Source organism: Nilaparvata lugens, chromosome 3 (assembly GCF_014356525.2).
Source record: "Nilaparvata lugens isolate BPH chromosome 3, ASM1435652v1, whole genome shotgun sequence".
Taxonomy (NCBI): domain Eukaryota; kingdom Metazoa; phylum Arthropoda; class Insecta; order Hemiptera; family Delphacidae; genus Nilaparvata; species Nilaparvata lugens.
In genome coordinates, this window is record NC_052506.1 from 48,270,693 (window position 1) to 48,518,140 (window position 247,448).

A 247,448-nucleotide genomic window follows, 5' to 3' on the forward strand; every position below is an offset into this window, starting at 1 on the left:
TCCAGTTCATATGGAAACTGAGGTAAGCCTAAGCAAGTGTGTGGCTACCAGTTTAAACACAACAGTCAAGTAAAGGCAAGGCATTACTAAACATTAGTAAGTTACAGTTCGAAATCAAGTTTAAAAGAAGATTCAATATGATATTGAAACAGATTCTTTAACAGCAACAAGGCATGTCAATCCAAGTTGAAAGTAGATGATAGTGTTGAAGTAGATTCATAAAATATTAACAAGGCACGCCAAGTTACAGTCAAAAGTAGATGGTTGGGTTCACCCAAAGGAAAATAAAATTGATATTTGAATCAATTTGTTACACGCACGCGCCACCACTCACAAAAAATGAAGAAATAGGAATAGAATTATCCCATTATACTGAACAAAGTTTTCACTAGAAAAACTTGAAAAGATTAAACGAAACACGACTTCGACATGATGAGAAGCCAGCAGCCAAAAAATGGAAGTCATAGCTGCCTAGGGAATGGCCAGCTTTGAAAAGCAGTCACCAGAGCGCAGCAGCTGCCGGAGAGAACACAAAATGTGAGCAGAAGAAAATGAGTGCTCCAGGCGGTGAAGAAGAGAAATAATGGTTCCAAATATTGAATTGAGCACTCCAGGCGGTAAAGAAAGGAAATAATGATTCCAATCATTGAATTGGATGTGAAATTCAACAGCATGTTCTAAATTGAACCATTTATTTTTTAAATAATTTCCGAATTTGAAGACTGTATAATAAGTACAAACATTTCAATATTACAATACAAAGATGATCAAGATGGATAATGGGTAAATAAGTTCCCTAAAAAATACAAATAAGAGAAAAAGAAAAATTGGGTAAATAAATTTCCTAAATAATACAAAAAAAAAAAAACGATTCCTTTGTATGAAATGATTCCTTTTTAGGAAGTGATACAATGAATCTACCATCCTCCTGACGATGAGTGTGCTCTTCATAATGCTTTTCTGAGAAAACAATATCATCAGGTGGTGGAATCTCCGCAATTACACTTTCAAGAGCCCAGAATTTTTCAAGTTTGGCAAGGAGTGTTTGATGAAACTGTTGACAAAAAATTGAATACATGAGAATTTGGAACAGATGAGCTGGGTACCTTACAAGAGCCAAAAATAATCCAACCCAACCTTGTGCTCTGGAGAATGGGTGCATCTTTGGAAATGACAATCTGTCCTGCTGACAAGACTGAAGCAAAAACGCCAGCGCCGAGAAGAAAATCAATGTTTTTAGCCTTGAAAAAATTAGGATCAGCCAGTGAAATATGTGATGGAATTTCAAGTTTTTCTATTTCAATTCTGGAATTTGAGAAAGAAGATGGAACTTTGTCAATGACAATACAAGATTCTTCAGTGGACCATTGTTGGTCTGTAGATTTGACAAGAATTGAAAGAACATAAGTTGACTTTGATTGGTTGCCACCAATAGAATGAATAGTTGTTTCAGTACTGACCGCTGGTAATGCAAGCTTATCAGCCAAATGTTGTGAGATAAGGTTGCAATCCGAGCCACTGTCTAGTAATGCAACACATTTAATCAAATTTCCTTGTGAGTCCTCAACAAAAACTTGAGCTGTAGGAAGAAGAGAAACACTAGCTTGCTGAAATAGACAAACTGAGGATGCAACATTTGAATGTACATTATTATCTGATGAAACCATGCTCCTCTCATTTAATTGAGGAAGGACTGCAACAGATGGAGATGAAGCCTTTGAATGATTGTCAATAATGGAATTTTAGACTGATGATTTTTTCACTAACGAATGAATATTGTTAGAAGTAACTTCTTTACCTTTTTGTTGATTCTGTCCCGAACCTAGTGAATGCAGAATAGAGTGGTGTGCCTTACCACAATGAAAACAAGATTTTGTAGAACAACCATGATTAGGAACATGTGGTTTGAGACAATTGAAGCAAAGGTTTTTGCTTTTGACAGCATTCCAACGGTCAGAAGGCTGTAATTTGAGCAATTCATTACATTTATAGGCCATGTGATTTGAGCCTTTACAGAAAGTGCAATTGGTTGTCAAATTATGAAACATTTTTACATTATTTTGATTACTTGATTGAAAGTGATTAACTTTTGATTGCTTGGAAGCAAAATTAGTTGCATTATTAGAGTGAATAGTTGTTGAATTGTTAGCACTGGATGCAACTGCATCCATAACTTTACATTGTGATTCCAAGAAATTCCAAAACTTCTCAATTGTTGGAATACTGTCAATAGGAACTGATTTCTCCCATTCCTTAACAGTGTTAGAATCCAATTGCGACAACATTTTATGCATATGCAATAAGTCAGTGAGATTCTTAAGTTCAAGTGCCTGAAGGGCAGCAATATGTGATTTACAAAAGTCAATGAATGCACGCAATGATTGTGCACAGTTATGCTTAACTGCAGGTGGAGACTCAATGGCAGTGATGTGGTTTGTTGCAATGAGTCGTTTATTGTCATATCACTCTTCGAGCAATTTCCAGGCTACTTCAAACCCTTTTTCATTGGCATCAATATGTTCCACTCTTGCTAGAGCTTCACCACTCAATGTTTGTCGTAAATAGAAAAATTTCAATGTGCTACTAATTTGCTCCTGACTACCTATTATGTGCATAAATGCACTGGAGAATGCCTGCCATTTTGAGAAGTTTCCATCAAAATGAGGGAGAGGAATTTGGGGCAAATTAAAATTTGCATGCTGTGATGCAGTAGTAGCAGGTTGTACTGATTGTTGTGAAACAAGATCATTTTGAGTGTTAGTTATTTTAGCCTCAAAAGCTTTCAATGCAGCATTTGCTTTAGAAATGAATAATATGAACCTTTTAATTGTTTCAAAGTGTGATTCCTTGTCAAATGATACATTTTTGTGTTGTATTTGTTCATGAATTTTCTTGTATTCATCTCTGAGGAGATCAACTTCATTTTTAATGGTAAGTAAGTGATAATATGTTGCTTCATCATTTACAATAAAATTTGGATACTCTGTGAAGAACCAGTTGGCTCCTTCTAGTAAATTGTTCCTAGAATTGATAAGAGCAGAATGCTCAGACCCTAAATCTGGGGACACTGAACGTGAGTCACTGGGAGGAGGGGATGTAGCCATTGTTACAAAAAAGGTATAGATAACAAAAGAAAATTTTCATACGACCTTCACTGAGATTATCACTGCACTTTCACTGACACCTGTGCTGTGGTTGTGATGTAATTGTGATTAATGCTGGCTTGTGTAAGGTCGCGCAACTTATCCAACTGTTACATGGCATGGACAGCTTGGCCACTGAATGGTATGTCTCATTGGCAACCCCTCATCCACAGCAACCCTCAGTCCAGGTTACAAGGTACATGGGCGATTGAGTACCGATGAAAAGAAACAAGATTAATAGGAGATCCGGCCTGGAGGACCAATTTATATTGTTTCTGAGTCCGAATTCTGGTAGCTAGTGGATCAGTATAGAGCAGCTGGTCAATGTGATGTAGATATTTTGCTTATTGTTCATTGACCAAGATACAACATAATTTTTTAATAAGGAGGACCACCGTCTTTGTTTCATAAAAGACGGAAAAATTATTACTAACATGAATAGGTTCTTGGAGAAAAGATACCAAGTGAGCAATATATAAATGTATTGAAATAGAAATGGCAGAACAATAATGTTTGATAGTGAATAAAAGTAGCTCAAGAATCATACAGAATTAAAGTTGATAACAAATTGTCAAGTTCAGTAAACATAAAAGTTTGAATGGAGAAACAGACAATCAAGATAACTGATAAACATCAAGAATCATTAGAGGCAGTTCAAAATCAATAACCATTGAGGTTTAATATGGAAAATTTATAATTGATAAACATCGAAGTTTAGTAGAGACAATTCAGTTAAGATGCACTGCATCTATGGTAATTCACACTTACAAATAACCTGAATACTAATCATAAGATTACAATACAATAATGAGCTTGAAAAATACTGAATTTGAATTTAAAATGTGATGAATTTGATATTTATAAAATTTGTAGATTGAAAAATATTGTAATTGAACAAAATATATTTGATGCAATAAAAATTGCTTGTTTGTTTTAAAAACCTAAGTCAATAATAAATTGTGATGATCAAATAACTAGCCTAAGCAAGTGATGTACAATATTTTACCAAGTAACCAATATTTTAATATGTTAAGTGATTCTGCAATAGTAAGTTGCATCATGAACAAGAAAAGATTATGTTCTGACAACATTCATGATTGAAAATTCAAATACTGAACTGAATGATTGAAAAAATTACAATAGGTTATCATAGTTATTCTTGTTTCATACAAAAATCTGACCTATGATGAAGCAACAAAAAATCAAAAATAGCCTAAGTAATTAGATCCAAATAATAAATAAACTCAACCCTAACCTTATTTAAGGGATAGGAAGATAAAGGTAATTAGCAAATACAAAGATGGTAAAAATATGCAGTTACCTAGGGTTTCAACATGATAGTGGTGTTCAAGTTGGCTCCAGGAAATAGTCAAGGTAGGCTTGCTTGAAGTATGGGTATACTGTCCGTGGTGAATTGATGCAGATTTCCAACACTTGTATGGATAGGACGATTGGTTACAGCACATGGATAACTCCCAGTTCAATTGGAAACATTGAAAGATCTTCCAAGAAAATATTAATCACTGTTCAATATTTAAAGAGCTAACTTTAGTTGAATTGTCCAGTTCATATGGAAACTGAGGTAATCCTAAGCAAGTGTGTGGCTACCAGTTTAAACACAACAGTCAAGTAAGGCAATGCATTACTAAACATTAGTAAGTTACAGTTCGAAATCAAGTTTAAAAGAAGATTCAATATGATATTGAAACAGCTAACTTTAGTTGAATTTTCCAGTTCATATGGAAACTGAGGTAAGCCTAAGCAAGTGTGTGGCTACCAGTTTAAACACAACAGTCAAGTAAAGGCAAGGCATTACTAAACATTAGTAAGTTACAGTTCGAAATCAAGTTTAAAAGAAGATTCAATATGATATTGAAACAGATTCATTAACAGCAACAAGGCATGTCAATCCAAGTTGAAAGTAGATGATAGTGTTGAAGTAGATTCATAAAATATTAACAAGGCACGCCAAGTTACAGTCAAAAGTAGATGGTTGGGTTCACCCAAAGGAAAATAAAATTGATATTTGAATCAATTTGTTACACGCACGCGCCACCAACTCACAAAAAATGAAGAAATAGGAATAGAATTATCCCATTATACTGAACAAAGTTTTCACTAGAAAAACTTGAAAAGATTAAACGAAACACGACTTCGACATGATGAGAAGCCAGCAGCCAAAAAATGCAAGTCATAGCTGCCTAGGGAATGGCCAGCTTTGAAAAGCAGTCACCAGAGCGCAGCAGCTGCCGGAGAGAACACAAAATGTGAGCAGAAGAAAATGAGTGCTCCAGGCGGTGAAGAAGAGAAATAATGGTTCCAAATATTGAATTGAGCACTCCAGGCGGTAAAGAAAGGAAATAATGATTCCAATCATTGAATTGGATGTGAAATTCAACAGCATGTTCTAAATTGAACCATTTATTTTTTAAATAATTTCCGAATTTGAAGACTGTATAATAAGTACAAACATTTCAATATTACAATACAAAGATGATCAAGATGGATAATGGGTAAATAAGTTCCCTAAAAAATACAAATAAGAGAAAAAGAAAAATTGGGTAAATAAATTTCCTAAATAATACAAGGAAGAGAAAGATTAATTAGAGCCTATCCTACATGTCAGCAAAGTTAGTAGACAGAAGGTTGGTCACTCATCTATAGTATTTTAGTTAAAATGTAATTGGAGTGGGGGAACTGTAGTCGTGACATAGGCTGTAGTACAGAGTAGACAAAATATCGCATTCTTGAAATATCATATGGTGACGTATAGTCAAATTATATAACAAACATTTTCTGACATGCAAGCTTTCTTTACAATAATTATCAAAACATTTAAATAATACAAGCATTTTGCCATATAAAAGCAAAAGCCCTACCTCCTAACCTTCCCTTTCAAACCCCTAAGGTTTTTCCATCTTTTCGGTTGTGTTTATTTTTTGTAGTTTGGCTATACATCAGCTTGTGAATTTTGGGGATGAGATATTTTGATTCTCGTAGAACATGTGCTCGATACCAGCATGTATTCAATGCATTTATATGAATGAAATTTATCAGATTTTTCGAGATCGGTTTAAATTTTTATGTAGGATTTTTTATGGCTTAATCTGAAATTATAATACTATAACGTTGTCCACTAACGCTTTTCCAGCTTATCAACTTTTTCGTGTTACGTTTTTTAGATTCTTGAAAGACTTTTAACTTCATTTTATTCATACAAGTTGAATGAACTTGAAATATTGAACAACATTAGAATCGGTGATTCATTCACTATAAATATGGAGAATTTCACAGTTTTAGATCAATCTTGAGGGGATTAAATGACGATGTTTTTGAAGATACAGTGAATAAACTGTATGCTTAGTGTAGTTACTCTATCATATTTTTACTACACGTGACGTCACGCCGGCGTTCCCCCCACCACTTCGAATCTTACACCTGTGAGCAAAACAGTTTGCTGAGGCTGCTCTTGCAGATTGTTTCTGTTTGCCGACTGTCTAAACAAGAGCTGATCTTTGATAAGTCATTCACAACCGCCAAACTTGTTGGCGCCAGTATTAACCAAATGTACAGTAGGCATGCTTACCGTTTCTTACTACATTTTCTAGTTTCTGGAAAATCCATTACTTTCTTCTCATTTCTTGAAAAAAATTGATGGACCATTCTCCTTCTTTCCATCTTTGAAAAGGCAGCTGCAAACCATAGAATATATTGACATGGTCAATATATAGCATAATCGGTTGTGTGACCATTACACCACAGTATACATATTATACATATTATATTACACCACAGTATACCTATTCTGTGATTACACGGTCAATCGGTTGTCTCCCAATTGACACAATGATGACTTGACACTGACTGTAGAGCGACCCAGCAAACAGCATCGACGCATGCGCTTTGTATTCAGCAACGGCTGCGCTTTGTATTTAGTCGTAGTACCATGAAAAGCCACTGACAGTGACACTGCTTGCCCAAACTTTTACCGCTAATCGCTAATATTTGACAATGTGATGAATTTGACAATACAGTACGATTTTGACAATACCATAAATATCATGCTGTACGGTAACTAAATAAAAATATGAGTAAATTTGGCATATGATTGATTATTTAGCAATACAATACTCCTAACTGCCTATTGATAGATCACTTTCAGGATAAAATTTATTTTAACATCATTCACTATCGAAAAATCTGTAAATTTTTTTCAAATTTCAAGTTGTCACCTGGTCATATGGGACATATAATGAATCATATATTTATCTCATATTGATCAGGATTTTAGAGTTTTAATTTAGAAAAGTTTAATGAACAGTGTTTTTGTCTTTGAACAATTTTTGTCATCGACAGAAAGATTGTTTATTTCATTTGTTGTCAAAATTAATGTACCTTCTCTTTTGTTTTTAATAACAAACGTGCCGCTTGTGCGACAGATAAAAATATGTACTGAAATGGCTTCCATGTTTGGCATTGACTGAGTTATATTTAATACCCAAAATTTTTCTTCTGGTCGGTGTGTGAGCTCGTTCGAGAGGACTGTGAGTAAAGTCCGGCTGTTCTGGTGAAGGGGATAGATTTTGCTCTTGTTTTATAATACAGTTTTCCTGTCGCAGTTCGGGCAGTTTAAAGAGAATTGTATTATTGAATAGGACGGGATCTGAACCCATTTCATTAGATCAGTTATTTTGATTTTTAATTAATAATTAACGCCGCGAAATACAAGTGGATGCCAAAGTGGGAAGCTATTTCAAAAAGGTAGGTGACTACTGAGTCATTGTTCTTAAATTTTTCATAACCACAAACATTGAATCCTCATTAGCAGCAAAGCGAGTAGCCCCTGAAATATTCATCTGATTATTATTATTTCGTAATTTCTAATTATAATTCTAATTTTGTAATAAATAATTTATTGTTTTGTTTTAAATATCAAAAACCTGTACGATCTTTTCTTGTATTCATAGTTCTTTTCCCCTTACATATTGGGTGTAGCTCCACAACCTGCTTACAAAGTGTAATCCATCACTTATTAAAACATAAACTATAACTTAAGTATCTGATTCGGATAGTCTTATATTGATGAACTATAAGTATCTGATCTATCTTTTATTATTTCTTAGTTATTTTTTAATCCATGAGCTATGCAACTCATAATTATTGAAAAATGAAGTTCTATAATGTTATAGCTTTTGTTTATTATTTTTCAATAATTGTGAGTTAAATAACTAAAAAATTATGGAAGTGTAAAGAATCATATTAACTTGTGGACTTACCGTATGCAAAGAATACCATACTTCACTAATAATATGCTATAAATACTTCACTAACACTACAAATTGATGTTCAATAATATACGAAACATAAAATACAAATACGAAATTGAAGTTTGCAAGATGAAATAAAATTCAGATTCAAATTCTGTTGCTTTCAAAGTGTTGGTGCCGGTTGCACAACAGCCGGTTGAATTTTAATCGTAAAAGAAATATCTAGCTTAATTTTCAGGAATTCTGTATAATTCAAATTGGCGGGTTTCAAAGATTACAATACATCAAAATGAAAATGCATAAAAATGAATCAACTAATAGATCAACAACTATCTTAGTTGTAGACTAAAGACTGTTTCTTTTATTCTGAATTATCAGTTATTTTTTGACTGAATTTTCAGTTTATCAGGTACAATAATAATTATTAGCAAAAATTCAAATTGTAGAAGACTCATTTATTTAAGAGAGAAAGCAATAGGAATGCCATATACACATATTAGAGCATCAGTTTATGAATGCAGAATGAACGAATGATTGCAAAATTCTGAGGTGTAGTAGTGGTCTCGCTCGAATTCGCGCTGTATCTATGAGACCATGAGACAGCTCATGAAAGAGCTGATGAGGTAGCGCATTGAACTACGATTGAATACAAAGCGCATGCGCCGTTGCTGTTTGCTGGGTCGCTCTACAGTGCCAAGTTATATTGATGGCTCTCTTCAAGGAAATAACATGATGGGCCCGTTCTGTGTACATGGAATGTGGTAGATTGTCCGATTCACAATTTACCAGGAAAAAAGTTCCGCGCTCCATGGGATGGGAGGAGTTTTGACAGATTCTGTACCAGAAACCAGTTCCAGTTCCAAAATCGCAGTGGCTACAGTTACGGTAACTGTAGCTCCAGTTCACGTTCCGGTAAAGTCATGACTTCGTTTGCGCATGCGCCAAAAAGTGGTTTGTCACAGCACTCATTACCGGAGCTTAACTTATTGTCTAAATACAGCATTGGAATGCTCATATATTATTGACCGAGGGAAGTGAGGTCTAAGATTCAAGTCGACGGTTTGGCATTTCTCTTAATGTTTTGTCACAAAGTGCATTTTTGTGATGGATGGAGAGCCGTCGTCTAGTGTAAAATTTAGCAAATTTATTCTATTTTAGAATAAGAATAGGGTCGGCTTCCAGATATATTTTGTTGGACTTGTAGTTGTGTATGTACATCATCACCATCGCCGTCAACCCCTATAAATCATCAGCAACAGATTCATCATAACCAGAAATTTCCAGATCTTGTTTACCACTCTGAGCATTCTTGTATCTAGTATTGCATTAGCAGCAGCCATATCATCAAAGCGATAGGCAACTACCGAGTTGAGTCGGTATTGTTCTTCTTTAATTTCTGGTGAGAAATATTGTTTACCGGCCTAATCTACTATAGTAATTAGTAGCATTGTCATCATAGTTGCAACCTGAGCATCAGGAGCAGCTGATTCATACCCTGTCACATGATCAGTGAAGTGATCATCTCCTGAGACTCCCATTGGTCGGCAATCCCTTTTCCCCCAGCCTCCTAATTTTCAGCGACCCTGTACTGCTTCAAGGAGACCTGGGAGAGAAGTAGTAGTTTGGTGAACGGGTTTGTGTACGGCTGTGTTCTGAGCGGCGCTCCCAATAGTGGTGTACTGGAGGGTTAATATATTCTGTATTTTAGTGAATGGAATATTGCATATCGAATTGCCGACTGTTTGAAGGTGGATTTTTCTGGGGGATTTTCTGTCCTTGTAGGTTTCATTTAGAGCAGTTGTTCGGTGGTTGAGCGTGTGAATGGGTCGCAAATCTCCTCTCCTTATGACATTCCCGGTACTAAGTATTTCTAGGGGAATTATTCTATTTTTGTGTTAATATAGAATAGTGTAGGACGAGTTCCAGGCAACTCGAAGATTGATCTTCCTTGGGGATTTTCTTTATTGTCGGCTATTTTTCCTAAATTCGTATTACTGGGGGTGAACGAGTTATCCTTGATTTTGAAACCTGTAAGGGATTTCAAGTTTGTGCTACAAATAGTTGAGTGGGAAATTTAACTAGGCTCTTGTAGCAGGTTATTTTTGAGTACTTAATTCAAAAGTCTCGACTCTGTTGCTTCATGACGTTTTTAAGTTGAATACGGGAAGTGGGAATCGGTTCGTTATTCTCCATATCAGTATCCACATCGATTCAGGTAATTGTATGTCAGGACTGGTAGTCCGTATATTTTTCCTTCTCTGTAGTAAGGTGGCCTTCAATTTAAAGAGTAATTTTCCTCAATTGAATTTTTATTCTTGTAGGGGAATCCCTGTCTTTTTTAAGAGTAATTTTTCTCAATTAAATTTTATTCTTGTGGGGAAATCCCTGTCCTTTTTGAGAATAGTTTTCTCGATTCATTTTTATCCTTGTAGTGAAATAATTATAGTTTTGAGTAAATTTGTCTTGCTTAGTTTTTATACTGTAGAGTGGCCCTGTATTTTAACTTTTCTTAGCAGTTTCTGACTTGCTGTAATTCCTAGTAGGAAGATTCTAAAATCCTTCTAGCTCTCAGGTACAGCTTGAGGACTTCCTTGCCGAAGTTTCTAGACTGCGGCATACTTTCTCTTTATTTCTCTTAATTTTTCCTATTCTAAAATCCTTCTAGCTCTCAGGTACAGCTTGAGGACTTCCTCACCGAAGTTTCTAGACTGCGGCATCCTTTCTCTTGATTTTTCCCATTCTAAAATCCTTCTAGCTCTCAGGTACAGCTTGAGGACTTCCTCACCGAAGTTTCTAGACTGCGGCATCTTTTCTCTTTCTTTATCTTAATTTTTCCTATTCTAAAATCCTTCTAGCTCTCAGGTACTGCTTGAGGACTTCCTCACCGAAGTTTCTAGACTGCGGCATCCTTTCTCTTGATTTTTCCCATTCTAAAATCCTTCTAGCTCTCAGGTACAGCTTAAGAACTTCCTTGTCGAAGTCCTAGATTGTAACATCCTTTCTCTTTATGTTTCTTAATTCATCCTGTGTTAAAATCCTTCCTGATCTCAGTTCCAGATTCAAGATCGTCCTAGTCGCGGGTTTTCAGACCCGCGAATCCTTTCTAAAATTCTTAGAAACCTGTCTTCTTTAATAGCAAATATTATTTGCTGGTTTTCCCTGGGAAAAATTCACGAATTTTCCCGTGATCTCAGTTGCAAATTAGAGATCAATTTTGAAATATTTTCCTGAATTAGGAGTCACTGACTCGATATTTTCCTTGTGGAAAACCCTGGAAAAATCCTTTCCCATCCAGACAACGACAGACTGTTGTCTTCCCGATATTATTCTACAGACTGTGTCTGTGAAAACCTTTTTTATCCTCTCATAATAGTTGACATACTGACTATTAATTTTAAAGTGTTTCAGACGATTGAGAGTGATTTCCATTCCCTTAAGGGCTGTTACAGATTAGCCCTTAATAACTGTCACACAGTCGCTAGACTGGCGCGGGAATCCTGTTTAGCAATTTCAGAATTGCTGAAAATCCTTTCGCAGCTGCAGGCTCGCGATTAGAAATCCTACACCTAAAACCTTATACTCTGAAATTTAATTACCATATAATTGAATAGATATACCGTGTTTAGCTAGCAGGTTCAGCTTGCTGAGAGCTAGAGCGCAATTCTCAGATTGTGGATTATTGAGCAGATATTCATTTGCTGTAGAGAATAATAATCTTATTATTGATTCTCTGTACCATATACCCTATACCCTATACCTCAGACCTGTACCCTATTCTCTATAGCTTACACCCTATACCGTGCCCTATTAAACGATATCTTAAATACTACTAACAACTTCATAGTTCCGCCATACTGTTACTCCATAGCTCTCACCTTAAACCCCATAGAAAAACCTCTTTCAGGTACAGCTTGCTCGCCGTCAATTTGCAGTTGGTTCAGATTGCGTACTACCTTTATAAATAGAATTATTTGTAGGGATCTGATAGTCAGATCCGTCTCCTTGTATAGGGTTATCTTAATCTCCCTTAACACCCACCCTGTATTCCAAAGGCTAAGGGCCGAATCGGCCAGCAACGGCACAGACAAATAATCTTCCCCTGAAATTAAAAATCTCGCGAAAGAAGCAGAGGGTGAAGAATCAGGATAGAGGGAGAAGTGTAGGTCCGGTAACTCCACCTGTCAGTATGCTACTGACCCTGACCCATATCCGACTGTAGCTAGTCTGCGTTGTAGCAATACTTCGCAATTATTAAGTAACCTAGAGGGTGGAATAGGGTATCCTAATAGTTTAAATGTTTGAATGTTTAAATTTTTATATGTTGCACTTTCACGGCGAAACACAGTAATAGATTTTCATGAAATTTGACAGGTACATTCCTTCCTAAATTGTGCATCGACTTATAAACAAGGTTTTTGGAAATTCCACATTTCAAGGATAATATGAAAGGAAAAAGGAGCTTCCTTCATATGCCAATATTAGAGTAAATATCAGACTATAGAATTATTCATCTTAAATCAGCTGACAAGTGATTACACAGATGTGTGGAGTCGTGGAGAAGCCTGTAAAATCTGACAAAGCATCTATTGGAATGGTTTCACTTGTTATTCATTCCGCTACTACGTAGACATCATGTCGTCATCATGTCTGTCTGTCTGCGCGCTGTGTCTCCTTTGCGTGGCGCTGACCAGTGACGTCTCAGTCGCGGTTCTTTGCCACTGCTCTAATCAGCTGGTTTTCTATACTTCTATTCGTACCTTTTTCGTCGGATTTTTTGCCGTTGCAATTTTAATATTTGTGCTATTCAATTTTTTGGAATTTAATCTTGTCTTTAGGCATCTTACCTTTTAGATATTTGTTACTTTTTCACCATTTGTTTGCGAGCGCTTTGCCTACGTTTCTAACACATCCGGCAGCTTGCCTTTTTCATTTGTAGCTTGTTGCTTGCAGCGTCTCCGTGTCTTTTTCAATGGTGGATAGTCGAGTGTGCTTCCTGCGCTCGGTCTAAACCTTTCATCTGAATTCATCGGACTTACAAAACGTTTTTAAAGTGTGAATTATTCTTCAGATTAATTCGTTTGTTCTATTCTTCAGTGTGATTCAATTATTCCTCGAGTTCTTCACTCAGTTACTCTGTTAAAATGGATAAACTTTGTCTAAAATTGCAACCTCGTGTGAGCGTTTCATCGCTATTCATTTGATTACAGAACCTTTTTAAGGTGTGAATTATTCTTCAGATTAATTCGTTTGTTCTATTCTTCAGTGTGATTCAATTATTCATTGAGTTCTTCACTCAGTTACTCTGTTAAAATTGGATAAACTTTGTCTAAAATTGCAACCTCGTATGAGCGTTTCATCGCTATTCATTTGATTTACAGAACTTTTAAGGTGTGAATTATTCTTCAGATTAATTCATTTGTTCTATTCTTCAGTGTGATTCAATATTCATCGAGTTTTCACTCAGTTACTCTGTTAAAATTGGATAAACTTTGTCTAAATTTACAACCTCGTGTAAGCTTCAGTTGCCATTTTTCTACAATTGGCTTCACCTCGTGAACCTCAAACTTTCAAGTGCATCATCTCTACTGTTTGGAAATCAATCCAAAAATTCCACAATTTGAAGATCGGATTATTCGTTTGGAATTCTACTCGCTCCAGCCTACTTTCCATTGGGGGATTCGCCTGCTGTAGTGGACGTTCCATGCTTGTCATCGCATGGCCTGATCACTTCATCGCTTGCTGATGTCCTGTTCCTGTTGGTATTGCGGAGTCGTTGCCTGTCTGCCTGGCCGCATCTCCTCTTCAAAATTTTATTCAGGTTATGTAAATCGTTCTTTTCAATTTTCATTTACGTATGCATCATTATTGTTTTATTAATGTCTATCTTGACATTCAATTCACTAAGGCTACCGACGCCTATTAATTCATTGGATTTGACAGCTACCCTTGGCTTTACAAGTGATTCACTGAGGCCACTGACGCCTACTTATTATTTTATTAATGTCTATCTTGACATTCAACTCATTGAGGCCACTGACGCCTACTTATTATTTGATTAATGTCTATCTTGACATGCAATTCACTAAGGCCACCGACGCCTATTAATTCATTGTATTTAACAGTTACCCTTGACTTCACAAGTGATTTTCTGAGGCCATTGACGCCCATATAATTGTATTCAATTGTAGCAATTATTCTTTGTATTTAACAGCTACCCTTGGCTTCACAAGTGATTTTCTGAGGCCACTGATGCCTATATAATTGTATTCAATAGTAGCAACTATTAATTCTCTGGATTTGACAGCTACCCTTGGCTTTACAAGTGATTTCCTGAGGCCACTGTCGCCTATTACTCGTTCTAATTGATGTCTGTCTTGACATTCAATTCATTGAAGGCCCATGTCGCCTATATTCAACCCGGACTGTCCTCATTGTATTTATTAGCTACCCTTAGCTCTTAAGTGATATTTTAAGGCCAGTAATGCCTATTAATTGTTTGGTCGAAGTCTATCTTGACATTCAAATCACTGAAGGCCTATGCCACATATATTTTTTATGTATGTTATTTGCTGAGCATTTTTTACAGCTTATTGTCATTTTTTAATCATTATTATTGTACCTTAGTAATAACTTTCATTATTGCCCTCAATTTATATTCATTTCAGGTATCATTATTACTACCTTTGTATTTATTGTCATACTTCAATGGTCATTAATGTCATTGACCTAATTTCTTTTAAATTTTGTAGTTCTCTACATTATTTCACATGTTGTAATTTTCCCAAGATTTGACAATTGTTTTTGTATGTGGCCATCTGCCTATTATTATTTAAGGATTCAAAGACTTAACCTACTTACAATTGCCTTTGTATGTGGCCATCTGCCTATTATTATTTTATTGATCCCAAGATACTTGACACAATTGTTTTTGTATGTGGCCATCTGCCTACTATTATCATCTTATTATTATTAAATCTTATATTGTTGATTCATTTAGTCTTTTATTGGCATACTTACCACACTTCAAGCTATCAGTATTTTTATGTACAGAATTCAAAGATTTATTTGTAGGTATTTATACCAACTATAATCCACAGTCCACTGCCCTGCCCTTGGATTCTGTCAAGCCAGTCTATTGCTGTATTTCCATAAGGTCTATAGTTTCAATCAGGTACTTGTGGATGAGAATACTGTGTGAGGTCTACTGTTCACATAGCTACTAGTATATCCATAAATGCATTACAATGCTGTATTTAGAAAAGGTGAGCTTAGTGCGTATATATGGAGATGTATGGTGTAGCATATCTGAATAGAGCATAATTATATTAGAGCAGCTGAAAATTGAACACCAACTGAAACTGAAAGTATCACTTCTGAAGATGTTCCCTAATCTATCTTTTGGGGTTTTGGGTACAGAACCCCCCTACGCCCCCTTCTGACACAACAAAAAAAAAAATCAGGAGTTTGGGTGATAAATAGCTTAGGTCTAAGATGATTCGTTTAAAGGCTTTTCACATATCTTTTTCCTTGAACTTACTTTTTTTGATCAATGTCACTTGGACTTACTTTCCATTACACCACCATATACTTCAATTCATAATATACAAGCTCATCCTTTTATTTTTTTTTATTTTCAACTACTATATTTTTTCAAATCCTGGAATGATGTAAACTTCATGATTGAAACATTGAAACGATAGGTTATCATAACCATGTGACCAAAAACCATCAAAACCATCAATGCGCATGCGCGAATGTTTACCGGAACGTGAATGGAGCTACGGTTACCGTAACTGTAGCCACAGCGTTCCAAAATACTGCCCCACAGTCGAAGCATGGTAAATTGTCCGACCTGGTACAGCTCCAACTATCCGAGCTCTCATTGATTGATTGATTAAACGGTGTACACACGTACGTTTGCCTCGGGTGAGCATACGTGTATGGGCTTGCATTCGCACGTGTGGACACTGTTCGCTGAGGCATGTGGGCGAACCGGAAACCTGTCGGTATTTTGGCGTGCTCAAAGGCGCCTCAGGCGAGCATTGAATGTACGTGTGGACGCGATTTTGCCATACGGGTGAGGCAAAACATAAACATTGAAGGCGTCATAACCTAATCCCAATGAATTAGGTTAATGAATGACAAATCAAATTGTGATCCAATAACTAATTGTAAATTGTAGGATTTTTGTAATTTTGTAGGATATGTGGATTGTCAAATATTTAAATAGAAACATGCATATGATTTGTATCATGATTAACAAATTCAGAACTGTATAATTCAAGTGAAAATAGCTTCTCAACAGGGTTCCTACAAAAAAAGATAGCTCACATATTTTACTGTGGCTATCAAATCATCTTGTGTTTGTTTTATTATATCAATCAGAGTTGGTAATAAAAATTGTAATCTTCAATATGATATTATACGTTTTAAATAGCTAGGCTATCTATAGTGAGATTTATTCAAACTTTGAACAAGTATTCCTTGGTAAATCTTGAAGCTAATCTTTTGGAGAATCTTGTTTTGTCATGTGTATGAGCAGAGTTAGTTTAAAATGGACAGCAATTTATTATTTGATTCAATTTATGGCTAATTTCGTTAAAGAAGACTGTCAATTTTGTGGGACAGTGTTAAGTGCTTTGATTAGGTCATCAAAACTTCTGGAATTATTGTAGAAATTCTCTTTTTTGACATTCAGAATAGATATTGGAAACCAACAAATGAATCGCCTAATGCCAAGAATCTCAAAGTTAGGGCCAATCATTCTTGTAAAGTTATTGCTTTCCTCATAATGGTATTATTTGATTGAATAACTAGTTGAATTAGATTCAGTATATTAACAAAATAATGTTTTGACATCCCAATAAAGTTTGAATTGTCAATCTTATATCTTATGTCATGTAGCAATTTATCTCCTTACTTCAACCTACTATCGTTCAACCCACCAACATTGTTTGTTAAGTTTTATTATACAAGTCATTAAAATAAATTACACAGATGCATTTTGTAATAATATTATCTTCAATGATGGAATGACGCCATTGTTGTCATGATGTGGAAATTTATATCTACCATGTCTTCCTGTCGTCTGCAAACCAGATAGCTTTTTGAATGCCGAGGCATACGTGGAACGCGTCCACAAGGACGTACAGTGAATGCCGAGGCATGTGTACATACGATTGTTCGCGCGAATCTGTACGGACGTGTGTACAAGGCTACTTATTGTAGTCTGCTTGCTTCTTTGCGCATGTGCTGCAGTGAACTCTATACTAACTGAAACGGGCTGTCCAATGCTAAGCTACAGCCAAAAGTGTGTAAGGCGGAGTGAGTGAGACAGGCCTACCGTGTGGGATTCCCTTCTCTCTCGTACTCATACATTTAAGCGAGTTGTTGCAGCTCTTGAGTACAATTTTTCATTTTTAAAGTTGTAAAACGGATTTGAATGAGTATTAGGGCTATCAGTATTAGATCACAACCTTTTCTCTTAAATATTGTGATGTATTTGTCATAAAATATGTAGAATTGAATAAAAATACGACCGAGAAATTGTGATGTATTGTGTTGCATTTGGATGCAAGAATGAGCATGTTAAAGGAAATGAAATACCATTTCACAGTTAACTCAAACATTTTTAGTCTATTAATTAATTTGAAGAAACCTTTTTGTTTTACATACATTTCCAATACTTTTTTCTATATTGATCAGTTTATTTGACCAAAAATAAAACAACAAATTTGGTTATATATTCCTAGTATACGGTGATAGTTTCTATGCTAATTGAAAATTTAGGCCTACTTTATAGCATCTAAAATAAAAAAACATAGTTGAAGAACAAATTAATCCTTATTCAAAAAAGAATAAATACAAATGATTAATAATTCTGTGTTATCATCATGAGATGACATAATTTATTTTATGTACCTTACTTTTATTTTGAAAAATATGATATTGCTATCAGCTGAATTGTGATTAATTTTTGAAACCTTTCCGTTTCAAATGCATAATCGTTCAATTTATGATATTATAATAATTATTTAGCATATTTTACTGTTTGCTTATCATATGGTCATAATTATAATACAATTAATATGAATGTTTCTTCATAGATTTCTTTGCATCATTTCTGAAACTCCCACACTTACATGATTTGAAATGTTATCAGAGTACCTAGTATATTGCTATCATTATATTCAATAATCCTGTGTTATTGAATCATCATGAGTCCACATAATTCATTTTATTTACCTACTTCTATTGTAAAAAATATGAGATTGTTATCAGCTGAATTGTAATTGATTTTTGAAACCTTTTAATTTCAAATTGTTCATTTTACTCTGGTAATTATGTAGCATATTTTACTGTTTGCTTATCATAGTCATATAATATAATAAAATGTTTCTTCGTTATTTGCTTCATTTCTCAAACTCCCACTCTTATATGATTTGAAATTACACCAATGCACACCTACATAATATTCTACATTCATAGCCTGCTGTAAGTAGGCTAAGTATCAAATTTATTTCATTAAACAATAGATCATAAATCTTTCCTTTAACAATAACAATGAATCATATAATCCAAAAAACAATAGTACATCCTATCAAAATAAACATAAGAATGTTCCAATTAAACACAGCCCTCCTTTGGACTGTGTACGAACAAAATTCGGGATTGGAATAATAAGGACTATGAGCCAGTTTTTTCATTCCCAATCATTCCATGACAGTTTATATTTGTCCTTGTTAAATGAATAAAAATTAATAAATGATACGCTTCTCTGAAATCTGGCCCAAAGTTATTCCCTTGCTTGTGAAAAGTTAACATTACTAAAACTACTGCAGTCACAAATGAAAAAAATCTTTTCTTTATTCATATTTAATCGATTTCATTATTCTTGCTCTCAAAAAGTTAACAATGAAATGCTTAATAAAGGAAAAATAACGCTTCCATGGAATAAGACATACAATACAGAAATAAAATAGAAATCGAAACTGTGCAATGCATTTTCCCATAAGAGCCAATGTGTTACAAAATGACGAATCCCACAGCAATGCGGGTTGCCTATCTTTACTAGCTGCCTCATTTTCTTTGTGTTGCTAGTCCATTCCAGTTAGTATAGAGTTCAGTGATGTGCTGATAGTCTGTTTACCATAGAATACATAGCCAACAGTATGATGTTTGATAACCATTCATTGAATGAATATTTCTCTATAGAAAATTTGAGAGTAATGGAATAAAAGAAAATTCTGGTTGCCTGTAAAGTCGGTATACGGGCGAAAGTTTAACGTGACAACGACTTAGAGTGGTAAAATAATTTTAATGTTAATATTCATTCGTATAGTAGGAAGAAGGATGAAGTAATAGTAACAATTTAAAACATTTATTTATACAAAGAATTATATTTAAAACATCTATTTATACAAAGAATCTCGCACTGAATTTCATATTCGTGGCGCCAGTAGTGGCACAGTCGCAGGAGATTGCTTGCGGCGCCTGCGCAGGTTGACAGCTCTGTTTCACTCTCTCTCCAGGTGAATGCTTCGGGTCGCTGCTGGTTGCTCGCCACTGCTCCTATTCGTGCTCTTTCCAGACGACCGTGAACCGAAACGAACGCTCTCACTCGCTCTCATTGTGAGCGCATAACGTGGGAATGTAACACAGTTTCTTGAAGTGTCACCCGGCAAACCAATTTATAAGAAGTTGTCACGTCAAAATGTACACTCTTTTTGACATAAAGTTTGAAAACAGCCTTTCTTCATTCACGCAGCTAGTAAATGACACATTTTAGTGTAGATCAACTTTATATGTGCGCGCCAAAAGCTTGAACCAATGATTTTGAAATGGCGTTCCATGGGAACATTTTGCGCATTACTAGTAGCTCTGTGAACAGTAGACCTCGTGCAGTATTCTCATCCACAAGTACCTGATTGAAACTATAGACCTCATGGAAATACAGGGATAGACTGGCTTCTCCACACATTTATGTAATCACTTGTCAGCTGATTTATGATGAATAATTCTATAGTCTGATTTTTACTCTAATATTGACGTATGAAGGAGGCTCCTTTTTCCTTTTATATAATCCTTGAAATGCAAAATTTCCAAAAACCTTGTATATACATCAACACACAATTGAAGAAGGAACATACCTGTCAAATTTCATGAAAATCCATAACCGCGTTTCGCCGTAAATGCGCAACATATAAACATTTAGACATTAAGACAAATGACAAACCGTCAACTTGAATCTTAGACCTCACTTCGCTTGGTCAATAATGGCAGTGAAGAAAGATAGGAGAAAAACGTTGCCAAGTCTCTGCATTTTGCCACTGAGTGTACACAGCTGTTACTCAATTCATCCCATTAAATTTGATCTAATGATAATTATCATTTCCTTGATAATATAATCAATTAAATGTCAAAATAATCAACGATATATATTTTTTCATAATTTGATTCGAAAATTTGCTCTCATAACTGAGATCAGATTTTTATTTTTATACAAACCTGAAATGGTGGCTAATTTAAAAAGCTGTGATACAACAATCTGAATTTCAAAACAACAGAAATTAAGTTATTTGGTAGATGTTTTATTCCATTTTTTTTTTTTAAATAAAAGAAGAATAGAAATCCTTTTTAAAATAAGTAATTTCAATGGAAATAATTCTTAAATATTCTTTCAATATTATTTATACCAGTACAAGTAGGTCTTACCTATACGTATATGCTAACTGAAGCATGGATGAAGTCTAGGATGGTTAGTATCAACTTTTAGAATGTCATTTCAGGTATTTTAATTTGTATTTCTCATACAGTTATGTCTAAAAATTATGTCATTGTTTCAAAAATACATTTTAAATCAATTATATGTGTACTCAAATATTTTGATAGAATGAAGAAAAAGAATGGCGGCTGAGAATTGTTTGTCCACTTCTGTACAGTCACTGTCAAAAGTAAAAATAAAATATTCTGGAAAACAGACAACATTGCAAAGCAAGAGAGAGATAACACTATCTGTTTTGTTGTATAAAGAAAAGGACAGCAACAGTATCGGCAATTGTACCTTCCATTACAACGTGGACCTCACCATAGTCACATGATAGGACAATCTACGATTGGAACTGGAACAATTTACTGTACACAGAACGTACACACAGTTTTTTCACATGCGCAGTATTATCTCTGGACTGGAAACTGGAGTGTATTATCACAATCTGTAACCATAACAGCACAAGGAGGATCGATCCCCCTTGTAACAGCACTGTAACACAGAGAAGAAGTCTACTTTGTGACTGTAATGGGCACATGCGTGTATCAGTTCCGGTTTCTGTGAAGTAACAGTAACTGACCGTAGAGCAGATACGGATGTGACCTTCAATTCTAGTTTTGATGTGACAACGTCTTATAAATTGGTTTGCCGGGTGACACTTCAAGAAACTGTGTTACGTTCCCACGTTATGCGCTCACAATGAGAGAGAGTGAGAGCGTTTGTTTTGGTTCACGGTCGTCTGGAAAGAGCACGAATAGGAGCAGTGGCGAGCAACGCAGCAGCAACCCGAAGGCATTCACCTGGAGAGAGAGTGAATGGAGCAATCTCCTGCGACTGCGCCACTACTTAGTGAATAGGTTATGTGAATAAGTATAAGTGAATAGGTATAAGTGTAATAGGTATGAGTGAATAGGTTATGTTGTAGTAATCACAATGTTGCGGTAGTTTTCAATCACAAAAGTGGTATAAATCGTTTCTCAGCCAATATAATTTGTTTAACTTGAAAAAATGAGTGCGACTTGCTATGTTAAAAAATTGAATCAAGCCACAGTTAGCCCGCCTAAGAGTGAGAGAGACAGAGTGATTTTGTTGAGGATGTGTGAAGGTAAAAATAAATTTTGTTAATATGAATTCAGTGCAAGATTCTTTGTATAAATTAATGTTTTAAATATAATTCTTTGTATAAATAAATGTTTTAAATCTACTATTATTTCATCCTTCTTCCTACTATAGGAATGAATATTCACATTGAATTATTTTACCACTCAAAGTCATTGTCACGTAAAACTTTCGCCCGTATACCAACTTTACAGGCAACTATGCAATTTTTTCACGTTTACAATATCAATATAGTTATTTGTGCAACTATGTGCGCAAAGTGACAGTTTGCTGCACCGAAAGAAACATTCGTGACGCCCGAGCGTAGGCGAGGGCGGAATGGCTCTTGAGTCAGCAGAGAGGAACTTTGCGCAACATATTTCACATTTAATTTTTCCTACAGTTACCATGAATATGAGAAGTGATTAATTGAATGATTATGGCTGAAATCCATCAAATGTTTGTGTGTGTGTGTGATGCTGTTATTAATAGCAACTTTTATTCATTAAAAAATTAATAATCCAATTAAAGTTGAAAATTCTTAGCCAGAGTTCTCATTTTTATTCATTTAACAAGGACAAATATAAACTGTCATGAAATGATTGGGAATAAAAAAACAGGCTCATAGTCCAATCTCATATTTTTCACAATAAAAGTAGGTAAATAATATAAATTATGATGATTCAATAACACAGGATTATTAAATTATGTAATGATAGCAATATACTAGGTATTCTGATAACATTATTTTCAAATCAGTGTGGGAGTTTCAGAAATGATGCAAAGAAATCTATGAAGAACATTATATCAATTGTATTATAATTATGACCATATGATAAGAAACAGTAAAATATGCTAAATAATAATTATTTTTTATAATCATAAATTATATAAACAATAATACACTTATAATTATACACATAAAATATTCTATAATTGTAATTGAACGATTATTTAATTTATTGAAATGGGAAGATTTCAAAAATTAATTACAATTCAGCTGATAGCAATATCATTTTTTCAAAAAAAGTAGGTACCTAAAATAAATTATGTATGTCATCTCGTGATGAACACAGAATTATTAATCATTATTGTAAAGCTGTGTTTACACAAAATTCATTAAATGTTTATTTTTTCGTACTTATAGATTCTATTAGATTATAGTATTATACTATCAATTCTATTAGTATATATGCTGCTACTTACACTAAATTTATATTAATACCATAAAAAATTTATAATATACTGTATACAAATATTATGATAAATATACTATATTCATTATATGCTGATGCTTAACACCAATTTATATCCATACATTACATCATACATAGAATGTGTGATAGAATGAATGATAGTCTTTGTAGGGAAACATTCACAATTTCTGCATCAGATATTATTTATTCTTTTTTGAATAAGGATTAATTTGTTCTTCAACTATGTTTTTTATTTTAGATGCTATAAAGTAGGCCGAATTTTCAATAAACATAGAAACTATCACAGTACGGTATAACTTACTAGGAATATAACCAAATTTGTTGTTTTTTTTTGGCATAAAATGTATTGAGATACAGCTCTTGAAATTTTATAAACTTTTCATCAATGAGCATTTAAAACCAGTTACACAAACAAACTTTATTGAGCTTATCAGGCTTAAAATTCAAGGATTATAAGAGTGGAGAAAGTGATAACTCATTGGAGAACGTGATAACGTGTCAGTCATCACCCTCTCATTACCCTCGCACAAGCCTAAGAGATCATGTGGGCATAACCCTCAGAAAGAAAATCAATCAAATTAAAAAATCTATAACTTATTAGCACCTACCTTGTAAGTTGACTGCCTTGTTGATATAAGCTTTTTTGGTGCATTTGGAACATTAAATAAAGTTGGAATAGCATTTGGCTTCAACTTTCTCCACTCATCTGCTCGATGGAGCTCCCACTGATTTTCTTCAAAGTGGTCCTGGATAGAATAAAATTGGAATTAAACAGCTGAGGATAGAAAGGTAATCAACCTGTATTATTATAAAGCAAAAGTGTAATCTACCATCTGCCTATGCTTCCAAATTCCCAGATATTATTTATTTGTTATGTAGAATAGAATAGAATACGTTAATCCACCAATAAATACAATTTAATGTACATTAGGTGTCGTCAAGAATAAAATCCCATAAAACTACTGAGCCATTTCATAAATATATATTATCATCACACAAAATAAGTATTCACTACATCGACAGGAAAATTGAAAAATTCCTCTACATTATATAACAGGTTCTCTGTTAGCAAATTTTTAACTTTAGTTTTAAAACGGGCTTGAGTCATATTTCTCACACTAACAGTCAGCTTATTGAATGTCTTGATTGATAATATTCTATACTGTCCTTGAAGTTGATATGGCGGAAGGTGTGGCTCATTCATCAATTGGGCTAGTCAGTTTGGGTCGAGCGAGGGGTTTGTTACCACTGTCTGAAAAACTGGCTTTTGGTGGCCCTGAAAAGGGTCAAGTTTGTTGCTGGTGGCCCTGAAAAGGGACCAAGATTGTTGCTGGTGGCCCTAAAAGGGACCAAGGCAGGCTAGATGTTTAGTAGTCATTGACTGGCGCGATACCACACCGCCCGAGGGTCCCGGGCAGGTCTGTCTGGTGCGAGAGCAGGCCGGCAGGGGCTCAAGTCAATGGTTCGCAGTCTCCACTCTGGTTTACCCGGGCTACGGAGAGGGCTGACCGGGTGATCTACTAGCCAGAGGTTGTGCCGAATCTCCGCCGGGAGGACCTCCTCGACCACTTCCTCGTTTAGAAGGGGCCTTTGGTCAAACCCCGGGCAGGCAGGGTCGCTTCCACAGCTTCCACTGCACACACTCCGATGTTGGTTCGGCACCCAACCCGCGCATCCAGAACCGCGCGCCAGTTGTTAGGCTGGGGCGCTAAGTCTTGGGGCGCAGCTGGCGCGGCGGTGTACAGCCTCAGCCTCTCCTCCACCTGGCGAAGCCGATGTAGGGCCCTCCTCTTCTGGATTCGGCGGCCGGCTCGGTTCCTCCTAGGCATCGGCTGGGTAGTAGACAAGGAAGACACCTCAGGTTGTGGTTAGTCTCGCCGTGGTTCCCTCATTGGCCTGCTCGCTGCTCTGCTTCTGGTCTCGGTAGTGGTCTCTGGTAGTGGTCTCGGCTGGTGGTCTCTTCTGGCTCTTCAGTGGAAGGCTGCTAGTGAGCAAGTGCTATTGAGGGTAGCTGAGTAGCCCCCTTTTATTCACAGTCCCCGAGTTCACCTGCGCTGCTATTGGCTGGCGGTTGCTCGGCCAATAGAAACGCAGGAACGGGTGGCAGCGACTGAGGCGCACCCTGGTGGCGGGTGGGTCAACCACTCATTTGGTTGATGCGTGGCGTGGGGAGCAGAGCAGAGTGGCAGGCTGAAAGGTAGAGAATGCGAGGGAGGTATCAATTCCCCCCCCCCTGTTTGAGGTAGCCACGGCGAGAATTTATTGATTGCAAAAAAACAAGATACAATGTTTACAAAATATACAAAAGTGCCATTGGGCGATAATTTTACAGAAATGAGACCAGAAGGGTCTCCCCCAACATGTGGGTTGTGGTCAATAATACAGAAATAAGACCAGAAGTGTCTCCCCCAACAGGTGGGTTGTGGTCAATAATTACAGAAATAAGACCAGAAGGGTCTCCCCCAACAGGTGGGTTGTTATTCCAAGAGATGTTGCTGGTCGGTGGTTGGAGCCGGGCGTAGTTGAGTCTCGTACACCTTGATGGTCTCGTTGTCACAGGTGATCCAGTAGACAGCTCCTTGGTTGTGGGCGACCGTATATGGTCCCTTCCATCTGGGTGCTAGGCCCGCATGGAATTTCTGAGCCTTGTTTGAGAGTTGATGATTCCGTGTGAGCACCTGGTCGCCAATCTGGTAACCCGCGGAAGGTGGTCGCAGGAAGGTGGCGGCCACCTATGGTAGAACCGTGATGTGCCGTCCTTCTTGGGGACAACGACGATTGGAGAGTTGTAAGGCGAATCACTGGCTTCTACCAGGTTGCATTCCTTGAGGGCGGCAACTTCGGACTCGATAATTTGCAGTTTCTCCCGTGAGTATCGGTAAGGCCGCTGGCTGCGTATTTCTGAGCTGTTGAGTTGAATTGTCATGGTGGCGGCCGTGGTGATGGAGGGCGGCATCTGCTCCATGAACAATTTTGTGTGTTGTTGCAGTAATACTGTTAACCGTCAGTGCTGGTCGCTGGGCGTGTCTTCTAGTAACTTGTCAACCAGGTGAGTGTCCATCTCTACTGAGACTGGTGGTTGCGCTATCCAAAAGATCGTATCTCGCTGCGTCTTGCCGTAGATTAGCCTGTCTTGCTCAAAGTCAAGCACTGCCTTATTCTCCCGAAACCATGGTCGTCCCAAGATGATGTCTTCGCGTAGGTCAGGTAGACCTAGGAAGGGAATATTTTGAATGTGCTGTTGGATCTGGAGTTCCAGATGTCCTTGTATGGCCGTTTCGCAGCTAGTGGGACGGTTGGCCAGCAGTACAGGTAGCTTCAGCGGTTGGATCCGTGTACCGTGGTCGAGGTGGGCAGCTCTCACGAAGTTGTGCGTTGCGGCTGAATCGAGTAGAGCGTGTAGTTGTTTACCCGCGAGGATGACAGGGATCCGGGGTAGAGTCTGTCCGTCTATCTGGATCACGGCTAGGTTCGGTGCTTGGCTGGGCGGAGGGCTGGTGATGTGGTTGTTGACTACTGGGGCGGCAGTGTTGGTGACCTTGTCGGTGACTGCGGCCAGGGCAGTGTTGGTGACCTGGTGGCTGACTGCGGCTGGGGCAGTGTTGGTGACCTGGTGGCTGACTGCGGCTGGGGCAGTGTTGGTGACCTTGTCGGTGACTGCGGCCAGGGCAGTGTTGGTGACTCCGTCCATGACAGCGATCCCGGTAGGTGGCGGGTGCGTGTGGGTCACAGTTGCATGTTCCTCCCCAGGCTGGTGGTCGATGACGCGCTCATCATCGGCTGGTGATGCTGTCCTCTCGCGGGCCAGTAGAGGCGCGGCTGCTGGGTGCTGTGGAGAGTCTCTGTCAGCCGGGAAGAGCAAGGGGTCTTCGGTGACATTGGAAGGAGACTTAGCGACGCTAGCAGGGTCTACGGTGGCGTGACGGGTAGGCGATTGATCCGTTGTGAGTGAGACGGTCATGAGTAACGGCTGGGTGGTTGACGCGCAAGGTTGTGCCGGACGCGGTTGCTGTTGTGAGACGGTGACCCGGGTGACGACTGGTACTGGGTCATTCTTGATAGCCCGTGGAGGTGCGGCTGCTAGGTACCGTGGAGAGTCTCCGTCAGCCGAGAAGAGCGAGGGGTCTTCGGTGACGTTGGAAGGAGGCTTGGTGACGCTGGCAGGATCCACGGTGGCGTGACCAAGGAATGACTGGCTGGCCGGTTCGGTGACGGTTATCGCTTGTAGTTGGGGTGGTGACCTGCGAGGCTGGCGCTGCGGGTCTTGCACCTCATCGTTAGTGTAGTGGACTCCTACTTTCCCTGCTGGAGGGGGTGGAGTCCGAGTCTCTCCAGTATCGCCGTTTCCCTGCCGTTTCTTCGCGAGTTCTGGGCAGTCGCGATGAAAATGCTTGGCCGGGCAGTAATGACACTGAGGAAGCTGGTTGTAGTTGAACCTCGGCGGCGGCTCTCGATGGGGTGGCCCTGCGGGTGCCGTAGGTTGAGGCGGCTTATATTTTGGTCGACTGTTGAGGTCGGTTTCCAGGTCGTTGGCGATCATGATCAGCTCTTCATAGTTCGTGGGACGAGCAGCTCGAACTAGGGTGCGAAGCTTGGAACTCAGCTGACCGATGAGCAGGGCGATCACCTCGTCTTCAGCCAGGTTGGTTCCTAAGTGCTGCTGTAGTTGGAGCTTCTGACGGATGAATCGCTCCCCTGGCTGGTTCAGTTTGTGGGTGGTGCCATAAAATTCCGTGTGAGCGGCTGCGATTTTATGGGCTCCCGAGAAATGGGCTTGAAGTCGGTCACGGAACTGTTCCCAGGTGGTGACGAATTCTCCGTAGTCTCTCCACCAGGCGGCGGCGTCGTCTTGTAGTTGCACTTTTAGAAGCATGACCCAGGTATAGCTGGGAATGTGGTGACCCTGTAGCAGCTCGGTGCACTGTCGCATGAAGGTGATGGGGTCTTCATGGAGCTTGCCGCGGAAGAACGGTAGCAGGGTCGCTATGCTGGTCAGCTGGCTGAGGTTGCCGGTGTAGCTGACGGCTGGAGCCGGTAAGTTGGCCATGTTGCTGGTTGCGGTAGTGGTGTGACTAGAGGTTGACGGTGGAGCAGGCAGGTTGACGGTCAGCGCGCTGGGTTGCAGGGTGGTTGGTCGAGCGGGCTCGCTGGTGAAGGCGGGTGGCTGCGTTGCCCCGGTTTCGCTGGTGGAAGCGGGCGGCTGCGTCGTGCTGCTGTCGGTTTGACCGGTGGTCTGTGCAGGCCAGCCGGCGAATGTAGACTCGGTGTGCTGGCTGGTTGACTGCATCGAATCTTCGGTGGTCGTATCTCCACTGTCTCCGGCTCCGGTTCTAGTCGCTACCATGTTCAGGTGTTATGGGCACCACTGGGAAATTGCCTGTTCCCAGACAGGTATTCTGAATTGAAAGATTCAGAGACACATTTTGTTGAAAGAAAATAAGTTTGAATTTTTTGTGTGAAAAATTCAAGACCTACATTTAGATGAAAAATTTAAGACATACATTTAGTTGAAAATTCAGGTTGACATTTTGTTTGAAAAAAAAGTTTTGACAGTGGTGCTGGGTTACTGTATCTCCATACAGTGAGTGGCCCCATGTTGGCAGGCGCCAATAATTGATATGGCGGAAGGTGTGGCTCATTCATCAATTGGGCTAGTCAGTCGGGTAGAGCGAGGGGTTTGTTACCACTGTCTGAAAAACTGGCTTTTGGTGGCCCTGAAAAGGGTCAAGTTTGTTGCTGGTGGCCCTGAAAAGGGACCAAGATTGTTGCTGGTGGCCCTAAAAGGGACCAAGGCAGGCTAGATGTTTAGTAGTCGTCGACTGGCGCGATACCACGCCGCGCGAGGGTCCCGGGCAGGTCCATCTGGTGCGAGAGCAGGCCGGCAGGGGCTCAAGTCAATGGTTCGCAGTCTCCACTCTGGTTTACCCGGGCTACGGAGAGGGCTGACCGGGTGATCTACTAGCCAGAGGTCGTGCCGAATCTCTGCCGGGAGGACCTCCTCGACCACTTCCTCGTTTAGAAGGGGCCTTCGGTCAATCCCCGGGCAGGCAGGGTTGTAGGCTTCCGCTGCACACACTCCGATGTTGTTTGGCGGGTTGGCACCCAACCCGCGCATCCAGAACCGCGCGCCAGATGTTAGGCTGGGGCGCTAAGTCTTGGGGCGCAGCTGGCGCGGCGGTGTACAGCCTCAGCCTCTCCTCCACCTGGCGAAGCCGACGTAGGGCCCTCCTCTTCTGGATTCGGCGGCCGGCTCGGTTCCTCCTAGGCATCGGCTGGGTAGTAGACAAGGAAGACACCTCAGGTTGCAGTTAGTCTCGCCGTGGTTCCCTCATTGGCCTGCTCGCTGCTCTGCTCCTGGTCTCGGTAGTGGTCTCGGCTGTTAGTGGTCTCTGGTAGTGGTCTCGGCTGGTGGTCTCTTCTTGCTCTTCAGTGGAAGGCTGCTAGTGAGCAAGTGCTGTCGAGGGTAGCTGAGTAGCCCCCTTTTATTCACAGTCCCTGAGTTCACCTGCGCTGCTATTGTCCGGCGGTTGCTCGGCCAATAGAAACGCAGGAACGGGTGGCGGCGACTGAGGCGCACCCTGGTGGCGGGTGGGTCAACCACTCATTTGGCTGATGCATGGCGTGGGGAGCAGAGCAGAGCGGCAGGCTGAAAGGTAGCGAACGCGAGGGAGGTATCAAAGTTTTTTTAGTCTGACAAAAGGAACATTCAGATTACATGCTTGTCTGGTAAAATGCCCGTTTATCTCAGACCTACATTCAAGAACATCCAACTCGTCCCTGACCCTGACCAGGAGTTGCATGACGTACAGGCTGAACACAGTCATAACCTCCAATGAGACAAATATTGGACGACAATGAGCGAGGTAGTCAGCATTGGCCATAAGCCTTACTGCTCCACCCCATAGGATAAGCCCATAATTATTGAAATAAACTCTGGAAAACCCCGAAGTAGGAAGTTCTCAAATATTGCTGAGGAACAAGAGTTCTCAGTCATCTTATAAGAAAAACCACTCTACTGAGCCGACCACATAACCAGTCAATGTGGAATGTCCATGTTAATTTTGTATCTAGAATAATACCAAGTAGCTTAGCTGAAGTGATTTCATCATTTATATTTTTCAAATTAAAAATAAGTGACTTGGTTTTTTCTCGATTTAATAAGAAGTAGTTTGCCTGAAACCAAGAAGAAATGTCGTTTTGAGCATCAGCCATCCTTACACTTAACATATCCAGATTTGCATCACAAGAAAGTAATGATGTGTCATCAGCATAGCTCACTATCCACACTCACTCTAATATCATTTGTCATTATTATAAAAAGCAATGGCCCCAGATTCGATCCCTGTGGGACGCATTATAATTATTCATTATGCAATTAAACAAATGATGGGATGTTTTTAAGATATCTTGAAAAGTTAATTGTAGATGTTTTCTCACAGATTTCAATATCAAGTATAATTATAATAAGTATTATTTTCATCCTGTGATAATATTCCATTTACCGTATTGGAATAAACAAATAACTTTTGAACTAGGTTAATTTAATAATTCATAACCTTAAAATTGGGAACCGAAAGCATCATTACTTTTAATGTTGAATAATGAAGTTATTAAAATTTAATTAGGACATTACAATGCTTTTTGAAATAATTTTATTCTAATTCTTTAAAATCTGAAGAATAAATTAAGTTACACTCACCTCACAAAGTCTGGAATTTGATGTTGGCTTCCATTTATCTCGTCTGCAATTTTGAAGCCAAATTGCCTTTCTTTTTCCATTTGTAGGAAATCTAAACAAGCGAACCCCTTTTTCAGTTTTATTGGCACAATTTTGGTGCCGAGCACCCCACCATGATGAATTGGAATTATTAAAAATATCAAAATATTATCACCACTGTCAAAGCAAAGCAATACAAACAGTTGAAACGAATGCTATGCTAGGACTCAAAATGGCGACTGCGCGTACCCAGTCTTTATAGTTCCTTAACATTGTTGTTATTCAATGCATTGTTGTTAGCTTGGTTGTGACGTCAAGTAGGCGGATTTGGCAGTTAGATGTTGGCTTCAGAGGCTAGGCTTCTCAACGTGTCTATTCTATAAAAATAAATGGTCTAAGTGATTAGACAATAACACATAACCTCAAAAAATCAATATGAAGCTCAAAATAAGTATTAACTAATTTGTTTACTACTATCTTTAAAAACTTCGTTACAAATAATAAAAATATTCATAGCTTGGAGTTATCTAGAAAAATCTTAGCAAATAAGTGAGTTTGTAGAATTTGAGGTAATCAATCAAGTAAACTGTGTCATGGCTTCAGGTAGTTTCAAAAAGGTTAGTTGATTTATAATATTAAAATATTTTCTAATTATAATATATAAGCTGTATATAATTTGAATATATTTTTTAAATGTTATTTTAGAGCAAGCTATTTTATTTATCGGATAAAAAGTGATGAAATTGCTTGTAAACTGTTAAGCTGCGTTTTACACTAAAGTTATTAACAAATTTTTAATAAATTAATCCTTATAGATTCTATTAGATTGAACATAACTTAACTTATCATACACATGATGAACATATGTGTTTGTCAAGTTCCGTTCAATCTAATACAATCTATAAGGATTAAGCTATTAAAATTTTCCAGCTTAAAGCTGCGTTTACACCAAAGTTATTAACAGAATGTTAGTAACTTAATCCTTACCGTATAGATTCCAATTCTATTAGATTGAATTGAACGGAACTTGACAAACACATATGTTCATCATGTGTATGATAAGTTATATTTACTCTAATAGAATCTATACGGATTAAGTTATTAACATTTTGTTAATAACTTTGGAGTTAATGCTGCTTTACAATATTTTTCTAACATTTACATTTCTCAAATGGCTATAGGTTATTATAGGGGAACAGTTCCGAACAGTGTCTCTGTCCTTATTATTAATAGTATAGCACCTGAAGCTTTAGACCTTGCATAAAATTTTCTCAGGTTTATTTAAAACTTTTTGTAGTTAAAATGTTTTGTTAGTATGTTTTAAGTATTCGCTATATATTTTAAGGGTGGGGACTCTCCCCCCCGTGGGGCGGTAACCCCCCCCCCCGTAAGCCATAACCGGAAAATAAAAAAAAAATAACGGAATCGTATTTTACATATTATTTGAAGAAAAAAACTTCCTTACGACTTTTCCTGAAAATGCTTTCCCTTGGAGTTACAGCGGTTTGAAAATTTGAATTTTCACCCCTCAAATCCACGGTTTTCCCTTAATAAATCGAAAAGTACACGTCAGAAAATGAAGTTTAACGGCTTAAAAGAAAGCTAATTGAAACTGGAAAAAATCAGCTTTTTTTTGCGGCTATTGGGAAAATAGTTACAGTTCATCAAAGATGGCGCTGTCACTGACAACTCTCATTTTTCACTCTTTACCCCCAATTTTCTCAGAAATGGCAATTTGTACACAAAAAATTGTAAGGACCTTTTTTTTAAATATTTAAATTTGCTTCAATTTGAGACCAGTTAGAGGTCTCTAACATTCTTCAAAGGAAAGTTATGAACAAAAAAAAAAAATTTTTTTTTTGGCCGGAAGAAAATGGCCTGTGGAAAGCGAGGGAAATTTCCGAACTGAAAATCCAAATAGCAGGTGCTTAAACATATAATTTCACATACTCACACAAATTTTGATGTACTTGCTAAGTACACTTCTTGATCCAGACAATTTTATGTAATTCGAAATGTGCATTTTTTCAACGAATGTTACAGTTTTCCAGAGAAAATAAGAGTGGGAAATGTATTCAGTATACAATAAAATTACACATATGTTTGCCGCCATTTCCACGAGTTTTCCGAAACTTTTTTTCCCCGTGTAGGACCCGCGTATCTTATAACATGGCCATTTTTAGCCCTAAATTAAATTTTAATTGCTCCAATTTTGTCCATAAATTTTAAGCTGAGAAGTCTTGTATTGAAAAACAAAAATACTAATGATAAGTAATTTTTCTATAAATAAATTTTCAACATAAAAATTTTGTTTTTACTTCTCTTTCGTTATAAAAAAACAAGTATTTTATCTTCGGCGCCCTGCTATGATGCCGATCATAGAACGTGTTCGCTAGAGAGGAGTCTGGATTTCTATTGTTGCTGGATACTTGCGCAGTAGCGTACAAAAAAATTTCAAACGCGGTAATTTACTCAAGGTTTTGTACCGTGGTTCGTTAATACCGTGTTTTGGTAATGTATAATAAAGAATAGTTGTGTTTCAAGTCAGAGAATTTGGTTGTACAAACAATCCACAACCAATCCTCAACAACAACGCTGACATTCTAGAACAACAATTAGCAACTACTATGGGAGACGATAATACCGTTTGAATATTTTAAATAATGTAACTTTTTAAACAATTTAAAAAAAATTGTAAAAATATTTTATTTATTAATAAAGTGTACTTTGGTTTCATTAATTATTGTTTCAAATTATTTTTTATATCGGTACCCTTTAAAATAAAAAAAAAATTTCATGAAAATCGAATGCAATTTAGCACTTTTGCCCTTAAGGGTTGCCCTTTGACCCATAAAATTGCAGGGAAAATTAAATTTATAAAATTTTTGTTCTAATTCTTCAAGTTGCTTCCCATTAAAACAACATTCAAATAAATTTTTATGATAATTTAACGCTACATACACATTTTGCCCTTAAGGGCTGCCCTTTGGGTTTTGGATGATGGAATATATAAGTTTCAAACATTTCAATTCATTTTTTAAATCGCTGCCCTTTTAAACACACGCAGTAAAAATTTTATTGAAATATAACGAAAGTTACCAAATGTTGCCCATAAATGTGCCCTTTTTAACCCTTACGTTGGGCTCATTTTGTATGTCACATTGGTATTTAACTAATTTTTAATATTTCAAAAAAATTTGGGCCTTTAATTAATATTTTCGCATTTTTTTCGAAATGTTATAACTTTTTTCTATTTTACCCATTTTTACCCCTTTTTTAACCCTTAAAGGGTTAAATTCAATTTTCCCCGCCCTGAAAACTTATAGCGTTTTTTCTACACATCCTAACGAACAATTTGAGCTATTAAAGATTAAAATCGAGGCTGTGGTTTTTTTTTTGTTTCACTTTTCGATATTTACGGTTTCAGGTGCTATACTATAATATTGATATCATCGAACAGGTGAGACTGAAGCTGTATAACGGAGTGCCTGGATTATAACTGTACCGTAGGCGTTTTGTTAGGCCGGGCATTTTAACTGTTTTCAGCTACTTTTTTTCTCTGCCTTATTTATTCACATTAGGATACCTTAAACCTTCTTCATAACTTATGGTATCGATGGCGTCATGTCATAAATAAAAATATTTATAATAACCAAAAACAACAGATGAAAATGATCAAAATTTACAAATTACAATTCAAATCAAAAATTAATTATCATTTAACTAAAGCATTGATCTTCAAGTTAATGGCAATTTGAACAGATAGCATTTGAGAGAGATCATTCAGAAATTGCTGGACATCCTAATAAGCCCTGGCTTTTAGTAAACCGATCACAACTTGCTCGAACAGGCTGAGGTTCAACTGCTTCACCTAGTGATGTGGATCGGGAATATTCCCAGTGGGAAGGAACTTATGATTTGGCAATATTTCCGAGGCCAAGAAATTTTGGGAATTTATGGTACCGTAACTTAAGGGAATTTATAAAATTGTTCTAAAAATGATTGAAATTTATCAATCCCACTCATATTTTACCTCAATATAATCAACAAATCATCATTTTATTTGATATTGATCAAGCTCAGCCACATTTTACATTGATATAATCAATAAATCATCATTCTTTGAGCAACAGTCTGTGAGCACTCACTCACTGTCTGTTAAATACTTATAGTCCAATCAATGGAAGATTATAGAGGGAAAATTTTGGAACACAATTTTTGACCCCGTAGCTCTTTCAATGGTAGTAAGGGGATAAACATAAATCAAAAGTCCTCACTCCTACGCCCTGTGCTAAGGTGGACTAGTGGTTTGAAAGTGCCATATTTTGTTTTCTTGCATATATCTCGAACAATATGCGCCTTTCGGAAATTTTTGTCGAATACAATCATAATACGAGGGCAGTTTTTTTTTCAACCTCCGATCGCTCCGTACAGGCGCTACGCGGGTAGAAGAAAGCGGGCATGCGCTGTAGGCGACAGCGCAGCTCTCGCACTACACACTCCGCCATTGTTGACATTCAGGCGTCAGTCAGCATTGTGCTATAGCCACGTAAACATGTCCACCATTATCGATGCTCCCGCCAAGTGTGAATTGCGAAGTATGATTCGTTTTCTACAGGCTGAAGGCCATAGTCCTGCAGAAATCCATCGGAGAATGAGTCGTGTGTATGGGGAAAACTTCATGAGTGATGGTGTTGTGCGGGAATGGTGTCGAAAGTTTAAAAATGGCTGTAATGATGTGCATGATGAAGGGGGCCAAGGACGCAAATCTGTCGTTTCAGATGACACACTGCTGGAGTAACTCAACGGCTTCTCGAACAATTTGGATGGGACATTTTTGATCATCCACCATACAGTCCTGACTTAGCACCCAGTGACTTTCATCTTTTTCCTGAACTGAAGACGTGGCTTGGTGGCAAGCGCTTTCAAACCAATGAGGACCTTCAAACCAACGTCAAGGACTTCTTAAATTCATTGGCGGCAACTTTCTTTGAAGAGGGTATTAAGAAGCTTGTCCACAGATATGACAAATGACTCAATCTCTTCGGTGACTATGTCGAAAGGTAACCATAAGTGTACCAATCTTTTGGTAATAAAATTATTGTTTTATATGAACTTGTCTTTTATTTATAGCCTATCGGAGGTTGAAAAAAACGGCCCTCGTATTAAAGCTCACAAATTATCCTACAAGCTACATTCCCAACATTTTTCCATATCTCATAGGTATGAGCTCTCTAAGGTATCACATTTTGAAGAAAAAACCTTCCGGCTCCGATTTTTTCTTTTTTTTTGGCCTTATAACTCTTTAACGATTCATTGAAAAAATCCGTGCCAATCATGGGCTCATAGAGCATTATATTCTAAACTTGAATTTAAAGAAACACTTTTGGAGTGAAAAATGCACTTACTTTTGTAGTGACGATCGTTTCGACTTCATCTCTTACCACACATAACCTTGGCATCTGAGTGAATTCCTACAGTCTGATGATGACCAACAACAGGTCGAAACGATCGTCACTACAAAAGTGCATTCCAATCCAAAAGTGTTTTTTTAAAATTCAAGTTTAATTTTAACAGTGAAAAAGTATGGATATGCAACAGCATTATATTCTCTTCAATTTCATCTATGGTCTCATTATTTGATGCATCTCCCAACAATTGTTGCAGCCGTTATAGTGTTGTGTGTGAAATCTTCAGTTTAAATAGATCAATTGTCATGGAAATTGGGAGGGAATGTTTGGAACACAATATTTGACTTCGCAGCTTTGAACTAGTTAGAAGGTGAACATATCAAAAGTCCTCATCCCTACTCCTTGAGCTTAAGGGATGAGGGTAGTTTAAAAGTTGCATTTTTTCATTTCTGGCTGACACGCATGTAACTGGGAAACAATGCATTTCAGCGACATGGCTAACTAAGTAAAAATGAAGCTAGATAAATTTCCTACAAGTTTTGTACAGTAGAGTTTTGTGATATTTTCTTTAGTTTTTTAGATAGTCACTTTAAGAGTGTAAATTATTCTTCCAACTTTTTACACTTTCAGGGCTTATTACTCAACAAAAAGACATCGAAAAATGTATTTTCTTACACAGGGGTGTGCCTTTACCTTTTTAAAGGTGATAAAGAAGATAATTTTGAATAAAATTTAGAATTTAGAAATAGGCCGACACATCTAGAAAATACCTGAGTCTATACTTAATTCATGCAGGTGAACGGGCTAGAGTCAAGAAAACTTCAATTAATCTTGCCATGCCTGATTTAATAGGTTTATACTATAGAATAACACTACAATTCGAAATGATTGAAAAATACAAACAGCTTCAATAAACATTGGCAACTAAAATCGAACAACAGAACAACAATTTCATGTTACTTTGGTGACATTCTTCATCTGATTCGGGGGCGCATTACTATCCCCGATTAGATAGCATTACGTCACAAAACCAAACAATATCAGTCATCAAATAACAAGTTAATTTCAACATGGAATTACTCAAGAAAGAAAAGCCCGTTGAACCCAAGTTTCGTCGATAGTAACCCATATAACCCATTTCATAATAATTTTGAATCCCCACTTTTGATTGACATTCTCGAATGAACCTTTGTTTCACTACACTGCACTTTCGTTGGTCTGTACGTTGCTTTATCGTCGGGGTTACAGTACCTTGTTTTTGGCGGTGAGCTTTTACCGGTTGAATTTGGCTTGACGGCGACGTCCTCTTACGTCCCTAGACCTGTCGTCTGAACGGGTGTCTTGAAGCGGTGTTACATAAAGTTGCGGAACCAAAGGGGTGGTAGTACAAGAAGTTGGTTTGGGGACACACATGAACCGCTGTAAAAAAATGTATTACAGCATTAATTTCTAACTCTTCCTACAATTCATCAAAAGCTAAAACAGGAGTTTATTCTGTTATTTAATTTAGATTTTATCTTGACGTTCTGATTTCATTCTCAAAATTTAACAGATTTAAAACAAATTTACTTGCCAGAGTGTCATTAATATACAATGCAACATTTATGAAAACACCCGTAATAAATTAATATAATACTTTTAGAAAAATGAATACTTCATTAATTATGATGTTAACTTTTATATACTCTTAGGAAAGGAATAATTCAGATTGAAATGATGCTAACTTATATTTTAACCTTATTTTACGTACCTTAGCGGTTATTTGAAGAAACAATTATTCGTACATGATGAAGAAACACAATTAAACCTTTCAGGACATGGCACTACTAGAAAATTTAAACAATAATAAAAATAAAACTAGCTCCTACATTAACTACTTATATAAACTTATAAACTTGCCCAAAAAGGGGGAAACATAATGGCTACATCTTTACTCTCGTAGTGCTCCTAGCAAAGTGTCGTCCGAAACGTAATCTGGTCTCTCGACTGGGGAATCCCCCCACTATTGTATTTAGAAACAGGTCTCCTATTGGGCGAAGGGAAGCAATTTGACCAATCGTCGCGTGGCTTCTAGAGCCTTTGGACCAAATAGTAACTGCAAAATCGGTAGTTTGTTATAATTTCAATGCTTGCTGTTTTCCAACTTATCGCACTCTAATGTCGCGACAGGAAGGCTAAGTTTTAGAGATAATTCCATAATCTACATTCCTCGACGACTCGGAGCCACAATTTTTAAATATCTATCATGGGAAACTCGAAGTCATGGCCGTTCATAATAGAGAGAGAAAATAATTTATTTCGCTAACTCACTTACAATAATGGCTCTAGTCTATTGCGTATTAAATTTACTATTATAACTTGGGAAAAGGCCTGAATTAAAACCAGTGCTCGGCACAGGGGGTAGGAGTGAGGACTTTCGATATTATTAGGTACTCCCTTACCATCCTTAAAAGAAGAGCTACGGGGTAAAAATTGTGTTCCAAGAATTTTCCTCTATAATCTTTCATTGACTGGACTATAGGAGTACAGTATTTAAAAGACAGTGAGTTGTAGAGCATTCAATTCTCTTCAATTTAATTTATTATTTCATCATTTTATGTTTTCCATCAATTTTTATAGCAGTTTTAGTGTTGAGTATGGTAGGAGTAAGGATTTTTTATATGCTTACCTCCTCACTATCCTTAAAAGGACTGCGAGGTCAAAAATTGAATTCCAAACTTTTCCCTCTATATATTTTTGAGCATTCGTTGCCTGGACTAGTATCTTATTACAAGTAAAGTGAGCCTCAATGACTCTTGAAAGATTGTGAGCTGTGGAATTATTTTCTTTTTAATATTGAATTAAACTCGAGTATGTTCCTTGTCTTAGTTTAGCTTATTTTGCTGTATTTTATGATTTATAATTTTTTATTTATATTCCACTCTAATATTTATTTAGGGGGTCAATTATTTTTGTGCGGAGAAATTGAATAAAATCATGCAATGAAAGTTAAATTACACTTGATACTTTGTTGACTTTGTTTACTTGATTTACAGGCATTTATTAGTAACTAAAAAAATCTTATTCAACTTGTGAGACTTGAAAGTAGCATGATAATAGTGGTGCAATTTATTAGTGCTCATTTCTCCTCTCAGTCTATGAACTTCACATTACTGTTTTTTTTTAACTTACAACAATTAATAAGTTATTCATCCTTATATTTCTTACATAAATCTGTTGTATAACAGGTGATTGTGACCATGTGTAACAGAAAACGTCTTTTTCGGTCATTTTTTATGAAAGAAATCATAAATTTCCTTAAGTTCCCATAAATTCCCAGGAATTTATGATTTTTGGGAATATTTCTCTTAAATTCCCGGGAATTTTACATCACTAGCTTCACCCTTGCATGCAGCAGGCAGCCTGTTGAAGTAGCTTATCTTGGTGTTGAACTCCTATTAGTCCAGTCAACGAAAGATTATAGAGGGAAAAGTTTGGAACACAATTTTCAACTCCACAGCTCTTTTAAGGATAGTATTTTAGTAGTATTTATGAGAATAGTATTTATTAAGGAGAGGATTAACATATCAAAAGTCCTCACGCCCACCCCCTGTGCTAAAGGGGTGGGGGTGGTTTGAAAGTATCACTTTTTCATTTTTCTCATATATCTCGGAAACTATGCATCATATGAACATTTATATTCTGTGCAAAATTGAAGCTTACAAAATTACCAACAAGTTTTGTCCTTCACATTTTTTCCATATATCTCATAGTTTCAGAGATATCCCCTGTCGAAGGTGAGACGTTTTTTGAAAAAACACTCCTGCCTCCAATTCTTTCATCTTCTCGGCCTTATAATTTTTGAACGATTGATGGAAAAAATCCTTGCTGATTATGAGCTGATAGAGCATCAAATTATCTTCAATTTGATGTATATTTCAACTATTTTACGCATTTCCCCACGACTGTTGCAGCAGTTTTAGTGTTGAGAGTGAAATTTTCTGTTCAACAACAATATATCAGTTGACAATGAAATTTGGAGGGAATGTTTGGAACATAATTTTTGACTTACCAGAGGCAGAGGTAGTGCCTGACTAGTGCTAGAACACCAAGTCTACCAAACCCAAAATACTGACCCAGCCTTTTAAAATGGGCTTGCAATGAGTAATATGTTTGCTAGCAGGAATGATCCTGGCAGCAATTCTGGCTTCTCTGACGTGTATCTTGATGCCTGATTCCTCTCCGGCATAAGATGACCGGTCGAGTTCAGTATTGTTTGTGCAAAAAAAAATTGTAAGTAATATCAATCTTTTGTCAACCCCTTCGACCGCTTCCCCAACTTTACCTACTCACTTACTTGTTCAGTCTTCTCTGCAGTCAGAGACCGGGGAATCGTAATTTTTCCCTCATTTTTGAAGGGGTCATATGGTATCAACTGCTCGTCCAGGCAGGTTTTGAAATGTATGGTTCTCAATGAATTCCCTTAGCATACAGTATGGTCGTACTGTCAAATATCTCTTCAGTGCAGCAGCGAAGATTTATTGTTCTCTATGGCCTACAGGTCTGCCGGCTGCAAATTGAAGAAGAAGGAGCCTGCATAGGCTGGGGAGCCTATGAATTTTTTTCTTTGAATTTTTTTAGGCGGTGATATGGTAGATCTATGTCCTCATTGATTGTTTCTTGTATTATGTTGATGCTTGGCTCTCCTGAGTGCAGGGCATGCTCTCTTTGTCGTAGTGGTTGTTTCCAGGATGTAAAGCGAGGTCACTATAAGCAGCTTTTATCTCTGGAAGAGTGGCTTGCAATGCTCCACTATGCTCGTGATTTTTCTTAGTTTCTTCTGGATCACCAGTATCCTGTTGAGGTACACTTGCGAGGCTGATCCCCAGGCCACGATGCCATATCTCAAGTGTGAGGCGAACATAGCTTGGTATGCAGTGAGAGCTGCCTTTTCTCCCGATATGTGAGTCAGTCTCCTAATCACAAAAACTGTCCATGATAATTTCTTGCTGAGTTGTTCAATGTGAGGCTGCCATGTCAGGTTTCTATCTGGTCCAATATTATATTGTAAAAATGAACCAGCTAAATATATGTTTTCATGTTTCTTTGCTAAATTTTTAAAGATTTCCAATTATAATATTCCTGAGAGAACATGTAGTCAGTAATAATAGAGGTAGGCAGAATAGGAAAGAGAGTTGGTACAGTTCTCAGTTGGCAGCTTTAAAGGAGCAAGTGTTATCACTAATGAGTTCGAATAAACCTATGGAAACAAAATTTGCTTATTTTGAATTTAGGAACAAGTATAAGAAATCTATTAGAGAGGCAAAAAAGAATTATAACACCGATTCTATTGAAACTTCTAATAACAAATGCAAGGCTGCATGGAAAATTATTAACACAGTTGCTATCAATGACAATAATATTTCTAGACAAAGTGTATCTCTGCATCCAGATATACTGAACAACTTTTTATCCAGTCTGTAAAATATATTAGAAGCTAATTGACGGGATTATGTGGAACATCATTATATTTAAATTCTAATTAAGGGACCCAGCTTGCCTGAATGTTTTAGTTTTTGTGAGGTGCTCCCTGAATATGTGTCAGACATAGTCAAATGTTTTAAGACCTCTGATAGCTGTGACTTTTATGGTATATCTGTCAATCTATTGAAGGAAGTAATTGATATTATGGTGATGCCGCTGACACACTGTTTTAATAAGTGCTTGTTGGAAGGAGTATTTCCAGATGAGCTCAAGAAGTCAAGGGTGGTGCCTATTTATAAAAAAAGGGATAGGAAATGTCCAAGTATCTATAGACCTTTTATTATGATTAACGATTTTCAAGCTTACGTCCATTCTGATACATTTTTGTATGCAGATGACACCACACTCTTGAATCTCAACAATGATCTCAATAGCCTTATCCAGGAAAGCAAGCTTACTATGGAGCAAGCATTTCGGTGGTTCAAAGCAAACAGCCTTGCTGTTAATAATAGTAAAACCGAGAAAATGAATTTTAATTTAAGGAGATTTCCCAGTTGAAAATCCTGCAAGTGAGAAATTTTTAGGCATCCATATGGATTCGAAGCTTACATGGGAGCCACACTTGAAGTATGTCAGCTTAAAACTCAGCTGAGTAATATATTTGCTTAAAAGTCTCACTGGTCTTGTGCCAAAAAAGTATTTGAGAACGGCTTACTTTTTGTTTTTCCACAGTATTATGTCTTATGGTCTGATCTTATGGGTTAATGCCTTTCATATAAATAACTTCTTCTGTTCTACTTCTTCAAAAGAAAGCTCTGAGAATTATTACAGGTACATCTTATCTTCGAGCATTGCAGACCATTGTTCATTACTGAAAAAATTCCAACTGTGATAAATTTATATATATATATATATATATATATATATATATATATATATATATAGTGTTCTCATTCATATCCGGAAAAATCTGAGTAGTCTGCAGTTTAGAAGTGACGTGCATTCTTTTAACACTAGGCATAGTAGTCGCATCGATATACAGCACCAAAGATTGTCAAAGTCTCTTAACAGTTTTGAAATCACAGGGCAGAAACTGTTTAATAAACTGCCTCCTCATATTTGTTGTATCTCAAAAAATATTTAAACAAAATATGTGCGGATGGCTGATTTCAAATCCTTTTTATAAATTGACCGTAATTTATCAGTGTCATATGAACATATTGTGATAACAAATCCTAGTTTGTGACCTAACTGTAATTAGTTATAAAACTGTAATTTACTTGTATGACTTTGTCCATGCTATATAATATGGCTTTCTGACAATAACATGTTATTATTATTATTCCAATTCTAATGAGATACATTGAAGCAGCAAGGTCTAAGGATTGAATATAGGCCTACTGTGTAATAAAAGAGTAAAGCAAATCTTTTTCAAAATCTTCCTTTATTTTCTATACCATAATAATTTACTAATTAAAAGATTCCAAGAACGAACCTAATAAATAACTTAAAACTAAATTCAATCGCACTAAAAACTTTGAAGTTTTTCATTGCGTCAAAAGCATAACCCACAAACAAACAATCGAACCAGTCTTTTGACCGTGTTCAAATAATTTGATTGCCCGTTCGGCGGCAGTCAAAGTTAACCATTGGTTTGATCGTGGTTGAACGTAACTGGTGTTGGTGGAACGAATTATTGCTGATTTGATCATCGGATAGATTTTAACCATGCCTTGACCAAGGTTGGTGAGACCGGGCATAAGAGTTTTTGGTAAATTTGCCTGATAAATGGAGGCATTGGCAATATCTAGTAGTGGAGCTTTCAATTCATGTTCAAAAAATTTCAGCATGTTCCCAGTCTTATAATTAAAGCCTGAGGAGTTATTTGATTTGTCCCCGATGAGTTTACTCAGTTCTACACTTGTAATGGTCTTGAACTCACTAAGTGTTGGTGCTCCATTAGACTCATCTAAGCGATATAGTGTAAGAGTGTTCGTTGACCTTATGGGGGGGGGGGTTAATAAAGGCAGCATTCAGCAGATCACAGACTAGATGTGGGTCAGTTATAATGCGGTTGTTATGGATGAGGCTTAGGTTCTCTCTGTTGAACGTGGTATTTATGCCTCTCTCCTTGTTGATGATTTTCCACAACTCACAACTTCTCAACTCATCTTGTTCTCGGTCTCATTTAGTTTTTTGAGTAGAGTGAAAGTATTTTTATCTTCTTGGGAGCCAGTTAGAGTTAGTTTGTCATGTGCCTCGTTTAAATTGGATTTCAGAAGTAAGGCGTAGTTTTTTGTCGACATAATTATTTTTTGTTCTCTAAACATAGCATCAACCATATTCTGGCGCATTATCCTGGCGAAAGTGCTCTATTTAGTTTTAATCGATTCATTTTCAATTACCTGTCTCCAACCCTCCCTGCTCGGTCTCTGTTTCAGTCTCTTTATGTTTGAATATGAGTCATTTCTACTGAATTTATACTCTGTTAGCGGAATAATTTCCTCAGCTCTGAAGGTACATAGTATTGAATGGTTATCTGAAATATGATTTTGGCATACTGTGGCTTTTATTTTATCAGATTGTAGGTTGTGGAAGCAGCCATCTATACTTGTAACGGAGGTTGGGGTAATTCTGGTCGCCGGTGATTCATATGTTGCACCCATGCTGAGTTAGAGTGTTCATTAGTTCTGTTAGGCTTGTATTATCAGTCTTTATAAGCCTATATTTATATCGCCAAGTATCAGGATTCTGTGATGCTTTGTAAAGTATTCATTAAGCAAAGATCCCAGTCTAGTGAGGTATTCATTACTGTTCTGGGGTCTAGAGATCTGTAAGTTCCTATTACAACTAATTTGAATTTCTTCAGCTGTATTTTCACCAGAGCTATTTCAAAAAAATTTCTGTTAGTTGGTGTGTTTGTTTGGGACGATCTGCCCCACCGAGTAGCAGCTGTTCTCCTATATATTGCCACTCCATCCCAGAGCAGTTGTAGCCGACAGAAGTATGAGACGAGCATGAAGCCTGGGAAATTGGTTAGTAATAGCTCCTATTGGCTTAATCCATGCTCTGTAAGTATAACAATATCAGGGGAACACTAATCCAATTTGATTTCCAGTTTGTCAATTTTCCCCTTTAATCCCTTTTGGATGTTCAGGTGAAATATTTTAAGCAAGTTTCTATCCCTTGATTTTATTGCTGGGTTGTTCCGGGTGCTATTTACTATCTGAATAGAATTCCGTGGCAAGTCTCCATGTTTGATCTCTTTGTCAGATTGTTGTTGTTCTGGGTGCTGTCAATGGAAGCGCGCCAACTAGTCTCCCCGACAGTAAAGCTCCTTTCAAAACCACATTCGAGGGGATTTACTGACGGCGTCAACTGAGCTCCTGAGAGAGGAGCTTTACTGACGGGGAGACTAGTTGTCGTCAGCGACCAAGGAGCTTAGTTGTCGTCTACGGTCCCGATAACTAGTCCCCTCTGAACCAACAGGGTATTTACTGTCGGGGAGAATAGTTGACGCTAGCGAGCGAGGAGCTTGGTTGTTGTCACCGAACCCGACAACCAAGCTCCTCGCTCGCTCTGAGTGCCGGAGTTTTCGCGAGTAAACTGACATACATATTTCATGCACTAACTCTATGGATTTCCTGAAATCACACCTGGTTTTCTCAGTCATTCATCGCTTTTTCAAGAGTTATATCACATTTTTCAAGAATCAATAGTTCAAACATCATAATGAGGTTCAGCTTATGTACTGGTTCATATTTTTATGTCCTTATCCAAGAGCCACATTTCAAAACAAAAAGCGAGTGAAGCAACTTCAAAATACCCTTTTGACTGATATGATATACAAGAGAAATCCGTTTCAATGGATTTGCAGGCGAGCGAAGCGAGTCCCACTGACACTGCCGGGATCCAGGGGGTCATGGAATTACATGCAGTGGCGGATCAAGGAGGATCCAGCAGCAATTATATAAAAAATTGAAGTTAATTGAAAAATTTCAAAGTACAATACTATAGGTTTTATCGATGAAAACTATTTGAGACTAGTCGGCAGGCTCGCTTCGCTCGACTGCATTTTTCATTGGGCATGCTTCTCCCCATCAAAAAGTCAAAAGAGACTTTTAGGAACCGTTTGATTCGAATTATGTAGTGCAGGATGGAAAAAATCGTGTTTCTATTGGAATGAATAAATATTTCTCTGTAGAGACTTTGTTAGGATATTATGAAAATTATTGTATTCAGTTCAGGCCTTCAAAATTTGAGATAGGAATGACGTGGTTAACTTACAAAACATCCATATCAAACTCTCTCAAGTATGAATTTTCCGAGAAATGAAGAAATATGCATAGAAAACTAAATGAAAAACTGTAGAAAAGAATCCCTCTGATTTATCACCGCCATTACCTCAAGTTTACACCTTCAAATTCAGTTGTTCCTGAAACCCCTGGAAAACAACTTACTCTGAACCTAAAAAAATATTACACGGACCTGTGGAACAGATGTGAACAATTTCTGTCCATAAAATAATAAAAAATCGAGAAATATAGAAAACTTGGAAAGGGCCAGCTTTGAGCGTATCTTCGGTGAAATATTGGGCACCTCTCAACATAATAGTTTTAGACCCTAGCTGAACATTTGTACCTAATTTGAAAAAAGCTAAGAAAAAGAAGAAAAACACTTATTTTGGGCTTATGTTGTACGTTATTCCACAGCTCTTCTAATAGAACATTTTTTACACCTAAGGCCCATGTTATATGAGCGCCAATGCCGCGGCGTTAACGTGGCGCTGGCAGCGCTAAACCAAGTTACACACAGCGTTGTTAACGCGCACTATAGAAGTAACGTTGCTAAGCCAAGTTATCAGCGCTCGTATAACATGGACTCTGAGTCTGCGTACAGATTTACGCGCCGCGAACACGTGCAATTGATTTTTTAACAGCTGATGCCAATCTTTTTATATCTGTATCTTACCGTTTCTGTACGAATACAGATATAATTAGCTGATGGAAAGTGGATTGGTCGTGTTCGCGGTGCGTGAATCTGTACGCACCTGTTTACCAAATTTGAAAATTTTCTGTCTATTACTTCTTTTTAAAACTGAGAAAACGCAGAAATATTCTTAAACGCTGAAAAACTCGCTTATTTTAGGTGTATCTTTTGCGTTATTCCAAAGTCCTATTATAACATTCTTACACCCTAGCAGAGCTTCTCCACTAAATTTAGATATTTTCGTTTATATATATATATATATATATACATATAAATATATTGCATCCAGCTGAAGTTTGTCTTGAAATGCATTAACTATTTGGCGGTACGAAGTTTGCCGGGCCAGCTAGTTATTAATATATTGATAAATTCCTAAAACTTCTTATTGTTTCAATGAACATGAGAGTTCTTTTTGTAAATACGATCTATACAATTTTCAAACATTTAAGTCAATCTTAGGGCAGGTGTGAAAAAGATTATATATATATATATATATATATATATATATATATATATATAAATAATTGCGGGGAAGGATACCCTACCCTGAACGCCATCCACCTGAGGGCTATTGCCGACCTTCACACCTCTCAGCTCGGTGAAGCTGCATGCGGTACTCCTGTTTTTAGAAATTCAGCTCTGTTGAATATAAAGTATTCAAAATCAACGAGGAATTGAGGTTCATGGTGGAAATTGTGTGACATTCGCCACCTAAGTGTTAAAACAAAGTAGTACTGTATAGTACGTCTGTAAAGTTGGCCGAAATGATAACAGCCGATCAATAAAAAATCAAATAAAATTGCTAATAATCGTTGGTTCAGGTTTGTTTTGGCAAATTTAGGATTGTTTTGACGATTGTTGAGGCATCTAGATACTAGATTTTGTAGTTACAATTACTGCCAGCCAACTTCACACCTGCCCTAAGATTGACTTAAATGTTTGAAAATTGTATAGATCGTATTTACAAAAAGAACTCTCATGTTCATTGAAACAATAAGAAGTTTTAGGAATTTATCAATATATTAATAACTAGCTGGCCCGGCAAACTTCGTACCGCCAAATAGTTAATGCATTTCAAGACAAACTTCAGCTGGATGCAACTTCACCTGAGGAGGCGCGATGCGGCATTTTTCATTAAGGGGCTTCTTGCTTACTGGTTTGAATGGAAGCACTCACACACACTGAATCGGGCATGGCGTGGAACGGTGTGATGAGGCAATCTCCATAAGATCAACACTTCATTTTGTTTTTAGTCGGGGCGTTTAGAATAAAATACATGGGTGGTTCTGGAGCAGCACACGTTCTTGTCTACTACAGTAACTAATATTACCAACAGTATGGCCATCGACTGTCATGTGGTACAAATCCGCTATTAAGATTCCAAACAAACTTTATAGTCCTATCATTTCATTTACCGATTGGAAACATATTTTAAACTTCCGATGAGTTTTGTATAACATTTTCGAAGGTAAATTGATTATACTTCAATATAGACCGAAAAAGTTTATTCAAATAACACTAATAACTCTTAAAACATCTATCTTTCGTCCCTCGGACTCGTCGCGGACCACTTCCAGAGCTTTTGAGGACCACTTTTTGGAAACCACTGACCTAGATATGCAGAAAGATTGATTTCAATTTTCTTGTATTTCCTTATCCAATTTATTGGTTTGACCTTCTAATAATCTAATTTAAAAAAATTTTGTGGTTCGATTGGATATAACATTTTTTAAAATATTTAACCGTGATTGATTCTCTTCAGTCCTGAGAAGCCTACCCATAACATGTTCAATCTTCAATAGCTGTTGATTATGAGTTTCGATATATTACGATACATAGGCCTATTTCAAAAGTTTATTAGATTTTTTGGGGGGATTCAGCTTTCAGGTTACCTACGATACCTAGGTACATTTCATTTTTACTCTCGCCTATTATCTACCCTAGATTTTTTGGGGGGGATTCAGCTTTCAGGTTACCTACGATACCTAGGTACATTTCATTTTTACTCTCGCCTATTATCTACCCTAGATTTTTTGGGGGGGATTCAGCTTTCAGGTTACCTACGATACCTAGGTACATTTCATTTTTACTCTCGCCTATTATCTACCCTAGATTTTTTGGGGGGATTCAGCTTTCAGGTTACCTACGATACCTAGGTACATTTCATTTTTACTCTCGCCTATTATCTACCCTAGATTTTTTGGGGGGGATTCAGCTTTCAGGTTACCTACGATACCTAGGTACTTTTCATTTTTACTCTCGCCTATTATCTACCCTAGATTTTTTGGGGGGATTCAGCTTTCAGGTTACCTACGATACCTAGGTACATTTCATTTTTACTCTCGCCTATTATCTACCCTAGATTTTTTGGGGGGGATTCAGCTTTCAGGTTACCTACGATACCTAGGTACATTTCATTTTTACTCTCGCCTATTATCTACCCTAGATTTTTTGGGGGGATTCAGCTTTCAGGTTACCGTTTCTGTACGAATACAGATATAATTAGCTGATGGAAAGTGGATTGGTCGTGTTCGCGGTGCGTGAATCTGTACGCGCCTGTTTACCAAATTTGAACATTTTCTGTCTATTACTTCTTTTTAAAACTGAGAAAACGCAAAAATATTCTTAAACGCTGAAAAACTCGCTTATTTTAGGTGTATCTTTTGCGTTATTCCAAAGTCCTATTATAACATTCTTACACCCTTGCAGAGCTTCTCCACTAAATTTAGATATTTTCGCTTTTATATAATATATATATGTATAAATAATTACGGGGAAGGATACCCTACCCTGAACGCCATCCACCTGAGGGCTATTGCCAACCTTCACACCTCTCAGCTCGGTGAAGCTGCATGCGGTACTCCTGTTTTTAGAAATTTAGCTCTGTTGAATATAAAGTATTCAAAATCAACGAGGAATTGAGGTTCATGGTGGAAATTGTGTAACATTCGTAGCTGTAGTTATATTTTAGGTATAGATGAAATAAATTCATCCTCCTTAGCAGAAGATGGTAATAGAACCATAGTGCATCAGAATATACGCAGTATAAATAGAAATTTCGACGATTTTATCACTTATATTAATTCTTGGAAGAAGTTACCATCAATCATTGTTTTGTCTGAGACTTGGCTTCAATCTTGTCATGATCAATGATTATTTAATATTGAAGGTTATGAGAGTTTCCATGCTGGTAGTGATTTTACTGCAGCATCAGGTATAATGGTTTATGTTTCAGTGGAGAGTGGCCTTCGATGCTCTAAAATTGATAGTATAATTATTGATGGATCTGACTCCATTTTCTTAGAGTGTGAACTTTTGAATTATAAATTTAGTATTCTTTGCTTATATAGATGGCATGGAGTTGAGATCAGTCAATTCTTGAGTTGCTTTCTTGGAGCAACATCGTGACTCGGATTCTTTGATAATAAGCGACCTCAATATCAATATAAATGATATGAATAATAGTAATACGCTCGAATATCTGGAAATTATAAGTAGTAATGGATATAAATCGCTTATTGATATAGACACCAGAGTGACTTCGTCAAGCTCAACATGGATAGATCATATCTTCTTCAGGTCAATAAAACATAATCATAAGTTAAATAGTTATGTTATTGATACTCTGCTAACCGATCACCAAACTGTGTCGATTGCAATCTCAGAGTCAAATGTTCATAAAAATAGCCAAGCTGATTTTAAAAAAGATAGAATTGATTATGATAAATTAATATCATTGTTGATGCACCATGATTGGGATCCCCTTTATTTGAGTGACAATATAAATACTAAAATGTCTTTATTTTTAGATGAATTAAAGAACTATTTGAACCAGTCCAAATGCACAGTGGTATTAAGTCAGAGTCATACCCGACTTAAAAAGCTCAAACCTTGGATGACAGATGGTTTATGTATAGCAATAAAAAATCGTGATAAGATTTTTAAGGCACTAGCTAGGAATCCTAATAATAATAGGCTCAAAAATTCGTATATTGCTTTGAAAAATAATATAAAAACATGGATTAAACTAGAGAAAACAAAGTACTATTCGAATTTGAAAGACCTATCTGTAAAAAACCAATGGAGGGAAATAAATAACTTATGTGGACAGACCTCAAAGAAGAATCAGACTATTGAATTGAAAATAGATGATGCGGTAATATCTGATGAGCAAATGGTAGCTGACTCTTTCAATAATTACTTCATTGGAGTTCCTACCAGACTAATCTCTTCAATGAGTCCAATGACTCAAAATACTATAGATAATTACAAAGCTTGTTTCAAATCAGAGAATGTCTATATACTATTTTCATAAGACCAATAGATTTTTTTATTGGATGAAATACTATCTACATTTCAGATTAAAGACACCTGTATTTTATCAAATATAAATTTTATTGAGATAAAAACACTTTATTCCACAAATGCAATAATTTATCCATACTTTCAGCTTGATAGACATAGGCCTACTCGATTCAGTGATAGAGCTATTGATAAATTCATCTCAACCAAAAATACTTAATAATAGCCTGTATCAGAATCGAATGAGAGGTAAATCAAAGATAAAACCAAATTTGATGTAACTCTTTTTCACTTTCCTTGCCCTATTACCATAGGTAAGGAAAGTATTGCTTTCCGAAAAAAATTAAGGTACCCCAATTTCTAAATTTCTATACGTTTCAAGGTCCCCTGAGTCCAAAAATTTGGTTTTTGTGGGTATTGGTGTGTGTGTGTGGTGTGTGTGTGTGTGTGTTGTGTGTGTGTGTGTGTGTGTGTGTGTGTGTGTGTGTGTGTGTGTGTGTGTGTGTGTGTGTGTGTGTGTGTGTGTGTGTGTGTGGTGTGTGTGTGTTGTGTGTGTGTGTGTGGTGTGTGTGTGTTGTGTGTGTGTGTGTGTGTGTGTGTGTTGTGTGTGTGTGTGTGTGTGTGTGTGTGTGTGTGTGTGTGTGTGTGTGTGTGTATGTGCGTCTGTGTACACGATATCTCATCTTCCAATTAACGGAATGACTTGAAATTTGGAACTTAAGGTCCTTCTCCTATAAGGATCCGACACAAACAATTTCGAACAAATCCAGTTCAAGATGGCGGCTAAAATGGCAAAAATGTTGTCAAAAACCGGGGTTTTTCGCGATTTTCTCGAAAACGGCTCCAACGATTTTGATCCAATTTATACCTAAAATAGTCATTGATAAGTTCTATCAACTGCCACAAGTGCCATATCTGTAAAAATTCCAGGAGCTCCGCCCCATCAATGCAAAGTGTGATTTTAGATTCCTAATTATCAGGCTTCAGATACAATTTAAACAAAAAAATTCAAGTGGAAAAGATTGAGCATAAAAATCTCTGCAATCAATGTTCAATTCCATTTTTACCTAAAATTGGAAATAAGCTCGAAATTCGAGAAAATGTGTTTATTCAATAATGCAAACTGTTGGCAACTGTTGATTCTATTAAATCATTCACTATGAAGAGATAGCAGACTTCGTGTGTCTCCAGCGTTATTGTCCTGTCACCAGCTGGCTTAAATCTTTAAAAAAATAGTAGACTTGAGTTGCGCGGGAACACTAGCGTCAGTTGATCAATTTTTATAACGGCAAGGAAAGTTGTGTGAGTGCGCCACACCAGATTTTTTCAATATATTATTTGGGGGTACATAAGAGAAGTCCAGAACCAATTTCTTCAGGCAAAATTTCCTTGTGCTAGATACAGGTGGCCCAAAAACCTCGTATTTTCGGCTCATTTTCCAGTTTTCAGGTATTTCTGCCAAATCTCGTAATTGGACAGAATAATTTGCTCTCGCCTTTTTTCTAGATTATGAAATTCTGAATAAAATGAGATCATTCGGAACTCTCTATCTCCAAATGAGTACTGAGTTATGATTTTTCAAAAATGATTGAAATTTGAAGAGAAAATCAATTTTTGATGAATTTTAGATTTTGATCAACAATATCTTCCGATTGTTACCATTTAGATGTATAATTCAAAATCCCTCTGGGCGTATTTTTGTGCTCTACAATCTGAGATCAGGTAGAGCGCTCTTTCTCATATAGATTTCCAGGTACACCTGACAACAATGCTCCTTGTATTGTGAAAAACACCTAATTTTCAGCTTCAACCATCATCACCAACTACATAGTCTTCACATTGATATTTCGCACAATGACATAAGTTCATAAGATTATGTTCTATGAGAATCACCCGTTAGATGCACTTCATTTCAGTATTTCCTAGTGGTAATGAGAGAGAGATTCAGATTCAGATTCAGATTCCTTTATTCATGTGTTTAACAAAACATAATTCAACTTACGTTCTAGCGTTAAAAATAAATACCAGTAGCGGTAAAATGACATGGTGAATCATATTAAACTGATGAGTTCTACAATAATATTGAGCAAGAATAATGATGAAAATGCAAAAGTTAAGATACTACTGTAATGTTTTCACATGAAACGGTGAAGTTTGGACCTTAAGAAGTCCATTCTCAGAGAGGGTATCAAGGATACCCTCCCCTTCAGCACTTAACCGTAAAAAAAGAAAGTTGAAAATTCAAACGAAATATTATGTCTAAGCGAAAAAAATTAAGAAAAAAATATCAATAAGTAAAAACCAAATCATAGAAACGATAAATCATTTAGTTAAATCAATTAACAGAAAAGAGTAAATAATAAGGAAAAAAAATAAAGAAAAAGTTAATTCCCAATAATAAGAAAATCAATATGATATAATAATTGGAATAATGAGGGAGTGAAATTTATTATTAGAAAAAAGATTTGTAGATTTAAATCCAAAAATAATGTTTATGACAAAGGGAAATTATTGTACAAAAGAGATTAGTTCATGTAAGTATCAAGATAATATGATTATGAAAGTTCATGGAGGAATAATAATTCTAATTGGGGAATTATGAAGGGGAAATTATAATAGGCTACAAAAAAGAGGGGAAGGGATATAGAATAAGGTTGCTAAAATCCACTCGAGGAAGAGTTAGAATAAGAAACAATCTTAAATGTAGCCTATACACATTTTCATGCTGAATTTACATGAAAGAAATAAAAAAGAGAAAACCCATAATTTTTACTTTGGAGTGGAGGGAAGTGATTATAAAGGATAAGAATAGGTATTAAGGAAGGTTGAATTGAATGTCATGCTGTTGTAGGGTTGGACAGTTTCATCCATTTTTTCTAAAAGATAATGTCTCAATGTACGGGTGAAGCCCGCTCGACTCTCTATGGACCTAATTTGATTTGGGAGTGCATTCCATGCATGACAACCGCTAACAAGGAAGGATTTTGTATAAATAGTTGTTCGATGATTTGGAATTCTTAGAGTATTTTCACCTGTTCTAGTGTGGGAAGCATCAATTCTCCTACCTTCAGATACAAATTTAAAATCGTTTTTAAAATAGATTGGTTCACCATATTTTAAAATGTCCCTAACAAGCTTCATTATACAAAGCATTCTCTGATCAGGTAACTTTAAAGTTGAACTATCAATATGGGCTTGAGTGATTCGTTCATGGCGTTGGAGAGAGTAAACAAACCTGAGGCAATAGTTTTGACATCGCTGAAGTTTATCGTTTAAGGTTACTTGCATATCATTGAGCACAGAATTACAATACATAAGATGTGGGAATATGAGCGATTTGACTAGTAACAATCTAATTTTTCTGGGAAGAATATCTTGCACCTTCTTCAATGCATGGCAGAGAATACAAATTTACAAGTCTTATTAATTTGATCAGACCAGTCAAGATTTTTGTTCTTAATAATTCCAAGGTTTTTAACTGAATCACAATAAGCTACTTCGACACCATCAACATTAATTTTGTTAAGTGAGTTTAAATTGATGTTGTTTACTAGTCTTGAATATCCAATTATTATGGGCTGAGTTTTTATAGGGTTGAGTTTTAGTCCGTTTTTCTTTGTCCATTCTACTATTGAAATTATATTGTGATTCATTTTATTTACTGTTTCATTAATTTTAGTGATTGGGCAGCTTGCATAAATTTGAAGGTCATCAGCATAAGTATGGAAACTAGAAAATTTGATGACAGAGGGTAGGTCATTCGCATAAAGAGTGAAGAGTAGGGGGCCTAAGATAGAACCTTGAGGGACACCATGGTTAACATTTAACCAATTAGACTTATTGTTTTTAACAGAGACACATTGCTTTCTACCTGAGAGATAGGATTTGAACCATGCGAGGGTTTGATAACTAAACCCAAGAATAGGTAGTTTGTTTAAGAGAATTTCATGATTTACAGTGTCGAATGCTTTTGAGAAGTCAAACAGACAGAGGACAGTACACTTTCTTTGATCCATAGCTAACCTAGTATCATTGGTGACACGCAAGAGAGCGGTTTCAGTAGAAAAAGATTTTCTGAATCCAGATTGGAAATTATGTAGTTTCCTATTGGCTTCGAGAAACTCTACAACTTGTGAATGAACAATTCTCTCAAGTATTTTGGACAGTATTATTTCTCAAGTATTTTATTCCGCGCCATAGTGATCTAGAGTCTTGTCTATTGTCTGTCATGAATGAGTTCAAGTACCTAGTCTTCGAATTCCGTAGCTGTTGTTTTACTTTATTTCTCAAACTGCGATACTCAATTAAACTGTCCAAGTCAAATGTCTTTTTAAATTTTCTGTGAGCTTTGTCTCTTTGTCCCATCATTTTTAGTATTTCAGGAGTCATCCATGGTACACGTCGTTTTCTGTTTATCCTCCTTGTCACATAGGGTGCATGTTTATCATACAGATTGAGTGTCCAATTTTCAAAAGTTTCAACCATTGCATTAACAGTGGGTAAGGTTTCAATCTGATGTCAGGGGGTTTGAGCTACGTCAGTCAAAAAAGCGTCTTCGTCAATGTGTTTGAAGTCTCTGTAAGTAATAAATTTCTGAGTAGGTTTAGGTGTCCTATGAGAGAGTACACAGTAAATCAAGTCATATCCTGATATAGCTGGCACAGAGATTTGACCAGTTTCAACAACCTCATTCGGATCACTAACTATTAGTAAGTCAATGAATGTGTCAGAGTCATTAGTATGATGAGTTGGGTCGAGTGGTAAGATAGTCATTAAGGCATTGGAATATTGTGGTCAGTTGAAAGTAGTCAAAGTTACGATTTGTCATATTTAGGTCAGTGTTCTTATCTCCCATAACTAGTATTCGATTATAATGAGGCATGAAAGAAAGTAAAGCATTTTCGAAGTCACTGAAGTGGCCAATTTTTGGTGGGCGATAGCAGATACCAACAAGTAGTTTATTAGAGCTAGATAAAGATAATTCAAGTAACATGAACTCAGGTCTGGCAGAATACTCCTGCTCTGATGAGATTGATATTTTTGTTTTTATATAATCTTTCACAAAGACTGCAACCCCTCCACAAGCCTTATTAAGCCTATCATTTCGAAAAAGATTATATCCGGGCAATGCAACTTGGCTAGAATGAATACTAGGCTTGAGAAATGATTCTGAAATACCTATTACATTGAAGTCTTGAGATCTGAAAATTGCTCTCAGTTCATCAATGTGGCAGCTGAGGGATTGAACATTGAGATGAGCGGCTTTAAAAAGATTCTTAAGAGGGTGAAGTTTGTTAGCTAATATTAAGCCGGTGTCCTGAATATTGTTACCATTATTATTATTCAAGTTGAAATGAAGAGAGGGCGAGCGAGCTGGGTTGTCACTGAAAGGCATCATTCAAGACACCGAAAGACATAGATCCAACTAAATAGCAGAGCATGACAGACGAATTAAATGGTAAGGTAAAACTAAAACTAGGAAGGCTTAAAACTAAGAAAATCTCAAATACAAGAATAGTAATGAATGCATCAGATAGTTCGGCGTCCGTTGGAAAAATAGAAATTCAAGTCCAAATTAATCTACAGTGCACTATTATAAAACTTATCAGAGTCCAGCAGATAATCCAATGTGGTGGGCAGTTTGCAGTGGTAGATGCTGATGGGACCGAGCAGGTGGGGGAGCGAGAGAGAGCCAGGGCGGCGGCAAGAGAGAGCGCGTGCGAGAAGTCACAGGAACCAGGTCTGAAAACAGGAAGAAAAATCCAGCAGAAACACAGCAGAAAAAGTACAGAAAGTATATGAAAGTCATTAAGAGGATAGACAATTAAAATAGAGTGTACAGAGAGATGGGCAATAAGAACGAGGAATATGAATCAGCAGATTTATTTCAAATTGCAGTTGACGGTTATTAGAGAGAAGAATGTGCAGAGAGGACTAAGCTGTGTGAGAATACACATAGATTATGTAAGATTATTGTCAAAAAGGTGGATGAAGAGAGAGATATTAGAAGAAAGTAGTAAGTATCCGGTGCATAAAATGAGGTAGATAATAAGAAAATGAATAAAACAAAACAAATCCCATAGCACCCCTCAATCCTAAAAAAACTTAAAATAGTTGAACTTTTTAAAAGCCTTTCAAAAACAAAGGGCACCACAAGACCTACCCTGTTCTATTAATTTAAAAGTAACCCATTTCAATGAGTGTTTTTCAAGAAAATGAAATTGGAGGGATGAGAAAAACCGAAGGAGAGAGAGGGAGTGAGTTAGAGAGAGCGAAGGGATTGATACAGATAGCATAGAGTACAGTGTTAATGATCTGGTATAGAAATGAAGTAAGCATGCCTATATTATAAAAATATACAGTATAACTAGTTTTGAGCATGAATTGAGCTAATTTGGAGGGAGGTCAGAATGAGAAGAGGAAGGAAGAGAAGAAATAATAGAAGTTACATACAGGTAATACTTCATATGAGAAAACAGAATAACGAATATATAAATAGAATACGCGAATAGAAGGTTGGAATGTGACCATGGTGAAAATCACAATAGAAGTGCCCATCATAAGTTCACCGGCATTATTATGATGACTGTTATTTCTGTTATTGTCAATTCCACGAAAAGTCAACTTGAATTCTGCTGCAAGTTTACTATACACACTAGTAATATACATGTGGAAAAGGGATTCAGGCTTTGTTGATAAACAGAGATAAATTGATAGCTCACGGATTTGACAATGAACTGAGATTAGGAAGAAGCGGTAGACACACAGTAATTCAAAAAAGGTTACCTACGCATGTATTATTAAAATAAACTTTGGTTTTGGATAATTTTAACAACAGTGGGAAGGCTTCTATTTTTGGACTAAGCTATCATAGATGAAAACACATTGGATTAGCTGGAAACATAATTCAGTTGTGTCTATAGTGGAATACCAGTTTCCTGATTGAGTATTGGATGATTCAATTTGTATAAAAGTTTCAGGATACTGGATGAATTGCTATAACTAAACTGATATAGCTTCAAACTATTATATAAATATTTCCAAAAAAGCAGAAATTAATTTAAAGATTTGTAAAAATAGAAGTTGGTAAAAACAGGTATGTATACTAGCTGAGGGCTAGTATGAATAAAAAAAAAAGAATATACAGAAAACAGAAAGATAGCAGAACGATATTTACATGAAGTGGCACAACTGAAACATTGACAGCTCACCTTTAGTAGAGAGGTGACGAGCTAACCCATGAGGTGCTTAGTGGAGGTCGGCAAGATGCTCAGTGGTGTAGATGCGGCGTCCAGGTCCCTCTCCGACGGCGTACTTGATGCGGCCATCGACAGTCCATGTGTTTTTGAGCCCAAATTTGTTCGCTGCCGCTTTCAAGAGTTCAAGCTGGTGCTTTGTCAGATCCTCTCTTACGGTGATCCCTGAGTTCTTGAGCATTCACTTGGCTGCAAACACCCTCTGCCTCGTCTGGTAGACGTCGAACATCACAATGATGGGACGATGACGCTCCTTGCCGGCTGCTCTGCCCGTGTCCTGACCTGGCTGCTGGATTGGTCCCACTCGATGTGAACGATGAATGTCGTCGATCTTCAACTCCACGTTCAGCTTTTCCTTGCAGACTCGCTGAACAATTTGGTCGGTGAACTCCCCCTTGGTTTCAGGAATTCCAAAGAATCGCAGGCAGGTACGGCGACCATATTGTTCAAGGTTGTCAATTTTCGATTCCAGATGGGATTGAATAGAGAATGCATTTATTCAAATGCTAATTAATATATAATTATCATTTAACGAAAATCCTAAATAAATGCTGTAAATCACCCCGAAGACTTCTGCAGATGTCTTCTGCAGAATAGCAGAAGTCTTCGGGGTGATTTACAGCATTTGTTCTGGCCAGAGAACTCGAATTGTAGCACCAGAATGCCAGACTATAGTTCTGCCAATAGCAGGCTTGTGTTTGAGCCGGCACAGACCATCCTGCTTGCTTGGCATTGTGGATGTTTTTTGTGAGTTGTCCTTGTCTTGTCTGTCTTGTCTCGTCAGCCCATTGTCTTGCAAGACAAAATTGTGTTTGTCTGTCATGTAATTTTCGATCAGAAATTTCTTGTAAATTTGTTTGAGTGTAGTGTGTGTGAATTATGAATATAACAGCGTAAATAGTATTGAATTGAATTAATTTGAATCAGATTTGAATTTATAAAGAATCCAGTTTCAGCTTTGTTCAAAACACAGTGCATGGCCTGCAAGTTGAACGCTAAAAGGCAGCCCAGAAGCACACAACTCCAAACGAGGTATTGAAACAACTTTAGATGGTGCTACCTTGGACTTTGAACACAATAATACAACTCTTGGCTCCTCGCTCTCCTTATGCGACTTCACATAGATAACTGCACCATAACCAGACAATGATGCGTCACAAAAACCAATCAAACTGATGTGAGAATCCTGAAACAAACCAACGTGTTGTGGAACAGCAAATTTCAATAATAGAGGCAACTCTTTTTGACAATTCTCCCAAAGAGTGCAGATAGACTCAGGCGGCTTCTCGTCCCAATCCACTCCTAATTTCCACAGTTTCTGGACAAGACATTTGAGAAATAATGTAAACGGTGACAAGAGACCAAGTGGATCATAGATACGAGCCATCACTGACAGAATAGAACGCTTAGTAGCGACGACCTCACCACTCTTGACTGAAAACTGAAACAGATCAGTACTAGGTTGCCAATTCAATCCCAAGATAGCCAAGGAGTTGTCTGCTTCGAAATCCTTGTACGAAAACGATTTCTCTTCCTCCGAGAATTTCTCCAACATTCATGGTGAATTTGAAGTCCACTTTGTGAGCGAGAAACCTCCTCCCTCAAACAGCTGCTTGGACTGATGATACAGCTCCGCGGCCTCTGACTCTGTGGCGACAGATGTGACTAAGTTGTTCATGAACATGTCTCTTGGTATTCTCGCCTTGGCTGCTGGAAAACTATTTCCATCCTCCTCTACAAGCTGGTGGACGGTGCGAAGTGCCAAATATGGAGAGCTTGAAACACCAAAAACAACACAATTGAGCTGATAAATTTCAATTGGATCCTCCGGCGAAAATCTCCACAATACACACTGATAACGACGGCAGGAATCCTCCACTAATATCTGTCGATACATTTGTTTAATGTCTGCAGTTAGTGCAATTGGGAACAAACGAAAATTAACTAACAAAACAAAAATGTCAGTTTGCAATTTGGGACCAGCATGAAGAACCTGGTTCAATGACAAACCCAATGATGTTCTGGAACCAGCATCAAATACAATTCGGATGGGCGTGGTAGTGCTGCTTGCTTTCACGATGGCGTGATGTGGTATGTAGTAACCACCTCGGTCTGCCTGATCTGCTACAAACGACATGTGACCCTGACGTAGGTAATCGATCAATATTTCATGATATGAAATATGAGTATTGCTGTCAAGCTCTAGTCGTCTCTCCAAAGTCAGCAGTCTGCATTTGGCGACAGCATACGAATCTCCCAAGCTGCTGGGCGGCTCCGCAAATGACAAGGCAACAACAAAACGACCAGAATTTACACGATGTACAGACTTCCAAAAATTTACCTCACACTCCAACTCTTCCGGTTTCAGCTGACAGCTTGGTGCAGGGCACGATTCCAACTCCCATAAACGTTCCACAAATCTATGCAACGATGGACTACTAACGAATGCACTACAGATGGCTTTAAAACAATTCGACACATTCGTTGTTGAAGTGAGAATCGGCGCTCTCCCCATCAGAATGTGACCAAAGACACTATTAACAGTCATCAATTCGTGCGATTCACCTATACTAGGACTCCCACGTAGCAAGTGAGGAACTAACTCCGCACCAATGATGCCATCTATTCTACTAGGAAGGTAGAATTTGTCGTCAGCCAGTGTGAGATTTTCAAGATGATGAAGTTTGGATCTGTCGATTTCACAAGAAGGCAACTTGTCGATGATTCTATCTACCACTGTGGCATCCATCGAAAACTTGATGGTAGGATCCAACTTCGACTGAATCGACACACAAGTACGACCTCAAACTTCACTAGTACCACCACCGAATCCACGAACAACGGTTTTCATGGGCTGGAATGGTAGTCTCAAACGCCAACACAATTTGGCTGTAACAAAATAACACTGACTCCCGGTGTCAATCAAGAAACGAACATCACAAAGCTGATCATTACAATCTCGAATATGTGCAGTGACGGTCGACAACACAATGGTCGAATTTTCTACATCGTTGGATGTAGAACAACAACTAATAGGTGATGTGCCTCCTGCCTTGGATTTCGACAAGGACGCAACACCTTCATTGGAACTTGATCTGGAAAAGTGCAATAAAGAATGATGAGATTCTCGACTTTGAGCACACTGAGTTTTACTACGACAATTTTTACTCAAATGATCCACATCAAGACAATGAAAACAACAAAACTTTCCTTTAATCAAACAATAACGATCCCAAGGAGTCTTTTTCAAGAAACTAGCACAATCTACTAACTGATGTCCCGGTTTTGAGCACTTCAGACAATTGGGATTTTCACTAGATGCATCATTAGATTGAACCACAAACACCTTTGATTTATTATCCTTTTTGTGCCTCATATTAAACGATTCAGTCTGTTTCTCATCAGAAGGAAGAGTCTTAATTTGCTTTTCAATGAATTTGACATAATCGGCATAAGTTGGCATAGCCTTGTCACGTACGGCCGATTCAAAATTTCGACGAGAACTTGGATCCAGCAATCTCAAGCCATGATAAAGGAATATCGAGTCTGACAAATCAGTGAGTCGCAATCTCTTCACTGCATTGATTGAACGGCAAAACCCATCCAAAATCGCAATACAACCTGCCTTTGATTCTGATTTTATTGGACGAAATTCAAAAATTTGTTTGAAATAGGCATCGACTTGCGCCTGTGGATCGTTATAGCGGGTCAATAATGCCTGCCAAATTATTTGATAATTATTAGCCAATGGTGGCAAATGACGACAAATATTTGCTGCTTGTCCAGTAAGTCTACTTACAAGATATTGGACCTTCTGCTGATCGTTCAAACTCTTGTTGTCATGTACCAATGCCTTAAATAGTTCATAAAACACCAACCATTGAGTCTGGTTCCCATCAAATTTCGGAAGGTCGATTTTAGGCAGTACTGACTTGGACACGACCGGCTGTGCACTAGCTGCTGAAGCTGCCGAAGATTGAGCAATAGCATCAGCCGCCTCTTTCTGTTTGAGAGTGTTAGCCGCTACTTCAATATACTGAAACAGATCTAGATGTGAGTCGTTGAATGCTACAACATGGTCTTTATTCAACTCAAGTTCCAACTCATTAACCACTAATTCTGTCTTTTCATAATCCGAAATGGTCTGAGACACCCGAGGATACAACACTAAAAGTTGCTCAGCAACTTTTGGATCAGAGACATTTTTAGACAGTTCATAAATTCTTTGCAATTGGGCATATAATTGTTCCAGTTTAGCGCGATGCACCCTGATTTGTTTCTGTAATTTTTCCTCCATCTTGAACTCATACACAAAACAATTCAGCCCTGACAATACAAAACAACAGACAATAAAACAAGAATGAGTTCAAAACTAAATGAAAGGAACAATCACGACTAGTAAGTTATCAAAGTTAAACTTTGATTATCAATTCACAAGATAAGTTACTGCTGAAGACAAAACTATATGATTAGATAATGTTCTTCCAGCAACTCACAAACAAACGATAACTTGTTGAATTGAACAAACAAAATCATGCTGTGATTAACCTTCACTAACATGTATAACAAAATGGACAATACAAAATCCAACAAACAAACAAATTCCCGAAAAAGAGCACAATGAGCCTTGTTTCAGGAAAATTACAATTTTAACTGAAATAAATTTAATTTCAGACAAATAAAAATTGACAAGAAACCTTGCTCTTAGAACAAGGCTACAACAAACTAAGTTGAGCATGGATCAGACCAATCTCAACATGCCAACACTGGACAAATACTAAACTGCCTAAATCCAATGTGTGTGAATTAATCAACAAATTACAAATTTAAATTCATCACGGTTCGGAGGCCCAGAAATGTTCTAAACAAAGCTCAGGCTAGAGCTACTAGTGGACTGTAATTTACTATTCAAATTATTAAATACAAACAAGGAGCAAATTTTAATCTTCAATTTGAGCCAGGTTGTTGGTACAGTTAAACTCTGCATTAATGAACAATAAAAAGAGCAAAAACTCACCAGATTTAATCCAATTTTGCCTACTTGCCCTTCGAAGCCTTTATTAGGTGTTTTGGTCAGATTCGAGGTGGGAAGAAATCTGGGAAAAAGATAGGTTTTTGCTTCCAGGCTGTTTTTCCGTGTTCAACTTGCAGGCTCTGTATTGTATTTGAACAAAGCTCAAACTGGATTCTTTATAAATTCAAATCCAATTCAAATTAATTCAATTTAACACTATTTACACTGTTATATTCAATTCACACACACACAACACTCAAACAATTATTTACAAGAAATTTCCAATCGAAATTACATGACAAAATACAAATTCGATCTTGCACAAGATGACGGGGATGAGACAAGACAAACTGAACGACTGAACAAGAATGACTGGGGCTTTTTTTCTCAAGCCAAAACAGCTGGACAGTCGGCAGTGGTGCCAACAAACCTGCTTTTGGCAGAACTGTAGTCTGGGATTTGGCGCTACAATTCGAATGCTCTGGCCGGACCTAATTTATTTCAGTTAAAATTATAATTTCCTAAAACTAGGCTCATTGTGCTCTTTTTCAGGAATTTGTTTGTTTGTTGGAATTTGTATTGTCTATTTTTTATACATGTTAGTGAAGGTTAATCACCAGCATGATTTTGTTTGTTCAATTCAACAAGTTATCGTTTGTTTGTGAGTTGTTGGAAGAACATTATCTAATCATATAGTTTTGTTCTCAGCAATAACTTATCTTGTGAATTGATAATCAAAGATTAACTTTGATAACTTACTAACTCGTGATTCTTCCTTTCATCTAGTTTTGAACTCATTCTTGTTTTATTGTCTGTTGTTTGTATTGTCGGGGCTGAATTGTTTTGTGTATGAGTTCAAGATGGAGGAAAAATTACAAAAACAAATCTGGGTGCATCACGCTAAACTGGAACAATTGTATGCCAGATTGCAAAGAATTTATGACCTGTCTAAAAATGTCTCTGATCCAAAAGTTGCTGAGCAATTTTCAATCTTGTATCCTCGGGTGTCTCGGACCATTTCGGATTATGAAAAGACAGAATTAGTGGTTAATGAGTTGGAACTTGAGTTGAATAAAGATCATGTTGTAGCATTCAACGACTCACACCTAGATCTGTTTCAGTATATTGAAGTAGCGGCTAACACTCTCAAACAGAAAGAGGCGACTGTCGCTATTGCTCAATCTTCGGCAGCTACAGCAGCTAGTTCACAGCCGGTCGTGTCCGAGTCGGTACTGCCTAAAATCGACCTTCCGAAATTTGATGGGAACCAGACTCAATGGTCGGTGTTTTATGAACTATTTAAGGCATTGGTACATGACAACAAGAATTTGAACGATCAGCAGAAGGTCCAATATCTTGTAAGTAGACTTACTGGACAAGCAGCAAATATTTGTCGTCATTTGCCACCATTGGCTAACAATTATCAAATAATTGGCAGGCATTATTGACCCGCTATAATGATCCACGGGCGCAAGTCGATGCCTATTTCAAACAAATTTTTGAATTTCGTCCAATAAAATCAGAATCAAAGGCAGGTTGTATTACGATTTTGGATGGGTTTTGCAGTTCAATCAATGCATTGAAGAGATTGCAACTCACTGATTTGTCAGACTCGATATTCCTCTATCATGGCTTGAGATTGCTGGATCCAAGTTCTCATAGAAATTTTGAATCAGCCGTCCATGACAAGGCTATGCCAACTTATACCGATTATGTCAAATTCATTGAAAAGCAAATTAAGACTCTTCCTTCTGATAAGAAATGGACTGGATCATTTAATATGAAGCACAAAAAGGATAATAAATCAAAGGTGTTTGTGGTTCAATCTAATGATTCATCTAACGATGCATCTAGTAAAAATCCCAATTGTCTGAAGTGCTCAAAACCGGGTCATCGGTTGGTAGAGTGTGCAAATTTCTTGAAAATGACTCCTTGGGATTGTTATTGTTTGATTAAAGGAAAGTTGTGTTGTTTTTGTTGTCTTGATGTGGATCATTTGACTAGAAATTGTCGTAGTAAAACTCAGTGTGCTCAATGTCGAGAATCTCATCATTCTTTATTACACTTTTCCAGATCAAGTTCCAATGAAGGTGTTGCGTCCTCATTGAACTCCAAGACAGGTGGCACATCACCCATTAGTTGTTGTTCTACATCCACCGATGTAGAAAATTCGACCGTTGTGTTGTTGACCATCACTGCACATGTTCGAGATTGTAATGATCAGCTTTGTGATGTTCGTTTCTTGGTTGACACCGGGAGTCAGTGTAATTTTGTTACAGCCAAACTGTGTCAGCGTTTGAGACTACCATTCCAGCCCATGAAAACCGTTGTTTGTGGATTCGGTGGTGGTACTAGTGAAGTTTGAGGTCGTACTTGTGTATCGATTCAGTTGAAGTTGGATCCTACCATCAAGTTTTCGATGGATGCCACAGTGGTAGATAAAATCATCGACAAGTTGCCTTCTTGTGAAATTGACAGATCCAAACTTCATCATCTTGAAAATCTCACACTGGCTGATGACAAATTCTACCTTCCTAGTAGAATAGATGGCATCATTGGTGTGGAGTTAGTTCCTCACTTGCTACGTGGGAGTCCTAGTACAGGTGAATCACACAAATTGATGACTGTTAATAGTGTCTTTGGTCACATTCTGATGGGGAGAGCACCGATTCTCACTTCAACAATGAATGTGTCGAATTGTTTTACAGCCATCTGTAGTCCATTCGTTAGTAGTCCATCGTTGGATAGTTTTGTGGAATGTTCTTGGGAGTTGGAATCGTGCCCTGCACCAAGCTGTCAACTGAAACCAGAAGAGTTGGAGTGTGAGGTAAATTTTCGGAAGTCTGTACATCATGTGAAGTCTGGTCGTTTTGTTGTTGCCTTGTCATTTGTGGAGCCGCCCAGCAGCTTGGGAGATTCGTATGCTGTCGCCGAACACAGACTGCTGACTTTGGAGAGACGACTAGAGCTTGACAGCAATATTCGTATTTCATATCATGAAATATTGATCGATTACCTACATCAGGGTCACATGTCGTTTGTAGCAGATCAGACAGACCGAGGTGGTTACTACATACTGCATCACACCATCATGAAAGCAAGCAGCACTACCACGCCCATCCGAATTGTATTTGATGCTGGTTCCAGAACATCATCGGGTTTGTCATTGCACCAGATTCTTCAAGCTGGTCCCAAATTGCAAACTGACATTTTTGTTTTGTTAGTTAATTTTCGATTGTTCCCAATCACACTAACTGCCGACATTAAACAAATGTATCGACAGATATTAGTGGAGGATTCCTGCCATCATTATCAGCGTGTATTGTGAAGATTTTCGCTGGAGGATCCAATCGAAATTTATCAGCTCAATTGTGTTGTTTTTGGTGTTTCAAGCTCTCCATATTTGGCGCTTCACACCATCCACCAGCTTGTAGAGGTGGATGGAGATCGTTTTCGTACAAGGATTTCGAAGCAGACAACTCCTTGGCTATCTTGGGATTGAATTGGCAACCTAGTATGATCTGTTTCAGTTTTCAGTCAAGAGTGGTGAGGTCGTCGCTACTAAGCGTTCTATTCTGTCAGTGATGGCTTGTATCTATGATCCACTTGGTCTCTTGTCACCGTTTACATTATTTCTAAAGTGTCTTGTCCAGAAGCTGTGGAAATCAGGAGTGGATTGGGACGAGAAGCCGCCTGAGTCTATATGCACTCTTTGGGAGAATTGTCAAAAAGAGTTGCCTCTATTGTTGAAATTCACCACGTCACGTTGGTTTGTTTCAGGATTCTAACATCAGTTTGATTGGTTTTTGTGACGCATCATTGTCTGGTTATGGTGCAGTTATCTATGTGAAGTCACAGAAGGAGAGCGAGGAGCCAAGAGTTGTATTATTGTGTTCAAAGTCCAAGGTAGCACCATCTAAAGTTGTTTTAATACCTCGTTTGGAGTTGTGTGCGGCACTCTTGTTGGGAGAACTCATGAATTCAGTTGTCACTATTATTAGTGAACGTTGTCATGTGTCTCGTATTGTCGCACTCTCTGATTCTACAGTCACCTTGTGTTGGATTAATGCTCCATCCGAGAAATGGCAAACTTTTGTTGGTAATCGCGTCACAAAAATACAGGATTCTTGTATACTGGAGTGGATGCATATTGCCGGAATTGAAAATCCCGCTGACTGTTTGTCTAGAGGTTTATCACCAGTTGAGCTTGTGAACTTTCCATTGTGGCTCTCAGGTCCATCATGGATAGCAGAGGACAAATGTGATTGGCCCGTTCGAACTCAAATGGAAGAGATAGTGGATCCACCGGAGGTGAAAAAACCGTCAGTGTTGACAGTCACAAAATCTCCTGATTGTAACAGCAATGCAATATGTTCATTGATTGGTCGTTGTTCAGATTATGGTCGTCTTTTGAGAATTGTAATTCTTGTTCTCAAATTCTTACGAATCTTGCCCCAATCAGAAGAATCAGATTTCGATGTTGCTGAGAGGTATCTATGTAAAGTGGTACAGAAGATACATTTTTCATCTGTATTTGTGCAATTAGAGAAGGGAGAAGATTGTTCTATGCGCCTACGTCGCCTGTCTCCATTCATTGATAGAGGTGTGATTCGCGTCGGCGGTTGTTTGTCTCATGCTGGACTTGAATTTGAGACTTGTCATCAGATGATCTTACCAAAATCCGACGCTTTCGTATCGATGTTAATTGATTATCATCACAAGAAGAATTGTCATACTGGACCTTCGTTATTGTTGTCCTTAATCAGACAGAAATTCTGGATACTGTCTGCTCGCTCTATTATTTGTATCTGTGTCTTTAAGTGTAATCGTTGTTTCCGTGTTCGACCTAGTAATAATGCAATTATTCCGAAAATGGGTGACCTGCCTGCTTGTCAAGTGTCAAAATGCAAACCATTTGAAAATTGTGGTGTGGATTATGCTGGTCCTCTGTGTGTTACTATGACGAGATGTCATAATCCTTGTGTTTTGAAAGCCTACATTTGTCTGTTTGTGTGTATGGCAACAAAGGCGGTACATATTGAGTTGGTATCGGATCTATCAACGCCCATGTTTTTAGCTGTGTTTCGTCGTTTTTTGTCACGTCATGGACCCTGTCATGTGATGTATTCCGATTGTGGTACTAATTTTGTAGGTGCCAAGGAACAGTTGTGAAAAATATCTCAACTTTTGAACTCGTCCGAGTTTTAAACCACATTGACTAGTCAACTCGCCAAACACAGAATTGATTGGAAATTTATTCCCCCTGGTTCGCCGCATTTTGGAGGTCTGTGGGAGGCAAATTTCAAATCTGTAAAGTTGCATCTGTTCCGAGTAATTGGCAATCAACTTCTCACCTATGAGGAACTGAACACTGTATTGGTGCAGATTGAAGGTGTCCTGAATTTCCGCCCGCTGTGTGTACTGAGTGAGGATCCGCGTGAACCGCTGGCTTTAACACCAGCACACTTTTTGACTCTAACACCGTTGAAATTGTTTCCCATGTGGGACGTGGACAGTGTCCCTGTGAATCGTCTCACCAGGTATGAATTGGTCAGTCAACTTATTCAATCATTCTGGAACCGATGGAGAAGAGAGTACCTGCACGAACTTCAAAGTCATAAAAAATGGTTGAAATCACCCACTTCTATCAGTGTGGGAACGGTTGTGGTAGTTGACCAACCAAACACACCTCCATTGCAGTGGCCACTGGGTGTCATTGAACAAGTGTTTCCGGGAAGTGACGGCAAGGTTCGAGTGGCGAGTGTTCGCCTAAAAACTGGTATTTATAAAAGACCAGTAACAAAATTATATCCACTCCCAACTCAATAGTTGTTGTGATTGTTGCTTCTTCTTCTTCTTCTTTTTCTTGACCCCCTCTGCCGTTACAGCGTAGGGGTACCAGCCTCGGTCCATCTCCTCCATGCAGTTCTATCCTCAGCCATTCTCTCATATCTCTCATTGTCTTGCCTCTCTCCCTCCCAATTCCTCAGATAGCCTTCCCAGTTCATCCTAGGTCTACTCTCCGTCTCTTCCTTCCCTCTAGCCACCACACTTCCTTTACTGGGCGACATTTTGCATTCTAGTGAGGTGTCCAAACCATTTGAGTTGCCTTTCTTTTATGTCTTCCATCAGTGCTCTTCTTCCCACTTCTCCTCTCACTCTCTCATTTCGCCATCTATCGTGTCTTGTCTTTCCTATTGCTCTTCTGTGGTACCTCATTTCTGGTGCGTGTTCTGTTGTGTGTGATTGTTGCATTTTTTCTTTTGTGTTGTTTTTTGGTGTTGGTGTTTTGTTCTTTTTGGCATGTCTGGATTTTTCCTTTCCTTGGTTTTTTTTCAGTTTTGTAACTTGGCTGAAAAATAGTTTTTCAGAGGCGGGGGTATGTTCTGGCCAGAGAACTCGAATTGTAGCGCCAGAATGCCAGACTATAGTTCTGCCAATAGCAGGCTTGTGTTTGCGCCGGCACAGACCATCCTGCTTGCTTGGCATTGTGGATGTTTTTTGTGAGTCGTCCTTGTCTTGTCTGTCTTGTCTCGTCAGCCCGTTGTCTTGCAAGACAAAATTGTGTTTGTCTGTCATGTAATTTTCAATCGGAAATTTCTTGTAAATTGTTTGAGTGTAGTGTGTGTGAATTATGAATATAACAGTGTAAATAGTATTGAATTGAATTAATTTGAATCGGATTTGAATTTATAAAGAATCCAGTTTCAGCTTTGTTCAAAACATAGTGCATGGCCTGCAAGTTGAACGCGAAAAGGCAGCCCGGAAGCAAGAACCTGTCTTTTCCCAGATTTCGTCCCACCCTGAACCTGACCAAAACACCTAATAAAGGCTTCAAAGGGCAAGTAGTCAGGATTGGAATAAATTTGGTGAGCTTTTGCTCTTTTTTATTGTTCATTAATGCAGAGTTTAACTGTACAAATAACCTGGCTCAAATTGAAGATTAAATTTTGCCCCTTGTTTGTATTTGATTATTTAAATAGTAAATTACAGTCCTCTGGTAGCTCTAGCCTGAGCTTTGTTCAGAACAGCATTTATTTAGGATTTTCGTTAAATAATAATTATATATTAGCATTTGAATAAATGCATTCTCTATTTAATCCCATCTGTAACTGGTTGGCCGCTATGGCTTCGTATAAAATGAGCGCTACTATCCAGAGATTGTCAGTTTGGTGTGAGGGTAAGCATTCCTGACTGGCAATTGGGAGGTACCGGGTTCGATTCCCGGGCTGGCAACTAATTTTTGGATAGTAGTTCTCATCGAATTTCCATCTAGCTGTTAACTCTGTTGTCAATGTCTGCAGTAGCAGAAGTCTTCGGGTTGATTTACAGCATTTATTTAGGATTTTCATTAAATAATAATTGAATTTTCAATTCCGTCTCCTTCTCAATTGCTGCCATCCTCTGTCGAAGTTCATCAAGAGAGAGAGAGAGAGGAGAGAGAGAGAGAGATTGATAAATTGATTGATTGAATTGAAATTCAGCTGATGACGAAGCCATACTCTGGCTGAATAACCTTACCATTAAAGTTTAATCTCTTCTTTTCTTTCTTCTTTCCACATTACTGCTTTGCCATACAAAGTAATTATCCTTCCTTCCTTTTTCCTTTTTTCCTTCGTCCTGGCACCCCCAGAAGAAGGGAGTTTATTGCACAAAAATATAAACAAGAATAATGGATAAGAATAGTCATACAAAATTATAAGGTCTTATTATAAACCGAATCAGTTTGAAATAGATAGCAACTTATTAATCCTCTATTTCTGCGATAAAAATAAACACCAGAAAAATTATCTTCTCCGAAACCTTCTATAGAAGGTTTGACTGGAAATAATAAGAGAGATATAGTCTGATTGAATGTTTTTATTAAGGGCGGATTAAGGACTCCAGATCCTGGAGTTGACTTGAATTCGGAAAGAGAAATAGTTTTTTTTTATTTCATGTTTGCAGTGATAGAAGTGACAACTCCAACAAGCTTTTATTCTAATAATCGAATTCATAGAATGTGTACAACAGTATCTGTGAATTTTACTACTTCCCCGTCCGCTTTAAGCTGGTTTCAATGTTCAATAGGGTATTAGCTGTCGGGTATGATCACGACAACCAGACCCCTCATAGGCCTATCCAGCAGGGGATTTACTGTCGGGGAGACTAGTTGTCGTGAGCGTGTGAGGAGATAAGTTGTCGCCGACAACTAGGCTCCTTCGTTCTAGTAGGGGATTTACTGTCGGGGAGACTAGTTGACGGTAATGGTATATTTTGCCAGGGAATTTACTGACGCCTGTGATCAAAATAGCGAGAAGACTAGTTATTTGTTATTTATTTATTTCACAGTTACAGTAAATTTATGAACAAAACAAAATACATAATAATTCCATGCATGGGCCGAAGCCTGTGTGCGGGAGTCAGTTGCAACATAACTTGACTGTAGCCAACAAAAATAAATCATAATTATAGTACATGATATTTGATACTTAAGTAGCTATTTAAAGGTGCATGATTCTTAAAATAAAACTCAAAATGAAAATAATCCTTGTGATTCAATATGTAATTACAAGCGAATCAAGAATGATAATGAGGAAGATAAATTGAATGAAAAAGTAGAAAGATGATTGAAGGAAGTGTAAGGTGTTTATTATGGTGAGGATGAAGAATATGGAAGAGAGGTTGAAAAAGAGGGGATGGGACATGGGAGGAATTGAGAAAAGCTGTCAAGCAAAGAAAGAAGAAGCATTTACCGGTAATGTTTACAACCCAAGGTGAGGTAAAGCACAAAAAAATAATTTAAACAAAAGAATGTTGAACACGATTAAAAAAAAAGAAAATGCAAGCATAAGAGCAATATAGTAGGCTACTTTATACAAGTTAACACTAAAAATTATTTGCTGTTTTCAGAAAAATGTTGCAAAATATACATTAAATAATGTACGATAATAATAAATCCCACATGACATTCCATATAATGGAATCTATTTATTTTATATGGAACTTAATTTACTTTTAGAAAATGTAGTTCGATTTCAATTGATCATTAATACCTACCCTCCCCACATCGATTAACCATTTATTAACATGACGTTTGAATACATCATAAGAATTTGATCCCGAATTTTTTAAATAAAAAGGCAATCTGGAGTATAATATGTGTTTGCTTTATACAAGGAACCTGTTAGATTAATCGATTTTAATATTCTAGGAATGACTAAACCAACATGGGCAGAGTTTCTAGTGGAGTAATTATGATTAATTCTAATAAAAAAATTCTGATTGTTTCTGTAGATATACATGATCAACGATCTAGCATTTAGCTGAGAGATATTGAATACCTCAAAGTCATCGAAAAGCGTTTCAGTAGGGTATCTACGGTTTTTCTGTAATGCTGTTTTTTTATGATGGATTTTTGCATGATTTCCAAAGGTTTAATAATAGTTTTAAAAGCTCCACCCCACGCTAATATGCCATATTGTAAAATGGACTGGGCGTATGCGTAATATACGCTCTTCAACATATCTTTACTCATAAATTTATTCAAGAAATTGAATACATATAGAAGTTTCCTTAATTTGCCTCTAGTATATGTGATATGAACACTCCATTTCAAACGCTTGTCAAATATAACTCCCATATATCTATATTCAGAAACACACTCCACTCGATCACATACCAAACAATTATCGATTGATCCACATGCATGCAACCTTAAATCGATGCCCCCAGGATCAGTATCCGCTCTAAGGGAGATTGACATTTACTTTGTTTTAAGAACGTTCACGGTTAGGTGGTTCTGGTCAAACCATTTCTTAACTTTGTACAAACCATGTTCCGCCGTCCTGTAAACTTCATTCCAGCCAGAGCCACTGAAAAGGAGCGCCGTATCATCCGCATACAGAAAACATTTACCATTTCGAAGATTCAACCTCCCCAAATTATTTATGAAAATTAAAAATAGAATAGGGCCAAGAGTGCTGCCAAGAGTTATATTCAATAGGGCTAAGAGTTGTCGGGGAGACAGGTAGACGGCGACCTCTGTCAATTGTTTGAGTGAAGTTCTGTGTTAATCTGTGGTGTGTCAAATTCGGTGAGGCATTGAGGCTGGACAGGATGTGTTGTCGTCAATCAGCTTTGGATTCTCCACGAGCTTGGAATTTTCAATATAAATCTGTTTTCTCTCATTTCTGAGCTTTTTTAATTGTCCAATTTCAGAAAACATCATAATTGACAGAAGTGATACTGTATGGAGCTCCAAACAAAGATCTAAAGCTGAATTTCGCCACCTTATAGAACGTGGGGAACTTTGAAGCACTGATACTTGTATAGTCTCTACGTTTTCTGGATTAATCGCTGTTTGTGCATCCATTATTCGATAGTGTTTACTGAACAACAGGGTGAGTAAAAATTAGTAAATTACTGGGTGTCCACATGCGGTGATCAATTCAGAAAATATAGAGACTACCAGCATTAGTGCTTCAATGTCCCCGACGCTCACTCAGGTTTTGATATTCAGGCCTTTAGCTCTTTGTTTGCAGCTCGTTACAACACCATATAATTATGACATTATATTTTAATGGGACAATTTTACAAATCAAAAAAGTGGAAAAATTTGAGTTCTATTGAAAATTGTTGAAGCTATTATAGTCATTTAAAAACCTTATCATAATATAAAGTTAATGCTTCTCAGTAATACCTATTCTTGATGAGATATCAGTTGATACAGAGTGCTCTTTTCAAAAGTTTTGATAGCAAAATAAAAAGTTAGAGTTTTTCAGTACTATTTAGAATCTATTTTCAATAAGTTGAGCTAAGTCAACTCTCCTTTCTTACAAAAACACACTAAATGTTGTAGCTCTCGTGAACTAATAAGCCACTAAATTAGTACATGTATCATTGTATTCATTTTACTTCAGCGACATTTGACATTAGAATGAGAGTTAATTGTAAATTAATTGTGGATTCATTCCAGGGTTCTGAGGCAACAGAGACAAATGAACCTTTCAAACGGCAAGGCTCATTGCGAAAAGTTCTTCCTCCTAAACAATATGGAGAATCAATGCTTAGCATGTCTGCCAAAATGATCGAACGTCCACAACAATCTTCTTCGCAAACAAGTCTTTACAAGCAAGCTTACAGTCCATTCTTCCAAGAGTATAGTATAATGAGTGAATAGTAAGTATACTTTCACATTCTTTTCAACTGTGATTGGTTTTTGTGGTCTCATAGAAGCTAATGTTCATTCAAATTGTACTAGTAAAAACCAAATAACAGCTTAATTTTATCATATGCAGCAGTACAGTAGTAGTATTTTACTGGAATATTTCCCCCTTTAAATCTCATTTTGTTTATCTAAGCCTATAACAACATTTTAAATTCAACTGCATTAGAAATTTAGTGAATTCTAACGGTAGTGGAAGAACATAAAATTTCGATTAAACAACCTCCACGAAATATTTCTTGGTTGAGAATATTGCAGTGCATTTATAAACGGTAATTTGAATATATCCTTTGGTATCCAAATCCAATTAAAATTATAATGAATATACATTTTAGCTTTCCAGCGTTTTCATCATATTTTATTGTTTTATCATATTTTATATTTTAAGTGTTTGAATGCTCAATATTATCGATACACACGAATTTAAAAAAATACATTTTATACATTGTGTCGTATGGTAGATTATCATATGGAAAATTAATACATAGATATTGACAATATATAAATAGTCAAATTGATACAAACTATAACCATATCTTCATATTTCTCCCAACCGGAATTCATTTGTATGGACTTTACATGTAAATGAAATATATGAGGAGAAGAAATTCTTGTAGCCTTATGAAATATTTTAGGAAAGTAACATCCACCTCTCGCCCTCAGGACAGCTTTTATTATTATGAAAGTTGATGGTGTGGCAATCCCGGGGATACACGAGCAAGTGGTGATTGTACAGTAGTTAGTTGGCTTCAACAACAAGTGCCAAGGTGATGGAAAGGGTGGCAGACGTCTGTCTCATCATCATCATCATATGCATCCACTGCGGGAGGAGATATACCTCTCTCAAAAAAACTAGAAACCATCTGGCTTCGGATGGTAGCACCCTTCAAGGACTCCTGTCTAGGGTTACCAGGGAAAACCGGCCAACGGTCTCAAAGGCGGATGAGGAGAAATCCCAACGGCAGCGAGGGTGGAAGAGCCTAGGGATTAAACCCAAATCAAATCGAGGGTAGGGTGACCCAAACCACCCAAAGAAGACATCGTTGGGCTAATCCCCCACACGTTGGATGAAACTGGGATTCAGAGAAACACATCATGTAGCCTTGGATTAGGACTGGAAAAACGGAATAAAAGGAAACGCAATTCTATCAGATTTGGAACATGGAACATTCCAACTCTTACAGGAAAAGAAGTTGAGTTAGTGGAGGAAATGAAAAAATATAAAATTAAGGTTTTGGGTCTGAGTGAAACAAGAAGAAAGGGAGTAGGAGAGAGAGTATTGGATGGAGGATATGTCATGCGCTACTCAGGAATTCCAGAAGGAAGAAGAGCTAGTGGGGGGGGGGGTTTGCTGTAGTTATGGATGAAGACACCAACACAAGAGTTAGAAGCTGGGAAGCTGTAAGTCCTAGAATAATCAGAATAGATAGGAGAGAAAATAAGCATAATTCAAGTGTATGGACCAACAGAAGTTACAAGTGTGGCAGAAAACTATGACTTTTAATTGCAAGGCTGAAGAATGAAGGAAGCTGGTGATGATGGGAGATTTCATTGGAAGAGTTGGATTAATTAAGAGGATGGTCATGGAAGTATGCGAATGTATGGTTGTGAAAGAGTGAAGAATAATAACAGAGAGTGATTGAATACTCATCACAACACAATCTTCACATCAGCAACACTTGGCCCATTCACAAAAGAATTCATAAGATCACATTCGTGGGAGAAGGTAGGGAGGCTGAGAGTATGATCGATTACATACTGTATCAGGGCAACCTCAGGTATGCTGTCAAGGATGTTAAAGTCATCAGAGGAAATGAACGTGTATTGAAAGAGGAACTGAATTATATTAAAACTAAAAGACAGGATGAATACAGAATATATGTGAAGGAAAGAAATGATGCAAAAAGAATAGTAAAGTTAGCGAAAATAAAATCGTGACAAGATTTTGGTCAAAAAAGATTTTGTCAAAATTTTGACAAGCATGGACAGAATAATGGACGATCATTTTGAAAAGTTGTGAGATGTTTGAGAGGAATATATGGGAAGCAAGTCAGAACAATAGTGGACGAAGAAGAAAGGTTGTTGTCACAAAAAGAAGAAGTACTAGATAGATGGAGAAGATACTATGAGAGTAAGTTTCAAATGTACAATGCCCAGGATGAGGACAATCGACATGAGTTTGAGCAAATAGGGAACGAAATAGATGGAATAACAATTGTCATCAGCAGGGAGGAGGTAGTAGAATCCATTAAAGGACTGAAGGTTGGGGAGGCAGCTGGAGAGGATGGTATTGCACCTGAATTAATCAAATGGGGAGGATATATCTTGGTAGATAAATTATTGGATTTGATCAACCACACATGGCTGCAAAAAAGAGTCCCTATGCAGTGGAGAAAGAATATTATCATCCCAATTCATAAGAAGGGTCCCACCACGCAATGTGATAACTATAGAGCTGTATGCTTAACCCAGGTGGTCATGAAAATGTATACAAGCATACTCGAGAAAAGGCTGCGCAAAGTGGTGGAAGAAGATTTGGAAGATGAACAGCCGGCGGCATTTAGACCAGGCAGACAAACTGAGGAGCATATCTCGTCCCTTATCTTCGTCTCTTCTCCTTTCTGGAGCATATCTCGTCCCTTATCTTCGTCTCTTCTCCCTTCTGGAGCATATCTCGTCCCTTATCTTGGTCTCTTCTCCCTTCTGGAGCATATCTCGTCCCTTATATTCGTCTCTTCTCCCTTCTGGAGCATATCTCGTCCCTTATATTCGTCTCTTCTCCCTTCTGGAGCATATCTCGTCCCTTATCTTCGACTCTTCTCCCTTCTGGAGCATTTCTCGTCCCTTATCTTCGTCTCTTCTCCCTTCTGGAGAAGAGAAGGAACGTGTATTTGGCCTTTCTGGATTTGAAGGCTGCCTTTGACACAGTTCCAAGGAAGCTAATATGGACTGTGCTCAATAAAAAGAGAGTACCTACGAAGCTAATTAAAGCTATTATTAGTGTGAATGAGGGAATGGTGGCAAGGGTCCGCACGGGTGGAGGAATGTCAGAGGAGTTTGCCATGGAAAAAGGGACGAAACAGGGTGACAGCCTCAGCCCACTGTTGTTCATACTGGTAATGGATGAAATACACAAAATATGTAAGAGAAGGACACAAAATATGCTGGTGGGATACTGGAATATGAGGCCAATTGGCTCAAGAGCTCTCCAGTATGCTGATGATATTGTCCTTATTTGCGACACAAGAGAAAAATTACAGTAGTCTGTAACTGAATGGGCAGAGGAGTTGAAATTGAGGCAAATGATGCTGAATGTGAAGAAAAGTAAGGTCATGGTTGTGTCGAAAGGAATGAGAGAAAATGTGCAAGTTATGATGGATGGGGTGGAGATGGAACAGGTAGAGAAATATGAATACCTTGGTACAGTGTTTTCAGAGGATGGGAAAATAGATAGGGAGATGCTCAACAGAGTGAGAAAGGGAGCTGCCGCCTATTATGCAAGAAAAGATAGTATATTTGGAAAAAGAGAACTTGATAAAAAGATTAAGAATCAAATATATCAGACAGTTATTGAACCTATCTTGCTGTTGGAAGTGAAAGCTTGCCAATAAAATCATCTCATGAAAACAAGATAAGGACAGTGGAAATGAAGTGTCATAGAAAAACTGCTGGAAAGACAAGAAGGGATAGAGTAAGGAATACTAGAATAAGGGAAGAAGTGGGCATGAGAGATGTCAGTGAAAGGATAGAAATGAGGCAGTTGGGCTGGTATGGACATGTACAGCGAATGGGGGATAGTTGCAAAACAAAACAGTATGTTAATGTGAGATAATAATCTATATAATAAGAGAGAGTAGGGTTGTGTTTGTTCGTGTGTTCGTTTGTTCGCATCAAAACATGTCAACTTGTGGATTGCATACCGGAAAAACGGGAATGATTTAGATCTCCAAATTTTGCACATATATTCTAAAAATATCAATCTTGTGCACCTGGAAGCCCAAATTTTAATTTCCTTTCTAGATTTTTCAGAATTAATGTTTAAATTTCTTAATGGTAAATTAGATTTCATTGAAAAATCACCAAATCATGTGGTCGAAATTAAAAAAGGAGCATCTGTTTCTATATTGCTTTCTACCTGGAAAACATAGTTTTGAAACTTCGTTTTCCTGATGCAATGTTTGGGCCTACACGTGGCATGGATTATTAATTTTTCAGCTAGAACAATTTTTGAGACAAATGTTAAATAAACGTCTACAGTTTCATCAATGCTGTATCGGCAATATGAAAACGCATGCAGCTAATATGTCTTTCAATGAAGGTGTTGTTATTACATAAAAAAGTATATTCTTCCATTGTTATTTAATTAAAATTTTAATATTATTCCAGCCCTGATAGAATGACTGACTCACTGTACATAGGCCTATTTTGAATTCTTCTAGATTTCATTACGTCAAGTTTTAAGAAAGACCCTGCGAAGCACGGGTTACCTGCTAGTAATAATAATAATAATAATAATATCGAGTGACCTGGCTGGCTCAGGTCTGGTGTCAGAGCTTTCAGGTCGCAACTGATCAATTTCAGGGCCTCTGACATGACCTAATGACTGCTTTTTAGGCAGCCGGGACCGACGGCTTAACGTGTCCATCCGAAACACGAGAGTGGCCCGAGATAAATATCTTGCCCGGGCCGGGATTTGAACCCGGGCCTCTGAATCATAAAGCCAGCATCTGATCCACTCGACTACAGCCACTCTAATGTGAGATTGCAAGGAAGGAGAGCAGTGGGACGTCCAAGGTATTGGACAACTCATACATTCATATGAGGATTGGATTGAGGAGATAGGATGGAGAAGAGGAAAGTCTGTTTCAGAGATGAAGAGAATGGCGATGGATAGGGAATCATGGAGGAAATGGACTGAGGCTACCCCAACGCTCTAAAGGCACACTGGGGAGAGGCAAAGAAGAAGAGGGAAAAGAATATCCACCTCAATATCATTCATCACATTAGATTGTAAACATTACATTAGACAATTTTTAAACGAATACTGTGTGCAATATCTCAACAAATAATAAACTTTTCTAATCTTTAATTTCCTTAAAAATACAGCAATTTTCGATAAGTTGTCTTGAAGTTCATCCGCTTCGCAAATTATTGACTCTTGTTGCAATTTTGAAAATGAAATGTGAACGTTTGCATGTTTCTCAGTCAGTTGCACATACATACTGATACTCCGAATCCGACTACAACTCACATTCAAAATCATACATAATTGCAACATAACTTGAGTGTTACAAGTTATCTTTAAATAGGCATAGTTAAATCAGTTTAATACACATTCATTATCTGTGCAGATAAAATAATAGAATTATCGATTCGTCTATAAATTACTAAAATTCTCTTTTACAGCAACCTACTGACTAAGAAATGTCTTCCAGGGCTCTATGTTATGCCCTCCGCTTCTTCTCCTTTATGTGAGTATCATTTGAAATGTTTTATTGATGAGTAAGCCGATTGATAAATTTTTAGTAGATGTAAGACTCTCCAAGAATCCTCTTAAGGATATTTGAGTGATTTTCAAAGATAATGCAGTTGTTCTTAGAAACTACTAATTAAATGACTGATGCCCGATTCCATAAAGTTCGGTCAAGACATTATCATGGTCAAATCAAGTACGGTTTACAACGAATGTACAAGAAAATATGATTTCTATTGTAATAGTTACTATCGATAATTCCAGTGCACATTTGTAAAGCTTGACCATGTTAAAATGTCTTGACCGAACTTGGTGAAACCGGCTGTCAATCAATAATAATGCTTTGATGCTTCCATAATATTATATTATTCAAACTTATAATAAATAATTTTATATTTTGGATAAGTTTAATAGAAACGTTTATTTTAAATTTCAACCCTAAAAATAATAAGTAGTGGATCAAAATGAGTCCTAATAGTAAATTTGAAAAACAAGTATGTGGCCTGAGTCCGTACCAGTAAATGAAAAGTATATTCCATTGTAACAATTTTTATTATCATGCTTTTTTTATTGTTGATTGTAGACTGGCGACTGTAGCATTTATTAGAGTTGTATTGAGATTAGTTCTTTCCCTCCTGAAACCTGATACCTTTTGAATCACAAAATAATAGGTAGGTACTGCATCTCATTTATCGTTGCATCTTGATGCTTGATGTTTTATTCTGTAAGCTTTAAATTGTCGCCAAATAATAATAATGGTTGTTTTTTGTCAAACTGTCCACCATAAATTAATAAGAGTATATTTTTATTTCAGTATGGTTTGGTGTATTGTTCATCAAAAAAGGGCTCTATCATGGAGGTATCTTTCGTTTCAATTTGGAAATTCCCGAGACCTTTCCTGATTGCACATGTCCGGTAAGTACAGAGTCTTTCTGTATCCAATCTTTGAAGAGTATGAAAAGCTGAGAAAAAATTTTCACAGCATTATCTTCATCGGTCATTATTCGTTTGGAAAGAATTTCTGTGTCCCGATTTTAAAATCTTCAAAAACTATTTCAATGCCAGTGGGAAATATTATAGGTTCATTTATCATATTCCTAAAGTAAAATATCCCGTTATTTCTAATTTATCTAAATGTTTTCATGATTTTCGGGAATGATGAATTTCCTTAACCAAATTTTTGCTCTACTAAGAAAACTCTATTCTTTATTCACATGCATAAAATTCGAGAATATTCAAGAAAGCTAATCTTTTTTCAAATGAATATAAGAACTTTAATGAATTCATAGTGTGTCTTAATAATTTCAAAGTGTCATTCGATATAATAATTCTAACTGAAACTTGGTATTCTGGTGATAAGCCTATTAATTTTTATATAGATGGCTACAATTTGCTAAACCAGCCCAGTAAACTTAATAAATGCGATAGTCTTTGCATGTATATTAACAAAAAATATAATTTCACAGTTCTAGATTGTGAGTTGATAGAAGCTAACGCGCTGAGTGTTATTGTTCAACTAGGTAATGATTTGATAATACAAGTTATCGCAGTCTATAGGTCTCCGAACAGCAACACAGATAATTTTATCCGAGTGTTGAATAACTATCTTGAATCTCTTCCGAATAATCGTAATGTAGTTTTTGCAGGTGATATTAATAGCGATATTTTGAGCACTGATCGCTGTGCATTCCAGTATCTGAATGTTTTGAATGGAAATGGTTTTAATTCTTTAATTAATATTCCGACTAGAAAAGTGGATAATAGTCAATCTTTAATTGATCATATATTCTTCAAGAATTCTACACATTCTATCGAACCAAAAATAGCTAATGTCTTTAAATTAAATATCACTGATCACTTTGCTACCACTCTTCATATAAATCTAAACAGTAAATTGCCTCACACTCCCGTCACACAGACAAATATAATTACTATGATTGATTTTAATAAACTTAAATCATACCTACTGCACGAAAAATGAGAATTTCTGAACAATGATGATTCTGTTGATTCTATGGTTGAGAGGTTTGTTAATACTCTTACAAATTATATACATATTTCTAAATATGAAAAAAATTAATCATAAGAAAAAACCACTGAAACCATGGATCACGCTGGGCTTGATAGAGTCTATTAATGAAAGAGATAAAATTGCCAAGCAACTAAAAAAGGAACCTTTCAATACTAACTTGAAAAATAAATTCAGGACATATAGGAACCTACTGAATAATCTTATAAATCGTACAAAGGATGATTATTATAAAACTAAAATTAACGTATGTGGGAATAATGCAAAAAAATTATGGTCTTACATAAATGAACTACTAGATAGGAAAAGAAAATAAAATTAAATGCACATGAATTAAATAAATACTTTGTAAATGTTGGTAAAACTTATGCTGATAGGATACCTAAATATACCAGCCAGTCCGCTTATGAATTCAAATATAAGAAAAATAACTCGAGATTGACTGACTCTTTTGTCTTGCAAACGGTAAATGAAATTCAAATAAAAAATGCCATACTCAGTCTGAAAAATAATACATATCCAGGTATTGATGGTATAAATAGTAAAACTTCAAAAATAGTAGCCGATTTCATTGCCTATCCTTTCACATCAATTATAAATAAATGTTTTCGCGAAGGAGTTTTTCCACAATTGTTCAAGGTCGCCAAAATCAAACCTCTATTCAAATCAGGTGATAAAAAACTCACTGAGAACTATAGACCAATCAGTTTGCTTAGTTCATTAACGAAAATAATGGAGAAAGTGATAAAAATTCAAATTATTGAATTCTTTGACTTACATGGGATAATAGAAGACCACCAATTTGGATTTCATAAAAATAAATGTACTGATGATGGTCTAATCCATTTCTCAAATTCTGTGGCAGATTTGTTAAATAAGGGAAAGAAAACTCTTGCGGTTTTCCTTGATCTAGCCAAGGCTTTCGATACTGTGGCTCACAACCAACTACTAAATAAACTGGATCGAGCAGGAATCAGAGGTACAACTCTGAGATTGTTCCATAGCTACCTTGCACATAGATCACAAATTCTTACACTTGATGACTGTGTGAGTGATCTGCCTCTCTCCGGTTATGGTCTCCCTCAGGGAACAGTCTTATCACCAATCTTATTCCTCCTTTATGTAAATGAGATACTCAGATTAGACCTGAATGGAGGTGTGGTATTCTCATTTGCTGACGATACTGTGCTGATGTTTGGAGAGAGCACCTGGCAGAGAGTCTATGGAGCCGCCTCCAGAGGCATCTCCACTCTGAAGAAATGGTTAGATGTTAACTCCCTAAGCTTAAATATTGAAAAAAAAACAATATATATCGCCTTTTCAAGAAATATCTCTGGACATGAAGAGACAAATTGTACACTTAAATTGCATTTAAATTGTAATTTATTAGACGATGCTACCTGTAGATGTCCTGAGATTGAAAGGATTAGTCAAATAAAATATTTGGGTTTGATAATCGAGGAGGGATTCAAGTGGAGAAGGCATATTGAATACCTATGCCATAAACTAAGGTTTGTCTCCTATAATTTTTATAAGTTGAGGTCGATACTTGATTTATCAAAGTTGAGAATGCTTTATTTTGCAATTGTACAATCTCTATTAAATTATGGCTAGGCGGTTTGGGGTGGTACTTATGACACTCTTTTGTTACCACTATTCATTATACAGAAAATGATCATAAAAACCATATTAAATAAACCCATATTGTTCCCCTCAAAAATTGCATTCAGTGAATTGAGAGTCATGTCAATCCGTCAACTCTATGTGCTTAGCATATTTAAATATTTCAATAAACATAGAAGCTCATTTTCAAGAATCAATGTAACTCATAGAACAAGATACAATCTACATAGATATGTTACTTATGATTCGAATTTAACGGTTATTCGTAAGCAGCTGGTATACATCGCTCCTAAGATTGTAAACTGCATCCCGAACGAGCTCATCGGTGTGCCTATTAAGTTTGTACCAATAAATATTAAAAACTGGATACTTCACAACTATTTTTTCCATCTTAATATTTTATAAATTCAAAATTTTTTTCAGCTTTTAAAACTATTCATTATTGTCTAGATTAATTCACAATTAATAGCATTTATTTTAAATATACTTACCATTGTTTGAATAAAAATATTCCATTTTAAATTATTAGCTGAAGATTTAGAAACAGTTACGGTAAGTCTCTACTCCTACTGGCGAACAAGTGTTTCACTTATGCCAGTAGTTCTTCACCTCCAGCCGTATTTTACAGATAGATGATATAGATATTCAGAATAATAATTATTGTTTTTTTTCTGATTGTCACATCTTTGTAAAGTTTTTGTGTTTTGGTGAAATAAATTGAATTGAATTGAATAAGTTACTGATTGATTTGTTTTAAATGTTTTTATGTTTTGTTAAATGTTAAATGTTTTAAATGATTTTCGGGAATGATGAATTTCGTTAACCAAATTTTTGCTCTACTAAGAAAACTCTATTCTTTACTCACATGTATAAAATTCCAGAATATTCAAGAAAGCTAATCTTTTTTCAAATGAATAAGTTACTGATTGATTTTTTCAATGTTTGCAAATTATTGAAGACTTTTATAATACACATTTTTCGTTTTTTACTAAGATACATAATGTGACAAAATAATAGATTAGACTGCATCTATATTTCAATTCAGATCTAAGATTCTATGCTCTATTTTTGTTGCAGAGTAGTGTTCAACTCTTATGTTCCAATGTTTCAACTTCAATGTACCGTTCATTTCTCAAGAAATACCTATTTATTACTATGTATTCTTGAAACGATCTTCAACATACACTTTATTATCAATTGCCGAATATAACGTGATTCTCGTTGATAATGATGTATTCATAAACACAATTATAACTCAAAATCTTATTCAATCCCTCTCATGCTATTTAAAGATCTGCATTTCTCATCTCTGTGAATATTCAACAGAAGACCTCTAAATATTTATAAGACCGAAATATTTAATATTTCACTTTTTTCCAGAAAGTTGTATTCGAGTCTAAAGTCTTCCATCCTAGTATAGACATTGCAACTGGCGAAGTTTTCTTGAATCAAACATTTCCGGAGTGGAAGAAAGATGTGAACCATTTATGGCAAATACTTGAACACGTATTGCAGTTGTTTCTCAGCATTGACGTCAAGGATGCAGTCAACCAAGAAGCATCTAATCTGTAAGTACCATCAGCATATTGACCACAAATTACATAGTGCTCAAATCACATTCCTAAACGAATTTTTAACTATCTTCCCTATTGTACACATTATTCTAATCGAGCTTAAAGAGAGTGCATGATATAAGACAACTCAATCATAATGTCTGTAAAGTACACAAATACAACATTTTTAAATATTAATCTTGCTTTATCGAGCTATTTGTACAGGGTAGAGTAGAGTATGTTTTCCACTAGTGAATGGCTGAGAACGGATTGATAAAAATAAGAAAACTCACATCAAATGATAACTTTCCATTGCATTTTAGAAAAATACATAATTTAATTATTTACAAAAAACAGTTACTTGGAAATGATGTACTGATACAAATTTTAATTCTCTCCTGTAATTGATTCTCACGGCTTTTATGTCATTCACGCTGAGAGCACATGTAAGTTAAATGCTTATTGTTCAAAGTATTTATTTGAATACGGTAATCATAAAGTTTAAAACATAAAATATTTCTCAATTACGATATTGCTATTGCAAGCAAGTTTACTATCTCCTCTAATATATTTTGAAGTGTAATTAACATTTTTCTGTTACTTGAAATTTGATAATTATCAATGATTATAATCATTGAAGGAGAATTTACGTAAAAAATGAATGATACATAAACTTGAACAGCCTCCACGAGAACTAACTGGCTGGCAACTTGTTAATTTTTGTTAATACAGTACTATATAGCTATCCAGTCTAAAGACTAATAGCTAGTTTTTTCAATCCTAACATTCTATTTGAGAAATGAAACATGGAGTCGTATGAAAATGAAACGAATATTTTTCTGCTATTATTAAATAGTTATGACTTTACTCTTATTGACTCCATCAGAAGCTAGATTTCTTTCAGTCAATGCTCTACTGACTACTTTGACGCCTCTGTACAAGTGTCGCTATTTATATTTTTGCAGCTATGTGAACGATATGGATGCCTTCGTCAACCGAGTGAAAGAGAGTGTAGACTCTTCTCAGAATAATTTGTTCGACGAACCGACGTCAAGTGATCCTTACTATCTCCGATTCAATCAATATGATGAAACCCTCCATAAGACAGCAAGAGAAGCTTTAAAGTCGGAAATTGTGAGTAACAATTCTCCAATTATCAAATACAGTTCCAAGATACGTTTCTTTCATAAACATTCAGCTATTTTTCAAATTCAGAAATTTCAGATTAATGAATAGTGATACAAAATGCCAATTTCTTTGCTCTTCTTCTGGTCAGGAAACTCCTTTTTTTCTGAAATGTATCAGGGAAAATGTCCCTGAATCTGTTTTGTATCAGGGAGAATGTCCCTGAATCTGTATTGTATCAGGGAGAATGTCCCTGAATCTGTATTGTATCAGGGAGAATGTCCCTGAATCTGTATTGTATCAGGGAGAATGTCCCTGAATCTGTATTGTATCGGGGAGAATGTCCTTGAATGTCTCAATCCATCCACATTGTTAGGGACATGTAATGGACAGATTTCATGAAATTCATCAGCCTTTTATTCATTTATCAGCCCACATACAAGAATCAAACCTGAAAAAAGAGTGTTTCTCATGAAATATCATCACTTCATTAAGAGATGGATGAAAAATTAATGGAAAAATGACTTAAATGTAGCATTATAATCACCCTCCTCAAGTATGATAATTTGAGGTCATTTCATCTGAAAAAATAATATGAATATTCTCAAAACATTTTTCTCTTTCTACTGGCTTCAACCTCGCAAAATGTAAATTTTATCGCCCAGTACTATGATAGAGAAACCATACACAATAAATTTCTCATGAGATAATAGGAAACTCTCCGACAGTTACTTCAAGCCACCTGTCCAATATTAGTTGTATTACTTCAAGCTATGAGATGCAAGATTCTCGTCGTTTAAACACATACATTTTTCAAGCGCTAATTCAAGTATTACCACAGAGTTCTAACAAACAGTTCTACCTGTTCAAAATTCCTTCTCACTCTTCAACATAAGATAAACTTCCTTTTCTGTATGTTTATTCTATGCTACTGTCTACTTCGCAGCGAATCTTACTGAGAATCGGAAAGTCATAAGTTTGATGACAAGTGATTTGATTCTATATTTTTCAAATTCATTGTTAACATGAATACTTTCATTAAAAATTAGACACTACTCCTTATATAGGGTGAGTCATATTGAACTTTCCTGTTTTGGAAGGGCGTTGCACGAAGAAGGGAAGGAGCAGAAGGGTGGGGATGGTGTCATTAGACGTGCCATGACATGCAGTTTCAGTGTGACAGTGTGAGTACTGTAATGGCTTGGTCGGGACAACATCATGCGTTCGTAGTTGAAGAGTTTCTTAAAAATGGCGACTACGTGATTACAACACAGCGTGCGTTCCATTTAAATTTTGCTATTGGTCGACGTGATCCCATTCCCACTGGACCAACAATCAGAAATTGGGTATCAAATTTTAGAGCAACATCATCTGTATTAAACACAAAACCACAAGGCCGAATTAGGACGTCAACGTCAGCGGAAAACGTGGATAGATTGCGGGCTTCAATTCAACAATCCTGTTGCGTTCAGTTCGGAAACATGTCGCTTCACTAGGATTATCTTTCAGTAGTGTCCGCAAAATACTGCATAGAGACCTTAAATTTCACCCATACAAGATTCAAGTAGTGCAAGAATTAACAGTTAGAGACACACGAACAAATTTATGCCGCGACATTCAGCACTGCTTTTTTGATCTTCAGTGATGAGGCACATTTTCACCTCGCCGGAACTGTTAAAAAAAAAGAATTTTCGATACTGGGCTGAGAATAACCCACGAAACCTACACGAACGACCACTCCATAGCCCTTGAGTGACAGTGTGGATCACGTCGACCAATAGCAAAATTTAAACGGAACGCATGCTGTGTTGTGATCACGGAGTCGCCATTTTTAAAAAAATTCTTCAACTACGAACGCACGATGTTGTCCCGACCAAGCCATTACTCACACTGTCACACTGAAACTGCATGTCATGGCGCGTCTAATGACACCATCCCCACCCTTCTGCTCCTTCCCTTCTTCGTGCAACGCCCTTCCAAAACAGGAAAGTTCAATATGACTCACCCTACCAATGATATTGATTAAAAAACAATTAATTTCAGAAAACAAAACGATCTGACCATGTGTCTGGACTATCTTGGGTGCGCCCCGGCTCTTTGCAACCATTTTCTCAATCATCTTCCTGAGGAACAATTTTCTATTTCAATCGTAGCTGAGGAACACTTTTATAAGTAAGTAAAAATCTCAAAGTACTCATCTCAAACTGGATTTCTTACCTCACCTCTTATAAGGAAACAGAAAAAGGGTTACGTGTGACTGTGAAATGGATGATTTTGTGGATAAATATACGTTTGACAGTATTCATACAATCTCTTGTCTTATCTTTATCAATTATGTTCAATCTTGTTCGTGGTGAGAGAGGAGTTATGTCTGAACCAGACTTGAGGGTCTTATCAGTTCCATTGACTACTGCAGTATTTTCATTGCTATTATAGTACTATCATACTTTGAAAACATAATACATCACTCATAATCTCAGATTGGGTGTTTCACTATGAAATATCAATTATTAAGAAATGTTATTAGTTTATATAACATATATGTAATAATTTTCCTCGTCTCAGAATTCTGTTCTTTCCATAGAAACAAGCAATTGACGTTTCTACTCTAATATCGCGATTGATGAGGTTATTCAAGATACTGAATCATTTTTCATTTTTCCAGGCATCATCATTTTGCCGTGGGATTACCTTTGACTCATCAAAGACATCGATCGCGATGTCTGAATATTTTGAATAAAACCTGATTAGTCATACTGAAACTCTAGATAAGTAGCTCAAGAGATGCATGAACTGATGACGAATTACTGTTCTAGAGACTTATAATGCAGTGAATTTCATATTTTTTTAAACATAAATATAATATGTCTATTCACTAACACTAGTAAGTAGTTTCGCGGTGTAGGTCTACTAAAGGTCTTTCAGTATTATAAAGTTATAATAGTGGGACGCTGAATCTTTGAATTGTTCGACAAAATAATGGATTCGGTTATCTTGGAGGCTGGAAAACCTTTCGATCTTCGTAAACTTCTGAAGCAGTGTGTTTTAATGAATATTATCATTATAAATATCCTATTAATAAATAAATTTAAAAATGATACTATATTATCATGATCCCCAAATTTTTAATTGGAAACTATTAAAGGTGTCAACCATAAACGTGAATTAAAATTTAGTGTATTTACCATGTAAAAATATCTTTTGACGTTGTAAATATTGACGATATAAACAACTAAGATTTTTTTCAGTATTATAATAGTGAAAAATGTTTTAATGTTTTGTTATAAACACATTTAATTGTTGATTATACGTGTTTTATTGTTTTTCATACAAAATGACATTCCGTTTGTTTCTGTTGTTGTGATACTTAGAGTAAATAATTCATAATATAGCCATATATCATTATATAGTTATGTATTAAATTATTAAAAAATCAGTCAATAAGTTGGTGCATTATATACTGGTGTCATAACTAATTGGCATCCATCATTTGACCGAAGGATCATAACGAAAAATGGCCATGGTTTCTCACTCTCTTGACATGTTAGAGGGGTATTGCCATTACAGAGAAAGTTCCATTTTCAAGAACTATCATTTTTTGATTCGCAGTAATCGCACACAGTCTATATCGTACTGTATGTGCATAAATTGACGTACAGATATCATTCGTTCCGAATCTAAACAAATAGAAGTGAATATAGAAATGGTATATTAATACGGATGTTTCACAGAGACAAGTAGTGCTTTTAACGATAGTTATAGACTCATACTGACAAAGTTTTGTAGAAACAAGTAGTTCTATGAATGGCCGTCTCACAGGAACAAGTTCTCACAGAGACAAGTATTTTCATAGCGACAATGTTTCGTAGAAAGTAGTAGTTCTATAAATGGCATCGTTAATAAATTCTATAAATTAATAATATATTATTGTCATAAATAGAAAAAAAAATCAAAATGAAAATCAAGCAACAGTTCAATAGAAACTGTAGAGTCAATTATTTTCCCCTGATACCAACAAAGATAAGTAACAACATACAAAACTTTGTCTAAACCACTGAAGAGAGAGATAAATTATTGTGTAAGAAAAATATCAGGTTCCTTCTCCACTCACGACAGGTAATAGATAGCAAGATTGTATTTCTATACCTTCCACCAAAAATAGAACATACAGTAGGGCTTCTTACGGCACAAAAACAGTGTTTTGAGGGCAGTTCGTGAAGATGGAAACTGACCCAAATATTCTGATTCTAGTGTACCTCAAGATATCCGAACAACTTTATTCGCATTTGGGGGTTGCGACTGGGCCGCGTAATGTCTCATTTTTTCAGCTTAAACACTTTTTTGAGTCATGTAAATACTATATTTTCTATGTTTTAATATCTTTGATCAGAATATTCGCGTTTCAGTTTTTAGAATTAAATAATTTCTTGGCGTTAGCCATATAAGTCGATATTTTGTTTTTTAACTTTGAAATAAAACCACAGTGTAGTATGGAATCAATTATTGAGATGGAATATGAAAACACATTATTTTCAACTGGAAGAGTGCAGTGCAATTAGAAGCATTTTCTTTCTGCTGGATGAGTTTACTGTCTCCCCGGTTTGACTAAAAAATCAAAACGTAAAGCAGGATAGGTCTTGGGATCCACCCTGTATGAAATACAGCTGATAAATATTAATAAAATAGTTATACAACTGCTCTTATACTAGATTTATGGTTATGACTTTGAAACAAATTCTGTAAATATTGTAAGTAAATTTTTATTTTACTCTACTCAAATCATAATATTCGTATTCTATTAGTAGGCTATTTATAATAATACCAACACTCGTACCCGCTTTAATATTATTTCTTTTTTATATGTTTTTCCAAGTTATTAATTTTTGTAATACGGCACCTTACAAAACTACTGTACTTCATTAGGCTGGTATTTATTTTGAGCCTCCCAAAATATGAGACAAAATAATTTATTATAAAAATAAAAAAATCTAATGCATCTTAGGCAATTAAACTATTCTTAAAGTTTACTTGTTATTAAATTGCTTATTTAAATCTTTTTCTTAACTTTACTCTCTTCTAGCCAGATTTGTTTTATTTATTCAGCTGCTTTTTTATGCTTAAGCCTTGTAAACACCACTGCAATTTGCATGTTGGCAACGGTACATTTTAACCATTTAATCACGGCTTGTAAACTTTTAACTTGAATCAATTCTACCTACTCCATACATTACAACTTGGCAAACATTGATACTTCTTCGACAAACATTTTTAGTAACTTGAGCCTGATAACAAAATATGGTTTATAAAATGTTTGTTATAGTTTGTAGAAGCTTATTTCTTGCTAATGTATAACACATGATGTTATAGAGCTAGAATTTTAACCTTGAGGTCTAATGTCAATGTATGATAAAAGTGTTTTGTCTATTCAATGAATTTTTATTTAATAAACTTTTCATTCCAGTTGTATATCAATGAATATTTTCAAATAGCCAATGCTAAAATTGTTATGAAATTAGACCCAAGAAGAAAGAATTCAAGATGGTATTTTGGAGGTCTAGCTGCTACAGGATCAGCAGCTGTCATGCATCCCTTGGATTTGATCAAAGTATGCTCTGGTATCATAATACACCCAAACTTTATAAATTCACATTGTTTCATTTTTAGTCCAGCTCATTTTTTCTAATGCATCATAAAGCTTACAGTTTACTATTATGCCAAAACCAGAAAATCTGGTGTGGCACACTCACTCAACTTTCCTTGCCGTTATGAAAATTTATCACCTGACGCTAGTGTTCACGGGCATTTCAAATCTACTATTCAAATATTTGAGCCAGCTGGTGACAGGACAATAACGCTGGAGACACACGAGGTCTGCTATCTCTTCATAGTGAATGATTTAATAGAATCAACAATTTGCAATTGAATAATCACATTTTCTCGAATTTCGAGCTTATTTTCAATTTTAGGTGAAAATGTTACTGAACATTAATTTTAAAGATTTTCATGCTCAATCTTTTCCACTAATTTTTTGTTTAAATTGTATCTAAAGCCTCGTAATTGGGAATCTTGTGGCAGTTGATAGAGCTTATCAATGACAATTTTAGGTATAAATTTAATCAAAATCGTTGGAGCCGTTTTCGAGAAAATCGCGAAAAACCCTGTTTTTGACAACATTTTTGTCATTTTAGCCGCCATCTTGAATTGCATTTGATCGAAATTGTTCGTGTCGGATCCTTGTAGTGTAAAGACCTTAAGTTCCAAATTTCAAGTAATTACGTTAATTGGGAGATGAGATATCGTGTACACACACACACACACACACAAACACACACACTCAGGGGTCCTTGAAACGTATAGAAATTGGGGTACCTTAATTTTTTTCGGAAAGCGGTACTTTTCTTATCTATGGTAATAGGGCAAGGAAAGTAAAAATCAAAGTGCCTATAGGCCCACTTCAAAAATATTTCAGTAGATATGAAAAATCTTTTAAGAAATATCAATTTCTATCTTTGAGAAGAGTCATTATAGTTTTTTGTTATGCATAGAAACTATTTTTATCCAACCTTTTTAAAGATAGAATAACTAGACGAAACTTATGCTGACTTGTCAGATTATAATACATTTTCGTGTGTCACAATGATTGTTATCCTTGTATAGACTATCAGTGCCAATGAAGTAGAAAGTTGAAATTATTAAAACATTACAAAACATATTTTTTCCTACAGTTACCTTGAAAAGTGGCCATTCCTGCACTGATTACAGAACGCAAAGAATCACTTTTCCGCTCTAGTGCGGGAAAAAAATTTTCTGCACTCCAGATTTGCAACATGGCAACACAAAATAGTTGGTGGGTTATATGGAGGATTAGTGCACGAAAACAAAAATTAAGTTGGTAACAATGACTGTGGTTAGATTTAGATGAGAATCATTTCAATGGCTACCCTACATTTATGATAAAATCCCAATCTAGAAATCCAAAATAAGAATAATGTTTATCTAAATCATAATTAAATAATAACTTCTCATCATTTAATAATGAATAATGTTTATTTTCTATTGACAGTAATAATTATTTCAACTCCAAGCAATGAAAAATCTTGCAAACACACATTTTAAAATTCGAATTTTCAGGATAAATAATTACTGTTCGAAATCCATGTCAATAAAATTAATAAAATAACATTAGAATATCCTACAATAAAATATTTTCTGTTGTCTATGTTATTTTATAAATATTTTTTAGTTTACTTATAGTATTTTTCGGTAATTCTAGTTAATCATAATTCTGAATATCTGAATACTGTTTTTAGCTGGATGAAAGAATGAAGTTAGGTGCGATTCTTCCCGCTAGGTCGCGCGCTTGTCGGTTCAGCCATTTTGCAGTCATCCAAACCAGCTTTTGGCGTGTATTTTGAATGCGAATTTTTGTTTTATCTGTATTTTTTCTGATTCTTGAATGGATAAAAATGAGAACTTTGGCTGAGAATTTTCAACTTCAATTGGATTATTAATTTTTAAATGAATTAAGGTTGTTATTAATAACAGCATCACACACACAAACATTTGATGGATTTCAGCCATCATTTTATCCATAATTACCCACTTTCCATATTCAATGGTAACTGTAGGAAAAATTTAATGTGAAATATGTGCGCAAAGTTCCTCTGCTGCACTCAAGAAGCCATTCCGCCCTCGCCTACGGCTCGGGCGTAAACGTTTCTTTCGGTGCAGCAAACTGTCACTTTGCGCACTAGTTGCACAAATAACTATTTTGTCATACTTACTCAATTGCAGCTGTTTTCCATGCATTGAATCAAGCCGGTAAACAGCTATTTGCAGAACAAGAAAACATGTGGTTTTCATTACAGCATACTATACTGTAAAGAAATCATATGTTCTCTTTACAGTCGAGTATGTTAGGACTATACTAAGTCCTAATAGCATCTGAGTAATTAATACTAACTCAAATAATTAAAGAACTCATTTAAGGAGTTTCAAGTTATAAGAACTCATCTGAAATCCCATAATTTAGGCCTTTATTATTTTAGTTGAGCTCGAAGGGTCTGTCTGTTAGGTCATGTTTATAGAATGCAGTAGCTCGAGCAGCAGCAGGTAATGGTTTCTGTTTCTCAGCAATATTATTCTTTCTCAGATAAGTATGACAAAAAATATTGTACGTAACTTGTGCGGTAACGTATTTAGCGCATTCGTATGATAATTCTGCCCTCAACTACGTTTTGGGCGGAAACAATCATACTTATGCGGTAAATTATCGTTACCGGACTTGTTACGTAAAGTACTATTAATCAATAAAATTGCTGTATATAACTCAATTATTTCTCTGATAAGGTACATTTACAAACCCAAAAATCTGGAAAATTGAGAATTCTTCCATCTATGGTGCATATTTGCAAAACCCAAGGCTTTTTTGCACTGTATAGAGGACTGACAGCTTCAATATTTCGTCAAATGAGCTACTCCACTGCGCGATTTGCTGTTTATGAGGTACGAAGCACTCTAATATTTTATTATTTCAAACTGAGAAGGAATAGGGTAAGATATACAATAATGTATTACCTGATTATGTTACATACATTATCTGATTGTAGATTATATCTTATTCTGCCTTGATTATCTATATTTATTATTTAACGTATGGCAGATAAACAACACATATAAAGCTTATAAGTCTCACAAGCTTTAAATCAATAGAATTAGTCTTACTATATTCTAGTTTTTTTATTTACGAAAGGCGTTGAAAGCAGAGCTCAGTAAAACAAACCGAACTTCACTTGAGTGGAAAGTGGCTTCGGCGGCAATATCTGGATTCAGTGGCGGATTTATTGGTACACCTGGTGATGTGGTCAATGTTAGGATGCAGAACGATACCAAGCTGCCTAAAGATCAAAGAAGAGGGTAAGTCAGAACCTCTCTTTGCTAAGCAACACTTATTCATTGCTTGATCATTAAATGTCGTGTTTATACTAAATTATTATCATTGACGATTTTATTTCTATGCGTTTTTTATGATGCTATCAAGATATCAATCAATCAATTTTATAGATATTCTCTAGGAGAGAAAATTGTGTCATTTTTTTAGTCATATTTTTCATTCTTTGCATTATATGAGCTGGAAAACAGTACATTTTCTGTCATAAAGTTGACCTGATTCATTTAGCTTTATAATAATTTTGCAAAATTAACTCGAGATATAAAGGTTTTTTAATTTCATCAAAATAAAGTGGAAATCAGTGTTGGAATAGAATAGTCTGAATTAAATTAACAAGATCAAGAATAATATTTTTCTCGCAAATGAAGACTAAATAAATTATATTTCTTGATAAGAGCAGTCCATTTCTCTCAATCCTACTATTATTGTTCATTCCTTATGTTGATTTATTCTAAGAAATTGATGCATCCTAAAACAAACAATATAATTCCTCATTTTTTGTGTTGATACGAAACGATCCGACATTCTAGACTTATTTGTGTTGTTGTGAAAGTGATGTAGTGGTAAATATCCATATTGAATGATAATGGTACTCGATATTGTCAAAACGACTGATTTATTGAAATCAGGTGTTGCTGGTAGAGGCACGGCGTGGTGGCATAACATAAGGCAGTTAGGCATAGGATGCGCCTTGGTCACAATAGCGGCATAATCTCGGTCGCCGCTTGGCTGCCGTTCGCCCGGATGGCAGCCATCGGCTTGGAGTCCACTTGTTTGTTTGTTTGTTTTTAATATCTTCCCAGAGACTCTCAACAGAGTATGAGAATTTCTCTATGTAATTTCTTACGCAGCACAGGTGTGGGGAGGAAGAATCTATGATGTGGTTGAAAGTATCCAGCGTTTCTTCCTTAAGAAGGTATTTTGTCTCCCATCATACACCCCGAATCAGGCTTTGCTTCTGGAGACCGGAGTCTGTTCAATCTTCCTGCATACAATAAGGCTACACCTTCAGTTTGTAAAGCGATGTTTGAATCTGCATGAAGGAAGATATCCATGTATGCGATTGAAATTGATGATTCGAAGAAGGCTATTTCTGTATGATGACTGGAGGATGCTGGATGACTTATTTAGCATTCCATGGGAGGGGATAGCAGCAGGTAGTTTGAACATCGACCAGACGATTGACAGGATTGGAAGTAAGCTGCGAGATCAACAGATGCAGCGGGTCGCCATGAGCCAGCGGTACACCATAGGTGCATACTGTGTTGGTGCATGGAAATACAGACACTACTTGATTTCAGAGTTCAATGGATAGTGCGTTGTGAACTGTTGAATGAACACTAAGGGAAAAGTATTTTAAAAACAAGAATGTGTAATTCTGTATGGAGTCTACTCATGACAAACCTCACCCTGACGGTCGTTGACCAAGGGTTTAATGCTTTTTATAACTAAAATTATGTTCTTGTATAATATTATCTAGGAAGCAATGTTAAAATAAAAGCAATTATTCATTCATTCATTCATTCATTCAATAGCGGCATAATCTCGGTCGCCGCTTGGCTGCCGTTCGCCCGGATGGCGGCCATCGGCTTTGAGTCCACTTGTTTGTTTGTTTTTAATATCTTCCCAGAGACTCAACAGAGTATGAGAATTGTCAAAAAAAAAAATGCTTGAAAACATTACTTTCAATAAGAAAAAAATCTGGTTGGTACACTCCCACAACTTTCCTTGCTCATTGATCTATAAGCCTCATTCTTAAAAGAGGATAATTTCGGAGAATAGCATTATGCCGATTGGCGGCTAAATAATTAAAACTATGATTATACTATTGTTATTGTTTTCAGAGTACATTTTCCTTTGTTTGAATTATGAAATTTGAGGATTTTTTAAAAGTTGTCAAAACAGCTGTTCTACAAATAAAATATCGACATGTGTTCTTTTGAATAAACTGCTCTACCTACCTACCTCACGCACGAGAAGGAGGTTTTTTTACTAAAGCTCTACAGCCCATTGTGGGCTTTGGCCTCCTCCACAACATTCCTCCAAACGTTTCTATCCATTATAAATCCTCTCCATCCTCTATAACCCATCCTTATCAAATCATCCCTTATCTCATCTTCCCATCTTATTCTTGGTCTGCCTTGTTTTCTTCTCGAGTGAAGCTTCTCTTTAAGCACTATTTTTGGCATTCTGGTTTCATCCATCCTATAAATATGTCCGAACCATCTTAATCTCTGTGCCTTTATGAAGCGTACTATACTACGACCTTTTATTAATAGTTCAAGTTCAGCATTGGTTCTCCTTCTCCACTCTTCTCCTTCTTTAACAGGACCGTACACTTTTCTAAGCACCTTTCGTTCAAATACACTTAAATTATGTTGGTCTTCCTTAGTCAAAGTCCATGATTCAGAGCCATAGGTAACTACAGGTCTTATAAGGGTTTCATAAATCTTAAGCTTGCTGCTTCTACTGATGAGCCTGTTCTTTAGAAGCTTCATGTTGCTGTAGTATGCTCTATTTCCCGACAATATTCTTTGTTTGATACTGGTGCTCATCATATTCTGATTATTCAATTCCACACCCAGATAACTGAAGTTTTTCACTCCCTCAAACAACCTATTATCGATACGAGAAGAAGGTTACAAAGTAAATTTCTCAGGGATGGGGTGGACCCACTGTTAGTTTCCCAGGGAGGAGACTCATGCCAATTAATAGAGCTGATAAATAACTATACAGGGTATGAATTTGAAAAAAATCGGTCAAGTCATTTTTGAGAAAATCGTGATAGAAATTTAACAAAATTCATTCTTCTCAGGAATATTACGGAGCTCCTGCAATTTTCCCAGAAATGAGACTCATGTCAGTTGATAGGGCTTATAAATAGCTATCTAGGGTATAAATTTGAAGAAAATCGTTAGAGCCGTTTTCGAGAAAACCGTGAAAAATATGGTTTTTTAGCCATCATCCGCCATTTTGAATTGAATTTCTTATTGTCGGATCCTCATGGTATAAGGACCTTAAGTTTAAAATTTCAAGTCAATCGGTTAATTAGGAATGGAGTTATCGTGTTCACAGACACACACACACACACACACACACACACACACACACACACACACACACACACACCACACACACACACACACACACACACACACACACAGACCAACACCCAAAAATCATGTTTTTGGACTCAGGGGACCTTGAAACGTATAGAAAACATGAAATCAGGGTACCTTAATTTTTTTGGAAAGCAATACTTTCCTTACCCATGGTAATAGGGCAAGGAAAGTAATATACACATGACACATACTCATATACATATATACACATACATATACATATAAACATATCAGCACACAAAGGGCCTCTCCCTTCACATATACTCCTGTGTGGTATAAAATACACGTTCCATCAATGACTCTTTCATCTTCCTTCCGAATAGATTGAGATCTTCAACGTTTTTCATATCAAACAGGGCCCACCCCAAACAACAATGGCATAGCGAATATGTGGCATAATTAGAGAATGGAAGACTGCCATTGTCAGTTTGGAATCATTTAACCTTCTAATCTGTCTGAGTGCAAAAACACCTGAGGAGATTCTATTACAAAGCTGATCAATATAGTAATCCCATGATAAATACTGGTCTAAAGCTACCTCTAGGATTTTAACAAAAAGAGGCTTGTCAACATTTGTATTATTTACCTGGACATTAATATTATGTGTTGGCCTAGAGTTATTCTTATGTCTAAATTGTAAGTATTGTGATTTTGATTCATTTATTCCAAGCTTAAGTTGTTGAAGGTATTGGGCTATGGCATTTATGTTTAAAAAAGTGTCCATTTCTAAAACATTCACATCTTGTGATCCACAATTGTAGGAAGTGTCGTCAGCATATAGTAGAACTCTACTCTGTGATATAACCTGTGGTATGTCATTCATATACAAAAGGTCCAAGGATACTTCCTTGTGGGACACCTGCATTTACTGATAGACTATTCGATAAATGTTTCATCAACTGCCCATCTTCCACCCTTGAAATCTCAACAACTTGAGACCTATTCAGGAGATAGGACCTGAACCACTCTAGCTCAATACCTCTCACACCCACTATCTCCAACTTCTTTATCAAGATTTCATGGTCCACACAGTCAAAAGCTTTGCTTAAATCCAGGAAAACTCCGACAGTCTTTTTCCCCATGTCAATTATGTCCTCAAACATAGATGCAATTGCCGTCTTCGTGGATTTATCCTTCTGAAAACCATGCTGCTCCTGCGCCAATATTTCATTCTGCATAAGATGCTCAACAAGACGAATTAACATGCATTTTTCAAACACCTTGCCAACAGAATTTCCTAAAGTGATCGGTCTAAAATTGTTTGCCACATTTTCGTCACCACCCTTGTGGATAGGTACTATTTTTGCCTCCTTCAATTTATTGGGGAACACACCATTCTTTGGTGATTCATTTACTAAATAAGTGAGTGGAGTTAATAAGTTATCTTAATACTTAATTACCATTGTCGACATTCCATCCAGACCGGTAGACTTAAACGATTTAAATTTTTGGACTCTCGTAATGAATCTGCAATAGATTTACTCTTAGCTATTCTAACCTCATTTAAATAGAACCTCTTCAAATTCATACAGTGTTGCTCCTTTGCATAGTCTCTACTTTCCATCATGCGTTTGTATGGAGCTTTTAAATCATCCCGCAACTTTAAGAGATCATCGGCGTTTTTTAATATTAGAGATCCATTCATTCTTAATATTCCCTCCACTAACTGAAACTTATTTAATAGGACAGCAAACGTTGTAATGATAATTCAAAGTTTGTGTGAATGCTGAAAATTTTTCATTTAGATTATTACCACTATAAACATCATCCCATTCTTCTCTAGAAAGATGCACATTTAGAAAATTAAGGTTTCCATCACTTACATCTCTCGAGCTTTTTGAGACCACTCGACTTTTCTCTTCAGATCCATACTCATCACTCTGCACCCTTAAAGATTGAAATGTATGGTCTGATATTCAGAGTTCTTTACTAAAACAGTGCTATCTACTATATTTGTTATGATGTTGTCGATAATTGTCCGAGTGTCTCTAGTGATCCTAGTAAATTTCACAAACTTTTATTGTGAGGTCATTTTCGGCAAAGAGGTCTCTAAAAGCATCGCTCATTGGGTTCTTTACATGAAGATCGACATTAAAATCACCTGCTATTACAATTCTATGATACTTCTGTGTTCGGTATTAGAGAACCGTATCCATCTTGTCATAAAGATCATTCCAATCTCTGTTTGGCGATCTATATACTCCAACAATAGCAGTCTTCCCTTCACCCTTTCCTATAACTACAGATGTAATTTCAAAATCCATTTCAGTTGAAAAACGGCTCAAAAATGACAATTTCTGAGCTCTAATGTTATTCTTTAGCAGTATACAAACGCCTCCACTCCTATGCAGACTTCTACAATAACTAGCACTTATTTTATAGCCTTCAAAACTCAATTGAGAAAGTTCCGCTTCCTTGAGGCCGTGTTCTGAGAATATTACAACATCTGGATTTTCCACTCTTAGAAATACATTAATTCTATCTACTTTATTGCTCATGTATTGAATTTTCTGGTGTAGAATGATGTAACCCTTTGATATAGTAAAGTCTCGAATTATATGGGCGTCTGAAAAAATAATTTCCTAAAAAATTATTCAAAATCGGGATAGGCCTACTAGAGCCAAACATACTAGCATCTCCATTTCCATGATTTGTACTATTTGCTGTTAATCTGCCTGTTACGTGCTCATGAATCAATTTCCGAAGTTTAGGCTTTCCTCCAGTTTTATTCAAATGCAGACCATGGCGTGTGAAATCAGCTCTTTCAAAGCTTGCAAGTTCCAGCAATTGACAGTCATGCATTTAATTTTCCAACATTCACATTCATGAACGGTCTGTCGTATCGGTAAGGAACGGTCGAAATTGATGCTTTAGTTTTTTTAGCTGCTTTCATGATTGGTTGCAGGTCAAGTTCAGTAGGCTGTTTTGTGTGACTCACTACGTCATTTGTTCCGGCAATTACTCTAACTTCATCGTCAAAATTGAAATCTCTGGTCAATCTATTTATGTCATGTGTAACTGTCTTGAAATTTCCTCCTGGTCTCGCAACTACAGTTACTTAAAAACCGTCATTCTCAAATTCGCGATTTAGATCCCAACCTAGGTCTCGTCCATGACTATCTGCCACTACTAACACTCTTTTTTATGTTTCACTTTTTGTGCTCTTTCTTTTAGGCGTTTATAAGTACTACTTGTAATGACTGTCATTTTTTCATAATCATTTAGTATGTCGCATGAGTTTTTCGCTAAGGGAATGGAGGAATTTAATGTATTATTTGATATCGTAACACCTGGCATATAATAATTCTTTAGATCCTGGAGCTCAATTTCTATACATTTCTTCTCACTTTTCAGGGCAGTATTTTCAACTTCCAAAACCTCTATACTAACTTTCATTTGATCTAATATAATACTATTCTCCATCAACTTCTTATCTGTTTCAATAGCATGTTCTATTGCATCGTTCCATTGCTGTTTCAAAGTTGTTATTTTATCCATCAAGTCACCGATTTCCCTTCGCAGTGATACCACTGTCAAGTCTTCATCATTAAGCATAGCGCTAGAAACCGAATATGTTGGAAAACTCGTATTTATAGGGGTGCTGCACGAGTTGGTTTTATTTAAGACTTCAGGATCAGCTGATTCTATCACTTCAAAATAATTGTCAACAGGTGAATTAATAGATTCGTCAACATTATTATCATGAACGGTAGTTTCATTAAGCGATAACGAGCTATTATCAGCAGTCAATAAATCAGTGGCTTTCGGTAAATTGTCATGTTTCAATTTATCACAAGTCAAGAGAAGAAAATGCGGATTTGTTTTCAGAGAGATACCACAAGATTTATTCAGACATCGCCAAACTATAGTATTTCCATCGGGTGATGATGTTCTGTGCATTCTGAATTTATAGTTCTGATATAAAACTGCGGGATTACCCCAACTAGTAGTGGTTTGTTTCAATTTCATAGTTGAACGTATTAAAAATCAATACTGTAGAGATGAGGCTATCGATCTATCTTCCAGTTTATATTCTATAGAAAAATAAGTAAAGTTTTCTTTTACATTAGAAGGAGGGGGAAACCAATTAGATACACAAAATTAAAAACCAATATGAATGTTAGGCTATTTACCAAACAGTTTTGTTATTATGGGACTATTACTTATGTGGAGGTCATTTGAAATTGTATTCATTCACTCATTTACTGCCAGATGGCAGGAGAGTTTCCATAATTTTATAATATCTATTACTCATCAATTTATCGTTCCGAGCACTGGATAGTTTGCCAGTCAGTGTGAATTCAGCTCTCGTATTGCTAGCACTCCCTGTCGAGGCTTCAAGATTCAGGAAATTCGTCCTGAATCTGCCTAAATATTCGTGTCGTTTAATATTATAGGAAATTCGGCCTATACATTTATTCGTGTACATAAATATTGTATTTTCGTTCTACGTGAAAAGTTATTCACGTTTCGTATTAGTGAAAAGTGAATGCCAGAACTCAATTTTTAGTTTTGTTTTTATCAATAGTCAAGTCATAGTGTTATATATATCCAGACAGTAAACTTTATCTCAGAACGGGAAAACAGCAAGGAACCAACTTTAACAATCGCATTTCGGATAGATCGGTTTGCATAATTTCACCTATCTCTTCCTCTCATCTATCCTATCCAACTGTCCACCTTTTACCTCAAATATAAGTAGGCAAGCAATTCGATTCGCGACATGTTGGATTTGGGATTTGGTGAGTACTTTTTCCGATTTTCCATGTGTTCTAGGTATGTGTTTTTTTCTGAATGGATTTATTATTCGGAACAAAGATTTGATTCGTTTTATACAGTCCACTTCAGAGCATTTGAAACTTGTAGTTTGAAATATTTAAATTTAAAGAACCAGTATTTACGTACCAACTTAAATTTCAAAAAAAATTACTTTATAATTAATTAATCAAATATTCAACTAATTTTTAAACTTTGTGTTTGTAATTAAGACAAGAAAGAAATTTTTAAATATAAGATTTGACAGGATATTGTTATTTCCAAGAAATAAAAGGCCTATTATAATATTAAGTCTTTACTTAAGTCTAAGTATTTATGAATTATATTTTAAATTTTAATTAGACACAGTCAGATCAATATCAATCGAAGTTGATTTAAAACTTGAACAGTTTACTTATTAAAAAAACCTATATCCAAAAACAGGCATAAAAACGAAATAGACCACCCCTATCAGTCCAGCTCCGGGCCAAGAGCGACTTCGCAACATGCAATGCAATTACAATAACTTTTTTACGAAGCAGCCCACCAAGAGCGGATCTATTTCGGCCTGTTTAAAGAGAGAGAAAAAATAAGAGGTCTAAGGAAAACCAATTTAAGAAGATGAGAGGAAATTTATTCACCATTGATGATGACTGTGATCGGTTGATTTGGAATTATTAAATAAGCTTTAAGAAAAGAAGCGAAGTAACTATGAAACCAAGTAATAAATTGTTGATTACGCCGATAACGTAAATCAATTGAAATTAGAATTGAATAAAAACTATAAGAATCTTTACGATTAAGGACAATATAGTATTATAATTGAATTAAAAATTAGAGTTAGAATTGATTCAAGGGTTTGTTAAAAAGTAGTAATAATCACAGAAAAAACTATTTCGTTATGATTATTTTTTTAGTTTGATAGTTTTAGAAATGAAGTGAGAAAGTCATTAATTAGAAATTACTAATTAATTTAATTAGATCAATAATTTCAAATGGAATATGATTACAACTAGAAGTTAATAGGTTAGAATCTATTTGATTTTCTACAGTAAATTTCCACAAACAACGGGGAAAGATCGAAACAGTTATATCTTATCTGAGCTGCAACTTGGAGCACAACCGACCGCTATCACGGCTCACCAGTCACCACCGACTCGAAAAGTACCCTAACACATTGCTCTGCTCGGCTCCAATAAGCGCGAATTTTTCTTCGACGAAAAATGCAGAGTAATTCTTCGACCGCTATCCCGATATATTCTGTTACATGCTCAACTAGGTACCGGTATACCGTTTGGGCAACCATTATCATGGTCTAGCAACCGAAACTAGTGTTTCTAATAGATCAGTAGTTTGACAAAATCAAGTCATTTTCATTCAACATCCTAGATGTTAACTAGAACATTTCAGAAACGGTGTTAGCGAGGTGGAATAAAAAAATGTATTTCTATTTTTGCAGCTACACTAATGTTTTCAATGGAATATGGCGGATAATCAATGAAGAAGGAATAAGCAAATTGTTTTCCGGAGCAAGTGCCGCTAGTTGCCGGGCTATGGTCTTGACAATTGGACAGCTAGCGTCTTATGATCACATCAAAGAAATTCTTCTTCATCATGGATTCAATGATACGGCAAATACCCACGTTCTCACGAGTATAATGGCTGTAGGTTCATTTTGTTTATATTTTATGATTTTGTAGAACCATCCTTATAAAACTATGTTATCTCTGGTGTAAAACGTTATTGCGAGGTCTTCTTGAATAACTATTATTATAATTATAATTTTTATCCACTCTATACGTTCCTCTTTTGCAATTTTCATCGTAATTCATCAACTTATTCAAATAAATCTTATATACTATTCGTGTTAAAAATTACATCAATAACAATTATCTGTTCTAAGCATTTAGCATAATATATATTTGTTTTAATCATATTTAAGCATTTAAATTTTTACAATAATTGCTTACTTGTTGGTCTATCTTCTTCTCACAGATTAATTAAGTACGTATTCGGAGTTCACTTTTAATGATTTTATCAACTTCAACTTTCCAGGGAGTGATAGCAGTGACAATAACGCAACCCATTGATGTGATAAAAACTCGTCTGATGTTCAATAAGGGAGAATACAGTGTAAGTCATCTATCAACATCCTTCTGATTCATAGTATATTGATTGAAATAGACTCATGTAAAATCATACAGTTGATGTAAAATCTCAAATCCATTCCACAATTATTGTTTCTGGTATTCTACAACACCACTTTTGTTTCTGGAAAAGAATATCAGTACAATATGACCAATATTCTGTGCATTCGATCTTTGCAGTTCAATATAATTAATACGTCAAGTGTTTTCACTCAGACTAATGAATTGTACTTTTTTCAGGGTTTATTTGATACAATATATAAAACAGGTTTGGAAGGACCAGCTGCTTTTTATAAGGTAACATTACCTTTTTGCGAAACTTAATTGCGGATTTTGATATAAGATTCAACCTTATCGCAACATAACTTAGTACGGTATATAAGATATGACTCAACATAACTTACTTGACCAGAAATCCTTGTCTAGTTATTTATTTATATTATACTAGCAGGTAACCCGTGCTCCGCAAGGTTTAATTAAGAACTTAAAAAACTGAAATCTTGAAGAATTTAAAATAACCTTCTAACCATCCTCGGTAAATCAAGAATCGATATGGAAAATTTCAATTTTAATCAGTTGAGTAGTTGAGACGATTTGTCATTCGTGAATTTCCTATCTCGTACATGTATAAGCCAATTCTTTCCTTTATTATAGTATAGATAAATTTTAATATTTCCTCAAGACAATTTTCATAGTATTCTGGTCTTAGAAAGGCCTAGTTGAAAAAGTATAGTACGGCAGTGAGAATAGTAGCCTACAATATTTCTTTCAGACTCATCAGTCTTTTCAATATTCGATCTTTTTAATTGCCTCAATATCTCAATCACTTGAAATTCACAATACAAGAGAGTGAATCACACCTAGTTTAAAATTTCCACTATGCTATCCACAAAAAGTTTACAGCTTCCTCTGAAATATTTTGCAAGTATATACGGTCGTAAATATCGTAAAGTATATTAGTTTAGCCTATATCAGTCTATCAACTAAATAGCAACCTTTAATTAATCATTCACGTTCCCTTCTTCTATGTGTATGCTCATGCACATGCTCATGCTGCCAAGGATGTATTGATTGGGTGATGATAATTATGTTCTTATAAAATTCAGCATGGTTTTATAATAAATCATTAATCCAAAATTTTCTTCACAAAATTTGATTATCGTTAATTACTCTTCTACTCTATTGACTAGTTTTCATTTGAATCACAAAACTAACTCTTTTTTCTCTCCTGAAATTTGATCATTTCTCACTTTTAAAAGGGATTCATTCCTGCAACAACTAGGATTATACCAGGAACTGTTCTTCTATTTGTTTTTTATGAACAATTAAGAATCAACTTTGGATATTATGATGATTGGGATGCTTGATTTCATTGCGCAATCAAAAATGTGTTTCAAGATATAATTATGTTTCAGTAAGTTTTTAACTCACCACACATGCCTAATTATGAGTAATGGTTAGAAATTATATTTATTGATGTTGTGAATTGATTTCCCCTTCTGCCATGTTGGAGATATTTGAATGTGAAAAAGTCATTAATTGCACTGAAAATTATTTATTCTTCGAAAATATCCACTGCACCTATAGAGAATAATGAATAAGCCTAAATTTAAATTCTTATCTTATTAATCTTATTACAAGATCCGAACACAGTACTTCAATCAGTGGCTAATTTGGTTAGCAAAAACGTGCAACGGTTTGGCACACCGGGTACTTCAAGCATTGGAGATGTATGTAAGGCCACTCGATTATACTCTATTATAAAAGAGAATAACCTATGTTATTTATACATAAATGAATAATTGTAAATGACATTCCACTTCATGTTTTTGTGATTTAAAATAACCTAATCGACCTTTTTTCAGATACGATGATTCATAGTGTCAATTTTTTTGATTTATGATTTCAAATGTGGAATACATCAATGTAAATGATTTTGCGAAGTAAAAAATTTTCATTATATGACACAATTTATAAGCGTGATTCCTTTGAGCAACCTACATAATGGGCTATATGAATAAAACCAGAGCATATTATGCTGATGAGCATGGAGCATAATTTTTGCTCATGAGCATTAGGTAGAAGCATAAGCATTTGCTCATTTTTATATGAATAAGCTTTACCTTATGCTCTTGAACTCTGGAGCAAAAATGCTCACGTAATATAAGATTTTTTTCAGCTGATTCGCCTTTGTAGCCTTTACTTTGTTTCTATAGCTCACCTAAGCGCTAAATATGCAAGTATAGACACCGCTTGTGTTTGGTCGTCTGCTCTGTTCTCTATCCATGAATTGAGTTTTAGGTTAGTTGAGCTCTGAGTTTTGAAATGATAGCGTAAAAATTAATGTCATCTCTATAATAATCTTCAGCATAATCTTATAATCTCAATAGCCTTCTTATAAACGTCTACACTCTCATTTTATTAAATGCCTATTTCCTATTCCGTGATGGCTATCTTTATATCGGATAGGTATCTTTTGTATTTATTATTTTGTAGGAATAATGGTGATATTATATCCTATGGTTGAATCTAAAAAGAGTTTTATAGTTCTCAACTATTGGTTGTGATCGTATCTGGTATAGTTTCCTCTTACACGAATTAGCCGAGCCATTTTACTATGAGCAAAAGGTGAAAAGTGCTCCAGACTAGACTCACCTTTTTTGAAGCATTTGCTTCTAAAGTTGAGCAAATGCTCTAGTTTATCCATACAATTTTGAGCATAAGCTTTTACTTTTGAGCAAATGCTCAAACCTTTTTTTTGATGAGCATGAGCAAAAGGTTTTGCTCACGTTTATTCATAGAAAATGAACATTTGCTCCATATTTTAAAAGTATAAAGCTGCGTACAGATATATCCGCGCAAGCTTCGCCCTCGTTCCTCCATCGCTCCGCCCCCGCTCTGCAGTCGCACCGATCATGAACGTTACAGGAGATGTCAGCTCTTCTCGCGTTCCACTCTTGCTCCCCGGTCGATCATCAATCGCTCTGCTCGAGTGACGTTCGGTTGCGGAGCAGAGCGAAAGTCTGTACGCACCTTAAGCAAATAATGCTCAACTTTATTCACTAGTTTCAAGTTGCAAGTTTTTATTGGGCCAGTTGAACATAGAAGTTACATATAGCCAAGTCACAATTCACATTAAAGAAACATACAATAAATTCCACAGGTACAATATATACAATAGAAAATAATAAATAAAACAGAACAGTTAAAGCAAATTTACAATTAGATCAGATAATTTAGTGGTCTCTTGTACTTGGGTATTAATAGACAAAAAAAGCATTATATTAAATTGACTAGGGTGTTGTGATCAGCAGTAATGAATTCCTCTACTGAGTAAAATGGATTCACAATAAGCCAGGATCTAAGTACTTAGAGAAAACGTTTATTTGGCAAGGATCTAACTTGAGTTAGTAGCAAGTTATGGAATTTGTAGCCTATCACAGGGTAGGTCGACTTAGACTTTTCAAGTCTGCATCTTGGTATATATATATATATATATATATATATATATTATATATATATATATATATATATATATATAATATATATATATATATATATATACTCTCACGGTTTCTCGTGAAGTGAATGTGAACGTCATTGTTTTTTTGTAGCCTATCCTGCATCTGATGTATATCCTTCAAACATTGGTGGATGAACTCATTAATTACGGATAGAATGCCATTTTTAGAAAGAAGGGGCTTACAGTGATCGAGATAGCCCACCCCAGAAATCACCCGGACCGCTCTCCTCTGAATTAACAGCACTTTAGAAGTGCTTGATGCATGACCCCACAATTTCAAACCATAACTCATCCTCGAATGAAAAAAGCAAAATAGGCCTGTCTGACCACCGAAATTGGCAGTTCAGACATCAGCCTTCTCAGTAAATAGACAATGCTGCTGAGACTGGAGCACACCATGTCTATATGAGGTTCCCAGAGTAACTTGGCATCAAGAGTGAACCCCAATAATCGGACCGGCTGCAAACACTCACTGACATCTGATAGAGAGAACAATATACTTTGGGGTTTTGCCTCATTCAGAGACAATCTGTTTAGTGAGAACCAATCACGTACTTTATCATACAGCTCCATCTCATCTGCTTTAGCCTGGGTGACACTCTTATTTGCAGAGAACAAGGAAGTGTCATCCGCATAGAACAGCACATTTCCCTCTAGATAGTAGTGCAAATCGACTTCGTCCACTTCTTCGAATAGTTATATTACTCTTCTCATGCACTATCGTACATGATTGAAGCCTAATAGTGAAGCTCTTCTTATTTGATATAGTATAAATTACATAATCAGTTTGTCTCTTTGTATATTTTTTGTTGGAACTAGTCATAATAGTAATTGATAATATATTTGTTTTGTTTGTCTTTTCAGGTACACAATTGAACGTGAGCAATAAAATATAATCACGTAAAGAAATTAGATTGCTTGAATTTAAAAAAAATATATATAATATTTTCCAAAAGGTTCTGAAATTTTCGTGAATGAGATGAAGAGTAATCATTTGCCTACTACTGTACTTGAGAAAGGCTTTTTAGGAGGCCGCATTCATTCGACATTGAGAATAATAAATTAATGTCTTTCACTATAACTTCTCAGCATTATTCTGTTTTTATCATTCTACAATTTACATTATTATATTTCTATTATGCATGCAATTCTCACCAAAGGTGATGTAAAGGGGTTTGTAAAGAAGGTTGTTGATAAAAGATGAACAGCGATATTTGGTGGGTTGCGAATCACTGGAAAGTGATGTATTATGAAGCAAATAACTCGTAATAAGCGGATCTGTATGTAGTAAGGGGCTCTCCAAGACAATTTGATAATTAGATCTTTTATTATATTTTTTGCTGATAATGACGATGCTTACATCAGCTCCAGGTTTGTACATGGCTAATGAGACGGATACAGAAATGATGAGAGGTGAGTTATCCTCTCAGCACACAAAGTACGTTATGTTGTTTTTGATCTGATTGGCTAATTCTCACCAAAAACTGATCCTCAGCCAATCGGAGGACAATTCCTATGGGTCCTCTATTAATTAGAGCGGAATATACGCTATGAAATTTTTTGTGTAAGGAATAATCACGTTTCTTATCAGCTATGAGGAACCCTATATGAGCAGACGAATTCCTAGTACTCTATAGAGTCTAGATGTGCATTCCTTTGTGTGAAAATGACCAATGGTTGCTCTCTGGCGACCTACTGATAGCTAAAACTGGTGTCCTTATGAATAAAATCTATAATTTAAATTGCTGCAAACACTGCAAATTTTAGATTGAACTAAAGGTTCATATTATATTTATATGAACTAGGAAGTAAGAGTACTAATAAAGTAATAATAAATACAAATATGAAAAAAATTGAGTCGTTGAGAACAAGAAAAATCAGATACAATATCAAAAATTCCAACCAAATTTTTAAAAATAATACAAACTCTAAAACATAAGGAAATAATAAATAAAGCACTTATTACCGGTATAATTAATTATTATTAATCCATCCAAATTTAAAATTGTTTGTTTTATTCTAATTTATATTTTAGATTGTGATTTGGTGTAGAAATTTGAATGGACATAACCTATAATATTTGGACAATTTAAAACTAAATTAGGAAATTGAAGAAGTTTTAGGCAATAGCCTGTTTTTTCTTTTCCGATTCTTGTATTTTTTTGCTAACCTTATAAATAAATAAATAAATAAATAACAAATAATTTACGGTATGTTTTAGATAGGAGCTAATCATAAAAGATTTTCTCTGTAATATGAGATATTCATAAATAAATGAATTATTTATAAATAATTATCGTAGTATTATACCTTTAAATAAGATTTTTATAATTATTTTCATAGCTAATATTATTGCTCAGTTCATTTTTAAATTTTAAAAACCGCGCCTTTGAAAATAATGTGATAATACGTTTCTCTGATTGGCTAATGTGATGGCGCTCCCAGTTTCAGATTAGATAAAATCAGCTGATGAACAAATCTATTAGTCTAAATCATTTCCCGCTCTTAGTAGTTTTTAAAAAATTGATCAACCATGTAAATTTCATCAAAGTTGGTCAGTTTTTGGTTTTAATTTTTTTATTTTTTTCATCGCTGTAAATTGTTGATAGAGGGATTATAATTATAAAATTATATTTCTCAACCTATTTGTTACCTTGGCGATCATGACGTCATTCTCCTTGTGTCTGTTTTTGTGCAATCGTAGCGAAACGTGTTTCAATGTGTTCAACTAATAGAGAATTTTAGTTTCTTCTTCTATTTTAAAATGATTTACTTATTTTAGTTAGAAGTAGTCTTTTAAGAGTGAGTGTGTGTTACAACAACCACATCCTAGAACTTGAAGAGAGTTTTTACCGGCCTTTGTGAAATAGGACTTCATTCGTTCTAGCAAGAATGGCGTCCGATCAAATAAAACATAGGATGCAAGTTTTCAAAAATAAAGGAAAAGATCAAGATGTATGTATCTCAACATTGATTTATTATTTTATCTTAAGATTTTAAAGTTAATTAATTCAATTATCATCTATACCACTAATTTTATTGCATGATATAGCAATTTTCTCGTACTTAGACAATTTGTATTTTTTACGCACATTTTCAAATAAATAAAGAGAAAACGTTGCAATTAAATTACATTTTACATCATATCTTTGTATACCATATCGTCTACATTATATTGTTAATCCTAAAAAAAAGCAATTGCGCCTGTATGAATTTGTTCCAGACAAAGGCTAGGCCCTGTAGCCTATTTGCTCATTTGGCCTTCACCTTGTCCTGTACTTATGATCTAAGTTTACAGGAAGTTTAATTTGAATTCTCAATTTTTACAAATCATGAATGCCGTTTATCCATCACATATATTATGACTAACATCAGTTTTAAACTTATATGATTTTATTTCAATAGGATGCTATATAGGTTAGGTTGCCAATAACATCTTCATTTTTGAACTTTGTGTCATTAGTTATTTATAGGTTTTAATTACATCAATTTTGAATAATCTAGAAGTGTTATTAATTACAGTTGAATGACCAGCTAAATTATAAGTAGGATTTAAAACTAAGGGTTATCTACAGGTGCAATTTCTTAGCGGCGACTCCAGCCTCAAGGCTTTATCTTGAGCCGCGTGGCTAGTCTTAGCGTTTAGCTGTGGGAGCACATAACCTATAAACTTATTAGTATTGTTGATCCATTAGATATCTACATTGTAAAAGCAATATAAGTTAGTAGGTAGTTAATATTTCTTATTCATCTAACAAATAACAAGTATCATCAAATCTAATAAATTTATGTGCACTAGCCGCGCGGCTCTATTGCCTGCTCCACAGCTTTGGGATTCTCTACCACTCTCCTCCTCTCTAATCCTGCCGAGTCCTTTATGACAATCTATCCAGCTATTTCGTGGCTTTCCCTTGCTCCTGCGGTTTCCCAGCTTGATCCTCAATATTCTAATATGAAGTTGGCTCTTTTATATTCGCTGAACATGTCCCAGCCATCTTAACCTCCGATACTACTTCTCGTTTCCCTGCTGCTTTATAAGTGAATCCAACTTAGAATTTCATGTTTTATTCTCTAGTATAGCCTAATGCTTGCATTAATATTTTTCAGGAGATGCGAAGAAGGCGAAACGAAGTCACGGTTGAGCTACGAAAAAACAAACGTGAAGAAACACTTCAGAAACGAAGAAATGTTCCAGTCTCAGATTCTGCAGGTATGTCCTTTCTAGTTTTAGTGTGGATGTTATTTTTATTTTAAACAAGCTGGCGTTACCCGTGCTTTGCTAGGGACTGTTAAAAGCACAAAACAGTAGATTGAATTTAGTTTTATCCTATAATATTGGTCCATGATGATATTAAATATATTAACAACTGTAATAATTTTAATAAAATCATCCCACATGATCTTTAAATGAAATCGTTTTAATTATAATACAAATTTATTGATTATTATGTTTCGGTAAACAAAAACAAATTGAATTATTTTTATAACAAGAATTAAAGTGGTAGAGATTGCTCCAGAATAAAAAATTGTTTCAAATTTTACATAACTTACTGAAATGCAAGCAATTTTTTTTTATTTCATGTCAAATTTTTTGAGGCTATGTTATTTGCATGTTGGTTTTTCAAATCGTAAAGTTTTGAGCAGTTGAAGGGTATTAAGACTCATAGTAGACATTTTGTAAAAAGATTTGGTGAAATTATTCTGATACTGTAGACAATTTGATAATCATTGAATAATTTAATTTGAATTCTGCATTGATAGAAACATTTATTTAGTAAAAGAAATTAATCAGTTTCAAATGTTTTGAGCACTATAGGCTATTTAGTTTATCCAGTATTTTTCAATGTTTAATTTCAATAATTTAGTTATGTTCTACGTAAAATATTGTTTCTGAAAAATCGAACAAGAAATTCCATATATTGAATGAAAAAGACTAAGAAATTGTCAAAAAACCACTGATTTATCAGTAGGCTAAATCAGTCTGTCACTATCTTATTGTCACTTTTTTGACAATTTCTTAGTCTTTTTCATTCAATAGGCCTATGAATAATTGCCACAATATCAACTTCTCAACTACACAAAAAGTGAAATTCCATATATATATTGCACTTTGAAGTTAGATATGATTTGGATTTCTACATGAGCTGGATTGTTATTGTTATCAAAGTAGTTATTCAATTTATTCAATAACAAATCATATTCAATGGCTGGGAGAGGACAACAGGCTTGAACCCAAAACTGTCATTTTTTATTAATAAAAGTTTCCAAAAAATGGAGCTATGTTCTCACTTGTGTTAGTACAATTTCTACTTCAAACACATTTTAACTAGGCTTCTAATAATTTACAATTTTGTATTGATTTTTCAAAAATAATTTTGGAATCTATTCAATTCTAAAGTGATATCCTGAAAATATTTTTCACAATTATTTCAGATGAGGAAGAATTCGACAGAAATTTCTTCACAACCAACTTGGAACAGTTGGTGATGGACGCATCGAGTGACAATCCAACGAAGCAACTGCAGGCGGTACAGTCTGCCCGCAAGCTACTCTCATCCGACCGCAACCCCCCCATCGATGACCTTATCCGCAGTGGCATTCTACCCATTCTTGTCAGATGTCTTGAGAAACACGACAAGTAAGATGATTATAACTTACAGTTTTTCTAAAATCATGAAAAATTATAGCTTTCTTTGAATGATTACGATCAGGGAATGATTACGATCAAAGGTTTATGATCAGGGAGTACGATCTCAGTAAACAATCAGAAATCAATCTGAAAATCGTAAGACCTTGTTCAAATGTGACGTTGTGTTTTCGGGTCGTACCGTAATAAGTTCAGGGTTTTTACTAATTGATATAGGTTGAGAGAGTTGTTTCTCAAATGAGCAGTAAGTTGCACGATTTATTTACAAGATAGTGCATATCCGTGTCCCGTTCCAGCTAGTGACGGGTTCGGCTATTTAAGCAATGCCTCTTCATCTTCCTTGGTCATCCCACCATCGCTCGTCCTCATCCTGTCGCCATCTGTATAATCTCTTCTCCAATTCGTTGACCACTGTGTCTTTCCATCGTCGTCGCGTTCGTCCTCTTAGTCTCCTCCCTCATCTCTTCCATTTTCTTTGGCAGCCGATCCTCTCCCATTCTCTTCACTTGCCCAAACCAGTTTAGTCTCATGCTTTCTAACTTTCCCCTTATGCTTTCATTGTTCAGTTCTTATCTCCTCATTCCTAACTCTGTTTCTATGTGTCTTTCCTTTTATTGCCCTGAACCTCATTTCTGCTGCTGGTGTGCTACTCCATTCTCTTTCCGTCATCGTCCAGGTCTCAGCACATTATTACATGATAGGTACATAATACATCTCATACATCATTACAAGATAGTATTATTTTGATATTAGTATAGACAAAAAATGTTTTAAAATCCTTATCACATAATGAACGCTCGTGTTCAAACGTCGTGCAATTTGCGTACGGATCGAGTCGAACTTAGCTTTTCCATCAATGCTTCCATGGATCGTTGCCGTTGTTGAAAAACCAGGTGGATTTTTCTTGTGTATTGTCTCCATGATTTTGAATGCCTGAACCCCCTCAATAAGGAGTTTCAGTTTGAAAAGTACCGGTCCGACCGTATCAGTAGGCCTACGTCTTTAATGAGGAATTTCATATAGCCAAGTAAATGAAACCGAAAATGTGTGAGCCTGTACTTAACGTTACAAACTTACTGATGGTAACAACAATAATTTACAATTCAAATAATACAGATCTAGAATAGTAAATTTACTCTCATAGGCCCTCATAAGGTCGTTATATCATCCATCTAATGCTGAATTGCACCAATTTTATGATCTGAACTTAGCTATATTATATGTAATTCATTCCCATTGAGCAACTAAACAGTCTTGTCAGCTAAATACTATATTTTTTATTCAGTGGAATATAATAATAGTTTATTGAGAACTAATTCAAATGTACATTTATGTTACAATCAAGGTTTCTTTTCTACAATTTTATAAGCCTATAGAAAAGCAACGTATATGTATACAAACAAATGACAGTCATGACTCTAATTTTGACAACTAGCGGCTTGCAGTGAGCTCTCACATTTGAGTTAGTCATTATCCTTATCGCTTTTTTCAGAACCAAAACTTCAGACACCCGTGAACAATTTCCCCATAGAATAATACTGTAACTCAAGTGGGAATGAAACAAAGCATAATAAACATTCAAAACATAGTTGAATGGAATATGATATTTTAGAGTCTTCAACAAAAAATATAAATAGACTTGGATAACTTGCTGCACAGTAAATCAATATGATCACTCCAAGTCAGATGATAATCTATCTGCACTCCCAATAATTTGATTTTTCTACAAAATTGTTTGACAATTCATGTCTATAAATCAATGAGAATATTGCATTTGGAGGATTTATTTTTGGATTCATTTAGGAGGAAACCATTTGCTTTGAACCATGAAGTAGCCTTGTCTATTGTTTGATTAGCAACTCTGTTGATATCTTTAAAATCTCTGTCAATAGTTAGAAAATAAGTAGCATCAGCAAACATTATGGTTTTAGAAGATGTTAAACACTTGGGTAGATCATTTATCATTACTAGGAACAACAGTGGTCCCAGAACAGAACCTTGTGGTACTCCAAATTTAAGTTAAGAAATGTCAGATAGTTTTCCATTGACATCAACTATTTGAGATCTATTCTCCAGATATGACAGGCAGTCATCTGAGCAAGGCATTTATTCTCGAAAGCTTCAACTATTTGATCGATAATTGTAAGAACTGCACCTGTTGTGCTTTACCCACCCTATAACCAAATTGGGAGTCACTCATAAGATTGTAACTATCTGAATCTTTATAACATGCTCTAAAATTTTACCGAAAATTGGAACTATGGAGATAGGCCTATAATTTTTTGGTGTAAGTCTGTCTCCATTTTTTTTATACAATAGGTACAAGTCTCGCAATTTTTAGTTTTGTCGGAAAAACTCCTTGTTGCAGACACAAATTTATACAGTGAGTAAATGGAACGATAATAGACTGGATTACACATTTCAAATCGTGATTGAATAGATCGAAAATGTCCCTGCTTCTTGAGTTTTTCATATTCATGACAATCCTATAAACATCAGCACATGACACATGTGTCCATTTGAATTCTTCATGTATGGAAGGTTGACGCTTCATGAAATCTCTTGCTGTAACCTGCGGCTGCTCTTTTGCCTTCTGGACGGATGGCAAATGATTATACGTGGTGAAATCTTACTATCGCACTATTGATACTATTACATTCATTCTAGTGTGTTTCATTCCGGGTTTTAACGATCAGATGATTTATCTCTTTTTCATTTCATTTCAAATCATTTATTTGCCATACAATAAATACATATTCAAAACATAATAAAAGAAAATACATAATTTTATAATCAAAAGTATAAAATAATAAAATAAAAATTAAGCATAAATAATACCAAAATCATAATTAGATACTTCTCAATGGTAATCCGGCATCACCAGCAAAATGAATCAAGCCTTGCCCGCTGGTGAGAGTTGCAATCAGCTAGTTATGCTTGAATAAATCTGTTACATTAGTAGTTTTATACAATAATAGAGAAAAAAAACCACGCTTTAAAATATGTTTTTAAAAAATTAGATAATGCTTTCAATTGAAAAGAAATAGGTTTCTCTTATCCAATTTTTTAGTATTTTGTAATTAATTTTTGCTTCCAGATCAAAAGGCAATTCATTTATGAATCTTGTACAGTCCCCGTCCTGTAGCTTTGCCTAACGGCGGAGGGCCACGAGAAGTCGATACAGGCCGTTTAAAATCATTGACCATTTTAAAAAATGTTCTAATTTTGCTCCAAAATCAATCAAATACCATGAAACTAAACATGACGCATCTTTTTTGTCCTTTGAACTTTTGACGTAAATTCACTCATTCCGAAGATAAATGGAATTTAATAAGAATTTGACTTGACTTGAAAATAATGTTCCCATTTCATTACCAAAACAGTTACTCTCGAACTAGTCATCAGAAATCAATGAAATTTCCGCAATATCATGAGAATTGTTGGAGGATACCAATAATGTCAATAAAGTTCAAATTCGATTCAGTGTAAAGTGCAACGATTCAGTGTGAACGAGGTATATAAGTCGAAAAATTTACAACTTCAAATTTCCATGTCATGAAAAAGTTACGTATCGAGAAAAATTTTTGTTTTTGATTTTTTGTGTATACATATCGCGTATGAAATGTAGAGAATTAATTGAATTTATTTTTAAAGAAAAAATCATATAACTAGGTCTTTCCGCTGAGATTCTGCAGAGCGTTTAAGTTACGTGTATATCTATTAGGCTGAGCCGGCGCATATGCGCTTGCGAGGCTTACAATATACCAACTCAACTGTCGTTACTAGGCTACAACTGTCGTATCTGTACAGCAGACTGATGGTTCAGCTATTGATAGAACAGTCAATAAGAGTAATAATCATAAAATAGTTTATCGGAAACAATTCAGTCAAACTATTAAATAATAATTGAATGAATATAATTGATGTATTTAATTTATTTATGAATAATTGAAAACATAAATTATTTAATGATTCAAGGATCGTATGAAATGAATTATCCTAGCTCAATCCAACTCCTCCAGACCAGATAACGAAGTATCACTGTCTTCATCGCTGTCAGACGTTTCCGAATCACTAGCTTGAATCACAAAAGAATCCATCATCCCGTCCACTATCACGTCTTGCTTCAAATATTCTTCTTCAATTTCTTCGACATGCTTGCACTTTGGAATCCAATCACTGCTGTCCATAGACGAAAACTTTTCCAAACACAGTTTTTCAACATCTTTGAAATTAGAAGACACATTATGCGTAGCAACATATTTTTTCACCTCTGCCCATATCAGTTCAATCGGATTTAAATGAGGATGATACGGAGGTAAGCGTAGAACTGTATGACCATGACGACCTAACACTTCATCAATCAAAAATTTCTTATTTTTACCTTTCACCTCCTTGATTAATTTGTACAATTGGGGCCTAAGCATCGTAGATGAGTATTGTACACATTTCCTCTCCAACCATTGTTGCATTTCAGCTTTTTTAGAATTAGACGTGGGAGCTTTATCGCACTGTATATTGTGATACGGAGCATTGTCAATTACTAAAACTGTTCTTGGTTCAATGCTAGGTATTAATCTTTCCTCTATCCATCTCATGTAGTTCTCCCTTTTCATTTGTTCGTGGTAATCCCCAGAGCTTTGTCCAGCTTTCCACATGATGAATGCATTTTTCACGAAACCACTTTCTCCCCTAGCATGAATAATAATCAACCTCTGTCCTTTGGAAATTGTCCTAGTCAAATCACTATCCCCATCTGTCCATGTTTTCGCAGCTACATGTGAAGAAAGAACGTAAGTTTCATCCATATAAATAATTGGACGATTCTCCTCTCTGAATTTTCTGATGGCATGTAGGTAGGAAATCCTTTTTTCGCGAATTTCAATGCGTTCTATGAGAAATTTCCTATTATTCTCTATTTTCTTCCAACGAAAGCCAAGACCTCTCAAAATTTTTCTTACACTCTTCTCTTTCCCTTTGAAACCTATTTTTTCAACCATAGCCCTTCTGATCAACTCAACAGTGGGAAACCGTTTTTCTTTGACATGAAATTCGTGAACCAATCGACGAACAACGCATTGATCGAAATCATCCAGATCAGTGACAGGTTTGACTCTGCTCCTTTTCTTATTTGGTGTGCTAAATGACCTATTCATCTCTGTTTCATTTGAAGTTTTTCTTAGATTCTGATATTCCCTGTTAATGTTGTAAACTGTACGACTGGATACGCCGGTTGCACTAGCTGTTCGTTCCTTAACTTTTCATAGAGGGATAGACAAAGTCTGTTTCTCGCCTTCTTTTCGCATGAATGAATACACATTATTTATAACTTCCCTTGTTTGTGAATGCAGCACTTTACCACCAATTTTAGTCTGAATTTCGGCCATAGTAGGCTACACAGCTACACTTGAAAAATATTATCCACTACCTGAAAAATAGTAATCACTACCGGCTCCTGAAAAAAAGAAGTAAAACAATCGCACACGCAAAAACGTGTTTAAAATATCCACACGCTAACGAAATATGCGCACGTATACAAGTATCGAGCAGACAGTTCGCTAGAGACTGAAACAAATACAGTGCAACGGCATGCGTATCACCCCGCGAGGGGTACCTTGCCTATCTGCCGGTTCAAGGTCGCGTAGGCAAAGCTACAGGACGACTACTGTACTTATATAAATGAGCTGTCTTCAACTACTGTTAGTTTTGTTTTATAAATTTTATATTTATAGGTTGTATTTGGTCTAAAATCATATTGAACTATATCATTTAATAAAAATTCGTTTTTATACTTAATAATATATTTTGCTAAATTTTTCAAGTACAATTGCCTTACAGTCATCACATTAAATTCTTCAAATAGCAGATTAGTTGGATACAATCGAGGTTTATTCAATATTGTTTTAATAATACACTTTTGAGTGATAAATAAGTTATTTAAATGACTATCGAAAGCCCCACCCCAGATTGTTATCCCATATTCTAAAATGGATTGCACCAAAGCAAAATATACTGTTTTTAAATCCTGAAGTTTGAGTATTTTGTTAATTTTATAGAATTTGAAAGAAATATATTTGAGTTTTTAAACGGAGATGATGCGTAGGGTCCAAACAGTCAACGTCAAGGTCGTGAAACTTGATATGAAAAATACATGAACGTTTGAGGAAGATTCACGTCATGGCCATCTTCAGTGTAAACATCTTTATAGTTCTAGCAGAACTATAAAGATAGTTTGACTATGTTTGATCAACATAGAATGACGCTGTCTACGCTCATCATGACCAATAATTGAAAAGATGATTGAATTGTTGTAAATGTTGCAGTTCGCACTTACAATTCGAAGCAGCTTGGGCGTTGACAAACATCGCGAGTGGAACGTCGCAACAGACTCAGGCCGTCGTGGCATCCGGCGCCGTCCCTGTCTTCCTGCAGCTCCTCTCCTCGTCGCACCAAAATGTCTGCGAACAGGCCGTCTGGGCTCTGGGTAAGTAGCTATCAATACTATCAACCGCTATAGGGTATTGGGTGAGTTTATCTGAGTATTTCTGAGTTTACATTCAATATGTCTTCATCTCTTGAGCTGAAAAATTGTATCATTCGATTGTTTTTTTTACTATGTAGATTATTATTCTTTCATTATTCTTGGGCACTTGAAGTTTCAATCTGATGCCGCAACCACATGTTGGCCCAGCCAAGACCAACAGGACATCACACCATAAAAAAATGGCTGCTCATATGGTCAAAATGTTATGACAATTGAGACGTCTGCTTACTGTTTACCTATTGTTATGAGTAAATAATGTATGTCTATTATCATAATATATGAAAATCGTTTGGGGTTGTGACCAATTATTAGTGTTATACTGCATTATTATACTGACCTAATAATAAATAAAACGTCAAATTAAGATTATAATGTACGTGATTCGGGGAGATAGTTAACCTCACTTTCTTACTAATGTTCTAAGCGAATCATTGAATGCTCACTTCGAAAAAACTCGAATTTACATCCTGATTATTAACGCAGTCTTTTATTTTTACTTCCCTTGCCCTATTAGCATAGGTAAGGAAAGTGTTGCTTTCCAAAAAAATTACCCCTATTTCTATATTTCTATACGTTTCAAGGTCCCCTGAGTCCAAAAAAGTGGTTTTGGGTATTAGTCTGTGTGTGTGTATGAGTGTGTGTGTCTGTGTACACGATATCTCATCTCTCAATAGTAAACGGAATGGCTTGACATTTGGAACTTAAGGTCCTTACAATATAAGGATCAGACACGAACAATTTCGATCAAATGCAAATCAAGATGGCGGCTAAAATGGCAAAAATGTTGTCAAAAACAGGGGTTTTCGCGATTTTCTCAAAAACGGCTCCAACTAAATCAAATTCATACCTAAAATAGTCATTGATAAGCTCTATCAACTGCCACAAGTCTCATATCTGTAAAAAATTCAGTAGCTCCCCCCATCTATGCAAAGTTTGATTTTAGATTCCCAATGATCAGGCTTCCGATACAATTTAAACAAAAAAAATTCAAGAGGAAAAGATTAAGCATGAAAATATCTACAATTAATGTTCAGTAACATTTTCACCTAAAATTGAAAATAAGCTTGAAATTCGAGAAAAAAATGTGATTATTCAATTGCAAACTGTTGGCAAATGTTGATTCTATTAAAATTAAATCATTCACTATGAAGAATTCACTATAGCAGACTTCGTGTGTCTCCAGCGTTATTGTCCCGTCACCAGCTGGCTTGGATCTTTGAATAGTAGACTTGAGATGCGCGTGAACACTAGCGTCAGGTGATAAATTTTCATAACGGCAAGGAAAGTTGTGTGAGTGCGCCACACCAGATTTTTAATTTTAGTTAATGAATTCTATTTTGATGACAATCTTCACACATGTAATTTTTAAATTGATTTATTCAAAATATTGTTGAACATACACAACATTAAAATTCAATGAATTTTCCAATCGAATAGATTTCAACCACTTTCTTGAGAACCGCGTCGTTTGGAAATTCGAAAGTTGTATATTTAGTAAGACTTTTGCGGTTTGATTTACAACCTGGAACACGTACCATTTTTTAAGATCCAATTCCATTTTCCATTATTGTAGGATATGGAAATTATAATTTTTATAATGTTCCGTATTTTGGATCAATCGGCTTAAACATACGATTAAAAAATCATTTTCTCTCGCTTTACATGCGCCATTGTGCAGTCACAATGCCTTGTAGATCTATTCACAGAATCCGCCATTTTGGTAAAACACGATGTCTATGTTATGGTCTGATGTGTTGTAGGTCTTGCCCAGCCTGGTAAATGTCCAATGAAGGCCAACGCTGGCAAACCACCCATCCACACTCTGGCGCTGGTCAACATTGGCCTTCATTGGGCCTACATGTAGATACGGCATTGAATATAAAAAATACAATGTATAAATTCATTTAGAGTGATTGCCTGTTGTCTATATATTCATATTATTTAATATTATCGGACATATTATATATTCATATTATTTGTTATTTTCTGAGAACTGCCTGTACTTCTCATTGGAACTTTCATTAAAATTGCCGTAAAATTTGCTCTGATAAGGGGCGTTCACATTAGTCAAGTTTACTTGAATTCAAGTTTTGTGTGAGATGAATGTATTTTGTAAACTTGAAGTCAAGTTCACAAGAACAGAGACCTGAGTCTACTATACCAACGTAAGACCCTTCAATGTAAGATCAACTTGAAGACCCTTTCGTAGATGTTCGATTTTTGGATTCAACTTGAATTTTGAAGGTAAAATCCAACCTACAAGTGAGACAAAACAGTTGTCAGTCAATGTAGAATGTATAGAAACAGCTAAATAGAAAAGTATGATGCAAGAAAAGTATGAAAAGTAGAAAGAAAACTTCAAGATAAATTAGATTTTTCAATTTAAAATGATAAACTGTGAGGTTATGATAACTTGAGTTCAAGAAAACTTGACCAATGTAAACGCAGCTGTAGGGGTTTGTGACAAATGTAGTATTGTAATCGTTGATCAGTTGTTGCAGTTACAATTTGTTCAATTTCACTTGAATCAAACACGTTGAATTTTTAATTTGCAGGAAACATAATTGGTGATGGACCGAAACTTAGGGACTATGTGATCAATCTGGGTGTTGTGACTCCGTTGCTGGCTTTCATCAAGCCGGAAATTCCGATCACATTCATGCGCAATGTGACCTGGGTGATCGTGAATCTGTGTCGCAACAAGGACCCCCCACCTTCCATCAAAACCATTCAAGAAATTCTGCCAGCTCTCAACGTGCTCATTCACCACACTGATATCAACGTAACTATTTCAATCAATAATTTTCTTAATTTTTACATTAAGCAATATTAGAATTAGAAATATTTATTTGACATAGGGCCTTGCCCCATACAAAGTTTTGCACACGAACATCAATAATAAATACATGAATTACAACAATATCAAAAACAGAGTAGACTAGAGGGGAAAATTAATAATCATAGAAACATACTTTGTAACATCAACACATTAAAGACTATATAATAACAAACAGAATAAATGATCTACGATCAATAACATCATCAGGTAATGATCACATATTTATAGCTACCGTAGGCGTACACTAAAAATGGCACATTGCAAATTCATCAATTATGGCACACCAGAGCATATCCACTTCTATTTAAAGCGGTCGTCACACCAACGTCTGCTAGCGGTAGCGAGCTCGCTTCCGCGGAGGTAGTTTTTCTGGAAGCAGTTCACACCAAAAAACGTCCACCAGCGGTAGTTTGGTTTTGTTCTTGTTTTGATGAGGCTGGTTCTCTAGAAGTGGGGGAAGGCCGGCAACCAGAGTGCTGTACTTCGTCTCGTGCAGTACTGTACTAGTGTCTAGCTCTAGACTGTCTACTATCTAGTAGCAGTACTATCTTTTCTCGTACCATCTTTATAATTTATTGTCGTTTCTGAAATCCCATATTATGGGTCGTTTCCTCACTTCTTCAATTAGGTTCTCCATTGAAGCAATAGTTGATTAAGAATAGATGAAGATTAAAGAAATATAATTTAATAATTTAAATAAAATGATGAACAACGAAAATGACAATGCAACAACGGAAGACAATGCAAATGACAATAGCTCAATTCCGACTGCAACACAAAATGTTGCGTCGCTGTAGGCATGCAAATGACTCATTGTCACGTGTGAGTCTCGGTATTCTGCGCATGCGCTACCGATGGCGAAGTTCTGGAGTTCGCTTTCCATGTTATTAGATTGGCCACGTCAGACCGAGCTCACTACCGCTAGCGGTACTCCCACTAGGAGACGTTTCAAAAGTTCGCCTGGCTCGCGAAGTGAAACTACCGCCGAGGTACTACCTCCGCGGTAGCGAGCTCGGTGTGACCTGCACGACTCAATAACATGGAAGGCGAGTTTTTTGACTTCGCTACCGCCGCGGACGCGAGCTCGGTGTGACCTGCCCTTAATTATCTAATATTTTTTGCCTTGAAAAATTTGAAAGTAAAACTATAACCTTATCTTTATCGTCCACAATATTATATACGTACGTCGCAATGTACCGTTCTCTTATACCACAGCTCAATAGAAAATGGCTCAAAGACTCATTCTGAGTGTTGCAAGATGGGCATGCTTCTTCTACTAGCAAAGTTGAGTATAGTTCCCAAGACCGTAGGAATTCTGTGCTGAGTCACGCATCTTGAAACATTAATCGGAATCCTACATGACAACAATTCTGACATTTCTGAATTAGGGTTTATTCTCCAATAAATGCCACAGCTCTGCGATGCGAACGCATGCAGGGCATCTTCATTCCTAATATATGGCATATAATCAATCATGCAATATACGTTTGTAGCTGCTTATGAGATCAACCCTACAAAAACCATCATTTCCCCACACGACCGAAGTTCAATGTGCGAAGCCGGGATTTCACGTGGGTAACCCAATCAATTTCGTTCCCCAAACTCAGCTTCCAGTAGAGCTCTATAACAAACGTACGGGTTCCTAGGTTTACACATATTCAGAATTTTATGAGCAATAATGGACTAAATTTGAATTTATAGAATTTTAAATGAGGTCGACCAATTTCCAACCTATCTGGCCATCCTGGTGAAGCCCGCCCCAGTAACAGTACTCCTCTATAAAAGAACAATATTGAACTTTCTCTAATACTTCTTCCATTCCCTGTGCCCAAATTTCACTTCCGTAGAGCGTAGCTGGAATCACGATAGCTTACTTTAAGCAATATGATTTTCAATATTAACTTCTATTATTATTCTCAACTCTTACAATCTTCTTTCAATGCTCCTCATATTCATGATGATGAATACATAAACTAGGATTCATTGGATATTTAAAGCTCAAAACTGGAATTGCATTGTCTTCCATGTAAAAACTTCTCAGTCCTCATTGAATACTTTCAAATATTTTAAAACTTGTAGAACACACTAACATATCATACTTGGGGATACGCTAAATAGTTCGTAAATATAATTGGGAACGTTATTAGAACATTAAAAATATTGAATTTCACGTTTGTGTTGTCTTGAAGTTATGTCTATTATAATTTCTTCTTTTGTTACAACTTACGTATAATATATTCCATCAGTTATCTAATAGTTTATATTTCTCAATAGGAACTGGTTATTGATGTTTTCATCAACTGTGATTTCTATAACTGTTGGTTATTTATTGACTACAAAAACCATGATATAAGATTGGTAATTTAACATTGTGAGTATTTATTTTAAAACATTTGTAGGCATATACAATTTTATACAATAGGCATATACAGTTTGTAGACAATTCAATTTTAGTAAGTAACAAGTCGAATATTGTTCTGCGTTATAAGAATAAAATATATCGTTGAAATATATATATTTTTTATTATAATGAAATTAATGAATGTGTTTTTTGAATGAAATTATTGGGAGAATAGTATTAGATGAGAATTGTATTTTTCCAGATTCTCGTTGACACAGTTTGGGCGCTAAGTTACTTGACAGATAGCGGCAACGATCATATTCAAATGGTGATTGACAGCGGAGTCGTTTCAAATCTCGTTCCTCTTCTTTCCCACAAAGAAGTCAAGGTCGGAAAATAACCAATTCACTATTATTAAAAAAATAGTTTTCATGATATTGTCATTATTAATTTATTTTAATTTCTTGATAATTAAATTATTGTATTGATAGGTTGATTTAGTTTGTATTTAGGTTGTATTGATAGTATTGATTGACGATTTGCTCATAAACATTAATTGAATAGAAAACCGACCATTTCGCCAGTAGATGACCGATTTAGAATGTTGAGTGATATTCTATAATATTTGGATTTTCATATTTATCTTATGAATCAATTAGCATCAAAGAGTAATGCTTCTCACTTGCAAATTTGGAAAGACCAATAATAATGATAATTATTATTATTGAGTTTTTAAGAAAGTAACATTAGCATAGTTATTTCAATATTGTTCATAGTTGAAAGCTTAAAATAAATGTAAATTTATGTTCGATTGAATTATATTCTGCATAAAATTGAACAAATTAACAGGTCTTACATTTCAGTCTAGAAGAACATTAAATAATAATTGAACAGCTTACTCTTGAAATTTGATTCAAAAGAACCTGACCACTTGATCCATCTGGCTACACATCTTCAGGATTTATTAATATGTTTCAGAAATTATAATTTTCAATAAACTTCTATCATTGAGAAGCAATTGAGAAACAATTTTCAGTGATAAGATTTATGGCTTGTTCTCTAATTGGCTTGGATATATAGTTTTTGTGATATTATATAAAAGATAATTTATATCTCTTATCAGGCAACTTATCTGTATCAGGCAAGTTCCTTTTCACCGTATCTATTCTTATAGCCTATGTACTTGGTTAATAAATATTTTGGCTTTTGAATGAACCGCAAGCATCTGATTGGAGAATTTTACGATTTCAGGTACAAACAGCCGCACTGAGAGCTGTAGGAAACATAGTTACTGGAACCGATGAGCAGACTCAAGTGGTCTTGAACTATGATGTTCTATCACATCTCCCAGCTTTATTGTCTCACCCCAAAGAAAAAATCTGCAAGGTATGATATGATGTTCATGAACTCTAATATCAACATTAATTAAGAGTGAGTATTAGCAGTCGGCCATATCCAATTGATGTCCCATAAGATCAATGTAATCTTTTGGAACGTATAGCACCGTACAGTTTACATTTTTTCCAGGGTTATTGGAAGGAATATTTGAAATTTGAAAAAGCTCATGTCTTGCAAAATACTTTATTCAATAAGATTTTTTTTTCAAGAAGATCGTATGTAAACTGTAGACGTGATATGTTCCAAAAGGAATGCTTTATTTGACTGATTCTACATTGGTCTAATGGGACATCAATTTAATACGACTGCATTACAATTCAAGGTTACGACTGCAACCGCGCACTCTTAATTCATAAACTTTCATTTTTTCGGCAAAATTTTCTCCTAACATTTCCTATTTACAACAAACTAGTAGGTCAAGTGAATTATTACTGTCCGCAATTTAGGTTATCATAGTTTATGTTGGCAGTAGGCCTACTGTTGTTTTGAGTTGATGACCGGATACAAACTTTGTGCTAGTTTAGTTAAGCCGATCTCCTAGTGACAAATGATTTTGTCGGAGAAGGCTTAGTTGTTGAAATTGTGCTAGGCCCTGAGGTCTGCCGATTTGAATCCTAACAATAATGTGATCCTAATTCTAGTGGTTTGAGGGACTTGGAAATAAGAACATATGCGGTTGACTGACTGCTCTTATTATAATGAAAATAATATAGAAAATACATCTTTACATGAATAATCAAATAATCAATCTGTCTTCAAGAGACCAACACAACATGTATTTAAGAGACCAAATACTCATGTCTTTAAGAGACCAAATTTACGGGGGGCACATCTGATATTGTAGTGGGGGGGTATCAAGTACTTATCTAAGATCTGTCGTCCTCGAGTTCGGTGTCCAAAGGGTGATGGATGAGGATGAAGGGTGATGGCCTCCAGGCATCGGGCTAGTTGCGTCAGATTGAAGATCGTCTTTCAGCCCCGCACTGCAAGGTCAGATGTCCGATATCACCGGCCATCTCGGTCGGCGAATTCGTCAGCCCTCGTTCGACAGCAAGGCATATTTACAGCTCGATCCTCGAATGAATGAATATTCAAGAATACACACACACACAAACAAAACAAAAAAAACTGCAACACAAGTCACAACTACTTAGTAATGCTAGAATAAATAACATACTAAATAGTAACTACGCCATTAATAATTTAATAAAAAGATTAGCGATTTCAAAACTGATCGGATAAATTATTTCCAATAATAATAAATAACTTTAGTCTCCAGGAGAGAATGGAAAACTGTCTGGAAAAGACATGATTCAGTCAGATAAGAGATAAATCAACTCAGAAAATAATGTCTGTACTCTACGGAATCTAGAAGCGGTCTCTCGTTCAGGTCTCCAAGTCGACCGAATCAGGCTCAAAAAATAGGTATCAGGCTTAGAAATGAAGCCAATAAAAAATACCAAATTACAAAGGACGTGGTGGGGACGACAATAATTTCCCTCAATAGAACGAGAAAGGAATATAACGAAGAAGGACAGAATACAGCAAAATTCCCTCAATCGAAGTAGAAGACTCAGCAATAAAATGGATGTTCAACTGATTTTTTATGATGATTAATTTCACGTGAACCAAATCAGAGAAGACCATTTCAAAAAGGTGGATCTACTGGAATTAATCAGGATTGAAAATAACCCGGCTTTTTTGCAACCGGCACTAAGTAGGTACCTGATTGAATGATTACAAAAAGTAAAGTGAAGTCATAACCCTATTTTGCACTTTTAAAATGTTATCTAAATTTGGGAGAGAAATAGTTCAAGGAGTATCCTTAGTTTCCCCCCCCCCCAAGTAAATAAAGTTCAACAGCTGAGTCATAATTTTGACACAGTCCCACACACATGAACTCGCTCACTCACTTCCATCACCAACAGACGACGAAATTAATTATCAGCTGTTTTTCCAAGGATGAATAATAATTATCCTTTTAATGTCCTTCAGCGAGTTTTCCCAAGGATGAGACCCAGTGCAATCGAATCTTTATATTATAAACCTACTATGTTCTGAATTTCGTGAGAATCGTTAGAGCCGTTTTCGAGATCCGGTGAAATATAAACATATAAACATCTAAACAGAAGTTGCTCGTTTAATAGTATAGGATTATAGCATCTGGTTTTTTCCTTCAATGCTAATTCCAACATTTCTTACTTTCAGGAAGCAGTTTGGTTCCTTTCCAACGTAACAGCTGGAAATCAACATCAAGTCCAAGCTGTAATTGATGCCGATCTATTACCCAAAATAATCGAAAATCTCAGCAAAGTGAGTAGTCTTTGTTCGAATAATTACTCCTCCATATCGAAATTACTCGGTTTCCATAGTATGTTTGTTGATAAAAAGATACACAGTTTCATATTTTTCTTTTTTCTCAAGACTTTTGGTGAAAAAGTATACTTTGTGAATTATTGTTCAAATTGTAGATTTTTTGACAATATTCACTGCTTTCCAGTACAGATACACTTTTACATTGTCACTCCAAGATAATTGGAATGTGTAAGCTGTTTCTGTAGTACATACAATTTTTTCTATGTAATTTTTGTGTTTTTCTGTTACGGTACTGCTTTTCATGACAATGCTGGATCAGGTGCTCTAAATTCTATCATGTTTTTTTTTAATTATCGATTATCTTTGAATATTTTAAATTAGTTGTTGGCCAATGAGTGCATATGCAAATATGTATAAGATATATTGTTGTATTGATTTAATTTGTTTGAAATATATGATATGTATTTTTGAAGGCTGTTGATGTAGATTGTTGATGTCATTGAATTGGAACGCGTTTGTTGTTGTGTTGCAGGGTGAATTCCAGACACAGAAGGAAGCTGCGTGGGCCATAAGCAACCTGACGATCAGTGGCAACCGGGAGCAAGTGGGCCGGATGATCCAAGAAGGGGTGATTCCGCCGTTCTGCGCTCTGCTCGCTTGCAAGGACGCCCAGGTCATCCAGGTTGTCCTCGATGGCATCAGCAACATGCTCAAACTGGCCGGAACGCATGCCGAAGCCCTTGCCAATATGATTGAGGAATGCGGTGGTGAGTGCAAACATAGTCATCCAACCATTCAACGATTTCAATCTAGGTATAATGCAATATTGAGGCAGCTATGAACGCTCGTCAGCTGATCACAGATTTTGATGGTAAATTTTATTTCTCGTGTCATCACACGCTCCCAGTTTCAATTTCTATATACAAGTGCGCCAGAGAAATCTTACTTACGGTATTTGAAAAAATTCCCGCGCGATGAATTGGTCGTGTAGAGGAGCAGGAGGGCGCATCTGAAGGAGGAAGTTCCTAAATTTATCCTCCCTCAAGTAAGTAGCCATCATGATCTGGTCTAGAGATCAGCGGGTCTTCGCAGTTGAGAGCTACTTTTCTAATGTTCGGTCACTTGTTATTGCTACGCAATTTGCCTTCCGCGCTCGATTTGAAATTCCTCTTCACAAACTCGTTCCTGGCCATAATTCGATTCTGTCGTCGGTTAACTCATTTCGGGAGTGTGGAAGTGTCGCTAAACCCAAAAATGGACTTCAACGAACAACAGAACTCCAGAAAAATATCGAAAGAGTGAGGCAGTCAGTTGTGCGTTCTCCCCGGCGTTCGGCTCGCAAACACGCAGCTGCTATTGCGATTTCTGATTCCACTGTTCGACGAATTTTCCATGAAGACCTTCAATTTCATCCCTATAAATTGGCTGTTGTTCAAGAATTGACTGAACGCGATTTTGTTAACCGTCAAAATGCAAACCGTCATGCATGTGATATGCTGATTAACAACTTGCCTTAAGACGCGGTCATTTTTTTCATTGACGAGGCTCATTTCCACATGCGTTTCCTCAATGTGATTTTTATAGGGTTATTTAAAGTCCCTGGTTTATGTCGATCGACCACGGACCATAGCACGCCTCAAGCACAACATGCGCGACGCCATTGCCAACATACCGATTGATATACTGCAACGAGTGTATACAAATTTCAAAAATCAAGGTCATCAGTATGCGCAATGGGGGTCGCCATTGATCTGAAAGAAGTCATTTTCAAGACTGCATTAAAAAAAATTGGGAACTAGTATTCTCATATAAAAAAAAGTTTAGAACAATAACTAAAGTACTTTTGTTTCTATTGACCTTTCAAATAATAAGTTTTTCTGACGCATCTTGTATTTTCTCTTATCGGAGATACTACTGTTACTGATACTACATTAGAATAGTAAATACCATTTACCAAGAGATTTACTTCATGTTCCCTTATAGGAAGTAGAAACTTATCTTCTATAAATAATGAAATAACTCACTTTTCACTAAGAGAAGCTGGAAATAGCAACTCTTTACAGGAAAAATATGATGAGTACAATAAATTATAGTTCATCATAAATGTAATGTATGCACTGTAATGGCGTAGTTGATTTGCATATGCCGCCCATATCTAGACAGATTCCAGTACATCTTCTTCTTCTCCTTATCGCATTTTCTAACAAATATTTGGAATATAAATGTATCATTCATGAAAAATGAAATTATAAATTTAATAATCCTAGTTTATAAGTTCAGGACACATCTTGAGATTGATTATTAGAAAGCAAACTGTAAATTTGAATGATGAATTGAGTTCATATGGAAAAGTAGAGATAATGATGAGCGGCAAATTTCAAATCCAATACATAAATTATATTAATGATGAATTCTAATTGTAGCCTACTTATCCTATTTTCCTGTAGAAGATTGCTATTACTAGCTTCTCTTGGAATAAAATGTGATTCATGAGTTATTTCATAATTTATATAAGACTAGCAGTCAGGTTCGCTTCGCTCGCCATATCCGTCTAGCCAGGGGGCTCCGCCCCCTGGACCCCCGACTGGATCGTCCAAGAATGAGATCAGCAGGCTCGCTTCGCTCGCCTGCATTTTTCGTTTGAGCATTTTTATCATATGTTAGGACAATCCAGTCGGGGTTCCAGACTAAACGTCTGGCTAAACGGATATGGCGAGCGAAGCGAGCCTGACGGCTAGTAATATAATATTCCCAGGATTGAACCTGACAAAATTATTAATTTAGTTGCCAGTTAACAACTGTTTCGAAGAGGTACTCTATCTAGATTATAGTTCTATAGTAACATATGATATGGAAATTTCAATTATAATTAAGAGATTGGGAAAAGAAGAATATACATGCTAAAAGACGAACTTTAAACCCTTGAAAACAACCCTTAGAGTTAAAATATTGCCAAAAGATTTCTTAGTGCGCCTCTAAAGGGCCAACTGAACATACCCACCAAATTTGAACGTTTTTGGTCCGGTAGATTTTTAGTTCTGCGAGTGAGTGAGTGAGTCAGTCAGTCAGTGAGTGAGTGAGTGAGTGCCATTTCGCTTATATATATATATATATATATATATATATATATATATATATATATATAAATATAAATAACGCAGGCAGGTGTAACGCTCGCCATCTGATCAGAGCTTTTTACACGTGCCCTGTTTCAATATCTTACACATGCTCTCTTATAGGAGATAGAAACTTAATCTTCTATCTCCTATAAGAGGATAGTTTCTATCTCCTATAAGAGAGCATGTGTAAAATATTGAAACAGGGCACGTGTGACACGCAAAATAAAAACGACCATAAAAAGCTCTGATCAGATGGCGAGCGTTACACCTGTTATTTATCTACCGTGGTCTTGAGGTACAATTCCTGAATGACGACTCTACGCAGTAATAGTATATAGTCTACAATTATATACAGTAACTGACTACTACCGTTAATACAGCGCAGCTACAGTTCTCGCTTAGGAATTGGATCTTTACAAACAAGCACAATTTGAAGTGTGTATGTGTAGCACAATAATGCAGTAATTTACAACACAAAATGTGTCTAGTTCATAAAACTAATATTATGTTCTCATGAGCACCAGTACCGATTAAATATAAAATTGCTATTTTTTATATATCTTTTAAATTTATATTTTTTAGTGTTCTGGGGTTTGGATCATTCTAAGTCTTACTGTATTCACTAGTGTTAATTCTAATGCGTAATCAAGATTTATTCTATAATAATTATAGGATTGAAATTGAAAGATTAATTAGACTATGGTAAGTAGATTATGGTAAATCTGAGAAATTATTTTAAAGCTAGAACCCTTGATATTCAACTAAAAGTAGTAAACATTAATACTGCGTTGGATGGAAGTCACGCTACCACATAATTTATCATATCATTTAAGGTCAGTCGCACGGAATTTAAAAGCCACTGTAAAGTGGAATTTATCTTAAATTTATATTTATTTGAAATGATTTTCAATTTTATGCAATATACTTTAGACAATAACTGGATATTAGACAATGTTAGACAGTGTTTCCAGCAGATTTAGTGTTTAGACAGTGGTTTAGACAGCAGATTTAGACAGTGTTTCCAGCACTATTCCATCTAGGAATAGAGATATCTTGATATTGACCGTGATCAAATTATTTAAACTTACCCAACTTGAATCAGTTTATCAATTGTATGTGCCTTATTAAATGTACTGTCATATTCATTGCAGGTCTGGATAAAATCGAGACCCTCCAAAGCCACGAGAATGAGGAAATCTATAAACTGGCATATCATTTGATTGAACAATACTTCGAGGTGAGTGTTATTGGCAAGCTTTTTATAACATCTTTTCATTTCTTAGTAGAAGTTCTACCACAGAAAAAGATGCAGTATATATGCAGATTACAGTACTTTACTTACTTACTCCTTGGCGCTACAGCTCATTCAGAGCCTTGACCTCTTTTAAAAAGCCTCTCCAATCATCTCTATCGGCAGCCTTACATCTCCATCCCCTGACACCCAGCTTCCTAATATCGTCCTCCACATCCTCCAGCCAACGCTTTCCCGGACGACCTCTCAGCCTTCTCCCTCCTCGGTTGTTTCTGAAGACCTTTTTTACAACTCTTGATTCACACATCCTCTCAACCTGTCTCAGCCAACTCAAACGCCTCACTTTTATCTCTTCAACAATTTGTCATTTCCGGTACAGATCTCGCAGCTCTTAATTTGCTCGTATTCGCCATTCACCATTAACATGTACTGGGCCAAATATCCTTCTCAAAAACTTTCGTTCCCAAATATTTAATAGATCTTCAGCTTTCTTTGTTAAAACCCATGTCTCTCCTCCATACAACACAACTGCCTTTATGACTGTTTCATATAATACTTTTCTGGACAGGATTTTGGTTCTTAAATATTGGATCAGAGCATAATAGCATCTGTTTGTGGCAGCTAGTTTTGCTTTTATGTCAGTCTCAACCTTATTGACGAGATATTTGAAATTGCTCAACTTTCCAAAACGATAATTGCCAACTTCAAAAAAATCTTTCACTAGTGTGATGGGTTCTGCTGCTTTTCAAATATTTAGTTTTACCTTCATTTATTGAGAGCCCGAGGTGTGCCGATCCTTCGTTGAGTTGTCTGAATGCTTCCTCTAATGTTTTGTCTATTCCTTGCAATCAGGACCACGTCATCTGCATATGCCGAAACATTCCATTCATTATTGAACCTCCTGGGATTACATTTATTTTTCTGATGACTTCTTCAAGGCTTAGATTGAACAACGTAGATAATACGTCTCCTTGTCTAAGGTCTATGTTTGCTGAGAAAATGCTTGTGAGCTTTCTTTGAAGGCCTATTTTCTCTATAAAATTTGTTTGGTGGAGTGTCTTTTAGTAAGATGTATGAGTTTAATGGAATTCCAAACTCTAAGGGCCGTTTGCACAGTGGCAGTTTAAACTAACTTTCATTTTAAACTGGATTAAGTCCGTATCAAGTCTAGTTTGTTATAATGTGTTTCATTTTGAGTTTAAGCCACCAGCTGATTAAATCGAGTTTAAGCTTTGACTGCAAACTGCCCTTACAGTCTGAAATAGACTATCTCTCTTCATGCTATCAAACGCCTGCCGGTAGTCTATGTAGAGTTGATGCTGATTAATGCTATATTCGTAGCACTTTTTCATTATATGTAGAGTTGATGCAGATTAATGTTATATTCGTAGCATTTTTTCATTATATTTCTTTGTGTGTTGCCATGGAAAATTTGTGATTTTTTCAGCTTCTATCTATTATCATCAAAATTTTATATTTGTTTGTTTTTTTTAAAGTGACTTTGTGTTTAGTAAAAAGTTCTCTTAATTTTAAATTTCATAAAATACAAACTAAGGAAGTGAAAGTGTAATTTTTTTGTGAGAAAACTTGAAGAACCCAATATATAACCTATAAATCTGAGTGTAAATGGGAAATGACATTGGGTAATACAGCAAGGCAGAACATCCAAAAGGATCTCTCTGCCAATAAAAGTCATATGAATAAATAAATTATATTTCTTATTGTGAATACATGATCTGTGCACGATCTGTCTTTCCTAAAGCCACACTAATAATCTAGTTTTTCCTCTCACAGAAGGGTTTCAGTCTCTTGCCAATTATCTTAGAAAATAAACTATGTTCGGGTTACAGTAGAACATCTATAATTCGGATTAGCGGATTACCGGATAATTGGACCGGACCTTATCCGGATAATCAAACTATCTGGATTATCTGATAATTTGATAATCAAGAAAGGAATCGTTCCCAATTGACTCGGGTTTTTGAAGTTTCCTTGAAAAAAAAGCTAGCACTAATTTAGAAAAAAAATATTCAAAATATAGTCCAGGCAATGAATGCTCAAAAAAGGGTATAGAGGGAAATGTTGAGAAGACAATTTTTGACCCCGCAATTCTGTTTAGGGTAGTAAGGAGGTAAACATATCAAAAGTCCCCACCCCTACCCCCTGTTCTAAGGGGTTGGGGGTGGTTTAAAGGTACCGATTTTTGGTTTCTCGCATAAAACTCAAAAACTATGTATCTTAAGAACTTGACTGTCATATAACAAATCAAAGCTTACATAATTTCCTACAATATTTTATCCTACAACTTTTTTATATCTCCTCTAGTTTTCGAGATATCCGCTCTTGAAGGTGTGACATTTTTGAAAAAAAAACACGTTTGCCAACAATTTTTTTTCTATTTTTGCTCTCATAACTTTTCAAAAATATATGGGAAAATCCATATTGATTATGAGCTCATAGAGCATTGAATTCTCTTCAATTTTATGTATAATTTTACACTTTTACGAATTTCCCTACACCTTTTGCAGCAGCTTTAGGAGTGTGAAATCTCCATTATAGCAACAATAGTCCAATTCAAAAGGAATTTGGAGGGAATATTTTAAACAAAATTTTTGACTTTGCAGCTTTGTTGAGACTAGTTAGGAGGAGAACATATCAAAAGTCCCCATTCCTAACTCATGTGCTAAGGGGATGAGGGTGGTTTAAAAGTTTCATTTTTTAGCGTTTATCTTCCACGCTCAGATCTTGAGAACAATGCGTTCAACCGACATAACTAACGATTCAAAAATGAAGCTCTATAAATTCTCTACACTTTTTGTTCAGTGGAATTTTGTGATATTCCCAACTAGTCCAGTCAATATAGACATAAAAAAGGGGATGTGCTTGCAATTTATATTGTAGATCTGATTTTTTAGTATATTATTTGGGTACATAAGAGAAGTCCAGAACCAATTTCTTCATGCAAAATTTCCTTGTGCTAGATACAAGGTGGCCCAAAAACCTCGTATTTTCGGCTCATTTTCCACTTTTCAGCTATTTCTGTCAAATCTCGTAATCGGACAGAAAAATTTGCTCCAGCCTTTTTTTAGATCATAAAAACGCCTCCTTCACTGTACGGCGAACGAAGCGTAAGATTATCCCCGATGACGGCCGGTTATTTAGCGGCTTCAAGCGATGACATACATCAATCATATCCTCTGTTATTTTCAAGTCCAACGCTTTACCCACACCAATAACAGTCTGCGTCACGTCTTCATTTTGAGAGGTAGGAACGCCGAAAATCTCCAGGGTGTTAGATCTGGAGTACTGCTCAGCGTCATCAAGACGCTCCGACAATTCACTCACTCGCTTGGAAAGGTTTTGGTTTTCTTGACGCAGAGAATCAATGAGTTCATTCTGCTTATGAATAATCGCCTTCTGAGCCATCAACAATTGAGAGTTCTCGTCTAACTTCTCGTGACACGTATTAAGTGAACTTCCGAGATCATTTTCTAGACGCTTAAGCCCGCTATCAATTTTTTTCACCTTATCATTTCCTTAACGTCCTCGGAATCATTCACACCGGTGTCGCTCAAACTACGGCTTAATCGACTCTTACGATTGCACGGCGAACACAACCAAGATCTTCCCTGCTCCGCCAGAACACTCAATTCAGTCTCGTTCAACCCCACACACGACCCGTGATAGAACACTCGACACATTTCACATTCGATTTTATCTATCCTTTGAGTTTCTAGAAACCGATTTCGAACATTTGACGCAATTACTCATGATTTAACTGAACGAAAAGTAGGCCCGTTGGATAAGCTGATAAGGGAGCTCGATCGAACTACGTCTTCTCTCAATGAATTCTGAACTGATACTGTGATCTGTTATGTGATACTGTAATATTATTAAGAATAAGATTACTTTTATTCCATTAAAGCAATAACAATACAATAGGAAACGTCAATAAAAATATAACAAGTCGATAAACGTCATTAATACTATAACAAAAAACAATGAAGCAACAGAATGAGTAAGAAGTACGAGTACACAGTGCAATAGATACACACCTATATACAGCAACAAATAATCGACAACACGACTGAGCAAGGACATCTCACAATAGACTGTTTAATATTCTATAAAATTTTCCACGAGAGAACCAGAAGATGTCCAGTTGCCCAGAGAAACAGTTGAAAAGTCTTTGAATTCTGTTGACCGGAGAATTATAGTGACTCACAGTTCTGGAACGGGGCACAAAAAAAAAAGAGAAAGTGGAGCGACGTGATATGGTAGATATATAAATATTGACATATGAAAGCAAATATGGGGAATCTATTTTATTATTTAATAAGCTATTAAAGGAAAATTAAAGACTTGACATCTCGTCTTGTTTTTAATGATTTCAATTGGAACATAATTCTCAGAGTGTCAGAATTGAATTTCCTGAAGTACATGTACCTTAAAAATTTATTTTGTAAACGCTCCAAAAGTAGTACTTGATCATTACAATAAGGGCTCCAAATTTCAGATGCATACTCAAGAATACTTCTGACAAGAGATTTATACAGAAATATTATGGGTGAGACATCATTGAAAGGTGAACATGTTCTCAGGATAAACCCCATCTGCTGATTGGCTCTGTTACACAAAAGGTCTATATGTTTATTGAATGTAAAATCAGAGCTTTAAATCACACCCAGGTCCTTAAAAGACTCTACCTCCTCCAACGGTATACCATCAATACTATTTATAGATGCATCTGTGTGAAGCTACCTGCCGGAAAATGATAAAGTTTTGCATTTAGCTATATTTATTCTAAGGCCATTATTCATACACCATACACTTAGCTTATCAACATCCATTTGAAGGCTATAATAATTTTAATTATGAATAATTCAATAATTTTATTTGTAGTTTGAATAATTTCAATTATCCAGCTTGAAAGTGAAAACCTAGTGTATAATTTTCAATGTCTTAAATTCGTGCATTTTTATTCTAATTGGGGCTGTCTCTTGCCAGGAGTGATTTTGATATTTATACAATATCAACTATAATTGAAGAATATATTCTTTAGGACTAGTATAATTAGAAAATCCATGATAATGAGTCGACAGCACAGGAACCACCTCGATAACAAGATAGCCGCTTAAATTAGCAGAGATAAATTTTAGTTGTTTTACTCGAAAACAATTACTTCCAGGCCCAGTTGAACGTACGCCTATTAAATCTAAACATGGTTAACTGCTGATTAAAGACTCCATCCACTTCTCTCATTGTTTTTCGTGACATTTAAAAATTAATTCACAGTTTACTTCAATAGAAGTACGTACCAGAAGGTATTAAATAAATTACTGTATTTTCCATTTTTCCAATTTTATTTACCATTTTTGTGTCAGAGATAGAGTAAATCATGAGTTGTGCTGGTAAGCAAAGCACGAGTTCATAATATTAATAGATAGTTTTAAATTCTTGAATAGTTTTAAATTCTGGTGGCTGCTGTTATGAATGGCTGTTGTTAAAAATTGATGACTTGTGTGTTTGTCGAATTGCAGGCTGAAGATGACGGTAGCATTGTTCCGCAATCTTCAGAAGGCGGATTCCAGTTTGATCCGAGCACGACCATACCCAGCGAAGGCTTCAAGTTTTGAACCAATAAAGTTTGATTTATAATATTGTACATTCGTTCTCTGTGGACCTAAAAGTGACAGTTATTTCAAAAAGCCATTCAATCTTTTTGCCTCTTTAAATTTTGGACTTGACTATTATTTTCCTGGTTGAAACAGAACAGCACTAGGACAAAAAGTACTCATCATCGTAAACATCCGGTTATTAGGCGATATTTGAGTATTGGTAACAGTTCTGAAACCGTAATCTGAGAAATATATTATGGTCTACATCTATGAAACTTAATAATTAAGCATTGACTAGATACTAAATTTATGTGTTTTACAACACTTCAGTTGTATTGTAAGACCAGAGACATATTTTTGTACTCTGTGCTATATTGATCAGATTAACTAGATATGTGTAGAAAATTCTTATTATATTGATTGCTGTCAAATCAAGAAAAGTTTTCTTTTTTCTATTGATTCTCATTCTAACACTGGGCTAACTTGTTAAATTTCTTCATAATTGTAATTATCTTCAATAAATTAATATGGTATATTGAATGTAAGAGGCAACCCGTCCTTGTGTGAACTTTTCAATTCGTACCATTTTGAATTCATTAGCATGCAAACAATCGCTTGAAAGTTCTCTGCAATAAAATGACTCATTTGTAATCATTTCATTAACAACTCATGCTATTATTTACAGTCCAAAGTAATTTTATACTTTTCCAAAAGTTTTGCAACAAATTAAGTAAGTCAAGACTATCCGAAGGGAACTATTCTATGCTATTATACTTCAGTTTGGTTTCATTCATCTTAGGTTCTTCATAATGAATCATTAGTGTAAATCCTCTATATTTAATACTAAAATATTTTTCGGCAGTTTAATTATTGTATTAAAATAACCTTGCTTGTATGATGTGTATGATAGATTACAAAGTACATTTCACCATGTACCCTACTTGAGTAATTTCTACTTACGAAAATAATAGATATTGAAAAGTTGGAAGAGTATATTAGATTGATTTTAAAGTAATAATTATTTTAATTTCTATTTTTAATTATATTTTATCTTTATTAAAACGGTTCTGTTTGAATACTCTAGCTATTTTTTGCCAAGTGTTCAACTCACCCGGTTTACCTACCATAAATCCGTTTTGATTTGAAATCATGGAAAACCATATAGCTCTGATAGCAAAGTTTTGTTTTTATATTTTATTTCACAAACGACAGATTCCTATCTATTATTCATCATCTTGGCTATCTAGAGTGCATTAAAATTTAATTTTATTTAACAATTGAAGTAATCGGAATAGAAAATAGTTATCTCAATTTTATTTAAAAACATCTTGTTAATTGTATTGAACTTATCGGAAATTAAAGTACTCGAAACTCGTTGAAAACAACTGGAATGTTGCTTTTTAATTCATCTTTTCGTTTTCACTTAGGTACCTGTCTGTAAGCTAAGCCTAAAGTTAGGTTTTCGTTTATGCGGTCTAGTCAAAATAGCAACCATTCAAAACAAAAACAGAAACCATTCAAAACAAAAACAGAAACCATTCAGTTTCAATATTATAATATTAAATGGAATGACTTTCGATATCAACTGAGAGAGTAGGTAAGATTTATGGTTTTGAATAATGTAGTTCCTATTTTGACTAGCTGAACGTAGTCGTCTTTTTGACGAACATATACACATCGTCGAAAGTATTTTTGAGTAGTCGTCTAGGCTGCTCGTTAAGTATGAACGAAAACCCATCTTAAGAAGTTGACCTTCCTTTATGCTTGGAATTATCCAGAATCAAGAATCATGTTGTATGGATGATTTCTTTATTGATCATCAGCATCAAAAGTGGCCATTCTGTGGGAAAAATTCAATGTGAGATACGTGCGCAAAGTTCCTCTGCTGCACTCAAGAAGCCATTCTGCTCTTGCCTACGGCTCAGGTGTAAACGTTTCTTTCGGTGCAGCAAACTATCACTTTGCGCACTAGTTGCACAAATAACTATTTCTACAACAGCACATAAAAAAGAATTTACAAACTCAATTATCCTTGTAAAACAGCTTATTTCTGAGGAGAATCTACTTTTTTGCTCGCTAACCATCTGCACATGCGCAGTAGATTTTCTTTACACTCCTAATCATTTGCGCATGCGCAGAAGAGTTTCTTTACGCTCGCTAATCAGCTGATGATAAGCAGCCAAAAGTAGGTCAGATCTTAACCTAAAAAGTAGGTAATTGTACCGGTTCTGCACTCTGCAGCCATGATGGATATCAGTGGAGACGAATTATTATTAACTCTGCCAGATATAAGTTATTTAACAGGTTTGGGCAGTTTTAGAAAAATTTTGTATGTAATTCGCGCGTAATGCTTCTTTATCACTCTTGCAAAATTATCACGCTCCGCTTCGCGTTGCGTGATAACTGTTATGCGCGAGCGATAAAGTAACGCATTATGCTCTTAATACATAAGTAGCTATTTTCTCCCTCAGGACTATTTTCTCTTCAAACTTTTTCTCACAGGGAGAAAAAGTTGTACTTTTCACTCTAGATATACAAATAACTATTGTTTAGTACTGGTGCTCATCATATTTTCTTTATTCAATTCAACACCCATATAACTTAAGTTTTTCACCCCCTCAAACAACCTATTATTGATCCTCAAACTCTGTGCAGTTTCCCTTTCAAAGACTAAAATCCAATCACCAACTGATTTTACGTTTCCCTAAAATCTGCTGAGGCGTTCATTTCCACATGCAGTTGAATCAATTTTACAAATCCAATATGAATGAAATTTTGACATCCGTCTACAAGGATGTACTGAACAATAGTAAATTCATCTCACAACAACAGCGCTATCGGGCGGTGGGGCTGAGTAGGCTACTTGTCAGACTGCCCTCGTTTACTTCCCGGGTCAAAGCCTGTTGATGAATACCTATACCAATACAAAGTAATCTCAGAGAATTTCGAATGACCACCAACTATCCACACATACATCCATTAGTATACAGTATCAGGTAGTGATATCCAACTAGAGCAGAACAAATCACATGCACTCTAAATTCTACAAATAAAGTCTATGAAGATGGTAGCAACACCTGAGAGCAACCTGTAATCGTTTTTAATCCAAAGGTTGCGAAAATGATTGTCGACAGATAACGATTCCAAATTACAATAATTTATTTACACCAACTTTTCCAAGAAAATGTATTGTTCGTTCAATTTCACATTCAAGTAGGAACTACAGCATACACTGTAGAACTGTAAGCTACTAACTCAAATGAAACCATTGGAAACAAAATGAAATATTTGCATTTTTAATATTGTAAACCTTGATTGGAATAAATTGTGAATAGAACGGTTATTTTCCATTTTGAAAATGGCTTTTAAACAGAAGATTCTTAACAAATAAACCCATTATTATCTAATGTAAATACAGTGCAACATAATTATGTACATATTAATCAGCTTCAATGGGTTTTTCACATAAAATCGTCAGAATCATAATCTTCATTTGTAGTGTTCGCAGTCATATTTTCACTCTTCATAAGTGTTGTATAGCTCCTGAAACATTATAATTAGAAATCAATAAAGGTTCAATAAGTTTGGATTAGACCTAAATATAATAAGCAGTGCTATAATAGTTACCGTATAATAATAAACAGAGTGTCCCACGAAAGGTGTAACAGCCTAAGGGTACAACCTCACTGAAAGCGGAGTGTGGCGTAGCGTTGTGGACCGTCGTCAACAATATCATTTCAAGTAATGAGCTAAAACACACTGGAAGTTTCGACTCGCAGAGCAGAGTGGAGCCTGGCGTCAAACTTTGGAACAAGCTGGTTTGATTTTTGGAGCGTCTACAAGCGGAGCGTCAAAGCGTCAACGTGCGAGTGCCCTAATAATGTACATACTAGTGATCTACTCATGTAAATAATAATGCACTACTTGTTCTACTACATTTTCCCACCCTAGTTCACTAGTATATTAATTTAATGTTTGCCCAAATTCCCCTGTAATTTGTATTATTTGATTATTCAAAAGAGAACATTTATCTATTGCACTTTTAAATCAAAAGTAAGGCTATTCTAATCCATTTCATTCATATTTCTATGAAATATGACCTTAGTGTTATTTACCTTAGTGATATGGTTATCTTTGTGTTATTTATTTATTTTTCTACAATGAAAATGGCACTTACGTAAATAACATTGGTAGATAAAATAAGGTAGTCCTTGTGCTATTTTTCTTCCAATGGGTCCGTTTTCTGTGCAATTGGCATCCAATCGGCCCAATTATTCGGCATCAACAATAAATTAACTCTCCTTGTGTCCCCGTGGTAGCCGTTTGGGGACACCCACCTGACGTCGCTTATTAAAAAAAAACTGACGTGCGACTTTGTTGAAGCTCGTTGATCAATTTTTGACAGTTACAATTAAAGGAGAGGTCACCGTCCACGGCATTCAAGCGATCTTATGATTTTGCTGTGTGATTCTTTTAGCTCTACAGCCCATTGTGGGCTTCAGCCTCCTCCCCAACATTCCTCTAAGCATCTCCATTGTTTTTCGGTCTGCCTCATTCCTTCTCGAGTGAAGTTTCTCTTTGAACACTATTTTGGCATTCTGTTTGCATTCATCCTGTAAACATGTCTGAACCAGCTGAGTCCCTGTACCTTTATAAAGCGTATGTACTATACTACGGCCTTTTATTATCGTTTCAAGTTCAGCATTAGTTCTCCTTCTTCAACAGGACCGTAGATTTTTCTAAGCACCTTTCGTTCGAATACACTTAGATTGTGATTGTCTTCCTTAGTCAAAGTCCACGATTCAGAACCATAGGACCACTACTGGTCTTATAATTAAGGGATTCATAAATCTTAAGCCTGGTGCTTCTTCTGATGATCCCGTTCTTTAGAAGCTTCATGTTGCTGTAGTATGCTCTATTACATGAAAAGATTCTTATCTAAATCTAACCACAGTCATTGTTACCAACTTAATTTTTGTTTTGGTGCACTAATCCTCCATTTAACCCACCAACTATTTTGTGTTGCCATGTTGCAAATCTGGAGTGCAGAAAAAATTTTTCCCGCACTAGAGCGGAAAAGTGAATCTTTGCGTTCTGTAATCAGTGCAGGAATCGGCACTTTTCAAGGTAACTGTAGGAAAAAGAATTTCAATGGCTACCCTACATTTATGATAAAATCCCAATCTAGAAATCCAAACAAGAATAATGTTCATCTAAATCATAATAAATAATCATCATTTACAAATTCCCATCATTTAATAAATAAATAATAGTTCTTTTCTATTGATATTATTATTTCAACTGCAAGAAATGAGAAAAGTAGCAAATATACATTGTAAAATTCGAATTTGAGGTTTGAACGGTAAATGATTACCGTTCGATATTCATATAAATAAAATAATAAAAAACATTACAATACTGCAATAAATATTCTCTGTTATCTATGCTATTTTTATAAATATTTTTCAGTTTACTTTCAACATTTTTCTCGTTAATTTGAGCAAAAGTCTAAATTTCTGAATCGTGTTTCAGTAATTTTTAGCTGGATGAAACAAACTTAGGTACGATTCTTCCCGCTAGGTCGCGCGCTTGTCGGTTCAGACATCTTGTTGTGTTCAGCCATCTTGCAGCTCGGTTCAGCCAACAAGCTATGGCGTGTATTTTGAATGTGAATTTTTTGTTCCATCTGTATTTTTTCTGATTGTTGAATGAATAAAAATGAGAACTTTGGCTGATAATTTTCAACTTCAATTGGATTATTAATTTTTAAATGAATTACGGTTGTTATTAATAACAACATCACACACACACAACATTTGATGGATTTCAGCCATCATTTTACCCATAATCATTCAATCAACCACTTCTCATATTCAATGGTAACTGTGGGAAAAATTCAATGTGAGATACGTGCGCAAAGTTCCTCTGCTGCACTCAAGAAGCCATTCTGCTCTTGCCTACGGCTCAGGTGTAAACGTTTCTTTCGGTGCAGCAAACTATCACTTTGCGCACTAGTTGCACAAATAACTATTTCTACAACAGCACATAAAAAAGAATTTACAAACTCAATTATCCTTGTAAAACAGCTTATTTCTGAGGAGAATCTACTTTTTTGCTCGCTAACCATCTGCACATGCGCAGTAGATTTTCTTTACACTCCTAATCATTTGCGCATGCGCAGAAGAGTTTCTTTACGCTCGCTAATCAGCTGATGATAAGCAGCCAAAAGTAGGTCAGATCTTAACCTAAAAAGTAGGTAATTGTACCGGTTCTGCACTCTGCAGCCATGATGGATATCAGTGGAGACGAATTATTATTAACTCTGCCAGATATAAGTTATTTAACAGGTTTGGGCAGTTTTAGAAAAATTTTGTATGTAATTCGCGCGTAATGCTTCTTTATCACTCTTGCAAAATTATCACGCTCCGCTTCGCGTTGCGTGATAACTGTTATGCGCGAGCGATAAATTAACGCATTATGCTCTTAATACATAAGTAGCTATTTTCTCCCTCAGGACTATTTTCTCTTCAAACTTTTTCTCACAGGGAGAAAAAGTTGTACTTTTCACTCTAGATATACAAATAACTATTGTTTAGTACTGGTGCTCATCATATTTTCTTTATTCAATTCAACACCCATATAACTTAAGTTTTTCACCCCCTCAAACAACCTATTATTGATCCTCAAACTCTGTGCAGTTTCCCTTTCAAAGACTAAAATCCAATCACCAACTGATTTTACGTTTCCCTAAAATCTGCTGAGGCGTTCATTTCCACATGCAGTTGAATCAATTTTACAAATCCAATATGAATGAAATTTTGACATCCGTCTACAAGGATGTACTGAACAATAGTAAATTCATCTCACAACAACAGCGCTATCGGGCGGTGGGGCTGAGTAGGCTACTTGTCAGACTGCCCTCGTTTACTTCCCGGGTCAAAGCCTGTTGATGAATACCTATACCAATACAAAGTAATCTCAGAGAATTTCGAATGACCACCAACTATCCACACATACATCCATTAGTATACAGTATCAGGTAGTGATATCCAACTAGAGCAGAACAAATCACATGCACTCTAAACTCTACAAATAAAGTCTATCAAGATGGTAGCAACACCTGAGAGCAACCTGTAATCGTTTTTAATCCAAAGGTTTCGAAAATGATTGTCGACAGATAACGATTCCAAATTACAATAATTTATTTACACCAACTTTTCCAAGAAAATGCATTGTTCGTTCAATTTCACATTCAAGTAGGAACTACAGCATACACTGTAGAACTGTAAGCTACTAACTCAAATGAAACCATTGGAAACAAAATGAAATATTTGCATTTTTAATATTGTAAACCTTGATTGGAATAAATTGTGAATAGAACGGTTATTTTCCATTTTCAAAATGAAAATGGCTTTTAAACAGAATATTCTTAACAAATAAACCCATTATTATCTAATGTAAATACAGTGCAACATAATTATGTACATATTAATCAGCTTCAATGGGGTTTTCACATAAAATCGTCAGAATCATAATCTTCATTTGTAGTGTTCGCAGTCATATTTTCACTCTTCATAAGTGTTGTATAGCTCCTGAAACATTATAATTAGAAATCAATAAAGGTTCAATAAGTTTGGATTAGACCTAAATATAATAAGCAGTGCTATAATAGTTACCGTATAAAATAAACAGAGTGTCCCACGAAAGGTGTAACAGCCTAAGGGTACAACCTCACTGAAAGCGGAGTGTGGCGTAGCGTTGAGGACCGTCATCAACAATATCATTTCAAGTAATGAGCTAAAACACACTGGAAGTGTCGACTCGCAGAGCAGAGTGGAGCCTGGCGTCAAACTTTGGAACAAGCTGGTTTGATTTTTGGAGCGTCTACAAGCGGAGCGTCAAAGCGTCAACGTGCGAGTGCCCTAATAATGTACATACTAGTGATTTACTCATGTACATAATAATGCACTTGTTCTACTACATTTTCCCACCCTAGTTCACTAGTATATTAATTTAATGTTTGCCCAAATTCCCCTGTAATTTGTATTATTTGATTATTCAAAAGAGAACATTTATCTATTGCACTTTTAAATCAAAAGTAAGGCTATTCTAATCCATTTCATTCATATTTCTATGAAATATGACCTTAGTGTTATTTACCTTAGTGATATGGTTATCTTTGTGTTATTTATTTATTTTTCTACAATGAAAATGGCACTTACGTAATAACATTGGTAGATAAAATAAGGTAGTCCTTGTGCTATTTTTCTTCCAAATTTATAGGTGACAAAGTCCAAGATAAGGTTAAGTGTACAATTTTTATAAAATTTTAGTCGAAAATAAACATGAAAACTATAAATTTAAAATTTATATGGGTTGAATTAATAAATTAATTAGAAATATTCCACTCAATTACCATTTGTAACGAATAATATTGGGTTATTTAAAAAAATAGAACCATTGAAGAAACACAAACTTTTAAACTTTATGATTAATTTTTAATTACAAGTCTTTCTTTATCAGATATTGGATTCCTCCAATTAGTGACTTATTTTTCCAAATCAGGCTTCACTCTCGTCAAAATATGAAAAAAGGTTAAAGTTGACATTCGCATGTTGTAGGCTACTCAAAAAATCGGGTTCATGCTTTCTTAACACATTAAACAGATGGTGATATTCAACAAATAGTCAACGATTCAAGTTAATTTCATTAACCCACTCTGTCCTGTAGTTTGTGTAAAATAAGTTGAGACTTGGCCCTCCATCCGAAGAAATTACAGGGTTGACAAATCGTGTAAAATTGCAACTTTCTCAAATTTCCAATTCAATGTCAGAATTGGAGGAAGAATACCATATCATCCCCGATATCCTAGTAGCACTTAAAAAGCTTCAGGGTTGAAGGATTAAAAGGAAATTTAACTTTTATGATAAAATTGGAAACATCGCGAAGATTTGTTTTTCTTTTGAATATCACTTCTCTTAGAATCATGGGGAGTCGTAATGCGAAATAATTTTATATCAAATTAACGGGGAGAATGTCTCCTTTCTATTAGTGTCTGGATAATTTTTATCCGATTTATAGTTATTTTTTAATTAATGATTATGTTCATCAATGTCGAGACATTTCGAGCAGAAAACATGTAATTTTCGACATGCTAGAAACTTTTTTGTTTCAAAAGATAAGTAGGTGGTGAAAGCGAGAAAGTTTCTCAGAAATAATTTAAATTATTTTTCCAATTGTCAAAATCAGTCGGAAGAATGTATTTTGGTCTCCAAGGAATTTTAAAGTTAGGAGATCGGCTGCATGGTATGCATTTTGTACCAAATTGTATGCTGAAAGATGGCAATTTACAAGATATTTGACTGAATTATTTCAAACGCAAGCAGCTGATTGTCTCTAGAAAGGGTATAATGAAACACCGCTTGGATTATTCGAGGCCAGGTTGTCATTTTCACTATTTATAATAATTTGGCTTGCAGTTGCTGAATTTTTCAATCGTTCTGTATTTTGAATTCGTTGATCCCAGCTATTGATAGCACATGGAGGCACACCATTCAGCCGCTATCCTTGACTTTGAAACTCCTGATAGGCCAAAATACGCTCTTCCGAGTACGTTTGACAATTGGAAGAATAATTTCAATTCTTTATGAGAAACTTTCTCGCTTTCACCACCTACTTACCTTTTGAAACAAAAAAGTTTCTAGCATGTCTAAAATTTCATGTTTTCTGCTCGAAATGTCTCGACATTGATGAACATAATCATTAATTAAAAAATAACTTTGAGTCGGATAAAAATTATCCAGACACTAATAGAAAGGAGACATTCTCCCCGTTAATTTGATATAAAATTATTACGCATTACGACGCCCCATGATTCTGAGAGAAGTGATATTCAAAAGAAAAACAAATCTTCGCGATGTTTCCAATTTTATCATAAAAATTAAATTTCCTTTTAATCCTTCAACCCTGAAGCTTTTTTAGTGCTACTAGAATATCGGGGATGATATTCTTCCTAAAATTCTAACGTTGAATTGGAAATTTGAGAAAGTTGCAATTTTACACGATTTGGCAACCCTGTAATTTTTTCGGATGGAGGGCCAAGTCACAACTTATTTTAAACAAACTATAGCAGGCTTAGCTAATATCCAATAATTTAAAGTAATTATTCTCACAAAGTAATGTCCTTGCAAACTAGACGCCATTTTCTAGGCCCTTGACGCTTGACGCTCAGACCTGTGTGTTAGACTCTTCCTGTGTGCATCATGAACGCTCTGACCACGCCACGCCAAGGGTACAACCACACTGGACGCTTCCAGTGTGCTTTAGCTCATTACTTAACATGATATCATTCACGGCGCTCCTCAACGCCACGCCACGCTCCACTCCGCTTTCAGTGTGTTGTACCCTAAGACAGATTCTACATGAAATTTGCAACAAAAAATGTTTTATTAAAATTAACAAGTTTATACACATTAGAAAGCTTATAAAATGGCAAAGTTTCTCCATTATTGAAAATAATTTCTTACCCTGAGAAAAAACTGAAATTTGGCTTTGAATTTGATGAATGTATTTTTTCAACTTTGAGGTTTTATTAAAAGTTCAAAAACGTCAAAGAACGAAACAAATTATATGAATCTTATTGGAAATTCCTCGATGTCTTTAAAATTCGATTTTGACAAATAGTTTTCTAGTTATTGACGATTTAATGATGGTAAGTATGTTAATTTCAAAAATATAGAAAAAGCTATAGGTATAGAAAATTAAGGTCTTAATTAAGTTTAATAAATAAATCAAATAATTTAAAATAATAAATTAATTTCTTAAAATATGAGAAAATTTTACTGGACATCTTAATGGTTTTGATAAGCATTAAGGTCTTTGGTCTTCTTCACTTGCACACTATTCTACAGTTAAAATAAACTTGAAAATATGCTATTATCCATAAATAGAATCAATCAGTCATTAGTCGTAACAACGACTTTTTACTACATCAGAGCATCAAGTAGAAATTTTGTAAACTACTTCTGTTGAATCCAATTTTCTGATATAGGCCTAAATAGGCTCTGTTTGAATTGGGTAACGTTAGATACTTAAGCGGTTTCTATTCCAAACCTAATATTTTCAGTTAAATCCAAGCATTAATTTTAGTCTGAATCCTTTTCGAAAAATTGCCCAACTGCAGTTCAGTATGTATTCAAGTGCAAAATGAGTGCCGGCTAATGATTCCTAGATGTAGGAGATCAAACATTTCTTCAATTGCTGATAGAGCCTAGTAAGTCAGAGATATAACAGCAATATGATTGATAGAAGATGGCATGCTAGAGAATTAGGATAGCTTCACACGCTTTCGGTTTCATTCGGTTCGGTTCGTTTTCGGTTCGTTACCGAAAATGAATGAGGCTTTCATACATGTCAGGGTTTTAATTCGTACGGTTCTAATTAGGTATTTTCTTCTCAAACACAGCTGTGTTTGGATTTTCACAGTTCATGCTGGTATATTTTAATATAACAGCTGGTGTTAAATTGTAAGATATTATTTCTTGAACAACAAAATTTTAAAGTTGATTAAAAATTGTGAATTATTTGAATAGTTTCTTTTTGATTATGTTAATTTTGGATGTTCAGAGAGATTATTTTTTTAAATCGAAAATTTGTTCCTTGTTTTGACACATGGTATATAAACTTCATCTCTCGTCTCCATTGATGAAATCATGTAATATTTTTTGTTGAAAAATAAAAAAAATGAAAATTCTCCCTTAGTTTTTATTTATATATTTCATATTTTTTAGCAAACTATTCATTGAGAAAAAAATTTTCCTGGGAACTAACAGAAAGATTATCTTTCAGGTTAAAATAAAAACAAAAAAGGCAAGCGTGTGTAAAAGACTTTGTTTTTCCTGTTTCCCCAGCAACGAATTCGAATATAATGAAACCTATTCGTGTCGAGGGGGCGTTCGGTGCTATGCGGTTGCTATTCGGTACCGAATTCAAACCGAATCATCGTTTCACACTTATCGGAATTTGCCGAAAACGAAACGAACCGAACCGAAAGTGTGTGAAAGTAGCCTCTCGATAGCAACGAATTGAAACCTGATGGAATTTATTAGAGTCAAGTGGGCGTTCGGTTCTATGCGGTTTCTATTCGGTACCGAATTCAAACCGAATTACCGTTTCACACTTATCGGAATTTGCCGAAAACGAACCGAAAACGAAACGAACCGAATGAGTGTGTAACTAGCCTTACTATAATAATAATTATTATAGTCAATTCTGAGACCTTACCTGAGTTCGGCTTCTTCTCTCTTTCGTTTGTCTTCTTCGACTTTTTTCTGCTTCAATTCCCTTTGAATTTTCTTCCTTTTCTCGGTTTCTTTTCTGTCTCTCTCTTCTCTTAGAGCTCGAAAGTCAGGGGTGGCCGAAGTTTTTGTTTTATTCAGTCTATTTATGATTGAAGATATTCTTTTTTCAACCCTTATTTTGTGAACCTGAAAAAATTATAGAAACCTTGATTGTTAATACTGAGCATTCAAAATGAATCATTCACTTAGAACTGATAGAAAATTCCAATAACTAATCAACAATAATTATTGATGCCATAAACTACCATCAATTATAACAATTACAATTATTCTTCTTTAATTTAATTGTAGTTATTACAATTATTATTATTTTAAAGTGAGATGATATATGATTTATATAACTCTCCCATACTTGAGGAAAGTTCCAAATCCAGATAAGCTTACAGTAGACTGAATATTGAAATTTGTTCTTTTAATAATATGTTATCGTGAGTCATCTTGAATCTATTCATGAGAATATCATGTGAAGAATATTGATGAATGCGAGATGTAAATATGACGCCATCAATGAGGTAGCAATTGGATGGAAGCCTGAGATAGAATGCAGATGGAAATTACTGAAACATTGCATTTATTCAAATGCTAATGAATTAATAATAATTATTATTAAACAAAAATCCAAAATAAATGCTGTAAATCATCCCGAAGACTACTGCTACTGCAATTATTGACAACAGGGTAATACCCTGTAACACCCTCGAAAATATGTGAATATTTTCTCAATTTTTTCTTAAATAATTCTCCATTGTCAAATTGAAGTTTTCGAAAAATAGTGAATCAATTTTAGCTGACTGTAAAGTGTACACAGTTGTTGGGGAAGTAGACAGAAAAAAGCAGGAACTATTTTAGATATATCAAATTCCTCTCTACTTTAGTATTCGAATATAAGAGATATACAGAATATAAGCCCTTTCTGTTTCAACAATTAAAAAAAATTATTTACATTCTCAAAAGCTTGATATTCGGCTTGATTTGGTCGAACAATGTCGACAATGTATGTTGATACAAATTCAAGCACTGCTGAAAGAATGCGGTGGTTTGATAGGTGACAATGACAGGAAAATACTTACGTCCTTTTCCACATGAAATAAAACTTGACCAGGTTCCATTCCTTCAGTTTTCTTGAGATTTGACCACATAGTGTACACTACATCCACATCATTCATTTTATTTCCAGAAATACTATTTGCCTTTACAAGCTGTGCAGCATCCGTCAATAGGTCCGATGGTATATCATCAATTGTCTGGCCCTGAAATAGAACATCTGGTTAGCGTCTTCATGTTCTTAACCTTCTTTCGCTCGCGCTGACGGCAGAATAGCGGCATTTTTAGGATTTTTGTAATATTTTATACAAGGTGCGGCAGTCAATCGGGCGATTTTGCAACAGCGCTTGTGTTCGTTTGGCTGGAGTGGGGAGAACGATGCTACGCCCATCGTGTAGAAAACTTTAAAGCATTTTAGTAGCAATGGAGCAGTGGACAGGAGCACAGCGTGCTTAGGCCGTAAAAGCATTTTATAAAAACGGGGACAGCTATGTGATCGCTCAGCGTGAATTTAGAAGAGAGTTCGAGATTCATCGTAATAATGCTGTTCCATCAGCCAATGCCATAAAGACCTGGTTCGTAACTTTGAGGAAACTGGTTCTACAGTGAAGAAGAGAGGTGGTAGTGCAAAAAAAGTGCGTACACCAGAGAATATAGCGGTAGTTAGAGTAATGAGCGATGTTAGCAGAAGACTTACTGACTGCATACATAGGAATGGTGGACATCTTACAGATGTTATTTTTCGAAAATAAAACTTTTCTTTTCTATTTTTTTAGTTTTTTGAGTTTGTAAACTAAATGCTACTATCTTTACTCTGTGTTTTTGTATGTTTCATGTCAATAAATCTAATCATTCACTCTTGATAACGCTTTTAAAATCGCCCGATTGACTGCCGCACCTTGTATCATGGCGACCAGAGTGTGATGTGAGCCCCAAGTATTCTTTCCCCAATATCCCTCGTACCTTTCCAGCCATTGTTTACTTGAGCATAAGACTGAATTATAACAAGTGAGCGGTCAATCTGCCGCTGGCGCGAGCGCTTATGAGTGCAGATTTCCACTTACAATTTCGCCATAATTTTTTACATTAATGTTCGTAAGCATAATTCATCCTGTCATAAATTGCAATAAATGCCTACAATCACATGAAGACATGGAAGTGGATTAGATTATGTATATACCTTTTACCATCATATTGATTCTTTTTTATTGATTAATACTATGAGTACATCATTAAAAAGAGAGGCAGGGAAAAAAGTAAGGTAACCTTGTGCTATTCCTCTCCCAAATTTAGATAAGGTTACACATAGTCCAAAATAGGCTAAGTCTTGTTCTGTTGTTGTTCATTCATCAAATGAATTTATATAAATTTGTGTGAAGTAACTAAAGTTTTTTATTTCAACCAATTTTTTATTCGACATAAAAAAGAAGTTTTCATAGTACCGTATTACAATAAATAAGCCGGTATTGCACTATGAACGCTACGTCATAAATCAATAATTCATAAAAATATATGTGATTTAAAAATCAAATTGTCAGTGTAATAGACTAAATATTATTAGTTGAACAATTTGTCGAACAGATATTTAATACAGAACTATTATAGTCTAATACTAACATAATCACTTTAAAGTGCTTGAGATACATTGGAAGGACTTCATTGATATTACACATCATATATATTATATTTATATTATGTTTTAATCTTGCGTTTTTATTACAGGGGTTTTTAGATCATTATAAACTGAATGATTTTTTGAAATCAGGGATTATAAGCCTCTAATAACTTATAGGCTAATATTTGTATTCAGTGGCGAAAGAAATGTCTTTAGTACACACTTTATTTTAATTTTTTAAAAAATAAGTGAAATATTTCTAGTTTTTAATCTATTTTTGTGGTTTATTTATTCCTTTTCTTAAGTCAACCTTCAAAATTTTCAAATAATCATTCCTGGACCGAAAATTAAGTGGCGAAGCAGTGGTTTGGCCAGAGCATTCGAATTGTAGCGCCAAATCCCTGACTACAGTTCTGCCTATAGTAGGCTTGTTTGCGCAAGCGCAGATCGTCCAGCTGTTTGGCTTGTCGAGAAAAAGCCAGTCATTCTAGTTCAGTCGTTCAGTCGTTCTTGTCAGCCTGTTGTCTTGTTGTGAAGACCGAGTTTGTATTTTGTTATGTAATTTCATCGGAAATTTCTTGTAAATGATTGTTTAAGTGTCGTGTGTGTGAATTTAATATAACAGCGTAAATAGTGTTGAATTGAATTAATTTGAATCGGATTTGAATTTATAAAGAATCAGTTTGAGCTTTGTTCAGAATACAATACAGAGCCTGCAAGTTGAACGTGAAAAAACAGCCTGGAAGCAAAAACCTGTCTTTTTCCCAGATTTCTTTCCTCCCTGAATCTGATCAAAACACCTAATAAAGGCTTCGAAGGGCAAGTAGACAAAATTGGATTAAATCTGGTGAGTTTTTGCTCTTTTTTATTGTTTATTAATGCAGAGTTTAACTGTACAATTAACCTGGCTCAAATTGAAGATTAAATTTTACCCATTGTTTGTATTTGATTATTTGAATAGTAAATTACAGTCCTCTAGTAGCTCTAGCCTGAGCTTTGTTCAGAACATCTCTGGTCCTCCGGGCCGGATGAATTTAAATTTGTAATTTGTTGATTAATTCACACACATTAGATTTAAGCAGTTTCGTCATTGTCCAGTGTTGGCATGTTGAGAATGGTCTGATCCATGCTCAACTTAGTTTGTTGTAGCCTTGTTCTAAGAGCAAGGTTTCTTGTCAATTTGTATTTGTCTGAAATTAAATTTATTTCAGTTAAAATTGTAATTTTCCTGAAACTAGGCTCATTGTGCTCTTTTTCAGGAATTTGTTTGTTTGTTGGGAATTTGTATTGTCCATTTTTTGTTATACATGTTAGTGAAGGTTAATCACAGCATGATTTTGTTTGTTCAATTCAACAAGTTATTGTTTGTTTGTGAGTTGTTGGAAGAACATTATCTAATCATATAGTTTTGTCTTCAGCAGTAACTTATCTTGTGAATTGATAATCAAAGTTTAACTTTCGTGATTCTTCCTTTCATCTAGTTTTGAACTCATTCTTGTTTTATTGTCTGTTGTTTTGTATTGTTGGGGCTGAATTGTTTTGTGTATGAGTTCAAGATGGAGGAAAAATTACAGAAACAAATCAGGGTGCATCGCGCTAAACTGGAACAATTGTATGCCAGATTGCAAAAAATTTATGACCTGTCTAAAAATGTCTCTGATCCAAAAGTAGCTGAGCAATTTTTATTGTTGTATCCTCGCGTGTCTCAGACCATTTCGGATTTTGAAAAGACAGAATTAGTGGTTAATGAGTTGGAACTTGAGTTGAATAAAGACTATGTTGTAGCATTCAACGACTCACATCTAGATCTGTTTCAGTATATTGAAGTAGCGGCTAACACTCTCAAACAGAGAGAGGCGACTGATGCTATTGCTCAATCTTCGGCAGCTTCAGCAGCTAGTGCACAGCCGGTCGTGTCCGAGTCAGTACTGCCCAAAATCGACCTTCCAAAATTTGATGGGAACCAGACTCAATGGTCGGTGTTTTATGAATTATTTAAGGCATTGGTACATGACAACAAGAGTTTGAACGATCAGCAGAAGGTCCAATATCTTGTAAGTAGACTTACTGGACAAGCAGCAAATATTTGTCGTCATTTGCCACCATTGGCTAATAATTATCAATAATTTGGCAGGCATTATTGACCCGCTATAACGATCCACGGGCGCAAGTCGATGCCTATTTCAAACAAATTTTTGAATTTCGTCCAATAAAATCAGAATCAAAGGCAGGTTGTATTGCGATTTTGGATGGGTTTTGCAGTTCAATCAATGCAGTGAAGAGATTGCGACTCACTGATTTGTCAGACTCGATATTCCTCTATCATGGCTTGAGATTGCTGGATCCAAGTTCTCGTAGAAATTTTGAATCGGCCGTCCGTGACAAGGCTATGCCAACTTATACCGATTATGTCAAATTCATTGAAAAGCAAATTAAGACTCTTCCTTCTGATGAGAAACAGACTGAATCGTTTAATATGAAGCACAAAAAGGATAATAAATCAAAGGTGTTTGTGGTTCAATCTAATGATTCATCTAACGATGCATCTAGTAAAAATCCCAATTGTCTGAAGTGCTCAAAACGGGTCATCGGTTAGTAGATTGTGCTAATTTCTTGAAAATGACTCCTTGGGATCGTTATTGTTTGATTAAAGGAAAGTTTTGTTGTTTTCGTTGTCTTGATGTGGATCATTTGAGTAAAAATTGTCGTAGTAAAACTCAGTGTGCTCAATGTCGAGAATCTCATCATTCTTTATTGCACTTTTCCAGATCAAGTTCCAATGAAGGTGTTGCGTCCTCGTCGAACTCCAAGGCAGGTGGCACATCACCTATTAGTTGTTGTTCTACATCCAACGATGTAGAAAATTCGACCGTTGTGTTGTCGACCGTCACTGCACATATTCGAGATTGTAATGATCAGCTTTGTGATGTTCGTTTCTTGATTGACACCGGGAGTCAGTGTCATTTTGTTACAGCCAAATTGTGTCGGCGTTTGAGACTACCATTCCAGCCCATGAAAACCGTTGTTCGTGGATTCGGTGGTGGTACTAGTGAAGTTCGAGGTCGTACTTGTGTGTCGATTCAGTCGAAGTTGGATCCTACCGTCAAGTTTTCGATGGATGCCACAGTGGTAGATAAAATCATCGACAAGTTGCCTTCTTGTGAAATCGACAGATCCAAACTTCATCATCTTGAAAATCTCACACTGGCTGACGACAAATTCTACCTTCCTAGTAGAATAGATGGCATCATTGGTGCGGAGTTAGTTCCTCACTTGCTACGTGGGAGTCCTAGTATAGGTGAATCGCACGAATTGATGACTGTTATAGTGTCTTTGGTCACATTCTGATGGGGAGAGCGCCGATTCTCACTTCAACAACGAATGTGTCGAATTGTTTTACAGCCATCTGTAGTCCATTCGTTAGTAGTCCATCGTTGGATAGTTTTGTGGAACGTTTTTGGGAGTTGGAATCGTGCCCTGCACCAAGCTGTCAACTGAAACCGGAAGAGTTGGAGTGTGAGGTAAATTTTCGGAAGTCTGTACATCGTGTGAATTCTGGTCGTTTTGTTGTTGCCTTGTCATTTGCGGAGCCGCCCAGCAGCTTGGGAGATTCGTATGCTGTCGCCGAACGCAGACTGCTGACTTTGGAGAGACGACTAGAGCTTGACAGCAATACTCGTATTTCATATCATGAAATATTGATCGATTACCTACGTCAGGGTCACATGTCGTTTGTAGCAGATCAGACAGACCGAGGTGGTTACTACATACCGCATCACGCCATCGTGAAAGCAAGCAGCACTACCACGCCCATCCGAATTGTATTTGATGCTGGTTCCAGAACATCATCGGGTTTGTCATTGAACCAGGTTCTTCATGCTGGTCCCAAATTGCAGACTGACATTTTTGTTTTGTTAGTTAATTTTCGTTTGTTCCCAATCGCACTAACTGCCGACATTAAACAAATGTATCGACAGATATTAGTGGAGGATTCCTGCCGTCGTTATCAGCGTGTATTGTGGAGATTTTCGCCGGAGGATCCGATCGAAATTTATCAGCTCAATTGTGTTGTTTTTGGTGTTTCAAGCTCTCCATATTTGGCGCTTCGCACCGTCCACCAGCTTGTAGAGGAGGATGGAAATCGTTTTCCAGCAGCCAAGGCGAGAATACCAAGAGACATGTTCATGGACGACTTAGTCACATCTGTCGCCACAGAGTCAGAGGCCGCGGAGCTGTATCGTCAGTCCAAGCAGCTGTTTGAGGGAGGAGGTTTCTCGCTCACAAAGTGGACTTCAAATTCACCATCAATGTTGGAGAAATTCTCGGAGGAAGAGAAATCGTTTTCGTACAAGGATTTCGAAGCAGACAACTCCTTGGCTATCTTGGGATTGAATTGGCAACCTAGTACTGATCTGTTTCAGTTTTCCGTCAAGTGTGGTGAGGTCGTCGCTACTAAGCGTTCTATTCTGTCAGTGATGGCTCGTATCTATGATCCACTTGGTCTCTTGTCACCGTTTACATTATTTCTAAAATGTCTTGTCCAGAAACTGTGGAAATTAGGAGTGGATGCATGTTGCCGGAATTGAAAATCCCGCTGACTGTTTGTCTAGAGGTTTATCACCAGTTGAGCTTGTGAACTTTCCGTTGTGGCTCTCAGGTCCATCATGGATAGCAGAGGACAAATGCGATTGGCCCGTCCGAACTCAAATGGAAGAGATAGTGGATCCACCGGAGGCGAAAAAACCGTCAGTGTTGACAGTCACAAAATCTCCTGATTGTAACAGCAATGCAGTATATTCATTGATTGGTCGTTGTCGGATTATGGTCGTCTTTTGAGAATTGTAATTCTTGTTCTCAAATTCTTACGAATCTTACCCCAATCAGAGAATCAGATTTCGATGTTGCTGAGAGGTATCTATGTAAAGTGGTACAGAAGATACATTTTTCATCTGATTTGTGCAATTGGAGAAGGGAGAAGATTGTTCTATGCGCCTATGTCGCCTGTCTCCATTCATTGATAGAGGTGTGATTCGCGTCGGCGGTCGTTTGTCTCATGCTGGACTGAATTTGAGACTTGTCATCAGATGATCTAACAAAATCCGACGCTTTCGTATCGATGTTGATTGATTATCATCACAAGAAGAATTGTCATGCTGGACCTTCGTTATTGTTGTCCTTGATCAGACAGAAATTCTGGATACTGTCTGCTCGCTCTATTATTTATTTGTGTATTTAAGTGTAATCGTTGTTTCGTGTTCGACCTAGTAATAATGCATTATTCCAAAATGGGTGACCTGCCTGCTTGTTGAGTGTCAAAATGCAAACCATTTGAAAATTGTGGTGTGGATTATGCTGGTCCTTTGCGTATTACTATGACGAGACGTCGTAATCCTTGTGTTTGAAAGCCTACATTTGTCTGTTTGTGTGTATGGCAACAAAGGCGGTACATATTGAGTTGGTATCGGATCTATCAACGCCCATGTTTTTAGCTGCGTTTCGTCGTTTTTTGTCACGTCGTGGACCCTGTCGTGTGATGTATTCCGATTGTGGTACTAATTTTGTAGGTGCCAAGGAACAGTTGCGAAAGATATCTCAACTTTTGAACTCGTCCGAGTTTCAAACCACATTGACTAGTCAACTCGCCGAACACAAAATTGAATGGAAATTCATTCCCCCTGGTTCACCGCATTTTGGAGGTCTGTGGGAGGCAAATGTCAAATCTGTAAAGTTGCATCTGTTCCGAGTAATTGGCAATCAACTTCTCACCTATGAGGAACTGAACACTGTATTGGTGCAGATTGAAGGTGTCCTGAATTCCCGCCCACTGTGTGTACTGAGTGAGGATCTGTGTGAACCGCTGGCTTTAACCCCAGCGCACTTTTTGACTCTAACACCGTTGAAATCGTTTCCCATGCGGGACGTGGACAGTGTCCCTGTGAATCGTCTCACCAGGTATGAATTGATTGGTCAACTCATTCAATCGTTCTGGAACCGATGGAGAAGAGAGTACCTGCACGAACTTCAAAGTCGTAAAAAATGGTTGAAATCACCCACTTCTATCAGTGTGGGAACGGTTGTGGTAGTGGACCAACCAAACACACCTCCATTGCAGTGGCCACTGGGTGTCATTGAGCAAGTGTTTCCGGGAAGTGACGGCGAGGTTCGAGTGTTCTTGAGATTTGACCACATAGTGTACACTACATCCACATCATTCATTTTATTTCCAGAAATACTATTTGCCTTTACAAGCTGTGCAGCATCCGTCAATAGGTCCGATGGTATATCATCAATTGTCTGGCCCTGAAATAGAACATCTGGTTAGCGTCTTCATGTTCTTAACCTTCTTTCGCTCGCGCTGACGGCAGAATAGCGGCATTTTTAGGATTTTTGTAATATTTTATACAAGGTGCGGCAGTCAATCGGGCGATTTTGCAACAGCGCTTGTGTTCGTTTGGCTGGAGTGGGGAGAACGATGCTACGCCCATCGTGTAGAAAACTTTAAAGCATTTTAGTAGCAATGGAGCAGTGGACAGGAGCACAGCGTGCTTAGGCCGTAAAAGCATTTTATAAAAACGGGGACAGCTATGTGATCGCTCAGCGTGAATTTAGAAGAGAGTTCGAGATTCATCGTAATAATGCTGTTCCATCAGCCAATGCCATAAAGACCTGGTTCGTAACTTTGAGGAAACTGGTTCTACAGTGAAGAAGAGAGGTGGTAGTGCAAAAAAAGTGCGTACACCAGAGAACATAGCGGTAGTTAGAGTAATGAGCGATGTTAGCAGAAGACTTACTGACTGCATACATAGGAATGGTGGACATCTTACAGATGTTATTTTTCGAAAATAAAACTTTTCTTTTCTATTTTTTTAGTTTTTTGAGTTTGTAAACTAAATGCTACTATCTTTACTCTGTGTTTTTGTATGTTTCATGTCAATAAATCTAATCATTCACTCTTGATAACGCTTTTAAAATCGCCCGATTGACTGCCGCACCTTGTATCATGGCGACCAGAGTGTGATGTGAGCCTCAAGTATTCTTTCCCCAATATCCCTCGTACCTTTCCAGCCATTGTTTACTTGAGCATAAGACTGAATTATAACAAGTGAGCGGTCAATCTGCCGCTGGCGCGAGCGCTTATGAGTGCAGATTTCCACTTACAATTTCGCCATAATTTTTTACATTAATGTTCGTAAGCATAATTCATCCTGTCATAAATTGCAATAAATGCCTACAATCACATGAAGACATGGAAGTGGATTAGATTATGTATATACCTTTTACCATCATATTGATTCTTTTTTATTGATTAATACTATAAGTACATCATTAAAAAGAGAGGCAGGGAAAAAAGTAAGGTAACCTTGTGCTATTCCTCTCCCAAATTTAGATAAGGTTACACATAGTCCAAAATAGGATAAGTCTTGTTCTGTTGTTGTTCATTCATCAAATGAATTTATATAAATTTGTGTGAAGTAACTAAAGTTTTTTATTTCAACCAATTTTTTATTCGACATAAAAAAGAAGTTTTCATAGTACCGTATTACAATAAATAAGCCGGTATTGCACTATGAACGCTACGTCATAAATCAATAATTCATAAAAATATATGTGATTTAAAAATCAAATTGTCAGTGTAATAGACTAAATATTATTAGTTGAACAATTTGTCGAACAGATATTTAATACAGAACTATTATAGTCTAATACTATCATAAGCACTTCAAAGTGCTTGAGATACATTGGAAGGACTACATTGATATTACACATCATATATATTATATTTATATTATGTTTTAATCTTGCGTTTTTATTACAGGGGTTTTTAGATCATTATAAGCTAAATGATTTTTTGAAATCAGGGATTATAAGCCTCTAATAACTTATAGGCTAATATTTGTATTCAGTGGCGAAAGAAATGTCTTTAGTACACACTTTATTTTTATTTTTTAAAAAATAAGTGAAATATTTCTAGTTTTTAATCTATTTTTGTGGATTATTTATTCCTTTTCTTAAGTCAACCTTCAAAATTTTCAAATAATCATTCCTGGACCGAAAATTAAGTGGCGAAGCCGTGATGTGTGATTCCATAACCTTAAAATACCTTGGAGAACATTAACTATTTATAAAAATTTTGGAGAGAAATGGTACAGGCTCAGCCTAGTTTTTCCTAAAATATCATAATTATGATCAAAATATAGTGTTTTGTTCAATAAATGATATAAATAAAGAAAAAATATAAAACAAACTCAAGGAATTCTTTTCTTTTTATTCATTTATACAAAAAGTACATTATCGAAGTGATAATGAATGAATGAATGAGCTTAATAATGGCGGCAAAATTGGCGCTGCACGAGCGGAGATGTGTCTCCGAAAAGCGCGATTGATGAAGTTCAATAATTCTGTTCATAATCTACAAAGATAATCCAAAAACGAAAAATGATAGAATCATATAATTATCATGATACATAAGCTTCATATTCTATCACCCGATTTATTACAAAATTATATTATACTATAACTAGTAAATTTTATTGACGAAGCTAACTACTAGAAATTTTGATATCAAAGCATCTGTAACATTTCATTTCACATTCTAAAATTATGAAAACTATCTATAAGATTTTGCTAACTGCTCGCAAAGCCCCCGCTGGGTAGGGGGAGCTTTGAGTAGAGCATCCTACTCAAGAATGTGTTGAAAACCAGAATTCACCCACAGTATCCCTGCTTGTCGTAGGAGGCGACTAAGAGGGCCCTTTCCAAAGCTTTTCTTCTCCTTCTTGATATGCTTTGGAACTTTTCATTCTAGAATGGCACTTTTCCATTGACTTAGCTTTGTGCCATTCTTTATTTCTTTTTCTATCAGTCGGTTTTCCTTGGCCATATTCTTACTTCTTCTTCTTAGGCCAACCCAAGGTGTTATGTGGACCGTGCTGATGGGTGGTACTTTATATGGTGTCTCTAACGGTGTCTGCAGGATACCAGGCGCCCTCCTGTAGTATTTAGCCTTGCCTGGACATAGGGGTCTGTCTGGGTTGACTCCATTTCCCTAGCTGTTCGTGGGAACCACATAAACAAAGGAACCCCAGGTGCCCTTAAACCCACGGGATCTGCCCCATCAGGGCTGTTTCGGAGGGACAAAAAGAAAAACCCAAGAGACCAGAGATGGGTGAAACTCCAGGCACAAATGTGGGTCAAGAGGTTGAGTCAAGGGTAGCCAGGCGCCCTAGAGGCAACTTGGCGACCCCTTTCTCAGCGGAAGGAACTTCAAAGAAGACCAGGAGTGGAACTCACGTAGGTCACGAGGACCAATCAGTCTGAAGAGACTACCAAGCATATCACACTGGATTGCGACAAGCAACCAGGTGATGAATGGGATGTTAGCATAGTAAAAAACTCCTGGTTCTTGTAAAGGACATAGGTATTGGTTTTCTTAACTAACATACTACTTGGGAACACAATAAGCTTCGGTTGACGTGTGGGGTTCTTTCAACCTTTGGATCCTTGAATCCGTCCCTTCAAAAAAAAAAAAAAATAATAAATAAAATAATAATAAAAGTAAATTCGTATGGCTTTTGTTGGTGGAGAGTCCCTTGCGGGAAGGTCCCAACGCCTGAATATATAACTTTACTAGCCGTCAGGCTCGCTTTGCTCGCGATATACGTCTAGCCAGGAGGCTCCGCCCCCTGGACCCCCGAATGGATCGTCCAAGAATGAGATTAGCAGGCTCGCTTCGCTCGCCTGCATTTTTATCATGTTAGGACAATCCAGTCGGGGGTCCAGATCGTCTGGCTAAACGGATATGGCGAGCGAAGTGAGCCTGACGGCTAGTAATTTAATATTCCCAGGATTGAAGTAGCAGTGCCCAATCAATTTTTCCGCGATAAATGCATTTAAATCTTCAACTTGGTGCCAACCTAACAAAGTCAACTCAACTTAATGCCAACCTGACAAAATTATTAATTTAGTTGCCAGTTAACAACTGTTTCGAAGAGGTACTCTATCTAGATTATAGTTCTATAGTAACATATAATATGGAAATTTAAATTATAATTAAGATATTGGGAGAAAAAGAATATACATGTTAAAAGACGAACTTTAAACCCTTAAAACAACCCTTAGAGTTGAAATATTGCCAAAAGATTCCTTAGTGCGCCTCTAAAGGGCCAACTGAACATACCTACCAAATTTGAACGTTTTTGGTCCGGTAGATTTTTAGTTCTGCGAGTGAGTGAGTGAGTGAGTGAGTGAGTCAGTCAGTGAGTGAGTGCCATTTCGCTTTTATATATATAGATATTAACTTTAACTTCATACTTCAGCCGGGACCGACAGTAACGTGCCCCAATAATAATAATAATTGCTTACGAATATTAACTGTTTACGAAGGTAGCGTGGGCTTATCTCATTTTTCTACAGTATTGAACATAATATATAATACTAGGGACACGGTCGGTCATTCAAGGGTTTTTAGCATGAGCTAGAAAATATAATGACACTCATCATCGTTAAATTTATACATCCATCATTATTTGAATTTTCACTACACTAGGATGTTATCACTAATATTTTCAATAAAAATTACACATTAACTTCAAACAATTAAAATACTTCAATCTATCCCGCGATGAAAAGTAATACATTTCAACAAATTTAGACAACAAACACATTAATTTTGGGTCCTCGAAGCCCGAGGCTACCTCTAGATTTCAATCTGTTTCGATTCGCTGACTGATATTTTCCACGAAAATTATGTTCCCCTTCCACCAACGAGACGATGGTCTACGTGGAGACAGACCACAATTCCGTGGAAAAGAGAAATGCAAGTTTGAAATATTCCCAAATATCAGTGTATTTTCCATCGCTAACGGAAATACAGTTCCGAGAGAATAGGCTACCTCAAACCTGCATAAAATTTAAAACTGACTGTCTTCCCGGACGCAAGTCAGCAAAATCTTGTCGTGAGAAAATCATTTTTCAACAGAAAAATAAATTTCCCACGATAAAAAATTTCGACTGAAAATTCAACTAAATGAGCACAAGAATATGATTGAAAAAGTCCTAATTCTACACCTTTTTTAACGAACCCAATCAATAAATAAATAACGACCTTATAATAAATTTCCTTTCAATTTCATCACCATTACAATACTTTTGAGGGATCTTTTCGTGAATATGTAAGTTATTTTCTAAATTGATTTATAAAAAACGAATTCACCTCAAAGTGGACCAAACATTGGATAAACATTACAGACTCAAAGATCAAGACTGCAAAGATTTCTGAAATAGTTGTGTAGCTGAACAGTCATAAGTTGTATATTTAGAACTAATAGGTATTGCATCAGAAATTGTGTACCACATTACTGTGTATTACAATGAGTATGCAATACTAAAATATCATTATTACACTTCTTGTACAGTACCTTACATTAATATTCATTAGTATTATTCAACTTCAAAATAACATTTTACTTGGCATATTTTACTATAGCAGAATAACGATTTTAATTATTCGATTTTTATATGAGGATGTACCAGTTGGAAAGTACTTACTTCTTTCAACCTCAAATATACATGAGCAGAGGAGACTTTGTCTACGTGGAACCACACATCCTCGGGCCAGCCCCATTTTATCAATTCCTCATCTGCAAACAAAATTCATCAAAATAACAAAACCAATCACCAATTTTGATAGATGAATTATGTATAATCTCCTCCTTAGGAAATTTTGAATTGGTATAGCTGACTCCGCATTCACACCTGCATTTTACAGCAAGTGGGTGAAATTTTGGTAGATTTGATTAAGATCATTGCTATATTATTTTGAATAATACGTTTGTGACTAACATGCATCTCAACGTGACTGTTTGATGTCAGTAGATGAGAAAACGGCTTCAATGATTATTTTCCCAAAAGCCGAAGTATACGATTATTTTTTATTTATGCATTACAAAAAGATATAAAAAGACGAAGAATTATACTGTAATTAAAAATAATAATAATATAATAATAATAATATGGTGGCTCACAGTTGGGAACTTGTTTCCAGAGACAGAAGGCTTTGTGCTTGCCATACAGGACCAGGTGATAGCCACTAATGCCTATAGAAGACACATAATGGGTGATCTGAGCATAAGTGACAGATGCAGGTTGTGTGCTGCTGCTGTGGAAAGTATTCAGCATATCAGAAAATTGGGGTGCTCAATATTGGCCACCAGAGATTACTTGAGGCGGCACAATAATGTTGCAAGAATAGTATATTTAGAATTGCAACTGAAGAATGGTATGATAAATGAAACTCCACCATACTATTCATATACACCACCTGCATTTGCTGAGAAAAACCATGTCAAGATCTATTGGGATGCTCAGATGATCACTGATAGGCAGGTCCTACATAACAAGCCTGATATCTTCTTGATGGACATGTTGAGGAAGGAGGCTATCATAATTGATGTTGCGGTGCCAGCTGATGGAATGCTCAAAAAACCCGAGGAGAGAAACTTAGGAAATATCAGGAACTCGCATTCGAACTCAAAGATATGTATGGCTTGCACAAGGTAAAAATATTGCCAATTATTATAACTATGGGTGGGCTGATACAAAAAAAAAAACAGTGGAATGCTGCAAAATGATTGACGTTTCAGACAATCTAGTAGAAAAAATGCAAAAATCAGTTCTTCTAGATACGGCATGTATAGTACGTCAAACACTGCAATGTGCCTGGTAGTTAAAATGTATGCTGATGAGAACAATCTGAATAATAGAGAAGAATTGGAGGTTGCATGTAAATGCCCCTCTTATTTGTATAATCCGCAAAAGAGTGAATAATAATAATAATAATAATAATAATAATAATAATAATAATAATAATAATAATGATAATAATAATAATAATAATAATAATAATAATAATAATAATGATAATAATAATAATAAGAAGAAGTCGAAGAATTAGCATTAGAATGCAATATTGCTGCAGGAGGAGGACAAACGGACCAAGTATCAGGAGCTTCTTGTGGAACTGCGCAAACTGAACCCAGGCTACTCAGTTAAATTGATAGTGCTCATAATTGGTGTCCTTGGAGGGGTTCGCCCATCGCTGCTTGCAAATTTGAAAACAGTGCTTGCTTATGAAAAGAGTGCTAACTCACTAGCAGGCCAAATGCAGAAAGCAGTGATTTTGGGTTCACTCCGTCAGCGCAGAGCAAACGATTTGTGGATCACGGACATGGCATGATTGTTCACCTCACGGATGTCAGGAGTAGTTGTGTCAGAAATAGCTTGTCAAACCTCCTGGGAATCGGAACCCAGGTTAGGATGGTCAAGCAACTCCATAAATGGGTAATAATAATAATAATAATATTAGTTTTTATCGCCAAAATTAATACATGCTACAATTCATACTTAGTAGATACAGTATAAAATCATTCTTTCAATTCCTTAGAATAATTCTATAATGGAGATCAAATTTGAAAAAAATTTAGACAAAATCATTTAAATACACTATTGGCATCACCCAGCAAAGGAAAATTCCTGTTACGCTGAGTGAGAGCACCAATTGAAAACAAAATCAATCTAACCTGAAACAGAAAAGAAACCAAAGGAGTTAATAGTGGACATAAATTAAAATATTTTACTGATGTTCAAGAAAAGGTTTCAATGATCCAATCTATGACTTCCGTTCCCATCCTTTGCCTCCCCACAGAGAAATATCAATTCTGTTACCCGAGATGAGATTTATTAGTTTGGTGCTAACATAACTCAATTGTTTGCGTAGTATTGTCAGATTAGTGTAATTGATGCTAAATGTGTTCTGTTAACTCAATCTGAAGTTATACAAAGCAGTATTATCTCTCAATATAAACTAATTTTTAATCACCCGTATGTACTGTAACATTTTCTGTATATAATAGTTGGCGAATAGTCATCAACTTGAATTGGTTGAAAGTGTCTCTACTGGAATATATTCTCGATTTATTTAGAATTATTTTAATTATCATTTTTTGCATGATAATAATATGCACGAATAATATATAAATGAGTGAAGATTTTATTGCTGGTTAACAAAAGTCATAATAGGACAAAAGATTGTACAGTAATTGAAGATTGATAGACAGAAGACATTTTGGTTTTTATGACGTGAAAGTCTAAAGCCAGTTAATGATAGATAATGAGAGACTATATCCTTATAATTTGAAAGAACGATTATTGTATTACTTCCAATAGGTGGTGGATTCTTTGTGGAAGGCACATCTACGTATCTTCTCGGGGCTCATAATTTAACCGCAATGTTTAAATTGTGAATAATTTTTTTTGAAGAAGAATTTTTATTTGTATTCTTAAATTATTTATACAGATTTGGGTTATTGATGGAAATCACTTGAGTAATAACCATGGAAGTTCTGCTATTACCAATAAATTAAGAGCCCCGAGAAGATACGTAGATGAGCCTTCCACAAAGAATCCACCACCTATTGGAAGTAATACAATAATCGTTCTTTCAAATTATAAGTAAGTTGAGTACAATAGACATTGTACTTGAGATATTGTAGAACTGAAAGATATAAATTAATAGAATAAGTGATATAGTTATTGTAATCAGAAATGAAGATCATACTATCTGACCATCAAGAAACATTAGAAACAAAATCACCTTTTACCCGATTAATTGAGAATTGATAGACAAGAATTTATACGTCAAAAGTAACTAACAACCTGATCTTTTTGACCTAGTATGCAACTGAATTTAGCTGACGATTGAATTTAACTCGCAAGCAAGTGAAAACAAGAACTACTTATTATGGTCACAAGATAATAATCATTCAATAGTGTTAGAAGTACTATACCATGCAAAAGCTAATTTAAAAATATACATTCATGTTGAAGAATTTACTCCAACATATTACTCACTCTCCATTTTGTCGAATCCCATAAAGAGAGTAACAGATGGCGTCACAACTGAAACAATTAATTCAGTAGAAATTTTATTCAACTTTCATCAAAACACAAAATATAAGAAATATTTAGAGAAATTATTTAGTTCGAATAAAGTTTTACAAAGTAGAACCTTTTAAAACAATATTTTATAGCGGAGTAAGTTTATCAATAGCCTACAGTACGGCAGCACATCTATTGGCCGTTTTCACACTTAACGATTGTCAGCCAATTGGTAAATGTGAAAACGACCATTTGGAGGACATTCTGGGTGCCATGACGATAAGTGTCAAGCCACTGGAAGCGTTTTCAGACGAGTCGGCAGGGCATAAAGCTCTCCAATTGGCTGATTGGATTGACGTTCGGGAATCAGCTTGACTAATATGAAAAAACGCTTCGTGTGGCTTTACCCTGAAGCTTGGGTTGCCAAAGGTTTGAGCGAGTCTGGGGGTATTAGTTGTTATTGCTCATTACACTAGGTTCGTAACCGGCAGGTATCTCACTCAGGTCGCCAGCACGACTGCCAATCCTGGTGTCCCTACATTGGGCAGTCAATGGTCGGTCTCTGGCGGTCCATTGGTGGTTGAGAGTGAACCACCCTAATTATTCTGTATTGAGGTCAATATTCATTCAATAAACGCTTGCTCAACTATTTCTAAAAAAATGATTTGCAAAAAATGCTGTAAAACTCATATTTCTTATTTGAGAGGCAGACACCATATAAGGTGTTTATAAGGATGGTGTCTTGTCTAATGGTAGATAAGTTGAATGTGGCTTGCCTCAAGACTTGAGTCTAGGGTTCATACACTTCAATATTCATACAAATTTAATGATCTATGATAAATTAAAAGCTTACTGAAAACATACACAATTATGGCTACCTGTTAGCAGATAACTTGGGATTAGAAATGAATTGCGCCTTCAAGCATAATCTGGATTTCGAACCTGAAAGACGTAGGCCTAACTCACTTTTTAAATGATTGGTGTGCTGTAAACAATCTATCTCTCAATAGAAATAAAACCAGTGACATCTACTCTAGTTCAATAAATTGGAAATTCGAAAAGGTTTTCCTTTAAATATTTGGGTCTTTACATAGTCTGTCCTGGGATACTCACCTGTATCATTTTTGGCAGGTTGGTTTAAGTCATACACATGTTACGGAGACCCAGAGTAACTGTCATCTTTTCTAATATGATTAGTTCATTTGTTGTAACCATTTTGTTGTTTTTATGACAAGGTAAATGTATTTTAAATGATTTAATGAGCAATAAAATATTTACGCCTAATACAATTAATCAGGCAGAAACTTCAAATTGATAATGTGCCATTTTGGTGAATTTTATTGAAATTGAGAAAACATGACGAATAAACAATACAAAATTATTATAAAATGTCAGATGTGATCAGAAAATTATTCAAGCCTACACTTTTTAGCCTAAAACCTAAACCAGTAATATAAAGTACTTTTTAAGAGTACAAATAATGGCCGGTACACACATAATCGCACTGAGCACGCGCCGCGGCACGGCCGAGTGTCGGACGTACTACGGCGAGTGAGAAAACAAAAAAATGCTTTCAAACGTGTAGGGACACATACTACCGCACCGCGTCAGCACCGTAACCGTGTTTGTTGCCCAAGCCGTCACCGACTATGTTGTGTATTTTTGAAAGAATAAGAACTCTCAGTAGAATTATTTCAATGATCTTTATTGAACACTTTATATTGTTAAATCGAATATGATACAGAATAGAAAATTACTAGAACAGGTGAACAGCGCCTTATGAATGTGTCTGTGTTTGTGTTTCAATGCCTGTCTGATCTTTTTGAATGTTGTAGTGTAGAAATGTACAATAGATAATAATTTAGATTATAATGCAAATGTTTGTAATAGTGTATACATAATGTTGTAATAATCATATTCATGTATAATAAATGTTGTTGGTAATAAATTGAATCAGTGTTTTCTTCATTTCTGTGCGATATTTTATGTTGGCTACTCTGTGTAGGCGGTAGTTCAAATATATATAACAGACTAGTTCAGGTTACTTTTTGATGGTGACGGTGCGGGCTCGTTTAACATAGAGAGTGAGAAACTTATTAAAGACAAACAGAATTTTCCAGTTTCGTATGATCAAAGTGATGAGAAATATGGTTGAACGGAAAAATAAGTTAAAGTAAAAGTAGAACCAAATAACTTAAGCCAAAGGTATAATAGACATAATATAATAAATAAACAACAAAAAATATAAAAGAAGGAACCCATGACTGTGTCTTAAATTTAAAATTTAAAACTAACTATGTTTAGATATACATAAGACAGAAGATAACAATTTCATTGCTGATATATTATTAGATACACTGATATTAGTATGATTAGGTGTCTATTCTACACCCTAGGTTACCTAATAATTGCGGAGTATTGCTACAATACGGACTAGCTTCAGTCGGATATGGGTCGGGGTCAGTAGCTGTACTGACTGGTGGGGATACCGGAACAACAGTTCTGCCCTTATCCTGATTCTTTACCCTCCGCTTTTGTCGCGAGATTTTTAAGTTTAAGGGAAGAGTGTTTCCCCGTGCCGTTGCCGGCCGATTCGGCCCCTGGTCTTTGGGATTTAGGGTGGGTGTTGAGTGGGATTAGGGTAACCCTATACAAGGAGACGGATCCGGATGTCAGATCCCTACAAATAATTCTATTTAGAAAAGTAGTACACAGTCTGTACCAACTGCGGATTGTCGGCGGGTAAACTGAATCTGCGAGCCCGGAAAAAGGTTTTACTATAGGGTTTAGGGCGAGAGCTATGGGGTAAGAGTATGGCGGATCTATGGAGTCGTTAGTGGTGTTCAATAAATTAGAATTTGTTAAGTAATACGCAATCTGACAACTGCGTTCTGACGGCGAGCAAGGCTGTGCCTGAAAGCCCGGAATAGGTGTTATAGAAAGGTTTAGAACAGAATTGAATAGGGGACAGTATAGAGATTTGTTAGAGATTACGCAATTTGCAACTGCGCATTGACGGCATGCAAACTGAATCTGCGCACCCGGTACTGAGTAAAGGTTAAAGATAGAATGTACGAGGTATAGGGTATGAGTTACAGAATATAGGGTATAGGGTGTAAGCTATAGAGAATAGGGTACGGGGTATGAGATATAGAGTATGAGTAACAGAGTATAGAGTATAGGGTATAGGTTTTCAGGGTATGCGGTGTTGGGTACAAGCTATAGAGAATGGGGTATAAGGTATAGAGGAAAGAGAATCAATAATAAGTTTATTATTCTCTACAGCAAACAGATGTCTGTTCAATAATCTGCAATCTGAAAATTGCGTTCTGACACTCAGCAAGTTGATCCTGCTAGCCCAATAGATTTTGACTTATAGGGTTTAGGGTATAGGATTTCTGAATTGCGAGTTTGTGACTGCGAAGGGATCTCTGGGACTGCTAACAAGGTTTTCCACGACAGTCTGTCGACTGCGTAATGGTTATTGAGGGCTGATCTGTAAATGCCCTCAAGGGAATTTAAATCTCTCTCAATCGTCCAAAACGCTTTTAAATTAATAGTCAGTTTGTCGACTATTATGAGAGGATAGAATGATCTTCACAGACACAATCTGTGGAATGATATCGGGAAGACAACAGTATGTCGTTGTCAGGGTAGGAAATGACTTTTCCGGGATTTTCCACAAGGAAAATATAGAGTCAGAGCCTCCTATTTCAGGAAAAGATTCTAAGGGGCCTTTCCAAGAAGTTGCAAGTCTAAGGACTGCAACAAAAACGATCTCCAGTCTGCAATTAAGATCACGGGAAAATTCGTGAATTTTCCACAGGCAAACCCAGCAAATAATATTTGCTACTACAGGGGAATGGTTTCTAGGAATTTTAGAAAGGACTTGCGGGTCTGAAAACTGCAACTAGGACGATCTCGAATCTGAAACTGAGATCTCAGGGAAAACAGATATTTAGAATTGGGAACTAGCAGTCAGGAACTTCTAATTTCGGGAAAGAAAGAAATAGGAAAAGGATTGCGGTCTTAGGACCTTGACAAGGAGAATCTCAATCTTTAACTGAGATCCAAAGAAAATATAGAATAGGGAAACTTGCAGTCATGAAACTTCTAGTTTCGGGAAAATGATTAGAGAGAGAATTGGGAAAGGAATCGCGGTCTAAGAACCGCGATAAGGTGTACAAGCTGTACCTGAGTTCTCTAAGAAAATCGGGATTTTCCTACAGGGAATCACAGCTAGTCAGAAACTGCTATAAAAAAAACAGGGACCTCCCTACAAGAATGAAAGTTAAACAAGGAAAAATTATTCGTAAAAAGGACAGGGATTTCCCTACAAGAATAAAAATCTGGTGTGGCGCACTCACACAACTTTCCTTGCCGTTATGAAAATTGATCACCTGACGCTAGTGTTCCTGCGCATCTCAAGTCTACTATTCAAGAGCCACCTGGTGACAGGGCAATAACGCTGGAGACACACGAGGTCTGCTATCTCTTCACAGTGAATCATTTAATAGATTCAACAGTTGCCAACAGTTTGCAATTGGATAATCACATCTTCTCGAATTTCGAGCTTATTTTTCAATTTTAGGTGAAAATGTTACTGAACATTAATTGTAGAGATTCTCATACTCAATCTTTTCCACTCAAAATGTTTTGTTTAAATTGTATCTGAAGCCTGATAATTGAGAATATAAAATCAAACTTTTCATAGATTGGGCGGAGCTCCTGAAATTTTTACAGATATAGGACTTGTGGCAGTTGATAGAGCTTATCGATGTCTATTTAAGGTATAACTTTAATCAAAATCGTTGGAGCCGTTTTCGAGAAAATCGCGAAAAACCCTGTTTTTGACAACATTTTTGCCATTTTAGCCGCCATCTTGAATCGCATTTGATCAAAATTGTTCGTGTCGGATCCTTATATTGTAAGGAGCTTACGTTCCAAATTTCAAGTCATTGCGTTGATTGGGAGATGAGATATCGTGTACACAGACGCACATACACTCATACACACACACACACATACAGACCAATACCCAAAAACCACTTTTTTGGACTCAGGGGACCTTTAGAAATTTACAAATTGGGGCACCTTAATTTTTTTTCGGAAAGCAATACTTTCTTTCTTAGGACAAGGAAAGTAAAAATTTACTCTAAAAAGGGGAGGAAAGGAAACATATATGGGCGACCAGTCCTAACACATAGTTACCTGAATCGTCGTGAATCCTAATACAGATAATTGTGAGCTGGTCCTCAATTCCCGTATTCTTACTAAAAACGTCGTGAGCGACAGAGCAGTCTTACTAATTAAGAGCTCTAGAAAAACTCTATAATTAGCGACTCGGAACCCACCGCAATCGAAGCAGAGAGAGCCCAGCTTAATTTCCCCTTAACTGTATGACACGACAAACTCTAGATCGCTACAGGTTTCTGAACCTTATGATAATTCAAACACCTCAAGTGATACAAGTCGGGGAAAAATAACTACAAGGAAGAAAATCCCCCAGGAAAATCTACCTTCGAGTTGTCGGAAACTCGACTCACAATATTCTACTCAATAAAATTCATAATAGAATAATAACCCTATAGAAAATCAATATCGGGAACGTCGCACGGAGAAGAGAACGCGCCTATTCACTTATCCGTTAAGATAAGGTCTGCTCCTCGCAGAGTAGGGTACGGGAAACGAGTGACAGGGAAAAGAGAGGAGACGCTTCAATAGGGAACTCAGAAGCCCATCACGCCACCGATCATGTGACAGGGAATGATTCAAATGTTGTTGATGACAATACTGCTAATTACTATAGAAGATTAACCAGGTAACTACATCTGTTCCAGAAGTTACAGGAACAGCGACCCTCACTCAAACAGACGACTATCACTATGATGAGGATGACTATGATAAAGCTGCTGCTGCCTGCAATACTAGATAAGCGATCCTCCAACGCGTGAACAAAATCTGGATTTCTGGTTAAAAGTATGACCTCAATAGAAAAGATGAATTCGATGTTGATAATCTGCAGGGCTGCTGAAAATGATGATAATGTGTAAGCTTGACCCCAAGCTTAGTAGAATAAATTCAACTACTGACCCTATTCCTCCTCTAAAAAAAGAAACTTATGAGAATCCTATATAAAATAACGATTCTCCTTCAGTCACAATATTTACTTTGTGACAATAAATATATCCGATCCATGACTGATTGTGGTATTGTTATGCACCGAAATATATACCATCACTATGATTCTCATCTTCTGTGTCTACAGGTAATTAGTTTAAAATTTAAAAATATAAATTTAAATTGGATGTAATAAGCTTTATATTATTAACAATAGTTTAACACATTCAGAAATCAGACCAAACTGAACTGAGACAGTAGCACTGCAGAACTGAGACCCTGCTGCTGCTCGGCTGTTGCACGGACATGTGTGTTCTCCTACCATCATTACCGTGTCGCGATCGTAGCTCTGCCGTACCTCGGCACGGGCTCGGTGCGGTTATATGTGTCCCGAGCTTCTTGCCTAAATGTTTTGATCTCTAAACAATATCGATTGATATTGTTATGATTATATTATATTATTATTACTCATAAATTATGTAATAATCAATGTTTACTCACCATCGCTTGTAAAGTAGTATACCATTGTGAAACTTCAAAAATATATCAATATTTACTTTGGACAGGAGATTACAAATAGCCTATATGCATTTGATAAACAAATTTTGAAGTTGACTTGTAAGTATATTAACCAAAAACAAAATTATAATCACAATAATTTGCAACACGAAGCAATCTAAAAGAACGATGCACCAACTAAAACACGTACCAGTTATTATAGTTAGGTAAGGTAAGTGAAGACAAAGATGAATCACTTGTAAAATAGAATAATCATTCTACAATTAAAGGTAGGTGTTAAAACATCTATGTGGATAGTTTGAAAGACAAAAATTAGAATACAGAATGAATCATAGTTAACATACAATATTACATATAAGTGAAAAGGCCCATGGAAGTTTACCACAAGGGGCATAAACAAGGAAGAGAACACCAAAATCACACCATGCAGGTATCTCTTCATGGTTCTCCTGAGAAAGCCCAAGGACACCCCAAAGAAATCAACATCAGCTGCAGCAGCCTCACAACCAGAGCGAAGTATTCTAGAAAGCCCACTATTATAGGCATAGGCTGTTGTGTGAGAGCATCTGCGGAAAATGGAACCTTGAGCACATTCCTCTTGGAACACAGATGTTAATACTAGCCAGAAGTTCAGGGCAGTCCAAATATCCATTGACAGTCTTGAAAAGAAGGACCAGGTCATTGTGTTCCCACCTCAGAACCAAAGGGAGGAGATGGACTGTCCCTTAATCTCCTCCACAGGAACTTCAAAGTACTTGAAACCCATCCTGCAGCTCAGCATCCTCACGAAACGTCTCTCCACACTTTGCAGCAGGTTAATTTGGTACAGATGGAATGGTAATCTGGTACAAATGGTGCCCAGAAAATAGAGCCATATTCCAACACTGGAAGAACAAGAGCCCTAAACAAAACCAAGACACTCTCGGGAGAACTGAAATCCCTGGTGAACCTAAATATAGAGCCAAGGAGAGATCTAGCCTCTCCAGTGATCACACTTATGTGATCCAGTGGGCTAAGAGACTGAGTCATAGTCACTCCAAAGTCCTTGAAACTGCATACTCTTTTCAAAGGAATGCCTCTCAAGGAGTATTGAAAATAAAGTATACTTGTTCCACGCTTGAAAGACATTACAACACACTTGGTTACATTCAGAGCCATACTATTATCAAGGCACCACAGATCAAAGTTGTTGAGAGAATGCTGCAGAGATTCATGTCCCAAGTCTTGCAATACCCTGTTGAATAACTTGACATCATCAGCATACATTAGAAACATGGATGATATGGAGCTTTTAATGTCGTTCATAAACAAATTGAAGAGGAGGGGGCCCAAATGGGATCTCTAAGGGACTCCAGAGGGAGCCAGGAAAGGAGATGACATATGACCCTCAGAGTTCTGACAATCAGAGTTCTGTCCCTCAGATGGCTGTTCAACCACTTGAGCATGACACATGCACCTCATAACCCTCCCGTTTGGCAACCAGGAGAGAGTGGTTAACTCTGTTGAAGGCCTTTGAGAGGTCTAAATAAAGACAATCGACCTGGCAGGCATCCTCAAAGGCACTCATCACATACTCCTGGAACAGGAGGTGGACACAACCCTGCTATGTAAAACAAATACCTGATTTTCACAAGTGCGATTTAGCTTCCATATTTTTGGAGTTTCATAATATGAATTACCCAGTTGCAAATTTTGATGATAACATTAGATCTGAGGAACATTTCAGTAATTTCTGTAGGTATATGAGCTTGACCATCAAGAGGTTCACACTCATGAGAAAGGTTCATGTCTCTTGTTTCCCTAAGTGGTTCCATTGAATTAAGAAGATTGATTGTAGCCAAGAAAACTGCTCATAGAAAGTATAAGGCAATTGGTAGTATTCAGCTCTATGAAGTTTTTTGCAATTTGAGGGATCAATGTCGTGTTTTGACAAGAAGGTGTTATACAATAACTATTTACTTGGATTAGAGGAATTTGTTTAGACAAATTCTTAATCTTTCTGGACTCATGTGGATGGTTTGAGAAAAGGCTCAGCCAGACCTACTTTTATGAGACTGGACACAAGAAGTGCTGCAACTCCTGTTGATAAGTAGTGTGAACTCTTCGCTGATTATTTTTAATCTATTTTTGTGCAGGACACGGTTAATGTCCCGACATTTGATTCTCGTTGAAATCAGTTAGTTCCATCCTGCTGCATTACTCCAATCAATATTCAACGCAGATTGGAAGCTCTGAATGTTGGCAGAGGAACTGGGCCTGATGAAATATCCCTTCCTGTAATTAGGTTTTTCTGTTCTGGCCATTCACCTGGCTATACTGGCTCTGCCTTGCTGGATCTTGGTAAGAAACTATAGACCTATTACAATACAGTCTGTAATTGCCATGGTCTATACCACCTGTATTTCCACCTGCATAGAATGATGAGCTTTGGTGATAAATAGCCTATTATATTCATTGAAGAGAGTGAATAATTTGAAGAGAGTCATTGAGAGAGATCCCAATGTAATTTTAGTGTAATTGTTTCATAATATTATGTGATTTTCAGTCATTCTCAGAGTATTTTTATTGTATTTCAGTATTCACTTTTTCAGTCCTTTAAAGAAAATGACATTGAGAAATGATGAGTTTTGGTGATAAATATCTTTAGGCTGTAGTCATTGAAGATAGAAACATTTTCGAGTTTGATTCAAGTGTTATATGAAGAGGCTGGAATTTTCGAATTTAGTTTTAATGTTATTGTTTCATATTTTGTTATTCTCAATCATTCTCAGAGCATTATAATTCCATTTCAGTACTTAATTTTCCAGTCCTTCAATAATGCCGTACCTACTTATTAGGCACCTGTGATTTTCTATACTTTTTATATATTATCATATATCTCTCATATTTTGTTATTGAATGTCAATAAACATCTATAAAATACATGGAACAATTTAATAAATTGTTACTATTCATAACTGATCACTCTCAGAATAGCTTATCTCCAGAAAATGATACATTTTTGGAAATTGATTACGGTCACAATAGCGTAACTAGAACAAGGTATTTCATTTTTAATTTTATTTAATTGAATTTTCGATAATTCATCGAAATGAATGCACTGGTAGAAACACAAGATTCATACAATATTGATATATGAATTCTAGGTTGTTGAAATTAATACAGACCTCAGAAATAGTGAAAGAGTGTGAACTCATAGTTGTTTTTTGCTCTCCTGAAAAGTTGGGTTTTTGTAGATACGCTACTATGACTTTTAGCCCTCGAAATAATCATCTTGAAATTGTTAAGACTTCTGAATATATATTTGATTAGTATGCAGTGCGAGACTTCTAAATTAATAATATATATTTGATTAGTATGCAGTGCTTATTACAGCTACTTCCGCAAGAGCGCATCTTGTTTTTGAATAGGCGGAGATTTTGAAGGATCTCAAAAAAGTGTGCGTGGAATCAAATCTTCTTTTCTGAGAATATTTTAAAGATATATTTTTTTATTGAATATTTATGCATTTTAAACGGAATAATTTATAATTTTTCAAAATGAATTGATTTTATGTACCTGCTGTAAGTTAACTGTAACTATTTCAGAGAAAAGGATAGAATTATGATATAGTAAGCTATATTTATCACCAATTTTCTTATGCCCCTGGCGATTTATTTTTGCCAAATGATTTCAAGCACCTGACATAAGTACCTATTTGAGTTCTGTATCATTTCAGTATAGTATATTTCGCTCCTAGGGCCAAAAATTAGACTTTTCCGGCTCGAAATCGGTTTTCAATTATTGAATTGAAAATTCAATCTTTAGAAAATTTTCCTTTTAGAAAATGCTCAATCTTTAGAAAAGATTGAGAGCCGGAATAGTATATTTCGCACCTAGGGCCGAAAATGAGACTTTTTCGGCTTGAAATCGGTTTTCCTAGTCCGAGGCCGTAGGCCGAGGACTAGAAAATATTGAATGCCAGAAAAACATTTTTGCCCGTGGTGCGAACGCTACTTTTTCGCCACACAGAAAAATAAAGAATATATAATACAAGAATAATTGTTTAGTAAGCACTTCCGAAAGCAGAAGTGGAAGCTCATAGCTCTAGCAAATCTGAATATCAGGAAATTGTCCAAGTATTTTAATTTTTTATTCTGATTTGTCTAAAAAACCTGATAGATTATGTTCAATTATGTGGGAGGTTGAGTTTATACTTTTTTATTCTTTCAAATGACAATTAGATGATATTATTATAAATGTTTTAATTATTGAATAATAAACACAAATAATGAAAAGTTTTTAATCAGCTGTTTTAGCACACTTGAAATTTGGCCAATCTGAATGTCAACGGAAGTTTAGGTTAGAAGTTCTATCCTACTCTGAAAATCGAATTTGAATAGTTTATGATATATATCTTAACTGTATTTCATTCATCCAAATAAAATGATAGTATATTATTGCAGAATACTCTATTCAATTCTAGAAGCATAAACTGATTCCGTTTATCCACCATGTTTCGTGATAAACGCAGTACTAGGAGGTTTGAGGTTAGATTCTATTATACTCTGAAAATTGAATTTGAATAGTTTATATCTCATTTGTATTTCATTCATCCAAATAAAATGATAATATCTTATTGCAATACTTTATTCAATTCTAGAAGTATGAACCGATTCCGTTTCATAAACTTTTTTGTAAACACATTCACATCAAATCAAAAATCAGCTGACTTCAAGGTTATTTTTCGCCACACTTGGATGTAATGAGCTGGTTTACGTGCGTCATATGGAGGCCGAAAGTGATTGTTTTCCGACCAGGCCGGTAAAACTTTACGGCCCTAGGGCTGTAAAATGACCTTGAATAACAGCTGATCGTGTCCGATCCCGATCTCACAAAAGTCATAGAGAGATAATCTCATAACGACTGTAATAATCTATATAATTATGTATCGTGAATCGCGGTATTATGTCTATAATATATTTTATAAATTACTGTTTAATAATTTAATATTTATTGTGTTTTTGATATCAAACAATGAATACAATGGCTGCATTGTCCATTGTCAGAAAGGTACGTATCGCAAGTATTTAAAAGTGAAGAATCGAATTTGAAATCAAAGTACAATAATTGTATCAATATTTAAAAGTGAGGTAGAGTAATAATTGTTTCTTTTTTATTATCGAATTCCACTTCTTAATGCAATACAATCAACTATAATAACAAGAAAATACAGCAGAGATCTGAAGTTTAAGGTAAGCCTACTGGTGAAACTCAGCCTTGACTAAAAAATTCCTAGTAATTTTTCCGTAATTCATTATTAAAACTTTTAGATAATTTTTCTTTAATATTGAACCATATAGAGAAAACATTAGGCCCACTCAAGATTGAATCTTCGAATGTTTTCTCTATGATTTCAGAGCAATATTTTGTTGTGAAAATGCCGGCAAACCGGCTTCAAATTAATATGCTGCTATACACTATATTATAGTAGCCTACATACGTTACCTGACTTAATTCAGAGTGAAAATTTTATTGTGAAACAGATAATAATATTAATTTTAATAATATAAGTCATGAGCCAAAGTCTGTTGTACCTTTGACTATAGAAAGAACCTTCTTCTATAGAAAGAACAACCTTCTTTCTATAGTCAAAGGTTGTACGCTTTTTAGGAGTAAAGTAAACTTTTTTAGAAGTCTAGTTTACAGTATTACGTGTATGCTAAGAGTTATCAGTCAGGCCTCTTCCTTCAACAATACCCAATAGCCGAGAGCGTTAAGGCGTAACACAACTGAACTCAGCTCAGTGAGTTACAAACACGATCTAGGTTCGAATCTCGGTCAATGACATTTTTTTTGTCGATGAATTTCGACTTTTATTAGCTATTTTTTATATTAGTTACCATAATTTAAATTTCAATCAATTTTTTAGATATATTTTGAGACAAAACTGTGAAATATGCAATTATATTAATTTTTTCATCACATTATTTCAAAATAGTAATGAAAATTCTATTCATCCATCTATCCATGAGATATTGCACCGGGCGCAAAGCGCGAGCTATAAAAATTCAAACAATTATTCGAAATATTAATAGTATAAAATATGGTCACTATTGTAAATTATTAATTAGTAACATTGAAATTAATTGACAGTAAAAGTTGTCATAACCAAGATTCAAACTATCAAAATAGGCTGTTTGAATTTTATTAATTTTTCAATTTCTTATAAATATGGGAAGTTTTTTTTTTGGTGTGGCGAAAAATAGCGTTCGCAACACGGGCAAAAATGTTTATCCGGCTCTCGAACGCTTCAAGTTCTCGACTTCGTCTCGAACTTGAAAACCGCGATCTCGAGCCGGAAAACGTACATTTTCGACCCTAGGTACGACATATACTATTACAGCCCTAGGGCCATAAAAATTTTACTGGCCTGGTCAGAAAACAATCACTTTCGGCCTCCATATGATGCACGAAAACCAGCTCATTACATCCAAGAGGGGCGAAAAAACATTTTTGCCCGTGGTGCGAACGCTATTTTTCGCCACACAGAAAACTAAACAATATATATATATATATATATATATATATATATATATATATATATATGTGAGAATAATTGTTCACTGAGCACTTCCGAGAACAGAAGTGAAAGGTCATAGCTCTAGCAAATCTGAGTGGTAATCTGAATATCAGGAAATTGTCCAAGTATTTTTATTTTTTATTCTGATTTTTCTAAATAACCTAAAAGATTATGTTCAATTATGTGGGAGGTTGAGTTTATACTTTTTTATTCTTTCAAATGACAATAAGATGCTATTATTTAAAATGTTTTAATTATTTAATAATGAAAAGTTTTTTGATCAGCTGTTTTTTGATCACATTTCTTATAATAGTTCCATATGTTAGCGGCTGGAAAGGGTACTCTTTCCAGCCTAGGCCAGAAAGAAACCTGTTCTGACATCAGACGGGAGTCGTCTGCAAACATTGTCTTTCAGATCTACGTAGGGACTGGAAAACAGCTGCTTTCTGTGCAGTGTGGCGAAAATAAATTTTTCGCCCCACTTGGATGTAATGAGCTGGTTTACATGCGTCATATGGAGGCCGAAAGTGATTGTTTTCCGACCAGGCCGGTAAAACTTCACGGCCCTAGGGCTGTAAAATGACCTTGAATAACAGCTGATCGTGTCAGATCTCACAAAAATCATAGAGATAATCTCAAAACGACTGTAATAATCTATATAATTATGTATCGTGAATCGCAGTATCATGTCTATAATATATTTTATAAATTACTGTTTCATAATTTAATATTTATTATTGTGTTTTTGATATCAAACAATAGAATACGATGATATCTCCATAGCCTCAACAATATAATGTTGGCTGCATTGTCCATTGTCAGAAAGTATTTGTAAACATTGTCCACGTATCACAAGTATTTAAATGTGAAGAATCAAATTTGAAATCAAAGTACAATAATAATTGTATCAATATTTAAAAGTGAGGTAGAGTAATAATTGTTTCTTTTTTATTATCGAATTCCACTTCTTAATGCAATACAATCAACAATAATAATAGGAAAATACAGCAGAGATCTAAAGTTCAAGGTAAGCCTACTGGTGAAACTCAGCCTTGACTGAAAAATACCTAGTAATTTTTCCGTAATTCATTATTAAAACTTTTAGATAATTTTTCTTCAATATCAAACCATATAGAGAAAACATTAGGCCCACACAAGATTGAATCTTCGAATGTTTTCTCTATGATTTAACTATTTTCAGAGCAATATTTTGTTGTGAAAATGCCGGCAAACCGGCTTCAAGTTTGCTGCTATACACTATATTATAGTAGCCTACATATGTTACCTGACTTACAGGCCTCTATGATCAACTATACCCAATGGCTGAGAGCGTAAAGGCGTAATACATCAGAACTCAAAGCTCAGTGAATTACAAACATGATCTAGGTTCGAACCTCGGTCAATGACATTTTTTTTGTCGATGAATTCCGACTTTTATTAGCTATTTTTTATATTAGTTACCGTAATTTAAATTTCAATCAATTTCTTAGATATATTTTGAGACAAAACTGTGAAATATGCAATTATATTAATTTTTTAATCACATTATTTCAAAATAGTAATGAAAATTCTATTCATCCATCTATCCATGAGATATTGCACCAGGCACAAAGCGTGAGCTATAAAAATTCAAACAATTATTCGAAATATTAATAGTATAAAAATATTGTCACTATTGTAAATTATTAATTAGTAATATTGAAATTAATTGACAGTGAAAGTTGTCATAACCAAGATTCAAACTATCAAAATACGCTGTTTGAATTTTATTTATTTTCCAATTTCTTATATATTGGGAAGTTTTTTTTTGGTGTGGCGAAAAATAGCGTTTGCAACACGGGCAAAAATGTTTTTCCGGCTCTCGAATGCTTCAAGTTCTCGAACTTGAAAACCGCGATCTCGAGCCGGAAAACGTACATTTTCTACCCTAGGTGCGAAATATACTAAATTCATCCAAGACACCTTGCCTACTGCAGACCAAACTCAGTTAACTGTTTACGAGAACAGAGTCAACGGGGCTGTTTAGTAGGCTTATTAACCAAATCTCACTCCATCACTGGGTAATGGACTCTGTTTTTTTTACAATAGTAGCCACAATTAGATACCAGCATCGCCAGCATTTTAAATGGCAGTAAAAAAGATAGAACAGCGTTGCCAATTCTCTGCCTTCTATAGACAGTAGCTGATACTGGTATCAATATTATATTAATAGTTATTAATAATGAAGTTTGAGGGGAATTTTTGTTACATACTTTTTGATTTTGTAGTTTATTAAAGTCTATTTAGGAAGTGAACATAGCGGAATTGCACATTACTATAGCTTGTATGTTTAAACTGTGGAACTAAGTTGGCACTTGCAGCAGAATTAAAATTTTCACCCCCTATATTGAATCTGTTGCTATAAGAATGAAAGAAAAACATGAAATAGTGAAATAACATAAAATTGAAGAGAATTCAATGCTTTCTAAACCTACGATAAGTAACCATTTTTATGATGCGTTGTTGGAGAGTTATAAATGCTGAAAGAGTAAAAAATTGGATGAAAACCTCCTTGGTTTAACAATTTCACATTTTCAAGTACGTGCGAAAATTTCAAAAACTGTTGGAAATATCGCAAAAACTTCACTACACAAAAATTTCAGAGGATTTATCAAGCTTAATTTTTGAATACTTAGTAATGTCGGTTTAAGGGCCTGTGCACCTGACGACGTTAAACGCCTCGTTTACGGCTCGGTTGTGAAACGCGCGTTTGACACATTCATAGAAACAATGGGATCGTACACATGAAAACGTTTTGAATCAACGTAGGAAAAACGCGACGCTTGTAGTTTCCACATCATAAGCACTGCGTTTGCAGCGCGCTTTGAGATACTATATACTGGACATTTAACGCGGCGTTTAACGTCGCCATGTGTACGGTATCACAATTTGCCAACGCAAATTAAACGCGGCGTCTAACGCCGTCATGTGTACAGGGCCTAACGCATTTTTCTCAAGATAAGTATGTAAGCAAATAATTGAAAAATGCAACTTTCAAACCACTCTCATCCCTTAAGCACAATAAGGGGTAGGAATAGAGTTTTGATATGTTCACCCAACTGGTCCCAACAAAGCTGCAAAGTGAAAAATTGTGTTTAAAACATTCCCTCCATATTACTAAAGTGTAGTATTGTTAAAAACGATCTGGCTTTGTGGCGATGCTAGAAAAGGATAGCACTATCCGCATTGTCGAATGATAGACAAGGATAGCAACACCAATGTTAATCAAATACTAACCTCACCAGAGGATAGTAGATAGGACCTCACCGAGCCAACCGGCAGCCAGAATGTGACTGCCCAATGCATGAATGGTCGTACGGTAGTGCAGTGAAGTAATGGAGTAATCGACCGCCCACCTGGCTGTGCGTCGTAGATATAACCAGTATAATAATATTACCCAAAGGTAATTTGGAATTTTCTTTTGAAATTAGTAAAAGTACTTTAAAAAATATGATTTTTTTAAAAATGAATCCATCATATTTATAGAAACTCTGTTCATATCTCATCTATATTTTCTATAAAATAAATAAAATTAAAAACAGGGAGATAATAAGAAAAATTTATTTTGCATATGCACATTCCTTATTCCAATATATCATTGAGGTGTGGGGTGGAGCTTTTGATACGCACTTGAGAAAACTGTTTGTCCTCCAAAAACATATTATAAGAGCAGCTCTAGGGAGACCACGTTTGTACCCAAGCCGAGATATTTTTATTGAACTTGATGTACCAACATTGAGGCAAACGTTCATGAAAACCGTAATACTCTACATAAACAAGAATCACTCTCTATTTTCAGCTCGCACTACCCCTTACAATATGCGAGTAAATCATTTCAATAGATACAATATGCATTTGATCAAGCTCACTACATGTAGGCATCAATTCTTTTATTACTGTAATCTTTTCATCAACTTAGTTCCGTCAAATTTCATTATAGAAAAACCAACTGGTAAATATCACAAAACTGTGGAAGAGTGGATAAACAGGAATTTCTTTTTTAAATTAACGCTACAATAGATTTAGTTACTCTTAAGTATTCTTTAGTTATTCGTAAGTTTTTGATGATGTTCAATCATATATATATATATATATATATATATATATATATATATATATATATATATATATATATATATATATATAATTATTTAAAAAGCCAAATAGAATAAGTATTCTACAAATTTTAGTTAAGCGCTAAACTTGTTAAATCTAATAATGTAGACTCACTGCTGGCTCTCAAGTTCTTACTTATGCCAGCAGTCGCCAAAATAAAGATAAATTAAGTTCTGATCTAATAATTAAGTTTGAGTTTGCTTATTTGTTTAACACTTTGTAACTTAATATATTATAATACTGTAATTTTGTTTTGGCAATAAATTTCAATTTCAATTTCAAATTTCAATTTCTGTACTATATTTTCAATTCAATTAATTTTATTCAATAACAATATTAGCATAGTCTTTTATCCAGTAATCATATTTTAATTAATTCAAACAAAAAAGTAAAAAGGAAATATGCTAAAAAAGAATTGTGATGTGAATAAAAATAAATAAGAGCTCATTGTTTTTAGAAATAAATTAAAATCGAGGACCTTGAAATCGAGACTGTTTTGAAAGTGACAGGTGACACGTAACCATAGCAACCACTTCAAACAAACTAGCAACTTGCACCTGCACCACCGTCTCTATAACTCTGTATGCAATATTCAATAAGTACTGCACGTTAGTTATTCTGTTTGACTTTTTAAAACTGTTTTTGATTATTTATAGAGTTTTAAGAAGGTCGATAAAAATAACAAACGATAGTTCAAAGCTCAAAATATTACCGACCATAGTATTTTGGTTTTACTTATTAGTACACCATATTGTATAGGAGAGCTCCTTAATCCTAAATATCCATTAGTACTGTGAAATGTAATCCTCATTTAAAATCATCAATTGATGGCTGAATTGTATATTATTGGACAAGTAGTTGGTGCAAGCAAGTTTCCCAGCAAAAGTTTATTTTGCAAATGGAGTTTACACACAGGTAAGTACGTGTTAGTTTTTATAATACCTATGAATAAGGTGAGCTACCATCAAACATTTTTCAAATAGTTAAATGATAAATGGTAGCCTCAAGATTTAGAATACATTATCATTGAAGATAAAAAATAATTTAATTGGATACATTTTTTGTAGTAGATTTTGTGTAAGTGTACGTCCAGTGCCAAAATACCTGTCATCAAATTTTTTCGCCTTTATTTTGTAACCAATTATGTAGTAGGCCTATCGGAAACGTTAATCAACATAATAAATCATCTCTAAGCATCTCTCTTATCTCTAATGTTATGCAATTTTAAAATAAATAATAATCTAATAAAAATATATTATTTTGAAATGACATAGAAATATTTTTAAAAAGTTACTTTTCAATTTGTATTATATGCTTTAAACCAACAGTTGCAATCATATGTATACATTTTATTTGTTTCTTGGATTCTTGGATGAATAACGTAGGATATGGGACTATTGTATTTCTTTGAAAGATGAAAATATTACATCTATAATATATTATTTTCAAAATTTTTGATTTGATATTCAAAATAATTTCTATTATTCTGAACTATGTACACATTATTTTTTTCAGGCGGAGGTTGGAAACTTATATCTGGTCTTAAGGAAGGACAAACGCAAGTTGATAACCCGGTCTATGACGAAGTAACTCATTGGAGTCATCCTATCGACGTTCATTACTCAACCAAAGGAGTTCAGGGTCAGTGATAAGCCTATAGCATAAAATTGTATTTAGAGGGAATGTCTACTTCAAAAGGAATCTAACATATTGATCAGGGAAGACAATATTTATATTGCATGTATAATATATAATAATAGGTTGTAGGCCAATTTTAATTATCCAAGATTTCAGTAGGTCAAGTTTTCAGTTTGTCAAGTTTTTGAGCACGGGTTACCTCATCATTACCACATCATCATGTCTGAACTATACTACTGGACTGATTAACTTGAAAATTTGCATATAGAGATTCCTAATTTACCGAGGATTGTTATAGGATTATTCAAAATTCTCCAAGATTTCAGTAGGTCAAGTTTTCAGTTTGTCAAGTTTCTAATTAGACCCTTGTGCAGCACGGGTTACCTTATTGTAATAAAGAATAGTTGAATTTTACATTACATTGATTCCTAATATTTTTGGCATATTGAAAAAAGTCAGCATCCTTTATAATAGGTATCATACCAATGTTTCGCATTTAATCAATATGATAGAGTTTTGAAGTCAGTATAAATATTTTTATAATATTATATTTTCAAATATTATAATATATTTTTTATTATTATATATAATATTAATATTTATACTGACTTTAAAACTCTATCATATTGGTTGAATGCAAAACATTGGTAAGATACCTATTATAAGGGATGCTGACTTTTCAATATTGAATCTTTGGTCTGCGTGCCAAAAATATTTAGAATCAATGTAATGTAAAATTCTACTATTCTTTATTACAAGCAGGTAACCCGTGCTCCACAAGGGTCTCATTAGAAACTTGACAAACTGAAAACTTGACCTACTAAAATCTTGGAGAATTTTGAATAAGCCTATAACAATCCTCGGTTATTGATTATTTGATAATCAATATTATTGACAGTAGGATATTATTGCAGTTACTGTTTGTCAATCTTAATTTTTATTGAGGCCTATATATGTTCACTTCTCGGTGAGGGCTTCAGCTTCACAACACTACTTTGTGTACAGTAGTTCTACAACTAAAAGACCTACTCCTCTTCAAAAAGTGAAGTAAGTTTTGAAAGTGAAGATATATAATAGCGCATGACCTGTGCGGAGGTCACCAACTACCAAAAAATCAAATACAATAATATTTTTTCATTCTAAAAAAAATCATCATCATTATCTCACTTCCACGGTATAGGCATAGACAGTTGGTATGTTCGCTTGCTCCGGTCGTTAGCCTTTTTCAAATAAAAAATTATCTTAAACAGAATTTGGAAAAAAAATTAGAATTGACTCGATAGATAAAAATAAGCAAGAGAGTGCTACAGTTGATAAATAAAGTGGTGGAGGATGAAGGAAAAGATAGAACAAAAAATGATTTGATGGGCGTGTTCATAAATGTATTCATTGGATCATACTATTCCATACTTGAGCCTTCACCATCTTGTCTTATGAGCCAAAATTAAAATATACATGAGTACAATACACGAAACAGAGCTGATTATCATTATAATGACTCACAATAGTAGATTATTTGAACCAAAACAAGATTAAATTGGAAAAAATTCTATAACAGGTTACCACAATTCCTTGAAAGTAATGATGATTTAAAGATCTTAAAAACCCATTTGAAAATTATTTAGTTGATAGAGTACAAGAGTTGCATACAGGAAGCAGGAGTCTGGCGTAGGAGGCATAATGACGAACTTTATAGGCTGTACCAGTATGCAGATATAGCCACTGTGATGCGAGTTCGCAGGCTGAGGTGGGCAGGACACCTGGTACGAGCTGACGATGCCTACCCCCCAAAGATGGCAATGGAAGGAAAAATATATGGCCGGCGAAGGAAAGGGCGGCCCAGAACAAGATGGATAGACGTAGTGGATAAGGATGCAGGAGTAATTGGGGTGCGAAGATGGAAAGGTGCAGCGGTGGACAGAGATGCTTGGAGGCGGAAATTGAGGGAGGCTGTGACCCGCGCTGGGTTGTAATGCCAAATAAGAAGAAAGAGTACAAGAGTTCCTTTCCCTTTCAAACCAAGACTAGGTTTGACTTACTTAGTCAAATTATGTAAAAATATTAGAAAATTATCAATTAATAATTATTAATAATATAATCATCAATTAATCATTCAAGATCAGTTGAATTATGTAAACTTAGTGTTGATTATGTATTATGTAAAATTATTGACCTGACTTGTCTTTACTGCATAACTAGAGTCCTTAGGACGTAACCATAAAAAATGTCTTCAATTATTTGTTTGAACATTTTTTGGATGCTTCATTACTTCCAAATTCATTAATTTTTCCATGCACCGTTATAACTGGGTATCGAATTTTTCACGTAGAATATTTACACTTTGAATTTGCTGTAAATGTCTCTATAAAGTTTGAGCATGGTTTTTGGTCATGTCTTGAAATATACATTTTTCAATTGTAATCATTAGAAATTAGTGATAATCCGTACTAGTATTGTAATTATTACTAGAGTTGAGATTTTGTTGATAAAGTGCTTGTTTGCTGGATAGGTTGGCCGAAAATCCATGTGCAAGTCTACCATTACGATCAATTTGGGAGGAGCGAGCTGTATGGCTATGGATTTTGCTTTGTACCAACAACACCGGGCTCTCATTCCATAGAATGCAGCACCTGGAGGCCAGTTGGTCAGTTTTATAAAAGTTTATTTCAATGGATACTTTTCAAACTGTTAATTGATTATATATTATCATCATTCCATATTTACAACAGAAATTACATTGATATTTGATACCGTATTAATGTATTTGAAGGCGTACAGTAAATGTTTACTTCTCGGTGAGGGCTTCAGCTTCACAACACTACTTTGTGTACAGTAGTTCTACAACTAAAAGACCTACTCCTCTTCAAAAAGTGAAGTAAGTTTTGAAAGTGAAGATATATAATAGCGCATGACCTGTGCGGAGGTCACCAACTACCAAAAAATCAAATACAATAATATTTTTTCATTCTAAAAAAAATCATCATCATTATCTCACTTCCACGGTATAGGCATAGACAGTTGGTATGTTCGCTTGCTCCGGTCGTTAGCCTTTTTCAAATAAAAAATTATCTTAAACAGAATTTGGAAAAAAATTAGAATTGACTCGATAGATAGAAATAAGCAAGAGAGTGCTACAGTTGATAAATAAAGTGGTGGAGGATGAAGGAAAAAATAGAACAAAAAATGATTTGATGGGCGTGTTCATAAATGTATTCCTTGGATCATACTATTCCATACTTGAGTCTTCACCATCTTGTCTTATGAGCCAAAATTAAAATATACATGAGTACAATACACGAAACAGAGTTGATTATCATTATAATGACTCACAATAGTAGATTATTTGAACCAAAACAAGATTAAATTGGAAAAAATTCTATAACAGGTTACCACAATTCCTTGAAAGTAATGATGATTTAAAGATCTTAAAAACCCATTTGAAAAATTATTTAGTTGATAGAGTACAAGAGTTGCATACAGGAAGCAGGAGTCTGGCGTAGGAGGCATAATGACGAACTTTATAGGCTGTACCAGTATGCAGATATAGCCACTGTGATGCGAGTTCGCAGGCTGAGGTGGGCAGGACACCTGGTACGAGCTGACGATGCCTACCCCCCAAAGATGGCAATGGAAGGAAAAATATATGGCCGGCGAAGGAAAGGGCGGCCCAGAACAAGATGGATAGACGTAGTGGATAAGGATGCAGGAGTAATTGGGGTGCGAAGATGGAAAGGTGCAGCGGTGGACAGAGATGCTTGGAGGCGGAAATTGAGGGAGGCTGTGACCCGCGCTGGGTTGTAATGCCAAATAAGAAGAAGAGAGTACAAGAGTTCCTTTCCCTTTCAAACCAAGACTAGGTTTGAGTTACTTAGTCAAATTATGTAAAAATATTAAAAAATTATCAATTAATGATTATTAATAATATAAATCATCAATTAATCATTCAAAATTAGTTGAATTATGTAAACTTAGTGTTGATTATGTATTATGTAAAATTATTGACCTGACTTGTCTTTACTGCATAACTGGAGTCCTTAGGACGTAACCATAAAAAATGTCTTCAATTATTTGTTTGAACATTTTTTGGATGCTTCATTACTTCCAAATTCATTAATTTTTCCATGCACCGTTATACTGGGTATCGAATTTTTCACGTAGAATATTTTACACTTTGAATTTGCTGTAAATGTCTCTATAAAGTTTGAGCATGGTTTTTGGTCATGTCTTGAAATATACATTTTTGAATTGTAATCATTAGAAATTAGTGATAATCCGTACTAGTATTGTAATTATTACTAGAGTTGAGATTTTGTTGATAAAGTGCTTGTTTGCTGGATAGGTTGGCCGAAAATCCATGTGCAAGTCTACCATTACGATCAATTTGGGAGGAGTGAGCTGTATGGCTATGGATTTTGCTTTGTACCAACAACACCGGGCTCTCATTCCATAGAATGCAGCACCTGGAGGCTAGTTGGTCAGTTTATTATAAGTTTATTTCAATGCTTCATACTTTTCAAACTGTTAATTGATTAGTATATTATCATCATTCAATATTTACAATTACAACAGAAATTACATTGATATTTGATACCGTATTAATGTATTTGAAGGCGTACAGTGAATGTTTACCGTATAATTCCTGTTGTAAAAGTTGTCGTTGCATTCGACTATTCGTATAGGAATTTTATTCATAATATTATAGATGAGATAAAATCATTTCATAAATAGAATAAGACGTTTCAGTGTTGTTATCCATCGGCAAACTGCTCACTATTGAATAACTTATTAAATGTTATTAAATAGAACGAATAGCAGTCAAATTTCTTCAATTAATGAATTCATTCACTTACTATGACATCGAGATCTTCCGGCAGGTCCGCCATAAGTAAGTGATTGAATTCATACATAGAAGGAATTTGACCGCTAGTCGCTCTAATTAATAGCAAAAAAGTTGAAGAATAAGAAACTGGAGTTGTCAGTATCATTAGATTGTGGTATTGTGGAAAAATACCACATCTCTTCCCATACAATCAAATAAATAAAATTTGGGTCTTGAATTTTATTCAACAGCTACCACTGTCTCGTAGGATGCTAAAATATGCTTAAATCCCAATGCGGTAAAACTATATTCTAAACTACTATAATCTTTGAAAAATAAATATATTTTGATTTTATTTGATAGCATTAGAATTTTTGTGTTGGTTTTTATTCATAGAGAATACATACAATTTGGGTAGAATAGTATTGACAGACAGGTAGAAAATGGTCTGCATGAGCAAATGCCTGTGCGCAAACCAATGTTGCATACTCAGTTGATTGATTGATTGATTGATCCGCTGCTTTTATTAAAAACCCAGTTGTTTACAGAGAGTAATTGTTTATATATTTTTTTATTATATTTATATAATATGGTAATTTATTGATTGTATTGCCCTATTATTTGTTTTATTTGTATATTGCTGCTTCTACCCGAGCTGTCTACAAATAAATAAATATACATTGTCATTGTGTTTCCATCTTGAAAACTTGGTTATCATCCTAGTTGACATGAAGTGAAGTTAAGACTTTTATTCTACAAAATAGCATTTCATGAAGTTTGCATTCTCTTGACTGATGAAAATTTAAATTTATTCAGCCTATATCCCCTGTGACAGAAATATTGAAATAAGAGGGGTCTAGTGAAGGTGAGCTAGATTTTGACAATTATTTGAGTAAGATTATTATTTTTCTTATTTTTGATGTGATTCTCATATTCAATATTTATTGATTTCTTTATTTTAGGAAGTTGGAGAGACGAGTTCATGCAATATTTTCTGGGTGGAGGACCTCAGCTACGTGCTCCAGATGTTATCTACTCAGGAAATGATCGTTATAGACTTCAAACGCAAACAATGGGCTCTGTTCATTTCCAGTTGGGCATCATATTGAGAAACTTTCATAAGTTTGGCATAGAAACGTGAATATAAAAATGAAGGTTCCAATATTAACACTTTTTGTGTGCTGTATAGATTTTATCGTATGTTCAACGGATTTCAGTGATACGGAACCAACAGTTCTGGATTCTTTGAATGAGACAACAGGTATTTATGATTCAACAGAGGATGAAACTCAAACTTGTGACAACGTTACTTGTTCCACGTCTGGTTTGAACAATTCCGACTACAATTCATCCACTTCAGTGGCCCCTGAAACTACAATCGCTTCTCTAGAATATGATAAGCCAGAGAGCTCTACTCAATCAGGGAAAAATAAAGAAGAAAATGGAAAAGGTTTGCCCGATTCGACACTTACTACCACAGAAGCTACTACAAGTACCTCAACCATAACGACAACCACTACCACACCTCCAGTAACTGAACTTCCGTCATCTAGCCGTCACCCAGACCAAGTGTGCTCATGTGATATGAAGGCGAGCGAATGTGACATTAACTGTTGTTGTGATTCTGATTGCACTGCTCTAGACAAAAATGTATTTTCTCACTGCCTATCGGATAAGGACAATTTTCCAGAAGATCCAAATCATTGTTTCAAGACAAATTTCATTTACAGGAATAACACTCCTCTCACTATATTCAAACATCACACCAAAGGTTTATTTTGTATTGCTAAGGATAACTTACCTGAAAGGTATCAGTACATCGACCTTTCTCCAATCAATACTTCCAAACAGTTTCATAAGTTACTGAAGAGGAGAAGAAAGAAACTCTTTTCTTGGCCCTCAAATTTCAAATCAATCAAACCTGATGCATTTCCGTCGAATTCAAATTACAAGACTGGTAGTAAAATTTGGATTTCTGATAATAGCTCAAATATGAGACCTTTCACATTACAAAAGTCAGCGGGATTTTTACTATGTGATGGCGAAGCTGATATGCAGTACCTCCATGATTGGAAGAGCAAATGTCTCAGGAATGCCCCTTTCAACTATTCAGATTGTGAATCTCATTCAAGTTTTCTTGACATGACAAGTTTCTACGAAAACATCACCCTAGTTCCTAATCCGTCAGCAATGAATTCTTCTCAACTGGAATGTTCAGACGAATTTTGTTTGAGATTTGATGCTTTAGTTTGTGATGAGAATATGAACCAATGTGTGAATGATATTAGGAAACCTAAATTCGATGTGAATTCAAATACCTGTATGAATGTTGTTGAGAAAGCTCTCTATATAATTCATCACAATGGAACTCAAGGAATAATACTGGCAGAAGTGCATTTCCACTTGATTAATATTTCAGTTTCAAAGGAGAGCTTGTTCAGACAAGCGACTGAAATCAATTTTCGATGGGTTTCAAATAATGACACGAGTAGTATTCTCAAGAGAAGTGGCAAACCAGGCTATTTGGAAGGGAAGCCAATAATTTCAGCACAGAAAGTGACTGAAACAGTCGATAGTCAAGATGAAAAATTGATGGCTTTGAGTAACAATCCACAAAATTGGTTGACTATTGCTGCAGCTGGATATGATGGTGAATGTATAAGTAGTCGGTTGAATGTAAATTTCAGACAAAATATGCACTCAGAATGCAAGCTGATTGTACCTTGCGACTGCGCTGCTGCTAGAAATAAATCTTGGTATGCAATTCTAGGAATGTATTCTGAAAATGTAACTAACATCCACAAAATCAATCTTCACATATCAAGCTATGGAGATCCAAATGCCACAAATTTAAACAGTTGGGTGCCAGTTGTTGTAGAAACTCAATCCAACCCTAACCGACATAAATTTGCATGCCAGAATATCTATTCAGCTGTAAGCTTCAGAATAATTTACTCGAAATTTGGTACTTTCAAAAGACCACAATCTAAAATAATTGGTATTTTTATCAATATTTTCGAGTCTGATAAATCAATAATTGAAGTGAAGGATCAAATTGATGTAATAAGAATAATCAGCTCTATTTCATTTGTTGATGCTAGTAAAACAGCAATTACTAGATTTGCTGACCCACCAGTCTATGAAATTAAATTGCCAACTGACTTTTTCTATCCATTTTTGTCATCAGGGCATAGGCAGTGTCCATCTATCAGTGTGATTCTAGTATTATTCACAATATTAATTTATTCAAATATATAAGAAACATAATTGAAGTCATGCGAACTGAAAAATCTCAATATACAGCATATCCCTGAAGTAATTTCCTCATTTTTACAAAAATTTTTGATTATTATGGCACCTGCACCGGAAACACGATTGTGCCTCACCAGTTAAGTTAATTCGTTAATGATTTCGAATGTACAAATATTTCAGCGATTTCTATTCCTTGCTTCTTTCTTGTATTGTAATTGATGTGGTTCTCATGGTTTAGGCATAAATATCTTCATTGAAAAGGGTAGTACGGTATGTTATATTTAACGTTAACTTTGATGTGTGATAATTTTGTAACAAGTAAATATGTTATACTTAACGTTAACTTTGATGTGTGATAATTTTGTAACAAGTAAATACGATTCTTTCCATCTAAATATCAATTTATTTCAATTTTACAATGAAAAAGAACGCCAATTACAGCTAGTTAAATACACAAAATATATAATTACACATTTATATTTACAGATTTATTTACAAAAAGTGAATTGCATTTGGAAGGAAATGAAAGGTTGAAAGTTTTTGAAGGAAAATAGGTAATAACTTCATCAAATACAATAATCACTCATCTAATAAAATTTTTCTTTGTACAACACTCACACGCTTATCACAATGTTCAAATTTGTTTTGTTTCTCTCAACTTTTCAGACAATTTTCAAGGAAAGTTCTTTGCACAAAAGTTAAGTTCAGCCACTTAGTACGCATGACGTTTCTGGGATCCATTATTCAGAGCCATTTTATAACTTCCTGGAAATGAAAAAAAGACTATTAAATTCTAGAATCCACTCTTTAATATGTAACAGTACACTCGATACAGTTTATATTCTATTGGGAATTGAATTATTTTGAAATAAATTAGAAAATGACAGGTACCGTAGGTTAATGATTTGATATTGATGGCATGCAATTACTTTTCATAGCATGAAAATAACGATCGAATACACATATTAAATAAACATACAATTACTTGAAAATTGTGGCATATATTTATATTTTGAATCTCATAATTATATTCCAAAAATAATGTTATTCAATCCAATTTAAAATATACATCTTCATATCCTTCTCCACCCTGACGAAAGGCCCACTTTCTTTCAATCAAGTAACTTTACTTAATTCCAACTTACAGTTTTCGAATGTTGAACCAGTTTGTAACTAGTTGAATGGAAAGGAAAGATGATGTGATCAGAAGAAAGATAGCCTATCTGTACTTAGAAATCTACTCTTCAAATGTTCCAATGCATTTAATCAGGTGTTGATTTCATATCAGGGCCGCTATTATCCCTGATATTTTTATCATTTTCGATTTAGATTTTTATAACTCAACTGCAACTAAATTTTATTTTATCACAATACAGGATTGCATTGTGATAAATATTAGATCTTACAAGATATTTGGAAAATCGTATGTGGGGAGTAATATCATGGAATAGTTCTTGAAATAAATATAATTATCGGAAAATAAAATGCATATCTTGATAAATATTTTTAGCTAGAGTAGGGCTGTATCAAGTATAACAGAAGAAGGTATTTTTTTCTCCTCATAAAAATGACCTTCAATGGAACAAAAATTATTAGGTACTCACTTTTTGGAACCCTTAATTACGTTTAATCCTCTTTTTGCTGAAATTTCAATAATCTTTGCTATTAATATGACAAGAAATATTATTTCGACTTGTTTTCCTTCCTATACAGAAATTTGAAGTGATATAACATCTCATTATTAACAGGCTTATAATATGCTTATAAATATGGCTTATAAATATGTGCTCGATTTTACTCATAATTACAGCTAGTTGATATACAATATAAGTTTTATGAAGTTGAGGAAAGTATTGGAAAGTATAGTATTGGTAAGGAACCAAAAGTATTGCTTTCCGAAAAAATTAAGGTCCCCCAATTTCTATACGTTTCAAGGTTCCCTGAGTCCAAAAAGTGGTTTTTGGATATTGGTCCAAATTGGTGAGAGTGTGTATGTGTGTGTGTGTGGTGTGTGTGTGTGTGTGTGTGTGTTGTGTGTGTGTGTGTGTGTGTGTGTTGTGTGTGTTGTGTGTGTGTGTGTGTGTGTGTGTGTGTGTGTGTGTGGTGTGTGTGTGTGTGTGGTGGTGTGTGTGTGTGTGTGTGTGTGTGTGTGTGTGTGTGGTGGTGTGTGTGTGTGTGTGTGTGTGTGTGTGTGTGTGTGGTGTGTGTGTGTGTGTGTGTGGTGGTGTGTGTGTGTGTGTGTGTGTGTGTGTGTGTGTGTGTGGTTGTGTGTGTGTGTGTGTGTGTGTGTGTGTGTGTGTGTGTGTGTGTGTGTGTGTGTTGTGTGTGTGTGTGTGTGTGTGTGTGTGTGGTGTGGTGTGTGTGTGTGTGTGTGGTGTGTGTGTGTGTGTGTGTGTGTGTGTGTGGTGTGTGTGTGTGTTGTGTGTGTGTGTGTGTGTTGTGTGTGTGGTGTGTGTGGTGTGTGTGTGTGTTGTGTGTGTGTGTGTGTGTGTGTGTTGTGTGTGTGGTGTGTGTGGTGTGTGTGTGTGTGTGTGTGTGTTGTGTGTGGTGTGTGTGTGTGTGTGTGTGTGTGTGTGTGTCTCAATCAACGGACTGACTTGAAATTTGGAACTTAAGGTCCTTACACTATAAGTATCCGACAAGAACAATTTCAATCAAATTCAATTCAAGATGGCGGCTAAAATGGCAAAAATGTTGTCAAAAACAGGGTTTTTCGCGTTTTTCTCAAAAACGGCTCCAACGAGTTCGATTAAATTTATACCTATAATAGTCATTGATATAAGCTCTATCTACTGCCACAAGTCCCATATCTGTAAAAATTTCAGGAGCTTCGCCCCATCTATGCAAAGTTCGATTTTAGATTCCCAATTATCAGTCTTCAGATACAATTTAAACAAAATATTTCAAGTGGAAAGGATTGAGCATTAAAATCTCTACAATTAATGTGTATAGTAACATTTTCACCTAAAAATGGAAATAAGCTCGAAATTCGAGAAAATGTGATTATTCAATTGCAAACTGTTGGCAACAGTTAATTCTATTAAATCATTCTCTATGAAGAGATAGCAGACCTCGTGTGTCTCCAGCGTTATAGTCCTGTCACCAGCTGGCTCAGATATTTTAATAGTAGACTTGAGATGCGCGTGAACACTTGCGTCAGGTGATCAATTCTCATAACGGCAAGGAAAGTTGTGTGAGTGCGCTACACCAGATTTTTACATCTTCTATATCAACAAATTGATACCAGTTTGAGATATCAATGTGCGGCTTTCGCCATTTATTTTCTCTTGGAACTCTGTATCGAAATCATGTATCACATGACCACCTTCTCATTTAAAAGAATGAATTTGGATTCATATGAGGGTCACAAATGTTGAAACGAGAGAGTAATTATTGTTGAAGAGTGATTTTTCATTTCAAATAGGATCCCCAATGAAACCTATTGTTCAAATTATTCTTGTAAGAGGAATATTTAGCTGTTTCCATAACAAGTAGTTCTGTGAGCAGTAGACCTCGCGCAGTTATAAACCGCAGCCTCCTCTTATACTGTCCATCAGAGTAAATCCTGTCTGTATGTCGCGTCGGCCAGATAACGGTGTGAAAACGGCTAATGGCTGTTGGAGTTGCTGTATCAAAAATGCTAACATCAAAAGCTAATCTCATTCAAGACAATATACTGTCAACAGGACAGCCCAAGTTCAAAGCAGAGAAAGTTCGAGAGACAATACTATGTTATTTTAGTTATTAATTGCATGCGTTATTGCACGCAATCAATACTTCATTTATTTATTTATTCACAATGGAGACAACGGGTTTCCCCAAATATGTCTCCTTAACAATAAAAATTGTACAGATACAAATGAAAAAAGAAAAATAATGATAAAAAATACGAACTTATGCAATAATAAATAATACAAAAAACAAAAATACCACCTAATTCAAATTCAAAAATGAAAAATACAAAGATTTCGAATACTTATGAAAAAAGTATAAATAAAACAAATTGGGAATTCAAAATTTATGAAAATTGAAGAATATAATAACAAATTAAGAACAAAAATTTTATCAATAGAATAAATAACATTTATAACTGAACGACGTCCCAAACCATAATATGCACATCCACACTGATACACCAACTATTCATTTGATCAGATCATGCTTACACAAGATTTAATTATCATTATAACGCTTTCCGGAAATTTAGCGCGAGAAAACCAGAAGTCATCTAGGGGCCCAGACAAGCTGTTATAAGTTCTTTGCATCCTACTGCATTAAAATTGCATTCAATGAGGCATGCAATAAGGCATGCAATTTATTGTCTACACAGCTGCTGATTTTTTACCAAGTTACATTGAGATATTGAATTGCATGCGTCATGGCATGCGATTTATAATCCACTCGACAGCTGATTTATGATGAATAATTCTATAGTCTGATTTTTACTTTCCTTGCCCTATTACATAGGTAAGGAAAGTATTGCTTTCCAAAAAAAAATTAAGGTACCCCAATTTCAAGTTTTCTATACGTTTCAAGGTCCCCTGAGTCCAAAAACATGATTTTTGGGTATTGGTCTGTGTGTGTGTATGTGTGTGTGTGTGTATGTGTGTGTGTGTATGTGTGTGTGTGTGTGTGTATGTGTGTGTGTGTGTATGTCTGTGAACACGATAACTCCATTCCTAATTAACCGATTGACTTGAAATTTTAAACTTAAGGTCCTTATACCATGAGGACCCGACAATAAGAAATTCAATAAAATTCAATTCAAGATGGCGGAAAAAATGGCGGATAATTACTAAAAAACCATGTTTTTCACGTTTTTCTCGAAAATGGCTCTAACGATTTCCTTCAAATTTATACCATGGATAGCTATTTATAAGCTCTATCAACTGACATGAGTCTCATTTCTGAGAAAATTTCAGGAGCTCCGTAATATTATTGAGAAAAATTACGGTTTATCACTAAAAAAACATGTTTTTCACGGTTTTCTCGAAAACGGCTCCAACGATTTTCTTCAAATTTATAACATGGATAGTTATTTATAAGCCCTATCAACTGACATGAGTCTCATTTCTGGAAAAATTCCAGGAGCTCCGTAATATTATTGAGAAAAATGGCGGATAATCTCTAAAAAACCATGTTTTTCACGGTTTTCTCGAAAACGGCTCGAACGATTTTCTTAGAATTCATACCATGGATAGCTATTCATAAGCCCTATCAACTCTTTATTATTAAAAGTTGCGAGATTCAAAGATTACAATACAACAATTTTTGAGCGAGTTCTCCAACGCAGGAGGTCACTAGCTATACCTGTTTCAAAAGTTACCTACTTTGCAAGATTTTTTGACACATCTATTATAGTATTTAATTCAAGCAGTTGACTAAAAAGAAGTTCGAAATTTATAGAAGTTTGTGAATTTGTAGTAAAACATAAGTTTTTGCTTCAGAATTTGAACATTTGACTACCCATACTGATATGGGAACGTGCAAAACTACCTATATAAAAATAAATAGCTACATTCCAGGATTTTGAAAATCGTATACGATTTATCAATTTCTATCGCCGTAATGGATACGTTTTTTAGGGGGTTTGATCCACAATTTTGTTAATTTGCTAGTCAATGATATTTTTGGATTATAATATTCAATTGAAATCTTCAATGATCTATTATAATATATCAAATAAAATATAATCGAATCAAATAGTGTTTTATGTAAAAATCGAATCATGAACATTTATACATACACGAATAATTAAATAGGTAGTGAATATTCCCCATACTGAGTCATACTGAGTGGGAAATGCGTTTTTTTAACAATATTAAAACATTATGATACATATTAAAATATGTATTATATATACCTATAATGTATATTCATTTCATCTACTTGGATTATTAATCAGAAATCTTGTTAATGAGTATTTTTTAACATCTAAAACCTATTACTTTGCTCATCCAATTTTTATTCGCGTAAAGGGTCGTGGTTGGACACATACTCACGATTGTTGTCCTATGAAACGCACAGCAGGAAACTGATGATGAGAATAGCCAAGGAGTGCATCAGCTTCCAAGAGCTGGCCGCAGCTAGCAGCGTCATGTCCTCCATACTTGGCTCCGATGGATAATCTGAAAAAATTATTGTTCTCATATTCCACTTGTAGAATGACAGTCTTGATTGAGCCCATAGCATATAGGCTAATAGGCCCGAGATATTCATTATATACTCATTATTCCTTTCAATTATTAGCCTACATGAAAACTAAGATCAAGTAAGAGCTATGTCAGAAATGGATAACTTCTCAAATGGAATATAATTCGGAAAATAAGATACAATGATGTATGAAGTGATAATTTTCAGATACATAGATCGAGTCTAATCAATTTATCAAGTTAAAATCTGTAGGTTACAGATATTGTTGAGATACTCTTCTCGTTCTATATATCATAGCAGAAGAGAAACCACTATAATTTTATTACTTCCCATTCCAATTAAACTATTTCAAATTCAATTATTGATGTGAACTATCAAGGTCAGTAATAACTGAATCACTATCAGGTACCAATAAGCAGTATTATTAGTGTTTGTTCCCACTATAAATAGAAGGATTACTTGATGAATGAATTATTGTTATTACGGTATGCATATTTGATTCATAATGTTGCAGCGATCCTATTTAAAGCAAACTATTTCACAAATATTATATAATTTGAAAATTGACACACGTTAAGAAAAAGTTTTAGGAAAGTACATACCGGTACACAAAAAGTTTTTAAATATTTCCCGTACGTTTTTGAAACTTTATCATCCTAAAAATGTTCGTGATATTTGAATAAATTGTTAATTTACCAGATAATGTAATACTTATTATAGGGGAACAATATTATTTAAGTACCTATCCTTGTGATCAGAAACTCCAATATTCAGTCTATATACTGTTATTAATGCTGCACCTGACATACGTTTGATTCTTTTTCTTGCTGGAATTTTCTTCTATATCCCTCACATAAATATTACTCACTGTTACAATGTACACACATACAAGTATACATAATACAATGCACACACATACTAGTACCATCTTTCAAATAATTCTGAACTATAATTTTAGACTATATTCTACAATAATTGTACCTCTCGGTGAGGTCCTCTCCAAATGTCTATTGTAGCCTTCCTCTACCTAGACATGCGAGAAGATTATTCGCATTATAATACTGTAGTTATTGAATAAAAATTCAAATTAAATGCTGTAAAACACGCCGTACAACTCGTCGGTGTACTGGGAAAACACATCAAGTCAAAATTTCACGTGTTTGAGAAATACCAGAAACTAACTTTGTCAGATGTATTTTATAGTCTGGTAATATCAACAAAGTACAAAGTCAATCTCTCACTATTTATTTCCATCTGTATTATTGGAATTGTGAAAATGTTGTTGATTTTTTGTACGATGGAAAAGTGGCTTTCAAGGAATTTATCTTGCACAAAAATAAACTGTAGATGATTTTCGGTACATTACCGTAGATATCCTCACCGGGTCCTCGAGTGTAGAATTGATAGAGGTCAGACACTTCATTCCATCCGTAACGATTTTTGGCCTGAATAATAGCTTCGTAGACTGAGTTGGCATGGAGGTGTCTGATGTTGTAGGACATGGCGTGGCTGAATGAGCCCGTGTTCACCGGCTGCAGCGTCACGTCATGCCACTTGCCTGGCTGCTGGTAAGTGTCGTTCATCTGAAAATACAACCAAAACGTTTCAAATTCGATTAATTAGCACGGTACTTCAAAATGGGACACTGCTCTACTGGAGCACTACTACTTCAATTATTATCTATCTCCCTAGTAGTTCTCAGTTGTGTAAGCTATAACAACGGTCTCAAATTCATTCAATCAACATAAAAACATAATATTCAATTTGAAAGTTTTTCATACCATGAACTATTTTGAGACCATCAACAAAATTACAATGTTTGAAAAAATCAGTGGAATATTAATAGTTAATAGCTAAAGAAAACTATAGGCTGTCCATGAGCGTGTTATACTCTGTATAGATCATATATGAGCTATTAACTATTAGCTATATATATAGTCTAACTATTAACTAATAATAGTTAATTAACTATCAACTTATGCTAAATATTAACTATTAGCTTATATATTAGCTATTATATGAGGTATATCCTGATGTGGTATCACATCTAATGACAATTAGATGAGTGGTGTCGTCTAATAACAATTGAGATTTATTAATCCATAAAGTGATAAAAACTCATGCTCCATAAGAAAAAAATAAATTCGAATTTATTATTGAAGGTGAACCTAAGTTCAAATTAATGTTAAATATTGTGTAAATACTTGGCTATGAGCCCTTGCTGGCTATATATTATTACCCATTAATACCACAGATCAATTTATTTGCTTCGTATAAAGCATGTAGAGCGATATAACTAGTTTTTTATATACTTCGATAATAATCTTCTTTAAATGCAATATCTCAGTAATTTTCATCTGTATATTCAATTAATTTTGAGTAAAATAATCTGACTTGCAGATTACACATTACAGAAATCCGGTTTACAAAGAGTCTAAATTTGTATAGAGCGAACTGTTTTATAAAACTTTGGACATTTTGTGAACATAATTTTGAAAACGCTCGAGTGTAGAATATGTTGACTTCAAATGAATTGATACATTTTTTGATGCATTTTTAAATTTGTGTTATCTTGTTACATTTTATTGCAATAATCAGTTATGGAATTGCATAGTCTGTTACATGATAGTGACAGCGTTCCCTTTACCATAACTTTTCTGTAGAGCAGTCTGACTTCTTCAAGCGGTGGGTAACTTTCGATCTGCCAAGAGAGGTTGTAACTGCTATGAGATCTGCTGAATGGAGCACTGTGAAACTGAGCTGGACTTGGTCTCCCTGCAAACAGGATGAATAAAAAATGACATATTTTTTCAAAATTCAATAAATTCAAATCAATCAAGATATAATTTTCAAACAATGATATCAAATATAAAACAATAAGAAAAGGCATCCATCAATGGAAATAATTATATTGTGTCAGTTTTGCCTAGGTGATTGATATGAGTTGAGTGGTGTTTTTACTGTAATTGGAATTCACAGTTATTTTATTATGTTTGTTGGATTAGATGTAATTGAAGGCACTCTATTGTTTCATGAGAAATATAAATGAGCATTTTGTCTTTTTATAAAATAGTCATTATATATATATATATATATATATATATATATATATATATATTATATATATATATATATATATATATATATAAAAAAATTAAAACAGGAGACACGATATAAATAGATTGAAAACACTTAAAAGCTTACATTAGAAATGGGGGAAATTTTCGGAGACTGTGTCTCCTTTCTCAAATCAGGGTCCCCCTGAAATTTCCCCCATTTCTAATGTAAGTTTTCAAGTGTTTTCAATCGTGTCTCCTGTTTTAATTTATATTACAAACTTTAAAGTGCCTTCTAATCTCTAATAATTAATTCAATCAAAAGTTTTCAATTTATTCATCTCTAATAATTATAGCAAGTTTGTAATCGAATGGTTTCGTTAAATCTTTATTAAATTGGCAATGTTTTTATTTCATTTCTATAGGATGATAATATATCATTCCAGTTGATAGCTTTTTAAACTTATATTCAAGCTGAATGATTTATTTAATATCAACTCAATCATCCACACTAAGAATATATTCTTTGAATGAATGAACCAAACAGTCTGTAATATATATAGCCTACCCTACTAGTCAAGACGTTTTTCTAGTTGAATTATTGTCCTAGCAGATGAACATATATAATTGTAAAGAAAAATTAGCGAATAATGAAAATGGTATTGGTGTTTTAAGAAGATTTGAAATAAGAAAACTCACCTGACAATTCGATATATTTCTTTGCTCTTCCAAGCGAGTTCTCAGCAACACAGCTATAGTTTCCGAAATCAGAGTTCTGCACGTTGTGTATTGTGAGCATATGTTTATTTCCCCTTGTGTCCATCGATCGCCTGTTAGTTGGATCCAGAAGGAAGCTGTCTTGATACCAAAGCATCTGCAACAAAATAACCAGCGCATTCACGTATTGAGCATACTCCAATTAAATACTATAAGTGGAAGCTCTGAGATCCCAATATGATGGAAGAATTTATTTTGATGAAACTCTAAAGACACCTCGATACTCATATTTATCACTTGAAAGTTGCAATACCGCAGTTTCAATGGATCCTCTCATGCTGTTCCAATCTGCCAACTAAAGACCCCATAAAGAAACTTAATACTATTCCCATTCGGGAGAGCGGGATTGAATATCAAAGTGGAAAATGGAATTCAATTTCTCTCCGGGAAAGATTTTTCCTTTACCGAAATGAAATTAATGAACAGAGAATCGAAACTCCATCCTGTTTTTCTCAAGGATTGAAAGACAAAGCTATTGAGTAATCATGCCTTATTTTTGAAATGATGTTGTCATTATATAAATAAGTGGATAAGATTTTTGTTTTTGTAAAGATTGAAGGTGAGGATCACTTGCATAAGTGTTATTGTTAAGGAAATTATCAAGATAAAAAATGATCGTTTTTGGGTGTTGGATTTGATAAAAGTATCAGTTATTGTAACCCTTATTCTACGAATATTCCAACAATTTTCATAAAAAGGAAACTTTCATAGGATTTTCAAAACTAAAATCTGTGCAGAAAATGGTCGCTGGATTGTGAGGATATGGAAAATATTAAATGGGCTGATGATCTATTACAGGGATGTACCAATACCATTAAACCATGAACAACAGATTTCAACGATCATAGAGAATTATTATCCGTGAAAACATTACACAAATAGATTTAAGATAGTTTAAAATGCTCATTGATTGGGATGATAAAAATTGAATTTCCAATTTTCAATATTTTTGTGATTAATATCGAAAAATCATTGCTATTGTGATAGTAGATAATGTTTAAATCACTCTGATTATTGTTTGCATTGTAGATTAGTTTCATTGCCATACTACATTTGTATACCGCATAGCGCAAAAAATTGTGAATGCTGTAAGATTATTTAAGTCTTATGAAATTATGAGAAAATCAGTAAAACGTCATTCATTATATAGAATCAGCAATTTAGAGCACAGTTCCTTTCAAAATTCCAACGGCGAACGCAGCAGTTATATGGAAAAAACCAACCGGAAAATCGATTGAATCCTTTTATGGTGAATTAATACATTTCCTATTGTGCATATAGCAGAATACATTCTCCTGCTATTGAAATCAAGTCTCCAGGTATTTTAGATAGCTTGTTTTTGCAAGTTTGTTATTTGTGTCCCAACGGGATCTTACAATTTTTCAAGGTATACTTTATTCGATATCATAATATCCAATAACCAAACTTAACATAAATTCATTGTGAGATAGTTTTCAGAACTTTATTGTACATTGTCATGAATTGACATGATTCTACATTTACATGAATTGAATGCATCCTCCAAGTTATATACTTTTGCTATTCCTATTTGCGGATGTTCAACATTTGGTTCATATAATTAGTGTTGTTGCGATAGATCTGTATATTAAATAAAAACTACTTAATATTGTGAGGATCACTGATTTATTGAAACAATCTCAGACCATATACATGAAAAAGTAGCCTAAATTGACGAATGAGTTTAGTTTCAGTTAAGAAGTTAGATATTCTTGATATCAGCTTCCTATTTTATTCATGACCAAATATTGAGCATTTTTTGGAGGGAGATATTTCCCATTGAGTTGTTTAGTATTCTTAACTTCTCAAGCTTCCATCGAAATCTCATTGACTATCCAATAATACGTCATTCATGACAATATTCATCGGAAAAATGATGATTTTAGGAAGTGACCTGCTACTGATAAGCTAGTGGAGCTTGCGACGAAAAATTCAATTTATGGCCGCAGAAAGTCTCTGCAAAGTTCATCTGGCATCTGAAGAGCACATCATATACTCGACAAAGTGTGTAGAACTTATCGCAGAAGGATCATTAGGTGGATGCAACGCATCAGGGGGTGAGTCGGCTGAGTTGGCTGTGGCTTCTCCGAGGCACTTGAAGCTCCAATTCACACCAGACCTCTACGAGCAACGATCTTCAAGAGCTCCCATGGTGACACTGTGCACGCAGCTTCATTGCCTAAGGGTCTCAATTTACTAAATCTAATTAATTGCATTCTTGAATTCTCACTTCTGCTTCATTTTCTCTTACTCATACGCATTTCCTTGCACAATCACTTTGAACTCTCTACTAACTGTTGCATTCTTCCTCTCAACCTTAGAAGATCATACTCTCCTGTATATCATTTTGATTATGAGGTCTGGTAGGTTGTACCAGATTTACATGATGATTAGCCAGATTTCATAGTTGTACATGATTTACTGGTAGGTACTCAGAAAATCTGAGTAGGTGAAACCTCTTGTAAACCTGAAGGATTTAATGGGCTAGCTCTCTTATCACAGAATGTTTTTACTATTTGCTCATGAATTTTATCAAACATTACCATAAAGTTATTGATTTTTATCCATAATTGCTTGAATTTCAATCCATTCTTTTGCGATAGTAACCTTCATTCAACCACAGCATCTTTGTGCAGTTCCGAAAAAAGTCAGAATTCAGGTTGGTAGATATTGGTTAAGTAATAGCCTACTTCTTCTTGATCGACGGTGGTCATAAAAAAAGCGGCGATTCCACCAGAAATCTTTTAAATAGTTCAATCATACAATCGTAATTGAAGTAACGTAATGTAAAAGTTCACGTCACTTCCTCATAGTCATTACCGTTCCTTGAATCTTGTTGAAACCAATCAAGTAGTGAAGATTCTCCATGAATATTTTACTACACATATCTTGAGACATTGAAGAATACGGAAAAGGGGAAGATGAGAAAACTGGTGAGCTTTCTCAAACTTTTTCTAGTTTTCAGATGAGAATCCACTTGAACGATAGAGTCTCACTTGATGAAGTCAGCACAATGTTTGTAAAATATCTGCTCAGGTTACCTACGGGTAGCTCTTTGAATGAAGCTGGAGGTAAACGTTTTCTTTGATGCAAGCAGACAGTGTATGATCGAACGAATACTCAAAGCAAAGCGCTCTCATGGTTGGTTACTGCTGGTTGGTGGTTCACATTCACAGTGTATAGCTGCAGGGCTGCAGGGCTGCAGAGTGCAGAGTGTAGAGCAGGGAAGCAGGCTCACGACGCTGACGCAAACGAACAAGCAACTGTAAATAACTCTTCTCAGTCGCTTACTCCGCTTCCTCTCGCTTATTCTCTCTTTTTCTACACAATTCCCAATTTTTCAGTGTCGTTCAAAACGAGAGGACCTGGAAGCGTCTGCAACAACTGCTTCTGTTAGCCTCCGATTAAATTGGTTTATTTTGTCCCGAACATGTTTTCTTTCGAAACTTTGTTCTTCTCCCGTCTTTAAACTTCGGGCGAAAGTCTTCTTCGCCTCCTTCCTTCTCATTCTTGGATCGTGTGAAAAAGCATGCAGCACTCGAGCTCGGTCTGAGAAAGAATACTTGTAGTCTAGTTTGTCGTGACGACAAATCGTTATGAGTTGGCGCCAATTGGGCAATGTCTCACTTGTTGTACGACCTTCGGTACATGACTTGTAATCTGGAAAAGTTTGAAGACCAAGATATTCCTCTCAGGGGTAACAGTTTTCATAAAACAATTCTGACGGATTTATTGGTCTCCTATTGTCTTGAATTCATTTCATTATATAGTGTTCCATCTTCAAATAAAACAAGTTCTACAAGTGTACCTCAGTGAAAAGCATCGCTTGACTCGTTCAAAATTTTCTTCGCTGTATTTAATACTGTATCTGGTTCACTCAATTTAAAAAATAATCTCCCAAATTCAATTTAGTCTTGTCAGAAAGTTGCTATTGATTGAAACTTGTTCAATGCTTTTGACTCAACTAAATTTTAAATTGAAACCTCTGCTCCACTTTAGGAAGGCAGACTTGTAAATTAACCCATAATTATTTCCTTACTGGCTGTCATTAGTTTCGCAATAGTCAGTTAATGATTATATTAATAATTATTCTGAGGAGAACTTTGTGACTCAAATAAATAGTAAATTCTATAACTTTAGTGTTGTAGTATTTTGATTGATACATGGTTGCTAGGTTAAACTCTTCAGCTGCGTTTACACCAAAGTTATTAACAAAATGTTTATTTCTCCATCCTTATAGATTCTATTAGATTGAACATAACTTATCATACACATGATGAACATAATTATGTGTTTGTCAAGTTCCGTTCAATCTAATAGAATCCATAAGGACGGAAAAATAAACATTTTGTTAACAACTTTGGTGTAAACGCAGCTTAAGATTACTAATATTGTAGACTACGTTGTAGACTGAGTAAGTTGATGAGAAGAATGAATTATTCAATTATGTTATTATTTACTGAGTAGAGTGAATCATTCTGTTCCACTTTGAATATAAATTTTAAGTCTGAGAGCTCAGTGAAAAGTTAAGCTCAAAAAACAAGCGTCTTCATTGTATATAGGCCTACTCAACTTTATTACAAGTTTAGACCATTGGATGAGGATGAAAGCGATATATCTATAAGGAGGATGATTATCATTCAATCAAGATTCAAGCAAAACCCCTTAATCTATCTCAATGAGAGAATTCGAAAGAGCGCAAATACTCCCACCATTTTCCATTCTGCTAGAATTCTGGATAAACTATTTTTAAATGCGCTTCATAAGTTCCTGAAGAAACTGTTATGTTAACTGCCTACAATTGTGAAAGGCTTGTTAAAAGAAAAAGCTACTGGTTGAGCATTATGTGTGTCAATTCATCACTCAAGGGACTGAGAGCTTTAAATAGAGATGAGATAATTAACCATCAAAATCTTTATATAAGAGCCAAAGCTGTGAGCACAATGAGCTTGTGAATAAACAAGATGAGAGTTTAATTTATGAGGATGGGGATAAAAACCGTGTGAAATACGCTTTTTTCCTTGAATGCACTGGAAGTTAATGATAGATAACACAACTGGAAGATTATTATTCAACCTCCCCTGAGTGAAAATTTATTACTTGGATTAGAGTTCACTAAAGTGGTTTTAAGCGCTGTAGTAAACAATTCATTCCCCTCTTTCTTGAGAACTCTGAATTGAATATTAATGAAACAAATTCGAAAGCCTATTTAAAGTTTTATCTGCATAGATTATTTTGACCATGGCCAAATTACTAAAATGGATGAATATTGTCAACTGTTCAATTGTTATGTGAAGTAGAAGAATAAATTTTTCCTGATTTTTGTTGACATGTTGAATGAATGATGAACGGTACGTTTTAATGAGGATGAGAGAATGGTCTTCCGATTTCGAATACAGTTCATTAGTAGGCCTACCAGAAATTAACTTTAAAGCTGTGCAAAGGCTGAAAATAAACTTTTTACTCGTGATTTTTTCAAAGTTTTTCGATTTGTATATCATCAAGCTATCAAAATGAAAACAAATTTCTCAGGAAATAGTTATTTGTATATCTAGAGTGAAAAGTACGACTTTTTCTCCCTGTGGGAAAAAGTTTGAAGCCCGAGGCAAAGCCGAGGGCAGCAATTTTCCTGAGGGAGAAAAAGTATTTTTTGCTCGTGATGTACACAACATTTTTCCTCCATCTACATTTTTTTATAGAAACTGCAAATAAAATCATTCTAATAACTTACGTATTGGTGACAATGATTCCTAACAACATAACCTAAATCTAAAACCTAAAAACCGGTCGTCTGATTGGCACTGCCGATTGCGCTATCTATCGGCAAAGGTTGTAACAATTATATCAGCTGAGCAGCTACCAAAAATGGCCGACTCCACATCACGCGGTTCAGATTTGAATTGCAGATCAAAAATATTTGTTGGCTGGTATTTTGAATAGAATAAAATATTTAAAAAATTGTATAAATTTTTATTGTCTACTAATATTAAGAATATAATAATTATCATACAAACATATATTTCATGAGTTAATCAAATTTCTGGTTGTGGTATTGAATTCAGTTGACTCAATGACAGACACCTCTATTATGCTTTCTCATCTGAGCTTAGACCTTCTAACCTATTACAATGTAAGTTTCAAAATAGAGATGCTCCCCATGTTATTTAAATGGAGTCACTTTTACTCCCTAGAGAGTTTTCCTGTTTTTTACTACCGAGAGCGAAAAAGTGACACTTTAGTATTAGGTTTCAGGGAGTAAAGTAAGTACTTTAGACAGTAGGTGGAGGAAATAGTTATTTGTATATCTAGAGTGAAAAGTACGACTTTTTCTCCCTGTGGGAAAAAGTTTGAAGCCCGAGGCGAAAAATGTTTTCCTCCACTATACACATATGATGTAAATATGTACCGGTACCTTTATGATGATGATTAAGAAATATTGTAACTAATCAATTAATCTGACTCATTAATTCAATTATGAAGTTGACTTGTACTAAAAACAGTAAGATACAAATGTATGACATAACATTAGCTTAAGAACATCGTATAAGTTTGAGAAGATTCTAAGAAGAGCCTTTCTTGATATTTGAAGGCTTCATCAATAGTGTGGATGTGGTGATTCATAAATAATAAGTTTTATTATGTCAAGTAAGATGTGATGTGTTCTTTGAGTAGATGTGTATGGAATGTTTACAAGATGAATGACATTACATGAGCGCGTTGACGAGAGACGAATCAGCGCTAGGCCTCTTATCGAGTCGGCGGAATCTCGTAAGCTCTTCAATAACGACAGAAAGCTGACAGAAAGGGCTTGTTTGAAGGGATCTTCAGAATAATTGCTCGCTTCTCTTCGGGCGTTATTGACTTGAGCCGGATCTTATTTCGACCTGCAGGCAAACGTCCCAGCCAGCTTAATGATACTTTCCTTATCTGGAGCTTCAAGGAAATTAGAATGAATGAAGCGGAAGCCGACACAAATTCAGCCGTCGTCACGTCTAGGATCGGAATTTTTGTGTCGTAGTCTGAGAAAATTGCAAGAAGTAGGAAAACATTAGTACTCGCAGCTATGCTAAACAAACGTCCGGACCTGCTGGCAAATGGCTGCTGCCACTGCATCCTCAACCCCCCCTCACCCATCTCACCCTGCCTTCTGAGCTCGTGCTCGTCGAGAAAAAGCCTTCCTTTTCTGTCCTGTCCTAGTAGCGAAATCGTCTTCGTCTACATTGCGCTCTTCTTTGATATCACCAGCTACACTTCCGTCCGTATCCACCTGACTGCCAACATCACTTCAAAGCATAAACGCGAAGAAAAATTTGTATTCAGAGTGGAAAACGTACTGTCACTTCCACTGCTCTGGCAAAGGATTGCATATTTCGAAAGTACCCTAGTCATGTCAAGTAGCACCACTCCACATCTACAAGAACGTAATCAACTTTCCAGACTAGCTTCTTAGCTCTCTTCTTAGCACAAGTGGAAAGCATTAGGATGTTGCTGAAGAGCAAGACATCATTTCCTTGTGAACTTGAAAAAATTGGTGAGCTACAATCAAGATGTTTGCTGAGATTTTTATACTATTCATTTCTATCAAACAATTATTGTTGGTTCTGAACCAGAGAGCTTTACATTGGGAAAATCATTTATACACTGACTTATAAAAAATAATTAAATTTCAAACAATTTTTTCTCGAACTACGGAATGATTTTCATCAATTCAACTGGATAGATTACCAGAGCAATACTATTGTTAGTATTGTTAGTTGACTTGGAACATTGTTAGTAAGAAATCTGCTAGCACGATAATATTGAACTTGGTTATGTCTGCTTGCTATTTAGTCAAAGCCCTTGATAGGTTCTTAGTTTGATATTCTGCTGTAACATTCTGAATAATAAATGAGAATTTAGCTATCTAGTTGAGGAGAAACTGGTCGTGAAACGTGAGTGGAGTAGTGAATCAAAATTATTGATGATTGCTGTTTTGAATTGTGGGTTCGTTGAATTTCGCAATGCTCCTTGAGTACATAAATATTCTATTGGGCTGGATTTAGTAGGCTACAACCAGAATAGTTTAGCTTAAGCTCACAGACATAATTGATGATTAGTAAGTTGTGTATGTAATTCGGGAATATATAGATTAATGTGGAATAACTTACATTGGGCTGAGGTTCTCCATGCACAGTGCATGCTAGCTGGGCTTCATGACCTTCTCCGGCGTGCACCCAGCTTTTTTCCACTTCAATCTCTGGGGGATCTGAAAAAAATGAAAACCGTCTCAAAATGATGTGAAAATCTCATTCTTGTCAAAGTAATATCACAGTATCCTTGACTGCAAATTTTAAGAGATATTAGAAGTAGAAGAAAATAAGCGGTTGCTATTCAAAGGCCAGAGAAGCAACTTCCTTCTTGGAAGACTAAAAATTTAATCTCGGAATCTTTTCATACTTATCAACCAATGTCTAGTGGGAATTCAAGTGATTTTTATTTGGTATGAGAGATACTTTCAATTGCGAGATAATTTATAAGAACTTTCAAATGACGAATGCTTCTCTCACCAATAATTAGTTGCTGCAGACCTTTCTTCTCATTGAAAAAAATATTTACAATAAAAATATAATTTATGAGTTTAATAATATTCCGACTCATCTCTCATCATCCTTCCCATTACCAAAATGCCCAAGCTTGGTGCTGATGTGGATATCATCTCAGAGAAAAACTCATTCAAGAATAAAGAATTGATCATCAAATTTGAACTCTACGCTTAACTCTCACTGAGGGAAGACTCTATCATCAAGTTTTAATGAAAATACTATGATGATGAGGTGAAAACAATTCTCTGAACTGAGATTAACCGGTGATTCAATGCAGGCCCGAATTCAGTGATGGAATCATGAAATTGAGAGCACTAACCTTGCAATGGAAAGGGATAGGACGGTGTGGCACAAGAAACGTTTCTTTAACTTGCCAAAAATACATTCCAACACTGGAACGAAGGAACGAAGCACAGAAAAATACGATGAAAAATGTATGAGTTTTGATTTGAAGAAGAGATGTGCTTCCTTTCAACTTTCATTCAAAGCTTTCTAGTTTGTTTACTGACAAAATAACCCTGTATTCCTTTTCCAAATAATCCAGTTCTATCATTCTGCATTAAATCTTCTTAGTTGCCAAAAGAGACTGAATATTAATGTGATGTTGGGCGGAAGTAGTAAGTAGCCAGCTGTCAAATGGAGTAGCATCTTTCTCAAAACCGACATTTCAAGTGGTAAACATTACAACAAACAGTTACCAGAAAAAAAGCTCTATTTGTAGTGTACTCAGACAATGATAATAGTATATAATCCTTTCTAACAACTTTTTGTCGCTGAAAATGTATGAAAAAGGTGACTTTCACTAATAAAAGAGGTGGAAAGTTTTATAAAGAAATGAATGATTTTTGAATAAGGTTTCAATCACTATCTCTCTTCAACTTTCGCTGATGATCTCCATTCGAATTCCAAAAATCTGGGACTTACCGTATGAATTTGGAGCCTGTTCTAAATAAAATGTATATTTTTCAAGATGAAATGCCTATTGAGCACATTACCATAATTATTGTGAGTTTTATAACGATAATCCAAATTCGAGTTCACATAGGAATTCTAAATCGATTCGGCCTCTTATCAGAGAAAGCCCTCATATAAAATAAAATGTTTTTCTTTGAACATTTTCACATAAATAAACATAGAAAAATATTGTTATTGATGACAAACTATCTATAATAATACAGACTATTACAAAACTATTCTACTATATTAATATAACAAAATATCATTATATCTACAGACTTAGACCAGTTATAGAATAGACACGCCCCATTGTTTATTCATACTGAAAGTCGATGAAGCCAACATCTACTGCCATATCGCCAAATCGTGACGTCAGAATCGGATAGAAAACTTTTCTGTAGAGTTTGTTTACATTGTCTTCCACAGCAGATTGTGTCTATTTCAGCGGGAGCACAGCGGGAGTTTACTATTTTAATGAATAATAATTTACATCCTTTTGAAATAGACAAAATCTGAAAGTTTTCTATCCGATGATGACGTCACGATTTGGAGATATGGCAGTAGATGTTGGCTTCAGAGGCTAGACTTCCCAGCGTTTCTATTCTATAACTGGTCTAAGCTACAGACTGATGTTATCTGCTGTAAGAAAATTATTTTTCGAAGAAATTTAAGGTTTAGGTTTAGGTTTTTGCATCTTCGATCTTATGTTGTTGATTTTTTCTTCGCTGCTCTATTTGAGGCATAATTATTTCTATCATCTTTTTGTAAAGGCCTACTAAGGACCACAGTAATTCACCATCAACCATTACAATAATTATTATCATTATTATTATTTACATTGGACGCTTTCGCCTCCAATACTCTTTTATCCTCGCACTCTGAGCGATTCGTCTTTCTAATGACCAAGTTTCAATTCTGGGTTCTTCTGGGAAAACATTAACTTTAATCCTGATTCCGTAGCCCTGCTCTGATTAGTAAATCTGCCTCTGTTATATTTAATTTTTGCATATCCTTCTTAGAATCTATAAACTAGTTCAATTTGGATCTCACAGCTATTTTCTTGAATATTTTATCTGTTTGTCTGCCGGGATCCATTCTAAACAAATGAGCATAGAACGCCAATCTCCTCTTTCTGATTACTTCCGAAATCTTCTCAACATGTCTATAGATTTCCTCGTTGCTGCAAGTGAAAATATTATTCTCGTTATGTTTACCAAAAATCTTTCTTTCTTCTACTTCCAACTTTTCACGGTGTTGAGGATTAAGCACTCAGAAGTATACAAAGCTTCCGGTCTTATAACAGAGAGGTAAAGCCTCAGCTTGGCATTTTTTGAGATTGATCTCTTGTTGTGAATATTCTTTGTCAATCTGTAAGCTAGTCTCATTTTGTTCACTCGCTGATTTACGGAGTCTTTCTCAGATAAATTGTAGGAAACGATTTCTCCCTTGAGAAGCAAGAAGCAGGGAAGATTTCTCCCTCGACATGAAGCTATTGGTCCGTTTTATTTGATCATAGTCCGTGTTTAAAAATTCTGGAGCAGTTTCACCATTCGACATAATTATATTCTGTCTTTTCAAAAGAGATTTGCAGTCTTTTCTCAGCTTCTTCTTTAAGAACATTCAATTGCTGTTCAGCTGTCTGTGGTAACTCTGCTAAAATCACTAAGTCATCTGCAAAGGCCAGACAGTCAACAAGCAGATTATCTTTCCTGTAACCAATTCTTAGACCACTGTTAATTTTCTATCATTATTATTATCTATCATTATAATTTGTATTTTTGCAGTGGCTTACTTATTGTTATTGGTTGTTTATTTTATGTTGGAAGCTGCTGTCGAACATATTTTTTTCGAAGCCTCTTACTGATTACACAACATGCATAACGAGCATAACACACATAACATGCATAACACACTTCAACACACTTCTTCTGTCGTTAGTGGCCACCATCACTGATTTTACAACTTTGACTGGATACTTACTAAATGGAATCGAAATGAGCAACGCACTTCTTCTAGCAAGTTAGCTTCCTAGCTAGCTTCTTCAGAAGCAAGGCAACCAACTACTTCTAGGGGAGAAAGTAGTCCTGTTATGTTTAGATTGCCTGAAAATTGTCAGCTGATTATATAAATTATTACTGACAACAATGATCTTATAAGTGCAAATATTGATTGAAAATTATTATTTTTTATTTTAAACAATTCTTTCAACGACCAGAAGCGATCATGAGCAGGATATCATTCACAAAAAAGGGAGACTAAACAAAACTCTATATGTGTTTGTATAAGTGGCAGTTCCAACTCTCAACATTTCACTATTATTATTACAGTGTGATGCTACGCTTCTACAGGCAGTGCATTAACTTCCTGCAATAAAGTTTAAGGTCTATCAGTTAACTCTCTTCACTGCTGTGAAACTGTATTTCTCTCAATTACTCAAAAATTGAATTTTTCTTGACATCTTTGATCCGATGATTCTACAGATATGCTTAGAATATAATCTTACGATGTGCTCTCCATTAAAATTTCAAAGGTCAAATTAGAAACTTATATTCAGAAGCGACTGAGAAATTAAAGTAAGACGTCCTAAAAATGTTTTTAATTAATTTATGGTATCGCGAAGGAGATATCCTTGAATTTCAGGCGCCTGAAGAAATTATAAAGAATGTACGTGGTACATTATCTCTAACGTGTATGCTGAGTGGGATTCAGAGAAGAAAGGATGCAGACTTTTCGAGTGACCTTACAAATTTTTACCGGGAATGTAGAGCGGTGAGTGGATATTGGGAGGGGTTGTGAAGGGCGAGAGGGGGCTCAAGAGAGTGAGTCCTAAAGGAGCCCGAAGCCTCGGCTCGAAATGAGCAGCGCATTAGCTTTGTCCTTGCCTTATCCCATGAGGCGAATCTTTCCGTTGCTAGTGAACCTTTTATACAGCTGCTTGGCTGAGTGCACGCTTGAGTTTTATCAATTGCAATTACATTAACCTTCAAGTAAATAACAGGAACTTGATTCTTGGTTCTCGCGGACCGAAATCAGATGGTGCACGTTACACGTTTTCAGTGAATTTGCACAATTCTATCTACATTACTGGATCCGAGACGAATTATTACAAATCGGAGCATCTTCACGAAAGTATGAATCCTAAGTGTTTCATGTAAATTTTTCGGATTGTATTCTTCACGATATTGATCCATATTTTATATTTCGTATTCTGTAGCACGATAGAATTTCAATAATAATCAGTCAATTTGTTCAGTTTGGTCGTCAATCAGTGCCACTTGGCTTTTATAGAATGCAGATTACTCATCGACTGACAATGTGTGATTGAACGCCATGCTGCAAGATTCGCCCAATAACAGGAATTCGTCTTTGATAACACATAAATCCAAAAACTGAAACAAATATAGTTCACAGATGGGGTTGTATTCGTTCAAAATCAGTTGATCTAATGTATGGAACATTGAACTGGAACATTGTTATGTTAAAGAGTGTCTAAAAAAGTCAATAGAGGACAGTGAAGGCTATAAATTCAACTAAGAAGTTGATGATTTTTTTATTATTGCATCCACAGACCACCTGTAAAAGGGGTATAAGGATTTGTCAATTTGTCATTATCTATCTTCTTAAACCTCCATCTTGAGGTTTGTAAAAATCGTTATATTCCTCCACTGAGTAGGCACATATGGATAGCAGCTCTTTTTCCAATAAAAGTGTGAAAACTTTATCTGACGTTTCTTTTATGCGAGATGGCAATAAGTTGTACCTGAACTTCTTACAGTTCGCTCATACATAGTACTCTGGTGTGCATCATCTCTCAAATTATTTCTGTATTTGGTCAAATATTGGTGAAATGTCTCTTCTGTATTGAATTCTGTAATAGGCTAGTGTGAAATTGAGTGGGTATATTAAAGTTGTTTTTTTGTGTGTCTTATTTTTCAGGTTTTTGAACTGGAGTGAACTTTGATTCGTACTTTCAGATTTTAGTGTGAGAATTTGACCATGTTTATTGAATTTGCTAACTTGTTGCTTAGTTGTCGAAATTAAAGCAATTTTGGTGCATTTTTCAAGTACAGTTTCAATTTCATGTCGAAAAAGCCACTGTATTTGAAAATTGTACGAGCATTGACCTTTTTGCAGCTTTGGCTTTTCCACTGGAAGTTATGCTCAACGCTCGTGGAGAGGGAATAATTTTCAGTGAAAAGGCCACAGTTGGTATTGAGACGCGAACGAAAAATCATGTAAAGGTGCGCGAGTCTCGGTCCTCTGAATGGGTCTGTTGCCCATCCAGAGGGACAAATTGAAAAGTTTTTCATTATCAGTACTGTGTGTGTGTGTGTGTGTGTGTGTGTGTGTGTGTGTGTGTGTGTTGTTGTGTGTGTGTGTGTGTGTGGTGTGGTGTGTGTGTGTGTTGTGTGGTGTGTGTGTGTGTGTGTGTGTGTGTGTGTGTGTGGTGTGTGTGTGTGTGTGTATGTGAGTCTGTGAACACGATATTTCATCTCCCAATTAACGGAATGACTTGAAATTTGGTACTTAAGGTCCTTACAATATAAGGATCCGACTCGAACAAATGCAATTCAAGTTCTTGGGACATGATTTATGGGACATGGCAGCTGAAATGGCGAAAATGTTGTCAAAAACAGGGGTTTTCGCGATTTTCTCGAAAACGGCTCCAACGATTTTGATTAAATTTATATCTAAAATAGTCATTGATAAGCTCTACCAACTACCATATGTCGCATATCTCTAAAAATTTCAGGAGCTCCGCCTCATCTATGGGGCTAATATCAGGCTCCAGATACAATTTGAACGAAAAAATTCAAGTGGAAAAGATTGAGCATGAAAATATCTACAATTAATGTTCAGTAAAATTTTCACCTAAAATTGAAAATAAGCTCGAAATTCGAGAAAATATTATTATTCAATTGCAAACTGTTGATTCTATTAAATCTTTCACTATGAAGAGATAGCAGACCTCGTGTGTCTCCAGCGTTATTGTCCTGTCACTAGCTGGCTGAGATCTTTATAGTAGACTTGAGATGCGCGTGAACACTAGCGTCAGGTGATTTTTTTCTTTTTATTGAATCTTTTGTATGTGTATCTTAAGAATATTTTCTCCACTCTCCAGCTTCATAGCTGAATACCCTGTAATTTCTTAATGTGTATGAATTTCTCTGGATGAAAATGGCCCCACCGGAGAGGTTTATTCAATATTTATATGAAATAATGATTAGCATTGCTGAAAATGATGATATATATTATTATATAGCATGTACTACGGTTATAAAGTATGTTAACATTGAATTCTTTAGCCCACAATAGGCAGAGCTGCGCGTGCGCAGGTACAGGGAAGTTGACATTATGAGTAGCTCTTCATTTATTAGAGATTTTACCAGTTAAAGTGAATAATTAAGTGTTTTAGATTTTATCATACTAACCAAATAGTGCCGTTCAATATTATAATCACACTTAGACCCTGTGAACTGTAAGTAAAGACTTGTGATATCCACTTTATTCGCGATTGAGGGTTTCTAACCTCATTTTTAAACTGTGACAAACTGTTTTTCGGCAGTGTTCTGTTCTGATTGTCTGTGCTTGTGTATACTGATTAAAGAGGGAGAGAGTGATAGATTGATTGACAAGCGACTGAGAATACTGCTTGTTTTTGCTAGAGACTAGGCTTTTGCTCTTATCTGGCTGGTAATTTGATGAGCGGCCTTTCTGTTTCTATCTATAGATATAGACTGGCGTAAATTGTATACTTGGTAGCCGGAGTTTTTGGTTATTTTGACAACGGAATGTTAGTAACTTTTGATTCCGAAACAGCTGATCTGAACTGACCTACGCCAACGATAACTACGGTAAACCGGCCGCGCCAATACTTAAATATACGCACCGGGTCACTTTCTCTTCGTATTAATTTACTTAATCGGAAAAGAATTTCAATTTTGCTTATCTTTGCGTGTGATTGTCTGCTACTATCCTTGGTCTTTTCCAACTCTTTCCTTCCACGGGCTTCCAAATTGTTTCCTGCCTTGAAGGCCCTCTTGGCGCTGTTAGTCTCCTTTGACTCACTCTTCCTTTGACTCTTTTGATAAGCATAATCAGAATTGATTGCATAATCAAAATTCTATTGTTTTTCCTTGTATGCGAATTAGCTCTATACGATTGAAACAAATAAACAGTCAATGAATGTGAAATCGAGTAAGATTAATATGAAATCGACAATAGAAAAGAGCAAAACGTCAAAGGGCAACCCTGCTATTTTATATAATAATGTTAAATTTAGAAAAGGATCTTGCACAAGTAAAGGTGATATTACCTGGCGTTGCCTTGTCAAAAACTGTTCTGTATCGATAAAGACAAATAGCAGTGCATCTATTATTCGAGAAATTAATGGGTCGCATACACATGATAGTCTGGCTATATCATCTATTGAAACCGACGAGGAGTCGCTGCTATTATCTCCGTCTAATGTTGGCAAAGAGATCAATTTCAATGATTCTAATATTTGTGATAAGTCTCAAACAACCCATGAATCTGCCTTGGAGCTTGAGAATCTACAGTTGAGAGATAGGATAAAAGTTCTCGAGGAGCAATGGAGTGCGGCGATCAATCGTTCGATGGAGCTCGACTTTCGACTGATGGAGGTGTCGGCGAGTGAATCGCGAGTGCGGGCTGCGGGAGTTGAGAGTGAGGAGACGTCTTCTCGTGAGGCTACACTTATGGATCGGATTAGTCATTTTCTTAAAAATGAACTTCTGACTGATACGGATATGGACTGTTTTTGTAACTATTTGATTGATTCTTTTTCAGGTAAAAATTATGTTGTTCTACCAGCGATAACTAGCATGATAATTAATGATAAAAACGCAGATTTGTCTTTCCTTAAGGAAATTGTCTATAAAAATGATATAATTGCTTTTGTGGTGAATGATAATCAGCCTTCCAGTACTAGGGATGGTTGGTGTTTTTCACATTGGAGCATTGTGCTGTTTGATAAAATTGGTAAGGTGTTTTTTAAGCTGGACTCAATGGGTGAACTCAATGATAAATATGCGGAGGCTCTGATAGGGAGAGTAAGTTCGATTTTTGATTCAGATAGGTTGGCTTATATACCTTGTCCTCGCCAGAACAACAACTATGATTGTGGAGTATTCGCCCTGTTTTTCCTTGAGGAAGTGTTCAAGTTTCGTGAAAAAAACAGTATAACTAATTTAACAGAGGGTCTCTCTTTTGATTCTAATTTTAATGCGGCCAATTATAGATGGAGGATTCTTTGTAATTTATGTCAGATACTGAAACCAAAAACAATGTCTAGCAAGTCGTTAGGATTACTAGAATGTAGAAATTCAGAAAATACTGTTCAGGGTACGGCACAAATTTGTAATGACATTCATAATAATTTCTCAGTTTCTAGACAGGTAAGAACTTCTAAAACTAAAAATAGTTCTGTTGAGAAGAAATTAACAAATACTGATCTTGGTAAGCGGAACAAAAATAAGATTAAAATTTTCAGTGACAGTCACGGTCGTGACCTGGTTCACTATCTCAACAGTGTGGATTCAGGCAAATCTAATTCAGTCAGTGGGTTATTATGCCGGGTGCAAAATTAAGCCCGATTGCCCGTAATGTTGAAAGTGATAGTGCTGATATGACCAGTGATGACCATGTTGTGCTAATGGGAGGGGCCAATGATGTATATTGCAACCAGTCTGCCAAATTTTTGAGAGGTCTGCTCACTGTTCTGCAGTTGTTGGTATTCACTAATGTTTTAGTATCTACAATTCCAGTCAGACATGACCTGCCTGACTGGTCTTGTGTTAATGTTGAAATTAGAAAAATAAATGGTAAAATAAAAAAATTGTGTGGGAAATTTAGTAATGTGAGGGTTATTGATATCTCAGACCTGCAAAGAGATATGTTTACCAGGCATGGCCTTCACCTAAATAGGAAAGGGAAGATGGCACTGGCTGATAAGATTGACAAATTAATGAAGTGTTCAGTTGATAATAGAAGAGTAATTGAACTAGGGTATGGAGAATGCTACTCGGAAAACTAATTGTTGGTCCTGTTGAAATCTTTCGCGATCTACCAATTTCTAAATGCAAAAAACAGGACCTTCAGAGAAATTTAATAGTATGGTCACTGAATATTCAATCCTTAAGAATGAAGCTTTTTGAACTGGAGGCTATTATAAATAAAAGGGAAGTTGAGGTAATCTGCCTGAGTGAGCACTGGCTAAGAGAGGAGGAAATTTGCTTCTATGTTCCTCAAAATTTTGTTTTGGCTAGCTTCTATTGTCGACGTTCTCCTGATGGGGGTTCTTCGATCTTAGTTAGAGAAGGGCTAGATTTTAAACACATTGACATATCATCTTATTGTTGTGAGACTAGTTGTGAGGCGTCAGCTATTAGGCTTAACAAATGGAATGCCCTAGTAATAAGTCTTTATCGTACTCCAAGCTCTAATTTTGAAGAGTTTATCACTAATTTAGAGCGGCTATTAACATTTGTTACCAATAGGATTAAAGGCTTCAAATACCTAATACTGGCAGGCGATTTCAATGTTGATATAATAAAAACCCTAGAACCTAGTACTCAACATTTCTTGAATTTGTTGAGATCTTTCGATTTATATTGTGCAAACTCTTCTCCAACTAGGTTCAAATCATGTCTGGATAATGTAATTAGTAATGTTTCTGCTGCATACGTTCAAGTCTCTCAATTAGAACAGGGTTTGATATCGGACCATGCGGGTGTTTGTGTATCTTTTAATCTAGAAAATAAGCTATCATCTCCAAATAAGTGCAATGAAATTGATGAAAGCCCTGGAAAAACAATTTCTATCAGGTTATTTTCGGAGAAAAAGTTGGATAATTTGAAACAGTCTCTTGTGAATGTTTGTTGGAAAAAAGTTTACAAATCCAATAATAATGTAAATGAGGCAGCTGAAGCTCTTTTAAGTATTGTAGTGGAGTGTTTGAATAGCAGCTGTCCTAGATTGTCATTCGAAAGTAGAAGCAAGAAAAAATCTGTGACAAACTGGTACACACCTGAACTTGGAAAATTACACATTTTACTGTTGACATCCTACAGTGAATTTAAAAATACTTTAAATGAAGATGATAGAAAAATTTATAAGAATGTAAGAAAGCTTTACCGAAAAAAGTTGATAGAAGCCAAAATAATAAATAATAGTAAATTTATCGAAAAAGCAAACAATAAATGTAAAGCTGCATGGTCGATTGTAAAAAAAGAAACTTATACTGAAACCTTCAAGAAGCCAATTACAATCCCTCCTGACGTTTTGAATGAGCATTTTTCTAATATATCGAATACAATGCAAAATGAGGTTCAGGAACAAAGTGAAGCATCATTTTTAGAATTTTTGATCAAAGCTCCTAAATCGAAATATAACTTTAAATTGAAGACAGTGGATATGATTTCTGTTAAAGCAATTGTGAATAGAATGAGTAACTCCCGTAGTGAAGATTTCTATGGAGTTTCTAATTATTTAATTAAAGAGATAACTGACGTTATTCTGCTTCCCCTCACGTTTATTATAAACCTGATTATTGTCATGGGATGCTTCCCTGATTGTCTGAAGTTGTCCAAAGTCACACCTGTTCTAAAGAAAGGAGATCATAATGACCCTTCGAACTACAGACCGATTTCTCTCATACCTATTATCAGTAAAATTATAGAATTTTGCCTGCTTATACAATTATATGAATATTTCATGAATAACAGCTTATTGTATCCCTACCAGTATGGTTTCCGACCTAATCACTCCACAATTGATGCGGTTGAAAAAATTGTGGACCTGATCTTGCAATGCTTTGAGGAGAAATGTATGGTAGGATCCAGTCTAATAGACCTGAGCAAGGCCTTTGATTTGGTTTCGCATGAGATATTATGTAAAAAACTTGAATATTATGGTATTGTAGAAGTCTCCTAAGAAGTTATCTTCAGGGTAGGAAGCAAAGGGTTATCATAGATGGTAAATGTTCCAATTTCTTGAATATATATGCTGGTGTTCCACAAGGATCGGTACTTGGACCGTTTCTCTTTTTGGTATTTGTAAACGATTTTAGCTTCAATGTATCGGGTCTTTCCGTGATGTATGCTGATGACACCACCTTAATTCAGTCAGATGTGAGCATAGAAAATATCAATAAGAAGCTTGATGGATCTTTGGTACAAGCTAAAACATGGTATTCAACCAATAAGCTTAAGATAAATGAAGAGAAAACGGAGAAAATAATATTTCAATTGGGACACTCAGCAGGTCTTGACAAAGAAGTTTTGAAACCAGTGAAACTTTTGGGTATAATCTTGGATGCTAAACTCAATTGGGAGGAGCATGTTGATGGTCTATGTAAACGCTTAGCCAGAGTAGTATATCTTCTGAGGCGACTGAAAAATTCTGTAAGCTCTGATACAGTAATGATGACATATTATGGTCTTTTTCACTCTCATTTGGCTTATGGTGTTAGAATGTGGGGGAACTCGACAACACACAAGAGAGTCTTCAAATGGCAAAAAAAAGCTATTAGGGCTATCCTAGACCTTCACCAGAGAGAATCATGTAAGCCACACTTCATTAAACATGGTATTCTGACCTTGCCATCTTTATATATTCTATATAATGTTATGCATGTGAAAAAAAGAGTACAGAACTTTCCCAGACACAGTGATTACCATACCTATAATACAAGGAATAAAGAAAACATTGTTACCCCTAAAATAAGACTGACCAAGAGTTTGAAAAGTCACATGTTTTTACAATTCGCTTTGTTTAATAAGTTGCCAGTAAATGTTAAAACCCTGCCTGTTAATAGATTTAAAAATGCAGTTAGTTTGATTTTAAAACAGAATGGTTACTATTCGGTCGACGAATATTTAAAATCATGATGATGTTTGGTGCTTTGAAATGTAGTAAATGTTAGTGTATAATCAGTAACAGTGTGGTTTTCCAGGTGTTTATCAAGTACCATACAAAAATAATAATAATTACAATAGCCTGCTTTTTTATAATATTTTATTGAATTTTTAAATATTTTGATAGTATTGTATTGTAATGTTTCCTGACTTATATTTATTATTAAGTATATTTGAATATGACTTTTTATGTGTATGTATGTATTCTAAAGCTTTACTGCATATTGACACTGCCTATTGCGATTAATTTTGTTCAACGGCAATAAAGAATTCTTATTCTTATTCTTCTTATTCTAATAAATTATGTGTGGGGATATAACTATCTTGTTATTAAAGTTTTTGAGTAAAATTTCATATCACATTTGATAGGTGAAACAATTAGAATATGGAGAAGAGTAATTCATTGAAAATGATAGTTCTAGGTAGTCAATTGATTTAAAATCAACTAATTGCTCTGCTATCACTGAATTTCTAATTATTATTATTTCGTTTCAGCAATGAAATTTTTTTTTGACAATCTACATGCAGTAATTTTGATTTAATAAATTTGTAAATTCTCTATCAATGTGGTTGGTGAGTCGGATTCAAAGTGTGTTTCTATTTCCTCGTGAGTAAAGTTTGCTCAATGGATAGAAAATAGGCAGAAACGATACTACCGTTTTATTGTTTCATCTCATTTACATATACAATCAGTGATGTCATTTTTGTTTATCTCTTTCTAGTAAGTAACATAGTTCCCTGTTTCACTCTTCATTTCTTATCTGGATTATCAATTTTTTATCGTTATCTACTTTCATCACTCTGATTAATTAAAGCAGGTTATTATTAAATGACTGTGGAGACTCAACTATAAATATTGTCGGCCTATATATTGAATTGAGCTTACTTACAAACATTTAATTTGTTGTATATATTTAGACATAATAAGTATTTGAATTTTTTCCCGTACTATAGCCTAATCAATAAAATATTAACTATTATCCAATATGTAGCTTTTGTTTCTGGTAAAATGTCTGAATTGAGCTTTTACTATCTAAATGTTAATGGATTAAGAACTAAACGCATGAATTTTTGGAAAATCTTTTTAATTCAAATTTTGATGCCATAGCTTTGTCTGAAACTTGGCTTCACTCTCATATATCCGACCAAGAGCTATTTGATAATAGGTATACATCTATATATCGTAATGACTTAACAAATGACGGAAGAAGAGGATGTTGTGATGGGAAGTTCTTGTAGCTGTGAAAGATTGCTATAGCTCTAAATTAGTTGCTTCTTCCCGTGGTGAGGGTCTCGAGTCAAACTAAATTTCGGTTATTGTAATGTATTTTTGTTTGTTGTTTACATTCCGCCTGCTTCGAATATGTGTATTTTTGAAAATTTCTATTATCATGTTGAGAGTCTCAATGGGTTAATTGATGGTAATATTATTATGGTTGGAGTTTTTAATCTTCCTGAGATTAACTCGGCTGATTACAACTTATTTACTGGTTCCTTACGTGCACGTAGACTAAATAATTTTTCAACATTGTTCAACTTAGAGCTCAAGAATAATATTCTCAATGTAAACAACCGTAATTTGGATCTGGTACTTAGCAACATTGATTAGAGTGTCCAGCGGGATGCATCACCTTTGGTTTTTGAGAATGCTCATCATCCTGCTCTTGAACTAACATTTATCATACTGTATCTCAATTTAAACCGTAATTCCAATTATTTTTCTGATAACCTTTTTTTAACTATAAAAGAGCTGACTATTTAAACTTGTACATTATTTTGAATGAAATCGATTGGTCCTCTCTCTATTGTATGACAGATGCTGAGGCTGTGAATCATTTCTATAATACTTTATTCTCTGTCATTGATTGTTACGTACCTAGAAGGAATGCTGTAAAAAGGCAAGGTTATCCCTTATGGTTCACAGGGGAAATAATTAGGGAAATTAAACTTAAGAACAGAATGGCAAGGAAGCGGAGACATTCTGATTTTCATAATCATAGATTTATATTGATTAGGCGTTCATTGAAAGCCAAAATACGTGAAGCCAATAAAAGGTACCTAATTACTGTTCAGTCCTTAGTGGGAGGTAACATACGTAGTTTGTGGTTCTATGTGAATAACTGTGGTGTATTGCAGCAGCACGGAAGCAGAAAAGTATGTTTCTGAATTCATCAGTATTCGAGAGTGGGGTGGATATTGCGAATGGTTTCGCCAATCACTTTGCCTCAGTTTACAATGGTTGGATGGTTCCTTCTGCCATGAACTCACCGGCTGTGTCTGATCAGAATATTTTAAATTTAAGGACTATTTCCATCGAAAATGTTGAGAAAGCTATCAAGTTACTTAAGCCTAGGGCATCGTATGGTCCTGATGGTATTCCACCTTTCCTGGTGAATTTCCCACTGAGATCTTTTGCCCGTAAATCTTTGCTTCATTTTTAATTTATCTCTAAAAATTGGTGTTTTTTTCCGAATGAATGGAAGCTCGCTAGGGTCTTACCAATATTAAAGTCTGGCAACATGCAAGACATTGCTAATTTTAGACCAATAAGCTTCACAAATGTTTTTTTCAAAGATTATTGAAAGTATCATTTTTGATTCTATTTACAAGCACATGTTGAATAGTTTCAATAAACAGCAACACGGCTTTTTAACTGGTAAGTCGACTACTACAAATTTAATTGAATTTTCATGTGATGTTTTGCATGGTCTGGAGTCTTCTGGGAGGGTTGATGACATTGATTTCCGAAGGGCTTTTGATCATGATGTACTTCTACACAAACTACTGGACTATAATTTCTCGAATTCTACTGTAGGATTTATAGCATCTTATCTGAAGGACAGAAAACAATTTGTGTCATATGATGGTTGTGATTCTGATCTATATGCAAACGTATCTGTTGTCCCTCAAGGTACATCATTAGGTCCTCTTTTATTCCTCATCATGATAAACGATCTACCAGATGTATTGAAAAACTCTAAATGTCTTTTATTTGCCGATGATGTTAAGATATATAAAACTATTACCGGTGTAAATGATTATGACAAGAGGATATTAATAAGATTGCCACATGGAGCTATGTGAATGGTTTAAAAATTAATGTTAATAAATCACACATAATGACATTTTCAAGACAAAATATTCCTTTTAATTTCTCTTACATGATGAATGGTTCCAATCAAAATATCATGTAAGGATTTAGGAGTCTATTTTCAAAGTGATTTCAGATTCATCTCTCATATTGAACACATTTTAAATGTTTCTAATCGACTGTTCGGCTTTGCTATTAGAACTTGCAAATACTTCAGTAATTTAGATACTATAATATATCTGTACAAGTCGTTGGTAAGGAGTAGATTGGAATATGCCTCAATTATTTGGGATCCTTATCATGCTGAATATTCTGATTCTCTTGAAAAAGTTCAAGTTCAAAATAAATTCCTTCGCTACCTGTATTTTAAAAAGTTTGGCCACTATCCCTATTTTGCATATCCCACATCACAACTCAGAATCATGTTAAAAATTCCAACATTGAAGTCCAGACGTAATCTCCAAGCCATCTTACATTTATATAAAGTAGTTGATGGTCTTACGCAGCATCTTTTTCACCTGGAAAGATTGTGCCGACTGTTTCTCGTGGAAGGTATTTTTCGTTTTTTATACCAAGATCTCGAACGTTGCACGATTATAACTCACCCATCAATCGATCCATGAGACTTTCCAACACAGTATTTGGTGATATCGATCTCTTCAATCCTTCTTTGAATGCCTTTATTAAATCATGCTCTATATTACTTGAATATTAGTTCTTTTGTCAATTTTGTAACTTTGCTATCTATCTCTAAATATATGTCTTTACCTTACTTCTTCTCTATTTTATTATTTTATTTTTAATTTTGTTTAGTTTAATTAGTCAACTCTTTTTTCATTATTTATATTGAACATATTCTTTTCATTCTTATTTCAATTAAACTTATTTTCTTATTTTAATTGAAATGATTTATATTGTACAATACGAATAGCCTATAATGATATGAATTATTAGTATTTTATTTTAAGATTTAGCATGTAATTCTGAAGTTTCTTTAATTTCTGAATAAGTTGTTTTTGTTTTCTTATTCTTCTTTATTATTTTGTATGGAGTGCGGTTTTGGGCAGTGTGTCTGTCGCATCCACACTGATTAACTACATTCACTACAATGTTTCTTTTTTTCCAATAAATTGAAATTGAAATTGACAGCTAGTTCGAATTGACTCCCCTATAATCTCCCACAATGCCCACTTCTGTAACCTAAATACCTCCACTACACTACTAGAATTACCTGAGAAAATGATTCCATAGTTCAGAAGGGAATGGAAAAGAGCAAATGCACACTTTTAAGAGCCATCGAATCCAGAGAAGCCTTTAGCTTTCTGAGAACAAAAATTGCTGAATTAAGTTTGGTTTTCAGGCATTCCAGATGGGGTCTCCATGAAAGATCAGGTCAAACACCACTCCAAGAACTCTTATACTACTTACAGATATTATATTTTGACCTTTAATTAAGCTAGTAGTAGTAAAGCTAGTAGTTCAAAATGGTATTTCTTTGGATTTTTTCTTTATTCAAAATTAAAATATCCGCAGCTAGCCATTTTGTAATTGAATAAGGGCTGCTCTGCTCTCCAGTTCGGTATTGGGTTGTCTATTGTTTTTTAGTATAACATCGTCTGCATATAAAACACTTCTTGCTGGTTCAAGGTAAGAAGGTAAGTAATTTTCATAGAGAACAAAAAGAAGGGGAAGGAGTACTGATCACTGGGGGACCCCGCTTCTGTTTCTTACCGAATCAGAATGATACTCATAACAGAAAGAGTCAATGACAACCTGTTGGTACCTTTTGTAGAAATATGAAAAGAACCATCTAAGGATAGCGCCATCAAAACCATATATAGTTGCAGCTTTTTCATCATGATCGCAACATTTACAAGGTCGAAAGCTTTTGAGAGATCAACTATCAAACCATATACTTTTAGTTTTTTATCTACAAAGGATAATATTTTATCTACAATTGGAAAGAGAGCATCCTTTATTGAGAAACCTGGCCATGAAATAAATTGGTTAGATGACAATAAACCTATTCGATTCAAATACTCTCTCATTCTTCTAAGCACTACGTACTAGAAAATTGTAAGAAATACAGGAATGTTAGTAGTACGTCTTTTGGTTTCCTGGAAGTTCTTTTTTGCCGTTTGTATGAGTAGGAAATATTTTTGACAATTTCGATGGTATAGAACTATAGTTCTTTAGTCATAGAACTATTAAAATCAAGATGTTTTTTGCTGATTTTTCAACCAGGTAATTTTAAATATTGAAACAGTCGCCAGATTTTTCATTTTTCAAGGATTTGATTATTATTTTCAATCCTTCACAACTCATGGGATTGAAGATTGAAAACCTCTGTGTACTTCCATGATTCATATTGAATACTGAAAGATAATCATTTATACTATTTTTTCCAGGAGCATATTCCGTATTTTTAGAGGAGAACTGGATTTTCGATCACGATATTAAGCTGTCACATTTTTACTCTATAAATTGAAGTAAGCGACTCACAAATCTCAATCGCTTCATATTTCCAACTGAGAAAGGAACGCTTTCTTGGCGGAGACAATCTCTTTCATATAATGAATGAATTATCTGTCATGCTGTTCATCGAAGAATCAATCTGTTTTAATTGTCATGTTTGCAATGGCTAGCTGTATCTTTGAAAGATGATAGTTCTAAGATAAATTAGTAATTCAAGTTGCATCACAAGATTTCGTGCTCAAGAACTAGAGCAGCAATTCTACATTTCATTTGCAGTCACTTACCACGAAGCTTTGAGCGTTGAAAATTGAGAAGCCAGACCGGAAAGACGTAGATGAGAAATTATTCCAGATTACCTTCCCTTGAACAAATTCCTAATTTTCTCGGATCTAAATTGGTTTTAGGGACGCTTCAAGTCATCTCATTTATAATATTTTTAACTTCTTTCAAGGATGAAAACCTTTAATGTTCTGAGGTCTTAATACTTGGAAATCGTAAATGATAAGACAAAAGAGAAGAAAAGTGATGAGGCAGGGTGGGTTGCGCGTGACAAAAGATGAAAGAACAGTTTGTTTGGGATTGATAGAATGAGAGATAGGGTTAAGAGAAGAGAGAGTAACTTGAGTGATAAATAGAAAGATACACAGATGACACGCAAAGGAACCTGATATTTTTTTTTGGTCGATGATGGAAGGATGAACTTTATTTCATGTTGACCGAGCGAAGTGAGGTCTAAGATTCAAGTCGACGGTTTTGCATTTCTCTTTATGTTTATATGTTTAAATAGAAAAAATATATACACAAGAGTGTATGAAAATATATATTACACAAAAGTTATATGTTGCGCATTTACAGCGAAACGCAGCAATAGATTTTCATGAAATTTGACAGGTATTGAATTTTTGAATTTCGCATCGACGTATACATAAGGGTTTTTTTTAAATTTTGCATTTTAAGGATAATAAAAAAGGAAAAGGAGTTTCCTTCGAACACCAATATCACCGTCAAAATCAGACTATAGAATTATTCATCAAAAATCAGCAGTCTAGTGGACTATAATACTACCCGTTCAAAAACATCGAGCATCTTGAAAATGTATCTTAGTAGACAGTTGTCTACTAACTTTGTCTTTCCATAAGCTGAGACCATGATTCTAGTTTGGAGTTTGGAGTTATTGATGAAAAACATTTTTCTACATTGATAAGAAATTGATTTCTAAAATCATGAAAAGTGAGAAATGAAGTTTGTAGGAAATCAGCATTATGGTAGTTTATTTTGTTAATTTCAACACACCGATTTTTCGCCAACACGACAACACAGAATGTTCTCTGATGGGTTGATTGGATTGGTGTATCGACGGCAGCCAGACCTGATAACAGCGCTCACACTCACATTCCACGACGATACGTCATGGTACGATAGGTCAGAAAGCTCTATGTTCATTTAGGATTTTTTCTAGACATTTTAAATTGATAAATTATTTATTAATTTTTGAGAAAACATAACAAAAGGTCAATGTATCTTACTGAGCGCGAGGTCCACTGTTCACAGAACTACTAGTTTGAGAGTGAGATTCTTGATGTCAGACTGAACAATGAAATCGATGATAAGTTATCTAGATTCAAATCTTGAATATATAATATTTTCAGGAATCAATTATAATTGTTATCATATTTAGAGATTTTTGATGAATGTGACTTTCAATGTTTCAATTAATATGTCTATCGACATGGCATGCATTTTCATAGAATTGTGTATTTTCTGGCTGTATAATTTATAAATTAGTACCCCAATTGTAGTTGTTTATGAGGAATAAATGAATGAAAAAAATTGTATTTGTTATAATGAGCCAAAACTTCGTAAGCATTTGTTTGCTGTGAGATGATAGCACGGCACCATGTAAAGAAGGTTTAAAAAGTAAGATGCTTTGTATGCCTAGTTGTTGTTTGGCTATTTCAATGTAGAAAAGTCACGATCTCACCAGTTGATCCCTGGACCGATTCACCCCTCCACAGCATCAAGACGCTACTATGCATAACGATAATATCCAATCAACCAGCTAAGTTGTATCCAGATATCTAAGTCAACCAGCCTAGCATAGCATAATAATTCTATATATTAGGAATACAGCAGTTGGCTCATTTCAACTTTCGCCCGCCCCCCGCTCCGAAAAACTAGGGTTCAAATTATCAGATTACTTCTGATAATGCTCCAAAGACCTGAAAATTGAGATGTAACCATTTCATAAAGATCAAACGATGACTTAATTCGCTCAGTATTGAAATTTTTAAATTCACATATTTATTGGAGAAACGTTCAATTAGAACTAGGGGAATGGAGTTCAGAAAGACTCTGAGATCCAATTAGAGGCTTTGATGACTTGTTTGGCGAAGTCTTGGAGCGTTCTTTGTTCAATGAATGACAACAAAGTAAGAAGGTGCCGCATTTTTTCGGACTTCGTCTAGAAACTGTTTCTGAACACATTATTCCTTGATGTTTGTGTAAATTACGTTGTGCGCATGAATGAGTCAGGAATCCCACTGACTCACTAGAAAGAGTCAATTCTTTCCGCCGAGCATAGTATATCATGAAAGTCTTTCGTTGCAGAATGAATAAGGATAATCAAATTTGTTCGGATCCGGAAATTTGTCTGTGCTGGCTGCTATTGTGGACGCAATTTCCGTGCCGGCTCCTGACGTTTACCCGGGTGAACAAGCAAGTCGACTGATTTCCTGAGGCTCGCGCAACCCTGCAACTTCACTCCTGCTTTACAACCTGTCGAATAAAAACTTCACGAGGGATAACCTCCACGCTCCGAATAGCACGCTATCCGGAAGCACATCCCCTGGAAACGCCACTTTATTTCACACCTCTCTTCTCCTAATCTTTCTCCGTCTTCTTCATTAATTGAACACGATGTTTTTCTGACTCTTTTAGAGAATTTTACATGCTCTCTCAAGTTCAGTGCGTGTTATACAAAGTGTAACTCTACTTAGTATGAAGGATTAAAAGTTGCATACTTTGAACAAGGATTATAAGTTGCATACTTGATGAAAAACATAGAATCGTTGGAAGAAACATTGAAATGGAAAAGAAGAATCTTTGGAAGTTATATACAAGAATTTGATGTGAATTCGTCTAGGATTCAATTTGATTCTCAATCTTAAAATTCATCGAGTGAGACTATTTATCAACATTCTAAATTATCCCTAACTTTAGAATACAGAAATGTATGTATATACTATTTGTTGACGAAAACAAGTTTGTGCTTTGTATTGCACCATTCTTTATAAATTCTGTAACATATTTAAATTTGGGTAGAGGAAAAACCCTAACAGAAATAGTAATAGGTCTAAAAATAAAGTAATTGGCTAATATCGCCAAGCAGATAATAAACAAGATTAGATAGCATCAGCTTGTTCTGGCTAAATGGTACAAGAACCTAAAAGGGATTTAAAGGAAGTTTACTACTCATAAATAGATTATTTATAAAATATTTGAAGATTGAGGTTAGGTAGATGTATTCACAGATCGGTGACCTAGAGATCGATCAAACCGAAGAACGTAGAATCTGACCAAAACCCCTTGGCAGAGCTTTATTGCATTCGGATGGTGTGCGATGTGAAAAAACACCCGTCCACGTGGCTAATTATTAGTTAGCATGGAATTAATATTAATATATAGAATATTAACTAGCATGCAAAGAGCATAAATAAAAAACCAAATAAAAATAATTTAATGTATTCAGGAAATAAGAGTTACCAGGCGCATGAATACCTAATAAAATTTGCATGCACCAATAGTAAAACGGCAGTTAATAGGCGGCAACTGTAGGCCAATTTAAAAATATTTATATATATTTATATAATTGTAGTAGATTTTGTGTAAAAATTTGTGTAATCTATGTTATCAATATGGCTCGAATGCAAAGAAATATTAATCATATAATCTAAGCAATATTTTGGCATTCTTTGTAAGATCTATTTGAATTTAATGGCGGAGGATTGGGATATTTAAATTTTATGCTAATTTGAAAGTCGGAAAGAGGATCTGTAAAACTTGAGAAGGAAGAACCAGCACTCGCCAGCCAAATGCCACCATAAGAGGACCCCAATATTTTAGAGCGAAGTACCTTACTAATGATTTTGTAAAAGTTAAAGTTAAAGTAAATTATTTAATTTCTTAAAAGACTTCGTGATGCTATTGTGAAGCAGAAGTCATTTTCATTTTTAATTAAATTTATAACCCCTTGGAGGAGACGATTCCGGCTACCATATTCCCGGACCACATGGAGTTGGATCGACATCGGCGGCTTACAAGAAGATTTTCGACACGTGAGTGATTAAATTTGAATTTAGTGATGGGCGCCCTAGTGCTTCGAAATAATCTGATGATCAAAGCTAGCTCGCCGAAAGGGTTATTATAAATTGAGAAATTAATAAGAGTAATACTTGCGCAAGTAAAAATTAGTATTAAAGGTATTTAATTGAAAGAAAAATATAGATCAATATTTTAGAAATTTCTATTTAATCAAAGAAGTACGAAATCTAGGCTATCAAACGTATGCATACAATATTTAATTTTTTTGCAATACAATTTGCGATAATTTATCATAGTTCTAATTCACTAGATGAATGGCTCTACCTATTCCGTCAGGTGCCGAATCTTGCACCCTGAGATAAAAATATATATTCGATACAAATAAATCTACTAAATACTAGAGATTTTAATATATATATATATTTGGATTATTAATGGCTAATTTATCAAGCTGATCTTAGAGCACATATTTTTTGATTGAATTATCCAAGTCGACAAGTATTAGCAAGTGCATATCGCAGCTACATGCAACAGAAGGCATATGATTTTAAGATAAAGGCACATGGTAATGATTCGTGCCATAAATCTAGAATATAAAGTTAGCCTGTGATATTTTTATTGATTTCAATTATTGTTCTATTTTTTATATTATATTTTTTATCGCTCTATATATATTTTTTGCCTCGATTTATTTTTTGCATTATTTATGTAATATATGTATGACTTTTTCATGGTGTGCAATTTATTTTTTATTCCTCAACACTATAGTATAAGTATCATTTATATATATATATTTATTATTTATTGAATTACAAGAGTTATTGGAGAAGCCCATATCTAGGCTTATCAAGATTTTTTAAGACTGAATACTATTAGAAAACCACGACCTAATTGTATTAAATCTCATGCTTTACCGACTGATGCCAAGCAGGAGGCTAATCGTTATTTAAATATAAAGAATAACGTGACACAAAGACATGTCGCCCAACGTGATAGGCCACGGATACGACACAAAGACATGTCGTACCAACGTGGGACTGACGATGAGAGCCAAGCCCATTGTATAATTATTTGAAATTAAGTCAATAACCATACAGAAAATTATAGATAACTTATACGAGTTGTGAGGAAAACTGGCGAAGGGAAATTTGTATTACTTTTTGGGGAATCAATAGCTTTAAATAAAGAGAAATTATATGTTTTAAAGAAAATTTTTTATTATTGTTATTGTAAAAAAGAAAATATATTTTATAGAGAGAGCTATTATATTTTATGGGCCTAAACTGCTAGTCAGAAATCAATGAATAGTATTATTATATTATAAGAGCTTAAGTAATAAATAGGTTACCTGGCTTGTAATGTCCATAGGCCTATCCTCATTTGTGTCCTTATTAATGCCTTGTTGGCCAAAACTTTCACTTTTTTAACAAACACTTGACACTTAATCCATTTTTAAAATATGAGTCTCTTTTCGTCCACGCAAAATAAGGTAGCAGACACACTGCAGACGGCGATAGTAGCGGAGATCGACGCTGAGGGGGGCGCGATGGAGTCCAACGCCCAGATATCTTCAATCACCGCCAAGAATCCTGTGAACAGTAATAAACCGTTAAATGTCTCCCAAGAAGCAATAAGGAGGGTTATAGTAGAGGGGATGATCAAGTCATTTTCTAATAGTTTAGAAAAAACAATGACCACAGTAATGAAGAACTTAAAGGCGGAAATGAAGGAAATGCGGGAATCACTGAAGGATACATCGGTAAGAATGGGTAAGGAGACTGCGGAAAGAATAGATAACCTACCAGCACAAAACACTTCACAAATTCATGAAATAGCTACAAACAGGAACAATAGTCAACTCATTTCCATAAATAAACAACAGAATAGTAAATCTACACAAATAGCTCACCTAAATTCTGATATAAATCAAAACAAAGTACAACTTAATTCATTGGAGACAGCCGTTGGAGAACAGCAATTATTTTCATCTGAATTAAATGCCGAAGTAGTAGATAATGAAACAGAAGCTTCTAGTCATTGGAAACAGGCCCAAGAGAAGTTGGTACAACTTGAAAGTCAAATACATCAATTTCCGCACGAGAATATAGAGCCTATTCCCATAGCAACGTTTGATTCACTACACAGTTTCAATGAATTAGGCCGTTTTGACAATACAGATCGCTATCTCCAACCTAAAGAATTTATAGATCAGATAAAACTAGTTCAATCATTAACACCCACCTCTTGGAATTTTTGGCGTCTTCGTTTGACTAGTTTATTGATTGGCGAACCCCTGATGTTCTTTCGGAGCAGAGTCCAGGAATTTACATCATTGGATGAGTTTGTAGCTGTCTTCCTGGAACAGTATTGGAGCAGAAGTAAACAGTTGGACGTGCTAGCGGACATTATATCATGCGATTTCAACCCTAACTTAGACGGTGCATGTACCACTTTCGTCACTGCCCTACAGTTTAAAAATTCTCAATTGAGCGAGCCCATTAATGAATCGGCATTAGCAAGTATTATTTTAAAGAAGCTACCGTATCAAGTTAGAATGGCACTCGCCACACAACCCATTACTGATTGCAAACAGCTGATAAATCATTTATATGGCATACAGTCTGTGATGGCAATATCAAACCACCGTTCAGACCAGAGATACGCACAAAATCAACATAACTCAAAATTTAATCAGTATAACAGCCAAAATTATGAATCAGTACCATATGATTGCTCACGATCTACCCCTCAATTTAAACGCCGCTATAATCATAATCAAAATAACAGCTGGAATAATAGAAGTTTTCAGAATCGTCAAACAAACCATTATCCACAGCAAACCTATGAAAGAAATTATTATTATGGCCATGATCGATTTAACACAAATAATGATTACACTCAGAATAATTATAATAGAAATTACAAACCGCCACCTCATCAAATAAGTACAAACTACACATTAGAGCATGCGTCCAGATCAAATCACCAAAAAACACAGAACCCAACACCCAACAACCCGCCACCAGATATACAGAAAACTACAGCTAATAAACCAGGACTATATGATACCCCCGATATAACACCTACAAGCTCCAATGAAACAAACAACGAAAATCAAGAAATTTCAACATCATACACCACCTTTAGAAATGATTTACCGAAAATAGTATTAGAAGAACCGAAGCCAATACCAGATAAACCACCACCAAAAACCAGCTGTAAGCATCAATCCCTACTGAGCATCCTGTTCCCCGCCGACAATCCATCACCGCAGGTAGAGCAGCCCGCACATCAAGAGACCGCCACCATACTAACCGCTTTGAAAGTCACACTCGCACATCAAGAGACCGCCACCGCACCCGCGCATCATTCGACCCCACCAAGGCACCCCAATGAACCCAGGATAGGCACCGAGGAGAACAGGAACAGAGCATGCATCCGCGGCACATACGTTTTAAGAGAGCCAATCAACGATGTGACCGGAAGAATGGGCTAGAGAAATGTGATAAAAACGGAACAAAGAAATGGATTAAAACTGGAGCTACTAAAATGACTACTACGGATTCGTGCATGGGCAACAAGGAAATGGAAGATGGACTAATGAAGAATGGAAAGTGGTTAATAAGAGTGAAAGAAATAAAGAATGATATTAATAAAATGGGAGTACCGGGCTATTATATGTGGAAAGATTATATTATTAAAGAGCTAATTAGTGTTTTGATCTATTGTATTGTGTGGATTACCATGTCGGTGATAATATTGAAAAGTGATGCTATTGATATGATAATTAAGACCATGTCAGTGTTGAATGAATTTGTTGACTGTTGGAAATCTTGTATGGTGAAATTATTTGTTATTAAGGCCGTGATGTTTGCTAAAAATTGTGATGATAATGAAATAATGAAGAGGATAATATTATTGAAGAAGTTTATGGCCTATGAAAGATCTTGCTTTACGAAACTGTTCCCTGATATGATTAAGCTTGTTTATAAAGAAACTATGTGGATAGTATTGAAAGAAAATAAATGGAAGACTTTGAATCAATTAAAAGAAATTATTATTAAAGGAACAAGGAGTTATTTGAAGAGAGAATACACCAGATACCGGGGTTTTATATTCATGAAGATAAATTAATAATAGGACAGCCTCAACAATCAACAAATGGATAGCAGATAACCCAACCAGCCTACAGTGTAGCTACAAGCAGAAAGTCAAAAGATATGGGAAGACCACTACAATTTTACATGAAATATCATCGAATTTAAAATAATATGATAAGAAATCAAGGAAAACATTATTATCAAGCCAATTACTAACCTTCCTTAATAAATTTAATATTGGTATAGGACCTCGTGGCAACAATCCAATGTTTTAATTCCTTCCAGCCGTTAGAAGCCTGCAATAAGGAAAAGAACAATTTTTAAACGTGTAATTAAATTATATACATCAGATAAAAAAGGACACAAGCGGGGATAATAAAATTAAAATTTGTTAATTACCTTTTTAAGAGAAAAAATTGAGCAGTTAGGTTAGTTATGAAAGTCGATAGCAAATTCTGATGTAACATGTAACACTATGAATTGTAGAACAGCGAACAGCTGACCAAAGCCACCCAAATCAAACGAATGTAATGTCTGTTGAACATATGTTTATAAAAAGAAATACTGTACCCAAAAAGTTATTTATTATTGTTATTTATTATATTTATTAATGTCGATATATTTATTTATATGTTTTATATTTATTACTTTTAATTATGCCACGTTTGTTACCTGAAAAGAGTTAAAGTGAATACCAGTTACCAAAACCAAAGAGCCATTAGCAAAAGAAAGTATTGTACCTGATGTATAGAAAATTATTTATATTAAGACCTAAGAAATACTATAAGATATAAGCCCAGAAGTTTATGAATCGAAATTATTGTCTAAAAGGAATCATTTATGAGAATTATGAAATGTGTGTAGTTAAGTTGGCGGCCCTGCAAGCGGCGAATTTAAAAATTACTATATGTTTTAAGTGCTGTCAGGAAGAGTACGTTTAGAAGCTTATATTTATGATATTTTTATGTGTGTTGAGGAGGAGAATTTGTTATTGTATTTGATAAAGGTATAAAGGAGATGCAGCAAATATGTCTGCGAACTGTGATAGAAGTAGGAGAGTATAATTTATAAATAAAGTATAGCGTATATCAATGTATTGAAGGGTGGGTTTTCATTAAAAACATGGTGATTCTCAAATATTTTTGAATTCAAACCCAGGGGCGCGTGTAACATATTTAAATTTGGGTAGAGGAAAAACCCTAACAGAAATAGTAATAGGTCTAAAAATAAAGTAATTGGCTAATATCGCCAAGCAGATAATAAACAAGATTAGATAGCATCAGCTTGTTCTGGCTAAATGGTACAAGAACTTAAAAAGGATTTGAAGGAAGTTTACTACTCATAAATAGATTATTTATAAAATATTTGAAGATTGAGGTTAGGTAGATGTATTCACAGATCGGTGACCTAGAGATCGATCAAACCGAAGAACGTAGAATCTGACCAAAACCCCTTGGCAGAGCTTTATTGCATTCGGATGGTGTGCAATGTGAAAAAACACCCGTCCACGTGGCTAATTATTAGTTAGCATGGAATTAATATTAATATATAGAATATTAACTAGCATGCAAAGAGCATAAATAAAAAACCAAATAAAAATAATTTAATGTATTCAGGAAATAAGAGTTACCAGGCGCATGAATACCTAATAAAATTTGCATGCACCAATAGTAAAACGGCAGTTAATAGGCGGCAACTGTAGGCCAATTCAAAAATATTTATATATATTTATATAATTGTAGTAGATTTTGTGTAAAAATTTGTGTAATCTATGTTATCAATATGGCTCGAATGCAAAGAAATTATTAATCATATAATCTAAGCAATATTTTGGCATTCTTTGTAAGATCTATTTGAATTTAATGGCGGAGGATTGGGATATTTAAATTTTATGCTAATTTGAAAGTCGGAAAGAGGATCTGTAAAACTTGAGAAGGAAGAACCAGCACTCGCCAGCCAAATGCCACCATAAGAGGACCCCAAATATTTTAGAGCGAAGTACCTTACTAATGATTTTGTAAAAGTTAAAGTTAAAGTAAATTATTAATTTCTTAAAAGACTTCGTGATGCTATTGTGAAGCAGAAGTCATTTTCATTTTGAATTAAATTTATAACCCCTGGAGGAGACGATTCCGGCTACCATATTCCCGGACCACATGGAGTTGGATCGACATCGGCGGCTTACAAGAAGATTTTCGACACGTGAGTGATTAAATTTGAATTTAGTGATGGGCGCCCTAGTGCTTCGAAATAATCTGATGATCAAAGCTAGCTCGCCGAAAGGGTTATTATAAATTGAGAAATTAATAAGAGTAATACTTGCGCAAGTAAAAATTAGTATTAAAGGTATTTAATTGAAAGAAAAATATAGATCAATATTTTAGAAATTTCTATTTAATCAAAGAAGTACGAAATCTAGGCTATCAAACGTATGCATACAATATTTAATTTTTTGCAATACAATTTGCGATAATTTATCATAGTTCTAATTCACTAGATGAATGGCTCTACCTATTCCGTCAGGTGCCGAATCTTGCACCCTGAGATAAAAATATATATTCGATACAAATAAATCTACTAAATACTAGAGATTTTAATATATATATATATTTGGATTATTAGTGGCTAATTTATCAAGCTGATCTTAGAGCACATATTTTTGATTGAATTATCCAAGTCGACAAGTATTAGCAAGTACATGTCACAGCTACATGCCAAAGAATGCATATGATTTCAAGATAAAGGCACATGGTAATGATTCGTGCCATAAATCTAGAATATAAAGTTAGCCTGTGATATTTTTATTGATTTCAAATATTGTTCTATTTTTTATATTATATTTTTTATCGCTCTATATATATTTTTTGCCTCGATTGATCTTTGCATTATTTGTGTAATATATGTGTGAAAGAGAAGAATGTGTTTCTTTATAATTCTTAATAATTCATATATTGTAATCTCCCTAAACTATACTGTTTTGTATGAAAGTGGTGACATCAGAGTGTAAATTCACACACCTGACAGATTTGAGTTTTATAATCTGAGAATTAGCATAATACATTTGATACAAGAATTAACTCTCTTACAATATTAGGATTTTTTGTTTTTGATAGATGCTTTTTGGCTTCCTCATCCACTTCTCTCTCCACTTGTCTCTTCCAACTCATGCATCATCTTCTCACAATTTCACTGGTGAACAACTAACAATACCAATTCATTTCAGTTCTACTCCTGGTTAACCCATGACCTTTGAATGATATTGTTGAAGTCTTACTAAGCATCTGATTCCAATTTGTTGTAATTAGCACGACGTTTCCTCGTTGTTGTTAACGCGTTGACTGAGCAGTGTTCACATTTTAGACGCTTTGTAACTTTCGGAAACTAACTTCGAAAACCTCTACCAAAATTCAGCTCCAACAACAAACTCTTGACTAATATTGAACACGAGGAATTCAAGTTATAGATAATTATTGATCATACTTCCGAACTTCAAATTTAACCGTACTCCAACTAACTCTCGAGAAGCATATTTTGGCATACGGTGGCACAATTTGTCATGTTTCGAGCAAACCGCACGGACCAACATTGAAATATCTCAGACTACTTCCAAAATACAGCCGAGGAACGTGAATTGTTCATGAAATTCTATTGGAACCAAGCGATTCACCACTATCTCTTATAGCATTTAAGATAGAAATTTGAAATGGTTAAAACTTGTCTTGTATCAAGACAGTATCAAGAAAATAAACTGCCAAGTACACTTTTTGCAGCTATGCTAATATAATTTGTATCTGTGAAATTGAATAGAGCCTGAGAAGAAAGAACGAAGACATTATGGAAAGAACATTACCTGCAGAAATAAATTATATAATAAGTTCATAGATTGCTGAGGAGATTCCAAATTAAAAATTGAAAAAGCTTTAAAAGCATGCTCGATCACAAAGTGTTATTAGTTCCCATTATTGATTCCCATATGTCATTAATCTCAATAATTACGCTTTTGAATAAAAATTGAATTAAATGAATTTCATATTTCAAATGATAGACAGCTTGGAATTATCAAACGTCAATCCCTTTTATATTGTTGATTTCAATTCAAAAAATAAGTAGCCTTGCTGCTTTATATTGAGTCAGAAAAGAATGAGACGTATTTATTCATTGTTTGATTTGAACTCATGTAAAATTTATTGTTTGGATGGTAATTGGAAAATTTTTTGTGATTATAATAATAAACAAGACTGATATTGAACATCGCAGACTATCCCTCATTCACTGTTTTATATGAACAGTAAAAGGTTGGGTATTAACGTTGGTTTACCTGGAATTGAAGTTTAGATAATGAATACGTGGGAAATAATCATCGATATGATTGGTGCCTAGAAATCCGAACAAAGCACAAAGAGCTATCGACGTTTTTGTGTAGTTCAGCCAGAAAAAACGCATCGATTTGTCAACGTACGATTGTGTAGTGTAGTTATCAAGCAATCGTTTCTCTCGAACAATGAGGCGTGGCATTTCACCAATAGCCCAATATATCGAGGGGGAGTGAAATCCCATTGAGGCCCGGTCTGCTGTGCCTTGCTGCTGATGGAAAAGGACTGCAAACCGATTGTGGACTGTAATAAGACTATTGTGATTTCTGTCTAGCTAAGCATTTTCCTCCTTTCATTGAAAGTCCTTCTGGACCACATCTTAATTATTTTTCTCATTTCTTCGGGTCGGATCGGAAAAAAGTGAAGAAGAGATATAAAAAGGCTGGCTTCCTAGGAAATTGTACAACCGGAAAATCGCTCCTACAAAGCTTCGACTATTATAACTCGTCGATCTTGTTGAACTCACGTTCTATTATTCAGTCATCGGATTTAATTCCGCCGGTAGCTTGGGTGCGTCATTGTTCAAGACGGGTCCTTGAATTTCCCCTTTTGCCACAACAAACGGCACCAATTTTTGCTCCATTCAGCTCCGCCCGCCATCGTCAGCGCTCCTGTCCGTGATGCACCAAAGTGTGCTCATATCCGCCGATCAATGAACTAAATTGCCTGTTTCTTTCATCCAGATTGAGAATTCATTAGCCTCAAGTGCTTCACATTCTAAAAACAGATTGCCATTACTTCCCCTAAGACCAATGCATTGCTGGCTAACTACGTACAGCGTTCACTGAACGTTTATTGAATACGCACTTCAAATTACAAGTGCATGAATAAACAACAAGATTGTGCATTGATCTCACTCCAGCTTTTGTTTCTCTTGCTGAGGCTCATCAATTCTGCAAGAGGGTTTCATACTCGAGAAATTGAGAAAGAATAATTGTACCATTGTGGCTGGCATACATCCTCTGTGATGAGCCTTTGTGTATTGGTTGAGCAAATCCAGTTTCTCTTCAGTGATCATCATGAACAGCTTAGCTGAAAAAATGATCCTTCTTCGATCTACATCCTCACCGAACTGTCGGAAATTTCACAGTGTCATGAAATCAATTCGTGTCTATAGGTTGACTGTATTTGAAGTAAGCTAAAATTATTGTAAAAAATAATAATTTAACAATATTGTCGAATATCTTCAATGAGCAAGAGAATCATATCTTATGAATTTGTGATCGAATACTCAAAATAGTATGGAGTTTCAGTTGAAATTCAATAAAATATCATGGCAATTTACCACTTTACACAACGTGGATGGCAAAAATTCACACCATTACAATACCTACATTTATTTGTAGCATGACCAGAAAAAGGTAAA

The 247,448-nt window shown here is 35.5% G+C and overlaps 6 protein-coding genes across 15 annotated transcripts in view; 4 read left to right on the forward strand and 2 right to left on the reverse strand.

Moving 5' to 3' along the window:
- The first annotated feature begins 31,588 nt into the window (after positions 1-31,588).
- On the forward strand, positions 31,589-90,711 carry LOC111043607 (AKT-interacting protein). The gene is made up of 8 exons (XM_039423911.1): positions 31,589-31,828; positions 74,604-74,806; positions 80,259-80,323; positions 81,140-81,240; positions 85,358-85,545; positions 86,496-86,664; positions 88,699-88,827; positions 89,321-90,711. Exons 1-7 carry the CDS (start codon positions 31,805-31,807, stop codon positions 88,780-88,782), a joined length of 834 nt encoding a protein of 277 aa, XP_039279845.1. The 5' UTR covers positions 31,589-31,804; the 3' UTR covers positions 88,783-88,827; positions 89,321-90,711.
- Positions 90,712-91,331: 620 nt separating this feature from the next.
- Positions 91,332-110,233, forward strand: LOC111043606 (mitochondrial dicarboxylate carrier). Of its 3 annotated transcripts, XM_022328596.2 has the most exons (8): positions 91,332-91,403; positions 92,117-92,260; positions 95,005-95,160; positions 95,408-95,571; positions 104,942-105,146; positions 105,538-105,615; positions 105,870-105,926; positions 110,017-110,233. In XM_022328596.2, the coding sequence occupies exons 2-8, from the start codon at positions 92,162-92,164 to the stop codon at positions 110,026-110,028; spliced, it is 771 nt and encodes a 256-aa protein (XP_022184288.2). In that variant the 5' UTR covers positions 91,332-91,403; positions 92,117-92,161; the 3' UTR covers positions 110,029-110,233. The 3 variants fall into 3 exon arrangements, with proteins under 3 accessions (XP_022184288.2, XP_039279846.1, XP_039279847.1); XM_039423912.1 differs by lacking the exon at positions 105,870-105,926; XM_039423913.1 differs by lacking the exon at positions 92,117-92,260.
- A 1,380-nt stretch (positions 110,234-111,613) lies between these two features.
- On the forward strand, positions 111,614-141,617 carry LOC111043605 (importin subunit alpha-3). The gene is made up of 11 exons (XM_039423909.1): positions 111,614-112,107; positions 113,260-113,362; positions 114,586-114,790; positions 121,123-121,283; positions 123,899-124,125; positions 126,786-126,911; positions 127,775-127,909; positions 130,130-130,234; positions 130,770-131,004; positions 134,508-134,593; positions 140,149-141,617. Exons 1-11 carry the CDS (start codon positions 112,045-112,047, stop codon positions 140,242-140,244), a joined length of 1,542 nt encoding a protein of 513 aa, XP_039279843.1. The 5' UTR covers positions 111,614-112,044; the 3' UTR covers positions 140,245-141,617.
- Positions 141,618-143,361: 1,744 nt separating this feature from the next.
- On the reverse strand, positions 143,362-177,096 carry LOC111043604 (coiled-coil domain-containing protein 25). Of its 3 annotated transcripts, none has more exons than XM_022328590.2 (6): positions 176,800-177,095; positions 170,152-170,199; positions 166,792-166,883; positions 153,656-153,835; positions 152,509-152,711; positions 143,362-143,769 (listed from the first exon to the last, which is right to left on the reverse strand). In XM_022328590.2, exons 1-6 carry the CDS (start codon positions 176,822-176,824, stop codon positions 143,688-143,690), a joined length of 630 nt encoding a protein of 209 aa, XP_022184282.2. In that variant the 5' UTR covers positions 176,825-177,095; the 3' UTR covers positions 143,362-143,687. The 3 variants fall into 3 exon arrangements, with proteins under 3 accessions (XP_022184282.2, XP_039279848.1, XP_039279849.1); XM_039423914.1 differs by lacking the exon at positions 143,362-143,769 and adding an exon at positions 147,405-147,818 and having other exon boundaries at positions 176,800-177,096; XM_039423915.1 differs by lacking the exon at positions 143,362-143,769 and adding an exon at positions 147,498-147,818 and having other exon boundaries at positions 177,008-177,095.
- Positions 177,097-187,936: 10,840 nt separating this feature from the next.
- On the forward strand, positions 187,937-197,638 carry LOC111043603 (B9 domain-containing protein 2). 3 transcript variants are annotated; one of them, XM_022328589.2, is made up of 4 exons: positions 187,937-188,449; positions 189,050-189,175; positions 193,512-193,646; positions 194,954-197,638. In XM_022328589.2, the coding sequence occupies exons 1-4, from the start codon at positions 188,362-188,364 to the stop codon at positions 195,130-195,132; spliced, it is 528 nt and encodes a 175-aa protein (XP_022184281.2). In that variant the 5' UTR covers positions 187,937-188,361; the 3' UTR covers positions 195,133-197,638. The 3 variants fall into 3 exon arrangements, with proteins under 3 accessions (XP_022184281.2, XP_039279850.1, XP_039279851.1); XM_039423916.1 differs by lacking the exon at positions 193,512-193,646 and adding an exon at positions 191,682-191,816 and having other exon boundaries at positions 188,056-188,449; positions 194,954-197,632; XM_039423917.1 differs by lacking the exon at positions 193,512-193,646 and adding an exon at positions 191,682-191,816 and having other exon boundaries at positions 188,057-188,449.
- Positions 197,628-247,448, reverse strand: part of LOC111043601 (limbic system-associated membrane protein) — a 474,975-nt gene continuing 425,154 nt past the window's right edge. The window contains exons 6-11 of one of the 4 annotated variants that reach the window (XM_039423919.1): positions 215,395-215,492; positions 207,152-207,326; positions 206,044-206,171; positions 204,763-204,979; positions 203,246-203,371; positions 197,628-198,008 (exon numbers count right to left, since the gene is read on the reverse strand). In XM_039423919.1, coding sequence (XP_039279853.1) covers positions 203,256-203,371; positions 204,763-204,979; positions 206,044-206,171; positions 207,152-207,326; positions 215,395-215,492 — 734 coding nt within the window. In that variant the 3' untranslated portion in view covers positions 197,628-198,008; positions 203,246-203,255. Of the gene's footprint in view, positions 198,009-203,241; positions 203,372-204,762; positions 204,980-206,043; positions 206,172-207,151; positions 207,327-215,394; positions 215,493-247,448 lie in introns of all 4 variants that reach the window. The other 3 variants (XM_039423920.1, XM_039423918.1, XM_039423921.1) reach the window with 3 other exon arrangements.

Coding starts and splice junctions, on each gene's coding strand:
- LOC111043607 (XM_039423911.1), top strand. CDS start 31,805: ATGGCTTCAGGTAGTTTCAAAAAG. Junction 80,324..81,139: donor CTCCGCTTCTTCTCCTTTAT/GTGAGTATCATT, acceptor TTTTTATTTCAG/TATGGTTTGGTGTATTGTTC. Junction 86,665..88,698: donor AAGCTTTAAAGTCGGAAATT/GTGAGTAACAAT, acceptor AATTAATTTCAG/AAAACAAAACGATCTGACCA.
- LOC111043606 (XM_022328596.2), top strand. CDS start 92,162: ATGAAATTAGACCCAAGAAGAAAGAATTCAAGATGGTATTTTGGAGGT. Junction 92,261..95,004: donor ATCCCTTGGATTTGATCAAA/GTATGCTCTGGT, acceptor TTCTCTGATAAG/GTACATTTACAAACCCAAAA. Junction 105,616..105,869: donor TCAATAAGGGAGAATACAGT/GTAAGTCATCTA, acceptor TACTTTTTTCAG/GGTTTATTTGATACAATATA.
- LOC111043605 (XM_039423909.1), top strand. CDS start 112,045: ATGGCGTCCGATCAAATAAAACATAGGATGCAAGTTTTCAAAAATAAA. Junction 127,910..130,129: donor CCAAAGAAAAAATCTGCAAG/GTATGATATGAT, acceptor TCTTACTTTCAG/GAAGCAGTTTGGTTCCTTTC. Junction 130,235..130,769: donor TAATCGAAAATCTCAGCAAA/GTGAGTAGTCTT, acceptor GTTGTGTTGCAG/GGTGAATTCCAGACACAGAA.
- LOC111043604 (XM_022328590.2), bottom strand. CDS start 176,824: ATGGTATACTACTTTACAAGCGATG. Junction 152,712..153,655: donor TATTTCATGTGGAAAAGGAC/GTAAGTATTTTC, acceptor TAATTTTTTCAG/GTTCACAAAATAAGGGTTGA. Junction 143,770..152,508: donor AGAGAAGAAGCCGAACTCAG/GTAAGGTCTCAG, acceptor ATAATGTTTCAG/GAGCTATACAACACTTATGA.
- LOC111043603 (XM_039423916.1), top strand. CDS start 195,141: ATGAAGGTTCCAATATTAACACTTTTTGTGTGCTGTATAGATTTTATC.